This window comes from Balaenoptera physalus, assembly GCF_965194825.1.
Source record: "Balaenoptera physalus genome assembly, chromosome: 10".
Classification (NCBI taxonomy): domain Eukaryota; kingdom Metazoa; phylum Chordata; class Mammalia; order Artiodactyla; family Balaenopteridae; genus Balaenoptera; species Balaenoptera physalus.
In genome coordinates this window covers 64247857-64531843 of record NC_138889.1, presented here as the reverse complement: position 1 = coordinate 64531843, position 283987 = coordinate 64247857, and the positions used below count along the sequence as shown (strand labels likewise).

Sequence of the window (283987 nt, the reverse complement as noted above, 5' to 3'; positions counted from 1 at the left end):
TCAAAAATGGTGAAGTGGCCAAGAAAGGGTAAAGACCATACAGACAGGAACATGGATTAGAACTTGGGTCTGCCACCTTCCTGTAACCATGATGGTGAAAGCTATCATTTACTGAGCTCTATAGGATGCCCCAGGCACTGAAACAGGCACTTTATAATGACTAATCCTCAGTTCTAACAATAACCCTAAGAAGTAAGTATAATACTATTATTACCTCCATTTTACAGATGGGGAAACTGAAGCATAGGAAAGTTAAGTGGCAGAATAGCAATTAAAACCTAAACTGTGTAACTCAGTGCTTCTCCAGGATCCACAGATCTACCAAGTCCTGTCAGTTCTTGCCTTTGAGAACTTTTTTCAAGTGACTCCCCGCCCTTCCCGCCCCACATCGTATCAGATAGAGTAATTATGGTATAATAGAAAATATATTTGGTCTTATCTCCAGTTTCTGGCACTGAGCTCCTAAAACCTTTTGAATTTCCTGAGTGATAAGAGTGTCTTTTGTTACATATACAAGCCCCTTTCAATCACACCTGAATTTATGCTAATAAGGTGAGTTAAGGTGGGACCCCTAGATAGCCTCAGGATGGGGCTGGTCACCAGAAAGAACTGATCAGAGAGTGAGATGTTTCAGTCTCACCCCCAATCTTCTGGTTGGGGAAGGGGGTTGGAGACTGAGCTCTATAAAAACTCTCGCAGAGCTTCTGGGTTGGTGCACATATCAAGGTGTTGGGAGGGGGGTATACCTGCAGAGGGTGTGGAAGTTCTGTGACATTCCCCCACGCATGCCTTGCCCTATGCGTCTCTTTCATCTGGCTATTCCTGAATTGTACCCTTTGTATTAATCAGGACATGTAAGTAAGGTGTTTTCCTGAGTTCTGTGAGCTGTTCTAAGCAAATTATCAAACCTGAGTAGAGGGTCATAGAACCCTAGAATTTACAGCTGGTTGGTCAGAATTATAGGTGGCAACCTGGGACATTTTGTAAGCAGATAGGGTAGGGTGTCTCCAGAGGAAAAGAATCAGATATAGCTTTTTGACATAAGAGAAGCCATTTTAGGCCTAAGCCATTTTGTGATCTAAGCCTGGCAAAATGCCTGCCCTTCAAGAGGTCTCAGTAATAAAGATCTTAGGGGAAAAAAAGAACAAGACTGTTATCAGGCAAGAGACTAACCATAGCAAAGAGACAATAAATCAGTTGTAAAGACTCCCAGTTCTGTTTCAATGGTAAAGATCAGCCTGAAGCACTTTCTTGAGCTGTTTTTCAGAATTTAAACCCCTCTTCTGAGTGAACACCCAAGAGCCACCGGAACCTAAGGGATGATAATGTTGACCTTTTCTGACTTCAATCAACTAAAGCTGGGACTCTATCGACCTTTGCCTCAATTCTATGCAGAATTCCCCTGCTCAGGCCCCTTCTTGAATATGTATGAGCCCTTTGCTTAAAACTTCCCCAATCTTGCTGTTCAGGGAGATGCTGCTTTGGGAAAGATTCCTGGTGTTCACCTTACTTGCTACAAGTAATAAACCCTTCCTTCTCCTAATCTCTGGCTCATTTGTGTCTTTTGGCTTGACACCCACTGAGAGGTGAACCCAGTTTTCCGGTAACATTGTGACTGGCCTCTGGAGTGGGGACAATCTTGTGGGACTGAACCCTTTAATTTGTGGAATCTGATGCTAACTCCAGGTAGATAGTATCAGAATTTAATTGAATTGTTGTAAAATTTGTTGGTGTTGGAGAATTGGTTGGTGTCAAAGAAAGCACCCCCAGAACTGGTGTCAGAAGTAGGATTTGCTAGCTTGGCCCTAGCTCATGGAAACAAGTGGTTTGGGAAGAGATAGGATGAAAGGGCAGAGGACAAGGAACCTTTGATTCCTGGGTGACCTCATAGGCACCCATGGTATGAAGCAACAGATGTGCTGTAATCAATTACCAGAGGTAAATTTTACCAGTGGAATTTAGAGATAGATCCAATTCCTGGGGCATTGGTTCACTAGGTACTTCAGGAAATGGAAACTAATAAGAAAAAAGCAAACTGTATAATCTCTTGGTTATTGATATCTGTAGTAGCCAAAATGAAAGTAAGAGAGAGTGCTGGCTTGGACCTTGATTGGTCTGAGCTTCAGCTACTAGCCTCAGAGCCACCTGCACAGGGAAAAAATTATGTGGGGACGACAGCGGGTACCTCTAAGACTCTGGTCACCAAGAAGGTAGTACGTGTTGGGAGAAGACAAAACCAAGCAAACTACTAAAACCAGGGGATATAATGTGAAAGAGTTGTTTTATTTTGTAGATTAGTATCATCAACTTCCTAAATAATCTTCACTGAAATGGATTGTGAGAATGATTAATTTGGGGGCAGTATCTTTGCTTTTAAATGCTACAGAATGGAAGAGCATGTTTGGGTTGATACAAGACCCATAGCTTACTATGGAACAATTACAGATGGTTATGTGATCCAGACACACAGCAGGTTGTTCCTGAGGAAATGGCCAGGCTGTTGGATTGGATAAAAGCCACTGTAAAGTCTGTTTACCCCGATAAGGGTAATTATTCAGCAACCCTCATAAATGTCAAGTGGAACACCTCAGATAAAGCAGCTGATCTGCTTCATATGCAGGCCACGTGGAACTGGCTTTATGATGACCTGGATATTCACCCACTGACTATACCCATTACCCAGGACATGGTAAATGCTATGGTTAAGCAGGCTCCTTTTGCATGGGCATCACTTTTGCATTGACACCTCATGTAACTTTACTGCTACATAATGGAGCAGCAGTCCAAGAAGTCATATTGAATTTGTTATCTTCCCCTCATGGGTCTTACAGATGCTAATAAAAACATTATATTAATAAACAAGAGAATGGGGAGACATGGATGGGAGGATCAAGGGACTCATCCCAACAGGGTGGATATCTTTAGATGGTTATTAAGAAAGGGATTTCAAGTAGCCCCATTTCTCCTCAACTGCTACTGCTCTGCGTCTCTGTCCTTCCTCATGTAGGACACTGATGACCCTCAGGGCCCACATTCTATCTGTTCTCCAAGACCTTATCTTCCAAAGTCTCATAAACAAAAAATGTTGCGTATCACTCCAGTTCTACAAGGCTCAAGCACTGCAGTTGCCTAGATAGTTAAGATGCATGTTTAAAGAATAACTTCAGGGACTTCCGTGGTGGTCCATTTTGTTGACTCTGCACTCCCAGTGCAGGGGGCACGGCCCTGATCCCTGGTCAGGGAACTAAGATCCCATGTGCCGCATGGCATGGCCAAAAAAAAAAAAAAAAAAAAGAATAACTTCAATGAACCAAGATTCTTGCATCTTCCCATACATGGAAAAGAACTAAAATAATTAACTTGAGATGCCTGTTCTTCGTGATTAGCAGCAATCTTTTGATGTTCAACTATATGTTTGTTTGTTTTCCCAGCAAAAACCTCATATATATCCTGGCTCCTCCCTTACTTCTTTGGAGCAATTCCTCAGAGCTATCCTAGAGGCTGTCTCCTGGGCTATAGTCCCGCAGTAAGGTCTTAACTCACAAATTTACATTGCGCGTTTTTCTTTCAGTTGACAGTCTTATCCTTCACTCATATCCCATCTCCTTAATAACACCATTCTTTTGTTTTTTAATTAATTAGTTAATTATTTTTTGTCTGCGTTGGGTCTTCGTTGCTGTGCGCAGGCTTTCTCTAGTTGCAGCGAGTGGGGGCTACTCTTCGTTGCAGTGCATGGGTCTCTCATTGCGGTGGCTTCTCTTGTTGCAGAGCACAGGCTCTAGGCACGTGGGCTTCAGTAGTTGGGGTGCAGGGGCTTAGTTGCTCTGCGGCATGTGGGGTCTTCCCGGACCAGGGCTTGAACCTGTGTCCCCTGCATTGGCAGGTGGATTCTTAACCACTGCGCCATCAGGGAAGCTCCAATAACACCATTCTTGATCACTCCCTCCTTTTTCATTTGCCCAGTCCTCTTTTTCACAGTGTTTTCACATATATTGTTGCTTTTGATGGAACCATCACTTGCTGCATATCAAGCATCCTTATTCTTATGGATAAGTGATCAAACGCCCCTCTTCCTCTGACATGGATGACATTGTTCTCCAGAAATCAGATTCTGAGAAAGAGATTAACATTCAAGAGGTTTGGGAATTCCCTAGTGGTCCAGTGGTTAAGAGTCTGCGCTTTCACTGCTGTGGGCCCGGGTTTGATACCTGGTCGGGGAACTAAGAGGCACGGCCAAAAAAACAAAAAGAAAAAGCAAGAGATTTATTAGGAGGTACTCTTGGAATCTACAGCTGTGGGAGGAAAGGGAAGGCAGCAGGGTGGAGCAGAGGGACCAGTGGAGCTGCGATGCTGTCTCCGCAGAGGACCCAGTGGATTTTATGGGCGTGTTGAAGCTGAGATGACCCTTCAGAGTTGTCCTGAAATAGGGTGAGGGGCAGCTTCATTTGGGGAAGTCCCAGTAGCTGATCTCAGGACAGCAACTGATACCTATCGTTTTCCTCTTCTAGACCTTTTAGATTTCCTTCACTCTTAGCTAGCACTCCTGCTGATTTCAGTGGCTCACCTGATGATGCGACCCAGACTTTTCCCTTCAGGGGTCTGAGCCGTGGCATCCATGCTCTCCTCAAGTCATAGCAGCTGCACTTGTCATTACTGTCAAAAAGCAGAGCAGGGGAGTATCAAGAGGCTCCCAAGTGGACCAGCTGGTGCCAAACACGTTCCCTTACGTCTCCTTTGTGTAACAGCCATCCTGCCTCCCCTTATTTATTTATTTATTTATTTATTGGGTTGGCAAAAAAGTTCGTTCCGGTTTTTTGTAACATGAAAAACCCAAATGAACTTTTTGGCTAACCTAATATTTATTTATTTATGGCTGTGCTGCACGGCTTGAAGGATCTTAGCTTCCGGACCAGGGATTGAGCCCGCACCCTGGGCAGTGAAAGCGCGGAGTCCTAACCACTGGACCACCAGGGAATTCCCCCCATCCTGCCTTCCCTTGTTCTTGTGATCAGGATTTACTTTGTAGTCCACATGGCGATGCCTCTTCTTGCCTGCTGGTCCCTTCACACAAGGAGCCCAGAGTTCCTATACAGCAGCCATACTCTCTCTCCTGTTGGACGCATTTTCTGTTTGGGAGCCAGAAACTCTAAACATGAGATCCTAGAGTTGTAGGGGCAGGAAATACAAATTGCCCAAGTGGATCACAGGAGTGATGGTAAGCACGCCATTCCTGTTTCCCTCTCCCCTTGTTTCTAGACTCACATGTTCTATCTATTGGGCACACAGCTCCATATAAAGGTTGTTGTATTAAAGTAGACACTGCATGCTGGAAGATGGCACTTGTTTTTGCTGCTAGCAGCTTAGGCACTGTCAGTGGCAAAAGCTGTGTCAGCCTTGGTAAGTGGGAGCCCTTGCTATTGGGCCTATGCTAGTGGGGGCTTCTGTTGGTTATATGCTGCCACCTAGCCTCTTTTTTGGGGGGAAAGTACTATCATTTCCATCGCTATCAGTGAGCCCAGCTCAGTAGCGGCATTTCCTACCATTGGTCTTGGCCTATACAGGAGAGCCATGACGGAGATTCTTAGTGATGCTGGTGCCCTTCTCATCACACATTCCTTATTGCTTTCATAAATTGTGTATCCTCCAGGCTGCCCCAAGGAACATAATTATTTAGTGGGTTTTCCAGCCTGATATATCCATTCTCAATGCCCACTTTCTGAGCCTTTTATTTATTTTTATTCTTTGAAGACATTTATTTAATTTATTTATTTTTGGCTGCATTGGGTCTTTGTTGCTGCATGCGGGCTTTCTCTAGTTGTGGCGAGTGGGGCCTGCTCTTCGTTGTGGTGCGCGGGCTTCTCATTGCAGTGGCTTCTCTTGTTGCAGAGCATAGGCTCTAGGCGCACGGGCTTCAGTAGTTGCAGCACGTGGGCTCAGTAGTTGTGGCACATGGGCTTAGTTGCTCTGCAGCATGTGGGATCTTCCCGGACCAGGGATCGAAACTGTGTCCCCTGCATTGGCAGGTGGATTCTTAACCACTACGCCACCAGGGAAGTCTCTTTTCTGAGCCTTTTAAATCCTCCCTGTCAGTTATGGCATTTCTTCCTCACTTGGTATGGGCCATCACTTATTTTGATGTGATTTATTTATTTATTTTTAATTTTTATTGAAGTATAGTTGATTTACAATGTTGTGTTAATTTCAGGTGTACAACAAAGTGAATCAGTTATACATATACATATATCCACTCTCTCTCTCTTTTTTTTTTTGGATTCTTTTCCCAAATAGGCCATTACAGAGTATTAAGTAGAGTTAGTTCCCTGTGCTATACAGCAGGTTCTTATTAGTTATCTATTTTATATATAGTAGTGTGTATATGTCAATCCCAAACATTTTTGATGCTTTTAACTGCTGATTATTTTCAACTTTCCATTATCTTTTCCAGAGTTTTGATCAAGCTTAGCTATAGTCACTCAATTCCGTTATCCTTTTTAAAAATTTTTATTTTTATTTAGGTACAGTTGATTTACAATTTTGTGTTAGTTTCAGGTATACAAAAAAGTGATTCAGTTTTATATACATATATATAAAAGAATATATATAATATATATATAAAATAATCTTTTTCAGATTCTTTTCCCTTATAGGTTATTACAAAACATTGAAACATTGAGTATATTCCCTGTGCTATACAGTAAGACCTTGCTGTTTATCTATTTTATACATAGTAGTATGTATATGTTAATCCCAAACTCCTAATTTATCCCTCCTCCTCCTTCCTCTTTGGTAACCATAAGTTTGTTTTTTATGTCTGTGGGTCTATTTCTGTTTTGTAGATAAATTTATTTGTACTTTTTTTTTTTTTTTTAGATTCCACATATAAGTGGTATCATGATATTTGTCTTTGTCTGGTTTACTTCACTTAGTATGATAATCTCTAGGTCCATCCATGTTGCTGCAAATGGCATTATTTCATTCTTTTTTTAAAAAATTTATTTATTTTTGGCTGCGTTGGGTCTTTGTTGCTGTATGTGGGCTTTCTCTAGATGTGGCGAGCGGGGGCTGCTCTTCGTTGCGGTGCGCAGGCTTCTCATTGCAGTGGCTTCTCTTGTTGCGGAGCATGGGCTCTAGGTGCACGGGCTTCAGTAGTTGCAGCACGTGGGCTCAGTAGCTGTGGCACATGGGCTTAGTTGCTCTGCGGCATGTGGAATCTTCCCGGACCAGGGATCGAACCCGTGTCCCCAGCATTGGCAGGCGGATTCTTAACCACTGTGCCACCAGGGAAGCCCTCATTCTTTTTTAAGACTGAGCAATTCCCTTATCCTTATAGTTACTATTTCCCTCATGTTTCTCAAAAGCCTGATGCATTTCTTGCCACCAGTAGGGTCTCTCCAAGCTCCACCTGACCAGTGACAGGGTCCTCACTGTCAGCTGGGTGGTGAGTGATCCAGCTCCCAAATCCCATCCCAGCATGTGCTTTTTCAGAGACCCCTGGTACCAACTGTTACGGGTTGAGTTACCCAAGAATCAGACCCTAGGATGGAGATGAACTTGCAGCAGGTGTATTAGGGAGTGGTCTCAGGATCACCACCTGTGGCAGAAAGGAAGAAAGTAGGCCTGGCAGAGAGAGAGGACTAGCTTTGATGCATTCCCTACAGAGGCCGCAGCTGACCCTACAGTGAACTCTGAAGCTGAGATGACCCTTCAGGATTGTTCCAAGCTGAGGCAAGGGGATTGGACCTTTTTTCTCCGCCAAAACAGATCAGTCATAGGATGAGGGCTGCCCCAGAAAGCGGGTATAGCCTTGGGCGAGGTGGTCGTCCTAGGTGGAGGCTCCTATAGTGCCTCATTCTTGAGGGCCATGTTCCAGCAGCACCCCAGCAGCTGGAGGAGTGAGTCCTTCATACCTGAAGGGGAACCTGGGGGCATAACACCACGTCCACTGCACTCATTCCCAATGTCTGTCTTAGGATAGGGCACAGATACAACCTGGATATCCTGTGGCCTAAGAGTCATTATGACTGGGGCTCTGCAGGGCTGGTAGTGAGAGTGGTCAAGGACAACTTTATTCTTGATTTTCTCCAGCCTTTAGAACCACTGAAACCTATTTTTGAGGCTCCCAGCCTCCTGGACAATGGGGAGAACTTGGGGAAGGGAAGGGGAGCCCAGTGTTTAAAGATCTAAGGCTCACACATTCCCTGCTGCCATCGCAGATTGGGTTCCAGTCTAGGAGAGTGATTGGCAGTGGGATAATATGGGCTGCCTGGTTGGGACCGTGAACTTCCTAGTTAATTTGGGCTAATTTGATCCCATTTAGGGTACCTAATGTTCCATTTTGTCAGGAAACCTGTTCAAATTCTATACAGGTAACCAGTCAATTCTTGGGCTGCTTGCGAAACTACAAATTAAATCTGTAATTCATCAGCAGCCAAGAACTGATGGGGAAAGGTCTCCCTCTTGTGGAATTTTTAGGGAGTACCAGAGACCCTGAAGAATTGGTTTCTTCTGACAGGCAGTTCCAGCGCAGTGCTTACAGAGCCCGCTGTGGCAGGGCAGTGACTAAGGGTGTGGGCTTTAGAATCAGGCTCCTAGGTTGGAATCCTGGCTCTGCCACTCGCTGGTTGTGTGACCCTGCAAAGCATGTCACTTTCTGAACTTCAGTTTCTTCCTGTGTGACGTGGAGATAATAGTACAGGGCTGTGGTGAAGATTCAGTGAGCTAAAGAGTTCTTAGAGCAATACACAGCAATACAGCGTCTGCATCTGCCATCTGTATTGACGATCATTGATTTAATTTAATGAGGTCCAACTCCCAGCCCTCCCCGGCTTCCCACCCCCCATTCACGGGGTCCACTGTCAGGGGAGAGGAACTCTGGCTGCAGTGAGGTGAAGGCCAAAGGAAAGAATGTGGGAAACTTTGAAACCCACCCCCCCCACCCCCCGCCCCGCTCCACCTAAGATGTAGGGAACGTTTATTTAACAGACAGTAACCGCTCCTTTTATAGCCAGGAAGTCATGCATTCATTCACTCAAAACACATACACACACAGACACACACACATACACATATACACACTGATTTGTCAAAACAAAACCCTCATTGAATTCAGTCTCCCTAAAAAAGCCCTACTGTATAGTCACCTATTGTTATTCATGCAGCCTTCCGGGGCCTCAATCTCCCCACCCCTAAACTTCTCATCAAAGGATTCACTCAATACAAACAATTCTCCTCTGAAAGGAGAGGGAAGAATTCTGCATCTAAGAAAAATATAATTAGAAATTTCTCTATATTGTTATACAGTTGGCCGTCGGTATCCGTGGGGGATTGGTTCCGGGAGCTCGGGAGATACCAAAATCCACTGGATGCTCAAACCCCTTGTATAAAATGGCATCGTACAATGAGTACAGTCGGCCCTCCATATCCGCGTGTTTGGCACCCGTGGAGTTAAGCAACCACTCAGATGGTTGAATCCGTGAATGCCAAACTCGTGGATACCGAGGACCAATCGTGCTAGTAACTGAGCAATTCTAATCAGTCGGATGAGTGCTTCACCGGTTTAAGTGAGAGGAGTCCTGGGAGCAGAGAGGAGGAGCATCTCCTGCAACTGAGGGCCCTCGCGGAGGTTTCCAGAGGAAGAGATTTGTGTGCATAGATGTGGGAGGACTGATGCTCCGGCACAGGGAACCTCTCGCACCGTCCTCTGGCGGGGGAGGGCTGGGCAGGTTTGGGAACTGGGAGAGAAGACGGGAGCCCTGAGAGGGAGTCGGACTGGGAAAGGGCCAAGAGCTGAGGCTGGAGAGGCTGGCACCGGCTGAACTAGGAGGATTGCGTTAAAGAGTTTAGTCTTAATCCTCAAAGGAATGGGTGTATTTATTATTAATTTTCTTCCTTCCTTCATCTGGCCAGCTGGCCATTCAGGTGACAAACACTTTGGGGAGTCTACTCTGTGCCCCGTATTGTGCCAGGGAGCACGAGACACAGAGATGACTAAGACGAATGGATAAAGAAGATGGGGCACATATGTACAATGGAGTATTACTCAACCATAAAAAGAAATGAAATTGAGTTATTTGTAGCGAGGTGGATGGACCTATAGTCTGTCATACAGAGTGAAGTCAGTCAGAAAGAGAAAAACAAATACGGTATGCTAACACATATATATGGAATCTAAAAAACAAACAAAAAATGGTCATGAAGAACCTAGAGGCAGGACAGGAATAAAGACGCAGACCTACTAGAGAATGGACGTGAAGATACGGGGAGGGGGAAGGGTAAGCTGGGATGAAGTGAGAGAGTGGCATGGACATATATACACTACCAAATGTAAAATAGATAGCTAGTGGGAAGCAGCTGCATAGCACAGGGAGATCAGCTCGGTGCTTTGTGACCACCTAGAGGGGTGGGATAGGGAGGGTGGGAGGGAGGGAGACGCAACAGGGAAGAGATATCGGAACATGTGTATATGTATAACTGATTCACTTTGTTATAAAGCAGAAACTAACACACCACTGTAAAGCAATTATATTCCAATAAAGATGTTAAAAAAAAAAAAAAAAGACAGCAGCAGCTCCCTCAGACAGCTCTGTGGACCTGTGGGAAGATACAGATAAGAAAGCACAGACCTACAATAAAGGTCTCTCAGTGGGGACTTCCCTGGTGGCGCAGTGGTTAAGAATCCGCCTGCCAATGTAGAGGACAGGGGATTGAGCCCTGGGCCAGGAAGATCCCACATGCCGGTCAACTAAGCCCATGTGCCACAACTACTGAGCCCGTGCTCCGCAGCAAGAAAAGCCACCGCAATGAGAAGCTCACACAACGAAGAGTAGCCCCCGCTCACCGCAACTAGAGAAAGCCCGCGTGCAGCAACGAAGACCCAATGCAGCCAAAAATAAATAAATAAATAAATTTATTAGAAAAAAAGAATGGTTGCTTAAATAAATTAGACGTGAGAGTATACGTAAAGGAACAAAGGCATGAAATATTATGCAACAAAGGGAAATTTTTGAAAGTTTAGATGAAGGGTACTTTTTTTTTTTTTAAAGATGATTTTTTTTTTAAATTAATTAATTAATTTATGGCTGTGTTGGGTCTTCGTTTCTGTGCCAGGGCTTTCTGTAGTTGTGGCAGGCGGGGGCCACTCTTCATCGCGGCGCGTGGACCTCTCACTATCGCGGCCTCTCTTGTTGAGAAGCACAGACTCCAGACGCGCAGGCTCAGTAATTGTAGCTCACGGGCCCAGTTGCTCCGCGGCATGTGGGATCTTCCCAGACCAGGGCTCGAACCCGTGTCCCCTGCATTGGCAGGCAGATTCTCAACCACTGCGCCACCAGGGAAGCCTGAAGGGTACTTTTGAGAGGAGATGCAAGAGAGGTGGGTGGCCAGGGACCAGATCTTGAAGAGTTTAGCTACAATCTGGACAAGTGAGTCACTAAAGGATCCTTTAATCAGGGGTCTGTCCCCATAAGCTATTGCGTTGCAATGAGGAAGGGCCAGAAGATCAGCTGGTAAAGAATGGTGATAGGTCAAGTTAGAGATGATGAATTTTGAAAAGTGGCATTGAAGAGGGGCTTTCTGCAGGGCGTACAGATAGAAGAGATATTTGACAGCGGCCTCAAAAGAACCAACTGGACACTGTGGGGAGGGAACTCTTGATACCTTCCAAGCAGCCACATCAGATCCATAGGTAAATAAGTGAAAAAAGTGAATACTCGAGTTAAAGACAGCAGGATTTCTGGCTTGGGAGATAGGCAGATGGAGCACACGTGTAAGTGTTGGCCCGGGGCAAGAAAAGAGATACAGCTTCCCCGAGGCTGAAGGTGCTGCACTTCGGCCTTGTGTAGGGGGAGGAAGAAGACAGAAAGTGAAGGGATTTCAAAGTCCCTGTGGCCCCCAGCGGGTAGGAGTTTGAGGCCGCACGGGCCCTGGTCTGTACTGCCTTCTCCCTCATCTAACATCTTATCCTTCAGGTCTCAGCTCAGCCACTCGGACACGCACAGGGTGCGTCTCCACACAGCACGCACGTCAGGCGCCCAGCCTGAGACAGTTACCCAGTTACCGGATGTCTGCGAGGGCACAGCTTCAGTGTCACTGCTCTGTCCCCACTTCCTGGAACGGTGCTCACTGTTTATTTGTTTCTGAGAAAGGAGTGAGGCTGAGGCGGGGGTCTGGAGGAGAATGTTGACAGTACAGAGACAGCAGAAGGACAAAGAATTTAAGGAGAAACAACCAACCTTATTGACAAGTATGCCTGGAAATCCAGGTCAAAAGGTACAAACTTCCAATCATAAGATAAACAAGTACTGGGGATGTCATGTACAACATGATGAGTGTAGTTAACCCTGCCATATGGTATATTTGGAAGTAGTTAAGAGAGTAGATGCTGAGAGTTCTCATTGCGAGGGGGAAAAATGCATTTTTTTCTTTTGCTTTTTTGGTATCTACATGAGATGGTGGATGTTAACTAAACTTCTTGTGGTCATCATTTCACAATATATGTAAGTCAAGTCATTATGCTGTACACCTTAAACTTACACAGAGATATATGTCAAATATATCTCAATAAAACTGAAAAAAAAAAAAAGACTGGGAATCCAGATATTAGAAACAGGAAAAAAAAATGATCCAAAACCTGAGAAAAGATGAACTCTTATGCTATTGCCCAGATGGTCAAGTTGAACCACTTGGATAGACTAAATGGAAAAGAACCTTGTTGTTTGATCTGATTGATCTGATTAACAGTCCCTTTTAGAAAGTTAGAATTTAACCCTCTCAGTTGCGCATTAGTCTTGTGATGGGCCTAATGATCTTTAACCAAACATGTTTTTCTTGCATCTTAGCTAATAATTTTATCTACATACTCCTTTTTCCTCCAAAGAAAAAATTGTTTTCAACTGGGTTTCTTGGAAGCCTAGATCCCTTGAGGGATAGCTTAAAATAAAACTTTAACCCTTGATTAAATCAACTTGTTTGAGAAGTTGCTTTAACAAGGCCATTGCTTGGCTTTGTGTAATACCACCCACACTTTTCTGTTACACCAGTGTAGGCACCATACCCCAGTAAGGTGTTTCAGAGACCATCTTGGAGATGGGAGAATGAACAGGGAGGATTTCAATGTTTTTAACAGCCAGTTTTCTTAAAATTGAAAAAGTAATATATACACATGTTAAAAATTGTTTTTAAGTACTTTAATGGGTATACTTTAAATAGAGGATGCCTTCTTCCTACCCCAAACTCCTGAGCCTTTCTCTGGAGAGAACCATGACTACTTCTCTGTGTGTTTGTAGAATGTTCCTGCCATAATGTGTGTGTGTGTGTGTGTGTGTGTGTGTGTACGTGTGTGTAACAGAATGTTGAATGGGACTCTTTTTTTTAATAAATTAATTTTATTATTTACTTTTATTTATTTATTTATATTATTTATTTATTTATTTGGCTGCGTTCGGTCTTCGTTGCTGCCCCCAGGCTTTTCTCTGGTTGTGGCGAGTGGGGGCTACTCTTTGTTGCGGTGCGCAGGTTTCTCATTGCGGTGGCTTCTCTTATTGCGGAGCATGGGCTCTAGGCATGCGGGCTCAGTAGTTGTGGCGCACAGGCTTAGTTGCTCTGCGGCATGTGGGGTCTTCCCGGACCAGGGCTTGAACCTGTGTCCCCTGCATTGGCAGGCGGATTCTTAACCACTGCGCCACCAGGGAAGCCCGAATGAGGCTTCTGATATCTAAATATTTTGACAAATGCTCTAGCCTTAGGCAATACACATACCTAAAGGATTACTTAAAAGTTGGCTGAATAGATCCTTTGACCTTCACCCTAGCATCCACCTTCAGTCTATATAAGTCTGAAATTCTATGAAAGTTAAAGCATAAGGGGCAAGTGCTATGGTTTTCTAAGTATGTTTGTGTATGTGTGTGTGTCAGATGGGGAGAGGGGCGCGGTGTTCCAAGGAAACCACTCAGAGTGATTGGGAACCTGGTAACTTTCTTGGGGAGAAAGTCTTGGGAGAGTTGCAGAAACATATACCCAGTGCAATCTCAATGACGCTACCAGGGCAAAGTGTGGTGAGAGAGTTCTTGGAAGAGCTGAAATGTGACACAGAGTTTGCTGTCTTCTTTCCAGCTATGTCTTTCAAGTAAACTCTTGTGCAAATATGCTCTGGGGACTCTGGAGGAGCCAACTGTGGGAGGTGAAGGAGGTGGATGGAGAATGAAAGGGCTATTCACATCTTCTTTCATCACTACAAGTCCCCAGGCCACAGAACTGGACTGAGCTGGAAGTGCAAGGTTAACGGGGGAAATTCTGAATTGGAAATGTCTTGAATTTTGATTTAGGCAGAACAGAATCATTTCAATACCTCGAAGTGAGTTTAGTTTTATTTTATTTATTTTATTTTATTTATTATTTTGGCCGCACTGCGCGACCTGTGGGATCTTAGTTCCCTGACCAGGGATGGAACCTGTGTCCCCTGCAGAGGAAGCATGGAGTCTTAACCACTGGACCACCAGGGAAATCCTGAGTTTAGTTTTAATTACCAATGTGAGACTCTTTCCATCTGAAAGTGACCAGAAATCTATGAGATCTATTTGAGACATCATGGGAAGGGGGTGTGAAAGGGCATTCAATGCAGCCTGGGTGAAGGCTGTGGTAGGAAAGAAAGCTGAGACATGATTGTACTTCACTGAGTTCAGTTCATTTAATATTCCATTGCATGTGTATTTATAGGCAACAATACAAAATACACAAAGGAAAAAAGGTACATTGTTTCTTTCACTTAGCAAAGTATCTTTTCATGTCAACATACAGAGAGCTAACTTTGGGGCGGTTCCAGGGAGCCAGTTAATCACACTGGGTCCTCACTGGATTCTGAATGGAGGGTAAATGCCCAGAGGCAGATGGGGATGGAGGGGCACCATCTGCTTTAACCTGGTACTGTGCTGGAGGAGGATGCTGAGGCCGGAGGCCAGCGTGAGACTTCCTATGAATCGTCTCCTGAAGCCACCCTTCAGCAAGATTCAGACTTTGGGACAATCTGTGGGGAAAATTCGGGCTATAGAACAGTTCTTTACTCAGCTAGAAGCATAGAGGATCACAGCCTGGCCCCTAGCCCATCTACTGGGAGAGAGCAACACACTTTTATACTTGCAAATTCCTATGAATAAATGATTTTTGAGTACTCATTCTCATATATTCATTCATTTACAAATCACTACATATAAATTTACTGTTGCATTATTTTTCTTTAAAAAATTATTAAAATATAAATTTAAGAGAATGAAATAAAAATAAAAATAAATACTTCTTCTCATAGCCTAATATTTTATTCTCGCATCTCAGTGGATTGACTGGTGCACTGCCTGGGATGTGTATACTCTGCTGCTCTAGAAGGAGGGGAGCGAGAGTGGAGGAAGCGTGTGCTCCGTGTGGGCCTGCAAGCCCTATGTGAGAGCAAGAGCCAGAAGACTGGGCCGTGGTTTAGCAGCCACTTGCCTCATTTCACCAACTGAGTCACGAGTTTGGCGAGAGGAGAAAGAGACCTGAAGTACTCTTTCAATAGAGTTCTCTTCTGGAGAATGTGTTACCCAAAAACTGGATTCACCTCTGGGCGTGTGTCGAGCTAAAAGACACAACCAAGGCAAAGATTGAGAGAAGGAAGGATTTATTACCTGCAGGAAGTAAGGAGAACCAGGGATCTTTGGGAAAGACTAGGGATCTTTCCCAAAGCAGTGTCTCCATGAACAACAAAATCAGGGAAGTTTCAAGTTAAGGGTACATGCATATCCATGATGGGGCTTGGGTGACTGCAGAGTCCAAGCTTTAGTTGAGAGAAGTCACGAGGGTCAGAAAAGGTCAACATTTCATCCCTTAGGTTCCAGTTGGTCTCGTGGTTGAGCACCTGAGGAGGGTTTAAATTCTGCAAAACAGCTCAAGACAATGCTTTAGGGTAGTCTTTGAAACAGAACTGGGGGCCTTTACAGCTGATTTGTTATCTTTGCTATTACTACTTCTTTTGACTGATAACAGTTTATTTCTGCATTCTTTTGTTCCCTTAAGATCATTCATTACTGAGACCTGTTCAAGGGCTAGCTTTGTGGCCAGGCTTAGATCACAAAGTGGTTTAGGTCAAAAATGGCTTCTCTTATGTCAAGAAAGCCACTCCTGGTTTTCTTTCCCTGGAGACCCCCTACCTTATCTGCTCACAAATGTAGCAGAAGTACTTCCCCTCCATGAAAACTTGAAGAATGCTGTAATAAGCACCTTCTACTCTAAAATTTAAAAGCAGTTTAGTATCCCACTATAAATAATCATGAGATATCTTGGAATATTTTTCTTTATGTGTGTGTGTGTGTTTCCTTTCTGCATTTTCTTCCTCTAGACAGAGGGTGGGTAAACTACTGTCCATGGGCCAAATCTGGCCCATTGTTGTTTTTCTGGGACAGTCTATAACTAAGAATGGTTTTTACACTTTTCAATAGTTAAAGAGGGGACTTCCCTGGTAGTGCAGTGGTTAAGAATCTGCCTGCCAATGCAGGGGGCATGGGTTCGCTCCCTGGTCTGGGAAGATCCCACATGCTGTGGAGCAATTAAGCCCATGTGCCACAACTACTAAGCCTGCTCTCTACAGCTTGCGAGCCACAACTACTGAGCCCACGTACTGCAACTACTGAAGCCCATGCGCCTGGAGCCCATGCTCCGCAACAAGAGAAGCCACCGCAATAAGCCTGCGCACTGCAACGAAGAGTAGCTCCCGCTCACTGCAATAGAGAAAGCCCATGCGCAGCAACGAAGACCCAACGCAACCAAAAAAAAAATAAAAGTTAAAGAAAATCAAAAGAAGAATAATACGTTGTGGCATACAAAAGTTACAGGAAATTCAAATTTCAATGCCTATAAATAAAGTTTTATTGGAACACAGACACCCTCCCTAGTTTATGATTGTCTATGGCTGCTTTTACACCAGTATGGCAGAGCTGAGTAGTTGCAACAGAGGTTCTATGACCCTGGAACCTAAAGTGTTTCCTATCTGGCCCTTTACAGGAAATATTTGCTGCCCAGGGCTCTAGACAGTGGGAAATACATACTACCTCAAGGAAATTTAGGATTATGCTAGTAGGAGGAATGCAAATAGAAGCAAAGGGCTAATGTTTAGAGTAGAGTAGAGTAGTGTGTGTGTGTGTGTGTGTGTGTGTGTGTGTGTGTGTGTGTGTATCTGGGCGTAGTGTTTATTTTCAAACAAGCTTTGGGGAATAAAAAGGGAAGGGGATCAAGGCATGGAGTTTATGTCATTACAATAGATAGGGAACAGAACAGGGATAGGCAGGTAATTCAAATCCCACATCCTTGCCCTGGAGAAACTAGATAAGGGTCATGGGGACTTCTGATAGCAAGGAGATGGTAGTGATAGGTAGGCTGGGAGTCTGGACTGGGAGTGACTCTTATTCCAGGGTCAGCACCAAGATGCCTGAGCCCGTACCACCTCCATCAGCCAGAATCAGGAAGCTGGGCAGAAGCTATGCCCTGGGGCTTCCTTGGTGGCGCAGTGGTTGAGAATCTGCCTGCCGATGCAGGGGACACGGGTTCGAGTCCTGGTCTGGGAAGATCCCACATGCCGCGGAGCAACTAGGTCCGTGAGCCACAACTACTGAGCCTGCGCATCTGGAGCCTGTGCTCCGCAACAAGAGAGGCCGCAACAGTGAGAGGCCCGCGCACCGCGATGAAGAGTGGCCCCCACTTGCCGCAACTAGAGAAAGCCCTCACACAGAAACGAAGACCCAACACAGCCAAAAATAAATAAATAAATAAATAAAATAAAAATTAAAACAAAACAAAACAAAACAAAACAACTCACATTATTTAAAAAAAAAAAAAAAAAAGAAGCTATGCCCTGTGGACTGCCTGTCAACAGTCACATGACCACCCCATGTCACCAGTGTTGGCTGATGATCTCCCAGTCATCGTTGGGAGGAGGTTCCCCATCCACTATGCGTACACGTTACTAATGATGAAGGTTACCTGTGTGTGTGTCCTGAGACAGTGCTGCACCCCAACCATACTGCCCCATGTGGACACCCCACTTTCAATGACTCAGGATATTTTGAGCTCCACTGAAGCAGGTGATCAGGTCTTTGACATCATGGGTGGAGTGAAATGCCGGAGGGACCATCCTGTACTGGGGTGGGGCTGAACGGGGGTGGAATCCAGTCCACAACCTATGGATCATTTACATTTATTAGCATCTCGACTATCCATAGAAGTTAAGCCATGGTGGCACTTTTCAGCCAGAAAACAGGAATTTAATTAGAAAACCAATATGTATAGTTGTGCGGACATGTGCACCTGAGTGGTGAGCCCGGATGCGCTCACCACTCCCCACCACTGCAATAGCTCTCTGACTTCATCAATACCTTCAATCTGTCATTATTTTTTCCCCTCTTTTATCCACCCCTCCTGGCTTCATGTTCTTTCTAGATCATATTCTATAATCTAACATTATAATGATTCTCCACAGACACCTGCAGCTCCCTTGCTCCTCTTACCTCTGTCCTTTTCATCTGGCTTTTCTACTACTGAATCCTAGGGGCTGAAATTGTTATAGAAAATTCTATAGGGGAGAAGATTGTTATGATGATAAATTCATAATCCACAGCTTCACATGGCCCATCAGTGCTGCTTGGCAGTTTTTCTGCTTTTCTCTAGTCAGCTTGCCCTAATTTTTTCTACAGCTTGTTCCATAACTTTGTAAATCTTTTTTAAAAAATTGAAGTATAGTTGATTTACAATGTTGTGCTAGATTCTGGTGTACAGCAAAGTGATTCAGTTATATATACATATATATATATATTCTTTTTCATTACAGGTTATTACAAGATATTGAATATAGTTCCCTGTGCTATATAGTAGGACCTTATTGTTTTTTTTTTTTTAAAGCAGATTTTTTTAAAATTTATTTATTTATTTTTGGCTGTGTTGGGTCTTTGTTTCTGTGCGAGGGCTTTCTCTAGTTGCAGCAAGCGGGGGCCACTCTTCATTGCGGTGCGCGGGCCTCTCACTATCGCGGCCTCTCTTGTTGTGGAGCACAGGCTCCAGACGCGCAGGCTCAGTAGTTGTGGCTTACGGGCCTAGTTGCTCCGCGGCATGTGGGATCTTCCCAGACCAGGGCTCGAACCCGTGTCCCCTGCATTGGCAGGCAGATTCTCAACCACTGCACCACCAGGGAAGCCCCCAGGACCTTATTGTTTATCTATTTTGTATATAGTAGTTTGTATCTGCTAATCCCAAAGTCTTAATTCATCCCCCCCTTCCACCCATCCCTGCAGCCTTTCCCCTTTGGTAACAATAAGTTTGGTTTCTATGTCTATGAGTCTGTTTCTTTCTTGTAAATAAGTCCATTTGAATCATATTTTAGATTCTACATATAAGTGATATCATATGATATTTGTCCTTTTCTGTCTGGCTTACTTCACTTAGTATGATAATCTCTAGGTTCATCCATGTTGTTGCAAATGGTATTATTTCATTCTTTTTTATGGCTGAGTAGTATTCCATTGTATATATGTACCACATCTTCTTTATCCATTCATCTGTTGATGGACATTTAGGTTGTTTCCATGTCTTGGCTATCATAAACAATGCTGCTATGAACATTGGGGTGCCTGTATCTTTTCAAATTAGAGTTTTCTCCAGACATATGCCCAGGAGTGGGATTTCTGGATCATACGGTAACTCTATTTTTAGTTTTTTAAGGAACTTCCATACTTTTTTCCATAGTGGCTGCACCAACTTACATTCTCACCAACCGTGTAGGAGGGCTCCCTTTTCTCCACACCCTCTCCATTTATTGTTTGTAGACTTTGTAAATCTTTTTATATTTCTGATTCATCTGCTCCCACACCATGAAGTTGCATTTAAGGATTTTGTCTTCTATTTCACAGATAATTTAGGAGGCACCACAAAGAAACATGCTTGTTTTTGCTATAACAAATTAAAAGTCTACTCACATCTATAGCTATCCTCTCCCTTTCCCTTCCGTTGTGTCCTAACAGCCACAGCAAACATTTATATAGCACTGTGCTGTGTGTGTATCTACTCTTACGCTATTTTACAGATGATGAAACTCGGGTGCAGAAAGTTTAAGGAACTTGCCTAAGATCACACAAGGTGTAGAGCTCAGTTCTGAAGAGAGGAAGTGTTCCTCTTCCTACCAAAGGCCAATACTTCTTTTATTGTTCTCTGTTTCATCCCATTCATAGATTGAACCACCACAGAACATGGGAGAGTGGCTACTGGAGAACAATAACTGTCTCAGCCACACTCTCCCGCTCTTCCGGTTGCCGACCCCAAGTTCATGTTCCCAACGAAGAGTGAGGCCAAACGAACTGAAACGTTGGAGTTTGGAGCAGAGAAAGGTTCATTGCAAGGGCCGTGCAGGGAGAACGGGACGTTCGTGCTCAGAAGGCCCAAACTCCCTGATGGGTTTCAGGGAAGTTTTTATAGGCAAATTTAGGGAAAGGGTTGCAGGGTGTGTAACCCTCCTTTGATTGGTTGGTGGTAACTTAACTGGGTGGTGTTCCAGAAAACTCAATCATCACCCTTCTGGCTCCATCTGGCCGGGGATCCATGTGTTTGAACTCAGCCTCAAGTTACCATCCTCCCCCTGGGTGGGGGCCTTACTTCCTGTAGAAGAACTCAGAGATACGTATCAGATTGCTCTGCACCTCCCCCGCAGAGGAACCAGGCCCAGGCCTCATTTCACTACTGTTTTTTTTCTTCATTCCTTTATTCTCCTAATTAGTAACTGTTTGAACCTGTCCTTTGGAAGGTCTAGGAGGCTGAAAGTCTATTTCCTACAAACAAGAAACGGGGAATATGGAAAGGCTTTTATGCCCAGGAGGTCCCCAAAGTGTCCACCTCGGTATCAATCCCCCTTTTCCTTTGATTCTCCTCAGTCTTGAGGGGAACAGGTGTTGGACAAGAAAGGGAATAATATTTTGGGTAGAGAGGTTAATCAAAAACTGAGCAGAGGAGCTCGGTTTTAGAGGGACTCAGTTTCCTTCCCTCTCTGACATCTTCAACCTCTTCTACTCAACCCCAAAACCCAATTGACACTCCATCTTTAAAAATTAAAATAATGCAGGGCTTCCCTGGTGGTGCAGTGGTTAAGAATCTGCCTGCCAATGCAGGGGACACGGGTTCGAGCCCTGGTCTGGGAAGATCCCACATGCCGCGGAGCAACTAAGCCTGTGTGCCACAACTACTGAGTCTGCACTCTAGAGCCCGTGAGCCACAACTGCTGAAGCCCACGAGCCTAGAGCCCATGCTCCGCAACAAGAGAAGCCACCACAATGAGAAGCCCGTGCACCGCAATGAAGAGTTGCCCCTGCTCGCTGCAACTAGAGGAAGCCCATGCACAGCAACAGAGACCCAACGCAGCCAAAAATAAATAAATTTATAAAAAAAAAATTAAAATGATGCAAACCAAGACAAAACAAACTCGATCTTCTCTCTGGACCTAACCTGATCTCCAACCATCCTTATTCTTCTCTCTTAAATAGGGAGCATCTCAAGAGAGCTCTCCATACATGCTGTCTCCACTTCCTCACTTGTTCTTCAAAACACTCCAGTCTTGTTTTGACCCCACCAATCTACCAAAAAAGCTAAGGCACCTATGACCTCTACATTAACAGATCTAATAGACACTTTTCAGTCTTCTGGATCTGCCAGCAGAATTGGACACTTTTTTTTTTTTTTTGCTGCACTGTGCCGCATGTGGGATCTTAGTTCCCCAGCCAGGGATCGAACCCGCGCCCCTTGCACTGGAAGTGCAGAGTCTTGACCACTGGACCACCAGGGAAGTCCCAGAGTTGGACACATTTGATTCCTCTGTCTTCAAGCACTATCTTCTCTCAGCTTCTCCGTCATCTCAGCTTTCACTTTCCTCCTCTTTTTCCCCCTTATCTGATCCTTCTCAGCCCTTTGCTGTTCCTTCTCCTCTCACTCCTCTCCAGAGCCCTTATGACTTTGACTTCTGGTTCCTGCACAGGAAGCCGGACTGAACAGGAAGTGCTACAAACACAAGGTGACAAGTGCTCTTCACCCGTATTCTGATTTTACCTAAGGGGTAAAAGGATCTTGGTTTTACAAGCTACTTGCTAACCCATCCTAGCATCAGTGGAGGCTTCAAGGTGCAAAGAAAGTAACCTGGGCTGATAGCCAAAATCATGGTTCTGCTCCCAGCTTCAGAGCCCAAAACTCTAGATCCTATTTGACACTCAGTCCTCTGTCTTATTCTCCTTTACGATGACCTTCCTGGCTTTATGCTATTTCCCCTTAGACCGTGCAACTCTGACAAAACCAACCTGCAATACAGTTGCATTTTGCCTTGCTCTTCCTCTTAAGCAAGTCAGCTAATTTCAGCCTCTATCACCTAAAAATATAAGAAAGTCCACTGTCTAATGTAAGGATACATCCCATAACAGGGTCTTCTGCCTGCCTGGCTCAGAACTTTACCTCTTGGTATTTCCCTTATCTTTCTTGTCTTTCTTGAATCTAAGCCAAGAAGGTAGTATATTATTTTCTGCAAGTTTTTTTCCTTTTTATTTCTCTCTTTAAAAAAAAAAAATCTCTTATCTATTCCTCCTTTTGACACTGAGAAGCTACCAGTAGACAATAATGGGCTTTCTTTTTCTTTTTACCTGCTGCAGAACTCCAGCCAAAAGCAGGCTTCCTGCTTTAACTTTCCTGTGTTAAAGCAGACACTTTAACACATGAATCACACAAAGATACTTGGGAGTCTCTGTGGCCAAAAGCCTGTAGTCCCCACCTCACTGAAGAGCTGGCTGCTTTCCCAGAGCTGGGCAGCTGTGCAGTGTGGACAGGGCAGGTGACCTTCCAGAACTTGCCGGGCCTGTGTTATTCTTTCTGTTGAAATCTAATTTGTCCCTCTCACCGTTTCTTTGGATGCAAATGGTGGAGTTCTAATTTTTATTTGCTGCAGTCAGAGATTTAATCTACAAAGTCTGGAGGGGCTTACAAAATCAGATTCTAGAGCTGGGCTCTAGTATCTTAGCAGCTAAGAATGGGGGGAGGAAGCCTGGAAGGATGAGAAAATTTAATCAAATTATCACATGACCCTGAGACAGGTACTATAATTATCCTCAGTTCATGGGAAACTGAGACTTAGAGAGATTAAGTGACTTGAATAAAGTCATGCAGCCAGTGAGTGGTGGAATTAGGCTTGGGACTTGCTTCCAGGTTGTCCAGAGCCTGGCCATGCTCTCAGTGATTCCATTGCACTGCCTCTCTCTGTCAGCATTCCATTGTGAAAATCTTGCCAGTCACACAAGCTATGAGATGTTCAGATTCCTTCCAATTTAGGAAACAGTAGTTTTCAGGGTGCCATGTAAACCTGTCAGATAGTTTGCCTTAGGGACGGGACATTATTGCAAAAGTGGGAAACGTGTGTGACACTGCAATGCCTACCAATAACATAATGAGTAACTTTACAACAAATAATTGAAAGGTCTTTTCTCTACTCCTTGCCTGGATAAGAAGACAGACGGAAGTGTAAGAAATGACTAAGGAAGTGGTCCAATTCCTTAGCTTAAGGATGGGGCTTTGGCTCTCTCTCCCTGGACAGGCAGATTTGTATCACCATAGTATGAAGATGTAAATGAAGAGCATGTGGATGTGAAGTTGATGATTTGAGGAAAGTTAAAAATAGTGCTGTGGATAGCTCAGAAGCCATTTGATTCGGGAAGCATGGTAATGTTGCAGGACAATTTTGTGTTTATAGGACTATTATGACTCTATTTCCATACTTGTATATTAGTCAGGGTAAGTAACACTAGCTGCTATAAGAAACATCCTAAAATATCAGTAACTTAACCTGATATAAGTTGTCACTGTCCAGCGTGGGTCTGTGGTGAAAGAGAAATGAGGGACACCCAGGTAGATAGAGGTTCTATCATATTCAACTCGTGACTCCTGAAGTTCCTGTAGATGTGGAAATCCAGACATCACATGGGGCAGGGGGAGGCGGCAGGTGGGGGCGGGGGAGAGGATGATGCAGAGGATCCAGGCTTGGAAGCAGGTTTTATGCACCAAGTTTGGAAATAGTACCCATCGTTACTGCCCATATTCCTTTGGCAGGAAGTAGGAAAAGGAAGCCTGGGGAATCTAGTTTGGCTGTGGGCCAAGGAAGGAGAGAACAGGGCTCTTGGAGAGCACAATGTGGAACTCTTCAGTGCCAGGTCTAATTAAACTTATCTTGCTATTCCCTCTCTGCACTCACCCCCCTGCACAGTGTCTGGCCCACACAAGCTCAGAGAAGGGTCTGAATTTTCGAATGACTTAAGGGCTTGAGCTTAGATAAGAATTCAAGCTTTCTATTTTTACCTTGGTGTTCTTTAACTACTTGTACTTACCTGACCCAGACTGTAAAAAATGGTCACTGTGTTCAGGGGAGGGAGAGGTCAGTATGGGCTAAGTGATCAAGAAAGGCTTTGTGGGGGGACTTCCCTGGTGGTCCAGTGGTTAAGGCTCCGTACTTCCAGTGCAGGGGGCGTGGGTTTGATCCCTGCTTGGGGAACTAAGATCCCACATGCCGTGTGGCCAAAAAAAAAAGGCTTCAGGGAAAGCAGTACCTGAACTGGGTCCTGTGGGGTGTTTAGGATTTGGATAGACCAAGCAAGAGGGGCGGCATCCTCCAAACAAATTTGCAAACATAGATTTGGACTCAGACAACCATATTTATTTATATTTTCTATTAATTAAAATTTTATTAATTTTTAAAAAAGGTAACACATTCACATGGTTCAAAATTCAAAAGGAGCAAAAGGATACAGAATTTTAAAAAAAATCTTCCCCCTACCCTGTTCCCCTTCCCAGAGGCAAATATTATTACTAATTTCTTTGGTATCTTTCCAGAGGTGATCTTTGAATATAAAAACAAATATTTGGGAGTGCCCATCTCTTAACAATTTCACCATACCAAAGCATTATCTTTGCTAATCTGATTGGATAAAAAATATTTCTGAGTTGTTTTAATTTGCACCTTTTATTTTTATGAGTAAAGTTGAGCATCTTTTTATATTTAGGGCCATGTGTATATTCTTTTTTTAAAAAAATTTATTATGTATTTTTGGCTGTGCTGGGTCTTTGTTGCTGCGCGTGGGCTTTCTTTAGTCGCGGCGAGCAGGGGCTACTCTTCGTTGTGGTGCGGGGGCTTCTCATCGTGGTGGCTTTTCTTGTTGCGGAGCATGGGCTCTAGGCAAGTGGGCTCAGTAGTTGTGGCTCATGGGCTCAGTAGTTGTGGCTCACGGGCTCTAGAGCACAGGTTCAGCAGTTGTGGCGCACGGGCTTAATTGCTCTGTGGCATGTGGGATTTTCCTGGACTAGGGCTTGAACCCGTGTCCCCTGCATTGGCAGGTGGATTCTTAACCACTGCGCCACCAGGGAAGTCCCTATTTTCTTTTATCTGAACACTTTCCTTTGCTCATTTTTCTGTTGGATTATTATTACTATTCTGTTAGTATTATTATTATTAATTTCTAAGAGCTTCTTCTATATTGGAGAAATGAAACCTTTGTCACTAGTAAGAGTTTTGATTTTTTTCAGTTTGATTTTTTTGTCTTTTTTCTTTTGCTTACGGTGGTTTTTAAAAAATTATTAATTAATTAATTAATTAATTTTTGTCTGCGTTGGGTCTTCACTGCTGTGCGAGGGCTTTTCTTTAGTTGTGGCGAGCGGGGGCTACTCCTTGTTGCGGTGCATGGGCTTCTCATTGCGGTGGCTTCTCTTGTTGCAGAGTACGGGCTCTAGGCATGCGGGCCTCAGTAGTTGTGGCACACGGGCTCAGCAGTTGCGGCTCACGGGCTTAGTTGCTCCGCGGCATGTAGGATCCTCCCAGACCAGGGCTCGAACCCGTGTTCCCTGCATTGGCAGGCAGACTCATAACCACTGTGCCACCAGGGAAGCCTGCTTATGGTGGTTTTTGCTACACAGAATTTCTATTTTACATTGTTAAAATTTTGATCTTTTCTTTTATGGGTTATGAGTTTTGTGACATATCTAGAAAGATCTTCCATACTCCAGGATTCATTTTAGAAAAATCCTGTGCTTTCTTCTGAAGGGAAAAAATAGGGACAGTGGCACACAGAGATCCTGATACAGATTTAGGGTGACACAAAGGGGCAGCACTCCTGGCCCAGCCAGTCCCAGGCACCAGAGGAGACAGCAAACTTTGAGGAAGGCACTCCAAAGCAGGGATCCCCTGAGTCGTGGGATTAGGGCAGGGGCCTTGCTTGTAGGAGTCTAAAGGCCATACTAGAAAGCAGAGATTCACTCCTGACCAAGAAAAAAAAATTAGATAAGGGGAATCTAGCTGTCCACAAAGTGATAAGGAAGATCTGCTGCCTACATTGGGATCTTTTTTTGGTCAGCTTGAACCAGGCATCCCTGCATCGCCTGAGGACCAGGTGATCTCAGCCACGCCTGCGGTCTCACATACTCTTTCTGTGCTGATGATTCCAGATTTATATATCCAGTTTCTACTGCTGAGCTCAGACATCTCTAACTTAACTATGTCTAAAATGGAACTTTTGATCTTGTTTCCTGGATTTGGCGGTGCTCCAGTCTTCATTATTTGTACCAGAAACTTGAGTCGTTTTTGGCTTCTCATTTCCCTTTATCTCTAACTTTTATTTATCACCAAGTTATGTCTATTTCTCCTCCAAAGTCTATCTTAAAACCTGCTGCTGCTAAGTACTTCTGCAGCTCCCCTCTTAGCCAACGCCACTATCATCTCTTGCTTAGATTGCTTCAAGGTATCCTAACTGGTGTCCCTGCTTCCATTCCTGCTCCCAACCCCATGGTCTGTTTCCCACAGTCTGCTCCCTCCACGTCTCTCTTCTCCCTCTTGCCTGCTTTTCACTTTATGTGCAGCTGTGTCGGTGTGGAGTTCTCAGAACACCCCCCGGCCCTCTCTGTGCATTTGTACCTACAGTTCCTTCCTCAAATACCTTCCTATCCTTTAACCCTTTGGCAAACTCCTACGTGTCCTTCAAATCTCAGCCCAAATGCCTCTTCTGTGCTGCTGTACGCTGCACTCCAGACCCCAACCCTCCTTTACCTGATTCCTTGTAGAAGCTCATTTAATGTTTGCTTGAATAAATAGATGGACTCGAGTGGCATGAGGACTGAGGAGGGAAGGGCCTGAATTTTGCTGGGGTCTGGAAGAAAGAGAGACAGGGAGAGTCTGCACTAGTGAGATAGGAAGACAGGAGTATAGCCATTTTGGAAAAGGACTGGGGAACAGCTTTGGACAAAAGAGGCCTTGCAAGCTAAAAAACAAAGTCCCTGGGGACCTGAGCCCTCGAGTCAAAAACCAGGCTCGCAGGAGTAAAAGATGAACTTTATCTCTGTCACACTAACAAGTATACCTAGTTGCCACAAGACAAGAAGCTCAACTATAAATTTTAACCTTATCTGTTCCTGTGCTTTCTTGCAGAAAATGCTCATGCATTCCATTCCCCTCACAGAAGCACTCCCAATTCCTGATAGCCATCATGGAGCTGCCTGCTGCTGGTCAAAGAAGTTTGACGATTTCTGGAAATTATCAGTGATCACAAGATCCCTTTTGTTATGAAAGCAACTTGCTCCTTCTGTGGGAGCTGGCATTTTGTTTTTTTCTGCCTTCTTCCTTGTGCACAAGTTATCTCTTTTATTTATTTATTTACTTGGCTGCATTGGGTCTTGGTTGCTGTGCGTGGGCTTTCTCTAGTTGCGGCGAGCAGGGGCTACTCTTCGTTGCGGGGCTTGGGCTTCTCATTGTGGTGGCTTCTCTTGTTGTGGAGCACGGGCTCTAGGCGCGTGGGCTTCAGTAGTTGTGGCACGTGGGCTCAGTAGTTGTGGCACATGGGCTTAGTTGCTCCGCGGCATGTGGGATCTTCCCGGACCAGGGCTCGAACCCATGTCCCCTGCATTGGCAGGCTTATTCTTAACCACTGCGCCACCAGGAGAGTCCCACAGGTTATCTCTTTAAAATAAAAAGCTTTGCTTGCCTAAGAGTCTTGTGGAAGAGATATTCATTTCTATGGTATTGCTGTCCAAGAATCTGAGAAGGGCCCCGGTAACACTAGGGTCTGGGGTGGGTGTCAGGCCTAGCAGGATGCTGGGTCTGAGGAGCTCTCAGCTCTCTAGGACTGTGATGGGACAGAGGCCCTGTTTGTGAGGGAGAAGGGGTGAGGTGACCCAGATGTGTGACCCGGTATTGGGAGCCAGAAGATGTGAGCCCCAGGTGGGGACGAGTGGGCTTCTCTGCTCTGGACAGAATCTGGTCCTCTCAGGCCAGGGTTCCTGGGATGAGATCAATTGCCTCAGCAGGGCCCACTCTCCTCATGAGACCCGGGCACAGCTGTGGCCACGTCTGAAATAGGGACCCAGGAGCAAAGGCAAAACAAGATGGAAAGCCCTGGTGACCAGAGGCCTCTGTCTTGGCCTCTCTGGAGACTGGGGGGGAGGGGGAAGGTAGCTGGGAAACCAGGTGGGACCTGCTCAGCTCTTGGGGGCCAAGAGTCTCCCAAATGCCACTCTATATGCCCACTTGGCTCTGAGTAAGGGTCTCTAATTACTGAGGGGCAGAGGGTCCTGAATGAGGGGACTCAAGGTCACTGAGGGGCCCTGGTCACTGAGGCTTGATCGAGGAGCTCTTGTCTCTGGGACTCATGAGCTGCAAGTCCTGGTCATTGAGTGGCCTGAGAGGGAGGCCCTAGCCACTACGGGGCTTGAGTGAGGGATTCTGGCCATTGAAGCTCAAGTGAAGGTTTCTGGTCATTATGGGGCCTGGGAAAGAGGCCCTGGTCTCTGCGGGAGGGGGTTGGGGGCTGAGTGAGGGGCCTGATCCCTGAGGACCTGTCCTGGGGGCCATGGCCACTAAAGGGCTTGAGCGGGGGGCCTCTGAAGTCTGAGTGAGGGGCCCTGGTCACTGGGGGCTTAAGGGGGAGGACACTCTATTAATCCTGAGCTGAGGTGCATGGGGGGGTGCTTCCCAGTGCCCCCAATCTGTTCAGCATGTTCCCGGCCTGACCAGCATGGCCCATGAGAGCCAGCAGATGGCACTGTGGCCTCACACATGGCCTGAACTCAGCATGGGGGGCCGTCCTCGGGCAGCCGGTCCTTGGGGTGGAGAAGCTCAGCTGAGATGGGCTCAGGCACAGCCTCCTCCACCAGATTCAGCAGCTGCAGGGGCGGGTCGGAGGGGAGGTGAGGAGTTAGATGAACTCTGGCCAAACTCCCTGGGGTGATGGCCCAAGGTAGATCCCCTGGAAGCAGAGAATTCTGTGCTGTGGGTTAGGAGTCCTGAGTATGTTTTGTACACCAGGAGCCAAGACAGGCTTGATCAATAGCTCCGGAGCCCAGAACAAACTCTACTCCAAATCTGGCCACACATACCCAGATGTATTATCCCCTCTGGATTGGTTCAGATGTCCCTGTCCATAAATCCCAGACAAACCAGGATCCATCCTGAACATTAGAGAGCTTGTTTCCCAGAGCATTTGGTGTCCTGTAAAACCCAGACAGAATTAGAGTCTGTACCTTGTCATGGTCAGAACTTGTCAGAGCCCAGAACTTGTTGATACCACACATCCCAGGGCCTGGTCATGTTCCAGAACTGTGTCACATTCCAGGGCCTTGTCAAACCCCAGATACAGTTACAGAGCAGTGCTCTGTCATCCCATGGATAAAGGCACCCTGCAGGACCCTGTCATCCTTCATACACAGAACAACCCGGGGCCTGAACTGTCAGTCTTTATATACAGGCATTTCCCAGGGGGCTGTCACAGCCCATGCTTGGCCCTGAGCTGTGATAATATCTGTGATGTGACAGCCGAGCTGTGACATATTGAGTACATGACCAAACACTGAAATGTGCCTAGATTTGAGTGATGACAGAGGCCTGGGCTGTGATTTTATTCAGAGAGTGCAATAACTGGTCTCAAAATCTGTACTTGTGAGTCTGGCTGTCATCACCAATAATTCATGATTAGCATCTATAATGATCATGGTGACAAGTGCTGAGGAGGGTACAGTGTATAAAGCAGTGCTTTGCCAACTATTTGTGGTGGAAGGCCAGTTTCATTTTTTAAATTTCCATTTTGGATCCACTACAGACTGACACTTTTGTAAAGTGCAATTAAATTGCTAGAAAAATGAAATTGAAAAGAGCCATACAAAGTGCGTTACATCATGCCTTCCCACTGTATTTCCAACATCACAATGTTTGTATGATACTGGAACCTGTACTCATATGTTATGTAAATAATCTGAAACTGTATATTTTTCAAAGGTTTTTTTTAAACTTTGGGGAATCTTGTTAAGATGTTAAAGGAATAAAAGAGCTGAAAAAAAGGAAAAAAGAGAAAAGCCATATAAAGTATAAGCCCATATTTTAAAAAATAGAGGTTTTATTTTGGAATAATTGTAAATTTATAGAAAAGTTGCAAAGAGAGTAGAGCGAGTTGCTGTATAGTCCTCACTCAACTTCCCCAACGCTAACATCTTAGATAACTGAAGGATATTTGTGAAAACTAACAAATTAACATCGTACCATTAACTAAACTATGGACTCTCTTTGGAGTTCAGCAGTTTTCCTGCTAATGTCCTCTTTCTGTTTCAGGATCCAATCTGGGATACCACACTGCATTTAGTGCACTTTTTATTATTAGGTTCCAATGACATATAATTATTCTGTCAAATTGATATAAAAGTTTCTAAGCACTTAATCTCTGAACTGTCTCTTCGTGGACTGGTAACAATCTGTGGCCTGGCCCTGGGGTGCCGGCCGCACCTCGAGTAGCACTGGAATAAAGAACAGTTGCCATATTTATTGTGACACATCAGGGGCGTGAGAAGGGTGGACGTGGCCGGCATGAACAACCAAGGCACAGGGTACAGAGGAAGGAAAGATGGTACCAGATGGGTGGGCCTTGGCCATGGTCTGTGTGGAACAAATAGGAATGGGAAACTTTAGGGAAAGAAGTCCCAAAAGATACCCAGCGAGGCTGTGATCCTGCATTTGTGTGCACTGTATTGAACTTCGGTGTGATGTCAGCAACAGCCCTCAGGTCCTGATGAGTATTTATGAGCTCACTGAGCTATGCAGGTGTCTGGGTGGTGAATTTAGGACTTGAAAAGACCACGTTGTGTATGGGCTCGGAGATTCCAAACTCTGACCTGGGCCCCTGCCAGTCCGAGGACTCTGGTGAGTCAGCATAATCTTAGGACGACTTAGGTCTAGGATTGCACGACAGGACACCAGGAAGCACAGAGGTTCAGGGACGGCAAAGTTCCCCTGGGGAAGGAGAAGGAGACCAGGAGAAGGACACGTGCGCTCCACGGCCTCCCTTCATCCTGACCATGTTGTGACCCGAGCCCCCAGCAAGTGGGTAACGTAAACATTCCAGGCCTTAGTCTCCCATGTATGCAGTGGGGTAAATAATTCGTAACCTCAAGGAGGAGTCTGAGAATGAAAGAAGAATCATATGGAAGTATCACCATGACACCCGGCATGGAGCAGGAGCTCTCCTTTCCTGCTCACGACAGCCCAGCTAGAATCTCCGGTTTCTTCACCTTCACCTCTTTCTTTTCCTCTAGGAAGCTGGAATCAAGGTTCTAGTAGGGGTTGTCTGGTCCATGTCCCATCACATCCCGGATTCTCCAGCCTCCTCCTCTTTGCACTCATCCCTCAGGTGTCAAAAGGAAGCCTCCGGGCCCTTCCCTCCATCACCTCCAAGACGCACAGCTTGCTGCTCAACACTTCCCATTCTTGATCATCATTGCTTATTTGATCACAAGTAAGTAATGGTGGAAACTGAGCCTGTCTTATTTCCAACACCAACAAGTGCCTGGCCCATAGTCGATATTTCATAAATATTTGTTGAATGAATTATTGGGAGGAAAATATGTGATTTTTTTCCTTTAAACAATTTTGAGTATAGTTAACACAGAGTAATACAGAATGTACAGTCAAGTGTCAAAATAATCGTTGCTTGGAACTGAAGAGGTTGCCTGGGAAAAAGATGGCCCTGATGGACATGAATTCAATATACCATAAAGTTGGAATCAGAAATTTATTGGTAAAGGAAGAAATTTATTCCATACATGGGCTGGGAAAACTGGCTAGCATAAAAGAAAAATAATCTGTCTTTTCCTCACATTGTATACCAAGAACTTTCCAGATGGGCTAAAGAGCTTTAAAAACCTCGGAAACACTAACCTATTTATCAAATATCTGGAAGGAAGGAATTTTCCATCTTAGAAGCAACAGAAGCAGTCACAAGGGAAAAGGTTAACTGATGACTATATAAGTATTTTAAACTTTTGCGTGTTAAAAAAAAAAGAAAGGTAACCCAAATAAAAAGGCAAACAAACTGGGGAAATATTTGCAGTCAGCTGCAGCAAGAACTTTCATAAACTGATTTTAAAAGAATACACGGAGGCCCCAGTGAATAAATAGAGTATGTGACCAGATGTTTTCCCAAAAAGGAAAGACATGGAATGGTGCTTAATCATGATAATGAAAGATAACTCCAGGAGGAAGACGTCCATCGTGGCCTAAAGAGTCAGGGGAGATTTCACAGGTGACGGGGAGTGTGAGCTTACCTGAAGACAGGCACTTTATGGAGATGGAGGGAGGAGATGTCACACACTTGGGTGGCATTTCCTGCTCACTCGCCTCTCCTGGCTCCCGTCTGACTTTGCAGGCCTTTTGAGGCCGAGAGCTGGACACTCTCCTTAGTGTCTCTTTGGCCACCATTATCCATCAGTAAGGGAAAGGACTTTATTCACGGAAACAAACCACCACGGAACCTCAGGCAGGCCTAGCAGAGGGATGTTCTGGAGCGAGAATTCTGTGGCTGTAGGCTTTGGGAGCTGGCTGAAGACCCTGACTTTCCCTGTCTCACCTATCCCAGAAATCTTGGAGTTTTCTGACTTAAAAACCAGCTGCCAGCCCACCTTTGCCCCCAACGCCTAATCTGAGTTAAACTGTTCCTTTTTTACAACGCTCTTGGGAATGCGAACAAAACTGTCATTAATTTCTCTGAAACACAGCTCAAACTAGCATTTTCACTTTAAAGTCTTTTCTTTTTATGACTTCTAATAGCAACATTCCATAAAAAAATTAAGCAAGCAGTACATATTCATCGGAGGAAATATACATATAGCTGGCATTTCTGAAAGTTTTTCTGAAGAACTGAGAGGAAGAAGAAAATAGAAAATATAAATAGTTCACCAACAGTCACATTTCCAAGCAGAGCATGAAGATACCACGATAAGGAGACCCTGCCCCACCGCTGGACTTTCTGAGCCTGTGGGCTGGCTTCCTCTCCAAGTTCCCGACCTGACTAGGTCTGGGCACCTCGACTCCTTCCCCGTTGGAGAGGTCTCCTGACATCCTTGTTGCCTCCAGGCTTCAAAAGCCAGATTCGTGCTTGCAGCTCCCTCCCGCTCAGCCTCCCACTCAGCTCTCTTTCTGGTCTAAGAATGTGACTCACACCCAGCCGCATGCAACAGCCGTCCTCAGTCGTTTCTCCGCCCACCATGTGGGATGGATGACATCCATATTCAGACACACTCTCAAAGGTTAAACACAATTTTATCTAAACCCAGGAAGGATTTGGGCAGGAAATGAAAGCCAATGGTAAAAATAACCATTACGTCTCAATGCAGTGTGATGACTTGAAATTGGCACGGCCGTTGGTGTGTTAGCAGTCTGCCCACTCTAGTCTGCTGCACACGTAGCACAGGCTTTGGAGATGCAATTCCTGGGTACTGGCTGTGATGTTACCTCTTCCTCTCCCAAATTAGTGAGGGTGACATTACTATAGGGATGACCTCAATAGTGGGTCACCACTAAGTCTCACGCATATATTTTTAGAGCAATTATTGCGTTTAGTTGTATGTCTATTTTCCCAACTAAACTTACGTGTTAGTGGCTGTATCCCTAGTGCCCAGCACAGTGCCTGACGTTGACCAGTGGACAAGGGTTGAATGAATGACTGAATGAACCCATTTGGCTGTAAAGCCTGTCCGCATCTTGCTCTGATTCTAAGAAATCCCACTCTCCTTCTAGTCCTGTCTCCCAGGTCGGTGCCACCAGCAGCCTTTTGCTGCTACATTTTCTAAACTGTTTGCTTTCTTGGTGGCCTGTTTGTGTTTGTCTAGCCTCCCAGTCCTGACATCTTGGCCCTGTTACCTGGGCTCCTTTTTTTTTTAATCGATTTATTTTTATTTATTTATTTATTTTTGTCTGCATTGGGTCTTTGTTTCTGCTTGCAGGCTTTCTCAGTTGCGGCAAGTGGGGGTTACTCTTCGTTGCAGTGCACGGGCTTCTCATTGCGGTGGCTTCTCTTGTTGCAGAGCATGGGCTCTAGGTGCGCGGGCTTCAGCAGTTGTGGCTCACGGGCTCTAGAGCGCAGGCTCAGTAATTGTGGCTCACGGGCTTAGTTGCTCCGCGGCATGTGGGATCTTCCCAGACCAGGGCTCGAACATGTGTGCCCTGCATTGGCAGGCAGATTCTTAACCACTGCGCCACCAGGGAAGTCCCTTGAGAGCTTTATTTAGAGTGATAGATTTCTCCATCTTTCTCCTCCCCTCAGCAGGAGTTCTAATTTGGCTCTTCATCTAGATTTTGACTCTTTGACAGTATATTTATGTCTTATCCACTTTTATGTCATTCAGAACATGAAGTACAGGCCTAGGTACATGTTAGGTCCACCTCCTTTGCAGCATGTACTACGATTTTTATTAAATAAGTAACCATGTAGTTTGTCTAACATCTGTTATCTCCCATTTGGAGGTAAATTCCACAAGGTCAGGGACTCTATTTAATTCACTTCCGAATCCCCAGCACGTAGCATAGGACCCAATACATAGTACATCTCCATAAAGATAAAAATGATAAGATGAATGAATGAATGAATGAATGAATACAGGAATTAGTAGACTGAATGAATGACCAATTATGACTTTGATAAATAGAGAATGGTTTTGTTTCTCTGGAAGGAAGCCTTAGACGCTGAAGGCTCTATTTGTGAAAGGGAAAAACAAGCCTTGGGGCAATTGGATGCCAAAAGCAGTGGTTAATGCTTAAAGCAACCCATGGGCAGCCTGTTTAAGTGCAGGGTAGCCCAGCTTGGGCCAAAATAGAGGGAACAAATGGCTCGGGGAGGGCTGAAAATGGGAGTGGGAATTTGGGTCACAATTTCCTACACCCTACCCACCAATTTCTCCCATAATTGTATTTACTTTGGACCCTGAACCACATTCTCAGAGGATTTGGGGTAAAAGTGGAAGTTGGTTTGTTTGTCTGTTATACCATTCATGTGGATTAGTGTGTGGCAGCAACATTTCAAAGAGGATTATTGCTAATCACTCCCAATGCAGGTGGGCTGGAGCGGAGGTGGCCAAAGCTGACCTTTTGGGGGACAATCCCTGGGACTGCACCAATTAGCCCAGCAGGCTCACACTTCCTCCTGAGATCTGGGCTCAGCTGTGGCCCCTGTCTGGACAAGGGGCCCAGGGACAAGGCAGGAGGCAGACGTCCTGGAGGCAACAGGCTTTGGCAGCTTCTCCAGGGACCAGAGGGAGGCAGAAGGTGGACGGGTGACCTGAAGGGACCCACTGAGCTCTTGTTATGTCACTAGACCTTAATTAAAGCCCTTTGGTCACGAAGCCCTGAGCGGTGGGCACTGGGCCCCCAAGGGAGTGGGGCTGGATCCAGAATGTTAAAGGTCTAAACATATTAAAGATTATGATTGGTCTCCATATGTCATTCAAAGTAAAAACAGTTAAACCACAAAATAAGTGCAAAGAAGGTCAATACAGTTCAGGTTTATCTCATGAAGGTCACATTGATGCTTTTCTGCAAATGTTGAATTCTTTAAAAGAAACTTTTTTTCCATTTTGTTTTGGTGTTTCCACTTTAGTAATGCCGGAAGGTCTTTCTTGGCGGCCTCTTGAGGAATCTGTCCCTGACAATGTGTCTGAGGGAGGGGCCCTGGCTCACTGAGGGGCTGAGGGAGGGGCCCTGGCTGCTAAGGGAATGGAGGCAAGATCTCTGATAACCGAGGTATCTCTGTGAGGATCCTGGTCACTGAGGACCTGAGGAAAGGTCCCCATCACTGAAGCATCTGAGTCAGTGGCCCTGTTTACTGAGGGGTTTGGCGGAGGCATCCGGTCACCAAAGCCTGAAGAAGAGGCTCTGGTCGCAAATTCTTGAGTGTGGTCAATGGTTCCCAAGTGAAAAGCTCTACTCCTTGAGAAGACCAAGGAGGGTGTTTGGATTCCAGAGTTAAGGTCACTGAGTGTGGAGTTCCCAGCTTTGAGGTTTGAAGAAAGGTCTGACCACCAAGACATGTCTGAGGGTTTTTGGTCAATGGAAAATATAAATAAGAGGCCCCCTCTATCAAGTCTGGGCTCACGGACTTCCCTGGTGGTGCAGTGGCTAAGAATCCGCCTGCCAATGCAGGGGACACGGGTTCGAGCCCTGGTCCGGGATGATCCCACATGCCGCGGAGCAACTAAGCCCGTGCACCACAACTAGTGAGCCTGAGAGCCACAACTACTGGAGCCCGCGCGCCTAGAGCCCGTGCTCCGCAACAAGAGAAGCCACCACAATGAGAAGCCCATGCACCTCAACGAAGAGTAGCCCCCGCTCGCAGCAACTAGAGAAAGCCTGCGTGCAGCAACGAAGACCCAACGCAGCCAAAGATAAATAAATAAAATTTTTAAAAAAGAAAAAAAAAAGTCTGGGCTCACATAGGTGGGAAAAACTGCCCAGTGTGGGGTGCAATAGCTGAGATTCCACAGCCAGATTAAAGCGCAGTGGCCTTTAATTCCTTCTCCTTCCTCCTTCAGCCTGACCTGCAGATCTTCCAGTCACCAGTAGATGGCACTGCAGCTTCACACGAAGAGGGGGGCTGCTGGCTTGGAACCCAAGGTGAGGTCCAGGTGCAAGCAGGTGACACATGGGAGATAGAAGAAATTAGTTGCCCCTCCCCCCTCCCCAGACTCCCTGGAGGAAGGGAGGAACTAGGCTTTGATGTAGAAGGGAGAGCCCCTAAACACCGGCCACCTAGAGGCTGAGTCCTGTTAGCACCAGACCAACTAGTTCCAAATGCAGAGTGACTTTCTAGTGTTCATTTGCTCAGCAAATGTAGGTCCAATACATAAAGAATTTGTGCTAGGCACTGAGGGTACAAGGGTGATTAAACAAGGTCACTGTTGTTGAGAAGTCCATAGTCTTGGAGGCGAAAAATTAATATAAACATATTAAATTAATTTAAATGTGATAAAGACTGTAACATAGGGATGTAGACAATGCTGTGGGAGTCCAGGGAAGGAATGAATATAGAACATGGGGAAGAAAGAGGTGGCATTGAGCAGAGTCTCAAAATAGGGACTGGGATTTTGTTTGTGTGGCACAAATGAGGGAAGGTGTCTGGGGTGGAAGCAAAGGTATGAGTAAAGATATGGGGTGAGTGAAAGAGGCCGGTTGTTGAGGGACCTTTGTGCAGCCCCAGATGTCTAGGGTATAGGGAACAGGGTGGGAGTGGGCTGGCAGGATGGTGAGGAGTAGGAATGACAGGTACATATGGGTAAGATCATTAGGAACCTTGTAACCCATATTTAGGGATTTGTTCATGGTCCTTTAATGGATGAAGAATCAGGAGGGTTTTCAAGTAGGCAGGTGACATATTCAGGTTTCTGTTTAATTACTCTGGTAGCCAAGGTATGGGGTGGATTAGAGGAGGAACAGACTGTATGCAGGAACCCAGTTTGGCAACCGAATTAGAATTGATGAGAGTTAAGTTAAGAAGGGATATAGGGAGAAGAAAACAGACTTGAGGGGTATTTTAGGAGGGAAGATGAATAGGATTTTGTGCCAAAGTAGATGTGAAAGATAAAGAGAATAAAGAATTTAGGGAAACAATAAATGTTGACATTTACTAAGAATTTAACATTTATCATTTTTAACATTTTATATTTAACATTTATGATTATCACTAATCATAACAGAATTCTATAAGGTCAGAATTATTACCCACATTTCCAGCTGAAGAAACTGGAGCTCAGGGAGGCTACGTGACATGTCAAAGGCCACACAGCTAGTTCTGTTCCCCACCTGGTTTTCCTATCTTCAGCCTTATCCCCCCCAGGTCACCCTCCACACGGCCACCAGATTGAGCTTCAGAAAATCCTTCCTTAAAACCTTCCAATGGCTCTCTAATATGTATAAGATAAAACAAAGCCCAAGCATTTCACAGCTGTGCCCAAAGTTCTCGGCCATCCAGTCTCTGTCGCCCTCGGCTTTTCTCCAGCCCTTTCTAAAGATGAGGGAGACAGGGCTGCTGGCAGCTCCCTAAAGGGCATCCCTTTCTTGCCCGTATGCACTTGTATATGTGGCGCGCTGCTGCTGTACACCCCACCCGGAGACCTTCACACGCACTGCACCTACCACATGTACTATCTGACCAACTCCTACTCATCCTTCAAGTCTCAGCCTAAATGTCACTTCCTTAGGGTGGCACTTTGTGACTCACCCTCAACCCCAGGAGCTAAGGCCTTCATATAATGTATCGTCACAGCATCTAGTACTCTTGTTTCATAGAATTTATCACAATTGTAATTAATTATTTTCATAATTAGTGACTTAATATCAGTCTCTTCCACTGGACTACGAGCTCCTTGACAGGAGGGCCCTACCTAAGGATATTCATCACAGCTTTTTTGTAATAACAAAAATACCAGGAATGGAGGATTGGTTCAAGAAAATGTGATGGAATAGTCCTTATAATGGAATATTATGCAGTCATTAAAATGAACAAAACTCATGCCACTCTCCCTCAAGTCCCACCCAGGACCTGTTGACAGAGGATGAGAAGACTCAAGGCTGATTTGCAGAAAGCTCTGCACAAGACGCAGCCATCAGGCAGAAGTGGGCAGGAGGAAGGAAAAGCCATCCTTCCCACTGCCTGGAAGATGGGAATGTCATTACTCATAATTATACTTTAATAATCATTCCCCAAATGTTGGCTTCCTGACACCAGGATTCTTTTACTACCCAAGTCAAGGCCATTTTCACTAGATTGGAAAACGGTCGTTTCACATTTCTCATAACACACAACAGAAAGAAGACAAAAAGGTGTCCTGGTGTCATCTAGGATGATTAATCGTGACTGCTATTGAAGAAAAGTGCTTTCCCCCCACTCTCTACAGTTTATTTATATGGCAGGAGCTTCTCCAGAGTAATACTCTTGGCCTCTCTCCCCAGAAGAGGAGTTAATAACTTAGTGGAATGACAAATTTGAGAAGAACACTGAGCATATTAGTTCAGCACCTCCATTTCTCTTTTTGGGAGGCAGGCCGACCACAGAAGCATGCATACTGTAGGATGTTTTAAACGGACTTGCCCCAACAGGGAGACCTCCGTTTTCTAGCATGATCTATGACTGGGTAAGACTCTATTTCTGGGGTTGACTATTGGAAAGCTCATTTATCCAATGATACGAGCCACCTTCTCCAATATTAACTTTATCAAAGTAATAAAAGTAATATATTGACTTCTACTTTTTAATTGGTTTTGAACTCAGGAGAGGGAAAGAGGGACCTATTTATTGAGGAGCCACAGAACATCAACATCTGATTCACTGGACCAGGAGCCTTAAGACATAAACAGGGAGTAGAATTTGGGGACCCAACTAACATGTGAAGAGGCTTTTGGTGAGGCCGGGGTCTGTAGCTTTAGGTCTGGACTTTAGTAAGCATGTGCTTGTCGCTGCAGTGGTTTGTGGAAGCTTACACTGAGCCATGTGGAGGGTTTTGTTTTTGCATAGAGTTGGTTTTTTTTTTTTTTTTAGTTTTATTATTTGGCTGCGTTGGGTCTTAGTTGCGGCATGTGGGATCTTCACTGTGGCATGCGGGGTCTTTCACTGCGGTGCACAGGCTTCTCTAGTTGCGGCGCGCAGGCTTTTCTCTAGTTGCGGTGCACAGGCTCCAGAGCATGCGGACTCAGTAGTTGTGGCACGAGGGCTTAGTTGCCCTGCGACATGTGGGAATCTTAGTTCCCTGACCAGGGATCGAACCCACGTTCCCTGCACTGGAAGGTGGATTCCTAACCACTGGACCACCAGGGAAGTCCCTGGATGGAGTTGATTTTTATCCATTGTAACTGGGCAGGCAAATTCAGGTTTTCAGTGCCAGACATGTGGGATCTTATCCTTATCACAACTCTCGGGACTTTATCCACAGGTGAGGATCTTTTTTTATAGAGGCAGGACCGTGGATTGGCCTTAGGGGTACAGGGGGTGGGTCTTTCCTGCCTTCAGCCAAAATGCCTCTGTCAAAGGACATGTAGGTGACCTCAACATTCACAAGGACAGGGCTTAGCCAGACACGACTCTGGGGGGTAGGGAGGTTGGGGGGAGTGGCTCAGTTGACACTGACCTCAGCATATGCCTGTGACACAGGATCTAGCAAGCACGTGCTGGTCGCACTGCTCTCAGAAGAGACACAACCACAGCAAAAGTGGGAGCCTTGGGTGTACTGTGCTACAGTTCATCCTGGAACTACTCAGGTATTGGACTTAACATATGTGCATGGGCGATGTGGGGTCCACAGTGATGCTGGTGGGCTGCGGTGACTTTGGCCTCGAGAGGGAGGGAAGAACGAGAGGAAAAGTGTAGGAGGCACAGTCTGTGACACTGATGTGACACTTCCAAGGACTGACCCTCCAAAACTTCAGAGCTCCTATCTCTTGAAATAAGAAATTTTCAGTTTTCTTAGTGAAAGCTGATGAAGGGGCTCTGCTTGACACCCAGTTTCAAGTGAAAGAATCGAGCCAGCCAGAGGGAGTGTGGGACCCTGGGAGAGTGAGTGTGGTAGGAGTGTATCAGAGTGTGTAGAACTTTGGACTTGAAACAGGAGTTTAGAACTCGTTGTAACTAGACGATATCCGGTCACTTTGAATGCCCAGCCTCCCTCACTTCCTCTTTTAGAGGGCAGCGTCCTCTGAGCTACACAAAGACCCCAAAGCTTCAGTCTTATGGCCCCTCGAATTTGTCACCTCTGCAGTGCTATCCTGTCATCAAGGGTATTTGCTCTCTGCTCTCAGTTTGGCCTGTTGCTGCTGGGAGCTCCGCGTTATGCCCCATTTGATGTCTCCCTCCCATAAATCAAAGAAGAAGATGGCTGGGCAGATCCTTCTCCCCCTCTAGTCTCTCCAAAGTTACCAGCAGCCTAAGTGTATATGCAGGTTTCTTCACTGAAGAGTTGAAGCAATTTCAGAAGGGAGAGTCAATGTCAAAGAGGGAAGGATAAAACACTCCTAACGTAGACCTTCTATTTATTTCTCAAAGGGAGGGATGGTACATACAAATCCAGGTCCTTCACAAACTCCCTGGCTTTTAGTTTTTATTTTTAAATTTTTTTGGTGGCACCGCATGGCATGCAGGGTCCCCAACCAGGGTTTGAACCCATGTCCCCTACAGTGGAAGTGTGGAATCTTAACAACTGGACTGCCAGGGAAGTCCTGTTCCCTGGCTTTTATATGCACAAAATTCTCTTCTCCATGGGCCTCTTTTTCACATTTTCTCCATTTGAAACCACCAACTTCCACACCTATCACAGGAAGGGATCTCACTTCTTGTGTTACCAACTCGGGTCCTTGGATTCTTTAGTCAATAGAAATTGATAAGAGGCCAGACAAGGAACACAAGCAAGGCATTATTGGGCTCGTGCTGCAGCACGAAGGAGTGAAAACAAATAACAGGTGCCCTTGCTCACTCCCTGAGTGGGGGCTGGTTCCTTACATGGGGTGAGGGTAGGGGTGGATCGGTAGGTTGGGCCTCAGGGTTGGCTTAGGTGATCTGCCCACCCTTGGTGGTGCTGTGTGCACAGATCATGGGCAGTGCCCTGCTTCTGCTCCCAGCACTTCAGATGTGGCAGTTGGGTTTTGGCCTTTTTGTATTTCCTTATTCATAATTTGCCCCAACTGCACATGCATGCAGTTATTTTTAGTCCCTTATGATTCTTTGTATTTTGTTGTTGGAGGAGACGTTTGTCCAGGTGCAAGCACTGCAGCAAAGGGTCCCAGGTCCCAGGTCCCAGCCTGTCTCACTTGGATCTCTCTGTCTCCAAATTCACCACTCTTATCCTACCCCAACGTCCCAAATCTGAGTATGCCAGTTGGAGGCAGGTCCCCAGAACTTTAAGCAGTTCAAAATGATGCCTTTTGTCACCCAAGTCTTGCAGAATTGTGTGTATAGGGTGGAGGTGGGAGTGGGAGAGGAAGATGAAGAGCCTCCGGGTCTGTGTTAGTTGTGGGTTTAGCTCTTCCTGGCCAGATTTCCTTTTCAATATTCTTACACATGTGAGTGGGAATCACATCAGTTCATTTGATTAATAGAATTGTTATACAAGCTCATCCACTGCTCCCAGGAACAGACATTAATTTTTAGAGAGTACAATCTAAACCCATATTGAAAAAGGATATATTTCCTCAATTAGAAGGGCATCTCGCCTTTTTCCCAGAGTTAGTGGGCCCCATTATTGTGCACAAAAGAGGTCTGGTTTCTTTCCTGCTTCGCCTGAGAAGCTATTGAAATAATAAATAAGCTATATTATCCTTTAATGGCTCCTCCCTTTTGTTAATTCAGGAAGGGCTCCAGACAATAAATTATTTCAACAGTCTGCTTTGGGGGCTGGGGTAGCTGCCAATTCTTTTACAACAAACCCACCTTCACTTAAGTTAACCGAGATATTTTCTGTTCCGTGTCACCAACTGATCCTTGTCTAGAAGAGAAATGGATGCTGGCAGGTAGGTTTGCAAGCAATAGAGCCTTAGATGAATGTGGATGCTGTTTCCAGTACTGCTGCATGATGCTGAGTGGTGAAGATTTTCTCATCCTGGGAAAGCAGTTTGGTGAGGCCTAGCCAGCTTGAGGGGGCTTCTGTTTGTTGCAAAAAAGTGATGCCTGTGTAGGATCCACTATAACCGAGGCCTGGAGAAATATGGGTAGAATGTGAGGAATCCCTGGCAAGACTCCTTATTCTGCCATGTCTGGTGGTAAAGTTAATGAACACATTGGCACAATTCTAGGCTGCTTCACCATGGGTTCAGACTATTCTGGTATGAAAGTTTGGGTCAGCTCACTAGGTAAATCCTGACCAGGGTAGGTATTGGTTAAAAGCATGGGCAACATGACATGCATTACAGAGGACAGAAAAAATAAAGACCAGCTTTACCTCTTAAACTCAACTGTCAGTTTCTTATCTATTTGGCATCGGATTTTTATTTGAATTTAAATTTAGCTTAACTTTATTTTATTTTGCATATGTTTAACACAATCTGTTTTCTGCGATTTTACCTCTAGTCTTAACTTACTTCTCTCTCCCTCTCTCCCTCCCTGCCTCTCTCTCTCTCTCTCCTTTTCCTCTTTCTCATAATATTTGCCATTTAAAATCTTCTCTGTTTATTTTCCCCTCTCATTCTAATGGTCCCAGATTGACAAAAAAGATGGGAGGAGTCCCTGACTTGGAGAACACAAGGACTAGGTAGCAGGGGTTACTTTCTGAGAGACAGACCACGTGAGAGAGTCAAGAGGTCTTTCTGCACGTCCCTTCCCCAAGATCCAGGTCCAGCAAGGTTTGTGCACTATGTAGGTAAGCCGCCGCAGACTTTCCCTATAGCAATTGCTTTCAGTTTCAACCAAGACACTATGGCTTCAGCCTCTTGGGGCATCTTATAGAGGCTTAAGTCCTAGATCTAGCCTAAGATCACAGGCAGGCTTAAATAGTTCAGCCATAGGAAAAGCTTATTTTTGCCTCCCCTTACTCACTTGTATAGATAAAACAAATCAAGGCCTGTGAGGAAACTTAACATTGGGTTATCTACAGAAGATGAAATAGACACAAAGCAAAGCTGCGCATTCGTTCCTGTCATTTCTCAACCTTTGTTGCCAGGATATCCCCAAGGTCTGAAGACTCCTTAAGGGTGGGTACGTCTGGCAGTGAATGTGATGGTGACTTCTGTTGGACCTGTTGTGCTGGCTTCACGGAAAGCCAAGGAGCATCAATTAAACAAGCCCAGCAGGGTTCAGCCCTCCAAGCACTGTAGCCCCGGCCTGTGACCAGGCCCAGTACACTTACCATGTTTCCCCCACTGCCGCCCTTGATTCTCACTGGTCTCTCTCTCCCCAGGTTGCTACCTCAGAAGCAGAGTCTTAACTCTTACTAACGTGTTTACTCCTAAGGTTATCATTGCAAACGTGATCTACTTCTTACTGGTGTTCTACTTTGCTTAGCAAAGTAAACTATCTTTTTTTTCAATCAGCAAATTTGTATTGGGCCCTTTCATGTTTCTAGGCTCTTCTGTATGGGACACTTGTTATTAAAACTAAGAACTAAGGTATTTGTTGAAGGTAAGTGCAAGGTTATGTTTACTTTTTTATTCAAAATTGCATGTTACAAAGTAAACATCTTCATCTTTCTCACAGCCTATACATCCTCTTTCCAGGGTGAGGCAGGTTTACAGTGAACATCCTGGTCATTTTCACCACACAGACAGAAGGGAATCTTGTCACTTTGGCAGACACAATTGTTGCAATACTTCCCTCCAAAGGATAAAATCAATAACTATAATTCCCATAATCAAGGTAAACCATGTTGGAAGGTATATATTTTTGAGAGTGCTGGTCCAGGTTCTGAAGCATGGGACCATTTCAGAAACTACTCTCCTGTAGCCTTATCTACCAATTTTAAATGGTACCAGTGCTATTGGAAGAAATCAGTTCTCCATGAATTGCTCTGTAATTTCATTCATACTGGTAATTTCTTGTTCAAGATGTGCCTTTCAGGAGAAATGGGAGATTTCTTTGTCTCATCTCTCAGATAAACCTGTGGGATTGTTATTGGTAACATTTGGGGAGGCACGCTCACCCCATAGGCTAATATTAACTTAGAGGCATGGAGTCCAATGTGGTAGCCACTTGCTAATAGTGGCTGTTAAGCTCTTGAAATGTGGGTTGTGTGACCAAGGGCTGAATTTTTAATTTTATTTAATTTTAATTAATTAAACTTAAAATTTAAACAGTCACATGTGGCTAGTGGCTATCATGCTGTACAGTGCAGGGCTAGAGACATCCTTAGACAAATTTAGGAAATCGGGTTTTCGGTCACACTGTTTGTACCAGGCTTTCTCAGGTGATGCTCTAATCTGATTTCCTGAGGATGCTTCACTTCCTAACTTAAGTGTGAAGAACAGTTTCCATTCTTCCTTTGAGGATTCACATTGTAATTTTACAACCTTCATAAGTACAGCAGGCATCTGCAAATTACATTTTCTGTTCTCATAAATGTTCCCATTCTACTTGGAACCATGTAAGATATGGTCTCTTTAATATCTTGTATACATTTTCCAGTGTTGGAAGTATAAATATGTAGATATTTACCTTTATTCTCCTTCTTTCTTATTCTCTTTCTTCTTCTTTTTTTTTTTTTGACATAAATCTTTGGCCTGCATCAATAGAACGGCTCTGGCCCCCTCCTATATTCCCCTCTCCTACATTAGCTTCCTAAGCAAACTGACTTTGACCGAATCTACTTTGTAGGGGACATGATTCCAAGATCAACTCCTCTTCCTCCTTCCTGGTCTCTTTCCCCTGGTGCAGGTCCTGAAGCAATCCTCTCGTTCTTATGGGGCAGCAGTGCCTTGCTCATTGCTCTCTGGCCCAGTGTGTGGCTTAGACACAACTTGGTGATAGAAAAAAATACCTAAACCGTATACTCTGCCTATGTGAATTAATATTTCCTCCATCCAGCTCCCTACAAGAAGGAGGAGTCGTGGTTAAGCTGCAGCTCTGTCAAACCAGCAAGTTGAATAGCTGGTAGTAGATTGATTTTGCATCGTATATTACCTCCAGAGGACTCAGTGGGTTACCATGATACCATCACACTTAACTTGATGGGATTTGATACCAAAAAGCTGGGGTACCAGCCTCAAGGACCATTCTACCAGTCTCAGGGATTGTACTACCTCTCGGATTAAATGGGTAAGCTTGCAGACCTATTAAAACATTTTTTTTTTTTTCCTTTTCAAAGCCTCTCAATTGTCATACCAGCCTGGCTTAGTGAATGGATTATTATACATATGGGCTGGCTCTGAGAGCCTTCTCTTCTAAGATCCACTGAATCCAAATAAGATAAAAAATATTCAATAGGGTACTTTGTGTTGTGCAACATTCCTAAACCATGCCATTTGCCTTCAAGTGGAACAAGATGGATGAACCAATGCTATTCTTTGCCCAGGGTAGGCTCGCTTCTTCCACTTCTGTAGTTGAATTGATTAGCAGCTATCTCTTTTTTTTTTTTTTTTGGTTTGCGGGATCTTACTTCCCCGACCAGGGATCGAACCCCGGGCCCCTGGACTGCCAGGGAATTCCTATCTCTCCTTTCGACACCATACAAATGATAGTTATTCTTCAAACAAAATCTCATAAGTAAACACCATTCAACTAATGCAATGCTAAATTTTATGAGTCAAATTATTTCCTAGTTGTGGTAGATACTGGGTGGCTCCTAATGACTTCTCCTACCTTGGACCCAGCCCCAGAGACACAGGGGAATGCTTGTACGAAGATGAAAATAGCTGCAGGACTCCAGCTGTATACAATTTTCTGTAAGTCACCACCAGTCCGGATTTGCTGCCCACGGCATCTCGGTCAAACCCGTCTTCAATGCCTCATTCTACCTCTCACTCCTCGAGCCTGCCTCTGAGAGGTAGGGCACACCAGTCCCTAATGATCTGCCCTGTCCTTTATTATGTGGGTGGTAAAATAACTTCCGTGGTCAGAGGAATGCCATATTAGCTCAAGATAGAGGCCTGCGGGGGCTTTGATGGTGGTTTCTGAGTGATTTGCCAAGGAATGCAAGCTCAAATCCAGGCCAGGCCTCCCCGTGTCAGGGCCCACTGAATTCCTCAGATTACAGAAAGAGGTTCAATAGAGTCTATTCAGTCACTTCCAGGCTTTTTGCCTTTTGAATGTCCCAGGACATTTTTGCAGGAGGAGCTCAAATCCCACACCCTGACAACTGGCTCCAGCAGCAATGACAGATTCCAGAGTTCTGGGTTCCTCAGCTGCATCTCAGGTGCAGGATGCTCTGATTCCATTCATGGCATATTGACTGATTTACTTGGTTGTTAAAACTGCTTTTTGTGTCCCTAATCCTTCTGGTGGCTGTTCATATGTGTAATAATTTCCCAGGGCTGCTGTAACAAATTGCCACAAATTTAGTGGCTTAAAACAACAGAAATATACTCCCTCACAGTTCTGGAGGGCAAAGGTACAAAATCAATGTTGGTAGGGTCACGCACCCTCAGGAGGTTCTGAGGGAGAATCCATCCCATGCCTCTCTCCTACCTTCTGGTGGCTGCTGGCGATCTTTGGTGTTCCTAGGTTTGGGGTTGCCCTCCAATTTCTGTCTCGATCTTCACATGGCCTTCTTTTCTGTGTCTCTGTTTTCTCCTCTTCTTATAAGGGCTCTAGCCACTGGATTTAGGGCCCACCCCAAACCTAGGATGATCTCATTTCAATATCCTTAATTACATCTGCAAAGACCCTATTTCTAAATAAGGTCACAATCATAGGTACTGGGGTTAGGACTTGGACATACCTTTTTTGGGACACTACTCAACCTTCTAAAATATGAGATACAAAAAATAGTGGTTTGAGGGAATAATATGCCTGATTCTTGTCTTAAAAGCATCCCCAAACCTCTTGGCCATAATGTATAATTCCAGGATCTTCCATCCATTTGGTTATTTTGATTTCTGGAGTTCGAACTGATTCTCACTTCCTGTTGCTCCAAACTTATAGCTCTTTTCACTGCCAGAGGCACAGAGCTCCCTCATTGTGTGGAATGGCCTTACCCCTTCCGTAGGCAGGATGTCTGTGACAAAGGGTGGAAGGTAATGCCTGTCCACTGAGGCTCGTAACCTGTTGAATGGGTGGCTCTGCTTGTGCTGCACGTTGTTACTTTATTTTTTAATTGAAGTATAGTTGATTTACAACATTGTGTTAGTTTCAGGTGTACAGCAAAGCAATTCAGTTATATATATTTTTTTCAGATTATTTTCCATTATAGGTTATTGTAAGATATTGAGTCTAATTCCCTGTGCTATACAGTAATTACTTGTTGCTTACCAGATACAAACTACTATGCATGTTGCTACTTTTAATTCAAAGCTTAAGTCCTTGGAAGATGTCCCTGTTTGGCAGCTGAAAGTGAGGCTCAGGGTCAAGGGTGTTTCTTGTACAATTAACTCACACAGCCATTTCTCATTTTTTTTTTAGATTTTTTTCCATTGCATAATCAAAGACTGTTAGGCTGCATTGCTATGCGAGACAATGAACAAAACAATCCAGCAACCTCTGGTGAATCTCTCCACTAGCATCTACTAGTAAGCCAGCAATTATCTTTCAAAAGCAGTATAATTCTCAGATGCCGGAAGCATTGCCTAAATGTTTCTGTTACATTTTTCCTTTTAGGTCCTGCCATCTCTCTCCCTCTCCCCAAATCGTCTTGGTGGGAGAGGCAGAAATCACACACAGACCTCAAGTCTCATCTTTCTTATAGGGCCCAAGGGGTAGGAGCTGACTTGTAACTTGGCCAGGATCAGTCACTGAGGCGCCTCTGAACTCTATTCAAAGTATGTGGCCTTTTGGATAACCCAAGATGTGGAATGTATAAGAATTCCAAGGTGGAGCAAATTTGGACACTAAAGCCCAAACACTCCCATTAGTTGATGTTCTTTGTTGCAGTGGGAGATATCACACACATTTCACTACCTGTCATGGGCTTAAGTACTACTACTCCAGGAGGCCCCCATCTGCTGCATCCCTCATGGCTGGTCCCCAGACCTGACTGAACATCCTCTTCCCCTCAAGTATGATGTTAAGAGCTGCAGTGCCTCTGTCACTTTCGTTTCAGGGCACCTTTGCAACATCATACAGTGGGGCACCTGACCACTGAGGAAAGAAAGAAAAATAAGGATGCTGAATGATATCATCTAAGGCACCGTAACCTGATCCATCTCTTTCAGAGGTTTCCTTGAGTTTCTTTTCACTTAAAGTAACCAGAGCAGATACAGGCAGAGGCAGGGGGCCACCGTCAAGTCAATCTTTGTTAGGCAGATATATTCCAGGCAGGTCCAGCCCTCATGAAAGCTGTAGTGATTTCTTTTAAAATAAAGACAACTCTGCCTCATAGTATGTATGTTCTGGGAAGGGGACAGGCCAATGTATGAAAAGAAGCCTTGAGAAGCAGGGCGGGCAATACCTTTGTTTGAATTTTTTTAAAGAATTTGGTAGGGCCACGCTCCCTTCAAAGCTTCTAGGGGAGGATCCTTCCTTACCTCTTTCAGCTCCTGGACACTTCAGGCTTTCCTGGGCTTGTGGCAGCATGATTCCACTCTCTGTCTCCATTGTCACATGGTGTTCTCCTTGTGTGATTCTCTTCTTCTTGTAAGGTCACCAGTCATATAGGATTAAGGGCCCACCCTACTCTAGCATGATCTCATCTAACTTGATTACATCTGCAAAGATCCTATTTCCAAATAAGAACGTATTCACAGGTATCAAAGGTTAGGATTTGAGCATATATTTTTGGGGTGACACGATAAACCCACACCAATTGGTTTCCATTTTTCAAACACATACCAAGGAGTTTGAGGGGGTGGGTCCCAGTCACATCCCTGATGGAGAAAATAAAATCTTTAAACAAGATCAGGTTGCACTGCCTTAGAGGGTATCATTCTGCATCTTTGCTCTCTTTTCTTCTTTCCATCCTTATTGGAAACTGTAATATGGCCTTTTCTTGGATACTTTGTGATCAAGGTCATACTACTATAATTTCCATCAATCTGGGCTTTTTTGACTCAGGGCATTCTTCTGGGTTGCCCCCAGTTATTTTTATGCAGCTCATGGGCTTCTATTTTCCAATATCTGCTAGTTTCTATGGCTTTTATAGTTGAAGTTTTGGGAAGATCAGTGGAATCATCAGTGGCTTTGTTGCTAAATTTTAAGGTCATCCTTGTTCTGCATATCCAGAGAGGAATTCAGCAGGTCTTTGAAAAATATCTATCCACATAGTTCTTGTTTCCAAGTGCATTGGGCTTCTTTAGTACCAATCCTCAAGGCTAGTGATTCTTTCACAGGCTTCCTGTAGCAGATATTTTCGATTGACTATCTATCCCTAGCAGTACTCAGATTTTATACATAGATAACCACTTTTGCACCCAAACCACCCATGTGCACCTAGGCAAGCTGACCCTACCCTGCTCTAGAAGTGGGCCTACTTTGTCAAAAGGTAATTATCAGCTCTCTTGTCAGTGATGGGTTAAGGAACTCATGCTTAAGCCCACCAACGCAGAGCCATAGAATTTGGTTCTGGCATGGCCATTTAATTCAGTGGAAGGCAACTGGAAAAATTCTTGGGGGCCTCTGGGAAATAAATGTTCTAAATTTTAAGATGGTCCCCTCTTTTCTCTTGATCTTGTGCAGAGATGTGAGGCCTGGAACTGCTGTAACCACCCTGTTCCCCGTCTGGAAATGAAGCTGACACCTGTAGAGGGCATAGCTGAGAGAGCTGTGACTGACCCACACTTAAGCATCACTCTACCATGGTCTTTTTCGATTATGTTTGGATTGGATTTCCTGTGTTTAAGAACTGTTTAAATTGGGTTCTCTGTTCCCTTAGTTTGAAAGTATTTTAACTGGCACATCCTGATGGGTCTCTCTGAGCAAATATAGATCCACTGGAGGAGATGGTGATTCCCATTAGGTTCCCAAGGGGCAGAGGGGGTCAGGCTGCATGAACTTGTATTTGTAGAATTTGGTCATTAACTTAGCATCACCAGATTTCTGGCAATAACTGCTCATCCTCTGCTGTACTTCTGTGTAAATCGGACCTCAGGTCTTTTCAGGCCCACGTAACTATCCCCCGAATGACGGTTTCTTCCATAGTCATCAAGCGGCCCTCAGAGATTGGGTGAGGAGAAGCAGAAGGAGAGACGTCGTCATGATCAATGGATTGCTTGGATTTCTGTGCCTACCGTCAGTTTACCAGGTACTGCTAGAGACAAGGCGTGGGGTTGTCTCTGATGACATAACGAATCCGTGACCCCCATCACTAACTGGATCCTCTATGTTCACTCCCTCCCCCTCCAGGCAGCAATTTTAAATCTTCTTCACTCTCAGTAGATATTCTCACCTATTTCCAAAGAAAATTTCAAAAACATCAGGTGGGAGCCACAACTAGCCTCCAGGAGAACAAAGACATACCAGAACCTACTCTAACACTTTTAAAGGTTTCACAGGAAGAGGTGTCCGGCCTGCTCTCCAAGCTTGGGGTGCAGGACCTAGGCTCTGACTGGCTTAAAGAAAGAGAGGGGAAAGGACTAGAAGAAAGAAAACAGGGTAATGCTACACAACAGTAGGAACTAGAGAAGCAGGAAATGAGGCCTGTGGCCAAACCCTGGTGATGACTATTAGGAAAATACCAGAGGATGCCTCCTCACTCCCTCCGCCCCTCCTCTGTCCACATTGCGGGGCCTGCTGGGTCCCAAAGCGAGGCCTCAGGCTTAAACAGTCTTAGGTTTGTAGCGGAACATCCAAGAACCTCCCAGTCTACAGCACCCAGCCTGGGGCGCAAACGCAACCCTTTGAAGCTTGGGAGGCCAGGGCAGGAGGCTGCGGAGGCCCTTTGGTTACCCCTTTGCTTTGCTAACATAGTTTCTCTGCCCACTGGATGCAAACAGCAAAATTTTCCATGGCTCGCCCTCTGCAGTGGGGAGAGTACTTTCCAGAAAGAGGCACACCAGGGAATTGGAGTGGGGGAGGGAACTCACACTCAGAGCGAGAGAGTTTGCCGGGCTGGGTGGGGCGGATCCCGGGCCAACCTGCTTCCCCGCGGGTCTCCGGGGCGGGGCGGCAGAAAGGGGGAGCGCTTCCGAAGGACCCCACCACCAACATCCCGTCCCCCCGCCTTCCCTCCCGCCGCCCGGGAAGGCCAACCCCGCCTGCCTGAGTCACGGCCGGAGCTGGGGAGGAGCCGGGGAAGGCGGCCCCAGCCCAGAGCGCAGCCGGCGGCTTCAGGGAGAGCCAGGGCAGGGCAGTCGGGGAGCATGGGGGAGAGCGCGCTGGAGCCGGGGCCTGTTCCCGGAGCGCCGGCTGGGGGCCCGGTGCACGCCGTCACGGTGGTGACCCTCTTGGAGAAGCTGGCCACCATGCTGGAGGCGCTGCGCGAGCGGCAGGGGGGCCTGGCTCAGAGGCAGGGCGGCCTGGCGGGCTCCGTGCGTCGCATCCAGAGCCGCCTGGGCGCGCTGAGTCGCAGCCACGACACCACAAGCAACGCGCTGGCGCAACTGCTCGCCAAGGCGGAGCGCGTGGGCTCGCACGCCGATGCCGCCCAGGAGCGCGCCGTGCGCCGAGCCGCCCAGGTGCAGCGGCTGGAGGCCAACCACGGGCTGCTGGTGGCGCGCGGGAAGCTCCACGTTCTGCTCTTCAAGGTCAGTGACCTCAGGCGTCCCCTGATCGGGGCCTTTCCTGTGGGCCACCACCTGGGGCCTCCCCCTCCCATCCGCCTACCACACCCACATTCCTGACCCTACCCTCCTCCCGTCTCGTGGAACCCACTTCCAGGGCCTCGCGCCCTTCCCACCGCCGAGCCCCAGCCTTCCCTCACACCCCTGAACCCAGCCAATCAAAGCCCGCCCAGGCCACGTCCACAGCAGTTGCTCCAAGTCCCAGCCCATCCCCAGATGAAAAGAACGGTGGTGGAAGTGCATCCCGAGACAGTTCGCCCCCTCCTCCTGTTCTTGCCCCTGCGGCTACCATCCTGTCTCATGTCCCTAACCGGGTTCCACAGACTTCTGCAGTTCCCCTGCCCTAGCTCTCCCCACCTCCCTCCAACCCACGCCTGCCTTTTCTTTCCCGTCCAGGCTGCGGAGACTAAGGGTGGGGTGGGTTCCCCTGGTGTCATTGAGGAGGGAGGCTCAGGCTGGTGCGGGATAGGGGGCTGCCAGGGCCAGTGCTGTGTCCATCACTTGCAGGAGGAGGCTGAAATCCCGGCCAAGGCCTTCCAGAAGGCGCCGGAGCCCTTAGGCCCGGCGGACCAGGCCGAACCTGGCCCACAGCAGCCAGAGGGCGAAGGTGGGGAGAGCTCAGACGAGGAGGAGCCCGTGGAGTCCAGGGCGCTGCGGCTGCGGCGCGCCGGGTTGGTACATAGCTTGCGAAGGGCCTTTTCGGGCCGGAAAGGGCCTGCAGCGCCAACCCCCACGCCTGTTAAGCCTCCTCGCCTTGGGCCTGGCCGCAGCCCTGAGGGCCAGCCGGAAGCCCAGCCTGAGTCGGAGTCTAAGCAGGAGCCAGAACCTCCGCAGGATACCGAGGAAGATCCCGGGAGACCTGGGGCTGCCGAAGCAGCAGCGGCTGTGCTCCAAATAGAGAGTGCGGCCTGATGGCCGGTGCTGCCTGCCTCCCCCGTGCCGATGCCTAGCCCCGAAATAAATCTTCCTCTCAGAATGCAGCGTTCCGGCCCAAATAAGGAGTGAATCCTGCATCCACAGCCCAGCGCTGGCCCTCCCTTCCTGGCTTCTTAAGCCCAGCACCGTGTGTCCTTTAAAAGAGCAGCCACTCACACCTGCTTACACTCACCGTCAATAAAAGTCATGGCACCTAATCCGGACTCCATGTGAAGGGGTGGGGGAAAGGCGACGCAAGGAATAAGACAGACGTTGGAACCTGGAGTGTGGCTTCCATTTCAAACAGATCGTTGTGTGATCTCTCCAGTTTCCACTGAATCCTGGGCTCTCCCCCAGTGGCACATAGACATATCCTTCTGGCTACTTGCTCCTTCAGCACTTTCCTCCTCAGGACACACAATCATAATTCTTTCCCAGCATCTAGTACAGTCCCTTGCTGTAGGTGCTCAATCAATGTCAACTTGTGGTTTTCCCCTTAGTCTCTTCTTCCTCTACCACCTCTTAAAAGCTGGGTTTTCCGAGATTCTGTTCTTAGCCCTCTTCTCATTCTGGGTATTCTTCCGTTAACTCCCACTGCTGGGCCTCTCCTATGGGCCACATACCCCCTAGACCACTGTCTTGAGTTGTATTTGAAAAGGAATCCAAACTCCAAATGCGTCCAAAAGAAGCAGCGTGTCTTGTACCTTTTAATTAAGTTCAATTCAACAGCTATTTATTGAGCACTTACTATGTATCATTCAAAACTGCTCCTCCTCCTGTGTTTTCTTTACCAGTGAATGGCACCATCATCCATCCAGAAACCTGGTGGTCTTCACTGGCTCCTCCTCTCTCTCCTTCCCCTACCACATGGAGACAGTTATCCTGCTGGTAACTCATCTCTTCTCTTTTCTTAATACCCATTGCTGCTGCTCTGTTTCAGGCTTCGTCTTTCATCTGACCGTTATTTGAACTGCCAATCTGATCACATCACCCTCCTGATCCAGACCCTTCAACAGTTCCCCATCACCTTCAGAATAAAGTCCAAGTTCTTGAACGTTACCTTCAAGGCCCTTCATGAGCTGGTACCTGCCCATTTTTGTAGCCTCACCTCTTGCCACTTCCCCTCATTCTACTACTGAATCACGATGAGCCCTGTGCTCCCACTCTCATCTCTACTGCCCTACAAAAGTCAGCAAGGTACCCCTGTTTTAGGGCCAGATGCTTCTCTTCCTTGCTCCCAAAGCACCACTTGCACGCTTCAGCGCTAACTGCACTAATGGTGATTGTTTGCCATTACTCTCCCGCCACCACCCCAGCTCCACTAGACTGTGGCTCCTTTGCAGTAGAGACTGTTTTATTCATTTCTGTATTTCCCATACCTAATACTATGCCTGGTGCACAGTAGGCCCTCACGAGCATCACAGAAAAAAGGAGAAGTGGGAGGGGGTTGGCTCGGGGTAGGAGTGTGGTCATCCACCCATTCATTCAGTCATTGTTGTATGAAAATACTTTGAGTACCTATTGTGTTCCAGGCCCTATAGTAGCTCTCGTGAACACCAAGATGACAATCCCTTCGGAGGCACTCAAGGACCTCAGAGTGCAGGGAGATACAAACATATAATGACTGATGTAAGTGCAGTGATAGTTATACATAGGTCATTTTGAGAGGAAAGGGGAAAGGGACACAACCTAACCTGAAGGAGGAAAGGGAGGGAATGTTCTTGGAAAAGGTAAATAGAGGGATGGGAAACAGGAATGGTGAGGGGCAGTAGAGCTCAGTGGTTAATGATTTGGGTTCTTAGTTCCCTCAGCTGTTCAAAGGGATAGTGATAGCCCCTACTGAGCTGATACGAGGTTACGTGATGTTAAGTGCCTAGCACAGTACGTGGAGCATAGTTTGTTTCAGGTAAAGAATCCATTTGTCCACTCATCTGACAAATATTTCCTGAATTCTGAGGGTCTGCCAGGCACTATTTTAAGACCTGGGGATACAGTGACACACAAGAATGACAAGATCCCTGCCTCCGTGGACTTAAATTCTAGTAAGGGGAAGACAGGCAATAAAGAAGTAAACTTATAAGCCAGATAAAAACAGGTAAATGTATGAACTAGAAGGGCCTTCTGGTTATGGGCCCTGAGGAAAACACTAAGGATACAGATAATTACTGGGGAGGATGAGTGCTTTAAATGAGGATGTTGGAGACTTAAAGTGGGACCAGAGTTCAACGGTGACGTTTTAAATAAATTTCTATGGATTCAATTAGAAGACTCCAAGCCCCTACCTGCTACAATTGGTAGGAAGTCTGTTTCCAGTCACTTTAGGGCTCTTCCACTTCCTTAGATTGTGCAATTATACCAGGGGTTCACACCATCTCAGTTGTCTCTCAGACTGTGTATCTCTGCTGCTATTGCTTCTTATGACCACACGATGCCACTGTTGGGGTACCAGTGTCCTGGTTGGTGCCTCATCCTACAACCCAGAGGTCCGCCTGTCAAGCTCTGTGCCCTGAACCAGAAGTCTTTCCATGGAGGGTGGCTCTGCAGTAGCTCCATTTCCTCTGGAGAAATTCAGGGCTCCGCCTCCAGGCTTCCAAACCTTAGTGCACAGACCATGTCAGCTTCCCGGCAGCCACTCATTTCAAGGTTTTGCCATCACTGAGGGGCTGGTCTGAACAGGCTCGGTTCTCTATTCCCAAAGAAGAATAAATCCTTGTTCCATTTCAAATCCTTGGAAATCCAATTTCCCCCTTTCAACCCCCGCACAAAATTGAGAGCTCAAATGCACGTTTCTCACATAAAATAGCTTGATAGCTCATTGGGAAGCACACAAAGGCTCAGAGACCCTGAACCCTGACCCCTAGGAATCCAAAGGCTTGGCTAACTTTGGTGGGGGATGTTACTTTTTATTCCTTCCTGATGCTTCTACCGCACCAAGTAATAAAAATCAAGTTAAAACAAAAGCGACTTAATTTTTTAATCGTTCTCTTCGTGACATTGCATTCTTCATCGTCACTGCTATCATTATTATTACTATTACTATAAACTAAAGGGAATGGAGACACTGACACAGAGATCCAACTTGGCATCCAGCATATGTGACATTTAGGTGGCTGCTTTAACCAGGGGGGAGGCACACTGGTGGATTACCAAAATTCAGAGACTCGTTCTCAGTTTTTAAGATCAGAAATGCAAATTTATTATGTGTTCCACCATGATTAGGCTGAAAGGGATTAATCAGCAATAACCGAATTCAGAAAACACTGATTAACTTGAATCATTAATTTCCCTGAGAAGTCTAACTGGTAAGTGAACTAGAACAATCTAGCTAGCTAGTCAGAACAGTTTCCATTCTGCAAGAAAGTCTACATGGGAAACTGAAGTAAGATCTTAAAGTGTAAAGAAACAGAATAGGGCTTCCCTGGTGGCTCAGTGGTTAAGAGTCTGCCTGCCAATGCAGGGGACACGGGTTTGAGCCCTGGTCCGGGAAGATCCCACATGCTGTGGAGCAACTAAGCCCGTGAGCCACAACTACTGAGTCTGCGCTCTACAGCCCACAAGCCACAACTACTGAGCCCGCGTGCCACAACTACTGAAGCCCGTGGGCCTAGAGCCCGTGCTCTGCAACAAGAGAAGCCACCGCAGTGAGAAGCCCGTGCACTGTAACGAAGAGTAACCCCCGCTCACCGCAACTAGAGAAAGCCGCGCACAGCAACGAAGAACCAAAGCAGAAAAAAAAAAAAAAAAAAAGGAATAGTGAAAACAGGATGAAGATAATGGGCAGGATTATCCAACCTGCCTGCATTTTTTCTGCTGTGATATTCCTCCTGCATGGGTAAGACTACATTCCTGGTAGGAAGTGTCTTCCTCTGCTAAGTACTGGAGATCCTTTTGACTTCCCTTTACTGAGAGTTGAATCATATAACTTCAGCATTGAAGAGAACTAGAAAGCCATTGAATCCACCTGCATTTCCAACACTTAAACATCCTTTACCATTTTACAGCCTATCCTTAGCTAGCTTATATTTGAAAAAGTCCAGTGACAAGGAACTCACTGCCTCTTAGGCAACGCTATTTTTGAACAACTTTAACTGATAGGAAACTTTATAAGATCACAGTATGTCTTTATGGTTTCCCATATGTGGCAGTTGGCCTCACTTCTGCAACATCTGTACACCAAAATTCCTTTATTTTTATGATGTGCGTGTCCTTGGAGTCCAGCTCCAGCAGGGCACACAGGACTGACTTAGGTAGGATTTCTCCCACCATCTCTTCCTTAGGCTAAACATTGCTGCTTTTATTCAGTCATTCCTTGTGATATGTTCCTTCCAATCTTGGCCTTTCTTTGGTGAATTGTTTTAGTTCATTTGTATCCATGTTAAATAGAGAGGTGGCAAAGTACATGGAAAAAACATCATCTTCACAGCTGAACTTTACTGCTGGTGAATGGGAATTCTCTTTTTTCAGGTCTGTTAGGAAGATTAAATAAGGTTTTTCATGTATTCATTCATTCACTTGATATTTGCTGTGCTAGGTGATGGGGATGGATGGTGTATTACACAGAGAAGAGTGCTGCCCTCATGGAACTTATATTAAACTGGAACTTATATTAAGCTGGAAATTGTAATAAAATTTTAAATAGGTGCTATAATGAGAGAAATATAAGGTCCTATAAGAGCCCCAGAAATGGGACCTTTTATCCAGTAGGGTGGCAGTAATTACAGAGGAGTCATTCCCTCCAACCTGATTTCCTCTTTTATTTTTTTTCTATCCTGTTGTATTATTTCTTATTATGTAAGTTTCGTAAGTGACTTTTTGGAATGACCTGATATATAATAAAAAATCGTCATCTGAGTATCTGATTGACACACTAAATTGAACACATCTAAAACTGTGCTCCTCTTTTCTCAAAAGTCATGATTCTCCTCCGTTAATCACCTTAGAAAGTGTTACAATCAAAGACATGAATTTCACCACCCGCCGAAATCCCTGCATCCAATGAGTCACCAAGTCCTACATATTCTTTCTTAGTAATTCCTGTGAATTTTTCTCTCATAAATAACTAATAAATTTGGGTCCACTAGGAGGATTTGAGAAGAAACCCTACAGTCTGGAAGGCAGAATAGAGAACCGGAGAGAAGTTGAATATTGCACTTTTCTCCTGGGCAAAATGGAGCTAATCATACTACCTACCTTGTAGGTTTGTTGTGAGTTAAATGGGTGGATACATGTAAAAGGCTCAGAATTGTGCCAGGCATATGAGAGCTTAACTTTCACTGTTGTTTGGTTATGGTCACTTGATCCCTAAACTCAGTCAATCCCGAAACCAGGTATACCATGGACGTTTTCATTTATGTGAACTAATAAATATGCTATTTGTTTAACCCTAGTTTTAGTTTTTTGGATGTATTTGATTTACCCCCGCAGCTGAAAGATTCCTAATAGATACAGTCTCATTGGCGCTGAAACCAACATGAAGGGCGAGGGCAGCATCTCATCCTTGTATCCTCAGCACTTAGTGCAGGACCTGTCACAGAGTAGGTACTGAATATTTGGAGAATAAGCAAATTTATGCCATTGAGGTGCTAGGGACACGAGAACGAACAAGAACCTGCCCTCGAGGAGCTGGCTCACAGCTGAGCCTTGTTTGTTGTCCTTCGTTGGAGCTCTGTTGCATCCTCCCAGGCAGACTAAGGCTTAGTAGAGACAGTACGTAGGGCCCACAATCCTTTCTGGGCCCATGACAATGCTTTAATTTTTTTAAAATCAGAAGAAAAAAAAGAACTTTTAGGTAAAAGAAACATTTTAATATATGATGTTAATATATTGATTACACAACACAGTTGTAAAATGTAATTAAAAATGTGGTTACCAGAGGCAAGGGGGTGGGGGACATGGGAATTGGATGGAGGTGGTCAAAAGGTACAAACTTCCGGTTATAAGTTAAATAAGTACTAGGGATGTAGTGTACAACATGATCAATATAATTGACACTGCTGTGTGTTATAGATGAAAGTTGTTAAGAGAGTAAATCTTAAGAGGTCTCATCACAAAGAAAAATATTTTTTTTCTACTTCTTTAATGTTGCCTCTCTATGAGACGATGGATGTTCACTAAACTTACTGTGATCATCATCTCATGACACATGCAAGTCAAATCATTATGCTAAACGTATACAGTGCTATATGTTAATCATGTCTCCATAAAACTGGAAGAAAAAAAATTTTTTAATGGAGGAAGGAGCTTGTCATCTGCCATTTCATTTTCTAGTTTCTTTCCTCCTTTTTTTAGGGTAACTTTAAGTTCTGTTCAATTTTTTTTTTTTTTTACATCTTTATTGGAGTATAATTGCTTTACAATGGTGTGTTAGTTTCTGCTGTACAACAAAGTGAATCAGCTATACATATACATATATCCCCTCCCTCTTGAGCCTCCCTGCCACCCTCCCCATCACAGGAGCACAGAGCCGATCTCCTTGTGCTATACAGCAGCTCCCCACTAGCTATCTATTTTACACATGGTAGTGTATATCTGTCAATGCTACTCTCTCAATTTGTCCCGGCCTCCCCTTCCCCCCGCCGTGTCCACAAGTCCGTTCTCTACGTCTGCGTCTCTATTCCTGCCCTGCCACTAGGTTCATCAGTACCATTTTTCTAGATTCCATATATATGTGTGGTATTTGTTTTTCTCTTTCTGACTTCACTCTGTATGATAGTCTCTAGGTCCATCCATGTCTCTACAAATGACTCAATTTCATTCCTTTTTATGGCTGAGTAATATTCCATTGTATATATGTACCACATCTTCTTCATCCATTCACTAAGTTCAGTACAATTTTTAAAACTATTGCTTATCATTGAAAGAGGTGATTTCTTCTGGACTATATTTGGAGGAGATTCACTGTATGGTGAATGAGCCAGGGCAGTGATCCAGGCTAGCAGGAATTCTCCATATGACACAGAGTTTTCAGTGTGGCTTTTTCTCTTTTCTTTAGCAATTAACAACGCAGAGTTTTCCTTCTGTTCCTTGAAATTACTTGCTGCAGGGTGGTGGTCTGTTTGATTTCTTGGTCAGCTCTGCAAGTTCTACTTGTGTAAGCATCAAACTCATTTCAAGGAAGCTCAGGCCTGCAGCCCATGGACTCTGTTCTCATTGCTGCAAACTAAATTATGTTTCTTCTGCACTTCTGGATGTGCCCATTCACTGTGTGTTCTGCCAGCTCTGTGCGTGTGTCTTTGTGGTTTGCAGCTGTGATCATCCTTGCTTTGATCCTCACTGCTATTGGCAGCGCTTCCTATTTGTGGTTGGGGCTTTCAGATGTTTCCTAGTTTCATCAAAGATGCACAGAGTTTGCATTTATGTTTCTCTTTCCTACTTTAGGATTTTTTCCAAAATGATAAGATGAGGAGAAAAATACGCAGTGCAGATATGGGGCATCATGTAACAAATATGCACCATTTCCCTCCCCCATGAAGGTTTAAGAAATTTCAAATTGATTTTATAGAGTATAGATCCAAACAGGGTGTTCAAATCATCTGAATGTAATACAAATATCTCTGAAAATTAAAGAAAAATATAACCTCATCCAGGGAAACACTAAGGATCATGAACCCAGAGCATTTAGCTCCTCAGATGGCATTCTCATGCAACTAACAGAGAATAGTAACTCATAGATAAAACAGACAAACTCTTATTAATGGAATTTTACCTTAAATTCTCCAGCTTTTACAATTTTGGGGGATTAAAGTATAGACAGCTTTTCCTTAGAGTCATAACTTGATCCTGCTTACTTTTTTCACACACACACACACACACACACACACACACAGATTTTAAAACATTTTAATATTTACCTTAGTTGAATTCCAGTTTCTAGGGAGACCTTTGGAGAACTCTCTATTGATGTCTATACACACATATATATACATCTACATATGGATGAACACACACACATACACACACGTATATATATATACACACGTATATATATATATACACATATATATATGTACACATACACAAACTTACACATGTATTTCTACCTCAATATTATATTTCATAAATTTCCAAAAACCAGTTAGGAATGTCAAGTTAGAACTAAATTAATATAACATTAAAACACAATCAAATCATACTAAAATTATTAGAGAAAGAAATAAAATTACATTTCTGAAAACTTAAATGAGCAAGTTTGTGTAGAACAATATCTACAAATCCAGCTAATCTTCACAAAATCGCTCCTCAAAAGATATTTCCGTTATTATCTTGTGTTATCATTTACATTTAGTTCTCCAAATGTCAAGCCAGACATAATAGCTTTTTTGTTTAAAAGCAAATAGAGAAGATTTAGAAAACTTTATCCATAAGAAATTTAAGTCATTTCAGCTTTAGTTTAATAGCTGACTCTTTAGGGATTCCCTGGCGGTCCAGTGGTTAAGACTCAGCGCTTCCATTGCAGGGGGCACAGATTCGATCTCTGGTTGGGGAATTAAGATCCCACAGGCCGCGTGGCGTGGCCAAGAGGAAAAAAAAAAAAGAAATAACTGACTCTTTGCATGGATTAAAACATGCCTTTTCCATATCCCCCAAATGCATCTTCTGTAATAATTTTCTTGATTTTGACAGATATAAAACATATGGCCATCTTTAAGAATTAAGGCTCATAAATGACTTATTTCACCAATAAACATTTTTCTATTTTAATTAGCAACAGCAAATAAGGAAATGCCCAAATTGAGAGATAATACATCTTGCAGTTCTATTATATTATATACTTTTACCACTATACTTTTAGATTTAAAACAAAACATTTAGAATAAAAGTTGCCAAACTTGGAATTGTACAAATTAATTCAAGAAACCTCATATAGGAATTTGACTGAAATGGGAGCTGTGATAGATTCCCTCTCCTTCCTGATTCTGAAGCATCAGTTTCTAGGTAGAATTTTTGACTGGCTGAAAAGACCCCATCCATCCTTGTCTCTCCCTCTAGAATTTATATGTAGGAGAAATTTCTTTTTCTTTTTTTAGGTCATGTTGTGCAGCATGTGGTATCTTAGTTCCCTGACCAGGGATTGAACCTGTGCCCCCTGCACTGGGAGCATGGAGTCTTAACCACTGGACCACCAGGGAAGTCCCATGTGGGAGAAACTTCTTGATAATTATTTGGGTATATTTTGTTTTAAGTATCTTTATTTTTCTCCCTGATATGTTGCTTGATTCAGTTTATCAAGATCATACTTATACCTGAAAGAGAAAATTCATGAAAAAACTATTCTGAAAAAAAGTCACGACTTTAGACATGATTTAACTCAGGATGGCATTTTACTTTCCTTGAATGGTGTCCATATTACTTCAGTATACTTGAGAACTATAGTTCATTTTGGGATACACAAAGCTGATAGTAAAAAATGTTTTCACAGGCAAATCACACATTTAACCAGAACTGATAATATTTACAATTTCTCAGCTTTTCACACATATATCTCACACATTTGTTCTGGTCAAAATGCACTCTTCAAGAAATAAGTTTCAAAAAGGAGTGTCTCATCTTTATGAATGGAAATTTCATGTTCGCAACTATTTTCTTTAAAAAAATTATTTTTAAAGTCTTTAATTTGTTATGATATTGCTTCTGTTTTTTTATGTTTTGGTTTTTTGGCTGCAAGGCATGTGGTATCTTAGCTCCCCGACCGGGGATCAAACCCTCACTCCCTGCATTGGAAGGCGAAGTCTTAACCACTGGACCGCCAGGGAAGTCCCTATTTTCAAACGTTTGTTTAGAAGGCATCTTTTAGAGCAAACACATTTTGGAAATGTTGTCACATTATGTCAAGATCAGAATACCCTTTTCTGCCCCCAACTCCTGGAAGACATTTCTTTCCTCCATGGACAGAAAGATTAAAAATATGCATTTCAAACAGAATAATTCAAAGCTAAAAGCATCGGTTTATAATTGGGCAGGTATAAGTGCTTACAACTTCAATATTTTAGTTTCCAGTTTCCACTGTCACCACTCTCACATCTATTGACTTCTATTTCCTTTTGCTAAGTTAAGATTCTTCATTATTTTAGATCCTCTCTATTTTAAGTTGACACGTGGAGGGACATTTTACATAAAGTAGGAATTATTATTTCTTTGACTTGATAGACTTTGCCTTTAAAATTTACAGAACATTGTGTGGATCTCAGGTTGTTGATGTACCCAGGGATATATGCTAAGGGATCAGAGAATAGAGACAACATTAGCAAAAGGAAAAAAAATCACAAGTGGTATCCATTAGGGAAGTCCTTAACAGATCATGTCACCACCTGCAATATCATGGGAGAACAGGTTTTGGCACTGAGAACTTGCTGATCCCTAGATGATGGTGTAGACTCAGCAGAGGCTATGGTGGAAACCGTGGCAGGCATGAGATACATTTGTGGGAGAGTGAAAAACTGTTCTCCACTACCAAAGTATCCTCCTTTCTGCACAGTAAACAGGTGATAATATATTGAGCATACTAATGCAAAAGGCCCTTTATGTGTCTAGACAAAGAAGTCCACTATAATTGTTATTATTCAGTATTATTCTGGGAGTTCTACTTAATATAATAAAATGAGAAAAAATATCTGAAATATTGAATATGTAAATATATGGGAAGGTGTCATTAATATTAACTTAGCTAATGTAGAACACTACGAATCGTGCAATTCCCTTAAAAGATATAAGTACATGAAGTGTATAACATATATGCCATAGAAAACTATTTACTTTTTGGTAGCGGGATGGAAAAAGATACACTTATATTTTTTATATTCTATATTTCTCCAATTATTTGCACTTATAACTATGTATTAATTTTGTTAATAAAAAGGGAAACTCTACCTAACTCAGAAGCCCTTAAGTGATAAGTAAAATAGCCCTCTACTTCTTTCCTTTAAACATACATAAATACTTCACATAATCATTGTCAAAATAAAACTTTATATTTCTTAATCAAACATATATATGTTTCACAGCAGAAGTATAAGCAGAAATCTTGAATTAAGAATTATGTAATTTTTTTCCTTTGTGTAAATTTTAGCCTTTTTTCTTTCCTTTTTTTCTTGTGACTATAGGCATATATATACATAGCCCAGGAAATTTTTGTTATGAAGAGTTAAGCAATCAATGTAGGAGTTATACACAAAGAAAAACATAACATCTACAATTATGAAATTTCATGCAGCTATCAAAAGTAAGATAATTTTAATTATATAAGAAAATTCTCAAACTATAATAGTTAAAAATATCAGAAAACTATACCATTTACACAGTAGGATCCAAGCTATGTTTTAAAATTAAAATGTAGGGCTTCCCTGGTGGTGTAGCGGTTGAGAATCCGCCTGCCAATGCAGGGGACACGGGTTTGAGCCCTGGTCCGGGAAGACCCCACATGCCGCGGAGCAACTGGGCCCGTGAGCCACAACGACTGAGCCTGCGCATCTGGGGCCTGTGCTCCGCAACAAGAGAGGCCGCGACAGTGAGAGGCCCGCGCACCGCGATGAAGAGTGGCCCCCGCTCGCCGCAACTAGAGAAAGCCCTCGCACAAAAACGAAGACCCAACACAGCCAAAAATAAATAAATTTAAAAAAAAATGTGCATAAGAGGAAAAAGACTAGGCTAAAATGGTAACATTGATGAGAGGACAGGTCACACATTTTCTTCTTTAACCTTTTTTCTTAGTTTCCAAATCAAGTAATTTTTGCAATGAGTACATATTACTTTTGTGAATAGAAAAAAGTAAATTAAAAAAATGTTAAACACCAATACAATATAGTTTCAAGTAAATAAAACCTGTCAGAAATGAGACTGAAGTTTATGAGTGCAAACTCGAGGTAGGAAGATTGAGGCAATTCTATGCTGACATGTGGAGAATTCAGAGAAGAGCTGAAGAGACTCAATTTAGTAAGAGTGCCTCATTTGATTTATAGGGAATGGTGTCTTGAACCTGTAAATTTATTTTTCCAGCATCTAAATCAGGTACTTTCAGATTGTGCTGAGAAGACAAAAAAAAAAAAAAAGATAGACAATCTTTGATAGGAGCTCAAGTGTCTGCAGGCAGCCCTTCCTCCCTCGACAGAGCTTTAATAATGGAGTACTCCTACATTCCAGCTGGGCAAGCTCATCTCCAGCTCGTCAGCACGTAGAGGAAAATGAAACTGCAGGTGTCCGAGTTACTCATAGGGAGCTAAAGCTAAATAAAGAGGTGACATGGTGGAGGTGGGCGGTGATGGCTTGAATCCTAAGAACTGGCTTTCAAAGCATAAGTACTTATGTTGCACAGAGTGTCTACAAACCAGACATATGATTGAACAGACAGAATGAAAAGACAGGAGTCTTCACTGGGAAAAAATAAGACAAGATGGCCTCATCCTATGTAATCACCAACCTCTTGTATACTGTTTTTTTTTTTTTTTGGCCGTGCCACGCAGCTTGCGGGATTTTAGTTCCCCTGACCAGGGATCGAACCTGTGCTCCCTGCAGTGGAAGCTCGGAGTCCTAACCATTGGACAGCCAGGGAATTCCCTTGTATGCTGTATTTAAAGCAGCATCTCAGAAAGTAAGCTTGCCATCTTCCACCTCATTTTGTTTCCCCCCCCTTACTTCTGTGAACTATATTTCCATTCTTAATGCTCAAACATTTTGTTTCCTCCCTTTCAATCATCTCCCATATGTGCATTAGTTAACAAATCTTGAAGAAGCTAGCTATGCAACGTTTCATAAATCTAGTCCCTCATTTCTGTTTTATTGCTATTACCCTCATTCAGAGTCTCATTGCCTCTGATTTGAGCTCCTGAAATCATCTCTGAAATATCCCTATTCCAATCTACCTGATATACTCAGTTGGTTAAAACACTATTCTTGATTTTCTCAAAACCCCGTGACCTCCTCTTCCTCTTAGCCAAGGTTGCATTCTTGTATATTTGCTATAGTCTATTTGTGTAATTGTTCCATTCCCCACTACACTGTAAGCTCCTTGAGAGCAAGGATATATTGAATTTATCTTTCAGTCCTTCACAATGCTACATGTTTATTTAGAAGTCATAAAAATGCTTGGGGCCTTGGTATATAATTATTAACTTAGCTTCCCTCTCTTCCTACCCTGGTGCCAAGAAGCTCTTTCCAAAAACGTGCTTTAGGTAAGAGAAATGGAACTGACATGTCCTCTCTGAACCGTAAAACCTGCCTCCTGAGCACCTGTTTCCCCCCCATATCACCAATCAGTGACGGAAATACATTAATGCAAGTCCATTCAAAACAGACGGGGGTTATCATCCCCTTTTCATAACTGCCTGTTTGCTGGTAGGTGTCTGTGCCTCCACCTTTGTTGGGGATTGATGCCCATGATGTGTTTTCTACTAGGCACAAGTAGATGCAGCTTCTGCATTTTGAGAGACACCAGCTCTCAACTGCACACAACTCTGCGATGACTGCCGTTATACTGTCACCACCACACAGTTTCCTCTGCTTACTTTCCTGGGAGCTCTTTGTTCTGTCACTGGGAATCTCTTCTCCTCAAGCCTTCTTCTACCCTACCATTGCCAGTACTCCGATATTCTGTTATACCTCCCTGCCCTTGCTCCGACCAGGGTAAGTTTTCCCAAAGAGGGAATCTTATTGCTCTCACCATGCCCCTGGAAGTGCAGATCTTTCAACTATTATTGTTTCAGAAGGAAGATACTGTTTATACGATTTCTCTTCTGTCTTACCAATAACTCAGTGCAATCTATCTCTCAAAGGAAGGGGTGGGATCTTGATCTTTTCTCCAGGTTAGTGGGTTGGGGGACTTAACAGAATGCTTCAAACAGACTCATGGTCCTTTGACTTTCAAGTATATTACCTAGACAGACTGTTAAATATACTAAACCTTATGATAGTGAAGGGGGAGGGTTGCTCCTCTAAGTCTTTGTTATTTAGCCACTAATATGGCCCTAGACTTCCAGGATATATAAGCAAGTGAGCATAAGGTATTTGGTTATGATCATGGCCTCCCACACTTTTTTCCCTAAAGGACAGACACAATAAGACCCACACGTTTGCCTAGGAGTTTTCAGGTTATACTAATAAGAGGGAATTGAATAGGAAAAATGGAGCTCTGATCTCGATTAAACAAAAATGAACTTAAGGCTTATTTGAAGATGGCAGAAAACTGTAAGGCTAACAGAAACACCTGAAAACAGAAGACATGCTTCCAAAATAAGACAAGAAATCTCAATACCAACAGACAAAAGTAAAAAAGAAAAGAAAATAAACAGTTTAACATCATCAACAAAGAGCAAAGCTATAGAAGCCAACCTGTAGAGAGAATCTCTGCAATGCGTTAGACTCTTAGTGGATGGATTTCCCAGAACCCCTTAAAGGAACAGCAACATAGATTTAGCTAGAGTTATGTCCTAATTTCCTGATTCCTGTCCCCTGGCCACAGTTGACTGGACAGGACAAAGCATTCCATCCAAATTAGTCAATCACAATCTTTTCTCTACACCAGTGGTTCTCAACTGGAGATACTTTTGCCCCCAGGGGACATTTGGCAATGTCTGGAGACATTTTTGAGTATCAGGAGTGGCATCTAGTATGTACAGCTCAGTGATACTGCTAAACATCTTACAAAGCACAGGACAGTGCCCCCAACAAGAATTAACTTGTCCAAAATGTTGATAGTGCTGAGGTTGCTGAACCTCATAGTTGATTGATCCCTGCTGTGAACCTTACGCAGGCTGTTCCTTACTCGGATATCTGCAATTAAGAAGTGAATGAAAAATATTCTCCTGGCATGCAATGAAGGAAAAAGATGCAACATTAATTTAGGGTAACCCCTTTGCCTCACCAAAGACATTACATTAAAACAAAACAAAACAAAAGCAAGAACAAAAAACCCAAAAAACCAAAAAATGCAGGTGTGTGCGGAAGTATTCTCATAGGGACTTGGGGGGAAATTTTGTTCTTTTTCTTTTCAGAAATACAAGCACCCATTACCAGGACACCTATTTGTGCCTTTGTTATAATGCAACAGGGTTCTTGGATGTGTCAACAGAAAGGCACCACAATCAAACAATACCAGAGCCACCAGCAGAGTAAAATAAAAGCAAGCAAAACTATGTAAGATTATTTGCCAGAAGTGATTTTTAGGGCAAGATACAAAAGGGCATCTTTATTCCTGTCCTGCCCCTAGGTTCTTCAGAACCTTTTTTTTTTTTTTTTTTTAGATTCCATATATGTGTGTTAGCATACGGTATTTGTTTTTCTCTTTCTGACGCACAGGGAGATCAGCTAGGAGCTTTGTGACCACGTAGAGGGGTGGGATAGGGAGGGTGGGAGGGAGACGCAAGAGGGAGGAGATATGGGGATATATGTGTATGTATAGCTGATTCACTTTGTTATACAGCAGACACTAACACACCATTGTAAAGCAATTATACTCCAATAAAGATGTTAAGAAAAAAGATACAAAAGGGCAAGTATATGTCTATGTGTGTGCATTTTTCAGAGGCATTTAACAGTTATTTTTAAATACTATTTTCTGATTGTGATTTAGGTGTGATTACACAGAAAGTAAAAAGAGATACTGTGTGAATCCAGTGAAGATAAATGTCATCATCACAGCAGGAAGTTAAAATGGGACTTGATGATGCAGAAAAGGGCGTTCAAGTCAGTGGATACTGACCAGGCCTGTCAGCAGTCTGCCTGAAAATAACAAGGAGGATTTTTTTTAAATAAATTTATTTATTTAATTTATTTATTTGGCTGCGTTGGGTCTTCGTTGAGGTGCGCGGGCTTCTCATTGCGGTGGCTTCTCTTGTTGTGGAGCACAGGCCCTAGGCGTGTGGGCTTCAGTAGTTGTGGCTCATGGGCTCAGTAGTTGTGGCTCGTGGGCTCTAGAGCGCAGGCTCAGTAGTTGTGGCGCACGGGCTTGGTTGCTCCACGGCATATGGGATCTTCCCAGACCAGGGCTCAAACCCATGTCCCCTGCATTGGCAGGCGGATTCTTAACCACTGTGCCACCAGGGAAGCCCAACAAGGAAGATTTTAAGACAGAGCTGCGAGCTCCCTTGAGAGCTATGCCTCCCACAACCATAGTTGCTGTGCCAAGGCCACCTGTACAGCCTGTGATGGCAGCCAAGTCACTGTCGATTGTGCTGGCTTGTCCAGTTCAGCCAGGACCCAGCGGAGGGAGCGCAGAGGGCTTCCGAGATAGGAAAATAGGGAAATGCTTAGGGGAAGCTCAGAGGTAACTGGGACCCCAAAGAATGATGTCTGGGGGTAGATACATTTCTGGAAAGCGCTATGCACTGGAAAAGGCTTGTGGATCATATTGGGACTGCTGAATATCTCCATGGATTTTGTTTTTGTGTAACATCCCAGAAAATGGCCAAAGGGGTACCCAGAGATTCTAAATAAAACCTGAAGTAAATGTATCCTGAATATTACATTCAGCTCTGGCAGCTTGGAGAGGGGTCAAACAAGTCATTGTTCTGTGGTGGAGATGGCAACTGAACTTACCCAGAATATCAAACATGTTAGAGTAATTCAAAGCTTGCTGCAGATGTGTTGTCGACGTTAATAAGGACTGTTAGAAAAAATGGAGTGAACAGAGGATAAATAAAACATTCTTCTGGTAGGGTAATGAACCCAAACACATCCTGTGGACTTCGGTTGTCCGGGGTTGGGGGTGAGAGGTGGCTAACATGTGACCTAGGGTGGAAAGCTGTTGAACATATAGGACAAAACCTTAATCAGCCACTTTCTGGATTCTTTAACCTTCCCAGAAGCTGCCAGAAGCCAGGGCCTTTCTGGTGAATGAATAGTGGGGTCCTGCTCACAGTTTTTAACATGGTTCTGAGTCAGTATATGTGAGTCCTGGGCCAGCTGTCAACAAGACAGCCCCAAGCAGATGAGGAGAATAAAATAAGACACCGACTCCTTTCAGTGGTTATGCTGATGTCCATAAGTTTTGGCTCTGTATAAGCTTTACTTCTCACCAGAAAAAGAGCTGTCTCTATCACCCCCTTCATTGCTGCTCCTTTTCATCCAAAGATTGTGCTATTTGGCTCACAGATGAGGGGTTATCTAATATGCCATGTCTTCCTGGGGGGCAAGGGTCTTGTCAGGCACCACTTCCTGGATGGTTTCGCCCTGATCAAGAAACTAGGGTGGTCTTTGTGCTCAGTGGTTGTTCTCCCCCACCCTGCTATGGCTGTGAGGGACCACACCCTGTGAAACATCACCTTTGGGCAACATCACAACGGAACTTTGGTCAGATCTCACCATGTGGACAGCTTCAGGTTTCCAGTATGTGGTTCATTTGGGTGGCCCAGTTACAAAAGAGAAGGACAAGAAATAACCAAGAAGGGACATCTCCAGCTTTGGGTCTTTTTTGGGTATGCTCTTATGTTGGAGGGTGGTTATAAATATGCAGCTAACCTACACTTTGTTTCACAGTCTGGGGAGAGGGTGCAATACCCTCATATCTTCACAAGTCTGTATCGTTTTGTGAACAAGACCAAGCACTACTGTGTTGGGTACTGAAAATTGATCAGCAATGGTGGTGATTTTAAGCAATGTTATTCAGGACTGAGAAAAGTATATGTGTACCCCCACTCTGGGGCTGTTTCATCTTGTCCTGCTTTCTAGGGTCCATAGAAAGCTGATGTTCATGTGCTACTGCCCGTTTACAATATCGTAGAGAAAAGGAACAGTTCTTTACAGGTGCCCAGTGGAACTGAGGTGACCAACCCATCTTGGTCTGCTCAGGACTGTCCCTGTTTTAATACCAAAAGTCTTCTGTACCAAGAAAACCTTCAGTCTCAGGCAAACTGGGTTGGTTGGTCACCCTAAGTAGAACTGAATATGGCTCTGGTCAAAGTGTATGGGACTAACAAGATTTATGAGGTCTGGCATTTTAAAGAAACTTCCACATGACTCTTGGTGAATATGTTCATCCACATCCGTGTTATAAAAATAAGGTTTCCAATTTCTAAGCCATGAAGGCCAATATAGTGGAGGAATGATTGTTAAACATAGGATATTGAGTTAAACCACTGTAAAATTCATTAAACAAATATTGAGTATTTACTATGTTCCAATCGCCTTTCTAAGTATTAGAGATAGAGAAATGAGCAAAATAAAGTCCTTAATTTCAGAGGACAAATTCTCAGGAATATAATCAGCAAGGTTTGCATGCTTTTTCTGAATGAATTGTGGGATAAATGTGCACAATGGTCAAACCTTCCCAATACCGATTTGGTGAGTCTACATGGGAAACGCAGTAGCAAGATGTTTTCATGATATATCCAATTTTCTAATCTTGATTGCACATCCTATGAGAAAAAAGTTGGACATGCAACCTCAATATATGTGTATTTACAAATTATATGCATGTACTACTAATATATTAAACACATACACAAACATGAAAATTAAGAAAGGCTGTCCTGAGTAACCGTTCCTGAGACGTGTGCATCCAACTTTAGAGATGGCTAATACATCCCAGGTCAGTTCATAGATGATAACATGATAATTGCTTGCTAGAAGAATGCAAAGGATGTCTGTGCAGCAGCTCAGACCACCTGCATCTTCACACACCGATTTTACCACAGGCTGTGCCCTCCTGGGTCGTGACTTGCTTGATCATGTGGTGTCCTCCTGGAGGAAAATATGAGCCCCCCCGACCCCAGTCTACCTGCCATCTAGATACAAGCATGAAGCTTCACATGGCTTTAAACAAGCTTATGAAACCCCATGTGGCAGTGCTTCAACACTATCTCACTCTTGTCTGTGAGAGTTAGATTATGAGGGTCTTAAATGTGTATTTTTCTCCTGAAGTGTACTTTTGGGGTGTACACAGCCTTTAAGAGGAGCCAGGACAATGTCAGACAAGAAGTCTCAGGCCACCTCAAACTGTAGGGCTGCCACCATAAAGCTTCTAGGAAGTTCCTGTGCTAGGTTGTTTGGAAGGTCACCAAACTGGGCTGCCTCAAAAGTCTCTTTGATGGTGTTGTCTGAAAGTCTCTAAGGCCCTCTGGGGCTGAGGCAAAGACTCAGGGCACACGTGATCAGCCATTAAAGGGTGGTTTAGTTCCAAGCAGGCATTAAAAGATGATTTTAGAAAGCAGGTAAAATCATGACTCTCATACAGATATAAGAATAAACACAAGTTGAAGATTTTATTTAACTCATTCATAGAAAACAAGTGAAGTGATACAACCAGGTCAAAGGATATTATCAATAACAGACACAGTTATAGGTCAGGAATATGGAAAAGAATGTACAAATAGAGCCAAAATTGGTTTTTTGACTATTTCTCCCCATATAGAATTTGTTTGCATGTCTATAGACAAGAATTATTTGGCATTCCTGTCATTTATCTACAGTTTACAGAATCAGAATCAGACAACCCAGGTTTGCTTTAAAATAAACAATTATTTTTCCATTTAAGCACAAATTTTCCCCTACAGTTTCCCTACTTTTGATCAAAAAGAATCTCAAAGATTCCTGATCACAAAATGAATGTGGCCTCATTAGATTTGGCCTGATTATTTACATAGGTGCAGCAAGAATGTTAGTTTACCATAAAGGCCTTCTTTAAGTTTACTCTGCTGGAGGTTTCCATAAGGAATCTCAGGTTGGACTTCTAAAATCCTCTATTACTTGTTGTCCTGAGGCTAGGAAGCCACGCCTAAGAAACTTGATCCACCAGATTTCATCTGCAGTACTTATACGCTTTGGGTGACTTCCTCTCTTCTCAAAGTCCTCAAAACATCTCTAGCTTCCTGGCCGGTAATGGAAGTGAGCTTCCTTACCAGCTGGACCCTGTAAGCCAGGTACCAGGAGGGCTTTGTCAGCACTGTTTCAATAAAGTCAACCTTAGTTCCCTAAAAGTGACTGGTCAGGCACCAGCCACAGCTTCCCCAGGTGGGCAGGGAGCCTCTTCCCTTGTTCCTGTGGTCACGTCCACCTGGAGGGGCCTGGTGATGAGGTCACTGCTGGTATGGGCAGCCTGTCCTCCGCAAAGCAGCTGCCTGGCGGCTGCAGATACCAAAGACCATGAACTTGAAGCAGCTGGGAGTCAGAGGGCGTTATTCTCTCCCTCCTCTTCCAGAGAGCCCTTCTACCTGCCCCTGGTTGTCTGAAACCTTTTCCAAAAAGGACAAAAGGAGCTCAGATCAGTTGTCCACGGTGTTCCTTGTTGGAAATTATTTGATAAAGTCCCTCCCAGAGAGAATCTTCAGAAAATCCAAAAACCATTCAGCAGAAAAAAAGCATGAACAGGGAGGATCTATAAATCACCGTTTCAGTCTTTAAGACATAAGAATTTTGAATTTGAGCCACCTTCTACCACCTTTCTGATTCTTGAGTATGGGCCATCATATGATTGACGATTGCTTTTGTGTCCTGTTGAAATCTTTGCCTACTCCAAGAAAATCTTCCTGCCAAATCTGTGGAAGAAGCTTTTAACCTCAGTGACGAGAACACGAGACCTTTGAGCTGAGTCTTAAAATTGAGAAATTAAAGCAGTACATTAAAAAAAAATTAAGAAGAAAATATTGCAAATGCAATGGTAATTTGGACCAGTGAAATACTGCCCAGCTGGGAAGAAATTCATAGTAGGAAAAAGGTTGGAGAATTGAGGTGCAGGGATTGCCCCCTAGTGTTCATGGTAAAGCTTGGAGTCTAGCTGTACTAAGTGAACTAAATAAATATCACTCCTGAACTTTATGCAGTATTCCTCCCCAGAGGAAAGAAATGGTGGGAAAGCTTCAGTAAAACAACTTCTATCTAAACATATCATTCTCTATAATGCTGGTCCAGAATGATGATTCTCCAGATGCTGGTCTGGAATTAAGCTGGACATATCCTATGCCTTTCCATCTCTCTACATCTTTCAGAAGGATGGTCCATATCAGGATGTTTTATACAGTATCTCAGGAGCATATTCATGTTACAGACCTGATGTTGGTTATGTCCAAGGGATGTCTTTCATTGTGGCATTGTTCATTCTCAGTTTGGAAGAGGCAGTTGCCTTCATTGCATTTGGAAATCTCATGAATAAGCCATCCCAGTTGGCCTTTTACTGTGTGGATTGCAGCAAGATGTTGAAATATTTTGGAACATCTGAAGTATCCTTTGAGGGCAGTCTCTTTACACATTTTCTTCATATCAAGTAGTCTTACGGTTTCACACTAGTATATACTTGATAGACTGGATATTCACATAGCATCACAAGCCACTATTCTACTTGATCCAGACAGTACAGGCTGGGATGTATTTTGCAGAGATGGGGAGGAATTTTTATTTAGAACTGGGACAGGAATCCTCCAGTTATATGAAGACATTTTCCTTCAGGTAGACTTTATTCACATAGCACAGTTTCTAAATAAATTGGCAGAGGATCTCACACCAGAAAAGCTGTTCAGCTGTGTTGCAGCCATTCAGATACAGAAAAGCACCAGCTAAGGGACTTAGGTCTTTGTGTCAGTAATGAAGGATACAAGAAGGAGACAAGAATAACAGTACTGCCTTGGACAGCTAATCTTCATAACTAACAGACTAATTGAAACATAAAAAAAGCATTTTTTTATAACAGTATTTTGTTTCCTATGTAAGCACATGGAAGAAAGTTGGAGCAATCCAAAAGAATCAAGAGGTGGAAAACAGCTGATTTTGAATTTTGTGTCTGAAGTAACGGAAATGAGCAACCTATTGACAATATTATTTTAAAAAAGCATTGCCATTTTACAAAAGAAAAAGTGTAAATGGCTAGTTCATACTCCATAATCTGGGGTGAACGTTTGAATGCAAAAACATTTAAAAATAGTTTTAGGGAAAAAAAGTCAGTGGCTGGTTGAAACCAATTAAATAAGCATCATTTTCAAATATGACATTCCAGACAAGGCCTTGGTTACATAACCATTTTTCCAATTATATTTAGTAAAAAGGAAGGTAGATTCTTATTGAACCTATGCAAATAACTAAGTTACCATTTAAAAGTAAGAATATTTAATAAAAATTTCTGAATTTGGAAGGGGAATCAAGTAGGGAAAATAAAACATCATCTAAAGATGTTTCATTTCAGTTTACAAAATCAGAATCTACTAAATTGTTATGGCTTATAAATAAGTTAACAAGAAAGAAAAAGGGTTTCCTTATGTATCCAGAAAATAGAACATTAAAACAATATCAACAATATTCCAAACAAGTAAAACAATATCAACAATATTGCAAACAAGTAGTTACAATCCTCTCATTAGTTCATCCATTCTATGTAATCAATTCTTGTTCTGCTGGATCTTGGGTTAGCAGCATCATGAACCCATCTGCTTCTTACTAAAAAGAGTTCTGGAAATCCTGATCTAGCCCAACAGTACGGTTTTGTTTTGTTTTTTTTCCCCTTCAGTAGGTCTTAAAATTGTTTAAGTGATGACATCAGAAACCTGTACCCAAGATCTATTCGTTGAAGTGTCAGTAGTTTGAAGTACCTGGTACAGTCCTTTTCCTTGGGCTCTGGGGACCATGTATCTTTGTCAAGGACGTGATCTGGCCTCTGCAGCTGATTGCAGAGCCTTCAGGGAAGCTTCCAAGCAATACAAAAAACTATCTGTAGGGACTTCCCTGGTGGCACAGTGGTTAAGAATCCGCCCACCAATGCAGGGGACACGGGTTCGATCCCTGGTCTGGGAAGATCCCACATGCCGTGGAGCAACTAAGCCCGTGCGCCACAACTACTGAAACTGCGCTCTAGAGCCTGTGAGCCACAACTACTGAGCCCGTGTGCCACAACTACTGAAGCCCATGCGCCTAGAGCCCTTGCTCTGCAATAAGAGAAGCCACCGCAATGAGAAGCCTGCGCACCACAACAAAGAGTAGCCCCCGCTCGTCGCAACTAGAGAAAGCCCGTGTGCAGCAACGAAGACCAAAAGCAGCCAAAAATAAATAAAATAAAATAAATAAATTTATAAAAAAAAAAAAAAAAAGCTATCTGTAGATGCCAGAGACTTAAAATAGCTATGGTAATTACTGGAGAGAGTTCATAACAAGCATGATGCAACTGACAAGGAAATTTAGTTGTTTCTGTCATGCAAAACGGTGCTAATCCAAATAAATAAATAAACACATAAAGCTATGACGAAATGTCTATGCACATAATGATTAAGGCTATTTTCAAAGAAGATACTGAGTTTTACATCTGGCTTATAAAAATGGATGAACATACTTGTTACAGAGGAAAAATTCTTGAGATATGCAAAATTCCTGAGTCTTAATATATATATGTAATACACTAAAAATATACCAAGAATGTATCAAGAATATCAAGTAACGAGATTTGGAGTAGGTCCTAAACATCTGTATTTTAATTAAAACTCTACAGATATGTCAGATATTTATCCCCAAATGAAAATCACTGGCCTAGAAGATGCTAGATTCAAATTAAAGAAGAAAGATTCCAACCAAATAAACGTTTTAAATAATAACTAAAAGTATGACTAACAACACTATTTTGCTGTTGCCTAACATCAGGCAAAGCATCATCGGGATACAGATAAACAGAAACACTGATAAATCTCCAGGGACTTCCCATGAATCATTCAAGTTCTAAAATAGTTACAGCAATAATATTTTACCTATACAAATTTAACCTAGGGAAGGCTAAGCATCTTTTCTGATTTGACAAATCTTTCCATGAAACTCATCAATAACAACATAAATAAAACCTAATTATTTAGAAATAACACCTCTCTTTCATAAGGTAAAAGAACAGATCTTTTGGGGTTTGAGAGACCCACTGGGAAATCTCAAAGATAGGTTTAGGGATGCAAAAATCAAGAGTTGTTAGGAGATTTGAACTCTTGAGATACGATCATGGGTGCCTCAGAAACAACAGTTGTTGTTTTTCAAATGTTGTCATTTGAAAGTGACAATAAAACATCTAAAGATAAGCACAGAATGTAACATGATTGTAAAGAATCTTAGTTCTTTTCTAAGTGAGGAACCTTTGTTTGCTTTTTAAAGATAATCAAAAAAAAAAAAAAAGATAATCAAGAACATAATACAATCAACATATTATAAGACACAGAATCTTTTGCTATATAGGCAAAGTACACACACAAAAAGAACTTTCCATATTGGAGGTGAAGACAATAAGCAGTAAACCAGGGAAACATGGACATCAAAATCAAGCAAACTTTGGTGAAATTTTAACACATTTCATAGCTTTTCAGACTCAGGTATTATAAACCAAGGCAAATAAAATTTATTTCCAGAAAGAAAGCAGAATGGTGGTTGCCAGGGGTTGGAGGGAGGGTAGGATGGGGAGTTAATTGTTTAACAGGTGCGAAGTTTCAGTTTGGGAAGTTGAAAAACTTCTGGGGATGGATGGTGGTGACAGTGGCACAACAATGTAGACATACTAAAGTACACTTAAAAATGGTTAAAATGGTAGACTATTTCCAAATTTTGCCCTTCATCGTGTTCTTTTATATTCTGGAACAAACTGACACTTTATTTTAGGATCCATCTCAGGGCATCTACAATGTCAGAATGAATTTCATAATATGAAGATGTTATTAATATGCAATGCAGTCATTGTTGCTATCTTCAAATAACTCAATAAATAAGAATTATAAACGTTTCTCAATTCAGTTTCCAATATGTTGTGTTGATAATTAAACGCACCATTCCTAGCCCCCTTCTCCCTTTAAGGTCCTCAATATGCTTGAAGAGTGCAAAGGGGGCTTTGGAGACAAAACAAAACATATAGACAAAACCTTGAGAACCATTGCTTTAGGACAAAACTACTCTTTTTTTTCTCGAAAAACAGGAGCACACACACAGTTGTATTTCTCTGTGCTCCTCAATACAGTCTCAACCCCTAACATAAATTCTAAGTTTCAACCAAAGTAACTTCTGTTTCAGAGAAAATTAGGGTGGGGTGGAGGGAGGAGGTGGATAGTTGTGAACTATGTCACATACCCGCTCTTTATTTTATTTTATTTTATTTTGGCCGTGCCTCATGCGGAAACTATGTCACATACCAGCCTTTTATTTTATTTTTTATTTTTTGGCAGTGCAGAATGTAGGATCTTAGTTTCCTTATCAGGGATCGAACACGTGTCCCCTGCAGTGGAAGCGTGGAGTCTTAACCACTGGACCACCAGAGAAGTCCCAGATACCAGCTTTTTAGCTTTTTAACAGACCAGCAGGGTTCATAGCTACACATAACAAAACTTTCCATAGACACTTATATCCCTTACAGTACAACTTATCAAAGTGGCAAAAATGAACATATTCATTAACAGACCCAAAGACACAGTCTCTTACAGCATATAAGACACAAAAGTATATAAACTTAAAATTATGCTTAGTAATCAATGTCCAGTATTCTGTCTTACTTAGGAATGATCTTGGTATCCAATGATTATCCATTAATTAACTTAATTCTAATATCAGTCCAAGGTTTTAAGTTACCAAAAACTCTTGAAAATTATCTTCAAGCTGACATATTGCAAAACAAAATTACTGTTGAAATAAAAGTTTTTCTGAATAATGATTCGATTAGTGAAAAACAAATTTTCATTTTTCATAATCTTTAACATTATGAATAATGTTAACTTATTTGATCAATAAACTTGTATAAATTTAGAAAAAACATATCTAAGTAGAATACTGTTGGGAATTACACTTAACATTAATAAATTAGAGAAAATATAGCTGTTTTTCTTAAACCCCAAATACTAAACTACTCATTTTCCAAAGATTTACTTAAATTTATAAGCTGGAATTTTTAACATGTTAATGAATGGTTTCTGTAAGAACATTTTATTAGTGTAACACATTTAAAGATTTAGGAGTTCATTTTCACTACTTTCTGGGAATTTTAGGAATATTTGCTTTATTTAAGCACTTATTTATCTCTATCAGTCAATCAGAAAAGAACTCAATTAACATGAGACTTTATAATCAAATTTATTAATACCCTCTGGAAATAAGAAAATATTACACATTTACACAATGAGGGATAAAGGCCTTTCTAAACTACAGACACACAGACATACAGAGACAGATAAAGAGGGCTTATAGCTTGGATTCTAAAATTTCAGTCACAGGTCAAGAGTAAATGCAGAAACCCCAAATCTCACCAGTCCTGGTATGAAAGAGTTGTTTTCCCTCCCAATGGGCACAGGACTCAATTGATTTGGGCTCAAAATTGACAAACTAACAAAAATGACTAACAATCCAAATTCTCCACCATCTCTCACCCAACAGAGAATAGATCTATATAATCCATTAGTCCATTTACAGAGATCACTAAATGGTCAGACCATAAAACAAAATTCTCAGTCATTGCTGCCACTAATGAGTATTGGCTATACATGAATCAAAAACCAAAACTAAAACCAAAAATAAAAAATTAGTAGAGAGGAAAATTAAATTAGGAAAACAGCAAAGATGCCTTGTCACTTTGGATTCACCTCTGGGAGCCAAGAAGAGATGGGCCTGGTCTTAAGCACATCTCTGGTGATGACGTTTACCTGGCTCATCAGATGAATGCACCTTGGTGGCAGACCTCCAAAACTGTTTTTTAAAAAAATTAATTAATTAATTTATTTTTGGCTGCACTGGGTCTTCGTTGCTCTGCCCAGGCATTCTCTAGTTGTGGCAAGCGGGGGCTACTCTTTGTTGTGGCGTGCGGGCTTCTCATTGCGGTGGCTTCTCTTGTTGTGGAGCACGGGCTCTAGTTGCGTGGACTTCAGTATTTGTGGCATGCAGGCTCAGTAGTTGTGGCTCACGGGCTCTAGAGCGCAGGCTCAGTAGTTGTGGCGAACAGGCTTAGCTGCTCCGCGGCATGTGGGATCTTCCCCAACCAGGGCTCGAACCCGTGTCCCCTGCATTGGCAGGCAGATTCTTAACAACTGCGCCACCAGGGAAACCCCCTCCAAAACTGTTAAAAGGCCATTTTCAAAATTTAAGAAGTATGATTCTAATACACGTATAAACATGTATTAAAAGATTTTACTTAACTCATTAGTGAGAATCCAAAGAACAGACACATTTACAGATTAGAAATATTAAAATGCATGTGCAAATGGAACACAAACTGAGTGTTTTTGGGGGTGGGGTTTGGGGTGAGGGAGGTGTTTTGCATTGCTGTTTTCTGCAACTTGAGTAGTAAGACAGCTCCAAGAAGATCAGAATCAGATAATGGGAAGGGTGTACATAGACAATACATAGTTCTATTGAAGCTCAACTTTTCCTACATAGGTTATCATTAAGATTCAGATGCAGATGTCACTCCCTACAATGCCAGAAAGATAGGGTCCTACTGGACCTGCCTGTAATCTAGTCACTCCCAGGCTCCACCTTATTGCTCTGGGATTATATTTACAACCCTTCCCCAAGCCCAGACATCCCACGGCTTTCATCCAATCCGGCCAGACACTCCCACATAGCACTCATAATATCACCACCCAGGCCACACACACAGTGGGGAAAAAAAAAATTCCACCTTCCTCTCATGTTTCTGAAACCCTGATGTGAAAAGCTAAAGGTTAAAAAAATTTTTTTGTTTAACTTTAATTTGTTTAAAACCTCCCTAACTTCAGTTTCCAATGTAAAAAGAAAACATCCAGAAATCTAAAAGCAATTGCCTTAAACTGCTTTCAACAAGAAAAACAGCGGGGTTCCCCTACTTCTCTGTAAAAATTCTTTTTGACTCGGTCACGGTGAATTGCCCAATCTCATTTCTAAATGGTTAAAAAAAAAGAGAAAAAAAATATACACAAAAATATACTGTAATAAACTGTTAATAAGGACAGAAAGGAAAAAAAAAGAAGGCAGTCTGTCACTCATACGTCTAAAATAGTGCTCAAAAAAAAGGCAGAGATGCCTCCTTCTCCAAGGGCTCCAAATGAAACTTCACAGGTGCATATGGAGCTAGAAAGCAGGACGTGATGTTAAAATGGGCTCTCCTCTGTTTCTGATGCAGCTGAGGCCCCAAAGCAAAGAAAAAAGCAGTAGGTGGCAAATCCCTTAACTTCAAAGTGGGTTTTGAGACCACCTTCGTAGGACAGGCAAAGAAGGAGCAGTTGGAGATAGTTTAGTGACCCTTAGATGAACACCCACCCCTCAACCCCTCAAGGTTTGACGTCAAAGAAACTGAAAAGAGACTTTGGAAGAAACAGCTGAAGGCCTGTAACATTTTCCCTCCTACCTCTTCCTGTTACCCGAGGCCGAGCACCTCCTTATCTCAAATCTCGTGAGAAGGGGCTTTGAAAGATCAGTTCCCTTAGAACTGAGAGGACCAAAGCAACTGGTGTCTGACCCATGCCGGAGAGGATTAAAGGCCAATGGCTGTGGCTGGAGTCAGGCACTAGGACGAGGAGGAATGCATACACCATTAAACGCAGAACAGAAAAGTATGTTTCTTGTGGGCCAAATGGGGAAAGGGAGAGAAGGGTCGTTTCCAAGGAGCCCCCGCCTAAGTGGGCTTGCTGCTAGCGGCTGCTAGCAACAGGGGGTTGGAATCAAATGCAGAAGCCAGTGGAACACGTGGCCAGCACAGGAGGTGTTGTAGTCCAGTGTTTTCAGTGGAGCGATTTCCAAGGGCCCCGTGAAAGCACGCCGTAAGAGGAGTCCATAGTGAATGTCCGTTAAAATCCTGGACCACAACCTCTAAGTGTTACAGTTCCCCTAAAGTAAGGTCTTTCCTCCTCTCACTCCTCCCTCCTCCCACCTCCACCCCCTGTTGGACCCAAGCCCTAGAGGGAGTGGATTTGGAGGAGTAGAAGCATTAAGTGGGAAAACAAAGAAGACAGTTATGCCTCCCCTGCCCCCTTGGGCCCCTGCTTCCCTCTCCTCACTTCAGCCTTCCAGCCTGAATCAGCCTGGGCTAGGGAAGCAGAGAAAGGAGAAATATTTGCCTTAAACAAAGTTCAGAGTTTTAACTATTACATGGGACTGGACATTTCAACAACTGAAATGAGGCTATTTTGTGACTAAAATTGACTGGAGGACTTTAAAATTTTTCTATGAGTGTCTGGAAAAGCTACAGACCCACTTGAGATTTCATCCATGGGCAAGGAAGAAACTAGCCCCCAAGCAGAGGGAGCAGGAAAAAAAATAAAGTTGCTTTTGGAGCACATCCTATCAGATGCTACCCTCTTCACATAATGGCTGCACAAGTTTGCTCCAAAGAAGACAGCCTATTTCCCGACCTCTAGTAAGCCAACCGCTATACCCCTAAAATGGTTCTACAGGACTTTGGAAATTTCCATCCCCAGGATATCCTAGCCAGAAAAAGACCCTGCAGGCTCTGAGAAACTTGTCAACCACAAAGGACACAGCAGCCAAACAGGAAAATAATAGCAAGATAACATGTTTTTTTTTGAAGGTCTTCTAGCATTGGCTTCTTATATTGAATACTCTGTGGGATTCATCAGACAGAAAGTTCTAGAGCTAAAGGTTATTTTTATCAGAGGAGGAAAAAAGAATCAGTGGTGGCTCATTCAGCTGGTCAAAACCATGGAGAAATCAAACCATAAGGAAGATGTAGTGAATTCTAAAAACTCACTCATAAGGCAGTTCTTTGTATTTTGTGTGACTTCCATCCCAGGAAGTGTGCCAAGGAAGCTTTGGGTGAATTCTAGAGACCCTCTACCTTGGAGTGGACACCACACTAGCTAGAGTCCTTTTCAACCTCTCTGCTGAGAGCATTAATGTCCTCAAACCGATCTCTGATACAAGTTATGGGCTGAGGAGAGAATTTTCTTCAAGGATCATCTGCATGTACGATTTCAACGTAATCTGTGCTGTTTATTTCTAAGTACAGTGAATGTGTGCATTTGCTAACAAAGTAGGTGCATCATAATCATTTCCCCCTCCATAATGTATTGAAATATCTTAAAACAGAGGGTATTATGGAGTTACAGGTGCGGATGACTTCAACATTCCTTCAAAATCTACCATTTATCTCTATATGATAACCTATCATACTGGGTTGGGTTATTTATTTATTTTTAATTATTAGGGAGTCTACAGTGAACAGATGTGAGGCTGCTTAAGTGCAATCCCTACAGAACTACTGTGGTAGATACTATGGGCCGACCAGCTCAGCAGCTACAGAATGCCTGTACAGTCAACTGGGTATGCAAAAAGGAAGAAATAGACCTATGGGGGCTAAAAATGAACATGGATATAAATAAATCGAGCAGGAGAATTCAAAAATTCTGCCCATATATCAGAATTTCTCAAACTTTAATGTGTATAGTCATTACCTGGGGATCTTTTTAAAATGCAGGTTCTGATTTAGAAGGTCTGGGGATGGGCCTGAGATTCTTCATTTCTAACAATCTCCTGGGGGACGTTGACCCCGCTGAATCATACCTTAAGAAGGGAATAAATTGAAGAATATAGAGTAAAGAGGGCAAAATGGAATGAAGGTAGAATGCAGGATTGTAAACCCAATAATCTCCCCAGGTCATGCTCTGGGACCATTTCCTCAGAGGAGTCCATTGCAGAATCCATTTATGAGAATGGTACCATCTTACTCATCTTGAATCTGTGTGACACAGAGTCGGGAGTTGGGTGTCCTCCCCACAACTGGAGGAAAACATCATGGCTCCTGGGAGGTGAAACCCTGGCAGCAGCTGACAACAGGGTGCTAGGACAGTGGACGTGCTCCAGTGAAGAAAACAATGGCAGGAGCCACATGGGAGTTCATGGAGAGCATGCATGAGATGTCACTGGCGATCCCCAGAAATATATTTCTGGTGAGGGGGGTTTTAAGGGGCATGATAAGAGGTAGAGAAATCTGTGTCCTCCAAAGAACCAGATGTGTGCTCCACAAGAGACAGTGCTCACGGGGGCATCATGCCAGGCTGTGTCAGCCAGAGAAACAGAAACCTCCCACAGAGAAGGTGACGTGGCATAACCCCGTCAAGGAAAAAGACACTTGCCTTTTGGCTTTTCCTTCTTTCCCGACGCTAGGGGGAAAAACTGTAAGAAGGAAGATGTGAGAGGTATCTGAGAGCCAGACTGTGCCCCTTTCTCTCCTTCTCTCCACTCTCATAATATATATTAAAAATTTTGGAACTTTTTTTTGAATTGGCATGTTTATAACCTTCACCCATTTTTCTATTTCCTTGTTGATTTATAAGATCCTTTATGTATATTAATGAGAATGTATTTATTTTATAAGCTCTCTTTATAGATATTAATAAAAGGAGAACTTTCTTATGGAACAAAACCCAATAGCTTGAATCTTGGAGGTGATTAGTTACTAGCAACAACAATAATGGCAGCTAATCTTTATCAATCACTATTTTCCAGGTAACTCTGTTGGATGTTTTACATGGATTCTTTCATAATCCTCCTCACAACCCTATATGGTAGGAATTGTGATCATCTCAGTTTTATGGGAAAAGGAAACTGAGATTTAAACAGTATAGACAGTTTAAACAGTGAACCACAGCTAGTGAATATTGACATCAGGATTTGAACCCAGGCACAAGCTCTGGAGAAGACAGGAAAGGCATTAGGGTCTTGAGAATGCAGAGGATCTTGGAGAATCGGGTGTGCCAAGGCCTCAGGCTAATAGTTATTAAGGTCACAATCCCCTTCTCTCCCTCTTTTTTTAAGCAAATATTAATGGTGAAATATTGCCCAGGGCTAGGTACCAAGCCAAGAGTGGTGAGGGAAACAGATGGGGTTCATGGAGTTTATTGTGTGAAGGAAGAGAGCCACAAACACAAATACGTATGTAATTTGAAATATTTGTAGGTGCTATGAAGAAAAATTCAAAGGGTGTGTAAGAGATAATGGGTGAACAATTTAGACTAAGTAGGAAAAGGCTTGTCTGAGTGACAACTATTTAAACAGAGACCTGACAAATGAATACAAGTTAATCAAATGAAGAGGAGGAGGAAAACATTTTGGGGCAGAGGAAATTGCTGATAAAAAGAAAAAAGTGGTCCTGATGCAAGAACAAGCAGAACTTTTGAACAAATGAAAGATGCTAGATAGGTAGGCAGGGATCAGAGCAGGCAGGGAAGTATTTAAAGTCTCAGGAGGGAATCTCAGGGTCTCGACCCATTATGGGGGTAGATTAGTGAGAGTTTTGGCATTTGGGGGCTAAAGTTTCAGGATCTGCCAGTCAGTTATGGAGTCAGAAAGTGATCCCTGAAGGTGTGGGATTTAGGAGTCCTGAGGCAGGACCTGATCTTGGGCTTTCTCTGTCTCAGTGGCTCCTGGCCTCACTGTAGATCTTTAAGGTTTCTGCTTCCTCTTCTAACCCATTCTGTCCCCTAATCTGGTCAGATCTTCTGCATCTTCAAACTGTCCACTCCCTTCCACCTGGTCCTTTCTACATCCCACCGTTGAGCACAGGCATTCCCTTGAACGTATGGAAGGAATACCTCGGTTTTCTTTTTCTTTTTTTTTTTAATTTTTAAATTTTATTTTATTTTTTTATACAGCAGGTTCTTATTAGTTATCCATTTTATACATATTAGTGTATATATGTCAATCCCAATCTCCCAATTCATCACACCCCCCCACCCCCCGGCCACTTTCTCCCCTTGGTGACCATACGTTTGTTCTGTACATCTGTGTCTCTATTTCTGCCCTGCAAAGCGGTTCATCTGTACCATTTTTCTAGGTTCCACATATATGCGTTAATATATGATATTCGTTTTTCTCTTTCTGACTTACTTCACTCTGTATGACAGTCTCTAGATTCATCCACATCTCTACAAATGACTCAATTTCATTCCTTTTTATGGCTGAGTAATATTCCGTTGTATATATGTACCACATCTTCTTTATCCATTTGTCTGTCGATGGGCATTTAGGTTGCTTCCATGACCTGGCTATTGTAAATAGTGCTGCAAGGAACATTGGGGTGCATGTGTCTTTTTGAATTATGGTTTTCTCTGGGTATATGCCCAGTAGTGGGATTGGTAGATCAAATGGTAATTCTATTTTTAGTTTTTAAAGGAACCTCCGTACTCTTCTCCATAGTGGCTGTATCAATTTACATTCCCACCAACAGTGCAAGAGGGTTCCCTTTTCTCCACACCCTCTCCAGCACTTGTTGAGCATTCTTTCATGTGTTTGTTGGCAATCTGTATATCTTCTTTGGAGAAATGTCTATTTAGGTCTTCTGCCCATTTTTTGACTGGGTTGTTTGTTTTTTTAATATTGAGCTGCATGAGTTGTTTATATATTTTGGAGATTAATCCTTTGTCCGTTGCTTCATTTGCCAATATTTTCTCCCATTCTGAGGGTTGTCTTTTCGTCTTGTTTGTAGTTTCCTTTGCTTTGCAAAAGGTTTTAAGTTTCATTAGGTCCCATTTGTTTATTTTTGTTTCTATTTCCATTTCTCTAGGAGGTGGATCAAAAAATATCTTGCTGTGATTTATGTCAAAGAGTGTTCTTCCTATGTTTTCTTCTAAGAGTTTTATAGTGTCCAGTCTTACATTTAGGTCTCTAATCCATTTTGAGTTTATTTTTGTGTATGGTGTTAGGAAGTGTTCTAATTTCATTCTTTTACTTGTAGCTGTCCAGTTTTCCCAGCACCACTTATTGAAGAGACTGTCTTTTCTCCATTGTATATCCTTGCCTCCTTTGTCATAGATTAGTTGACCATAGGTGCGTGGGTTTATCTCCGGGCTTTCTATCCTGTTCCATTGATCTATATTTCTGTTTTTGTGCCAGTACCCTATTGTCTTGATTACTGTAGCTTTGTAGTATAGTCTGAAGTCAGGGAGTCTGATTCCTCCAGCTCCGTTTTTTCCCCTCAAGACTGCTTTGGCTATTCAGTGTCTTTTGGGTCTCCATACAAATTTTAAGATTTTTTGTTCTAGTTCTGTAAAAAATGCCACTGGTAATTTGATAGGAATTGCATTGAATTTGTAGATTTCTTTTGGTAGTATAGTCATTTTCACAATGTTGATTCTTCCAGTCCAAGAACATCATATATCTCTCCATCTGTTTGTATCATCTTTGATTTCTTTCATCAGTGTCTTATAGTTTTCTGAGTACATGTCTTTTACCTCCTTAGGTAGGTTTATTCCTAGGTATTTTATTCTTTTTGTTGCAATGGTGAATGGGAGTGTTTCCTTAATTTCTCTTTCTGATCTTTTGTCATTAGTGTATAGGAATGCAAGAGACTTCTGTGCATTAATTTTGTATCCTGCAACTTTACCAAGTTCATTGATTAGCTCTAGTAGTTTTCTGATATCATCTTTAGGGTTCTCTATGTCACATCATCTGCAAACAGTGACAGTTTTACTTCTTCTTTTCATTTTTTTCCCTCCCTGATTGCCGTGGCTAGGACTTCCAAAACTATGTTGAATAATATTGGTGAGAGTGGACATCCTTGTCTTGTTCTTGATCTTAGAGGAAATGCTTTCAGTTTTTCACCATTGAGAATGATGTTTGCTGTGTGTTTGTCGTATATGGCCTTTATTAGGTTGAGGGAGGTTCCCTCTATGCCCACTTTCTGGAGAGTTTTTACCCTAAATGGGTGTTGAATTTTGTCAAAAGCTTTTTCTGCATCTATTGATGATCATATGATTTTTCTTCTTCAGTTTGTTAACATGGTGTATCACATTGATTGATTTGCGTATGAAGAATCCTTGCATCCCTGGGATAAATCCCACTTGATCGTGGTGTATGATCCTTTTAATGTGTTGTTGGATTCTGTTTGCTAGTATTTTGTTGAGGATTTTTGCATCATATTCATCCATGATATTGGTCTGTAATTTTCTTTTTTTATAGTATCTTTGTCTGGTTGTTGTATCAGGATGATGGTGGCCTCATTGAATGAGTTTGGGAGTGTTCTTTCCTCTGCAATTTTTTGGAAGAGTTTGAGAAGGATGGGTGTTAGCTCTTCTCTAAATGTTTGATAGAAGTCACCTGTGAAGCCATCTGGTCCTGGACTTTTGTTTTTTGGAAGATTTTAAATCACAGTTTCAATTTCATTACTTGTGATTGGTCTGTTCATATTTTCTATTTCTTCCTGGTTCAGTCTTGGAAGGTTATACCTTTCTAAGAATTTGTCTATTTCTTCCAGGTTGTCCATTTTATTGGCATAGAGTCGCTTGTAGTAGTCTCTTAGAATGCTTTGTATTTCTGCAGTGTCTGCTGTGACTTCTCCTTTTTCATTTCTAATTTTATTGATTTTAGTCCTCTCCCTCTTTTTTTTGATGAGTCTGGCTAAAGGTTTATCAATTTTGTTTATCTTCTCAAAGAACCAGCTTTTAGTTTTATTGATCTTTGCTATTGTTTTCTTTGTTTCTATTTCATTTATTTCTGCTCTGATATTTATGATTTCTTTCCTTCTACTAACTTTGGGTTTTGTTTTTTCTTCTTTCTGTAGTTCCTTTAGGTTAAGGTTAGATTGTTTATTTGAGATTTTTGTTGTTTCTTGAGGAAGGCTTGTATTGCTATAAACTTCCCTCTTAGAACTGCTTTTGCTGCATCCCATAGGTTTTGGATCGTCGTGTTTTCGTTGCAATTTGCCTCTAGGTATTTTTTGATTGCCTCTTTGATTTCTTCAGTGATCTCTTTGTTATTGTTTAGCTTCCATGTGTTTGTGTTTTATACTGCTTTATCAATTCCCTGTAATTGATTTCTAATCTCATAGCATTGTGGTCAGAAAAGAAGCTTGATATGATTTCAGTTTTCTTAAATTTCCTGAGGTTTGATTTGTGACCCAAGATGTTATCTATCCTGGAGAATGTTCCATGCGCACTTGAGAAGAAAGTGTAATCTGCTGTTTTTGGATGGAATGTCCTATAAATATCAATTAAATCTATCTGGTCTATTGTGTCATTTAAAGCTTGTGTTTCCTTATTAATTTTCTGTCTGGATGATCTGTCCATTGGTGTAAGTGAGGTGTTAAAGTCCCCCTCTATTATTGTGTTACTGTCGATTTCCTCTTTTATAGCTGTTAGCAGTTGCCTTATGTATTGAGGTGCTCCTATGTTGCATGCATATATATTTATAATTGTTATATCCTGCAGAGGAGACTCTGCAGCTTTGAATTGGGCTTGTGGTCTAAATATCCTCTCAAATTCTCCTGATTTTCTGGGTTTGCGTGGTTGGTGTGGCTCTTGGTGAGGGTCTTTAGGTCACTGGCATTCTGTGTTGCGAACTATTGGTCTTTGTGTTTCCTCCCGTTCATGCCATGCCATCTTCATGTAGGAGGCTCAGCCAGGTTGGCCTGGGTTGCCTTGTTGCACCACCTCTGCTGTTCTGCAGTATTAAATTGGGGCCTCTAAGGGAACATTTCTATCTCTTCGGGCAGCCCAGCCCTGCCCAGATTTTATCCCTAGCCTGCAAGTCCCTCCAACCACTCCTATGATTGTGATTGGACCCCTGCCTTTCTCTTTAACTTCATTTCATGCCACTTTCCCCAGCCTCGTGGGACCTCTGTTTCCTGAACTCAGCAAGGTTATTCCTGCCCTAGAGTCTTTCCTTCCCTATTCCATCTGCCTGGAAAGCTCTTCCTCTAGACCTTCTGGTAGCTGGCTCCTACTCACCATTCCAAAGTCCCTGAATCTTTCCTTGGGTTCAGCATCAATAAATTAAATGAACACCTAAGTTATATGGGTCCTGCACACCAATCAGAAGAAAGGCTAAACTCCTTCTAAAACAATAAGGGAGGGCAGGCAAGCCAGCCTAAAAGACAAGAGAGAAGTCTGCAGCGCCGTCTCACTCCTGAAGAACAAAGGAGCAATAGTTTCACCTGAGCATATTTGATACCTCCTAAGCTGTGAGTCCTTTATGGCTCTGTTATGGTCTGAATGTTTGTGTTCCCCCAAAATTCATATGCTGAAACCTAACCCCCAAGGTGATGGTATTAGGTGATGCGGCCTTTGGGGGTGATTAGATCATCTGAGCAGAGCCCTCATAAATGGGATTAGTGCCCTTATAAAAGAAGCCCAAGGAAGCTCCCTTGTCCCTTATACCATGTGAGGTTACAGCAAAAAAATGGCCATCTAGGAAGCAGGCTCTCACCAGACACCAAACCTGACAGCACCTTGGTCTTGGACTTCCCAGTCTCCAGAAAAATAAATTTCTGGTTCATAAGCCACCCAGTCTATGACATTCTCTTAGAGCAGCCCAAACAGACTAAGAAAGGCTCCCAATTTCTAAACTATTACTCTGAGTAAAGGCATGCCTGATAGAGAGAGGGCTCCACACTGAGGACTCTCAGAGATGCCGTAGTGGGACCAGGAGACCTGAGGTCTCGGGTGAGGAGCATCTGCCTTTCTGGAGAGGATGATTTTTGAGTCTGGAGACATTTTTTTGTGGTCTCAGCAAGTCATCAGTTCTGTGTTACCTCTTGTCACTGAGTCACATCCTACTAGAGTTATCTTTATTCCAGACTGGCCAATATTGGCGTCAATAATATCGCAACCAATCTGTTGTTTCTACTGAGTCATTTACCTGATCTGTGACTCTGAGCAAGTCATTTCTGTTTTAACTTCTTTGCCTGTAAAGATGGGGATAATGTAACCATCTCAAGACATTACTGGTGTTGCTGCAGTGACCAGGTTCGAACAAGAGGAAGTACTTTGAAAGGGTTAATTAAGCATTACATGACTAGGAGGTAGGATTATTAATTACTTGCATTTTGTCAGATCACAACAATTACAACCCAACCCAATAGTTAACAGCAGTGTCTTCCAAGTCCCGCTGAGTGGGAGGCCTGCCAGTCATCAAAACATATTAGAATCAAGGCTTACCCAGGCAGCTACTTCTGGGCTCCATAACAGCACGTGTTTTTCCTGTACTTGGTGAGGGGCTGTCCTTGCTGGAGTAAGTGAGTACACTGGCTCTCCTCCTAAGTTCTGCCTTTCCCCAAATAACTTTCCATCCTCTATTTCACTTTCCTTTCTTCTTCTTGCCCATCTATTTCCCTTCCCTATTGATCACTCACTCAAGCAGCCCCGCCCATCATCCTGATCCCTTCCATTCATTACCTCCTCCTCTCATTAGTCTCCCCAGCCGCTCACCCTCCTCCCGACCCAGCCACTTTTCTTTGCATGTCTTTTCTGTCGCGTCCCTGTCCAGAAAGCCCATTTCACCCAGCGGCACCCTCTGTGCACCAGCCTCTCTCCCTCCTCTCATCCCAGCCGTTCCTGACAGCCGTTTCCGGTGCGTTGCTCAGGTTCCCAACAGCAGACGTTGCAAGTTCAAAGCTGGCAGGAGCGCACGGGCTTCATGCGCGCCCACGGGTGGGGGCCCAAGGGGCGGGGCTTCGGGAGGGCGGCGCCGCAGCCCCTGAGAAACAGACAGATCCTATTTCCCTGGGGCTCAGCCAAGCAAGGTGACCTATCGGTCGGTACCAGCTGGAGCCCGAAGTTTTGCGTGTTGCGTGTGGCAGGGCCTGGCGCTGCTCCCCTGGGCACACCTCACATGTCTACATCTCCTCCAGAACTGGCCTGGGTCAGTCTCTCCTTCAGAACCTGCCCTTGAGAGGATTTACTGGAAGGCAGTGTGACGAGGCAAAGACCACGCAAGCCGGACCCAGTGCCCATTCATGGGAACGTCCTCCTTGTTCATGCTCGCTCTATAAAATAACTAATTTTATAATTGTTTTTATAATTGTTAAATTATACTTGTTACAATTAAAGTGATTATTTAAGGAATGCACTGAATATGCTGATAGTGGAATTGTATTTCCACAAGCACCAGCAGAATTTGCTCTCTTAAAGGCCAAAATTTATCTCCTAAAGCAGCCCATCAGGTGCTGGATAATTCAAGAGAAGACTCAGCAGAGGCCTAGGGCACTTCCCAGGAAAGATTACACTTTGAACACAGTCATAAAATTTTGCTCTCTTTTAAAACCCCACTAAAAGTACAGGAAAGGGATTTCCCCCCCTAAGGTACTATTTGCAATATGGGTGAAAGTGAGAGAAAGTTAGGGAATAGGATTTCCTCATCTATCCTGGGCCAAAATGTATAATGTGCCCCCATCTCTTATGCTCTGTTGCCCCTCTGGCACCATGCTGAGGATTTCCTGATCCCTTAACTGAGTTTCAAGGGATTTTTTTTTTTAAGGTATAAATCCTCAGAGATGGTGAGGAAAAAGAGGTGATGACAAAATTTTGGAAACTAAAAAATAGATGGACAGGTGTTTTATGACTTAGGAGACCTAAGTAAGCAGAAACCTAACCCTTCAGGGTAAACAAAGAACTGCCATGACTAAATGGCAGAACCCTCAAAAGGCCTAGGAATTGGTGGTTCAAGATATCTCTGGAAGTGGGAGGGGGAGGGAAAATAAAAGAAGATTGGTTGACAGCTGTTGAGAAAAAGATTTCTAGATCCCTTCCCTAACTCTCTACTGCTCTTCTCACTGGGCAGAAGACAAGAGATTTGTCTGGTGAAGGAAAATTGAGGGTTCTTCAGGCACACTTGAAAGCAGGCATACCATAAAACAACCGGAAGCTTAAGTGCTCATATGCACAGTAAATGCCTGGTCAGCCTACCCCCACCCCAAGGTCTTCTCCCACTGGCTCCCCAAATGCTGCAACCCTGGCCTTTATTCTCTCCAGGGAATTGGAGAAGTTCTCTAGGACATCTCACCAGCCAATAAGGAAAGAACTGAAGGTCTTGACATCTGGAGTTCCCAACAAACAGCCTAACGAGGTCAACCCACAATGAAGCTCCCAGCTGCCAAGCTCTATCCACTGCTCAGAACTTCTGATCAGCTGTCAGTCCTCCACTGTTAAACTAAGTCCTGTCCTACTGTGAATAGGACTGACCTGTATAACCAACCAAATTCCAAAATCAACAGCCACTACATAAAGTAAAGGATCAGAAGTCAAATGACTTTGGTCTTCAAAAGAACATCTTAAAAATACTGAGTAAAAAATTCCCAACCTGGAATTCTATATCTGGCCAAACTAGGAATCCAGTGTGAGGGCAGAATTACACATATATAGACATAGATATCAAAAGTTTACTTTCCATTCATCCTTTCTCAAGAAGCTATTGGGATATGTTAGGGCCAAGACTAAGGTAAAGTGAGGTGCTTTCTTGCTTTGGTTGCAAAATTTAAAAGAACATCAAAAAATTTAGTCATCAAGATAAAAAATATTTTAGTGCAATATTAAAAAAAAAATAAAATTAATGCAAAAAAAATCCATGATGAACAAAAACATCAAAATGTTGAATAAAGACAAAATCCAGCAGGGCTGGGATTAAGGTGAGGTGAGTGAGGCCAAGTCATGCAAGTGCAGGATGGGAGCCCATCTTCATTAAACATTTTGATATTTCGTTGGTTATATACATCAGCCCTACTTAAAGTGAGACAGGACTACATAGGGTCATGAATACAAGGAGGTGAATATCATTGGGGATCACCTTGGAGCCTGGATATCACAATAACAAGAATTATGCTATTATTTTATTAGGTGAAAAGGGGGTATAGGATTGTGTGTGTCTGGTTGGTGGAAATGAGAGTTAAACCCTCATCTTCCTTGGAGGGTAGTCAACAGGTAATACTGCCAAACAGAAGAACCCAGAAGTAATATTAGCATGTTATTAAAAGACATGGTGTTAAATACTGGAGAAAATGGTTAAAAGATTTGAAAATCATTCCCTCTGGGGAAGGGGAAATGAGCAAGGCAGGGAGGGGCCCGGGGACTGCTATTTGTCTTAATGTTGTAGAATAGTTGACTCTTTATGTGCATATATGACTAATAAAAATATTAAAATAAGTAAATCAGTGTTTGAGATTTCAAAAAAAATAGACTCTACAGTACTCATCATGGGGGGCTTCCCTGGTGGCACAGTGGTTAAGAATCTGCCTGCTAATGCAGGGGACATGGGTTCGAGCCCTGGTCCGGGATGATCCCACATGCCGTGGAGCAACTAAGCCCAGGCGCCACAACTACTGAGCCTGCGCTCTAGATCCCGTGAGCCACAACTGCTGAGCCCATGCACTGCAACTACTGAAGCCCACGTGCCTAGAGCCCGTGCTCCACAACAACAGAAGCCACCGCAATGAGAAGCCCATGCACTGCAACGAAGAGTAGCCCCCGCTCACTGCAACTAGAGAAAGCCCATGCGCAGCAATGAAGACCCAATGCAGCCAGAAATAAATAAATTTAAAAAAATAAAGTGCTCATCATGGGAAAGGCAGAAGTCTATTGGACTTCATTACATGATGTCATGATTCAGTATTAGTTTTACTTTGGATTACATATAGAGGTGGTGGCCAGCGTTGTCTCAATGCTAGGGCGTCTAATAATTTTCCTTAGCTTGTATTTCACAGGGGAGATAGCTGCTCTATCTCATGTAACCCTCACAACTACATAGCAAGACATACAATATCCCCAGGTGAGGGATACTGACGGATGAGGGGAACTGAGGCTCAGAAAGAGAAAGTAACCAGTCAGAGCTAATCACTCCATAGTTAATGGCATTTGGGTAGACTGGGTACCAGATCTTTTCAGTGAGACAAGTTTTTTTTTTTTCTTTGGCCATTGGGAGCACAGGGTCTTAACCACTGGACCGCCAGGGGAGGTCCCTGACCAGGAAACTGGTGTTAGCTCTTTACCCTGTAGCTGCATATTGGTCTCCTCTGGCCAGATCCCCACTTTTGCTGCCTAGTTCTGGTTTGATTTGCGTCACTGTTCCGAGTTCGTGGAGGCAGCTGCTCCCTGACAATGTGAGGGTCCTCCATCTCTCTGGCTGCACTTAAAGCCAGACTTCCTGCCTCAACTACGCTACGCTCTTGCTCTTGCCTTTTCTGGGCTGAACTACAGATCCCCACATCTAGGCAGCCTGGGGGCTGCCCTTTAAGTTCCCTGAAGTGCTGCCCATTACTTCGTGGAGGGCTAATACAGCTAAATTTAGAAGGATCAAGGGATTGTCTGATTTGAGGCAAAAAAGGGATTTTTTTCCCCTGCCCACAAACTGAGTTCTACCTGGAAGGCTCTGCCCCTGTCCAGGTGGGGCCTTTGCACCTGCCTTTCCTTGTCCACGTGCAGTGTGGTAGCTCTGTTTCTTGACACATAGATGGGATCTTGTATCTTGGCTGGGAATGTCTTGTGTTCTGCCTTTCCCTTGTTGCTCAAAGCCCGTTTGTTTCACCCTGGGAAATTCACTCAAACCAGCCTTATCGTTCAAATAAATATACATTCCTCAAGAGCCCTTTCATGTCTTATCTCTCACTACTTACATGCCAGGTTAGTATTCTGGAGCCCCAGACTGTTTGATTAAGACAAAGTGCCTAATTTGATTAAGACAATGTGCCTGTTTGATTAAGAAAAAGTGCCTAAGACAATGAGCCTAATTGCTTAACTATTTCCTTTCTCAAGATGTGGATACATGGCTGGGTTAGAATTCTGTTTTGAAAAGGCTGGGCCCTACCAAAAGGGAGGGGCTAATCTTTGTGATGGACTAAGCATCTGGCTGACCAAGTGGCCCCTAAAGTTGGGGGACAGTTAATGAGGCTCAGAGAATAGGAAGCAACCAGTGAACCATGGTTAGAATCTGTGACAAGGACTGTCACTTCCAGGATGGCCCCACCTCCAGGCATTATATCCCAGCAACAAAGCTTTTACCTCAGATGGGGCCTGCTTTCTTCCCCACCCTTTCCATTTGCTTTTCTTCCCAGAGATAACCTGAAGGAACAAAGTCTGTCCATAAAACACCCCTTGCTCCCCACTAGTCATACCTGAGTAATCAGAGTGTATAGTCCTCCAAAGGTCTGGATTGAGTTGTCTAGGAGAGGGGCCAGCTTCTGGCAGAAGGGCCCCCATACCCCCATGCATGTTCACTGTGATACCGCCCCTTCTCTGGTTTGTCCCCATATCTGAGACTTAGCTAGAAACCTGCTTTCTTGGAAAGGTTTGAGGGGGGTTAGATTTCCAGGACAACTGCCATCCTCATTTTTTGCGGACCTGGCTTCCCTTTCTCCAGGGGCTTCCCTCCAGGCATGGAGATACTAGAACTGGGGCTTGCTGAAGGATCCAGGTCTGTAGAGATAGACTTACCTGTGCTTCTACTTTGAGCCCTGAGAAGTGTCCTGAGTGGTTCCAGTTGCTCCCAACTCCCCAGCCCTGAATGTCCCCTCTTGGAGGTCAAAGTCAGGATGTATAGTGAAAAGAGCATGGGCTTTGGAGTCAGGTAGACCTGGGTTCAAATTCTGACTGCACCACTTTCTAACATCATCTCCTAGCCGACTCTGAGCCTCCCCTTGGACTCAGGGCTCTGTCCCCCTCAGTTAGGGGTGGCCTTCTCTCTGCAGAGGGCTTTGTTTCCTGGTGCTGTTCCTTCATCCTGGTCTTAAAGCAATCTCAAATCTAACCCTTCTTATGATATGTGCTTGTACAATGGTACAATGATAAGCACTTTTTTTTTTTTTGGCCGTGCTGCGCGGCTTGTAGGATCTTAGTTCCCCGACCAGGGGGATTGAAACTGGGCCCTCGGCAGTGAAAGCACGGAGTCCTAAACACTGGACCAGCAGGGAATTCCCAAGTAAGCACTTTTGAGCATTGTTTTACCTAATTCTCAAAATGGCAGTGTGAATTATGATTCTGATACCAATTACAATGTTTTTTCCTACACCACCAAGCAGTGCGCTGACACCAGCTGGGTGTCTTATAATTCAACCCAGTTCAGACCTTATCTACCTGGAGATAGTGTCGGATCCCACAGATTAAGAGCTCAGTCCTACAAGACTGAACCCCCCTCCCCACGCCCACTGCCCCAGATGCTGTTGGGAGTCCAGGTTGTCACTTGTGCTTCTCACCAGCCAGTTATAAATTGAAGGTTCCCACAACCCCTGCCTTTGGTTTGATTCATTTGCTAGAGCAGTTCCCAGAACTCAGAGAAACATCTTACTTACTAGTTGCTGGTTTATTATAAAAAGATATAACTCAGGAACAGCCAGATGGAAGAGATGCAGAGGGCAAGATATGTGCGTAGGGGCGCAGAGCTTCCATGTCCTCTCCAAGCGAGACACTCTCCCCAAATCTTCATGCGTTAACCAACCTGTCAGCCCCTGTCCGTCTGAGGTTTTATGGAGGCTTCTTTACATAGGCACAATTGATTAAATCATTGGCCATTAGTGATTGATCTCAATCTCCAGGCCCTCTCCCCTCCTCCCCTCCTTGGAGGTCAGGGAGTGGGGCTGAAATTGACAACCCTCTAATCACTTGGTTGGTTCCTCTAACAACCCAGCTCCCCCATCCTTAGGCGACCTAGGGGCGGTCCAAAAGTCACCTCATTAATATAACAAAAGATACCTTTATGGCTCTCATCACTTAGGAAATTCCAAAGAGCTCTGTGCCAGGAACAGGACAAAGACTGAATGTATATTTCTTTCTTTTTTGTTTTTAAATCTTTATTGGAGTAGAGTTGCTTTACAATGTTGTGTTACTTTCTACTGTACGGCAAAGTGAATTAGCTATACATATACATATGTCTCCTCTTTTTTGGATTTCCTTCTCATTTAGTCACCAGCATTGAGGAGAGTTCCCTGTGCTATACAGTAGGTTCTCATAAATTATCCATTTTATACATGGTATCAATAGTGTATATATGTCAATCCTAATCTCCCAATTCATCCCACTACCCACACCCCCTTCCCCTTTGGTATCCATACATTTGTTCTCTAAGTCTGTGTCTCTATTTCTGCTTTGTAAATAAGATTGTCTATACCAGTTTTTTTCAGGTTCCACATATATGCGTTGATATATGATACTTGTTTTTCTCTTTTTGACTTACTTCACTCTGTATGACAGTCTCTTGGTCCATCCACATCTCTACAAATGGCACTATTCCATTCCTTTTTATGGCTGAGTAATATTCCATTGTATATATGTGCCACATCTTCTTTATCCATTCCTCTGTTGATAGACATTTAGGTTGCTTCCATATCCTGGCTATTGTAAATAGTGCTGCAATGAACAATGGGGTGCATGTGTCTTTTTGAATTATGGTTTTCTCTGGGTACATACCCAGTAGTGGGATTGCTGGGTCACATGGTAGTTCTATTTTCAGTTTTTTAAGGAACCTCCTTCCTGTTCTCCATAGTGGCTGTATCAATTTACATTCCCACCAACAGTGCAAGAGGGTTCCCTTTTCTCCACACCCTCTCCAGCATTTATTGTTTGTAGATTTTTGTGGTGATGGCCATTCTGACTGGTGTGAGGTGATATCTCATTGTAGTTTTGATTTGCATTTCTCTGATAATTAGTGATGCTGAGCATCTTTTCATGTGTTTGTTGGCCATCTGTATGTCCTCTTTGGAGAAATGTCTGTTTAGGTCTTGCGCCTATTTTTTGATTGGGTTGTTTGTTTTTTTGATATTAAGCTGCATGAGCTGTTTGTATATTTTGGAGATTAATCCTTTGTCAGTTGCTCTTTTTGCAAATATTTTCTCCCCTTTTGAGGGTTGATTTTCGTCTTATTTATGGTTTCCTTTGCTGTGCAAACACTTTTAAGTTTAACTAGGTCCCATTTGGTTATTTTTGTTTTATTCTCATTACTCTAGGAGGTGGGTCAAAACAGATCTTCCTGCAATTTATGTCAAAGAATGTTCTGCCTATGTTTTCCTCTAAAAGTTTTATAGTGTCTGGCCTTTTTAGGCCTTTAATCCTTTGTGAGTTTATTTTTGTGTATGGTGTTAGGGAGTGTTCTAATTTCATTCTTTTACATGTAGCTGTCCAGTTTTCCCAGTACCACTTATAGAAGAGGCTGTCTTTGCTCCATTGTATATTCTGGCCTCCTTTGTCATAGATTAGGTGACCATAGGTGCATGGGTTTATCTCTGGACTTTCAATCCTGTTCCATTGATCTATATCTCTGTTTTTGTGCCAGTACCATATTGTCTTGATTACTGTAGCCCTGTAGTATAGTCTGAAGTCAAGGAGTCTGATTCCTCCAGCTCCACTTTTTCCCTCAAGACTGATTTTGCTTATTATGAATCACAACATCACAGAAGTTAATGTAATTATTCCCATTTTACAGGTGAGACTGAGAACTCACTAAGATAACTTGTGCAGAATCACACAACTTTTAAAAGGCAAGACCACTGGTACCCAGATCTTCAAGGCTTGAAAGAAGGCAAAACAGCATAATGGAAAGAAATAAAGCTTTGGAGGCAGATACCTGAGCTCAGTTCCTGCCTCCGTTCTAGCTGTAGTGCTTGTGTAACTTCCCTAAGCTTTCTCAGCTTCACTTTCCTCTTCTGTCAAATGAAATTGTTCTGGAGAAGAGTTTTGAGAATGAAATGAACTGGTATATACAAACTCCTGTCACACAGCACCAAGAAGCATTAGATTTCACCCCCACCCCCTCCATCACCCCACCTTCTAGGCCCAGGCTCAGTCATCTTCCCATGACATCATGCTGTTCCCTGCCCAGGATGGGAAATCAGGCAGGAATACAAATAAGTATGACAGAAGAGAGAAAGCAGTAAGTACTCTACAAGCAGACAAGCTTTGCGAGGATGACCAAGCAGGACTTCATGGAGACAGTGGTATTACATCTGGACCTGAAATGTTTTGTCAGATTTCAAGAGATGGTAAAAAGATGGGAGGATCCCAAGATTCCACATCTGGTAACTAGATAGGGAGTGGAGTGATGGATGTGTAAGTATTCTGTAGATGAAAGGGCTGCACAGTGTGTGAAATGGCGTTATTTAGGCCATGGCTATGCACTAGGTTCTAGGCTAGCCCTGGGCCACTGTACTTGAGCTCATACTCCAGGCTGAGAGGCTGGACTGATCGCTCCCCCACTGAGCTCCCCACCTCCAGCTGATGGTCAGCAGGAGCCCAGGCCCCAGCTGGAGGGGCTGACAGTGGGGCAGCCTCAACAAGGCGGTCTCTCCTTCAGAAGGGATAGTGGGGCTGGGGGCTGGGGAATGCTGCAAGGGCAATGGGCAACCTTATTTCCACCCCCTGGAAAGCTGGCATGAGAGAAGAAAGTCCAATATCTTACTTTCCACAACTCCGACCAGCTGGGATTCTATTTTTAACCAGTGCTGTCTTAGTTGACAGCTTGGAACGCCTTCTCCACCCTTTTCTTCCTTCCTCCTGCCTCTTGCAGCCCAGAGCCCTGTAGAAAGGATGGATGGGGGCAGCTTAGCATTGGTAAAGAGAAGACCACTCTCCTTTCTCACTGCCCTTCACTCCATCCAGCCTTTGTCCAGCATAGTGGGGGGATTTTAGAGATACTATTGGCTGAGAAGCTAATGAGGCTTAAATTTCAGGGCTCCTCATTGCACAGGTCTCTTCCAAAGGCCCTGGGCAGTGTCCTAGCAATTTTCTATCTGTAATTTCATTTTTTAATTTTTTCTTAAAAAAGGGCACCCAGTTTTATAAGCTCCAGGCCCCACAGAACTTGGGTCTGCCCCTTGATGGGTATGGCATCTCTCCAACCTCCAGCTCAGTGCCTACTTCAATAGGATTATTTCTGTCTTGGTCCAATTTATTGTATTACCTTGAGCAGCTTTCTTTCTTGCTCTGGGTCTCAGTTTCCCCATCTATTACAAGACGAAGTGTCAAGGAGCCCTCTCCCAGCATACCATGCCTCTGTTTATTTATGTATGTCCCCTTGGTCAGGTCATCTGTTCTTCCTGTTTGTCATTATGTGTGTGGAGGGCTGGCGTTGCTGTCTCTGCCCCTCTCCGGGGCTGGATCAGTCTTATAGTCAAGAAGGAGGCTGGGCTCTGGGACTCCTATTCAGGTCCAGGCCCCTGTCTCCCCACGCTACCTCTCCTCCTTGCTGCTGGCCAGTAAGGGTGTTTCCATGGGGAAGAGTGCATTAAAAAGGCCCTACTCTTTAATTAATTCTGTATGCCTGTCGTGTTCTGACCCATGGTGTTTCAAATACACATGGAATAAACTGAGTCTTGTCATACACTGCTTCCTCTTTTCATTAAAATTTTAATAAGCATCTATTAATACCTTAACAATGGTACCACTTTAGGACAATGTGCTCAGGAATCATGGGTCATGGATGTCCCACCTCCCAGCCCCACCCCCATTCCCAGCTACTGCATATGACTGTGGTGTGAGGTGGGTCCAGGGTGACCGCTCGGAGAGAATTCACACAGCCTCATCTGGACTCAGACCATGGGCTTTTTGGCAGGGGGTCACGCACAAGAGTGAGCAGCAGGGGCGGGGGGACCTGACCGAGAGGACTGTACAAAATCCTGCGCCTCCACGCGTGCCCCAAAAAAGTCCAAAAAGGAAATTAAGGGGGAAGCCAAGTCATTTATTATTTCTTGAAAAAGTTGGGTAAGGGAGGAGGGGCAGGCCTATAGTATTTAACTGGAAAGGAATGAAAGGACTTTTCAGTGCGAAACAGCTTGTTGGTCTGGGAAGTGTGAGATTAGGCAGGTTGGTGTTTGCAGCGCTGACTGGGGAAGGGCACGGTGAGGTCAGACTGGGGGCAGCCTGGAGCATCTCAGGAGTCATTCCTGTGCCAGGCTCCAGAGCCCTAAAAGATTCAATGCCATTACTATACGTGTGAGAGGCAAGTCAGCCCCTGTCAGAGTTTCCACAGTGTAGAGATAGCCCACAGCTAGGGACGCTGTGTCTGTATGTCCAAGGTCAGTGCCATGTCTCTGTGTACCAGGCTCAGTCCCACATCAAGTGCCTTCTTTCCTGTGTGGGGTAAGCCACCTTTTCCTGTGCGTTGGGGTTAGTCAGTCTCTTGTGTCAGTTGGTCTGTGTCTCTTGTGCGTCTGGATGGGGCCAGTCCGTCTGTCCTGCCTCGGCTCCCACTCCCGCTCCACCCCTCAGCCAGGTCCCAGCGTGCTGATGGTGGTGTAGCTCAGCCTGGAGAGTGAGGCGATGGAGGGGGTGGGAGGATCCTCGTCCGGTAGAGGTCTGGGGCGAGCTCGCGGAGGCCGAGGACAGCAGCGGGCGCAGGTGTCGAGGCAGGCCTGGCGAAAGCGACGGTGCATGAAGCAGTAGACCAGGGGGTTGACACAGGCAGAGGCGTAGCTTAGCAAGTGGATGAAGGAGATGGGCGCACCCGAAAGGGCGCGATGTGCACCGGGGCCGTCGAAGGCGCGCCACGTGTTGGCGCTGTACACTGGCAACCAACACAGGAAAAAAAGCACAACGATCACCAGTAACATCCGCACCACGCGCTTCTTAGCTAACAGCTTGGCTTGGGCCGGCCGGGTGCCGGATCCTGGCCCAGGCGTGGGTCCGGTCAGCGCGGACAGCTCCAGTACAGGCCGGGAGCGCGGAAGCTGCACGTAACAGCCATCGCCGTCCTCACCAGCCAGCCGGGTATCCGACCTGCAACGCCCGTTCGGGTGGGCAGGACCTGAGCACAGGCAGTGGGCGGTCAGAACAGAAGGCTGAGCTCTCCAAATCTCCAGCGGTCTCCCCCCAATCCCCCCCCATTTCCAGTCTCTCTTCCTACTCACACACCTTTCCGCCCCACCCACTTTATGTCACGCCTCTTCCCAAAGTCCCGCCCCTCCTGGATTTCACCCACCTCGTCCGGTCCCACCGGGCAGTCCTCCTTGACTTCCGACCCGGCTCTGGCTCTCGCTGTCACTGTCACCGTCAAAGCGAAGCCCTAAGTAGAGCTCGCGGGAGATAAGCCCGTAGGCCACCGCCATAACCACCCCGGGCACGAAAAACAACAGCAGGAGCAGCAGTACCGACCTAGAGACAGAGCACAGACCAATCACGCGGGTCTCCGTCCAGCTATAATCACAGATGCAGGAAGACCCAAGGGTTGATGTTTCTAGGGCTGGTGACCAGGCCCCAGAGGTGGAAGTAGGATTTGGGTATGCGGCCGGGAAGGGTTAGAGACCTGGGGAGAAGCCCCGAATGGGAATCCCAGGGTGGTGGGAAAGGGAATTGTAGTGGTAATTGTTAGAGCAGCTGGAGGGAGATTCTGGGTAATACTCGTGAGTATCTGATGGAGATGGAGAAGGGAATTCCCAGGAATGGGTACTAGGGACCCTCACCAGGTTTGGCGAATTCGCGCACTGGGCCACCGATGCATGCATTGCAGCACACGAGGTCCCGCTGGCTGCACGGCAGTGTACACCGGGTAGGGCACCATGAGCAGTCCGGACAGCATCCACGTGGCTACGATCACTCGAGCCGCGTGTGAGCGCGTCTGCCACACACGCGCCTGCAGTGGTCGGCAGATGGCGCTGTACCGCTCCAGGGCGATGGCCACGAGGCTTAGCGTGGACACGCTCACAGACACGCCTAGCAAGGGAAGAGAAAGGGATCACCTAGGAAACTTGTACAACACACTCACCAGTGTGACTTCCATACCCGCTGACGGAGAAAGACCCCCTACATCCGGCAAGGACTTTAGAAGAGGAGAGGGGCAAGGGAGGCAGGTCAGTTGTTCACCTACCCATGAAGTAGGAAACCGCCTTGCAGACGACTGTGCCAAAGATAAATGTGCCCATGAGATTGGGCAGGAGGGTGAAGGGCATGCAAGCCACGGCCAGCAGGAGGTCGCTGACTGCCAGTGAGAGCAGGAAGGCGTTGGTGACGGTCCTCAGACGGCGGCTGAGTCCCAGGACCACGATGATGAGCACATTTCCTCCGACACTCATCAGAAAGATCACAGCGTAGAGGGTGACCCTAATGGCCAGCTCCAATTCTGGGTAGGAAAAAGGGGAGGTGGCAGTAGGGGTCCTGGCCCCCACTCAGCCCAGCTCTCCAATTTCACTTATCCCCAGTCCTCCAACCGCCACTACCCAGCCAGATCCCCTGCTTTCCAAATCCCCGCCCCCGCCCCCAACCCCTAGGACCCACTCAGTAAATGGTGAACTTGAATCCTTTACCTTTCTAACCCCTGGAGGCCTAGTTAAAGTGGTCTAACTCTACCTTTCCTTAAGAAAGCCTGTCACTTCTCAAGCTTTGTTCCAAATCCTTCCTTCTCTTTGCAGCCAAACTTCTTGAAAAGATTATTTCCATCTTTTCATTCACCCCTCAAACTGTTAGAATCCAGTGACCTGTTCCCCCACTACTGTTTGGACACTTCTCAAGGTTACTGAGCTTTAACTGCTAAATCCACAGGTCTCTTCTCAGCTTATTCTACTTGACCTCCCGGCAGCATTTGACCCAGTTGACCACCCACTATGTTTTGAAACGCAGGTCCGAACATGTCTTTATTGTCTTAAAAAACAACAATGACAATAAAACAAACAAACAAAAAGACCCTTCACCTACTCTCACCTGTCTGCAACCCTTTAGCTTGTCATCCAGATTCTCCCAGAACTGCCCTCTTCCTCCCCCCACTTCCTCCCTGCAATGCACCCAACTTAAGTCACCGGATGACTCAGTTTCTGGAAGGCATCATGTGCATTCATGATTCTCTCCTTTGCTCATGTCAGTTTCTCAGCCTAAAATGCTTTCGCTGCCCCCGCCCCCTGACTATTATTACCTCCCCCCCATTAATGACTTTCAATAACAAACTTGTTTTCTGTTATCTGGTAAATTTCTATTCACCATTGTCTTTCAAGGCTCAGACAGACTGCCCCCTCCTCTGTTAGGCCTTTCTGGACACCTTATTTGGAGCTAATCTCCCCTTCCTCTGACCATGCATGTTCCCTACACATCTGTTAGAACCGTTTACTTTCTGCCTTATATTTTAATTATCTATAAACATTCATTCTCACTCCACAAGCATTTACAGAGGACTCCCTTTATACCAGGTCCTGGGGACAAAGAGGACATGGCAAATGCCCTGTGAGCTCTCATCTGAGAGCTCACAGTCTAGAGGGAAACTCAGATGTATAAACAGATAATTGTCACATGGTGTGATAAGGAGTGAGGTTGAGGAATACACAGAGTGCTCTGGGAGCTCACAGGAGGGACATGTAGTGTTGCTGGGCTAGACAAAGGGCTGACCCCATTCATTTTTGTCATTGCCTATTGGGAGAAGGATTCATCATTGGGCTTCCATATCACAGCCAAGCAAACCCAGACAAAATTGAATTGAATTAAATTAAACAGGACCCAGTCACCCATACCCATGGCCTCAGCATGAGGGAGACTGGAGCTTGGAGGGAGAGAGGGCAGGGACAGAGCCTGCCAAGTTGGGGGGAGGGAAGGGCCCAGAGCTGCAGGGCCCTTTTTCATAGCCCCATACATTGGCTGACTTCGGCCTGAGCTCCCAAATTAAACTGTTTTCTCATAACAATAGTTTGTACTTATTCAGAAGTTGTTGTAGACTTCGAGTAAGTGCTACTTACAAGAGATCCCCTAACTGAACTCAGCAGTGATATTACTTGTTCAGAGCACCCAGTAAGTTAGGAGTCGATTCAGAATAGAAGCCAGTCTCTAGATCTCTAAAATGCTTTGCCTTCTACTGCTTCCTCCTTTCTCTGTCATTCATGATGCTGTCCCCCTCTATACTCTACCATGGCGTTTCTCACTGTATTATTCTGTTCATTTTCTATCTCCACCACTAGACTATGAGCTCTTGAGCACAAGGGCAATGCCCATCACGTTCTCCAGCATGTCCCTAGCCTTTGGCATAATGTCTCCTGCACAGGAGCTGTTAACACCTGCTTGCTGATGAATCTTAAATGGATCTCGGTCACTCTCCACATAAACGCACCTGCTCTGTCCCTCCTCATCCATCTTTCACCTCTGTGCTTCTAAAGCTCCAGCATGCACTCTCCTTGCTGCCTCTGTCTCTTTAGAGACCCATGTTGGAGGATTTTGTTGGTGGAAGGGAGGGGGCAAATGACAGGCTGTGATTTTGGATGTGTTACTTTTACTATTATATATAAACCACCTGTGTCTCATGTAGAAGCTGGGCCCCTCTCTGCAGGGAAGGCTTATGGCAGGTTTATGTGTGACAATTTGAGGTGTATGTGTGTGTGTGTGTGTGCGTGTGTGTGTGTGTAGGGGGAAATAAAGAACTTTGGGAGGGGGATCTCTTTCAGAGAGGTCCTTGGACCCAGAAAAATAGAGCAGGTGGTCTATCTTGCACTCTATGTCTCCTCCCAGTCCATTGCCCCTCTCCGCCTCTCTCCCCCTACCCCTTAATGTCTCTAGTTCTATCTTCTCTGTCACTTCCTCCTCTGTCCTCTGAATGTTTCTCTTCAACTAGTTTGTGTGTTTTTGTTTTTTTTTTTTTGGCCGCACCACGGGGCTTGAAGGATCTTAGTTCCCGACCAGGGATCGAACCTGGGCCCTGGCAGTGATGGCGCTGAGTCCTAACCATTGGACCACCAGGAAGTCCCTCTCTTCAACTAGTTCTTGATTCAATAAACACACCTCAAGTTTGTACGGCATTCTAAACAGTGAAAAGCACATTTCTCATTCATTCATCTGGCCAATGGATCCCGTGTGTATCCCTGAACTTGGCTAATTGTGGTGCAGGTGAAAGATGGGGCTAGGCCCTCTATTATGAAGTTCCCAATCTGTGTGGGGACCTCTGAAAACTAGAGGACAAAGTCCCAGTAAAAATGACCAACAACTGTACAATGCTTTGCTGTTTAACTGGGCACTTCCAGCTGTTACTTTATTTCCAGCCATCACCATCTCTCTTAGTCTTTGCTGTTGAACAGTTAGGAGATGTGAAAAGGCTAAGTAAAAGCAATCTTAGAGCTAGGGATCTTGGGAAAGGCAGGGAAGGATAAATAGGTGGAGCACATGGGACTCTTAGGGCAGTGAGACTATTCTATATGGTACTGTAATGGTGCATAACTGTCATTATACATTTCTGAAAACCCATAGAACATACAACACAAAGAGTGAACCCTAATGTAAACTATGGAACTTAGTTAATAATGTATCAATGTTGGCTCATCAATTATAACAAATGTACTACACTAATGCAGGATGTTAAGAACAGGGGAAACTCTGTGTGTGTGTGTGTGTGTGTGTGTGTGTGTGTATGCATCCATGTATGTTTGTGTGGTGGCATATGAATGACCACAGTGGCTTCAGGGGTGGCAGAATGGGAGATGCACCTCCCTGGGGTACAGCCACTAGTGCCTTGACAGTCTATCTGTGGGCTTCATTCTGCTGGGGATGAGAGGAGAGCAGAAATCAGACCAGGGGACTCAGAAGACTGGGACAGTTCAGTTCTGCTTCTGGGGTCTAGAGGATCTGCATTTCTTCTGTCCAGATGATGGCAGAGAGGTGTGGGTAGAAAAATCCAGATGACGTGACATGAAACAAAAACAGGCTTTTCTAAGAAAGGATGCCACAGAACACTGAAGCTGCTGATGCTTTAAATCCTGCCATTCACGGTGTGTTGGATCTGGTCACCCATCACTCAGGCATCAAAGTAGTACCCATGCCTCTGTGGTGAGCATGGATAGCATCGAGCTGGTTGTAGGTAACAGCTGGGTGATGGGGACATCCACATGTTAATGGATTCTAACTGAGGGGGCAGAAATAATATGCAGGCTGTGTATGTAGGTAAGATCAGAGTGAACACTGGGTAACACTTTAGTCTTGGAGCTGATATCTGGGTGGGTGAGAGTAACACACATTCCCGTAGGCAATATCTGGAGAAGGGTAACAGCTACGTGTCTATAGGTAATATCTGATTGAGTGTGGGTTGCCTGTAAGTTTAGGTAATATCTGAGTAAGTGTTGTAACATTTGAATGAGCCAGGGTCTGCAGATAACATCTCATTTTGTAAGTAACATCTCCAGGAAGCATGGGTTACATTCAGAGGTCTGTATGTGAATGGGGGAATATCCAGCTGATGGTGATCATAGCTGACTGAGCAGAAGTAATATGCAAGTATATGTGGGCAATATTTAAGTGAGTGTGAATATGAGATATTAACAGATTAAGATGTTAATCTTATTGAGTAAAATAACTGAGCGCCTGAGCGAACATAGGTAGTATTTGAGTCTTTGCGGGTAATATCTGAATATGTAAGAGTAATATCTATGACTTTATGGGTAATATCTGGAGGAGGGTTACTTAAGTGAGCATGGGTAATATTTGATTGTACGTGGATAATAATAAAACAAAAGCGAGTGTGTTTAATGGATGAGTAATATCTGAATGACAGCGGGCAATATTAAAGTGAGTGTGGGTGACATCTGCTTTTCTGTGGGTAGCGTCTGAGTGAACATGGGTAACATTCAAGTCTATGTGGATTATATCAGAATAATGTGAGTAACATCCATATGTCTATCGGTAGCACTGGAGTGAGCCTGGGTAAGATGCGTCTTTCGGGGTAACAGCTGAGTGAGTGTGGCTAACAGAGTCTCTGTGGGTAGCTTCTGACTGCCAGCTGTCACATCCAAATGTGTGTGGGCAGCAACGTTTAGATGACTTGTGCTCTGAATCACTTCACATTCTGCTTTCTCAAGGTCCCTTACTCTATTAGCTAGCCCTGCTATCTTCTGCACTTCAACCTTCCTCTCTCGGCCCATTCCCCATCAGCATTTTTAAAATGGCCTTATCTCTACAACACATACACACTCAAAAGACAAACTAGGCATGAGCATGCGCATGCGCTCACACACACACACACACACCCTTCCTCAATCCCATGTTATCCTCCTCAGCCCCATGTTATTTCTAGCACTATCCTGTTTTCTCTTTGTCTCTCTCTCTCTCTCTACCAAACTTCTGACAAGTTTTATCTGCACACCTTGGTTCACTTCTTATAACCCCTCCCCCGTGGCCCAAACTTCTACCAACTGTGGCCACCCCCTAACACCCACAGCTTCTCCTAAGACTTCCTTGTTATTGAATCGGAAGGATGCTGCTATGACCTTATCTGACTTATATGGGCAGCATTTGACATCACTTCTCCCACGCTGCTTGAAACTTTCTTTTTTCCTTGCCTTCTTGTCTCTCTGATGGTCTCATCTAGATCTACTTCATGGACTCTCCTTCCTCTGCTTGGCTTTTAAAAATTGGTCTTCCCATACAGATGGCCAAGAGACACAAGAAAAGATGCTCAACATCACTAATTATCAGAGAAATGCAAATCAAAACTACAATGAGGTATCACCTCACACCGATTAGAATGGGCATCATCAGAGAATCTACAAACAACAAATGCTGGAGAGGGTGTGGAGAAAAGGGAACCCTCTTGCACTGTTGGTGGGAATGTAAATTGATACAGCCACTATGGAGAACAGTATAGAGGTTCCTTAAAAAACTAAAAATAGAACTAACCATATGACCCAGCAATCCCACTCCTGGGCATATACCCAGAGAAAACCATAATTCAAAAAGACACATGCACCCCAATGTTCATTGCAGCACTATTTACAATAGTCAGGACATGGAAGCAACCTAAATGCCCATCGACAGACGAATGGATAAAGAACATGTGGTATATATATACAATGGAATATTACTCAGCCATAAAAAGGAACAAAATTGGGTCATTTGTAGAGACGTGGATGGACATAGAGACTGTCATACAGAGTGAAGTAAGTCAGAAAGAGAAAAACAAGTATCATATATCAACGTGGAATCTAGAAAAATGGTACAGATGAACCAGTTTGCAAGGCAGAAATAGAGACACAGATGTAGAGAACAAATGTATGGACACGAAAGGGGGAAAGCGGGGCGGGTGGTGGTGGGATGAACTGGGAGATTGGGATTGACATATATATGCTAATATGTATAAAATAGATAACTAATAAGAACCTGCTGTATAAAAATAAATAGATAAATAAAATTTTTTAAAAAACTGGTCTTCCTCAGGGTCCTGTCTCAGGACCTCTTTCTTTTTTTTTTTTTCCATCTGACACAGTCTCTGTATGATTTAATCTATTCTCATGGCTTCCGTTACCACCTTTAGAGAAACACCTTTCAAATTTGTATTTCTAACTCATACCTCTCCCCTATGTTCCAGACCCTTGGATTCAACAGCTTACTGGGTAACTCCACCTGGATATTTTACCAGCATTTAAACTCAGTGGGTTCCAAATTGAATGTATAATCTCCTTCAAACCTGTTTCTGTTCCTTCGTTATCCTTCTCATTATACAGCACCAACATCCGTCCAATTGTCTAAGCCAGAAACCTAGATTTCATCCCTTGACCTCTTCCTCCCTCTCTGTTTCCAATAAATCATCAAGTTCTGTTGATTTCACTTCCAGAAGTGCCTGTCAAATCCACCCAATTCTCTCCATCCCCATTGCCAGTAGCTTAGTCTACGCCAGCATCATCTTTCATCAGGACCAATGTAATATAATAGCCTTCTAAAGGATGCTCCTCTCTCCATTGGATTGTCCTCCAATCCATCCTCTTTAATACAGAGCTAATCCTGGCAGTACTACTGAAACTTTCAGTAGTTCCCATTACCCGCAGGATAAAATCCATACTCCTTAGACAAGGTCCATAAGGCTCTCTGGAAACCCTTTAGGCTGGTCTTCATCTTGAGTGTTCATTATTCCTCTCTTATGGTACACGTCTCAGGCACACAGAAACTATGACACACTGAACGAAAGGGCCATGGACTTAAACTCTGGCTGTTTACACATACTGTTCCTCTGCTTGAGATGCTTTTTGCTTTTTCTGCCCCTTCACTTGGCTGGCTTTCCCTCAGCTTTTTAATTTTTATTTCAATTTAGCCTTCACCTCCTCAGGAGGCCAACTCTGATTCCCAAGCCTAGGCTAGGCTAGATAGAGGTGCTCCGCTTCTGTGTTCCCACATCCCTCTCAAGGCACTTCCCACTCTGTACGGCAATTCTCTGCTTACCTGTCCTTCTCCCCCACTGAACTGTGAGCTCCATGAAGTAGGAGCTGTGTCAGTTTTGTGCTACTCCTGTCCTTAGTGCTTAGCACAATCTCTGGCTCCATAAATATTTGTTGAGTGAAAGAATCTGGGTGTAACAACGAGAGAGTGAGTGACAACTGGTCTGAGAATGCATGCAATATTTTATGGGGGTAAATAAATACTTGAATTGCAATTTATTCCCATTTTCCCTTCTAGAGCTTGGAATAATTTCCTTCTGCTTAACACTGTTCCCTCTCCTGGAATCCCTCTTCTTCCTTTTCTGCCTAATGAACTCCAACTTCAAGGTTCCCTCTGTGAAGTTTTCAGACCCTATCTCCTTTGGGTGCCCAGAGTTTGGTCCCTCTTGTGGGAATTCCAATGCTGACTGTGATTTTCCCATTGGTTTTTGTCTCCCGCTTGCACTGGAGATGACAGTGCAGACTGGGTCTAGTTCAGCCCTGTGTACCCGGCACCTAGCCCAGAGACTATAATAGCAGGTGTCCAGTAACCATCTAAGGAAAGAAAAGGTATAGGAAGGGGAAAAATAAGACTTGAGCTGGGTCATTGAGAAAATGTGGATGTTGGCTGATGGGAGGAATGAAAGTCACTTTGGGGACTGGGTGAGTGGCAGCAGCCTGGTGGTGAGGGGGGGAAGGTGGCACAAAGGGATGGGATGATGAGTTGGGCAGCCAGGCTCTAGGAGGCTGAAACCTAAGGAGAGGCAGGTTGGAGAAGGGGCTTGGAAGGGACCTGGAGACATCACTTGGAGACAGCGAAAGAGAGAGGGTATAGACCCTTGAGAAAAACTCCAACTTGGGAGGCAAGGGGATCTGAGGAAATGGACACAGGCAGCTCTAGAGAGCAGCCCCTCAGTTCAATGTCCAGCCTAATTCAGGTTAGAGGATCTCTTTTGGGAAGGCAGGGGGTTGGATGGGGGACACAGGAGATTATAACGCTAACTTCCCATTCAGGTCTTCCAGAGTGCCCTTTCCCCAACCAGCCCCCTTCTTTCCCCCAATCTTGCCTTCCTTCCTTTCTTTCCTTCCCCATTGTGGCTCCGTGAACTGGCTGCAAAAGGAAAGGAGAGACCTGGGAGGGTTGGCCAGAGGAGGGCCTTGTCTTCCCACCGTCTCTGTCTAGGAGGGGGCTGTGTGTTGGGGGTGACCAGGAGCTCTGGGGGTGGTCAGGGGACCAGGGTGTGAAGGGGCTCTGACCAGGTAGTGTGAAGCTGCAATGGAGTTTTATGGGCTGTGGGGGACAAACGTGTCAGGGGAGCTGTTTGGGGACAGACGGAGTACTATGAAGGGACAGTGTGGGCGTTTGGGGAAGCAGTGGGGGGCCTCTGAGTGTTGCGGGGTGCAGTGAGAAGGAGCTCGTGGACGGGGCTCAGGGAGGCACCCACCTCGTGTCCCGGCTCCGCGGATGCGCGGGGGCTCACAGCTGAGGTTGCCGGTGCCGCTGCCGTTGAGGAGGGGGCCTCCCGGGCGGCACAGGGAAGCCGCCGGCCCGGGTCCGTATCCCGGCACGCTCCGGTTCGGCTTCAGCAGCTCCATGGCCCCGGCCCATCCGCCGCCTCCCTGCGCTCAGCCGGGCCGGCTCCCGCAGCGGCTCCACCTGCTCCAGCGGAGATTCCGGCTGAGGCTCCCGCCCCGCCTGCTTCCCGCCCCCACCCCCGGCCCCCGGCCCCCGCCCCTCCGCCCCTCCGCCCCTCCGCCCCTCCGCCCCTCCTCTCCTCGCCCCGCCTCGGCTCGCCTCCCTCCCAGGCTCGGGTCCGCCTCTGTCCTGCCAGGTGACTCTCCGCCCCCCTCTCCTGCTCCGGACTTACTCGTCCTCCCACCCCCGACCCCCGTGACTGTCCTCGCCCCCTCCCTAGATCTCTCCGGTCTTCTCTTAGAGCTTTCCTTCCCGCCCACTCCCCTTCGCCAGCGTCCCGGTTCCGGAGAATTCTCGGGAGCCTGTGTGTGTGTGTGTGTGTGTGTGTGTGTGTGTGTGTGTGTGTGTGTGTGTGTGTGTTGGCGAGGGTTGGGGAGAGGTTAGGAGTGGATGGAGAGGTTGTGAGGAGGGAGGTTGGGCAAGGAGGGAGCGTAAGAGGGACGGGGTAGAGCCCGGCTGCCGCGGGGTCTAGCATCTTTCCCTGGTGGGTCGGGGAACGTGGAGGTGGCAGCCGAGACGGGGCCGCATGCTGGGATCCCTGGCTGCGGCGCAGATGCCTTAGCCCGCGCGGAGCGCCACGGGTTCCCTACTTGGCCGCAGTGGCCTCAGTGACCGCGGCACCATCGCTGGTAGTTCCCTGCAGCTCCTCGCCTCGGGGCTGGGGTAATTCCCGCATCCTCGCCTCTTACCTCAGGCCCAGCACCCACGCTTCCACCCGAAGCGCTCAAGGAACCCTCCTCAGCGGGCAAGGATGGGGAAGGGGCAGCGTTTTCCCCCGGGGAACCCTGGCAGGGGAAAAGGGCTGCCTGGACGAAGGGTGACTTGGGGGTTGAGGGGCGGCCGGGGTAGCGGCGAGAACTGCCTGGGATAAACGGGAGTGGGTATGGTTCTGTTCCCAGACCAGCACAGGCATAACCCGGGAGGAGGCGGCTGGCTTTCTCTGCGGTCTCCAGGCAGCGCCCACCCTCACCCGGCACACTGACGCTCCCTGTTTGTTCTCAGCGCAGGTGGAGCAGCCTGTGTAGGGCGTCAGGTTCCCACGGGAGGGGGCTGGGAGGGGGCTGGAGCACCCGCGTGCAGCGGGAACAAAACCGAAGGGGGCATGCGCAGGCCTGCGCTGGGTTCCTTGGGCAGGACTTGCCTCCTCTAATGGTTCAGCCCAGCTTGATGTCATTCTTCTCCATTCCAAAGAAACTCTGATATGACCTGGAATTCCATTCTCTGGCCTCCAGCAGTAGCTGTCAGAGGTGGGAGTTATCGGTCAAAGAGAACATTAGACTGGGGATGAGGTCTGAGTTTATGGGGAATTCAGAGACTCTTAGCCAATCGGTCTTTTGGAGAGAACCTGGTCCAGCTAGCACTGAGTTTATAAGGGATGAGACATTGAAGGAGGATTTAAGCCTGAGGTCAGTGGGAATGTTGTCAACCGCCCCCCTCGCCCCTTCTCCTGGCACTACCTGCCTTCCCCACCATAGCAGCCTGATTTGCTGTTTGTTCAGCTCCAGCACAGGTGAGGCCTCAGATAACCTGCTGGACTTTTCCCACACTGGATGAGGGTAAGGTGTGGGAGCAGGGAAGCAAAGGAAATGTAGGGGAAAGGGGAGTGGAAATAGGAGAAGTAGACGGGCATTCACTTATTCAGCAAAGTATGTGCCAGGTATAGGGCTGTACACTAGCTGTCCGATACAGTCTGTGCCTGAGTAGCTCCCAAGCGAGTGGGGGAAAATGACAGGTAAGCCAATGATGACACCATACGGTCATAAGTGCATCCATCAAGATGCACAAATCGGAAATTTACAAATCATCCTGAATGCCTTACTCCCTTATGCTCCTGCACCCCTGTGGTGGAGGCTGTGACGAAAAGCCCAGACTCCTGCCGAAAAATGAAGGATTTACTCTCCTTCTTCACTGAGAATGCTGCTGGAAGATAGCCCACAACTGTCAGCCCCTTTGGGAGTTGCCTAAGCTGAAGAAAGCTGGCTCATTTAAGGTCATGTTCCCTTTCTGGGGCATCCTGCATACAATGACTGATCAGCAGAGAGGTATAAAGGTTCAGCTCCCTCACCCCGACAGAGGACAGCTCTGAAACATGTTCACAGCTCCTTGTGGGGTTGACTGAGGTCGTTGTTGGGCTGCTCAGCTTCTCCCTTTGCCCCATCCCACTTTCATCCTCTCTCTTACACAGGTGTTGACTCTGAGAGCACTCCTTAGTAAACATCCTCCACAGTAATCTCTGTCTTAGAGTCTGCTTCCTGGGGAACATAACAGCCTCCCTCCCATGTTCAATCCATCATGAAGTGCTGTTGATTTTAGCTACTGAGTGTTCCTTGAATCAGCCTGCTTGTATCTCCACTGACGTTGCCCCACTGTTTCTTGTACTCCTCTCCCAGCCTCCTAAGTGGTCCACGTTTTACTGATGTCTCCTTACATCCACCCTCCACCTTATAGCCAGAGTGATATGTTTAGAATACAAATCTGATTATGCCACTCTTTTGACCTTTGCTTTGGGGATAGAGAAAGCTTTGTAACAGAGTCTATGAAGCCTGCATGTCCTGACTCCTACTGATCTCTCTAACCACCTTGTTTTGAGTCACTGTTGTTCTTGTTCTCTCCACTGAAGACACTGGCCTTCCTTTAGTCCAGTTTTTGGATGTATGTCCTCTAGTTACATGGTTTCTGTGCATTCTCTCTGGAAGTTTTCCTTCCTTATTTGATTAACTCCTACTCATCCTTCTGATCTCAGCTCAAGGTCTCAGCATTTCTCAGGGGTGTTTCTCCTGGCTTTCCCTCCTGGGTAGGCAGAATCACAAGATAATCCCTAATGATTCTCACTCTTGTATGATCTCCTTCCCTCAGGTGTGGGTGGAACCTGTGAATGTGATGAGACTCTACTCCTAAGATTATGGTACATGGCAAAAGGGATTTTGTGGATGTAATTAATGATGCTAATCAGTTGACCTCAAGATAGAGAGATTATCCATCTAGTCCTAACTAAATGATATGAATCCTTTAAAAGCCACGAATTTTCTCTGGTTGGCAGCAGAAGGGGAAGTCAAAGAGATTTGAGGAACAAGATTTGATACACTGTAGCTGGCTTGAAGATGGAGGGGGCCATGAGGCAAGGAATGGGGGTGGCTGTGGTTGGCTTGAGGATGGAGGAGGGCATAGAACAAGTACCTGAGAGTGGCCTCTAGCTGAGAGCCATCTCTGGCTGACAGCCAGCAAGAAACTAGGGACCACAGTCCTACAACCACAGGAATTGGATCCTCCTAATGACAAGAATGAGCCTGAAAGCAGATTTTCCCCCAGAGCTTCCAGAAGAGAACTTAGTCTGGCTGGCATCCTGACTTCTGCTTGGTGATATCCTCCCTGAGCAAAGAACCCAGCCATACTGCCTGTGAGCTAATAAATGGATGTTTTTAAGCTACCAAATTCATGATAATTTGTTACCATAGCAATAGAAAATAACACACCTCTCATCTTAGGAGGTAGCAAATGCAGACCCTTGCAAGCCATGCAAGGAAGAAGTGAGGGCATTGGAAATTTGTTAAATTTTAGAAAGACTTGGAAATATTGTAGTGGCAGCTGGTGTGGAGAGCAACTTAAGGAACGGGACCAACTGGGAACTGCATAGGAACTGTTTGATAATCACCTACTAGGTTCCTAGCATATTATCTTTAATCCTCACAAAGAACTACAAATTTGGGCACAATATTATTGATCACTATTTTAAATAAACAAACTGGCTCAGAGACAGTATTAGTAACTTGCCCAAAGCCACAAAGCTACTAGTTGAAAAAAGCCACAATTCAAAGCCAGGGATTTGGGAAGTCAGAATTCAGGTGCTCCTAGTACGCTGCTTCCCAGTATAAGTTTTATTGTTTCTCTGGTCACCTTCTTTTTCTCATTTTACAAAATATTTTTTTCAAATTTTCTTGACTTACAAAATCTCTTATTTCATCTCTTACCCTGATGACAGCCCATATGTACAAGCACACACACACACACACACACACACACACACACACACATACCATCCTTCAGTCACAACAAGTAACACGGCCTCCCACTTCATAGAGAAAATAGTAGCTATCAGACAGCAGCTCCCACCAGGGAATCTGGTCCATTTTGGATAAGTAAAGTTTCAGATGCCTATTAGACATCTAAGCAGGAATTCCAGTAGGAAGCTGAATAAGCAGGTTGTATAGGAAGTAAAATAAACCATAGAATTAATGAGAGTATGTTGAATAAGGAGAAATGAGGAACCAGGTCAGAAGTCTGGAAAAGACCATTATTTAAAGGCTGGATAGAGAAAGACCAGTCTGCAAAAGAGACCAAGAAGGAGCATATAGAGGGGTGAAAGGAGAACAAGGGGAGCAAGGCATCATGAAAGCAAAAAGAGACATACTGAATGGAATCGAATACTGCTCCTGGACCAAGAAAACAAGGATGAGAAATGTTCTCTGAATTCAGGGACCTGGAGGTCCTTGGCCACAGAAAGAGCCATTTTGGTGAGGTCCTAGAGACAGAAGACAGATCAGATGTACTGAACACTGAATGTCACGGGAGAAAGTGGAGCAAGTGACTTTAGACAAGGGTTTTTTTTTGAATTTTGTTTTATTTATTTTTTTATACAGCAGGTTCTTATTAGTTATCCATTTTATACATATTAGTGTATACATGTCAATCACAATCTCCCAATTCATCACAGCAAACCACCCCCCCCACTTTCCCCCCTTGGTTAGACAAGTCTTTTTAAAGAATAGTTATTAAGGAAAGGAAAGAGGGTAGTAACTAGAGGGGGATGTGGAATGAAAGATTTTAAGATGGAAGAACTAGAACATTTTTAGGGGCAGATGGAATTACTGCAAAGTGTAGAAAAGACTGAAGATACAAGAGAGAGACAGAGACAGAGACGGAGACACTAATGCAAGGTTCCTGAGAAAAGGTAGGGAAGTATGGAACCCAGTGCATGTGTGGAGGGTTCTAGCTTTTGATGGGAGTACAGATTCAATTGTAAGAAGTTAGTAGAAGAGAATAATTATAGATGAAAATGTCATGGCAACCAGATAACAAGTATATAGATGAAAATGTCATGGCAACCAGATAACAAGTATATTTCCTAGACTTTTTTTTTTTTTGCAGCTAAGTGTGGCTTAATGACTACATTCTAGACAGTGGCTGTGGATGGAAGTCATAAGTGCAGCTTCCAGATCAAGTCCTTAAAGGAAAAGAGTGAACTCTCTCTTCCTCGTTGACTTTTCTTGCAGGTTGACTGTGGATGTGGATAAGCCACTTTCAGTCATGCAGTGAAGTGTGCATCCCTCACACATTAGGGATGGCAGAGTGACAAGATGGAAGGAGCCTGGGTCTCCTACATGCTCAAGTCATTTTGCCACCTCTGGTTCTCTTGTATGAAAAAGAAAGAAACTACAATCTTAAGGCTCTACAATTTTTTCTCTCTTTTATCATAGCACCTTGATCTGTAGCTTAAGACAGTAGGTGTTAGATTTGGTGGAGAGCTGTTTTCTGATAGTTTCTGGTTTCTCTATGAAATTGGAGGTCTGTTTACAGTGAGTGGTGTGCATATGTATGTGTGTGTGTGTATAGGACTGAAATTTTAGGAGTCAAGATGGTTTAAGAAAACTGTATATAATGGGAAAGGGAAAGTGGACATCTGAGGAATGTAGTAAGATAATCAGGAAAGTTTTGAGGACCCACTTAAGAGTTGGTGACTGTGAATTTCTAGTGGTATCAGTTTCTCCAGCAGAGCCCAGACAGTTGGATGCAAGCATGGAGAATGTTGATGGTTCAGTTCCTCCTAAGTTGAGATTTTACCAGATGGGTGGGATGGACAACAAAGGGACAAGCATGAAATGATGGGCCACAAAATCTCAGCTGGACATGGAGAAGACAGAACTATGAGGTAGGTGACAAAGTTTAAATGAGTAATAAGTAGGCTTTAGAAGGTTGGGGGTCATCAGCAATAAGGAAGGGAAGAGGGTAGCACAATGAACATACAAGTGTCAAAGAGCAGAGGTCTATTGAGAGTAAAGAAGCAGCATTGGTGAGGGCAGAGGATTCCCAAATCTGTGTACATGTATTATGAGAGGATGAGAAGCCACCCCTTTCTGTGAAGGATATGCTATCTTTAGGGGATGGCTGGTTTTAGTTAACATGGGAGTTGAGAGGGTGTTCAAAGTTGAGGATATAGCAGTTTGCTGATGTTGGGAAAGGAGTTACAGAGGACGAAACTCCTCTGAGAAGCTTTCCTTAGCCCCACACATCTGGGTTAGGTGCCTCTTAACCCATGTACTTCTGTAACACCTGTATCTCTCATTACAGTAATTCTTACAATTACGTGTCTTGTAATTGCCATTTTGCCTGTCTATATTTCAAGGGTCTGGTGTCTGTCCTTTTCTCCAACATTTTCTCAAACCACTCCCCACACTACTCTCATTTCTATCTTTTCTTTATGCTCAAGGAACCTTGAGTTGTTTATTGTTTCATGGTGCTTTCCATATTGTTCATCATCCGCGTACCTTGCTCATATTCTCCCCTCTAACTAAGTGCAGTTGGGTGATGGGAGGTGAGGACCAGGAGACGGTGGGTATAAACTGTTTCAAGAAGATGGTTTGTAAAGAGGAAAAAAAACCAAGTCATAGATACAGTGGGGAAAGGGGACATACCATGATCAGAGGACGGAGGAGGAGGGATGAAAACGCACTGCTAAGAGGGTCAAAGCTCGTTTCTCAAAATCAGGAAATTCCATCCATGCCAGAGTTAAGCCAACATTTGGAGAGAATGGGATTGCTTAGGGCCAGGAAACAGGGGAATTTTAGATGAGAGCAAGGAGGGAAATGCAAAGTCAATGCCAGAGGACAGAGACTTGGACCCTTGTTCCAGAACAAGTCAGAAACCTAAGAGGTCAAGGAAGCGAGTGCATGAGGTCCTGCAGTAGGGCCAGGTTCAGTCCTCAGGGAAGCTGCCTTTCTGACTCAGGCCTTGACCTGTCAATGTTGTCAGTTTTTTGGTGTTTGGTGCCTCTGTGTGTGTGTGGTGTGTGTCTTGCAGGGGGTGCTGGCCCACCTCGCTTGACTCTTGTGGCTTAGAACAATCTCCCTTTGCCTCGGGGAAGTCTCAGTCACCCACGCTACTGCCCGAGGTGGGCACATGATCCTTCTTTCAATATTCCATATCACAATTGAGATAAGAGGGGAATGTTTAAACAACATGTCAGTAAACGTGCAAGGGAAAGAACGAAAGAGAGGCGCACACAGTGCCGAATGCACAGCCACATAACCCGCTTTATAAGGTAGGACCGATTTCCAGCTAGCTTGCAGGTCCACAGAACATCAGCACTTTCCTTGGGAAGCCCAGTGCTCACACACGGCGGTGTGAGGGTCATGAACACGCTCTGCCTCCACACCCCTGGCCCTGACACACATGCAGCTGGGATCCAGGGCTAGGAGGGGAACCAGTCATTTAGTCCTTGGGGTGCCAGCTTGCCCACTGGCTCAGCCCCTCCCCCTGTGGCTGATCAGGTTGCCTCTTCCCCTCCCCGTTCAAGGCCTTCTTTTCTCGGCATTTCTGTGATGTGCAGAAATTCTTTTTTTTTTTTTAACATCTTTATTGGAGTATAATTGCTTTACAATGGTGTGTTAGTTTCTGCTTTATAACAAAGTGAATCAGTTATACATATACATATGTTCCCATATCTCTTCCCTCTTGCATCTCCCTCCCTCCTGCCCTCCCTATCCCCCTCCTCTAGGTGGTCACAAAGCACCGAGTTGATCTCCCTGTGCTATGCGGTTGCTTCCCACTAGCGATCTATTTTACGTTTGGTAGTGTATATATGTCCATGCCACTCACTCACTTTGTCACATCTTACTCTTCCCCCTCCCCATATCCTCAAGTCCATTCTCTAGTGGGTCTGTGTCTTTATTCCCGTCTTGCCACTATTCTTCTGTGCTGAGCTCCTGCCCATGCACTCCCTGCCCACACAGAAGCCCCTTCTCTTGGCATAATTCAACACAGAGGGAATAGGCTGAGAAGACACACGCCTGGAGCCAGAGCAGGCAGGGATGTTGGCCAGAGGAAAGAAACCAGGGCCAGGGGCAGCCCTCCAGAGGCTGGCCTTATGCTGGGGAGAGCATTGGGGGCTGGCTCCCGCTGGAGGGTTACATTTGGCTTCAGATGTGGCTCTCTCACAGGTAGGCCAAGACAGGCCTGGATCCCCCAGGTCAGGGCCTCACTTGAGGGCTAAAATGGCCATAGGAAGGCTCACCCAGGAAGTCAAATGGATAGAGGGCTTCCAGGAATACATTTGAGCCTCTGGGGCCCTGTGAAACCTACTGGTGAAGGGCAAGGCAGAGGGCAACAGGCCAAGGTACCGAAACCAGAAAGGCAATGCCATACACAGAGAGGGCCCATGCATTCTGCGTAAAAAGCACAGGAGTTTTCAAGCTCTCGGGTAGGGGAGTCTTGAATGATCCCAGCCATTCCATAGTGTAGACCCCACCAGGTGCCTTGGGCTCTGACTTGGCACAGCTAATGTCTCTCAGCATCACCACTGCTGCATTTTAGTGTTTGTTAAAACATCTGAATAAGTTTTTTCATAAACCAGTCGAGACCCCGATTCTGTCTCTAAGATTCCATTTCTCCCTGGGGAATTCTCCCAGCTTTGCAAGGCAATGCAATCCGAAGGCCTGGGAGGGAGCTGGAAGGAAGGGAGGAAAGGAGAGCCCTGCGCCCTCTGCTGGCCAGACCTGGCATTGCCAGCACAGCCCCAGGGCCCAGGGCCAAGCAGGGCTGCACAACCCGTGCTCCTCAGGGTCCTCAAAGGCATAAGCTGCTAGAGGGATAGGAGTAATGGCCATAGCTATTATTCATCATTAAGCATTTGCTATCTGTCAGGCACTGGTAGACAGTTTACATTTCTTATCTCATTTACATTTTAATTCCCCAAGCACTGCTTTCAACAATCTTGAATGATTTTGTAGGAGGTGAAGAGTCCCCCAGCCAGTAAGCAATGTTTCAGAACTAAACTCTGACTCTGACTGGCCTACAAGCACATGATTGGCTCCAAACTCTTTCTTATCTGTTGTGCTTTTAGGCCAGCCTAATACCTGCCCTGACTTGGGCCATGCCCTGACCCCATCTCCAGTCCAGCTAGCCCATCCATTTCTGATCCAAGCGTCAAGCCAAACCCTAGCTTCAGCCCCAAGCTAGAATCCACCGACCTTGCCTCCTGCTCCTGGCTCCTAGTGTCTGCACCAGATCTTCCCTGGGCTGGATGGCCTGTCTCGCTATGAATGGGATTTCCTCCCAAGCTTGACACTTTATTTCTATCTCTCTTTGGGGCTAGCAACCAAACTGTCAGAAAGGAAAAGGTGAAGTACGATGGGCCAAAGAAGCTTCTGTGGGGGGAATAGCTAACTGGGAACACTGAGGAGGAGTGTACATCTCAAATCTTAGCCAGGCCAAGGTGTCCTGAGGTTAGTGACCCAAGGAGGGAAGTGGGTGAGGCCCTAGATACTGCGGGAGGGAGAAGAGGTAAGCCAGAAGCAGCTGGGCTCTCAGCAGGAGGGGCCTTGAACAGTTTTGACACCCCTGTAGAAATCTGGCGGTGACTCCCCCACACCTGCCCTCCTCCCACAGCTGCATGTGTGCGGGCAGAGAGCTGGAATTGGCAGCTCTTCTCCAGAGCAGTGGGTGGTCCGTTGTCTTTGGCAGTAGCCCTGAGATCACACTTCAGCACACTGGGCAGGCTTGCTGGTGATTCACAGGTTTTGCTCTGCACCACTGGCTCCTTCTCCTCTGGGTACTACTTGTTACCACCATTACAGCTTGCAACAGTCATTCTCAAGAAAAGAAGGAGCTTGCCTGGCCTTGACCTCAAGCTGAGGTAGTCCCTTTTCTTATCTCCCTAAAAGAAACAGTAAGACAGACCTCGGTTTCTTTCCATGTGACTTAGGGGCCCTGTGATACTGGGCAAGTTATCTAATCTCCCAGAGCCTTGGTTTCCTCATTTCAAAATGGGGAAATAAGAGCATCTTTCTCATAGTTGTAAAGATTAACTGAGACAATGCACTTAGCCCAGGACCTGGCATAAAATAGCTTTACAATAAATCATATGTAATATTTTTAGTTGCTCCATGGGCTTGTTTCCTGATTTGGAAAAATGAGCATAAAATCAGTTAAATTTCCTAATATTGCTAATTTAAATTTCCAAATGAGATAATTTATATAGAGCAGTTATAAGTGATTCCGTAACAGTGTGTTAAAAAATTGGACATTTCCTTGATTCTCTAAATCAGACAATTCTCATCTAAGTGTTTAACCACCTACCTTACAGAAGATTTAATCTCACTTGTGTTTTGTGACTTTCTTTCCATTCTCTCTTCCTCCAAATTTAGGGTCTTATAAAAGTCCCTGGGAGTTTTATGTTGGACAGAATAGCTGGAGAGGGGGAGGGTCTCTGGCAGTCAGACCATGTTGGTTATGAAGGTATGCACCTCGCTCAAGCCTGTCTCCCCCTAAGGGTGCTGATCTGAGGCTCCAGTGTGAGCTGGGGCAAGGTGATCTTTCTCCAGTTTCCAAAGACTCAATTCTTAGTGTTCCCTATTCTGGGCCTGGGGTGAAAGTGGGGTCCAGGCTGCTTTCCTTCCCAGAAACCCTGTGATAGGTAGAATTTTGACTTCCATTGTCTTTGCCCTCTGGTGTTACTTCTCCAGAACTGTGAGATAATAAATGGGTGCTGTTTAAAGCTGCTAAATTTGGGGCAATATGTTACAGCAGCATAAGAAAACTAATAAAGTGCTGAAGAATCCCATTCTTTTTCTTAGTCTTGGGGAATCTCCTTCCTCAGAAGTCCATAAGCTTCTGCTTCCTCAATTCTCAGTCCTCGCAGACAATCGGGCACAATTCACCCCTAGGTGAATTTTTGTGAAAACCTCGGAGCTCTGATTTTCACAAACAAAAGCTAGGGCAGAGAGTTTCTGAAAATTTATATATGCTTTTAACTTTTTATTTTATATTGGGGTATAGTAGATTAACAATGCTGTATTAGTTTCAGGTGTACAGGAAAGTGATTCAGTTATACATATTCATGTATCTATTCTTTTTCAAATTCTTTTCCCATTTTGGAAATTTCTAGTTTTGATGCTGCAATTCAAAAAGCTTTAAGTCAAGGGGATACAAAGATTTAGGTGCTTTCTTATGATGAGAGGAGGGATAAAATGAACAAAACCCAAATGAATATCTCAGTGAAGTTTCTTGCCACATATATAAATACTTAGCCTAGCAATTGACACACAGTAAATAATATTCTTTGGGCTAAAAGATTATTTTTGTTGTTGTTTTGTTGTTGTGATTCCAGGAACTTAAAATTGTGTTCCCTTCTGCCCATCCTGACTCAACTCTATGCAGCTTGATCCCAAGTTGTCAAAACATTGTCTTCCACACAGAAGTCACTCCACAACTAGAGGACCCCAGCATGGTATTGCTGATATTCAAGATGTCTTGTGGTGTGGTGGCTCTACCAGGAGGAATTTGATCTCCTCATCCTGGAAAAGCAGAGGCAGAGCAAGATGCACAGCTGACTCCAGAAGAATTTTGTTTCTGCATCCAAGAGAGGCAAGATGGCCAGTTATTACCCTCCTGGTGCTGTAGACCAGGATTCTATGGGGTGGCAGGGCCACCTGTTCTAAGAGAGTCTTCTCTTGGGACAGGTGTACACCTTATCAATGAAAAGCTTATTCTCAGCACCCCAAATCCATCAGGAACCACTAAAAAGGCCTTCATTACATACCCACCCATTCTAGCTCAACATGATTTGAAGGTAGAGATGGTAGGAAAACCTCTTGAGAAATTGACACACGTCTTCCTCCAATGTTGGGCCTTTACCTGCTTCGACTCCCATCTCTTTGGTTGCCAAATATATATTTAGGTACCTACCATATGCCAGGCACAGTTTTGGCTCTGAGGATACAGTGATAATCAAGACAGACAGTGACAATCCAATGGATCTCATAATTTGTGAGGAGGCTATCAAAAAATAACCACACATTTTAAAATGACTTAATGTGCAGTGGCCCTCATAATCTCTCTTGACACCCTGGCTCCAGCCACAGCCTCAGTTTCTATGGCTATTTGAAAAAGTTTTGTTTCAAGTCCTTCATGTCTGAGTCCTGCATCATATCTAAAAGGTTGATCAGCTTAGAGGACCCCAACAGCTCGGGGGAATGTCTCCATGACAACACATTAGCAGATGCTCCCTACACATCCTGCCCTCACAGCACTGGGGGCCCTACCCTACATTCTTTTGTACTACCTGTAATAATCATTCTTGATATTCTGTAACTGATGATTCAACATCTTGAAATCACGAGAAAATTAATGACCAAAGTTGTTTACATCTCCCCTGTGATCTGACTTTCATGGATGCTTGAAAATCATATTACAAACACTTCAACCACAAGACCCCAAACTGTGTTTCGCTTCCTACCTAATAGGGGATGTCCCCACCTAAAAACTTGCTACCACTATAGAAATAAAGGTTCTTTTACCCATGTTTTCTTCTTGTTCCTTCTGCCTCCTGACCAACGCTGGTGCTTCCCCATGTGGCCCTGCATGACACAGTGTGCCACCTCCTGTTGAGGACTGTAAGTGATAAATTCTTCTTTCAATGGCATTGATCTCTGAGTGTGTCATCACTCAGTCAGTGTAATATAAATTTATCAGTTTGATGTTGATAAATTAAATTCTAGGCACATTTTAAAATACCACCTGGCACAGCCTACACCCAAAGACTTGCCAGGCCTTGGAGGAGCTAGAGTTGTGGCAAGGGGGAATCTGATTCAGAGATGACACCTGACTCTGCTCCACAGACCCTATAACACCTCTTCTGCCCCAAACGTGCAGACCTTCTTCTAAGTATGTAAAAGTTTCTCCAAAACTCCCCAAACACTCATCTCCAGTTGTCCCCAGTCATGATATTCCACCCCACCTAGTCTCTATTCTCCACCCTATATCTTGGAATGTATAGAGAAGGAGGGCTGGGTTTCTGACAGGACAAAGGCCAGCTCTGAGAACCAGCATGGTAGGACAGGGCCAGCTGAGTAGTCCTGGGAACTATTCTCCCCTTGGAATCAGTCCCAAGAGCAAGGTAGCCCTGGCCTCAGGTTCCAGGGCTGAACCAAAGGAAGGAAAAAGGAGCAGAGGTATTTCCTCTGGCTTACTAAGCTAGATCAAACCCTTCAGAGCTCATGAGGTTGAGGGCACAAACTCTGCTGTGAGATGCAATGGTCAGTGTGTATATGTGAATGTGTCTATGAAAACGTGTGCACACTTACAGCAGTGTGACGCATAAGCCTGCTTTGCCTTGGCTCAGTGCTTCTTGATTCATCAGGTACTTCCGCCTCTTTGAATCCAACCCACCAACTCTACACAGCCTGTGCCCCTTGCCCCTGTAACCGAGAATTCAGACAGAATTCATCCTGGACCATATTGGCTTTGCTTTTTCCCATCAGCCCCATAAATGCTTAGTGAGGAAGCAAATATTTATTGAAGTGCTACTTGCAGGGTACACTTGTGAACCTCCCATATGGAGGGGCATTTAAAAGATATCTTGGAACAAGAGGGTTATGGGAGTCCTTTTGTGTGTTCACAAGTGTGTGCAAACCTGTGGAAAGCATCTGTGTGTACTGATGTGTGATTCTTGGTATATGTGTGTTTATGAGGTGCATGACTGAATGTGCATATATGATGTGGGTATAAGACATATGTATGTGAGAAAGCACGTGTGCTCTGAGAAGGGGAACTCCAGAGCATTTTATATGGATTTCACAGTCTCACGGCCAGTGTAGATATATGCAAATAGGTGTGTGTGTGTGCGTGTGTGTGTGTGTGCTGGGTGAGCAGGGGATAAATGTGTGCTATACTCCTGCATCTCTAGGTGGTGCATCTACATACCCAATTCACTCCCATCTCTGTAACCTAGCAGACAGGATGGCAGAGTTTCTGCAGGCAGGCTTTCCTGTAACTCTGGATGCACTTGGTGGTGGGGGTCTGGGGAATAGCCATGGGGTCACTCTGGGCTTGGGGGTCCCTCCTGGCCAGCTCTGCCCTCTGCATCCTTGGACGTTCCCTCCCCAGTTTCGCCCTCATCGTCGGCCTCGGCCAGTTCCTCAGGCATTGGCCACTCCCGAGTCTGCCACTCCAGCCGCTCGACACGATAGGCGATCTTGAGTGCACTGGACTCCAGCTCAGCCAGGAGTCGCGCGAACTTGGTCTGCAGATCATCGAGTTGCTGGTCGAGGCCTCGCAGCCGGGCCTCCGTGGCCTCCTGTAGGGCGATCTCAGCTGCCTCGGCATTTACGTCCAACTTGTTCATTTTGAGCAGGATCTCACGGCCCTTTTCCTCCATGACGGCCTGGGCCTGTGGATACTCGCTCAGCACTTCCTGCAGGTCCTCCTTGCTCAAGCAGAACAGATCCGAATAACCTAGACTCTTGATGTTGGCTGTACGGCGGTTCCCAGACATGTTCCCTGTGGCCACGGGCAGACATGTGGGAGGATAGTCAGGGTGGGCGTGAGAGGGCATTTCCCTCCTGAACCAGGACCCCCACCTCCACATTTGTGCTTCTGAGCCTCTCTTCCTGCCTCATTAATTCTTTCATCCAGTAAAGTACTGGGTAGGGACTGGGCCCTGTGCTGGGTGGGTATCAGTGACCTGCCTCCAAGAGTTCACAGTCTAGAGGACTTAGACGTTTAAGGGGATAGTTATGTAACAGTACAGCCAATGCAGCGTAGATGTGCATCTGGTACTATGGGAAGACAGGCAAAGAGCCCCTGACAAGCTGTAAGGCAGAGAATTTAGGGAGGCCCGGAGGAACTGATGCCTGGACTGAGTAGGAGGTAACTAGGGGAGCGGGTGGGGAGGGCAGCTAGGCAGAGGGAGGAATGTGAGCGGAGGGATGGACTTAGGAAAGGGTTAGGTGGTTACAGAATACAGTAAGCTGTCCAGGGAGGCTGAAGGTCAGGGTGTGAGGAGAGTAGGAGAGATGGAGAGAGCCAGGTCATGCTGGTCTCGTAGCCCTGGCAAGGAGTCCAGACCTTATGTTGAGGACAGTGAGAAACTATTGAAATATTTTAAGCAGGAGAACTGTATGGTGTCGTCTGCATTTTAGAAAGATATTGGTGGGTGGTGGGTGGGAAGGTAGGTTCGTCTGAATGCTGCAACGTCTCAGAGGTAGAAGGACCTTAGAAGGGGCAAGGGAACTACCGTTTGTTGAACTCTTGCTATGCGCCAGGCATTGCACTGGTTGCCTCACTCATAGCCCATTTAATCCTCCCAAATAACTCTCTGGGTTTTTAATATCATCCCTCTTTTGGGTAGGTGAGGAAACTGAGGCCTAAAAGAGGGAAGTGACTTGTCCAAAGTCAGGTAAACAGTGGCCAACGACATACAAGATGTGGGTCTTGAGGGGGTCCTTGGAGGAAGATGTGAGGCATTTAGGACAACTGGAGAGTGGGATCCCCAGACTGAGAGCACACCCAGTGCTCTCACCCCCTTTTCAGTCTTTCCCATCTCCTGTGGCCTCAGTGTCTTTACCTGTGATTAGGTATAACAACTCCTACTGCACGGGCTGATAAGAGGAACAAATGAGCCAGTGTGCAGTACCTGGCCTGGACTGGAGTTGATGCAGTAAATAGGAATTCCTTCCTTCTACCTTCCTTTCCAGTTGGCTATAAGAAATTTGTTTCTTGTACTGATCCCAGGAGTGTATACTTATTACCTGTGTGACCTTAGACAAGTTCCCCAAACTCTCTGTGCTCTAATTTCCTTACCTTTAAAATGGGGATAATAGTAGCTACTTTATAGAGCTGCTGTGAGAATTTGATGAGTTGGTACATGTGGAGAACTTTGAACAAGGCATGTAGTAAGCATGCAATAAATATTAGCCATTATTATTATTATTATTGATTGTTATTATCTCTGCACTTTCCACTGATCTGTTGGTGCCTTGGGTGGTTATCCACAGAGCAGGTCTACTCTCTCTTCCAAGGACCCACCCTGCTCATTGACCTTGGCTCAGCCTCTTCTCAGGGAACAGACCCTCCTTGTCCTGCTTCTCTCTTGAGCCCTCTAGTGACTCAGGCAAGGGCCAGGTGTCCTTAATCTGTAGGCTCTGAAGTACCACCTGGTCTCAGCACGGGGTTCTGCTGTCCCCATTCCCCTCCCCTAGCCCTGTCTCCGGAACGAATGATGGCGTGCCCACCTTTGATGTTGATGATGCTGATCTCCCCAAAGTAGAGCCCTGCACCAAGCACAGCATACTGAGTGACACCATCATCGGCTACCACAGCCAGCTGACCCTCTCGGATGATGTACATCTCTCGGCCGATGTCCCCCTTGCGGCAGACATATTCGCCTGGTGAGTAGGTCTGGGGCTGCAGCTTCAGCACCAGCTCCTCCAGCAGGCTGGCCTCACAGTTCTGGAAGATCTGCACCCGGCTCAGAGTAGGCAGGTGTACAGACACGGCCACTTCTGCCCTCAACTGCTCGGGCAAGTGCTGTAAGATGGCTACCTCATTGGTCATCTTCTTGTTGATCTGCAGGTGCTGGTACCTGGGGGCAAGGTACATCATCAGTCCTCACCAGCCCGCTACATGCCTCCCTCTACGTCTTCCATCAGGGCTCTCAGCTCAGCCTCAGCCAAGAACCCAACCACACTGAGTTCTCACAGGGGTCATGGGAATACTTGACAGTTGGTTGATAAACATCTTTAATGCACTATCTGCTGGTCAGAGATATGTTTTGACAGCTTCTCCCTCACCCAGGGCCTGGAAGCCTCCACCAGTGAAGAGTGACTAGGATACCCTTTAGCTCTTGTCAGGCTCTACTCACCCACCATTCAGTGATGTCTTGTACCGTATCACCGATATCTACTTCAGTCACCAAGCCCCATCTTCTTTAGCGATCCTCTGCTCAACTTGGTGACACTTCCCTTTGTTCAGCCTACAGTATGGACTCCACGACATAGTCAACCATCTTGTTGGTGGCCATCCCCTGAGGAGTATTGCTTTTCCCTCTTACCTCTTCCAGGACCTTCTGAGTCCTACCAGGTGGTGGCAGTTCCCATTCCCTGGGTTCTGGGTTATCCTTCCTTGTGTATGAATTCCTCTCCCTGTCAGTCTTTTACCCAACCCCTCGCTCTAAGTCCATGTCCAATTAGTGGAGGAAACCCTTTTCCAAGTCCCACGCAGTGAACCCTCCAATGAGCCACACCCTGAATGCCCCGCCTGACCCACCAGGCGATAAGAACCCAGCCACCCTCCTCAGATTCTATCCAGTACACCCCTCGCTGTCCTGGTCTGGAACCCCAGCATCCTCACCAGTCAATGACTCGCCGCTCCAGCCTGCGGTTGACGTGATGCAGCTTCATGTATTTCTTCACCAGGGCGTGGTCTGGGTAGAAGGCTGCATCTGCAGCGTTCATGTTGTAGATGACAGAGCTCATGCTACCCATGATGGTGGCGAAACCCATGACGGCCAGTAGGAAGTCTCCCACCATGAAGAGGTACTCCTCCTCCCGGTCTGGCAGCGGCGTATCGCCCACGGTGGTCAGGATCAGCGTGGAGAAGTAAAAGCTATAGAGGTACTGGCGCCGCAGCTGCTCAAAGCCAGGCTGAGCGGGGTCGGGGTACACCCAGGCGTCACGCCCGAAGCCCAGGTACCGGGACAGGGCAAAGTATAGGCAGCTGTTCCAGTGGATGACAACAAAAACGTAAAGCATCAGCTTGGTGATGCGGAAGGCATTCGGGTAAACTGTGCGGGTCTCCATGCGGTCAAAGGCCTCAAAGAGGCGGGCCACCCGCAGAAAGCGGTTCAGCCTCAGCGTGGGTGTGTGCGGACCCAGACTCACGTAGGCCACTTCCGTGGGTAACAGGGAAACCAGGTCCAAGAAGAAGCTCCAGGTGCGAACGTAGCGACTCGAGATCCTACCCTTGTCCACCACCAGTATGCCCTGTTCCAAGAATCCTGGTGGGGGGAGTGGGGGCCGCCGTGGGTGGTGTCAGATATGGGGTGGAGTCAGGGCACCCGCCTGCTCCAGAAATGAGGTTGAGGGTGGGCAGGCCAGGGCAGGCCAGGGAGACAGTTACCGGGGACAGGGTGGGGGCCGGCTTAACCCTGCTCCAGGGTTTCTGGGGTGAGCACAGGGATACCGTAAACATAGAGGCATGTGAAAGTGCTGTCAGGGAGGGGCTCACTTTCTTGTTACTAAGAGGCTCTCTTTAGGAAGGGAACATGGAAAGAAACGTCAGTCCTGAGACTCACTGACCCGTGTGAAAGCGCACCACGATGTCCAGTAGGTAGAGCAGGTCACTCGTGCAGTCCAGTACCAACCAGGCCACCAGATAATAGCGCTGCAAGTCGGGGAAGCAGGCTCTGCGTGGCAGGGACAGAAAGGAGTGGCTTCAGGGCGCCCTCTGTGTGCTAGGTGTTCTCCTGCAGCCGCTGAGCATTAAGCGCTGGGCTCTCATATGGACGCCGCCCCTACACCAGCCCCGTGCAAGGGACCCGCCCCTCTCCTGGGCCTCACTCTTTAGCCCTGGTCTCTGCTTAAGGCCCTTCCCATAGCGCCAAACCTGCACACGATGATGATGAGGTTATACATTACTGGGAAGGCCATAGTGTTCAACCACCAGTAGTAGTAATCCCCAGATGGGTCCAGGACCGGCAGCCACTTCCTGTGGGCAAGAGGGGAAGTTGTGCTTCATCTATTCACCGTTCAGTGCTGCGGTTGTGACTGGGAGCAGCAAAGAAGGACCAGGCTCCATCTAGTGAGGCAGACAGATCTTACACAGGGGACCAGGATCTCTCACCTGGCCTCGGGTGGGGCAGAACCGCTGGACTCTGTCGTCTTCACTTTGCTGTCCTGGCTCATGGTTCTGTGGCCTGGTGCCTGGGTGTAAGATATCCAGGGCCTCTGCCTGCAGGTGGCTTCAGGAGGTGGGGGTAGTGCCAAGCTGCCCTTGGTCTCCAGCTGCGATTCCTCTGTCTTTGGCTTCTGAAGCTCTTAGCAACACAACCAGGGCCAGCTGCTACTGAAGGGGTGGAGGCAGTGTGGCTCCAGCGCTCCGCCCCGTCTCCTAGGGCCTGGGCTTACACCTGCTCAACTAAACATCTCTAATGGGGTCCCTGGAGATGGTGGAGGTGCATGCCTCAGACGTTTAGGCTACGCCTCATCTCCCTCCGCCTTCCTCAAAGTTGAACTACACAGGGGCCCTCTAGTCAGGAGACCTGCGTGCCAGTGTAGGCTCAGAAATTCATTCTGTTTTACCCTGTGCAAGTTCCCTGCTCGCACCTCATTTTTTATTCATTGAACAACTATTCACTGAATGGCTCATTTGTGTCAGGTGCTGAACTAGTCTCCAGGGACAAAGAATGCCTGTCACATCACATATGAGCTCTGTTTCCATTACCTGCACCCTATCTACTTCCTTCCTGCTGGATGAGTGTGATGGGGGCCATCCTGTGGCATTTTTGCCCTCATTCCCTTCTTGTTACCTCTCATGCCTGATCTCACACGTTATTTCATGTGTTTTCTAGATCCTCAACCTCTTTCAGTTTTCCCTTTCTGTGAACATGCTTAAACCTCCCATACCAGAACAAACAAAAAAATCCTAAAAATTCTCCCTCAACTTGATGTCCCTTTCACTATTATCATCTTTCTCAGTCAACAAGTCATAATCAGAACACCTGCTATGTGCCAGGCCAATATTGTGCTAAGTATTGGGGATAAAAGATGAATGAAACACATTCCTTGCCCTCCAGAAACTCACAGTCTGGTAGGGGGGAAGAATCAGGTAGATAGGCAATTACACATCAGTCTGATGGGTACTCTGTTAGGTGGGTACACAGAGGGTTATTACAGTACACAGAAAGGGTCCTAATTGAGACTGGGTTCTGTAGGATGAATAGGAGTTAGTCAAGTATAAGACGGAAGAGTGAAGAGCACTCAGGCAAAGTGTATAGAGTATGCAAAGGCATAGAGATTTCAAAAAGCATGGGTGACTGGGGGAACATCACTTGGTTTTTGTAGTGAACCTGAGAGACTAGTGGTAAAAGATGAGGCTGAATGGTGGACAGAGGACAGCTCAGGGAGAGCTTTGTCAGTCATGTTATACAGCTAGGATTTTATCTAAATGCAATGAAGAACTCATTAAATGTTTTGCACAGTTAAGTGATATGGCTAGATTTGTGTTTTCAGAGAGTTTCTTGGAAGGAACATCTATAGTTTCCAACATTTTATTTTATTTTTTTGAAATCCTCTTTTCCCATGGCTTCTATTGATACCATAATGTCTTGGTTTTCTGCTTATTTCTTCTTAGTCTCTTTCATAAGCCCCTGTGTCCACCCCTCCTGTTCTGGTGTTTTTTCGGACTCTGTCCTAGGCCTTCCTCTCTTTCCATCCTCCCAACTCTCTCTGGTCAATCTTGGTCACCCACAGGATCTCCTTTTGCATCTAATGTCTCTCAAGAACTCTCTTTGAGCTCCAGACCTATCTATACCACTAATTGCTGTCTGGATGTCCCCAATCAGATATTCCACAGTCACCTTCAGCCCATTGGCTCCATAATTGAGCTCATTTTCTTCCCCCATCTGCTCTTTCTCTTATAATCCCTATCTCTGGCCTATCAGCCAAAATACCTAGCCCCAGTATTTATTATTATTACTATTGTATAACATTGTGGCAGTTTTAAAAAATAGTCACAAATTCTTTGATGCTCCTTCCTTGTGGCTGTTCAGTCAATAGAGTATAGCAGGAATGATGTTGTGTGACTTCTGAGACCAGATCATAAAAGTCCATGCAGCTTCCTTCTGGTTTTCTTTGAACACTCACTGTCTGGAAGCTCCCTCTCAGGATGCTCCCTCTTGGAACCTAGCTGCCACGTTGTGAGAAGCCCAAGCCACAGAAGCAGTCAGGTGTCTGTACTTTGTTTGACAGTCCCAGCTCAAGCATCAGACATGTGAGTGAAGAAGCCTCCAGATGATTCCAGCCACCAGCCTCAAGTCACCCCCCACACGTTTGAACTTTCTAGATGAGGTCCCAGACATCAGGGAACAGAGACAAGCCATTCCTGCCACGTCTTGTTCAAATTCCCAGAATCTGTGAGCATAAAAAAATGGCTGCTTTTTTACACTATTAAGTTTGGGATGATTTGTTACACAGCATAGTAACCAGAACATACATATAGAAAAGTACATATTTCCTAAGTACACAGCTTGATGAATTTCACAAAGTGAACACAGTCATGAACCAGCACTCACTTCAAGAGCCCCACTCTGTCCTCTTCCAGTCAATGCTTTTCCAAGGGTAATCACTATCCTGGCTCTCAATCCTGTAGTTTAGTTTTGCCTGTGTTTGACTTCTATAAACTAAGCATCAGTTTTTAATCCTTCCTCTTATTTTCCTTTCATATTCATCCAGTCATCAAGCCCTGGTGACCTAATAACCACATATCCATTTCTCTACATCCTTCCTATTCTAATTTGGGCCTTATCAATCTGATCATAAAATTCTTTATAGTTCTCTATTATCCCAAGGATAAAAATCTAAACTCCTTAACACGGCCTGCAAAGCTCTCTGGTACCTGACCTCTGTTTGTGTCTTCAGCCTCATCTCACAGTGTTTCCTCTGCATGTTCCCTAGGCTCCAGACAAGCTGTACTGATTATAGTTTCCAGAGTACCTCCCACATGTTGTCCATTCTTTCTCACCTTGTTATGTGCTGATCCTTTGGGCTGAAACTTCCATTTCTTTTTCTTTTTAAATACTTTTCCTTTTGAACTAATTTTAGGCTTACAGAAAAGTTGCAGAAATAGTATAAAAGTCCTTGTAAACTCCTTACCCATGTTCCCTTGTTATCATCTATATAACTAGAGCACAGTGATAAAAACCGGGGAATTAACATCGATACAATACTTGCAACTAAACTGCAGACCTTATCTGAAACTTCCATTTCTCAATCTTACTCTTGCTTGTTTCTCAAGACTGCTCAGACATCATCTCCTCCTGGACGGCTTCCCTAGGCCCCTTCGCTCTTCTTTCCCCTCATCTTCTAGACACACATAACACGCTAAGTGCTGCTCCTCGATGGCAATTACACTACGTTGCAATTGTCTACCAATAAGGGCTGAGGTCCTGGAGGGCTGAGACTGGTTTTAATTGATCTGGAATCCTGCCTGACAAAGAGGACCTTACTCCATGTTCCTTGGGTTGACTGAAAACGATAGTGCCCAAGGGATCACGAGGCAGCAGGTGTTGGCGAGCCAACGAGGGGCGGTCATCGCCCGGGTACTATCCAAGCCGTTCGTGCAGATGGTGCAAGAAAGGAACTAGACCTCTCGCCGTCAGCCCTCTCTAGGGCTCTGCTTTTCCACAGGCCCCGCCCACCTACCGACTCCTCCCCTCAGGCCTACCCTCTTGTTATCTCCGCCCTTTCCACGCCCCCTCTTCCACTGTCAGCACCGCCAAGATCCGTGACCCCGCCCCTATCACGTTAGTCTCTCTTTCAGCCGGATCTCTGTCCTAAGCCCCGCCCTCCGGTCTTTCCCTGCCTCTTTAAGTCGCATCGCTCTTTAGGTCCCTCCTTCTGCCCTCCGGTTCGACCTTTCTTCCTCAGGCTCCGCCCCCGCCCCGCGGGCCTCCGCCTCCCCAGAGGTCTTCCCCTATGACACGCCAGAGTCCTTCAGAAGGGCGGGGTTTGCAATGCGAGGGGGCGGAACCTGGGGGAAGAGGCGGTACTCCTTGCTTGGAATGCCGTCGGCGACCCCGCCCCTGCGCTCTGCCGTTGCCAGGAAACAAGCATCGACGCTCTGGCTCTGGCCGGGCCCAGCCAATGAGCTGGCACGCCGCTGCCCAGCGGTGCGTCGCTGGGCGGTTACGTGTGGTGCGCGGGGGCGCGGGTTGCGTGTGGCGCGGGGCGGGGCGCGGCTGGTGCGCCTGAGGAGCGATGGCGGCCTGAACTCACCTAGCACCGCGGTGGCGATCGGGCCTGGTCAGGGTCGGAGTTCTGTGACTGAACAGTAAGTGAGGGCCGGAGGGCGTGTGAGAGGGGATGAGGGGCTGGGGAATGACGGCACTGGGTTTGGTGACTGTCCTGGTTGTGAGGGGACAGGGTGAGGGGCTGGCATGTGGTGAGGGGCCAGGTGTGAGTGTCTAAGGTAGGGGAGCAGGGCGAGAGCCTCGGGGTGAGTGGGCAAGTAAGGAGCTGGGTTGTATGAGGGGCCGGGATGCCTCCTGAGGGGCCAAGTGGAAGGGACTTGTGAACACGATTTACTGAGCAGCTGGGGCTCCTGTGGGCAGGCGTGAGGGACAACCCTGGGACCAGAGTGAGGGGCTGAGGCCTGTGCGGGGAGCGGGAATGGACAGGGCGAAGGCGGGAGCATGCGGGCTGGTGGTGAATCGGGAGGGAGTTGAGCGCAGGGCATGGCGGAAGGAATGAGGGTTGTGAGACTTGGATAAAGGTGAGAGGTCGGTTCTGAATGGAGTGTCCTGCTCAGTGAGAGCAGTAGTTTTAGACTGAGTAGGACAGCTTGGGCGGAAGTGTTGTGCTCTTGGCTCTTCTGCTTCATGGGCTCTACATATTTTGGAGGATCAAAAGATGAAAGCGTCGTGGGCAGTAGTAACAATGATAATGGAAATCATTTTTTAGGCTTACTCTTCAACAGAGTCATCATTGGAATCCCTCGTTCCCTCAAGTTCCTCCTTGGGACTGCAGACTTGAAGATGGTCCCTCTCATGGAGATTTTTTGGCTATGACCGCCTATGTTTGTTGTCTCTCCACCTGCTTCTGGGCAACCGTACTCCACCGCTGCTCCTTACCTGTGCTGAGCTGTGGGGCTTTGACCGTTGCCATCTGTATTGGATTAACCACTTACAGCTGCTAATTCTACTTTCATGGAAATCATATGGTTTGTTACATACAACGCTGTATTTAGACTCCCAAACAGGATGGCTTTGCTTTCATTTACTTACAGTTAAATTAAAAAAAAAAAAAAAAAAGCGAATTTATGTGCAATAAACTACTCATATTTAAAATGTACATGTTTGATGAGTTCTGACATATGTTTACATCTGTGAAACCATCACCACTTTCAAGATACTGAACATTTCTCCCACCCCCCCAAAAGTTTTCTCCTGTCCCTTTGCAGTTCATTCCTCGCCCCACGACATGTTATTGGGTTCACTTTATTAGCATTTTGCAGGTCCCCTTTTCCCTGCCAACCCATATGCACGTGGAAATTTTGAGTGTTCTAGAAAGCTGGGTTGGCACTCAGATAATGGCTCCTTTCACACCACTAAAATTTCCTCTCTAGTGACAGTCTGCCACAGCGCAGATACCTCCCCCAACCTCAGGAAGAGGTAGACCTTCCCTATCCAGACCATTCTTTGGGAATTAGGGGCAGCCCAAGTCCCCATTCTGTTCTAGAGTCTGAGCCTCAGAACCAACTGTTCTGTCCTGTGGTATGTTTTCATTGCTTCTCTCTGGAGGCTGAACAGGTTTTCATGCTGGTGGAACCCTCGGCAATCTGCCCAGATGATCAGAACCCTACAGAACTTACATGTATAATGAAAGAGTTCAGAACAATGATTCCTGAACACTGGGCCAAGGACAGTGCCAGTCCGTGATAAAGTTTTTATCTCTTCAAGGTGGAAGGAGAGAAAGACAACATATGGAACATGAGTTTTCCATAAAGATAAATTTATTCTTAAATTATCTTTCCTATTCTTTTGGTATTAAAGTGCTCTCTCACTGGTAAAGTAATGGTGGCAGCGGATGATGGGTTTTAAAAAACTGATCTATTTGCCAAAATAAAAAGTAACAATCCTATTTTAAAAGTTTTAAAATCTATTTCTACTGGTTCATGAAATCCAGGAATTCAGGGTGATGATAGTGTGGCTGCTGAATTATGTTGAGGAAGCATGCATTTATACAGTAGAATTACTGTCTGACATCTAAATTGCATTCATGCGTTACATAGCGAAGTCAGATTTTACTGGAATTACATAGATTCCTTGTGAAGTAATGCAAGGGCAGGAATTCTGATTTTATAGATGGAGAATCAAATCGAAGAGCCAGAGACCACATAGTGATAAAGTGGCAAAGCTGGACCCAAAATTTGGTCTCAAGAGAGTGACAGTGACTTGGGAAAAAAAAATTTGTAACAGAGAGTGAAGGTGATGTGGAGTAAAAAGCATGTGATGTACAGGAAGGGTTGTGATGACATGGAGGACGTTATCCTGGCAAAAAAGTCTTTTCTATGATTTGTAATTGTTCTGTTTCCAAAAGAGGTTAAAGAGACTTTGAGGGTGACATGGGTTTGAAGGTTTTGTTTAATAATGGGGCAAAAACATAGGAACAGGTGTACATAATACCTGGATCACATTGTGATAGTGATAGGTGAGTCAAGTCACATGTCCGAGGGTTCTTAGGGACTGTCCAAGTTCTTGGTTGTTCTGGAGAAAGCACTGGGTTTCGTAAGCTTCCTATTTGCTATACTGAACTCTTTGTTGAATAATAGTGCATTAAGTATAATGGATTTTGCTTTATGATATATATAGCTGAGTGGTAGATCTGAGGAGATGAAACATAGATGAGGATGATGATGTAGAGATAGAAACATGCTTGGGGCGCTGTGTGTAACCATTTATTCCACATCTGCTATGTGCCAGGCACTCTGCTAAGTGATGGGAGAACAAATTCATTCATTCATATAGTAATTCATTTATTCATTCAGCAAATACTTCAGCATATAGTCTGCCCTTGTGATGCTCACATTTTATGAGATAACAAGATAGATAAGATGTGGTCCTGTGAAGTCTCAAGGAATTTTCACTCTGGTTGGGAGAGATGGACACATGGAAAGATAATTTCAGTTGAGAGAGAGAATGTGAAATATGAAAGTATATCATAACGAGGTGATTACTTGTCTGTATCTAGTCTCAGTCTCTCTCTATGTTCCAGTCATATTTACTCAGTGATCTATGGTATATCTCCACAGGTATCGCAGTTAACGTGTCCAAAACAGAACTCATTGTCTTTGCTTTGAAAGTCTGCTTTTGCACCACGTGTCATATCGCAATCCAGGCGAGGACTTCAGTGTCATCTTCCATCTTTCTGCTCCTTCACCCCCTGTATGTAGTCAGTCACTAAAATCTTAATACATTTCTCTTTATATTATCTGTTTTCTTCATCTCCACAGCTACATCTTCACAGTTAAGGCTTTAGTTTACTACCTCCTCATCTCTCATCTGGATTTTTTTCCCCAGACAGTCTCCTGCCTTCAGACTTGCTCTTTTCTAATCCGTCCCTGGAATGGTCTTTCTAAAAATGCAAATTTGATCATGGAGCTCCTCTGCTAAAAACTTTTGACTCTTTGTGTTCTGTAGGATAACATCCAAATTCCTTAATATGGCATCATTTGGCCTCAACTCACCTCTCCAGCCTCATCTCGGGCCACTCTCTCTCTACTCTGTGTTCTAGCTTGAGTAAATTGTTCACAGTTCCCTGACAAACATGTTACTTTTTTGAGCCTTGAAATCTTTGTAATAGCTGCTTCCTCTACTAGGAATGCCTTTTCTTCTCTGCGCAGTGAACTTTCCTCATCCATTATGATCTAGTTCAGTTTCACCTTCTCTTTGACTTCTTTGTCGCCCTTCCGCAGAAGGGGTGGAGAAAGCCATGTGTGACATGGGGATTTACTGTTGTAAAGGGGAGTCACTGTGCAATAGAGTTCACGCTGTGAGTTATGAGGACTCTGCTGGAGTGAGGTGGGGAGATCCCTGCAAGAAGCAGAGGTGGTACTGGGGAGAGGGGAGGGAGTGAGTTAGGACCATACGCTGATATCCCATTTGTCTCATACATATAGGCTGAGGGATAGACAGGCAGAGAGGATATGTGTGAGCTGAGCTCTAGATCGTAGGCTCCTATGAGATGGGGTTTGTTTATTTGTTTTTCCCTTTTGTGTTACTATGAGGTTTTAATCAGATCTTTCTACTTTCAGAATCTAGGGTAAGAGCCCATCGCTGCCTCTTATGTCAGTAAGAGGAAGAGCCTAGGAAGAGCCATTGTAGTGGGAGAGCAGCCGCAGAACTTCACTGACCTGTTCTTAGAAGGTTGTTTTGGTCTCTCTCTGTCTGCTGTAGGTGTTGCAGGTGTATCCCTGCCCCCACCTTCCTCCCTCTTTGCCTCTCCCAGGGCAAAGGTTCATAAGTGAGACTGAGCCACTTCCTGCCTTGTGCCTGCTATTCCGAGGTTGGTGGACACCCTTGCTGAGTGTTCCTATAAGGCTGTATTTTGGGCCCTACGGTGAGCGCTTGACCTTGGCCATTTTGGGGGGTCTGAAAGATCATCTTCTTTTTTCCCTGTGGCTGAGCCTGTAGGTAAATTTGGGAAGAGGGATCTACTTTTCTCTAGACTTTGCTGTGGGAGGAAAGGGCACAGTAATAGGGTGGTGATCCCATTCTCTTCTGTTTTGTTCTGAACTTTTCAAGATTAACAGGGAGTGAGGGAGTCTTAGGTAGGTGACAGGAACACCAAGCTGTGGCTTTCTTTTAGGTTTCTGAAGTATGTGAAGAGGGTCCAGGTTAAGTGTTAGCTTTTGGGTTCTGAGACAGTGATTTCAGTGTGGCTTTTCTCTTTGAGGTCTTTGAAAAGAAATGGGGGTGGGGTGGGGAGGGAAAGCCCTGGAGGCCAGTTCCCCTTGGGTCTGTGAGCAGTGCTCTATGTTAGTCAAGGAGTAGAGCAGAAGTGGGCGCCCCAGGTACATCACAAGGTAGAAGCTGTTTGTTAGTCTTTGGAATTGAGTTCTAGAAGCTGGAAGCAGTTTAGTTTTGGACATGTTAAGGCCTTACTTTGCTGAGACTGGATGCTTGGCCCTTCTTCAGCTCCCCTGGGGTGTGAGTGTGACGCTAGGTCTCTCTGCTCCACCTTATGCTGCTATCTGACATTTTTTTTTTTTTTTAAAGCAAGCATCTGCCTTTTTTTAAAAAAATTAATTAATTAATTTATTTATTTATTTTTGGCCGTGTTGGGTCTTCGTTTCTGTGCGAGGGCTTTCTCTAGTTGTGGCAAGCGGGGGCCACTCTTCATCGCGGTGTGCGGGCTTCTCACTGTCGCGGCCTCTCTTGTTGCGGAGCACAGGCTCCAGACGCGCAGGCTCAGTAGTTGTGGCTCACGGGCCCAGTTGCTCCGCGGCATGTGGGATCCTCCCAGACCAGGGCTCGAACCCGTGTCCCCTGCACTGGCAGGCAGATTCTCAACCACTGCGCCACCAGGGAAGCCCCCCTGACATATTTTTAAAGGCAAATTTGATCTTGTCATTTCCTTGTTTAAAAACCTCCTTTATTCCAGGGTGTTGATAGATAAAACCCAAACTCCTTAGCATGATATTCAGTGATATTTATAACCTTCACCCATGTTTACCCTGCAACTTAATATTGTATCTCTCTTCTCTAAATAGTCTGAGATTAAGCCACACCAAACTTGCAACTGTTCTTCAAATTTGCTGTGTTCTTTCACAGTGCCATATTTTTGAATATACTGTTTTTAATATGAAGAAGGCCTTCCCGTCTGCTTTCTTTGTGGCCAGTATCTCGTTGTTAAAGATTTAAATCAGATATCACCTCTTTTCTGGAATCCTCTTATAGTTTCCCAGGAAGATTTAGTTGCTTTCCTTAGCACCCCCATGACATTTTTGTAAGTACCTCTGTTTATAATATCTATTGGAGTTTTGGTTTATGCTCCCCCAACAGTTTTTATCCATTTTTGTATTTCCAGTGCTTACCTATTATTAGCACAGTGTCCCAGTATTTATCAGTATGATGTACACCGACTTAGTCAATGAGTGAGCCCTGCCTGCTGTTTAGGACTGCTCCCACCCTTTATAAGACTGTCTTTTGAAAAAAAAAGAAAGACTGTCTTTTGTTCTCCAGAAGGTTTTCTTAAGCATAGTTGCTATCTTCCTTTAGTGTGAGCTGATAATGGTGAGAGGGAGTGTATCTGGGTAGAAGGGGTGGTGGTTAATATAACTGGAGGCCAAGTGTGGGCCTGTTGCCAGGTCTCTGGGTTCCTTTAGCCTTATTGAGTATAAAGAGGAAGGACAACTGAACCACACCTTTCCTCTGAAGTTTTTTTTTTTTTTCCTCTGAAGTTTTTATGCTTGTGAGATATTGTTGAGAGACAGTATTGCTGAGGGGGTGGTAGATGTGATGAAGAAGGAACTGTGAGCCATGGCCGAGGCCAACAGCTGTTTTGGTACTTTTCGCCATTCTCTAGTGAGGGTGTCACGTCATGTCCCCAGGAGTGAGTGTTGGATGCATCTGACAGGAGTGGGTATATGTGTGTTTATGGGAGTGTATCCTTGTGTTCTTTGCTAGAAAGAAAATTCTTTTGCTCTTTTGGTTGGCTCTGAATTTTTACCTCTTAAGATTATTCAGCCAGTTAAAGGTCTATTAGTGTATTTCCTCCTGGGTGGGCTTCTAGGGAGGGACCTGTAATAGTTAGAAAAAAATTTCTTCCTCAGCAGTCCCAGAGGGCCGGAGTCAGATCAAGACTGGATTTCCTGATTGTTCTTTGTTCATTCACTCATTCACTTAAGCATATACATTCATCAAATATTTATTGAGTCCCTAGGCACTGCTCTAGGTACTGGGGATACAACAGAGACCCCTTGCCCTCAATGAGCTTACATCGTAGTGGGGAAGATAGACAAATAAATAAGCAAATAAATATTTTTAGAAAGTAAAAAAACTGCTAAGAAGAAAGTATGATTAGGAAGCTAGAGAGTGAAGGTGGGAAGATGTGCTATTTAGATAGAATTGTTAAGTAAGTCCTCTCCGAGGAGATGGCATTTGGAAAGAACTGAGTGATGTGAGCAATGTGAAGATCAGGAAAAGTACACTCCAGACAGAGGGAAGAGCAAGTATTCAAGAAGCCTTGTATGAGTAAAGTATGAGTGAGGAAGGGTATGGTAGGAGGTTATACAGGTTGGATTATGTAGTGCCCTAGAGACCAAGGTAGAGGATTTGGATTATTACCAGTGTGATAGGGAGTCATTGGAGGGTATTCAGTAGAGGAGAGATGTAGTATAATTTATGTTTTAAAACTGGTTGCCGTGTGGGGAATAGATTCTCAGAGGGGCAAGACTGGAAGTATGAAGACCAGGTTGGAAGCTATTGCAATAGTGAGACATGTCTGGAGGGTATAGATGATAGGCTGATGAACTGGATATTAGAAGTAAGGACAAGAAGAAAGAAGGATGATGCCTAGGTTTTTGGCCTGAACAAGTAGGTGAATATTGGTATCATTTACTAAGGTGGAGAAGGCTGGGGGAGTAACACAGGTTTAGTGTTGGAATGAGTTCTGTTTTAGACATGTTGAATTTAAGGTGCTGACTGTGTGTGTGGAGTTTTCAGTGGAGTGGTGGTTCTGAGTTCTTCCTGCTGGGTGGTAGAGAGAGGCAAACTTCTGTTAACCTCTTCCATCCTTTCTCTTTGAATTAGATTTGTAGGTCTGGATCGGGCAGTGACCTCTGAGCTCACTACTCCAGCCTGGTATATCTTCTGGCTCCATGGACAGTTACTGGCTCCTACAGACCGGATGAAGCAGACTAGAGACACAAGTAGAGAAAGCCTCCGGCTGGCAAATTCTCAGAGTGTGGTCCTCTGGCCACCGGCCCTGCCCGGCCTACCTCATGGAGAGGATGAACTGGCTGAGCAGACTGGCCTCCCGGGGCCCTGGGCATCGTGTACCACAAGGGGCCAGTCTGCAGACCCCTGTCATGGCTGACCCTGAGACCTGCCTCATGGTCTTCAAGAATCACTGGTCCCAGGTAGGAGACTATATGCTGAAGGTCCCAGTCTACTGGCTGCCAGAGTCCTAACATTCTTTGTTCTCTCACCTTGCCATCTAGTCACCTCATCATCTTAAAATTTTTCTCTTATCTGTCCTCATTCCCCAGGTGGTGCGAATTCTGGAGCGGCAAGGTCCTAGGGCAGCTCCTGGGGGAGCCGACGATCTCAGTGCTGTGTGCAACCACACTTACCAGATGCTGACACTGCTGGCGGAGGATCGTGCGGTGCCCTCGGCTCCCACAGCTCCTGGGCCCCTGCTGGAGTTTGCTCTGCGCGAGGATCTGCTAACCCGTGTGTTGACATGGCAGCTTCAGTGGGATGAGCTTGGGGATGGGGTTGAGGAACGGCGGGCTGAGCAACTGAAACTATTTGAGATGCTAGTGAGCGAAGCTCGCCAGCCCCTGTTGCGGCACAGTCCAGTTCGTGAGGCTCTGCTGATCTTGCTGGATGCCTGTGGCCGCCCTGTGCCCAGTAGCCCAGCACTGGATGAAGGCCTGGTGCTACTTCTCAGCCAGCTGTGCGTGTGTCTGGCCCGGGAGCCTTCATTGCTCGAGTTCTTCCTGCAGCCACCTCCTGAGCCCGGAGCTGCTCCCCGTCTTCTCCTCTTTTCTCGCCTTGTACCTTTTGTGCATCGAGAGGGCACCCTGGGCCAGCAGGCCCGTGATGCCCTACTCCTGCTCATGGCTCTGTCAGCTGGAAGTCCCACTGTGGGCCGCTACATCGCAGATCACTCTTACTTCTGCCCGGTCAGCACCTCCTGGGATGGGGGGGTAGGGTATGGTGTAGGCACTGGAGAGCACCTTTCTGTCCAGGAGATGTGGAGGGACTGTGTACCAGGGCCCTCTCCTTCAGGAAGTAGCCCCCCTGGGCTTGAGAGCAGCACCTGGAGTTGGGGTGGGGATGAAACATGGGCTTAGGTGGATAAGGCAAGTCTGAATGCTCTTCATGGGCCAGTGTTCCCAGGTGATGTCTTGGCACCTTGGGTGACTAAATATCTGCTCTGAGAATAGCTCTTACCCCCTACTCGCATAAAAACTCTGGGTTAATAGTTCCCTGTTCCCCTTTTTTATATCGTCTGAGTCTTTGGTAACCTGTCCTTGGGGATGGCCCCCAGGTGCTGGCCACAGGGCTGAGTGCCCTGTACTCTTCACTGCCCCGAAAGATTGAAGTTCCAGGAGATGATTGGCACTGCCTGCGACGGGAGGACTGGCTGGGGGTGCCAGCCCTTGCCCTCTTCATGAGTTCCCTAGAGTTCTGCAATGCAGTCATTCAGGTGGGACTGGGGTTCCCAGGAGGTCTGGCCTTTGGTCATTCTGGGGAGATGGGGTGGGAGGGGGTGCATTCCCTGGAGTTCTGGTTTTCTTTCAGCTTGGGGGTAGGGTGCCTATTTGTATTCTCCTATTCTGCTCCCTTCCTGACAATGGTCCCGTTCAAAATCCTCCGTCCTCTCTCTTGCACCCCTACAGGTGGCTCACCCTCTAGTGCAAAAGCAGCTGGTAGATTATATCCATAATGGGTTCCTGGTGCCTGTCATGGGCCCTGCCCTGCACAAGGTGAGAGTCATGGGTAGCAAGGCAGATTAAGGGATTAGGTTGCGGGGTGGTTACCTCAATGCCAGGACCAATGCGGGTGGCAGTGGGCTGGGTACTCCTCCCTTTTTCCCTGTCTGCTCCTTGTACCTCCTTAGAACTTAGGGAAAATGGCTTAGCATATGTGCGGGGAAGCCCTAAATTTCCAAACTTTCCCTTCCTTTGTCCAGACCTCTGTGGAGGAGATGATTGCCAGTACCGCTTATCTGGAACTTTTCCTACGGAGTATTTCAGAGCCTGCCTTGCTCCGTACCTTCCTGCGATTCCTGCTATTACACCGGCATGACACCCACACCATCCTTGACACCCTTGTTGCCCGTATTGGCAGCAACTCCCGGGTATGGCCCCTACCTCTGTCCTGGCTTACCTGGGTGAGCCATCTTCTCTCTCCGACCTTTGTTCTGGGAGGGTGTTCCTGCCCTTCTTTGGCCTTTGTCTCCAGCAATCACTTCAAAGTTAGGTGGCATTTTCTTTCTAGTATTAAACTTTTAACTGTTTTGGGTACAATTTTAATGTGGCCGCCTGCTTTTGTAATATACAAACCTAGGACACAGTTACCTCTTCTGGATGACTTCGGCTGCTCGTCATGGCTGTAGGTTTTGCCATTGTGCGACACTTGTTATGTAGTATTGGCCTGAGGTTCTCTTCAACTGTGTAGCGCTTTGTGACTTGCTGTGGGTGACTTGAGATCACTTCTTCAGGCTTTGTGTCTGCTTTGATAGGTGATCCAGCTGCTACTAGTATGTTTACCTTTTCTTCCCTCTGGATTTGCTGTATTTGAACAGCTATAACTTGGGGCACCCATTTGCCCGCCTACCTACTTAACGTTCCTTCTTCCTGAACATTTTGTTTGAATGTTCACTATGTGTCATACTGTTCTGTGGTACTGAGGATATAATGGTAAGCAGTGATTGCTGACTTCATGGAACTTCCTTCATAGAAGAGGTAGACAGGTAAACACATAACCAAAATAATTGAAAATTGAGGTCATTGTTATAAAAAACCCAACAGGGTGCTTAGAAAACAGTAGAGTGGTCAAAAAAACCTTTCTGAGGAGATGACATTGAGTTGAGACCTAAAGGTCATGAGGGAGTTAGCCTATTGAAGAGCTAGTGGAAGAACAGTCCAGGCAGAGGGAGCAATGCATGCAAAGTACGTAAGTGGGGAAGAGGAAATGTACTTGAGGAAATGGAAGACCAGTGTGACTGGAGGTATAGTGAGCAAAGGGGAGAAGGGAAGGCGAGGTGGGTGAATTCAGATCATGTGTGGCCTTGTAGACCATGGTAAGAAGTTTAGATTTTAACCAATAGAAATGTATATAAAATAGGAGTAAATTGTTTCTAAGTCATAAAGACCTGAAGTCTTTCCGGGGGAGTAAAGCATTAGTTTAGCCATGGACTTTATGGCATTTATTTTGGCTCCATCAGCCATTTTTGTTTCCTTCTTTTATTATAAATAATTGAAGTTCTCTGGGTCCTTGTGTTAAAAATAGAAGTTCTTGGATCACCAAAGGTTCTAGAAAACTGTTCTAGATAACTGAGGTACCTGGTAGTAGGGTTCCAGGTAAGTAAGGTTCCTGGATAGCTATGTTTTGTATAGTTGAGGTTTCTGAAGCTACGTTAGGGTGTATATGAGATATTCTAGACTGACTCTGATTTGACCAGTGTTTCTGAACCAAGTGTACACTTTAAAATTTGAAAATGACAATAACCATAACAACAGATTCTAGGCTCTGCCTTAGATTTCTTGAATTATAATCTTTGGGAGTAGGCCCAAGGCATGTGTACTTTTATAATATTCCAAAATGTAATTATGATACATGCCTTGGGTTAAGAATTATTGTCATAAACCGATAGGGAAGAGATGTCAAAGCTTTAATTTTACAAAGGTATTGAGAAAGTTTTATTTCTCATTATGCTGAAGCTCGACCAAGGTCTTAAATCTGTTTGGCCTCATGGAATGTCCTGTTGATGTTTTGGGAATGTTGATTTCCTTCCTAGGGTTGATTTTTCTTCCTGTATTGGGCTCTATCCATCTTGATTTTGTCTTAATCTTATCCTAACTTCTTTGATTCTCCCTCAGTGTCTTTAGTCTTTAGCATATATTTCTGTTAGTCTTGCATTCGGTCCCCTGGTCTCAGGAGCCTTTCATGGTTTTGGGGTATTTATTCTTGGCTCTCAGTTCTTGGAGGAACCAAATCTCTTCTGATTTCAGGATGCCCATGGTAAACATGGAGGTGCTTTCCTTTCCCCTGTTTGGCCCTTTTAAGCTTGATTCTGTTGGCCTGACTTTGTAACTGCTATAGTCTGACTTTTGTGGCTTAAGGTGAATCATGCTGGCTAGCTAGCCTGAGTATCTGTATTAGTTTCCTATTGCTGTCATAAAAAATTACCACAAACATAGTGGCTTAAAGCAACACAAATTTATTATCTTACAGTTCTGTAGGTCATGTATCTGACACACACCTCACACCACTAAATTCAAAGTGTCAGCGGGGCTGCATCCTTTCTGGAGGCCCTAGGAGAAAATCCGTTTCCTTGCTCACTAGGATCATTGGTCGAATTTACTTAATTGTAGTTATAGGACTGAGACTCCTGTTTTCTTGCTGGCTGTCAGCTGAGGACCATTCCCATCTTCTAGAGACCAACTAAATCCTTGGCTTATGATCCCTTCTTCCATCTTCAAAGCCATCAGTGGTGGATCGAGTCCCTCTCATGCTTCAAATCTCTCTTCTTTTTGACCCAGCTAGAAAAGGTTCTTGGCTTTTAAAGACTCATGTGATTTGATTGGGTCTACTTGGATAATCCAGGCTACTCTCCCCATCTTAAATTTTTTAATAACCTTAATCATACCTGCAAAGTCCCTTCTGCCATATAAGGTAACTTACAGGTTCTGGAGATTAGGACCTGGACATCTTTGAGGGGCCATTTTTTCTACCTACCACACAATCTTTCAGTGAGTCTGAATGTTTTCATTGCTAGTTAAAATGGTCATTTAGGATAAACATCCATGCTGTCTAAAATGTGAACTGCTATCTTATCTCTTTCCCACCGTGATTGGCTTTTGTTTGGTTTTGTTTTGTTTTTTTCTTAAATGTATTTATGTATTTATTTATGGCTGTGTTGGGTCTTCATTGCTGTGCGCGGGCTTTCTCTAGGGGTGAGCGAGGGCTCCCCTTCGTTGCGGTGCACGGGCTTCTCATCGCGGTGGCTTCTTTTGTTGTGGAGCACAGGCTCTAGGCACGCAGGTTTCGGTAGTTGTGGCACGTGGGCTCAGTAGTTGTGGCTCGCGGGCTCTAGAGTGCAGGCTCAGTAGTTGTGGTGCATGGGCTTAGTTGTTCCGCGGTATGTGGGATCTTCCCGGACCAGGGATTGAACCCGTGTCCCCTGCACAGGCTGGCAGATTCTTAACCACTGCACCACCAGGGAAGTTCCATGATTGGCTTTTAACTCCCCCACAGTCATTTAGTTAATGATGAGCACCTAGACTGTGCAGGCAGTGCCCTGGACTAAGACCCAGTAGTTGTCTTCAGGGTGCTTAAGGTATACTTGCCGTAAGGGAAGTATACAGAAGGTGCTTCGGGGATTCATAGGAGTGAGGGAGTGCTTACATGTGTCTGTTCTCTTCATCTAGCCAGAGGTGAGCCACCCTTTTTACTTTTCTAAAACAAAAGGTTTCCCTTGTTCTGGACCCACCTATTTTTTCCTTTTCCTGTCAGCTGCCCTTGAACTTTTCTTTATCCTACCTTCTGAGAGAGACACTGGTGTTGGAGAGGTGACTCAGACTCCATGTTCACAGCCCCACCCACTTCCCAGCTGGGACTCTTCCAGGTTCCCTCTGGTTTTTTGTTGGTAGGCATTCAGTTACTATGCTGCTATAGTCCGTTGACAGGCATTCCTTTAGTTATCACGTTGCTGTTGTCTCCTGTTAGTCATTCACTCAGTCCTAGTATTTCCTGGGGTCTCTTCATGGGTATTCATTCCATTTAAGTATTGCTGGTATCTCTGCTGCCAGGTATATATAGCCAGAGAGTTTGCTGACATGTGTATGGTCTATAGAAATACATTAAATCTGACATGTGGTTCGTTCCTATCTGTGAATAATGAGGTCTTGACCACACAGATCATGTGATCATTTATTTAATATTTGAATGATTGTTTTGTGCCAGGCCCTGTGCCATCGTTGCTCCAGGAGAGGTTGGTTGGGCCTGGGGTTGGGGAGGTTTCTATTTGGTAAACATATTGGAGGGTAGAGAGCTCTTATGGTGACTCCCACCCCCCTTCCCCCAGCTCTGCATGGTCTCTCTGAGTCTCTTCAGGACCCTACTGAACCTCAGCTGTGAGGATGTCCTGCTGCAGCTGGTTCTCAGGTACCTGCGGGGGCAGGGCTGAGGGATGGCTGACCCTGAACCCTCCGGGCCCTCAGGGCCTTGTGCATGGCTGGGGTGATGGGTTGCATCGGGGTTGCCTGTGTGTGTCCTCTCGAAGCCTGGCTTAGCCATATAGTTCCACTGATGTTCCCTCAAGCCCTGTCCTTCCTTCCTGATCTATCCTGTGTCCCTTTTCTGCTGCTTTCCCAGGTATCTCGTCCCGTGTAACCATGTGATGCTGAGCCAGAAGCCAGCTGTGCGCGACGTGGACCTATATGGACGGGCAGCAGACAAGTTCCTCTCCTTAATCCCACGCTGTTGTCGGCACCGTGCCTCCAGCCCACCTCGTCCAGAGCATGCCTCGTGGGCACGAGGTGGGCCTAGCAGAGAGGCAGGGAGAAGGGAGGACACGACGGGTATGGCCTGGCTTCTGGGGGAGCCTAGCAAGAAGGTGGGAGGAGGGAGGTGGCCGTGAGTGGCATTCCGTCTTTGGGGGGGTTGATGAGGGGTGTTGTAGGGTGGATCCTTAACTCCACCAAAGAAATTTAGCTTCTGAGCAAAGCTGTTCCTTTTCTTCACTCCAGTTGTACTCTTCTATTTCCATTGTTTTTGTGGTGTTGGTGGTAATGAGGAGGGGGTGGTGGATGAGGAAAAGCTTAATTTGAGGGGTGGAGAGTCAGCTGTCTGAATCGGTCCCGTGTTTCTTCTGCTTCATGGCCTTCTCTCTTAGTTACCCAAGGTGTCTCATCCCTCCTCCTGCACCTCTGGCTCTTTGATCTCTCTTATGTTTTTTCCCCTCTGCAGGCCCTGGAAGCCCAAGTGTTGACTCCTCTTCTGTGGTGACGGTACCCCGGGCCTCCACGCCATCTCGTCTGGCCCTCTTCCTGCGACAGCAGAGCCTGGGTGGCTCCGAGTCCCCAGCCCCAGCCCCTCGCTCACCAGGGCTTGCTGCCTCCCCAGCCTCCAGCCCTGGCCGACGGCCCAGCCCTGTGGAGGAGCCCGGTGAGCTGGAAGACAATTACCTGGAGTATCTGCGTGAGGCGCGCCTTGGTGTGGACCGCTGTGTCCAAGCCTGCCGCACCTGGTCTGCCCCCTATGATGGCGAGCGTCCCCCTCCTGAGCCCAGTCCTGTTGGCTCCCGGACTAAGAAACGCAGCCTGCTGCCTGAGGAGGACAGGGACAATGCAGGGGAGGGGGAGGTGGAAGAGCTGGGGAGGGGGGCGCAGGCTCTGGGTGCAAGGGAGGGCCCTGGCCACCTGCCCCCTCCCCAGCTCAATGGGGTGCCAGGACCATGGCCTGAGGGAGCCAAGAAGGTTCGTCGGGTGCCACAGGAGGGAGCTGGGGAACTACTAGAGGGCACCTCCGAGGGTGTGGCAGGACTAGAGAGCTTTGGGCAGGAGCTCCGGGAGCTGGAGGTGGCATTGAGCAATGGGGGCGCCGGCTCCGAGCCCCCTCTAGAGCCTTCACTACCTCTTGAGGAGGAGGAGGCCTACGAAAGCTTCACCTGTCCCCCTGAGCCCCCTGGCCCCTTCCTCAGCAGCCCTTTGCGGACTCTCAACCAGCTGCCAAGCCAGCCCTTCACTGGTAAGCTACTTAGCCTAGGTCTTCTCCTTTGTGTACTCTTTGCATGTTCTCGACATATTTGTGCTGGTTTCTGAGACTTCTTGCCCATGCCATTCTTGTACTTGCTTAGCTCTTCATCCATTTTGCTTGGGTCCCCTCCAGATACATATCATGTCATACTGTGTCTCAGTGTCTGTCTGTAGTCTTCCATGCTTGTGCTGGTTTGAGTATTGACTTCTGTCTAAGCCTTGTATGTCTGTCCTTTATGCATGTTCCTCCTCTTCCTCAGTCTGGCCATTTTCTGGGATGTGTGATCAGGATATTCTGTGTTTGGTGTTTCCTGGTGAATCAAAGTAATACATCTGAACCATGTGGAAGACATACGTGCCGTCCTGTATATGAGGCACCTATAAATCATGCTGTTCCATGTTGTTCCCACCAGTATATCTGTCTGGGTGTTGGGTCTCTTGTCAGCTCTTCTGTGGCCCAGGGTCAGCTCTCTGGTATACTTCTCTTCTTCAGCCCTGGCCTCCTTTCTCCCAGCCTCTTTAGAGAAGGGCTCAGTTTCAGGTTTCTCCTGTTCCCTATCCTTGCACCCTGTTGGTTGCCCTGACTACTCAGTAAGACTTTCTAAGGGTTTCTGGTTAGTGGTAAGAACTGAAGCAGATAGAGTGAAGTACCTCTGTCTGGGTAAATTAGATCAGTGAAATACCTCTGTCAGGGCAAATGACAAAGTGTGGCCCTGAGCCCCCCAGCTAAGTTCTTTTGGTCTCTCCAAAAGACCTTGGAGCTAAATCTGGCCTGAGTGGCTGGGCTAACTCCTCTTTGTTTTTGTTTGGGAGCCAGCTTTACCCAGCCCAACCCTCATCTGGCTCTTGTCCCTACTCTACACCCCATGCTGGGGATTAGTGGGGAGGCACTTCTGGGAAGCTGTATAGTGCTTTGGACTAGACATACCTTGAGTTAGCATTCCATCTATGTCTTTGATGCATGTAAATCACTTACTGTGATGCTGGTACATTGTGAGAACTCAGCATGTGATAGTTTAGGATTATCATCTCTTGGGTACATGGCAGATACAAGTTGACCAAGGTACCCACATATCTTCCTGTTGTTTGTAGTCAAGTTATCATGCATTGATCAGTACATGTCCTAACTGGGCCTTGCACAGCATCAGGCCTTTTGCTCTGGAGTAATGACAACTCTCTCTTGCAGACTACAGAAAATATATCTTTTCATTTATTTAGCCTTTGCTCTGCTCTTTTCTGCTCTACACCACTAGAAGGTGGTGTGCAGGTTTTACCACTTTCTTGAAGCGTTAATTGAAGCTCTGTCCTTTTTCTTCTTTTAAACTCATCTGAGCTTTTTCTCTTGCAAAAAAAGTCCCCAGAGATGAGAAGGACAAAGTTATGGGATATCTTAGGACCCTGCTAAGCTAGAGTTGTTTTAGAGCTAAGGCTAGTCATGTGCATGTGGAGTAAGAATGTTCTAGGATCTTTTTCAGGATTCAGTGTCTCTTGCCCTTCATTGCTCTCCTGCCTCAAGTCTTAGTGCAGTTCCTAGGCACACTCCCTCTCCCTGACAAATCCCTGACCAGACAGACTGTGATGGTTCTACAGTCCTAGTGTTGGTGATCTGGCTCAGTTGAGGCCAGTTCTCCCAGAAGATCATTCTAATCCCTTCTGCCATCCTCTTTTTCACCAAAGAGTCTGTCCTGAATCAGTTTTCTCTGGCCCTGAACTAAGCTCTTTTTTCCCTGCAGATTCTATTTCACCACCTTGGTTCCCAGCTCCTGAACAGACCTGATTTCTTTTTTGGTTCTCCAAAGATTTCTCCCCTAACTTTAAGTTGACCAATCTAGTCGCCGTCTTTGCCTTCACTATACTTGCTTCTTGCTTTATTTCTGGCTCAGGTCTAGTGTTAGCCTCTGTCTTTTATGTAACCTGATTTCTTCTTTTGGTCTAATCACTTTCTCACTTGTTCTTTCTTCAGTTGTCCTCTTGGGTGAAGCTTTTTAAAAAGCTGAGAAATATATAGCTTATGGTTGTTATTGAATACTTATAATTTGCTAGATTTTGGCCTAAATGTTGTGTATCAGTATCTCTTTGATCCTCTTAATAACCTTATGAGGTGGGTGTATTTTCTTATTTTACCAAGTAGGAAACTATGCCTGGAGAGTTTTGATTCATCCAGTAACTTAACTAGTAAACGGTAAAGCTAAAATTTGAACCAAGTCTGTCTGATTCCAGAGCCTGTGGTCTGGCCCTTCAGCTAGAATGTGTATAAAGCTGGCATCTGGACCTCTTGTGGGTCCATGTGGTGTCTGCCATTTTATCTCCTCCAGAATAGGTGGTCACAGGATATTTAAACATGCAAATCATTTTCTGACACAAATAATTTTCATCTAGTGGTGGTGGGGGGGGTCTCATTTTGGGGAGGAATGCGTGTGATGTGCATTGTGTTCAGGCCTTGTATCCTTGTGCCCACCCTCCCAGGCCCCTTCATGGCTGTGCTCTTTGCCAAACTCGAGAACATGCTGCAGAACTCCGTCTATGTCAACTTCCTGCTGACGGGGCTGGTGGCCCAGCTGGCCTGTCACCCCCAGCCCCTGCTCCGCTCTTTCCTGCTCAACACCAACATGGTCTTCCAGCCCAGTGTCAAGTCCCTGCTGCAGGTGTGCGATGCATGCATGCATGGGTGCGTCCAGGCTCCATGGTGGGCCAGACCCACAGCTGGAGTGGCCCTGGGGGGGCTGGGAATAGGTCCAGTGGGGCTAGAAAGGACTATGTCAGTCTAGAGCCACCCAGAAATGTCATGAAGTTGTGCTTCATAGGTGCTGGGCTCTGTGAAGAATAAGATTGAGAGCTTTGCAGCCTCCCAGGAGGACTTCCCAGCACTGCTATCCAAAGCCAAGAAGTACCTCATTGCCCGTGGCAAGTTGGACTGGACTGAGGGTCCTGCAGCAGGATCTGCCCCCCGCCGATCTGATTCCCTAGGTGAGGCCTACCCTGCCACCACCTCCCTGTCCTCCCTAGGCAACTAATTAGCTCAGGTTAACTGAGTTTCTTATTAAGGTTGAAGCCTTGTGCCGGGAACTATGGAGTTGCAGAGAGTAGAGTCTTGATTTTGTCCTCAGGTTTCTGGGCAGAGGAAAAACATAGTTTTGTCCACTGAGAGCCAAACCAACGGTACCAGCAAAAACTACTCTAGAAGTTGGGGACGGGCAAGGGGACAGAACAGTCTCTAGGTTGAGATATTGTTAAAGCTTGGTAAAGGACATGGCATTTGACATGGGCCTTGAGAGATGGGTAGGACTTGGGTAGGCAAAGCAGTGGGATGGCTTTATTCTTTTGTTCAGGGGACAGCATGAACTGTTTAGTTGGAGCAGGGGATTTGGAAGGTGGTGGAACAGTTGGTAGTGAGGTTGGAAAGATTTTGTCAGAGCAGAAGGTTCTCAGCGTAGAGGCTGGGCTAGGCAGAGGTTGTAAACTTTTAGGCAGTGAGAAACCATTGGAGGTTCTTAGATCTGGGAATGGAGAGATAGGTGTGTTAGTTCATGTGCTAGTTGCACTGGAGCTCGGAGAAAATGAAGTCAGAAGAGCAATTGGGAGGCTTCTGCCATAATGCAGATGTGACCTGTGAGGCTTGAATTAGAATAGTGGAAATAGAAAGGAAGAATTTGAAAAGGTGGAAATGGGAAGGAAGTACTGGCAGAGTCTGGTGAGTGGTTGTGGGGTATAAGGAAGAAGGAAGAGTTAAATATGACCATGATATTCTAAATTTACATCTTTCATCAACAAGTATCTGAGTGCTTGCCGTATGTGCTAGGTGTTGTCTTTGGTACAGGGGACTCAGGGAGGTACAAGATGTGATCTTTGCTTTCAAAAAGCTGATAGTCTAGATAGTGACTAGAGGATTGTCATAACTGAGGGAGCAAGGTCCCAAAGGTGGTGGAAGTAAGTGGGATCCAGAGCACAGGAAAGTCTTTTTCCCCCTTTGAGGCAAATGAGGAGAGATCAAAGGAGGAAGTGTTATGTACAAGTGGAGTTTTGAGGTGTGGAGGGAAATTTTAGGGAGTTGAAGTCATCCTTTATTTGCTAATTGAAGTAGGAGGCAAAATAATATGCTGAGCAAGAGAGCAGAGGTGAGATGGGGGCTTAAGGAGGAAAGTGTATAGGTTGGGAAGAGGGTACCAGAAGGGTTACTATATAGCTGTGAAGGCCCAGCTGAAATTCCTTAGCATGATTTCCTCATGGTCCAGTACCAGGAATTATTTCTTGCTTCCACAGTCCTGGTACTGTGTTCACTGTGGAGGGCCCAGGGATATAGAGGTAAATAAGACAGAGTCCAAGCCCTTGAACTCACAGATTAATGTATGAGGTAGAAGATATGAGAACAAGTTATTAAAATGCAATGTGATAGGGCAGTAAAATGGGAAGTTAGTGGAGGGCAAATTAGAGGAGAGGTAGGGATGGGGAAATTAGGCTAAGGATGAAAACATTGAGGAAAGCAAAATTAAGGCAGAAGGGGCTACAGAGGCATGAAAGGAGCCTGAAGGGTTCCAGGAGGAGCACATAGGTGTGGATGCCAAAGCAGGGAGAGTTTCTAGAAGAGGTGAGGAAGTGTGTAGAGAGTTTCTAGAAGAGGTGGGAGGAAGTGTGTGAACCTGGTTGCAAAGGGATCTGAACGCCAAATCTAATATATCTGTTTAGCATATCTCTGTAGCCATTATTAGAGGTCGAGAATGGGAATGGTATCATGATCTAGAGACTAGATCCCTAGAGTCTAGGCCTTAGGTCTTGGACAGGGCCAAGAACAGATCCAGAGCCAGCAATCTAGGAGGAAGGAAATTAGAGAAGAGAAGGCAGTATTTTAAATGGTTCATTTGAGTCTAAGCTGACATGAAGTTGTCTGGCCACAACCAGTGGGAGGGTGGCTTTGGTGGATGTAGGAGAGGGATTGGTGGAAGGCCAAGTGGTGGCACAGGAGAGCAGATCTTGGAGGGACAGTGGTGTGTGACAGATCTGATAAAGCCACTGAACTATGAGTGCATATATAGCACCTGTGGGTATTGAAGGAGCAGGGGATGTGGGTGCTGTGTTATAGATAGGCAGGAGGAAGGAGGAAATGTTTGACTCTAGTACAGGAGGGTGCTGGGCAGCAAGAATAAGGGCATGTTACAGACTGAGGAGAAAGAGCTTGGTGATGGTAGAAGAGTGATTGGGAAGGGAGGCGCAGTAAGAGAACCCCTCACGGTGAAGGGGCCTGGAGAAGGGAGGGGTCTTGTCTGGGAACGAAGTGTCTGAAGGGTTGACTGCCTAAAGACTGAGCATGGTGGTTGGCTGGTGGGGAGGCTGGGTAGAGGGAAGGAGGCTGGGCAGGCAGCACTCTGGTGTTAAGAGTTCTAGTGGAGAGGTCCGTGCCCCTGGGGGAGTGGAGGTGCGTGGGGAGGGGAGTCTCCTCTCCCAGGCCAGGGGACTTTGCCTGACGCCAGCAGCTTCACGACACTCCTGTTTGTTCCCAGTGAAGAGCCGGAGGCCGTCCTTGGGGGAGTTGCTCCTGCGGCATGCACACAGTCCAACCAGGGCTCGGCAGCCGGCACAGATGGTTCTTCAGCCTGGGAGAGACGGCACAGGACTTGGCCTAGGTGGGGGCTCCCCTGGGGCATCAACGCCGGTCCTACCCCCCCGGGGTGGGGCCCCTGACCGCCAAGGTGAGGCTCTGCGAGTCAAGAATGCTGTCTACTGTGCAGTCATTTTCCCTGAGTTTCTCAAGGAGTTGGCTGCCATCTCCCAGGCCCACGCTGTCACCTCGCCTTTCTTGTTGGATACTTCAGAGGAGGGATCTGGCCCTCCCATCTCAGGCTTCGGGCCCCTCAATCCTTAACTTTCTTCCATGGACAATCAGGGCCTTGAGTGGCCTGTGCTGGGGCCAGGGTGTAGGCTCCTTTTTATGTTTGGAGGCAGTGGCAAGAGGACTTTTTAATTTATTTCCGATGAATGTTTTCTGGAGAACTTGTTGCAATATGTATAAAAGGGAAATCTCTATTCTGTGCTCATTCTTCTTTCCCACCCTTTTTCTGTAGGGCTGGGGCCCCAAGAAAGTTGTACATGGATGGGGAAGTGGTCAGGGTGTTTTCTGTCTGGCGAGGACACGATGCCAAGGTTTCGAGGTACTTCTTATGCCTTTAGAGGGTGAGGGGACATGAAGCCTGGGGAAAAAGGTTGGGACTTTCCTCCTCCAGACTCCTACAGGAAGAAGCACCACGGGCCCAGGATGGTGTGGGGGAGCAGCAGCTGATGTTTATTGGGGACCAGTGTCCCTATGTCAGGTCTTGGGGGCCTGGCCCCCTGCATCTCTCGCCTCAGCTTTATTCGTCGCTGTCGAACTCCGAGGACAGACCCTGCAGCAGGGGCAGGGACATGGAGTGCCGCTCGGGGTCCCCGGGTCCCCCACCCTGGGCTCCTGGTGCGGGGCTTCGGGGGCTGAAGAGCCAGTTCTCTGCCAGGGTTGGGGATAGCCACAGCTTGACTCATGCCCTCGTCTTTCTGCCGCCCTGGTCCCTCCCTCTGGTCTTCTGTGCTGTGCCCACCCCCTCACCAGGACCACGCTTCCATCTCGCCCTCCCCTGGCTCCCTCACTCCACCCCCCTCGCCAGGACCACGCTTCCATCTCGCCCTCCCCTGGCTCCCTCACTCCACCCCCCTCGCCAGGACCACGCTTCCATCTCGCCCTCCCCTGGCTCCCTCACTCCACCCCCCTCACCAGGACCACGCTTCCATCTCGCCCTCCCCTGGCTCCCTCACTCCATCCCCCTCGCCAGGACCACGCTTCCATCTCGCCCTCCCCTGGCTCCCTCACTCCACCCCCCTCGCCAGGGTCCAGTGTGGAGTTATGGGTGCCCCACACACTCCTGGGCTCTACACCCCCACGCCCTTCCCCTCCACCTTATCCCATCCCTCTCATCTTCATATCCCCTAGCAGTACCTGACAGCATCTGGGGCCCCCTTCGGAAGGGGTTTCGGCCCTTGTAGGAGAATCTGGGTGGTCTGCCCTCTGGCCCTTCCTGGGGAGGTGGTGAAGGTGGGGCTGGGCCAGGTGAGGGCACATCAGCAGCTTCGGGGACATCAGCAGGGGCTGACGTGGGGGCCGGAGGTGGCATGATGCTGAGGTCGGGTCTGACCCAACTGGCCCCATGGGGCAGTGGGTCTTTGATCAGGGGCTTCTGTGGTCCCAGCACTCCCTTGGGCTGCAGTGAAAACTTGAGGCAGGAGAAGGCAATAGGCAGTGACCGCTGTAACCAGAGCAGTTGGGGCTCACGGGCTGTAGGCAGCAGCCCCAGCTGTAGCCAGGAACAGGAGAAGACCTGGTAGATGATATAGATGCTGTGGGTGTTTCGGAGCCAGGGAAGAGTCTGCTGTAGGCTCACCTGCCCTGGTGGCAGCAGCAGGAAGGCCACCTTCTTGCGCAGGCCACCCATATGTAAGCGGATCCGGCAGGGCTGCCCATCCAACAGTCGCATTTCTTCATAGGCTGTCTCTGCCCGGCCATTTGGTGAGTATTCTCTAGTGCAGTGGGCAAAGGCACCTTCAGAGCCTGCCTGCTCCAGGAGGTTCGGTAGTGGCCCCACTGGTTGTAGTGCCCGCCGGCCCTGCCGTCCTGGCAGAGCCAGGCGGGTGTGGGCTGGGCGGGGCTGTTTCACTAGCACACCCAGTAGGTCAAAGCAGGCTGCATCCGACAGGAAAGGTACTGCCACTACATTGGGCCCAAAGCGCTCCTCTATAACCTGCAGGTGGCCAGTTTATAGGTCAGGGACTGAGTTAGGGTCAGAGTTAGGAGTTACCTGGTAGCCTACTCTAGCTTGACCCTCCCACTGTCACTCCACAATGTGCTCAAACTGTTGTGCTTCCTGCTTGTCTCCCAGTTCTCCCCTCTAGCAAAACCTGAATGTCTACTATGTGCCAGACTCTGCTAGATACTGGGAATGCATTAAAAAATGAGACTTTGTTCTTGTCCTGATACAGCTCAGAGAGCAAGCTGTGGAGCAGATGAGATGTGATTTAACAGCCTTTGTCTTTGATAGAAGAGGATCAAGGATACTTTCTAGGTGGTAATGCTTTAACTCTGAAGGAATTAGCCAGATAGGAGAATGGTCAATCCAGGCAGAGGGAACAGCCAGTGAAAAAACTTGAACTTACAAACTAAGAGGGGCATAGTCAGGAAAGTATAATTTCATATTACTTAAGTGTAGGGTGTGGAGAGGGACAGGCACACAGGAGCTTGATTATTCAAGGCCTTGTGTGTGTGCTAAGTGATGGGACTTTTATCCTGAGGACAGTGGGAAGCCACTTGAAGGGCTCTGGTTAGGAGGGGCACAATTCAGATAGGCATTTTAGAAAGTTAATTTTGAATAGGAAGGCATAAAATAAAGGGGTAGAAAAAGTCAGTTAAGAGTATTGTAAAATTCCAGGCAAGACATGGTGAGGCCCTGAACTAAAATAATGGGGGAAGGTATTTAGGTTATAGAATTAGTAGAACTTGGTCACTTAAGGGGTGTGGGAAAAGGCATCCTCAAGGATTAGGGTTAGATGGGTGATGTCATTAACCAAGAGTGGTTACACAGAAATAGGTTTGGAAGTCCACACCGTGTCTATAACATCTTAGTATACACCTTCTGCCCGAGCTGCAGAGGATAGTTCTTTTAGGGATTTGAGGCCTCATCTTTGTAATGCTAGTTCCAGTAGGCTTTCACAGATTAACAGTTCCTCTTGGTTTTGTCCTTCTGGCCTTTTTGTGCTTGGTAACCCAGTTCTGGAAAATTTAATTTCATGACCAACTGGGAAGCCCTGTAAGATCCTCTCTCGTAATTGTACTTAGGTATGATCTTGACTCATTCAAGATATTGTTGGCTGAGACTTCTGGCTCTGTGTTCTGCTGAGGAGCATACACAGTTCCCTCTTTGGGCCCCTTTCATGTTGGAGTCCTATTCTTAAAATGCTGTGTGCTCTACTTCCCTCCGCCAGACCCCCAATCCTATATGTCTGTGCCCCTGCTGATGGCATTGCCCACTTTACTGGCTTTCTTGTAGAATTCACCAATGGTCCCTTAAGGTTGATCTGCTTTTTGCTACGTAAAGCTGTTTTGGAAGTGCTGCCCCCCAGCGTAAGAGGGACGTAGCTAGTTGTGTCTGGACTTTACACAAGCTGAGATAGCTTGTCACTACTGTCTTGTCACCTAGCCAAGGAAATAACTGGTGCTCTTCGTTGATCTGCATGGAAGAATTTCCTATCATTCCTTCTCCTTTGTTTCACTAAGATATGGGACATTTAACTTTTGGGTGGGGGCATAGGTCTGAAGAACAGGACCCTGAGAAGAACAGTTGGATTTCCAGGGGTGAGAGCAGAGCAATGGTGGGTTAGCATTTTTGTATAGAATGCTCTGCCTCATGACAGCGAAAGCATAATCATCAAATATAACCTCAGAATCCCAGCCTAGCTGCTCCTTTGGTGCCTAGGATTCTGTACAAATGAGACGAATTGGAGTGTCTCCAGGAGAGGTCCCTCTAACAGGAGTGTGATGTTTCTTATGGTCTAAATTTCTGCTAAAAGGTGATTAAGCTGGAAACTCTGTTTCAGAATATAGACATGAATTTGCCATGGAAGTTTATTAGGCCCTTATTCTTACCCTGAGGGCCCCAGTGGTTATCCTAAAGCAGGAAAAATAAAGCACTCAACTCTATGCTAGGGTGAACGTGTTCTTGGCAGTTGCCATTTGAGACCACTGCCTGCTTCCACTGCACTTCTGGGTAGAAGTTCTGAGGACTTAGAGGCCTGCAAATTCAGCTCTCCCCGGGGCAGCCCAGGAAAGTGATGGTGGAAGATTATCTTCCTGGAGGTACCTTGGCTGGTTTGAATTCTGAATAGGGAGCCCTTGAGCCACATTCTGTTTTTCTACAAAGTGCCCAGTAAATCAGCAGTTCTGGAGGAGGAAACCAGGTTACTCAAAGGTGTCCTACTTCTTGAACTTGTCACATACTACCAGTGATTTATCCTGAATGTCCCTACCCTGACTTTTCCTGGCAATTTTCCATTTAAATAGGACAGGGAGTTTTTCTGATACTCAGAGACGGTGTAGCTTTTTAATAGTTAAAGACCTCATTTACTTCACCCTAATTCTGATTGAGCTAGTCCAGGACCAACCTCTAACGCTGCTGAAACTAGTTGCCCTCATTCTTGGGAGGACCTTGGCTCTTCTCTTTCTGCTTCCTTGGGAAGCTGACCTTTGTGGCGAGCTGCTACTCCATTGCAAATGGGAGCTACGTGCCATTAAGGCTGCTTTGAGTTTGGTACAGGCACTGCTTTAAGATGATTATTTTAAACTTGGTGGGCTGCTTTCTGCAAATGCTTTAAATTCACTCTCCTTCAGATAGCCTGACCAGAACCTGATCCCTAAATTCTCTAATATCAAAAATTAGTGGCCATCTAGATTTTGTGGGATTTTCTGGACACCAGCAACTCAGAGCTGAGATCTGCCTGCTCCTGGAAATCTGTATATTTGGCTCAAAACCCAAATTTCTCATTCTGTGGAAGTTAAGCTGGAGGGAGTGTCTGTGACGAGGTCAAAGGTAAAGTTCAGGTTCTTTAGAAAATGTAAAAGGCCTTTCACCGTCAGCCCCTATACCTCTTCTTCCTCATTTTCACCACTAATTCTTTGAACCCTGTTCTAGAGGACTATTTGTAGTTCACTAATTTACATTTTTCTTTTTTTCTCTCTTGGCTTTTGCATATATTCTGCCTTTAACTAGTACACTGTTCACTCTCACACACCCCCTGCCCCTTGCTCATTAGGTGTTTATTAAGCACCCTTTATATGCCAGGTATTCCTCTTCCCTCCATGTGAATAACTCCTATATGCCAAGCTAGAATGTACTCACTCCTGGAAGCCTTCCTGACCTCCTAAGTCTACCCCTGACTTAGCACTTCTCTTTTCGGCTCTCATAGCTCCCTATCCATTGTCTTTCAAGGAAACTTTCTTACTGTTTTTGCAATTGTAATTAAATTGGACACTCTGTGCAAAGAACTTCGTGCAGTGCCTCACATATAAGCTAGCACTGAGTAAATGTTAGTTATTATTGTCTTTAGGCTTCCAACTCCTTCCAACTTATAAACTGCTCAGACCCATCTAGGTCACACTTTGTTACTTCCTCTTTAGCCCTCTTTACCTACCTTATCTTTGATGAGGGTCCAGGTAGCATCAGCTTCATCCAGTGTCAGCAGGTGAGGGGTACCAACCAACATGATGGGGTGTGGGAGGGGTTAGGCAGGGCAGTAGCTGCTGCAGAAACCCCAAGCTGCCCATGGAGGTGAGGCCCCAGGCCCTGGACTCTGACCTACTACAGCATGAGGTCATAGAGGTCCTGCCGGGTGTTGGGGCCTTGGGTGGGGGGAGGGCAGTCGCTTTCATAGCCTCACTGTACCCACAGCCTGAGTCCATACTCTTTAGTCACCTATTCATTCTCGTGCTTTAGGGGAGGTAGATGCAGGTATCCATTAGGGTGTGTTTGTATATGTCTGTGTGTGTGTGTGTGTGTGTGTGTGTGTGTGTGTGTGTGTGTGTGTGTGTAGTTCTTGGTCTGAGTTCTTTAAGGAAACAGTATCAGGCCTTTCCTCCTTAAAGCAGTTTGCTATGCTATCTTGTCAGTTGCAGATGACTTCTTTGTGAGGTTGGATTGGGGTCCTGAAGGACATGGGAGAAGCACAGATCAGGACTTAAACTGAGAACAAAGCAGTGGCGCTCAACCTCGGCCATACTTTGGAATTACCTGGAAGCTTTAAAAATTACTGGTACTTGGATCCTACTCCCAGAAATTCTGGCTTAATTGGTCTGGAGTATGCCTGGGCATCAGGATTTCTAAAAGCTCCCCAGGCAATTCTCATGTGCAGCCTAGGTTGAAACTCATTATTAATGAGTGGGTTACAATTGCAATGAGAACCAGGTGTGTGTAGGAGGGTGCCATGCTGAGTGGTGACAATGTGGAGGATAAGAATCGAATTGGGATAATGTTGCCTTAGTAACTGGAGAGGACTTTCAGGAAGCCAAAATTACCCAGCTAAATTTAAGGAACTTTTTCTTCATCCTCTACTTCCTTTCCAAGGCTGCTTTGTATCTAGTGGGTACTCTTCCTTTATGGCCCTAATCTATGTGTGGTTTTCACTTGTGTCTCCATCCAGAGATCTCAACCTGGTGTTTTGCTGGAGAAGAAGAGTGGTTTTTCCTTGGAGAAGAACCACTCTAGAGAGTCCTTCTAGTAGCTGCTGTCCCACTCCACTCCTGTGTGCCCACGAAGACTCCTTGTGTGTGGGGAGCACGCTCCCCGTCCTTGCCCAGCCTGTAGGGTCATCCCACAACGTGGGCCATTGTCTGAGGTGCCATGAGTATGGAGCACTGGGAAGGGTCCTACCGTGCTGGGAGCGAGTGTTACCAGGGAGAGTTTCTTAAGGGAGAGGTGACTGGCCCCAGGAGAGGGCCGGTCTTCCTAGAGAGCTGAGAGTGTGGGTATCAGGTCTTTGAGCAAAGGTTTGGCAAGTGAGCATGGGCCTGTGCTCCAGGAGAGGAATTAATATTCAAATATTTGTTGAAATTGAATGTGTTAGGGGCTATTCCAAACACTTTGAAATGCATTATCTTAGTTAATCCTTTTAGTAACGTCTTGAAGTAGGAACTATCATTTCGCCATTTTACAAGTGAATTAACAGGCTCAGAGAGGTTAAATGAATTAGTGCAAGGCATACAGTGAGTTAATGGAGGATCTGGGATTCAAATCTGCGTCTGCCTGATTCCAGCTTTAACCATTAACCAGTAGTTCCTTTTGGTGAAGGGAGAGATCAACACGTCCCTTCTGCTCGCCTGAGTGTGGTGGGAGGGGTGTGTGCCAGGTGGAAGTACAGTGTGATGTGGTGACAAGGAAACGGGCAGGATGAGAGGAGAGCCGCAATAGACCAAACCGGAAACCCCAAGCTTCTTGTTACGTGAAACCAAGTCTCTTCCTCCTACTGCCCCTTTAGCACGTTTTTTATTATTGTTGACAAGGAGAGGTCACCTGGTAAAGTAGAACTGGCACCTCTGTTCCCTCAGAAAGGAATTCTGAATGAGGTAGACAGAGACAAGGACAAGAGACACAGACGTGGGGCAAAACTGACCAACAGTGCAAGGAGACAGATGCAGAGGGACGGAGACGTTGAGAGCTGTTGAGAGACAGAGGCAGAGGGTGATGCACATCTGTATCCTGAAGGGGGTCCAGAATGAGAAGGGGGTGGTTGAAGTAGGGGTGCAAGGATGGTGAGCTGTCAGTGAAATCATATGAGGCTCTCTTTCAGATTTTTGTTCACAGAGGGAGCTCGGAGGGGAAATTGGGTACTGTTGAACTCCTCGACCAGAAGCCCATACCTCTGTTTTCTGTCTTTTGCGGTCTGAGTACCATGATTCTCTAGGCTCCCTAAATTCCATCCTGCCCTACTCTGAGTAAGTCTGTCTTTCCTTTCAGCTCACAGAGTCTGAGACTGAAAGTTGGTGAAGGAAAACCCATGAGAGCTGAGTTCTGGGTGGAGCTGATGAGCCAAGGCCCGGGCTCTTTGGGCCGTATCCTGTTCATGGGTTTTGCCACCACGGTAGCACGTTCTGGGGTCTCCCTGGGAAAAAAGGCACAGCTTAATCAGCATACCTGAGGAGTGACCAGAGTGGAGAGCACGAGGGAAACAAACAGGTAGGGGCTGTTATCCAGAGAACATGCCGCGCTCTGCAAGAGCCTCCAGGGCAGTATAGAATAGTTCGGATAGCAAAGACCTCAGAAGGATCAAGAGCCCTAACAAGTCTCTGCACTTCTCTCAGGCTACAGGGATAATCCTACAGGTCCCTAGTCGCTTATTTGAAACGTTTTGGGACGGATGTATTTTGGAATTCAGAATTTTTCAGGTTTTAGAAAGGGAATATTGTGCCTTTATGATATATAAAGGAATACCCCAGTGAGATTGAGGGCAGTGCCCTGTCATCAAACCCATCAATATTTCTGTAGCTAAATGTATGAATATTCACACTAAGTGAGATAAATAGTATAAATATGATCATGACGGGTCAGGCCAGATTTGGGGTCAAAGTTATGAAAAAACTATTGTTTCTTCAGAGATGTTTTATTTTGTAATTATAGGTAAGGGATTATGGGCTTATAATTGTTCTCAGGTTGTTGAGAGGAGTAAGAGTGCCGGAAAAGCCTTCTAAACACACCGCATGCTAGGTATGTATGCAATCTCAATCCAAAACAAAATATAAATGTCTGAGGGGGTGGACTTTTGGCTTAACAGTGAACAATGTACTGCTTTGGACTCAGCTGCCTTGGGAGTTGTGCACAACCATGGAGTGAAGGTGCCTTAGCAGAGAGGCTTCCTGTGGTGGGAGGGAGACAGAACTCACTGCTTTTGAACATCAGCTGCACATGATTTCCCTTTTCACGTACCAGAGGTGAAAGACAAAAAATGGTGTGTGTGTGTGTGTATGTGTGACACATGACTGTCACGCATTTCTTTATATTTCTTTATAATAATGTTGTAATAAATATCTTACTGCATACATCTTTGTTCACATCTCTAATTATTTTGTCAGGATAGATTTACTGAGGAGGAATCACTAAGAGAAGGATGTGTACATCTTAAAGACTCATGACCCATTAGGATTAGAATTTTGTCACAATTATCTGTAAAATCATTGCCTGGAGGGCTTTTTAACTTAGAACTTCATGAAAAATATTAGCCTTGAGAATGACTGAGCCCACACTTGGGTTGAGGAGAACTGTAGATTTCCTCCTCATCTACTTGGCTTCAGCATTAACACCTCTGAAAATCACACTGAGCTCCTGGGCTATCTCTTTAGTTCCTTGTTAATGATGACCTGGTGAGACCCCATGTGGCTCTGGAGATGGCATCACTTGCTTTTTTGGATCTGCAGCCCTCCTGTGTGATATCCCATGGTGCTTGGTCCAGCTGTCTGAGTGGTCCAGATTGTACTGGGCTTCAGGTCTTAATGGCTAACTCTAATACCCACGGTTATGATCGTTTTCCCAGAGAGCTTGGGTCTGCCTGTGCAGCCCATAGCTTTCTCTGACCTCATAACAGTGGCTCCCTGCCTTTTGTCTGAGAATATTCTCATTCTGGATTTTATGCTGGCATGAAAGATTGTTTTGTGCACTGTCCTTGCAGTGTGGAGTCTTTTAGCAGAAAGTGAATCCCATGTTGGGCAATACCACGACACTTCCTGTTTAATATCTCTGTTCTCTGGAAGCCACAGCAGTGTGAAATATTCCTATTTCATCATATTGCACCAGCATCGTGTGCTACTCGTGATGTTGGCCAGAACAAATGGGGGTTCTATTTGATGAGGATTTTATTTGAGAATTCTACATTCTGGCTCAGGATGCACAAAAGGGCAGACTGGTAAGAGACCATAATGACTCGACCTCAGGCAAACAGGTGAAATATTAAATACAACGATTTTCTGGGATATCAAAATTTCTTTCAGTTGGAACCCTGGCCCCTGAAGCTGCAGGCCCAGGGAGAGACGTTGTAGCCATTAACTCCCGAGACTTTGGCAGTGCAGTGAGGGTAGGGGGAATAGTGATTGCACATGAGACCAAGAAGATTCTCTGAACTGAATATGTCTTAAGGATCAGGGTCTTAGACAAATTTGGGACTCTGGGGCACATTATCCAGATTCTCAGAAGGTGGGGAATAAGCCTGTTTAGCTCCTTCCCTAAGGACAGACTGAAAACAGCATCTGGCTCCAGGCATAGAGGGCTGTGATCCCAGACAGGTACCCAAGCACTTGCCTCCAGAGGCAGTGTCAGTCTTCCCAGGCTCCCGGGTCCAGGATCTGTAGAGGAGCTTTTGTGTGGGAACAGGGGCAGACTTAGGTTAAAATGATGGGGCAGAGTAGGCGGAGGAGGAGGAGGGTAGTCTTCTTTAAGTTAAATCGTGTGTACTGTGATCCTATGATAATTCCCTGGTCCCTCTTCTTATTTTCTCTGCATGGTAACATGTGGTAGCCTGTCTCCTGCCTCCTCCCAAGCAGAATGCATGGCTAGGCCAATCTACATATGCCAGTGGTACACACAGTAGAGCCTTCACAGCAAGTATCTGTTGAGTGATTATCACAGTCATAGGCAGACCATGGGACAAAGATGACATAATCCACACCTCCAGACCCCAGACTCCTCTGAATGTCCCCCCGCTTCCACCCCCAGCCTCCGTTGGTTTCACTGCCTATTAGAACTGGCTTTTTCTGAATGCGAAGGTTTCTAGGAGCTGGTCGCTGATCTGCTTGGTGCGGGCCCCGTAGATGAGCGGGTTGAGGGCAGATGGTAGCAGCAAATAGTTGTTAGAAAGAAGGATGTGCATGGGCTTTGGGATGGTGTGACGACCAAAGAGGCGTGTGAGGTATGAGAAGAGACCAGGCACGTGGAAGGCCAGAATGACACAGATGTGGGAACTCCATGTACCAAAGGCCTTGGCATGGGCTTCCCGGGTAGGCAGCCGCAACACAGTGTGGGCAATGAGCCCATAAGAGCCCGTGATGCCTAGAATATCTACACCTGACACGGCCAATGAGAGCGCCAGCCCATACAAGTTGCTGGCCCGAGTGTTATCCCTGACCAGCTCCACCACTGCCATGTGTGCACAGTAGGCGTGGTCTATGGTCTTGGCTCGGAAGTGCCCAAATCGTGCAACCAGCAGAGGGAAAGGCACAACTGCCACAGCTTTCAGTGCCAGTGCCAGGGCTGCATAGCCCACATGGGCTTTGGTGACTAGGACAGGGTAGTGCAGTGGACGCCCTACTGCCACAGCATGATCACAGGCCATGGCCAACAGTACACCAGATTCCACGGCCATCAGTGCATGAACAAAGAACATCTGGACCAGGCAGGCAACGTATGGCACAGGCTGGGGCCCAAGCCACAGCACAGCCAACAGCCCTGGAGCAATAGATGTGGCTAAACCCAGGTCTGTGGCTGCCAGGGTGGCCAGGAGCAGAAACATGGGTTTGTGTAGTGTGGAGTCTATCTCCACCACTGCCAGCAGTGCTCCATTGCCCAGCAGGGAAAGCAGATACATGGGCCCAAAGACCAGTGTCAGCCAGGCCTGGGCAACCCCTAACTCTGGAATGCCAGTCAGTATGAAGAAGGTTGGGCGTGAGAAGGTGGAGTTGGACTGTGGAGCTTCTGCCATCCTGTGGGGTCAAAGCTTTAGGGCTCATGGGGGCATCACTCCTGATAGGGGAAGGACAAAGGGAGAGATTTGGGGGGGTGTCGCAGTGGCACAGATCCATCCAGGTATGTGTAGGAGTGGTGCAGGGCTGGGAGGATTGCAGTGTTATAACCTTTGATTGGAGTTTTGGATGGATAATCCAGGTCACAACCCTAGCTAGGATGGGAGAATCCTTGTGCCTGAAAGTCCATGAGTATTGCAGGGGGAGTAATGGGAGACAGTGGTAGTGACAGTGGTGTCACTGCTGCAGTGGCTAGTATAGCTGGAGCCCTCCATTTGGAGCTCAGCTGAGCATGGAGTGGAGATGAATGTTTGTCTTCCTAAGGGTCCAAGTAGATGGGGAGAAAGCCAGTGCTGGGTGGGGATCAGGCCTCAGGCTGGTTTTGTCCCTGACTGTGTATCCTTAAGCAGAACTCCTGGGCCTCAGCTTCCTCAGCTCTCCAGTGGGAGTGAGCACAATGATCTTAAGTGTTGCCCAGCTTTAACATTCTGGGCACCAACCCCACAAGAAGAAAGAAGGAGAGTAGAGAGAAAGGCAGAAACAGGAGGAGGAGGCAGATGGGACCTGGAGTGAAGGCTGATGTGACAGGAGACAACCTGGTGGGTTTTTGGGGTGTGGGATGCTTATTTTATTCTTAACTTGATGCTGAAGTAGTGAACTTGAACATGGGCTGGAGAATTGATGCTGGGCCTGGGAAGCAATGGAGAAAGAGATGGCAGCAGAAAAAGGAACTTCTCTGTCTTCTTTCCTTCTTCACAAACCAGAAGGGGGTTACCCTCGAGTTTCATTCCTGGGGCGCCAGAGGCAGAACAGGTGACAGAAGGGGAGGAAATGGCACTCAACCCAGAGTAGCAGCCAGAAGAGGAAGAAGCATCTCTGGCGTTGGAGGAGGCAAGATGAGTAGAACCGATTCCTCCCAGAATCTAGCCCATGGCAGAAACTTAATAAAGGTTGGATGGATAAATGAAGCAGGAAGAAAGCACCAGCAGAAGACTTGACTGGGGAAAGAGCCTAAGCACCGTGTGTTTGCAGCTTCTCTTCACCTTGACCAATGCCTGTGGGGCCCTTTCTACCCACTTCCCTCAGGACCCTTACCCCTCCCACCTGGGCCACATTAACTCTTCCCTGTTCTGCCTCTGCTAGCCTGGGTAACTCAGGAAGTAGAGTAAGGAGGCAGAGATGGGGGCAACAAGGAAAGAGACTGACTTTTGGCAGTGGAAAGATCTGGGTTAGAGGAACACTTCCTCTGGGAGGTCTTTGCTGACTTCCTGAAGTCTGGAGAGAAGACCTTGCTTTCTTTATTCTTTAATAGCATCAGTTCCCCTCTGTTGTAATTACTTGTGTCTCTCTCCCCCACTAGACTGAAAGAGTTACAGGCAGTGCTTATTAGCCTCAATATTACCACTGCTTATCACAATGCCTGGTAGTTTGTTGTCTGTAAATAAATATTTATTGCTCTTAATTGTGGGACAAAATTGCTGGCCCAAACAGCCACGCAAACAGCATTTGCTAACAGGGGCTCCTATGGTTTCAGAAGCCTTCAGTATCCATGGAAATGAAAAAGAGTTATTCACCATCTTCCACATGTCCACTGAGTAAAATTCTTTCTGCTATAATGAGACATATTCTAAAAATCACTGCACTATGTAAGATAATATAATGAAACCACAGGGCCTATGGGAAAAATGGGAGTAGGGGCACAACATTAACAACTTCATCAGTGACACATTTTTTTTTTTATAGATTTATTTATTGATTGATTGATTTTTGGGTGTGTTGGGTCTTCGTTTCTGTGCGAGGGCATTCTCTAGTTGCGGCGAGCGGGGGCCACTCTTCATTGCGGTGCACGGGCCTCTCACTGTCGTGGCCTCTCTTGTTGCGGAGCACAGGCTCCAGACGCGCAGGCTCAGTAGTTGTGGCTCACGGGCCCAGTTGCTCCGCGGCATGTGGGATCTTCCCAGACCAGGGCTCGAACCCGTGTCCCCTGCATTGGCAGGCAGATTCTCAACCACTGTGCCACCAGGGAAGCCCCATCAGTGACACATTTAAAAAAGGATGGGAACCTAATAAAAATGGTAGTACCATTTTACACATGTTAAGTGGTTACAATATAACCTGTGGGATGAGTAAAAGCAGTTCTAAGGGGGAATGTTATAGCAATAAATGCCTACATTAAGAAGCAAGAAAGATTCCCAAATAAACAACCTCACTCTACGCCTTAGGGAATGTAGAAAAAGAAGAAGAAACTGAGCCCAAAATTAGCAGAAGAAAGGAAATAATAAAGATTAGAGCAGAAATAAATGAAATAGAGAACAGGAAAATGATAGAAAATATTAACCAAACTAAGAGTTGATTCTTTAAAAAGATAAACAAAATTAATAAATCCTTAGCTAGACTAACCAAGGAAAAAAGAGAAAGAGACCAAATCAACAAAATTATAAATAAAAAGGAGACATTAGAATGGATATCACAGAAATTCGAAGGATCATAAGGTGCTACTGTGAATAACTATACACCAACTAACTGTACAACCTAGAAGAAATGGAAAAATTCTTAGAAACATACAATTTACAGTTCAAGACTGAATCAGAAAAAAGTAGAAAATCTGAATAGACCAATGACTAGTAAGGAGATTGAATCAGTAATCAAATTCTCCCAATGAAGAAAAGTCCAGTACCAGATGGCTTCACTGGTAAAATTTTACCAAACATTTAAAGAGTTAACCCCCAGCCTTCTCAAGCTCTTTGAAAAAAGAGCTTGAATTTGAGTTTCTTTGAAACTCAAAGAGTTTGAGTTTCTTTGAAAAAAATTGAAGAGGAGGGAACAATCCCAAACTCATTTTACAAGGCCAGTATTCTCCTGATAACAAAACCAGAAAAGGACACTGCTAAAAAAGAAAACTACAGGCCAATATCTCTGATAAATATAGATGCAAAAATTCTCAATGAAATACGGCAAATCAAATTCAAACTATTCTCAAACTATTCCAAAATATTGCAAGGTAATGAATGCTTCTGAACTTATTCTATGAAGCCAGCATCACCCTGATATCAAAACCAGACAAAGATATTAAAAAAAAAAAAAAAGAATTACAGGTCAATATCCCTGATGAACATAAGTGCAAAAATCCTCATTAAAAAAAAAAAATGCACATTTTTTAAATGATAATGTATCTGATAAATAAGTTCCAAAGTTAGCTACCTTTATTCTGTAAAGACTGAATTTCTTTCCTTCATTGCACTTACATTAGTTTGCAGTTCTACGTTTATTTTTAAAACTTAAAAAATTTTTCCCTTATATTTTTTCTTTTTAAAATTTTATTTATTTATCTTTTATACAGCAGGTTCTTATTAGTTATTCATTTTATACACATCAGTGTATACATGTCAATCCCAATCTCCCAATTCATCCCACCACCACCTCCCCCCCCAGCCACCCCCCCCTCACACCCGAGGGACACATTTAAAGGTCATCAGTTAGGAACTCATGGGAAACAGTAAAAATAAGGATGGGAGGAGAGGGAACTACAAAGCAGTCGTTTCACTTTTTATGGGCTTGATTGTAGCATCCCTTTTGAAATTTTAGTTTGGCCATTAGTCTGTTCTGGTGCTATCTCTGCACAGCCCTATTGTGTTCCAGGTACACACCTCCCAGCACAAGACAATAGAGCTGTGCTAAGTTCCCAGCAGAAACAGCTCCTGCCCTGCTTGCCCAGAGTTGTTATCTATTTGTTCTCCTCATTTCTATCTATTACCGATGAACTCAATCCTCCGATGCAATATAAACCATCAGGAAGTGCCATACAAGCAGCAGACTGCTACAATTACACCAATCCCAGACAAATTTATAAAGGGCACCAGAATAAGTTTCTGTCCACTTTCTAATGCAAGGTACCTCCCAGGCAGTTGTGTCTATAGGTGCATCAGATGAGACAAGAAGGAAATGAATTACTTATTGCCTAATTAAATTATTTGTCTAAAGTCAGTGGGAGGCTACAGACTAAAAATTCATATCTCAAATCATTTCTCTGTTGAACATATTCTTTGTCTGAAGTCTAAACTTCTCCCAAACTTTTCTCAGATTTATCCTTGATTTAAGAAATTATACTATATGTATCCCTCCTATAATTATTAATTACTTCACTTATAGGCATTTATTTTTCATGAGAATGTCATTTGCATGCAGTGGGCATCCCATGGCTGGGAAAACTGGAAATGCTTGAATACTCAGTTCAGCTTTTACTCAAAACTTAACCTTTCTTGTTTAAACTCCCAGTTTTTGACTTACCTCATTTTCGTGGTTGACCCACCTCTAAAACTTAGATTCAAAACATCCTACTATCTGACTGTCACCTTCTAATTGCAGGCTCAAATTTTTAACTATCCTTAGTACAGTCACAATTGTTGGACCTAAAGATTACCAAGCCACTGAAAGAATCCCCTTCATTCTATTATATATCACTCTCTTTTCTTGACTTTATTCCTGTCAAGCTTAGATTCTATGGCCCATCATTCAATTACGCTCTTGGAAATAATCTAACCTCCTTTGTTCTCTCCCTCCATTGTAGTTGCTTGAAATAACAGGAACTGATTAAATCTAAATATATGTCTCCTCTGTGGAAGGTTGAAGCTTTCTAGAAAAAAATCCCATAAATAAACTTGTTGACTTCACATTAAATTTATCATCACAAACTTCAAATGTAAACTCAACAATACCCAGAAATCTTACTATGTGATGCCATTACAGTAAATGGGTCCATATCCATCAGGTTATCAGAGAATCCTAAGAATTATATTTGATTTCTACATTGAATACCTCATTTCTAATTCATCTGTATATTTACTTGACTATTCTTCCAAAATTTTTCCGCTCAAATTTATTTCCTCTGCCACCAATCTGGTCCAGGCCACCATCTCTTGCCTGGACCAAGTAATAGTCTTTTGACTGGCTTCTCTGCTTCTACTCTTGTTTTTCTTCCCATTCATATCTCTATTCCTTAAGGCCTTTTTGATCCCACTTATCTAAAGTAATGCTCCCGCAATAATGCTCTGTGATGGCATATGACAGGATTTTGTATATTTTCTTTTGTAAAATTACCAAAGCTTTCTGCATTTTAACTGTATGATCAAAAGAATAAAATTAAAACATATTTAATTAAGAAATAGAAAATATATTCATGTAGTTCAAAGTTTTAAAAATTAAAAAAGGTATTCAGTAAAAGTAATTCTTTCTCTATATCAGTATTATTTCTGACTGCATATAATAGTTTAAGATGGCTGCTAGAAATTCAGGCATCAGTCCTGTGCCTCTTCCATGTGGAAGGAGGGAGGGTAAATGACCTTCATGTCTCGGCTGAGTTAGTTCATATTAAAGAGTTTTCTTGGAAACTTTGTCAAATGACATCTACTAACATTTGGAATCTGAGAGGTATAGTACTTTGTCGGTATACATGAGTACCCAAATAAAATAATGTTTTTTGTTACTAAGGAAGAATTGGGGCATTGGGGAAACAACCAGCAATCTCTAACATACCATTTTTACTACTGTCTGCCAAGTTTGACACATTTGTCTTTCTCAGAAGGAATTACTCTTACAGGTTTCTTGTGTATCCTTCCAGACGTAATTTGATTATATCTAAGAACATATAAGAAAGTGTATATATACATACACTTTTTCATATTGCATTCTTGGTATAGCATTACAAAGTTATTTTGTGTAGCATTCTATGTACTGTTTTTGTCACTTGCTTCTTTGCTAAACAACATATCTCAGAAATTATTCAAAGAAGTACATTTAGAGATGCCTATTTTCTTTTAACAACCACATAATTGGAATGAACTCTTGGTGAAGGCAGGGACCATGTTTGCCTTATTTACCATTGTATACAGTGTCTAATACAGTTTGTGGAGTGTAGAAGGTAGTTAGTATTTGTTTGATGGATGGGTCACACAAATAGCAAATGTCAGAGCTAGGATTCAAATCTGCTTGTGATTTGAATGATTTTATTCCCATATCTTATCTACAACCTTGATGTGTTAAGTTAGATTGTCAGATTTCCTTATGTTGAACTCTCTCTGCATTTTTTAGGGGATAAATATATTTATCAATTAAACAAATCTTAACAGTTTTCTGAACTCTGTGCGCTAGGATTTTGTTTAGGATTTCAATAACTATAGTCACAGTCATCAGAATAGTGGCGACAGTGGGGATGAGTCATTTAGAACACAGACACTGGAGTCAGATCGATGTGGCTATGAATAGAGACTAACTGTGTGACTTTGGGCAAGGCTCCATCTCTCTATCTATCCCCTACACACAGTAGGGTTAATAGTTTCTACTCCAAAGAGTTGCTCTTTCATATCTAAGAGAGATGATTCAATGAGAAAAATTAGATAAAGAACTTAAGCAGTTTAGGTTGCTCAGAAAGCACTCAGAACATTGGAGTTCTTATTGTAATAAAGACCCTATTGTCTCTTTCCTACATCTTCAACCATGTCTGTGAGTCAGGCTTATGCACCAGATCCCAGGCTTCTGGCTCCTTGGCAAGTTCTTACCTCAGTTTCAAACCACTCCATCTTTCATATCCTCACTCCCTACCTGCAGGAACATGATACAACACAGTTCCCAAAGGACTCAGCTTTTTATCCATAGAGTCTCTGTTTCCCAAGCTACCTTTTCCCATCTGGGTCTAAGAAGGAGGGTCGGAGAGGAATAGGGGCTCATAAAACGCTCAAGATTTATTTAGCAAATTTCCTGCATGGTGACTACTACAGATGATACATCATGAAGGACTCATCCCTTTACATCTTCTGTAAGTCCCAGAGCCAAGGGCGGATAGCACAGGCTGTATTGGATCTAGATAGGAAGAATGACAAGGCAGGCAAGGATCATTTTCTAATAGGCAGCCTCCAATAAGCAGGAAGAAAAAGGCAATAAGGAGGTGGGAGGTATGGCAACTCTGGCTGCATTAGCATCTAGAAACCCTAAGCACATCTGTAAGGAGTCTCCTAGTTTTCTTTCTTCCCTCTGCCTTCCTAGAAGAGGGTCACTTTTCCTTTCTTGGTTAGGAGACTTAGTGCAGAATTGGGCTTCATCTTGCCTGACTAGAAGAGAAAGGAGATCTATAAATCATACAAAGTGATAAAAAGGCTGCAGGGATGCTGAGTTAGTACATCACTGGACACCTGGCATAGGGATTCAGGAAAAATACTGATGAAGAAGCTTCCCCCCAACTCTGTCCCAGTAGAGTAGTTTAAACTGGCTATAGATCACTTTCTTTCGACTGACAGAAATCTTTCATATTTAACCAAACTCAGTTTCTCTGTGATTTTTATCTGATGGTCCTTGTTTTGCCTTTTCCCCCAAGATAGCCATTCATATACTTTGAAGTTATCACTGATGTCCTTGTTTTTTTTCAAACCACACATCTATATTTTGTAACAATGTTACAAATGTAACATTGTTATTTTGTAACAATGACTTCCCCTCCCCACAAAAGATGCCTTTTACCATCTTTTAACTCTCTGTGACTTTGTCTCAGTTTGACAAGGAATTTCTTAATACATAGTGCCCTGAACTGGATAGGGTACTCCAGGTGGGGTAATCAGAACAGAGTTGAGAAAGATTCTCAACCACTTTGTTCTTGACACTGTGCTTCTATGAAATAAATTCATATAATACTCTTAGAAGAATGCCTGGTACATACTGGATGCTTGATGTATACCAGCTAACATTGTCAGTCCAGCTTTAGAGCCCTTAAATTAAGTTTTACACTGTGTACCACATTATTGACTATGTTCACATATGCACTTCCACCTGTTAGAACATCTAGGAATCTGTTGCCTTTTCCTTCTTTCCCATTCCAGATTTTCTCCCCCCTTCACTCACCTGTTATCCAATGTTAAATAGTGAAGAAATTAGACTTTAATAGACTTAGAGTTTAAGTGATAACACGGGGTGGCTAAAGGAAAGTACCTTGGGCTTGATGAGTTTTGGGCAATAGAGTCTTTCCACAAGTAAGTGGCGAACATGTGATGAACGGAAGCAGATAAATAGGAGAACTGATCAGTGAGTGGTCTTTGAGGAGAAGCATGAACAGGTGTGAATATTATGTCAAACAATGCTAGAAAAGGACACAGCGCTAAGAAGGGCACTCATCAGGGATGAGAAAATAGAATATGGGGAGAATAAAGTCAAGAAGGAGAGGAAAGATCTGTGCAGGGAGATGAGATTTTGTATGGATAAAGTTGGTAATAATTTAAACAGAAGGAAATTCAAGAAAATTCTTACTAACATATTAGGAGCAATAGAGTGGTTCTGTGTTTGTATTAGGGCAAGGGCAAAAGATTTATTAAGTCAGAGACCTAGCCCAAGGTTTTACCACTCACCAAGGGGCAGGCTCTCGAGGAGCATCTGCAGACAGTGGCATGAATAAGCCTCCAAGTTCCAACATGCATTTTGTGTCATGCTCAGTCCATCCTCTGAAGTCCACCACACAGACCCTCAGTGACCACTATTTGTAGTATTTTTAAAAAATATTTGTTTAAAAAATTTTAAATTAAAAACAGTTTTTATTTTATATTGGAGTATAGTTGATTAACAATGTTGTGATAGTTTCAGGTGTACAGCAAAGTGATTCAGTAATGCATATACATGTATCTATTCTTTTTCAAATTCTTTTCCCATTCAGGTTGTTACATACTATTGAGCAGAGTTCCCTGTGCTATACAGTAGGTCCTTGTTGGTTATCCATTTTAAATATAGCCACCATTCGTAGTATTGATCAGAGCTTCTCCTTTCCCTTCCTCAAGGTTCCCTTCAGCACTGCAACTCTGGTTAATTCTCTACTTTCACTTTCCTCCCTTGAAATTTTCCATCAGTGTAAACACCAAGGTCCAGGAACTAAAAAACCTTTTTCAACAGGCTTTTGCTAAGAATCTATGAGGTGTTAGAGAATGTTGGTGTGTATAAATGAAAAGTACATGTTATTTGTCCTCAGATATTTGAGTGGGGTGGAGGGAGACAGAGGGGGACAAAATCTATGTGTAGGGGCTTCCCTGGTGGCGCAGTGGTTGGGAGTCCGCCTGCCAGTGCAGGGAACACGGGTTCGAGCCCTGGTCCCGGAAGATCCCACGTGCCGTGGAGCAGCTGGGCCCGTGAGCCACAATTACTGAGCCTGCGCATCTGGAGCCTGTGCTCCGCAACAAGAGAGGCCGCGATAGTGAGAGGCCCGCGCACTGCGATGAAGAGTGGCCCCCACTTGCCGCAACTGGAGAAAGCCCTCGCGCAGAAACGAAGACCCAACACAGCCATAAATAAATAAATAAATAAAATTAAAAAAAAAAAAAAATCTATGTGTAAAGGGCTACAAAGAAACTATAATAATAATAGAAGTTGCATTCTCAATGAACTAACTACTTCATTTATCTTACTTTCCTTCTGAATTCATAATCTTTCCCCAGACAAATAGGTATGCTACAGTATGTTTCATTTCTGTCTTGCTCTTTTCTTTACTGACAAGCTTGAAAGGAACCTTTTAGCTACATAGTCAGCCCTCCCTATTTACACTTCCTCACTTACGAAATCTTCAACTCCTTTCATTCTGGTTTCTAGTCCAATGAATTAGTCATGTTCAGATCACTAATGATACCCTTTAAAAAAATTTAATGGTCATTCATATTCTCATGTTATTAAACTTCTGCTTAGCTGACAAGTTGGTCCTGTGCTCCTTAAAATTTTCATTGAGAAAGCAACTTCTATGTTATACCATTGTTTTGATTTTCTTACACTGGTACCATACTGAATTAATTTGTTGCACATTTTTAATATTGTAAGGTTACTACCTATTGTTATTCTTGAAGTCAATTAAACAAAATTACCTCTTGTATCTGCCCAAGAAAATAGTCAAGAAAAGACTTCTCAGCTCAAGATTCATTGGATGGCATCACCCAGCAACTACTCCACTGCTCCAGTCTCTGAATTCCTCCTCATCTGCTTCCTTAACTATCAGAGTTGGCAGCACTGGCTGTCCCTACCCCTCAGCCTCCTCTTCTTTCTGGCCATGGGGGCCAGCGCCACCCTCCTGATCACCATCCAGCTGGAGGCCTCTCTGCAGGAGCCCATGTACTACCTGCTCAGCCTCCTCTCCCTCCTGGATATGGTGTTCTGTCTCATTGTCATCCCCAAGGTCCTGGCCATCTTCTGGTTTGACCTCAGGTCCATCAGCTTCTCTGCCTGTTTCCTCCAGATGTTCATCATGAATAGTTTCCTCGCCATGGAGTCCTGCACATTCATGGTCATAGCCTATGACTGCTACATGGCCATCTGCCATCCACTGAGGTGCCCATCCATCATCACTAACCACTTTGTGGCCAAGGCTAGTGTCTTCGTTGTCATACGAAATGCCCTTCTCACTGTACCCATTCCCATTCTCTCTGCCCAGCTCCTCTACTGTGGGAAAAATGTCATTGAGAACTGCATCTGTGCCAACCTGTGTCCAGCTCTCCTGTGACAATTTCACCCTGAACAGAATCTACCAATCTGTAGCTGGTTGGACCTTACTAGGCTCAGATTTCATCCTCATCTTCATCTCCTACATCTTCATCCTAAGAGCTGCGCTCAAGTTCAAGGCTGAGGGGGCTGCAGTCAAGGCTCTGAGCACGTGTGGCTCCCACTTCATCCTCATCCTCTTCTTCAGCACCATCCTGCTGGTTGTGGTGTTGACAAATGTGGCCAGAAAGAGCGTCCCCATGGACATCCTGATCCTGCTCAATGTTCTTCACCACCTCATATCCCTTGCCTTGAACCTTATTGTATATGGGGTTCAAACCAATGAGATAAAACAAGGAATTCAGAAATTGCTGCAGAGAGGGATGTGAATATGTAAAATAGATTTCTAATTCTCTCTCCCCTTCCTTCTCAGTGATTTTGCCCAGACATGAGCTAGAGAAAAGCCTGACCCAGGTTTCTTCCTTTATTCTTACCTGTTTCAGGATGGGGTAGGCAAGAGGAAGAAACTCATTTTTCTTGAGTAATTGCTTTGAGCCTGGACAATTAGAGTGAAGTAATTTAATCTTCACAACATTCTTGTAGGTACTATTACTTCCATTTTACATAGCAGAGAAAATATAATTTTAAGAGAACAAACTGCTGGAGATCATATATCTGGGAAGTGATAGAGCAGAGATTAAAATCTAGGCTCTACAGCCTGGTGTCTTTCTAGAGAAATGCCCCTTCTTGTGCAATTGAAGCTGGAGACCAGGCCTCTACCCTACTCTCCTTCGCCTGTGTTTTGTCCTTCTGGATGTCCATAGGTATTTCCTGCCTGTACCTACTACTTTGCGAGCCAGGGGGTTCTCAGAGAAGGCAGAGTCCTGTCTGACAAAGCATCTGCAGGACCACAGGGAAAGAGCACTCATAATAAAATAAAGCAATGCCAGCCTCCTACTATGTCCTACACAGCCTCACAACCGTCAGGGAGTCTAGAGAATGAGGATACAGGTTGAGAGAGGGCTATGGAGCGGGGATACCAACGGGGTAAAAAATGGGAAATCAGGTCAGTGGGTTGACCACATCTCCACGTGTTTAAGCTGCACATGCAGTGAACTGAAAGTCAAGTCTTATTTGTTGACTCTTCCCAAGAGCTCTAGTTGAAGATGGGAAGACACAGCACAGTGTCGGGTTTCTGGGTAACAGTGGGTCCAGTCAGGAGAAAATAAATCCCACTGACCATTTTTAGAGAATTTAAGGTAAGCACTTGATTAAATAAGTATTGGAGACTTGGAAACCAAAAAAAAAAAAAAAAAAAAGGGGGGGGTGGGATGCTGAGGTAACACAGAGATAGTATCTGCAGGAAGAACCTTATACTTGGAATTCCTTGGTGGTCCAGTGGTTAGGACTCCGCACTTCCACTGCAGGGGTCACAGGTTTGATCCCTGGTCGGGGAACTAAGATCCCGCATGCTGCGTGGTGTGGCCACAAACAAAAAACAAAAAACACTGGTCATTTAAAAAAAAAATAGAACCTTATACTTGGGAAGCATTGGGTCATTAGGAGACAGCAGGTTGGCGATGGGCTCGTTGAACTACTCTCACAACTCTGAGGAGGGGGGCTGCCTCTGAATGCTACTAGTGTCACAGGACCTCCGAGAATGTGCCCTTACAGCCTGGACTGAGACCCCTGAGGAAGGACTCTATCCTGCTGCTGGTATCTTTTAGGGAGTTCAGTGAGGCTGATTTGATCCTGGGAGTTCTAAAACCCAAACAAAACGCAAAGCCAAACAAAATCCAAAACCCAACCAACCAACCAACCAACCAATCCTGGAGGCTAAAACTAATTCCACTGCCAGGAGGAAGAGTCATTGCTGAGGGAATCCGACGAGAGGAAGAGACAGGAGGGACCAAATATCCCCTCCCTTGCTTCAACCTTCCAGTGTTTCTCTGTTGCTCTCTGTAGGTGGAAACTAAGAGGGAGCCGGCTGACCAAGGGTCCTATAGTCTAAGCCCCAGCATCACAAGATGTTTGGATGGGAGGGTCTAGGGCTGAGAGAGAAGAGTTAATTATTGGCACAGCTCCAATTGCTTGAGTCTGAAAACTTAGTACCACATGAAGGACAGCTATAGCAGAACCCTGCAGTACAGCATGCCTCCCAGTGAGACAGAGACAGAATCAAGTCCTCCGGTGCAGACAAAAAAAGAGATGTGACATAATGCTATAGGGGCAGCTTTCATAGTTAGGAAAGAATTTGGCATTAAGCCGGCAACAGGAATGAAGATCAACTGCCCCACCCTGTGGGGATTAAAGTAACTGCAACTCAATGCTGATGTGGGTTCCAGGGGCAGATTCTCCTAAAGCCACACTCAGTAACAGCGGGAAAGAAAAATGACATCCATTTCCCTACAAGAAGGGGCTCTTAATGCCCTCAGACACGCTTCTCATTTACTCAAGGCAGAGCCACAGGTATGATTCAGTATTTATCATTTTTTTGAAAAGGAAATCTTTAATAGGAATTCTCTCCATCTCACGGTTGCTGGAAGAATTTTATGCACCACCATCTCCTACTGTCCCTCAGAGGACAGAAGGGCCAACTTCAACACCACTTGCCTAATGATACTAATAATCTCAATGTCCTTATATATTGATAATAATTATAGTAATAATCATGAAATGAAAAGCTCAAATATTTTGAACACTTGCAATATACCAGTGTTTGTGCATGATAACATTTAATTTTCATAAGAGCCTTCTGTGGATGATTATAAAAATGAGTTTTAAAAAAAGATCTAACAGAAAGAATATAATTCATAGGAATATGGTATGTATTGTCAAGGAATATTTTCAAACATCTGGTCTACTCTGTTGGTCTGTAGGCGTGCTTTCTCTACCTTTGTTATGCATTCCCAGCTGCAAACCCAGAAGGAACTCAAATAAGAGTCTGTTAGTTGGACAAAATTCAGGTCTTAGTTCCTCAGCTAGGCTTCTCTAGATCAATGCAAACAGCTGACATAATTATGAGAAGCTTGACTCAAACTGGGAGCACACGGGGATAGATACTACCAACTTGTTGTAGGGATTTGTAAGGATGTAGGGACCAACACACCAGTTGTCATTCCTCACAGTAACTAGCACAATTCTTGCACATCCAGGGGCTCAGTGAACATCCCCTTACTTACGAGACTGAAGTGACTAAGTCAAGAGTTGACAGTGTCTACAGTGCATCTCTAGTTTCATAGAAGCAGGGCACAAACAGATATGCCATCTACATAAGGGTGGCTCTCTTCTCTGGTTCTAAGGAGAGAAGTTAAGAGGACCACAGGTTCTCACAGAATTGTCAAGCCCAGGGCAGGTGGTTCAAGGAACGGGACACAGTGGTCCTAAGATAGGCTTTGGGGTGAATCTACATGTAGATAAAGAGGATGGAGGAACAGGATAACTCAAAGAGCCCAGCCTTGAAGGGCAGACACAACTCTGCTGTGAAGTTCCCATAGCATTAAAAAATGTACTTAGTAGAGATCTTTGAACACTGTCTTGAGTGGATAGAATGAAGTAGCATAAACTGAAGGCATTTTAAGTTGGTGGGGTATAAATATACAAACTTCCAGTTATAAATAAGTATCAAAGATGCAATGTCCAGCATGATGACTATAGTTAACGCTGCTGTAAGATATATTTGAAAGTTGCTAAGAGAGTAGATCCTAAAAGTTCTCATCACAGGAAAAAAGCATTTTTCTTTTTCTTCTGTTTGGTACCTATATAAGACGTTGGATATTAACGAAACTCTTGTGGCAGTCATTTCACAACATATGTATAACTTAAACTTTTAAGTGCTGTAGGTCAATCATATCTCAATAAAACTGAAAAATAAAATAAAATAAATAAAATGGTGGGATACAGATGTTTTTTCAGTTTAACTGAGATCTGTGAAGAATCACGGTGCTACAATAGGCTGACTGTGGTCCAACTGTCCTGGAAGGGGTGCACTAAGAACATGAGAAGGGGGAAGAAGTGACCTACCAAGGCCACTTACTTTACTCCCCGGTTTGCAGGTTAGTCACACTTGCATGAGGAACACAGAGCCTTTTGAGAAAGAAGATCTGATACCACTGAACACTGCTATTCAGGATCAGAGCAGATTTAAATCAAGACGCAGTGGCAAGAGAGAGCAACAAGTTCCCTGGAATTAAATTATCTGGAGGAAAAAGGGAGTCTATGCTGGTGACCAATGCCCATAACAAAGACCGAAATATTGCTGAGGGAACAAAACTACGTTTTCCACAGTGGAGTTTGGGGGCCTCTTAGTACATAGTCATCTGATACTCTACTGTGCTTCGGGATATATTCTAAGCATACGGGTGTTAAGGATGAGAGCTGTGACCTCAGAGGCGGACTGTGGAACGTCAAGGCTGTGTAGCCAGGGAGCCTAAACAGGATGGCATTACTGCAAGGAGTAGAGAAACACTTCGTTGCTGACATGTCAATAGTGCCGCCCTGTGGCTATAAGTAGGAATAGCAATACTTTAGTTCTCAACCTCTGCTTGTTTCTGAAAGGGGACTGACAACTCTGAAAAACTGGCGTTCCAACACTCAGGGGGAGTGGTAGTGAGTAGCTTCAAGAAGAAAATACTGTACTTCCTGCTCATAAGCATGTGGGGAGCTGAATGATTAATTTAAAAAATAAAAGGGATATAATTTATTCTCTGGTTTCCTTTTTTCTTTTTTTTTTTCTGGTTTCCTTTTTTTCAGTGACATTTAAAAACAATGTCAAATCAATAGTGTGAATCAGGTATTCATAAGGGTATATTGTATTATTATATTTAATAAGATGTTATATTAGCAGTATTTTGCTAAGGACTGTATGTAATAACAACATTTATTTATTTCTTCATCTGCGCAACCAAAATTTAGTTATTGAGTGCTTTACGTGTGATTAACACAGTAGTGATTAGCATAGATGTTACCAAGAGGTAAACTACTTTCAGAGAGATTATGGTCAAAATAGCCCATGAATTATCATTATTCCCAATTTTGCAGGCTAGGCAAATGAGTAAAAAGATAAAATTCTAACGGTCATTCAACTAACAGGGACAAGGATGAAGAGAGATAAATTAGGCATATTTGCTACTAAATCTACTTTTCCTATTATATTGTCTAGGGATTGAGCTACACTTTTTGACTTCAATTAGATAGATTTGTAGTTTTCTGAACTTTTTCATGTTCCAGATTATAGATAGCAAAGACAGTGCACATCAAAACCCGTCATATATTGAATTAGTACATACACGTAAAGTTAGTTACTACAATAAAGATACCACAGGAACTTAGCACAGTATAAGTTTACTCCTCATCCACATCCTGATTTCAATGCATGGGGGCTTTGCTTCATGTCAACATTTAGGGACCCATGCTTCTATCACATGTAGGTATTCCACATTACCCTTCGAGACCTCCACAGGTCCTTTTGAATCTGGCTGTCACACAGCGAAGGGAGAGAAAGTGCAGGATCTTGCGGGATGTTTCTGGGGCCAATCTGGGAGAGATTTACATCATTTTCTCTATCATTCCATTGACCAGAATCCTCACATAAATCTAGCTGCCTAGAGGAGAGGCCAGGTGACTAAATATTTATTTCTTAAGAGAAATGACATAAGTGAGACTCTCACATGTAAAACGTTTGTAACCTCTTCCCAAGTGAGACTAGTCACTGTATACAGCACAGAGTCCGAGATCTCCAGGAGTGTGTGGTCATCTCCATCCTGATGTGGTTCCTCTTGGACCAGTCATCCTCCTTCTCCCACTACCTATTTAATGGTGGAGCAGAAACTGGGTACCAGCCATTAAGATTCCCAGTTGAAAGTGAAGCACAGAATACATTTAGCAGGAACTTTTCAATAGTAATGCTGGAATACTTTTGGGGGCAGGCATCACAACATTTTAATCTCCTGACAGTTGGGGAAGATCCCTGACTAGACACTGGTTATGTTCTCTGGGACAATGTCTCCTGGCCATTGTTTTCTATATCCCCTTGTTCTGCTTTTAGGCGGTTGTGCCTTCTTCAATGTCCCCAGTGACATTAAATGAAGCAGGCATTGGAGCATGTGACTTCTTTTGCAGGTACCATATTTGCAGCCTGTTTCCTGCTTATAAAATATTAGAATCAATAACTATTTTAATTCTTTATCAAAAGCTTTCTTTAAAAGCCAAGCTCATGTTTCTTTGGCAATGAACCCCCTCAAATACCTAACAGGCTTCTGATATATTAGTATTAGGTCAATTCCATGTGCTAGAATCACAGTGTAGTGTAAGCACCCAACAATTAGCTTTTTTGATTGTAATGTAAGTGCCTAACATTAAGCTTTGGATTGCTGAGGCATCCATTATAAAGACATTCATCTCCTGCAAATCAAACCTACAATGAAGTATCACCTCACAGTCGTCAGAATGGCCATCATCAAAAAATTTACAAACAATAAATGCTGGAGAGGGTGTGGAGAAAAGGGAACCCTCCTACATTGTTGGTGGGAATGTAAATTGATACAGCCACTGTGGAGAACAGTATGGAGGTTCCTTAAAAAACTAAATATAGAACTACCATATGACCCAGCAATCCCACTCCTGGGCATATATCTGGAGAAAACCATAATTTGAAAAGGTACATGCACCCCAGTGTTCATTGCAGCACTATTTACAATAGCCAGGACATGGAAGCCACCAAAATGTCCATCGATGGGTGAATGGATAAAGAAATGTGGTACATATATACAATGGAATATTACTCAGCCATAAAAAAGAACAAAATAATGCCATTTGCAGCCACACGTATGGACCTAGAGATTGTCATATTGAGTGAAGTAAGTCAGACAGAGAAAGACAAATATCATATGATATTGCTTATATGTGGAATCAAAAAATGGTACAAATGAGCTTATTTTCAAAACAGAAATAGAGTCACAGATTTAGAAAACAAACTTATGGTTACCAAGGGGGAAAGGGGGGGAGGAGTAAATTGGGAGATTGCGATTGACATGTGCACACTACTATATATAAAATAGATAACAAATAAGGACCTACTGTATACCACAGGGAACTTTTCTCGATACTCTGTAATGACCTACATGGGAAACGAATCTGAAAAAAAAGTGGATATAGGTATGTGGATAACTGATTCACTTTGCTGTACAGCAGAAACTAACACAACATTGTAAATCAACTATATTCCAATAAAAATTAATTAAAAAATAAAGACATTCATCTCAAATAAACACATTACCAATGACACAACTAGGTAAAGAATCAGGATACCTGGTCCGTGAACTTCCCCTTTTTAGAAAGCTCTGGTTCACTAGATGAATGACCTTTTGAATGCCCCTGGTTTTCCCTTCTTGAACTTTAATTCCTGCTCTTATGTTTTAAATTCACCTATAAAGAGTGAAACTGTGAAAATCTGGGGACCTCACCCTTGACCCCAGTAAAGGCAGAACCTCAGGTCCATTCTCCCTCCCTCTTCTGTACCCCTGACCTTGTTGTGTGGCTCAGGTATGCTGTTTACCCCACAGGACTTGTGAATAACAAACCTTGTTTCTCCAAAGTTTCCTAATGGTTGTGGCTGAGGTGTGTCTTGTAATCATAATAAGAACTCTAAGGGCTGGTCCAGCATTGGCTCTGGGTGGGAAAATGTCTGTGGGAGCTCCCTGCAAGGAGGAGGAGCCCAGGTGAGTGCCCCCAGGCGTTTCTAGCCAATAGCATCACTATCCATAGACTGACACCCACACAAAACACACACCGGAGGAATGTTCTTAGGCATACTTTAACATTTTACTTTCTTTTCTTTATTGTCTTTCCCCTTTACCCTTGCCACTCCTTTTCTACATAATGGTGTCTATTTAAGGCTATCAGTCTTGAGTAGGATAGCTATCTGTATAATCTAGTCTCTTCTCAGGGCTGGTTACCATGAGTCTTTGCTACTTAAAGACATTCTAAATCTTTCTCTTAACCTTTGACATCCCAAGCAAGACTGTATATTTATGGACTTTCTCTATTATGATTAATTTCTGCTTGAAAACCAGCTTAACTTTCTGCAAAGCTCATCTATTTCTCATAATAACTTGTCAAATGAAATCAACAACTGCAAACACACACTGTTATTCTGAATTCTTCCAACCATTTCCCCTAGAATTACCATTTCGTAGACATGTCAGCTTTCCTTGTTATGTGATCTTTCTAGCATTGGATGCCAATTCTCTCATTGTCTTCAGCCTTATTCAGGATAACTTGGCAGCTGTCAAAGCAAACAATTCCAAATTGTCAGTGGTTTAACACAATACAATTTTATTTTTTGATGACATCCAGCCCAATGCACATAGAAAGGGAAAGCTCTCTTCCATGCAGTCATTCAGGGTCCTAGCCTCCTCCAGTGTGTGGTTCCACCATTTTCCATGGGTTCATGTCTTCCAGTGGATCATCTGCAACTAGCCAGAGGAGGAGGATAGAGTGCAGAGGGCATCAAGGAGGTTGTAAAAGCCATTCCTGGAAGAGGTGCATGCCATTCCCTTGGACAGGCTTAGTCTTATAGCCTCACACAACTGCAGGTTTGCCTGGAAAATGTAAATTTCTCTGTGTTGAGGAGGAGGAAAATTTACTTGTGTAAATTTATTGTGTTAGAGTTTTTCCAAACTCTGTTTGGAAAAACTAGACTTGTCTCTGTCATTTATATACATTGATTATCAAGCTAAAATCCAATTTGTGGAGTGAGAATGGTAAGAAGTGGTAGGAGAACTTCTGGAGGTTTCTGTGGTTCTCCTGGTCTCTCTAAGACACTATCTACCCTACAGCCTGATCTACATCTTGTTTGCCTCTTACAGATATTTTATTAAATAATTCACTGTCTTTTATTTGAGACTCATAAGAGAGCGAGGCAAAGGGACACTTTTAGGTCCCTTCCATGTTTTCCAGTCATCCCCCATCACCTGTGGTAGGAAGGAAGAGAAGGCAGTGGGTGGAACGTCAGTAAGCTGCATCTCAGGGATAGAAGTTCAATGGATGGGGTGCAGGGATTTGAATCCTTCCCCAGACCCAGTCCCCAGCCCAGGACCATCTAAATGTATTCCTGAGACCTGCCTTGCCATTCTGCCATGGTGACATCAGGAGTCCCGTGTATGATTCAAACAAGCAATGATTTTCTACTCAGCCTTTGAGTTTATGCAGTTTGTTGTCTGTCAGGAGACACTGCTGTTGGGACATAATTGGGAAGAGAGACTAGACGAGTCAATATTCTAGGGACGAACAGACCTTGATGGATTTCCTCAACAAAGGCACTGAATCTATTACATTTTCTTGGATGTTTATAATAGAATTAAGAACTGTGTCCTGCTTGAGAAATAGGCTGAGAGTTTCCTAAGACCTATGCTTACTCCTGTAAAAGTAAATATTGATCTGTCTGTAGATTGAGCCGAAAGGGGGATATTTATGGGTCCATGTGTCTTGCTTCCTCACGGCTGAGGCGAGAGCAGTCTCCTTGACTCCCCAGGTACACTACTGACTTAAAAGGAGTCTGAGGAGTTCTGTACCATGTTTATCCAGCCAACTAGTATCAGCAAGAAGATATTTCTGAGATGTTTTTTTCCTGTTGTGGGAAAATACTACCTTGCTTAGTATCATCACTTCACTTTCCTTTTGCACCAAAGTCTTTTCTTCCTAGCCAGACGGATTGCTTAATTCACCAAATAGTAAACATGTGATAATGATCACCATGCCTCATTCTTCCTACTCTCCACTGAGTGACAGATTGATCAATATGCCATATACTCTCGAGAAAGAGCCTCCTGACACTCACTTTTTGCTAAAGAGACTTGGATTTTAATATTTGGAAGTCACATTTAGTATCCTGGCTAGGCTGTTGCTAGCTATGTGAATTAGGCAGATTATTTAAACCCTCCATATTTTAGTTTCAATTTCTCGCAAACATGGACAAGAGCAATTTTTTTTTTAATTTAGTTATTTTTGGCTGTGTTGGGTCTTTGTTGCTGCACACGGGCTTTCTTTTTTCTAGTTGCGGCGAGCAGGGGCCACTCTTCCCTGCAGTGCGCAGGCCTCTCATTGCGGTGGCTTCTCCTGTTGCGGAGCACAGGCTCTAGGCGTGCGGGCTTCATTAGTTGTGGCACGTGGGCTCAGTAGTTGTGGCTCGCGGGCCCCAGAAGGCACGCTCAGTAGTTGGGGCACATGGGCTTAGTTGCTCTGCGGCATGTGGGATCTTCCCGGACCAGGGCTCGAACCCGTGTCCCCTGCATTGGCAGGCGGATTCTTAACCACTGCGCCACCAGGGAAGCCCAAGAGCAATTTTTTAACGGTGTGATTTTTAAATTCATTTGTATACAACATTAACTACAATCATTCAATAGCTTTGTTCTTTTTCCTTATTTATCTCCAGTCTTCTTTCCCTCTCTCCCTTCCCTTTTTTCTTCCTTCCTTCCTTCTTTTTCTCTGCTCCTTTTTTCTGCCCCGATATCTCCTTCTCCAGCAGTTGTGGGTAGGAAAGTGTGAGCTGTAGAACCCGACTCCACCTGCCCTCCCCTCTCCGTGATTCCTGTGCACAAAGCTCCAAAGAGCCTACATTTAGCCTGAGTGTCCCTATCCTCAGAAGCATTTAAAGACCTTCACAGGAGAGGCTAATTTTTTAGGTCCTATTTTCTTCAATTCAGAGTGGTGGCTATACTAGTGACAATCCCATTTGTCTTCCCAAGAAAGCAATGCTAAGTGTTGCTCTGTATAAGACATGTATTGTTAACAGTAGAATTTCCTACAACCATGCTTAGGTGACAGTTTAGACAAAGAACAGCCATGAAGGTAAAACCCTGGACAGGAGACCACTGTGTAAACAGGGTCACTACCAGGTATTTGCTTGGGTCCAGACCACTGATCCTCCCATTGCATGAGATGGGACCACATGGAAAGTGCTTCCTGGCCCCCACAGTTGTCTGTGGTCCATGCTCCTTTGAGGTCCCTGATCCTTTGATTGCTGGGGATGTTCCTCTGGTCACTTCCTTCCTCAGACTTATAGTTCTTAGGATAATTTATTCATTTCCTTCTCCACAGGTACATCCATAGAAGTTTTTCCTGAGAAGATTCTCATCACTCAGTTTTCTTACCCTTCTTTTCTCGGGGTTTCTTTCTCGTTATTTAGACTCCCCAAGAGCCTCTGATCTCTCTGTCTTCACTCTGTTCATGATGCTGAATTAAGCCTTTTATAATATTCTCTCCTGGGAAATAGACCATAGGGCCTCAGGGTTCAGGTGTCTAACAAGGGCACCAATTTCTGTGAGCAATGGAGATGGAGGGGCATAGTGGAGCCAGAGTCTATAAAATCAGCCTTTAGAGACTTTGGAGGGGCCAGTTAAGGTGCTTTTTTTCAACAGCCAAAAACAGCAGCAGTGCGAACTTCTGAAGCTGGTAAGTCTCAAGTTGGGGCCAGGAAAATTGGGAGGAAGGAGACAATGAGGAGAGGAGGTGAGTCCAGGAGCCTGGAATGGAAAGGAGATGGCACTCTTTCCATAGGGCCTGGTGTAGATGTCGACCTACCAAGATGCTTAGATCCTGGGCCATACAAGTTCTGTGGGCCCTGAGCAACTGTAGGTTCAAAGCCCCCCACCCATATCATGGCTAGGAGGCCAAGGCTGTGTGCCTGGCTGGCTCAGAATCTTCCTTTCTGCTCTTGTCTAAATCCATCTATGATGCAAGATGATCACTCCTGTTTCTAGGCAATCATATCTAGGCTTGGATCTTCTGTTATAATTTTGGTAATTTAAGACTTGTCTGACCTTTCCAGATTCTCAGTATCTCATGGTCAGAGATCATGTTTTGTTCATTAGTGCTTGGAACAAAGAACCACTGCAACCACGCCTTTGTAAATATCAGTCTGTGAGTATAAACTAATGGAATTGCAGTATTGAAGATCAAAGCAATGCCCCAGATGGCCAATGACTTCATTGAGGAGAGTATGTATGTAGAGAAAAAATGGTCCCAGCTATAAGGAACTTAAAAGGGACTATAAGGCAGAGTTGAAAGTATATTGCTACAATATATCAGTGTTATAGGAGGTCTGAAAGGGACATTTCTTTCCTGTGTCATTTAAAAAACTCTTGGTGACTTTCTTGACTCCAGTCTCTCTGTGTCCTCTGCCTTTCTTATACTAAATCCAGGTGTCCTCCCCACCCCTCATATACATCCTTCTCCACCTGCATGCCTGTGTTCAGATCTTGATCACTTTTCCTTTGTCCTATTCAGAGCTCTCTAAAAGGCTGCTGTGTGATTCTCCTTTGTCCCATCCATAACACAACATTTCCCTGTGTCAGATTTTTGTGATTCCTCACAGCAGTGCACATGGCAATGCCTACTGCCAGGTGGACCTTGTATGGCCGCATATGCTCCTGTATGCCTTTAAACCTTGTCTCCTGACACTCTGCTCTCCTACCTCCTTCCCCCAAAGAGCTTAGGGTCTACCCGTCCCTAAAACCACATCATTAATCATTACTGAACATCCACCTAGGCAGATCTTTCTTCTCTTAGCATCGCCTACAAGGGTAACCTTCCCCTCTTCTTTTCTTTAGATTCCATATATATGTGGTAGCATACAGTATTTGTTTTTCTCTTTCTGACTTACTTCACTCTGTGAGACAGACTCTAGGTCCATCCACCTCACTACAAATAACTCAGTTTTGTTTCTTTTGATGGCTGAGTAAAATATTCCATTGTATATATGTGCCACATCTCCTTTATCCATTAATCTGTCAATGGACACTCAGGTTGCTTCCATGTCCTGGCTATTGTAAATAGAGCTGCAAAAAATGGTACATGACTCTTCTTGAATTATGGCTTTCTAAGGGTACAGGCCCAGTAGTGGGATTGCTGGGTTGTATGGTAGTTCTATTTTTAGTTTTTTAAGGAACCTCCATACTGTTCTCCACAGTGACTGTATCAATTTACATTCCCACCAACAGTGCAAGAGGGTTCCCTTTTCTCCACACCCTCTCCAGCATTTATTGTTTGTAGATTTTTTGATGATGGCCATTCTGACTGGTGTGAGGTGATACCTCACTGTAGTTTTGATTTGCATTTCTCTAATGATTAATGATGTTGAGCATTCTTTCATATGTTTGTTGGCAACCTGTATATCTTCCTTGGAGAAATGTTTATTTAGGTCTTCTGCCCATTTTTGGATTGGGTTGTTTTTTTGATATTGAGCTTCATGAGCTGCTTGTAAATTTTGGAGATTAATCCTTTGTCAGTTGCTTCATTTGCAAATATTTTCGCCCATTCTGAGGGTTGTCTTTTCGTCTTCTTTATGTTTTCCTTTGCTGTGCAAAAGCTTTTAAGTTTCATTAGATCCCATTTGTTTACTTTTGTTTTTCTTTCCATTTCTCTAGGAGGTAGGTCAATAAGGTGGGTCAATAACAGCTGGCAATAGCTCAGCCAGGACACTAAACCTGGCTTCCACACTTAAAATCCAAGTCTCTTTACACTGAAAGTGAGTGGCAGGAGGCTCTTTCTCGAGAGTATATGGCATATTGATCAATCTGTCACTCAGTGGAGAGTAGGAAGAATGAGGCATAGTGATCATTATCACATGTTTATTATTTGGTGAACTAAGCAATCCATTTGGCTAGGAAAAAAAGACTTTGGTGCAAAAGGAAAGTGAAGTGATGATACTAAACAAGGTAGTATTTTCCCACAACAGGAAAAAAAGTCTCAGAAATATCTTCATGCTGATACTAGTTGGCTGGATAAACGTAGTACAGAACTCCTCAGACTCCTTTTAAGTCAGTAGTGTACCTGGGGAGTCAAGGAGACTGCTCTCACCTCAGCCGTGAGGAAGCAAGACACATGGACCCATAAATATCCCCCTTTCGGCTCAATCTACAGACAGATCAATATTTACTTTTACAGGAGTAAGCATAGGTCTTAGGAAACTCTCAGCCTATTTCTCAAGCAGGACACAGTTCTTAATTCTATTATAAACATCCAAGTAAATGTAATAGATTCAGTGACTTTGTTGAGGAAATCTATCACGGTCTGTTCATCCCTAGAATATTGACTCCTCTAGTCTCTCTTCCCGATTATGTCCCAACAGCAGTGTCTCCTGACAGACAACAAACTGCATAAACTCAAAGGCTGAGTAGAAAATCATTGCTTGTTTGAATCATACACGGGACTCCTGATGTCACCATGGCAGAATGGCAAGGCAGGTCTCAGGAATACATTTAGATGGTCCTGGGCTGGGGACTGGGTCTGGGGAAGGATTCAAATCCCTGCACCCCATCCATTGAACTTCTATCCCTGAGATGCAGCTTACCGACGTTCCACCCACTGCCTTCTCTTCCTTCCTACCACAGGTGATGGGGGATGACTGGAAAACATCGAAGGGATCTAAAAGCGTCCCTTTGCCTCTCTCTCTTATGAGTCTAAAATAAAAGATGGTGAATTATTTCATAAAACATCTGTAAGAGGCAAACAAGATGTAGATCAGACTCTAGAGCAGACAGTGTCTCAGGGAGACCAGGAGAATCACAGAAAGCTCCAGAGGTTCTCCTACCACTTCTCACCATTCTCACTCCACAAATTGGATTGTAGCTTGACAATCAATGTATATATATGATAGGGTCGAGACTAATTTTTCCAAACAGAATTCTTTTTCCTCATAAACACAAATAAATTTACATTTTCAGACATACCTGGAGTTGTGTGGGGCTATAAGACTGAGCCTGTCCAAGGGAATGGCATGCATCTCTTCCAGGAATGGCTTTTACAACCTCCCTGATGCCCTCTGCGCTCTATCCTCTTCTTCTGGCTAGTTGCAGATAATCCACTGGAAGACATGAAACCATGGCAAATGGTGGAACCACACACTGGAGGAGGCTAGGACCCTGAATGACTGCAAAGAAGAGAGCTTTCCCCTTCCACATTGCACTGGACTGGATGTTATGAAAAAGTATAAAATTGCTTTGTGTTAAACCACTGACAAATTGGAATTGATTTTTTGACAGCTGGAAGGTTATTCTAACTAAGGCTGCAGACAATGAGAAAATTGACATCCAGTGCTAGAAAGGTCACCTAACAAGTTGACATGTCTACTAAATGGCAATTCTAGGGAAAAGGTTGAAAGAATTCAAAATAATAGTGTGTGTTTGCGATTGTTGATTTCACTTGACAAGTTATTATGAGAAATAAATGAGGTTAGCAGAAAGTTAGTTGGTTTTCAAGCAGAAATGAATCATAATACATAAAGGCCATAGATGTAAAGCCTTGAAGAATTTTCCTAGTACTTGGGAAGTCAAAGGTTAAGAGAAAGATTTAGAATGCCTTTAAGTAACAAAGACTCATAGAAAGCAGCCCTGAGAAGAGACTACATTATGTGGATAGCTGTCCTACTAAAGTCTGATAGCCTTAGGTAGACACAATTATGTAGAAAAGCAGCGGCATGGGGAAAGCAAAAAGACATTCAAAAAAGGAAAAAAAATTAAATTTTACCTAAGAAAATCCTTGTTAAGTTTCGAGAGGGTTCGTTGACAAAGAAACATGAGCTAGGCTTTTAAAAAAGCTTTTGATTAAAAATTAAAACAATTTTTAATATTTTACAGACATGAAGCAGTCTCCATATGTAGTATCTGCAAAAGAAGTCACATTCTCCAATGTCTGCTTCATATAAGGCAACGGGGGACATTGAAGAAGGCACAATCCCACATATGCAGAAAAAGGGACATAGAAAACAATGGCCAGGAGAGATTCTCCCAGAGTCATATCCAGGACCTAGTCAGGAAACGTATTCTACTGTCAGGAGATAAAAGTATTGCAAAGCCTGCCCCCAAAGTATTCCAGAATTACCACTGACAAGTTCTTGCTAAATGTATTCCATGTTTCACTTCAACTGGGAATCTTTTTCACTGGTATTCAGTTTCTGCTCCACCATTAAACGTGTGGTAGTAGGAGGAAGATGACTGGTCCAAGAGAAAGCACATCAGGACCTGATGGAGATGACCACACACTCCTGGAGATCTTGGACTCTATGCTGCATATAGTGACTAGATGAGAGTTCGCTTAGCCTCATTTGGGAAGAGGTTATGTATGTTTTACATGTGAGGGTCTCTCATATAATTTCTCTTAAGAAATAAATATTTAGTAACCTGGTCTCTCCACCTAGATTTATGTGAAGTTTCTGGCCAATGGAATGATAGAGAAAATGATGTAAATCTCTCCCAGACTGAGTCCCTACAACCTCCTACAAAATCTTGCACATTTTCTCCCTTCACTTGCCTGACAGATTCAGAAGAACCAGTGGCAGTCTGTAAGGGACAGGAACATGAAAGAGCCAACTAATGAAAGAAACATGGGTCTCTAAATGCTGATGTGAAACAAAGCCCACATTCATTGGTATGGTATGTGGGTGAGAAGTAAACTTTTATTACGTTGTTACTGTGATATCTTTGTGGTAGAAACTAACTTTACTTGCATTGACTAATTCAACATATGCTGGGTTGTGTAGGGCTCTGCCATTGTTATTTACAATCTGGAGCCTGAAAAACTTCAGAAAACGACAAAACTATCCAGTTGAAGTCTAACTATGCAGCTCACTCCTCGAAAATGTAATAGGAAAAATAGATTTATGTAGCAAATGTGCCTAATGTCTCACTCTTGATTCTGGTCACTATTAATTAAATGATCATTAGTAATTTATCTTTTTGCTCAATTGCCTAATCTGCAAGATTGGGAATAATGATAATTCATGGGCTATTTTGAACATAATCTCTCTGAAAGTAGTTTACTTCTTGGTAACTACCTATGCTAACCACTACCGTGCTAATCACACGTAAAGCACTCGATAACTAATTTTTGGTTGAAAAATGAAGAAATGAAGAAATGCTACTATTATATATAGTCCTTAGTCAAACATTGCTAATGTAACATCTTATAAAATACTGAGATATACTCTATCCTTATGAATACTTGACTCATGTTATTGATTTGATATTGACTCTTCAATGTCAATGGAGAAAAGAAAATCAGAGTATAAACTGTTATATACCTTTTATTTTTTAAATTAATCATTAAAATCCCCATGTGCCTTATGATCATGAAGTACACTATTTTCTTCTTTAAGCTATCCCCTGACCCTCCGCTAGCGCTGGAGATCCCAGGAGTTTTCTGATTTCAAAGTTGTCAGTTTCCTTTCAAACACCAAGCAGAAGTTAACTGGAATCACTTCAGTATTGCTATTCTGGTTAATAGCCACGAGGAGGCACTGTTGAGTTGCCAACAATGAAGCATTTATTTACTCCTGGCAGTAATGCCCTACTGTTTAGACTCCCTGACTGCCAGTCTTGATGTCCCACACTAGGCCTCTGAGGTCACAGCTCCCATCGTTAACACCCATATGCTTAGAATATATCTGAAGCATATCAGATGACTATGTACCAAGAGGCTCCCAAACTCTACTTTATGATATGTGGAATACACAGTTTTATTTCCTCAACAATATTTAGGTCTTTGTTTTGAGCATTGGTCACCAGGATAGATTTCTTTTTCCTCTAGATATTTAATTCCCAGGTAACCTGTTGCTCTGTCTTGCTACTGGGTCTTGATTTAAATTTGCTCTGTTCCTGAATACTGTTCAATGGTTTCAGATCTTTTTCTCAAAAGAATCTGTGTTAAAAAAAAAAAAGAATCTGTGTTGCTCATGCAAATTTCTCATGCAAATACAACAAACCTGCAAACCAGGGAGTGAGGTGGTAGGTCCCACCTTCCCCTTCTCTTGTTCTTAATACACCTGCTTCCAGTACAGTTGGACCATAGTCGGACTATAATAGCAAAGTGACTCTTAACAGATTTTCTCAGTTAAATTGACAAAACATCTACAGTCTACTAATTTAAAATGCATTAATTAATACTAAATCTAGCCAACTAAGACTGTGCTAATACGACATTTTTTAATACTGTTGGAACTTCATGGTAGAGTTGAATATGCCCTTTAAGATCTGGCTCTTTGAGTAATCCTGCCCCCCCACCCCGTCTCCTTTATCTGTATGTAGGCTCACCCCAAGCCTGTCTTAGGCCTATTGTGTCCAGTTCCTTGAACCACCTTCACTGGGTTTGACAATTCTGTGAGAACTTGTGGTCCTCTTTAACCTCTCTCCTTAGAGCCAGAGCAGGGAGCCACCCTTAAGTATGTAGCTTGTCTGCTCCTTATAGTTAGGGCTTGACTTCTATGGAACTAGAGATCCATTGTAGACACTATTTGTCAACTCTACACTTAGGCACTCCAATATCATAAGTAAAGGAATGTTTACTGAGCCCCTTCACGTGCCAAAATTGTGCTAGTTATTGTGAGGAATGACAACTGCTGTATCGGTCCCTACATCCTTTACAAATCTCTGCAACAATTTGGTAGTATCTATCCCTGTGTATACCCACTTTGAGTCAAACTTCTCATAATTGTGTTGCCATTTGCATTGATTTAGAGAATCTGTATTTTCTCTATTTTCTGATTTTGTCATCAGAATAATGTTAATTTTCTAAATAATTTTCAAAGCTTTGCAAATTTTTTAATATTGCAAAACAGTTAATATAGTATAAGAAACATATGAAAAGTTATCATGGTCTACCACCTTACTTGGAAGAAAATCTGCAATGACATTTTTTGTCATCTTCCTTCGTATTTTGATCTGTTTAGTTTTTTTCTAAATCTTGTTTGTGTCAATATTGTAATTTCTATTTAGAAACTGATCATTCCGTCATTTTTCTTTATAAATTTATACAAAGTATCATTTTTTTCAGTTCACTTCCTGTCTTAGTTTACATTACTATTACTTTAGCCCTATTCTCTGTATATTCCTTGCTCATTCTACCTTAAATTTCAACCAGGGTCCCATTTCCAATTAGAAGCCAACTTCATGTTTTTGCAGCTCCTAGAATACCCAAAGAAATCAATTATCCTATCTAGCTTCCATACTCAAATGAGAATGCCTTTATATTGTGTCAGCAGTCATTCTATTTCATTCTGCCCTGAAGCTCACCCTAACCAGAACCGCAGGGCATGAGGTTTCACTGAGTCCTGAAGCCCAGAGAAAGCCCTCTTAACTCTTCAGGCTTTATAGTTTTCTAAATGAAATGCTCTGACCAAGGTAAGGGCTGAGTCCCTAAAGACCCCCAAGCAATGGGTTCATCTGGAGCTGGAGACCTCACTTCATACCAGTGACTGTATAGTAGGATTGGATTTAGTAAGTTAAATCTACATGCACCAGAAGTAACAACCACACTAGAAATACATGTGTTTATTTGTTGTCAAACCTTTTTACGTTTCAGAAGGTGCAAAGATTTTCACAACAGTTTTGTTTTTTTTTTAAGTTATTTTATTGGTAAGGATACCGAAGCTCAAAGAGCTCTAAGTGACATTCTCATGTACATCTTTCAGTCAAGGCCAGAGCCTGAATTTAAACCTGTATCTCATGACTCATCGTGCATTTCTCTTCCCACTATATCCTGCTTGGTTTTCATGAAATTCATCATTTTTATAGTCATGAACTTCAGCTTCTGACATGTGAATGAAGAGAATCCCCATGAGAAAGAAAAGTATTTAAGGTAGTTAGTTACTGGGGGCACTTTTTCAAACCTTTTTCTCACCTTAGGAATTTTGTAGTATCAGTGGGGTTTAAATGTGAGAATTTTTTGTTGTACTTTTCCTGTGGCAAAAAATAGAGTGATTATTTTGGAATCTTTGAGCTCTGCCTTCTAATGTGGTGTACATTATGACTAATGAGGAAAATGTAGTAGAGGATTACACGTAGAGGATTTTAGCAAAAATATTCCAGTGTTTACTTCTGTTTTGATCTTATCGTTCCACTGAATGATCATGGAAGATCCTCTTGGGGTTAAATATCAATAGCTTTTAGGGTTAAGCATCCTAAGTGCCCGCTCTCTTATCTGCTTTGTCCTGACCCCATAGATTACAGGGTTAAGGGCAGGGGGAAAAACCACATATAGATTGGCCAGAAGTATGTGGATATAATGAGGGATGTTGTGGCCAAAGCAGTGTGACATGAAGGAGGAGAGTGCTGGCAGGTTGAAGGCCAACATTAAGCAGACATGGGAGCCAAATGTCCTGAGTGCCTTGAGGCGGGCATCCGAGGACGGGAGGTAGAAGACTGCTCTGAGGATTTGGACATAGGAAAATCCAATCACAAAGGTCAATATATCCCATGGAAAAAGCAATCAAGCCATAGATAACACTGACCTTAATACTGGCACAAGCCAACTTTGCCAAACCCAGGGGTTCACCATAGGTGTGGGGGATGATCTGGACATCACAGAAAGGAAGGCTCAGGATAAGGGCTCTAAAAGGAGTCACAAACACCAAAGTCCGGACTATGATGACTATGCCCGGGACGGCTGTCACCTTATTGGTGAGGATCGTGCTGTATCTCAGGATGTCGCAGATGGCAAAATTCCCTTTAAGTTAGAGTCAAATGTAAAATGCCAGCTCTAGCAAGCACAGACTTGTTGGGAAATGTTAGGATAACTATACCACTTGCCTGGTGACAGTACTACTCTTTATGAATTTAGGCTACAGGATAGAATAAACATAGCCCCAGAAAAAAAAAAGTGGGTCTTCTGTGATAAGAAAAAAGGAGTTCTTTAAGGTTCTAGGTACTCCTGGAATCTATGTAATAGACACTAGATCTCCACCAAAATTTGCGTTTTCCTTCCTTTGAAATTTGATTGTAGATGACTGTGTATGGCAGACATTTTTACAGTCTTCCTTGCAGTTAGATGTGACCTCATGGCTATTCTCAGCAACAGAAAGTGAGCAGAAATTATGAATCCCATATATGAACTAAGGATGTAAGAAGTAAATTGCCTCCAGTTTTCTTTACCCTTCTGCTAGCTTGATGCTGAGAACAGTACTAGGGGATGGCAGAGCCACAGATGGAAGAAAGTTTGGTCCCTGAATCTCACATGGAACAGTGCCACTCACCCACTAGTTACACTCATCATAGATTTTTATATGAAAAAATAAATTTCTTTAATATTTGATGCATTATGTTTTTGAATTTATTTTTTCATAGCAGTTTAGCCTACTGCATCACACCAAAAGTGTCAACGCCAATAGGCCTCTGCCCAGATCCCCTAATCCCTCAGGAGACAGTCAGGGCTGCAAACTCATTCCAAGGATCCTAATAATTCTCGTTAAATCTACGATTGAACAACCTTCCCCAGATACCACCTACAGAATACTAGCAGGTACTTTGGCTTTCCTATTATCTAAGGTCATTCACTGGACACTTCCACAGATAGGGGACAGCTGGGCTAACTGCTTTTGCCTGGGATTTATTATATGAAAAAATAAGTGGGAAGGGAGCAATTACTCAGACAGATTCTCTTTTACCATCATCTCTCATCCCCCCAAATCCACCAGCTGCATGAACCCGGGTTTGCCTGTTCTATCTCCTTTCATATTTCTCCCAATTGAAATGCAAATCAAGGTGAAGAGTATGCATCTGGCCTCTAATCTCCCAAATGAAACCCTATCCTAGACCAAACCAGTACTGGGCTTTTACTATATCCTTTACTTAATCTCACCACAGACACCAGAGCTGAGCCCCAAGGATGAACTCAAACCATGAAGGAATGTCAAGTGTCCAACAGACCGAGGGCCAAAAACAGGGACCAGACTAGGCAGTATGGCATATTCTCTGGCTATGAACCCTTCCTACAATCTTCCAAATTGTAAATTTCTAGGTAGGTTGAGATCCAATTCTCTCCGCCACTACCTTCTGCTATAAATATGCCTCGGAGGGGTCACGAGTCCCTGAAGAAATAAACATATCTGCCTTACACTAGGGCCCCCTTGGGGATAAAAACTGCATTACAGGAAGAACTGTCCAATAGAAATGTAATGGGAGCCACACATGTAATTTAAAATTTTAAATTTAAATTTTAAATTTCTAGTATCTACATCAAAAAAGTCAAATGCAACAGGTAAATATATATTTTAGTTAATCCAATATCAGGGTATCATCACTACAATCTATAATATGAAAATTATTAATAAGATATTTTACATTATATTTTGAACTAAGTCTTCAAAATTTGGTGTGTATTTTATATGTACGGCACATCTCAATTCAGACTAGGCATGTCTGAAGTGTTCAACAGCCACCGGAGCCCCTTGGCTATCATAGTGGACAGCCAGATCTTGATATTCAACTCCTTGATATTCATTCCATCCTTACAGCCCCCTCATCATAATTTCTTTTACAGTTAGCTCAAAAAGCATATAGCATCCTTCTCCCAAAGGCAAAGCGCTCATGCACAAGCTGTTCATGTTTGATCATAAAGAAAAGGAGGTACGGAGAAGCTAGAAGAAATCATTCTCTTCCTAAAAGTGCTTCATATTGATTATTTTCTTTTTACATTTTCCTCCCATTCTGACAGAAAAATCTGTATTGGATTGATCATTTTCCTCTTCTCCCCTGTTTTTACTTCAGTGTGTTGAGAATTTTTTTTTTCAATTACTACCTTAGATTTTTAAGATCCATGAAGTTTGTAGTGAAAACTGAAGTTAGAATCTTTTTTTAAAACTGAATTTAAAGCCACCCAAATTAACATTATAATGGATTTTAGCACTCAATCCTATATATACTTACACAAAAAAACAGCAATTTCCTTGCCCATGTATTGCATTTTATAAAACCTGACAAGGATGTTACAAGAATGTTAAAATTACAGGTCAATTTCTTTCATAAACAGAGATAAAAACAAAACCTAAACAACGTATGAGCAAAAACAAATCCAGTATTGCATATGAAGAATAATAGTGGTTTATTCCAGAAATCTGTGTTAGATTTAAAAATGGAAATAAATCAATGTATTCCAAGAACAGAATAAAAATGACGTGTGATTATCTTAATAATTACAGCGACAATATATGTTGAAATTCAATCACTCAGTACAAAAACTGACATCAAATTAATAGAAGAGAATTTCCTAAATTTGATTCCATACATCAACAAAGGAAAATCTCCACCAAATACCATGCTTAATGGTAAAATGTTGAGGGAACAGTTCTGAGCTTTCTGAGATGCTCTTCCCAGGTTATAATCCTCAAATTTGCCTCGAATAAAATTTTCCAATTCTTTCTTTAAAAAAAAAAAAAAGGAAAAATGTTGACAGCTACCCCTCACCCATCTCCAGATCTGTAATTAATCTGTCAAGGATGTTCAGTCACCACTGGGTCACTCAACTCTAGCACTGAGTAAATGTTCAACAGGAAAGGAGTGAGAACACAGGAAAATCGGAGGTAAGAAAGGAGAAACTGAGATGCAGTAGAGCCTTGGAGTAGAGGGTACGGCTCAGATGGTGGGAACAGCAGAAAGTTCAAGAGCTTGGGCGACGCAGGGTCATCGGGACTGCACAGTTGCAAGGATTAAAATACGGACAAAGGGTGGTAGGAAAGTAATACTTAGAGAAGGTGTAGATGGGGAAGCCGTGGTTGGTGACATTGTAAAAGGAGACCGTGCCGGCCTCATAGTCTAAGAACACCCCAATTCGGCGAGGGGGCACCATCATGGAGAGGAGCAAGGAGGTGGACGATTCCTCGTAGGCTCTGTATTCGTGCTTATGATGTAACCCAATCACCCAGTATCCACTTTGAGGCTGGTATCGGGAGTAAACGTTCCGATTGTTCGCAAACTGGTTGAAAGATAACGTAGGTCCCATTGAATCACTGCACACACCCAGGATCCAGTCAGTCTTCTTGGCCACGTCCACCTCCCAGTAATGCTTTCCTGAGGAGAAGTGCCGAGAGCCCAGGACACCACAGCCATAATGCTCTTCCAGATGAGACCCAGACAGCTGAGCGCCCACAAATCTCACCTGCCTCCGGTTCTTGGACAGGACGAGATTTAAATTAGCCGTGTGTGGATTCAGAGTCACGTCCACTGTGGGAGAAAGGTACAGCATCAGCAGATGAGAATGGGTATGTGGGTCTTATGACTCTGAGAAGAGGAAGCGCAGGATATGGGTGGGAGGAATTGGAGCAGGTGGTGGGGGGCTGGGGGGAAACAGCAATACCTCATACCTGAGAGTGTGTGTGGGTATGTCTGGCAAGGATAAGAACATGTCAGCTCAAAGAGGCCACAGTTTCTACTCACCCCAGTAGCTCTGGACATCTGTCAGCTCTGCAATGATAAAGAGTCAATCACATTATATAGAACCATCAGTCTCAGGTCTGCTGTCTCTCCCTTACTTGGCTGAGAGGTGTGGCAGGGTATTCTATAAGGATGTGAACTGGCCATTTCATTCCCCCTTCAGTATGACCTGCATCTTCTTCAGCACATTGTGTCCCTCCCTCTCTGATCTCTCTCTCTGACACTATTCCCAGATACCAACCATACCCTTCATTGTTTTTATTTCCTATACTACCATGATCCCTCATCCAAACGCTGTTCCCTGAAACTCCTCACCTCTAAACACTCGCAGCATCTTTTTCAGATCTGGGGCTCGAAACATACTCTGCAGCTTGGTGGGGAGAGCTTCTGGCTTCTTCAGGGTCCAGAACTCACTCCTAGAGAGAACAGACACTATGAATCTTCAACACTGCTAACCTTGGGTGTCTCTAGCACCTGTCTCCTTCATCTCCCAGGCCCATTGGTGAACTTCAACACTCTTTCTTGAAGAAAATTAGCATCATTCTGCAAAGACCTCTGGCATAGGAGCCAGAAGAACTGGACTAAAAACTAGCTTCTCACCATCTGTGTACACACTGATAAGATTTTCATTCTCTTTTTATTGGCCGTGTAGTATCTCTCTCTCTCTCTCTCTCTGTATATATATATACCACATCTTCTTTATCTATTCATCTGTTGAGGGACACTTAGGTCACTTCCACATCTTGGCTATCATAAATAGTGCTGCGATGAATACTGGGGTGAATATATCTTTTGTACAGAACAGGGAATATAGCCAATATTTTATAATAACTTTAAATGGAGTATAATCTATAAAAGTATTGAATCACTATGTTGTACACCTGAAACTAATATACTCTTGCAAATCAACTATATATACATCAATTTAAAAAAAAGTTAATAGGATTTATCCCTCAAAGCCTCATTTTTGTTTCTTTGTTTGGTTTGTTGTTGTTTTGTAAAATACAATAATTTTCCCTTCTTTCTCTGCATCCTAGAGACTGTATAATATTAAATAAAATAATGGCTGGGAAATCCTTTGCTACCTCTAAAAAAGATACAAAATACTTAAAATGTCAGCGCCCTCTTAGAGGGTCTACAGGTATCTGTGTTGACAGGCAGGACATCAGGACCTGCTGCTAGGGCTTTCAGAGTATCAGGTGAAGGGCTCCCTTAGAAGAGTCTGTGATTTAGGTCTCAAGGTCTTGCAGAGGCCTAGGGAGAAAGACCTTCAGAACAGCCTCTTAGGATTCTCGGTCTCTGGGAACGTTACGCCAGTCGGAGAAAGGAAACGTCCTCACCTCCAAACTGAGAATAAAGACTTCTGAAGGGACAACAGGCTCCATAGGTCATGTGTTCGTGAGGCGCTTCAAGGTACCAGGTATGTGGGCTACTTTAGGGGTCACCTTGATGAATGAAATTCTAGAGTAGGTGATAGAGAAGAGAACATGTTTTTGTTCCAGGGCCAAAGCCACTCTTTTCAAGACCTCAGGTCTATGTTTTTACTGGAATTGAGAAAAATGGAAGTCTGAGGAGAACTAGGTAGCAAGGCATGGCCTGTTCCAAAGCCAAGGGGGAAAGGGAAATTTAAGCAGCTGTCCCAAGAGCTGATTTCTGGACCTTGGAAAAAAAAGCAAACGGGAAATTTCCCTCTGATAAAGTATGTGGGCAAAGAAAATCCCTGTGTATTTTGAGGTAGCTATGAACTACTAGAATCAAGACTGGAAAGCAGGTACAGAGGTTTGCGGAAAAGGAGTTCCCTCACGAGGTACGTGGGGAGTCAGTGATACGGTAATCCTTGATTCTTAAGAACACTACTGTCCCAATTTGTGACCTTCTGGCGCTCAAATTCTCCTACCATAGAAACCAAGTCATTCCCTTTACTTTGGGGGACCCCAAATTCTCATGAAAAGCAACTCAAGACACCACAGTCCTAAATCTTCCCTGCTTTGTGATTTTTGTTTTCCTTTCCCACTGACCACAAGATAACTCTATGGGTACAGGAGTCTTTTGTCAACCCAAGGGAACCACGTCATGTTCTACACATACCTTTTTGCGACACCACTCACATCCTAGGAAAGAAAGAGACAGGTTAAGTCAAGGGTAATAGGCCTTGTCCTCTACTACAGCCTCATCCATGTCCCTCATCCCACTCCCACCACCCCATGATGATAGAGCTAGAGATGATCCAATATGGAGGCCACAAAGTAGAGATAAGAACTCAAAGCAGACTCTCCCTGAGACCCTATGTAGGGATGTCAGGAAATGATTCACTTCATTCATTAGTACCTTTATTTTTACAACAGTATGTGCGTGTGTGTGTGTGTGTGTGTGTGTGTGTGTGTGTGTGGTGTTATATATGTACCTCATCTTTTATTTGCCAGGCACTGTGCCTGCTTCTAGATGCTCTCATATGACTAAGTCCTAATTTCTGTCCTCGAGATGCTCACATTCTGGTTGCTGAGGACACAAGGGCCATAAATGTGGTTGTTTCTCAGATTCCACCTCCCCTAACCCTCTGTGCTACCTTTGCTGACTCTGTGTATTTTTCTTGATTTCAACACACACATGTGTTGATGATTCCTAAATCTGTACTTCTGCTTACATCTCTTTTATATACCCCAGCACATAAGCCACGGGCACCACAAATTCAAGATATCTGAAAGAAAACTTCCCTTTCCTGCAACCATGAGGTCTCTTCTGTTATCTTCCATCTTCCTCAATGATCCCACCATCCAGTCACCAAATGTAGACAAAGTACTGTCCTAAGAACTACCTGCCATCCCATCTTAGACCAAGCCAGTGCATTTCACACCCTTACTGTTCTTTACCATCATCACTGCCACTGCCCGCCTCAATTGAGTAGAATTATCTCATGGCCTCCGAATTGGTCTTCCTAACTTCTGCTCTATACACCTCAATGCAGCAGAAGAAAAGGCCAATGGTTTGATCTATGTAACACAGGAATAACTATTTTCATGGTATTGGAGCTATTTTTGGTTGTATTTGACAAAAACACAACTCAAACTGGCTTGCATATGTAAAGTGGTAGAAGTGGATGCAGGATTGTATCAATCTTAAGGCGTACTTGTAATAAGGAACTCAAATGATCAAATCAGGGTGACACTTCATGCCTCTTCCTCTTAGCTTTATTCTCAGGGTTCACATTTTGAAACTTGAAAGCTGCAGGCTTGCATCCAGCTGTCAAATCTTAATGGTAACAATGTCAAACAGATATGAAAAAGAGAAGGAGGAAGGGTCTGTGATGAGCAAGTTCTGGAAAAACTGACTGTGAGATAACACTCTAGTTAAAATGACCATTGGGCAGTCATACTAACTAGTGGGTAGAAGAGTCTAGACAGGTGCCTGGACTAGCTATTATATAAATTGATGATCCACTTGCACTTATGAAGCAATTTTTCCAGTTTGAAGAGACTTGTAAAGCGGCTAGAACAAGTGGGGGAAGGAGCAAGCATTAGGGCAACCCAACATCAAAGATGAAGAAAAAAGCAAGAAGAATAAACTGAAGATGTGAAACCAGAAGCGGTGAATGAGGAAAAGCTCCAACAGGTGGAAAATAACTACCCCATGACCCCAATACTAGGGCCCAAGTATAAGTAAAGAAATTATTATTCCACCAGGAAAGGGAGCAAGAGGAAAGCAAGAAAGCAAACAGAAAATAAGGAAGAGCCTGAAGGTTCCAGAATGTCACAAGGTACATCCTGTTTCAACTTAATAGTCACACTATTCACTCTATGAAGCCAACAGCTGCTCAGATTTCAACCTCAGTTCAAATCTCTCCATCAAATCTCTTGGGATTTGACAGCTTGCACCCTCCCAATCCACATACACGCACAGACCAGAGCTCATTGTTTGTGCCTCAAAAGTCCTGTTCAAACTTCTATTACAACATGTTCAATGATTCTGCCCTAGAGAAGAAAGTGAAGCAAAGAAGGGCTGGGAATTACATAAAAAATCTCTAAGTACTTGAGTTTGGTATGTGTTTGCCTGTGACTAAGCTGAGTGAAAAGAACCTGACCAATCCCAACACGGCATCAGAGACAACAGGTACCTAATGGCCAGTGATTCTCAACAGGGGGCGGGAGGATAAGTTCTCCCCAGGGTCACTTGGCAATGTCTGGAGGGTTTTTCTGTTGTCACAGCTAGTGGGAGGCTACTGGCATCTAGAGGGTAGAGGCCAGGGGTGCTGCTAAACATCCTACAATGCACGGGGCAGCCCCTCACAGCAAAGAATTTTCTAGCCCAAAAGGTCAATAGTACCAAGATTGAGAAATGCTGCAGTAAAACATCACTCAATCTTTTACATTGTATCAAATGAACTTTTGGACTATCCTTTATACATAAGAAATAAAAATGAGACATTCCTTTAGCATTTGTACTTTTAATTATCCTATGCTTTATCCATGAACTTTGAACTGTTTAATAGGGAAGAGGCACTACAGGGTCAAAGGAAATTTTTTTCTTTCCCCCACCAAGATAAGGAGTCCCACCTCAGAAGGGAAGGAAAGTTAGTCTCTCTTTGCCTTGACTGTCAGACCTCGGGCTCCTTTGCGATTCCTACCTGCAGCAGCTCCGTTGTTGACCCCTGACACCGGCGCTCCAGGTCTGAGATGAGCTCTTTCAGGGACTGGCTCTGCTGCATCAGCTCACCCTCGGCTTCTGCTATGATGCTCAGCCCCTTCCTCTCCTCCTCCTCCAGCTTCTTCAGCTGCCGCTTCTCCTCTCTGTCCAGGATGCTCCTCAACTGATCAAACTGCTTCTGGATCCTGTGTCTCTCAGGTTCCATCTGACTCTTCAGGAACATGGAAGAGAAAGAGGCTGCTAGTCTGCAGAGCTGAGGGTCTCCTGTATAAGGGGTTGGGGAGGCAGGCTCTGCACTGTTTTCCTGGCGGGTCTCACTGGGAGGGGAATGAGCAAATGAGGGAGTAAGTCCTGCAGAACCTGCCCTTTTCTCCTATTCTCCCTTCAGCTCTTCCCAGACCATTGGCCCCAGGCTGTCTTATCTAGGCTTCTGAGATAGAGACTTTGATTCCTAGGTGAGATTTAGATTCCAAGCAGCCTCTCTGGCCTCTCAGGACTCACCATCAGCCTCCCCTTCCAGTTTTCAATATTGAGATTGGCCTGTGCCTGACCTATTTTTCCAACTTTCAGAGCTCGAAACTATAGAACAAGGTCCAGAATCAGGAATTAAGGGCTGCCAATGGCCATGGTTCCTCTCCCATGATTGTCTTCAAAAACCTAGATTCCCTTTGATATGTTCATTTTCTAACTCCCCCTTCTCTCTCCCTGGCTCTGCACCAAGAACAATGCCCTTGTTTGGAAGGGTTGCAGTGAAGGACGAGGCAAAGGGAAGCTCTTCTAGCTAAATCAGGGAACAGACAGAACTAGGTCCCCTTTGCCCTTGGCTCCCTGATCCCCGTCCCAGGACACCTTCGGAAGAACCTCTCTTACCTTCCAGGATGCCCTCTTCTCTCTGATAACAGCTGTTAGTTTCTCAGCTTCCTGCTGCTCTTGCCTCAGCTTCTTCAGAGACTCCTGGAACTTCTCCTGGAAGAAACACATCAAGTCAAGCAGGATCAAGTGTCAAATCGTTTCAGTGCGGAGACATGGAATGAACGGGGGAGAGATTATTACACTGACCTCAGGAGATGCCTGTCCTGGAATGAAACACTGAGAAGGTCAAAGTTATCTTTTATAAACAGGGGATAGAAACCACTGGGAATAGGCTGATTCTCTTTTCTCCAGGGGAGAGAAGCTGACCATGAACCACTTTAAGTCCTTCACTCTCACTGCCAACATATCCCCTGAACTCAATCTGCCCCGCCCCCTACTGGCCCCGAGCAGCGTCCTCTACTCATGCAGAGCCAATCATGAGCAGTGAGAAAGAGCTAAAGTCTCTGCTATTGGCCAGAGGGGCTTTTTCTAGGTTCATCCTCTACATAAATAGGCAGACTACAAAGAAATTAGATTAGAGCATAAAGAAAAGTTAATAATCTACCAAGGAGTCTGTTCCCACCTGCCTTCCCTCCATCTGGGCTCCCACCTGGTACTCCTGGGCAACCTCCTCCATGAGGAACGTGTGGTGGCCACGGTGCTCCTGGGACCTCTCGCACAGCCAGCAAATGAGCTTCCCATCCTCCTTACAGAAGAGCTGGAGTTTCTCTCCATGGTGCGCACAAAGAATCACCTTCAGCTGCTTCCCCAAGCCCAACACCACCTCCCTGAGCCTCTCCGCTATGTTGGCCAGGTGCCGATTGGGCCGCAGGTTCCCAGGCTGGTAGCTGGTCTGGCACACAGGACAGCTGCTCTCTTCTTCTTGGCCAATACCCAACTCCTTGCTATTCCCCGTGATGCAGGCTTGGCAGAAGCTGTGTCCACAGTCTATGCTCAGGGGTTCTGTCAGGAGCTCCAGGCAGATGGGGCAGGTCACTTCATCCTGGATGTCCACCAGGACTGCTGAAGTCATTGTAGCCACTCTCCTGGCTCCTGCCTGCCCAGTCCTGGCTTCTAAGGTGTTTCTTGTGTATAGAATCCTGGGTAGATGGCCAAAAAGAAAGGGTTCAGGGTAAGAAATGAGGCAGACAAAGGCAGGCTGACTGTTCTGGATAAACAGGTCAAGCACCTGGGGTAACAAGAGCTTCTCATTCTAACTTCAAACATGTTCTTTGCCCCTGCTCACATTAGACAGCAATTTGCACTCTCATTAGAGCAATGCTCACGGTTTCCTTTTACTCCTACTGGATGAAGGGATAATGATGTGCTGGAGAGAAGTGGCCTTGGGTAGGCCACTGTCTGTTTAACCTTTTCTCAGCCCACCAAAACACAACCTCAATGTTCAAAGCACCAGAACATGCTGCTGCCTCAGGATTCTTGCACTTGCTGTTCCTGCTGCAAGGAAGCCCCTTCACCCTGGTATCTGCATGACTCTCTGACTTCATTCAACTCTCTCCTTACATGTTTTATCAGAAGAGTTTGCTCTGTCAAGCCTAGCTAAGGCATGGCCACCCACACCATCACTCTCAATATACTTACCTGCGTGATTTTCCTTCTTATCACCACCTAATATGGATCTTTAATTGCCTGAATCCTCCCACTGGAATATAAGCTCCATGAGATCAGAGACTGCTTTTGTTCATTATTGAACTAGCTCAGCGTCCAACACACAGGTCCTCAACTTTTGATGAAGAAAACTCTAGAACCTCCTCATCCCTCCATAGATGATTAGACCTTTCTCATGAGCTCCTTCGCCTCTCTTTCACACGGTGCTGGCATTGTTCTCCAGGATCTAATCTCCAAGATCAAAAGTATCATTTATTGTGATGACACGTCTACCTTCTAACAGCTCTTCACAGAGCCCTTTCATCTCTCATGGTCACCTTCCCAAAAAGACCCAAAGAAACAAAAATGACCACAATAAGGTGATGTTATATCTTTACAATTAACACTTGTGTAACCAGTTGTGATTTAGAAATCATATTCCCCTGTTTTCTTTATCTCTCATAGGAAAACTCTGAATAAATAAGAGTATTTTTAGCCTCTTGATAAAGAGAGACAGTAAGTGACTTTATAAAATCACACATCTTATAAAATCGTAGATGTGTTCTAATAAGAACCTGCTGTATAAAAAAATAAATAAAATAAAATTCAAAAATTCAAAAAAAAATTATGCTTCGAGGTAGGGTCAGTATACCCATTTTACAGGTAAAGAAACCTGGACATGGAGGTTGAATCAGCTCTACTGTGAACTGAGAGTGAAAGGGGTAGCCCAAAGAAAACCAAGAGACTTGTGAGAAGAGAAGGGACAGTGGGGCAGGTGAAACAATGGATGTTTACTATATCTACTAGTTGTCCCTCAGCTACTGCCCCTGATTCATTCTGTCTGGTGTTATGGTTAGATGTTTTCATGTGTATCTACCTTCAGATTGAGAGCCCCTGAGAACTATGTATCTGGACTATGTATCTGTTATCACTGTATCTCCTGGAGGACCCAGGACAATCCTCTGAATATAGTATATGCTCAATAAATGTTTCTTGACATTATTGTTTCATTAAACTAGTTTAAACCAGAAAAAAAAATAAATAAACGTAGAGTTGGCAAAACCTATCATGTCCAGAGTCCTAGTTCAAAGCTCTGTCCTCAAACCTCATAACTTTAACCAAAGACAGTGGTGATGGTGGTCAAAGTCAGGCACAGACCTGGTGCTTTGGGAGAAGAGATTTCACCAGGCCTGTCCAAAACTCTGACAGGAGTCTTAAGGTGCCCGTGTCAGGGGGAGAGAGGGGACAGTGGGAGAGTAGAGGCCACATATGTTCCAGCGAGAGTTCACAGAAAAAAGACCTGAGGCAGAGGTATGCAGGTGGAATGGTTGGGACAAAGAGGTCTTATAGCATTTGGGGAAAGTATTGCAGAATCGCTAATAGGAGAAAAGTATAAAAATGGAGGAAAAAGAGGAATGAAGTATCAACACATGTTATAACAAGATTGAGCCTTGAAAACATTATGCTAAGTGAGTGAAGTCAGATACAAAAGATTACACACTGTATAACTCCATTTACAGGAAATATCTAGAGAAGGCAAACCTATAGACATGGAAAGTAGGTTGTCAAGAGTTGGTGGGAGAGGGAATGGGAAATAACTGCTAATGAGTCTGGGGTCTCTTTTGGGGGTGATGAAAATATTCTGGAATTAGATAGTGGTGCTAGTTGAAAAACTTTGTGATTTTTCCAAAAAAACAAATTGTATACCTTTAAAGGATGAATTTTATGGTGTGTGAACTATATCTCAATTAAAAAAAAAATTTATGAGAGGAAAATAAGAGGCAGAGGCTATCTTGTGACTTCTGGTTCAGAGCTGTCCCAACCCCACAGCTTTTACACAAGGCATGCTGTGGGAGAGGATCTAAGCGTCAAGCACAGTGCTATAGTTGGTATGGGGAGATAACGGTGAATGAAATATATACTCTACGAGGAGGTGTACCATTCAGACTTCGAGCAAGAAACACATCCATTTTTGAACACATAGCAAAGACAATCATCATTAATGCAAGCAAGTATATAGGCATGCAGGTATTTGTTTCAAGGAACAGTGGAAGGTAGAAAATAATCAGAGACCATCTTCTGATCGCTTTTTATGTGAGGTAATGGCTGAACTCTTTACAGGTAGTATATTGATATAATCCAATCCCACAATAACTCTACCAGATACGTTTAATAACACCTATTTTACAAATGTGAAAAGTGAACTTCTTTAAAAGGTATTCAATTACCACCGGTCTCAGAATGAATAAGTGACAAAGTAAAGGTTATAATCTAGTTTTATGCAAATTCAAACCTCAGGTTGTTGTCTGGTCCTTAAAGGAAGAGAATGTTTCCTTTATGCCCCCCACACCACCTGCAACGGTGCTCAGGTCACAAAGTGGCTCAGCTTCTTTCTACCCACCTCCTGACTGGTGCTCGTCTCATTTTTTGGGCTGCACTGATTCAGCATGATCGTCCCCTTCTTCCTGGCATTTGAAGGCATCCTACAGCTCTTCCTAAGCTATGTGTAGGCTCCTTCTCCAGCCCTGTTCTGCTTCTTTCCTGGTGGCACATCCCCAGGACCCAGGCTGCTTCCCTTGCCCTGGCAGGGTGAGGTGAGAAGAGAAGGCCCTGACACGGGAGTAACACAGACACAGGTCTGAATCCTGAATTTATCTGTCTCTAGTTCTGGAACACTGGGGTAATTCCTGATCTGAGATGTGGTTTAATGTTTTGTGTATTGCCGATAACAAGTCCTCCCTTATAGCACGCTTGTGATAAATTATCTGAGCCAATGTGTAGAAAAGTCTCAATAAAAACTAGTTGTCACTACATTTATACTGTCATTGTGCTTCAGTCCTTCAGTGCTCTGCCCTCTTACCATGAGGAGAAGAGCCTCTTCGGTATTTTTACCAGAAATAGGGATACAGCAGAGTCTGGGGGATGAATAGCTCTATATAAATATCTGTATAAGAATGAAGGCATCACTTTCTCACCCCCTTTCATATCTTCTTCCTTGTTTTGGACCTAGGAGAAAAATCCACTACCTCAATTCGTAACAAGATTTAATAAGATGGCATTTAAGGACAATGTGAGAACGCTGGACCTCACCCAGTAGTTTCTGTGTGCCTGGCATAAATAAGGGTCAGTTAAGAAAGCTAGTAGCTTCTCTGACAAGACAACTAAAGATGCTGGAACTAACCCTAACTTTATTTTTTGTCTGGGCTGAATTAATATGTATGTGCCCACTGAAAAACATCTTATTCTCATTCTTGAAAGTTTTCAGTCATTAAATTATATTACTGTTGTCTTAAATCACATAATTTTTTTTCTGAATTTTATTTTATTTATTTACTTTTTATACAGCAGGTTCTTATTAGTTATCTATTTTATACATATTAGTGTATATATGTCAATCTTAAATCACATAATTTTGTAAAGACATTTAAGATTACTTATTTATTTATTTTTACTACTCCAGAATTGAATTACTCATTGGAAGCCATATGCTCCGTTTGCCTAGCTGGAGTCTAGTTTGGGCCACCAAAGAAGAGCCAGCTCTGGCCCAATGAGTGGAGTTTGATAGTAATACTTGCTACAAATGTACAATTTTAATATATGAAAGCTTTAAGGAGAGATGAAAAGACATTTTAAAAATGGAAAAAAAAAAAAAAAAAAAAAAGAAGAGCCAGCTGACAAATGCACTGCCTAGTTGGAGGCTCACTACCCCTGATCCCAGCTGTGACCCTTGTGTACAGGATGGGCCACAGGGTGACTGAGAGCAGATATAATTCCATAGTGTTTCTTTGGCCCCCTTGCAAAGGCAGATGTACACTGATGTACAGCTTGGTCAGTGTGGGCATAATTAAAGAACACAAGGTCTGTCAGCTAGGCAGCAGTAGGGAAGGGATGGGGTTAAACGAAGGTGTGCTTTGTTTTGCAGAAACTAACCATTAAGTTGCATAAAGTTCCAAACACCAGATGTTTCAAAAAGGTTACAGTGCATTCCAATCAACAAGCTATCACAGTATAAGCAAACAACCAAGCACCTGCTTGCTTGCAGTTTTTGGCAACCTAGAGAAACCCGTACTACATGGAAGATCACGCCTGCCCCTGAATGAACACGCATGTACCCCAGACATAAAACTTCCCTGATCCAGCTGTTCGGAAAGACAGTACTTTGAGAGCTATCTCTCTGTCTCCTTACTGGTCACAAGTAAGAAATGCTTCTACTTTAATCAAAAGTACTTGGTGTGTCCACTGGCTATGCACCCCAAGTGATGGACCATTGAGTCTAGTAATAGGTCCTGTAACTGTCACCAATTTTCCCCTCCTGAGTGCGTGGTAGGATAAAAAATATCAAATTGCCTCCCAGTAACAAGAAGCCCTTACAGGAGAAAGGGCCTGAGAAAGTGTCCCAGACTAAGAAAACAGTCTGTGAGATACAGCATAGATGAGCAGGGTGAGTACAGGGCATTGCTGGGGATCGCGTGAGCTGAAAACATGATCTCAATGAATATTACCAACCAAGAAAATGGATGTACTGATATATACAACAAAATAAATCTCAAAAGCACTATGCAAAGTGAAAGAAGCTAGACAGCAAGGATAAGTTGCTGTATGATTCCATTTATACGAAATACTAAAAAAGACAAAACACTACTATTTGAGATCAGATTAGTGGATACCAGGGCCCAGGGAGAGAAGGGGATGAATTGCAAAGGGACACAAAAAAATTTGGGAGGTGACAGAAATCCCCTATATATATCATGATAGTGCTGTTTGGACAACTATATACAAGTCAAAACTCACGGAATTGTATGCTTAAAATTGCTAACTTATTAAATGTAAATGATAACTCATTAGAGCTAACAAAAACAAAATAGAAGAAATGCAATGAGAATAAATGAGGCTTGGTTTTTTGATCTTCTAAGCACAAGTAATAACTGTGTTGTCAAATATGGTAGCCACAGGTGGCTACTGAGCACTTGAAATGTGGCTAGTTGGAAATGAGATGTTTTAAGTATAAAACACACACCGGATTTCAAAGATTTGGTAAGAAAAAATAATCTAAAACATTTCATTAATGGATTTTTTACATTGATTACATGTTCTAAATATATTTTGGAAGCATGGAGATAAACATATTAAAATCAATTTCATCTGTTTCTTCTAACATTTTAATAAGGCCAATAGAAAAATTTAAATTATATATGTGGCTCTATTATATTTCTCTATTACTTTTCCATCTAATGCTCTGCTTGAGATATTCAAGGCAGAGAAAGAATCTTGAACAGAAAAGATTATGTAAGAGTTGATGTCTCTTGTTAAAGAGTATAAAGTTAAGGCTGGGAAAAGGAAGGCGGGGAACAGAGTCAGCTAACATTCAGTTAGAGAGGGTTTGCGTAGCCCTGCCCACATGCCAGCAGGGGCTTGACCACTAGCTACTCCTGATCGCAGCCTAGAGGACACAAGAAAAGCCAACAGAGTCCCTGACTAAGGCCACATCTCAAGAGCAGTGTGGGTGGCAGAAAGATAAGTCTGGCTGTGTGAGGAGTGCAGATACCAGACCTTAAGGGGAAGAACCTTGAAGATCAAATTAGCAAATGAAAGAGGCCAAATTCACCACTAGTGCCAGTTAAATCAGAAGCAGATGCCATAAAAAGGCCGTGTGGTCTGCTAACTAGCCTCAATGGCATCCAGTGGAGCTCTTTATGCAGAATCTCTAGGCCTCACCAAGACCAATTCAGTATCTGCGCTTTAATAAGATCTCAGGTAATTCGTATGCACATTAAGGCCTCAGAAGCATTGCCTTAAATACAGGAGCCTTCTTCCCAGGTAAATGCAATTTAGGGTGCAAAATAGAAAAGGGGGAGGGTGGGTGGGGAAGGCCAAAGAATGGACTGATATGTAGATCTGAAGCATCTTTTAGAATGAAAGCTCACAATTAGATATTGAAAGGGCTTTCAGAATAACACTAGTCCAGGCTGGGGCTCAGACTGAAAGTTAGAAATAAAATGGGTGGGACTGCCCCCGAGCTGGGAGTTCTAGTGAAAACAGGGTAAAAATCTAAGCAGGTGGCAACTACACTCATAAATGAGTTGAGATTGTGCTGAGGAAATAATTTTTTTTTACCCTTTTGCAGGAAGCACTCGATAAATATTTGATTTGGAACATAATTTACATTTTTTTTAAACTTCAAAAAATCACTACCTCATGCATTCAAAACTTATAATGATTTAATAACTTTCCAAATTCTTAAAATATTGTCCTGCACAGGTTTTCTTCTCCCTGAGTGTTAGATAATCCATTAACCGAGTGTCTTTTTTTAGCTTAGATAATAAAATTCTAACCATTTTTTTCTGCATTTGTGATATTCCACTTGTAATTCCTAATCGTTTAAACCCTGCTGTATTTTAACTTGTTGAGATGTCAGAAGGAGTCATAGTCTCCTTTATCATAGTGCATTTTTATGTATTTTATTCCCTACTCTATTGTTTCAAAAATTGTTTTGATTTTGCATTTTTTAAGGTAGGCATTGAGTTTGTCCATAATAATGACTTAATAATTTGAGTATTTACTATTTTTTCAGGCACTCTCCTGTGTGTTTAAACTTCTGCCTTACTTAAGCCTCACCAAAACTCTATAATATAAATATCACTCTGTCCATTTTATAGATGGAAGAAACTGAAGCTCAAAGAGCTCAAACAACAGGTGCGGGGTACGCAGCCAGCGTCTAAGTGTCAGAGGCAGAGTTGGAACCCAGGCACTCTGTTCGCAGCACCCACGCTCCTAACCACACTCTCTGTCTTCATTGATTGACAGATTAAATGTTGTTCCTGATCTCGCTGAGCTCATTCGCAGTGAGGATGAAAAGATAAATTATCTGTATCATGAGCTCCTAAAGGGAAGGGACCCCATTTCTTTCACCGCCCTGTCACTTCAAGTGACAGTAAGTGGCCCAGCCACAGATGGCATACATCTCCAGGTGACCGGCACACGGAGACTCCAGATGTGAGGCTCCATGTGGTCAAAGCTCCTCTGAGCAAACCAAGGAGTTTTACATAGATTCTGAGCAACTGAGAGCGCTCACTCCTTTGGTCTTTTTTCTTGAACTCAACCGCGCACGGCCCTGCTTCCTAAGGTGAAACGCAGGGCTCTCGGGCCAGCCCGGCCTTTGCACAGACTGAATGCGGAAGGCTCATCTCCCAGCTCCCTCTGGGAGGAGTCAGGGCCTCCTGGGGCGGGGTGGGGTGGGGGTGGGGGTGGGGGGGACGGTAGGATAAACGGTGCTCACTTCCTGGAGCAGAAAGGCTGGAGATGGGGGGAAGGGCTGCTGACCTCTGGATCCACACCAGCCGCCGGGTCTGCCATCATTCCCTATCAAAACTTTCAGAGCTGCCTCCCCTACATCCTTCAGCTTCCAGAATCTGGGTTTCATTATCACTAGCTTTACACAGGCTACTCCCAGCTCCAAAGGTGCCTCTTCCGTACTCTCGTCCTGAACTTGAGTCAACTCAAAACTGCAGAGGTCTCCCTCACCCTGCCTCCACCCGCGAACCTCCCAACCAACCTGTAGGGCGCGTCAACCTCTGAGTACTAGTGGCGACAGCGGTGGCTGGCCAGAAAACGGATTTGCTCACCAACCTGGAATCTGTATCTTGGATCAGAGCCGAGGATTTACAGCTGCCGCAGCCTCCACCAAAGCAGAAAGGCGCAGGGGGAAAGGGGCGGGGCGAGGGGGGAGGAGATGCTGCTGATTTGTCCAGCGCGGCGTTAGGTCCTGCACTCCAGGGCCCCGTCCAGGGGCAAGAGGGCTGCGCGGCTTACCTGATGAGCTGAAAATTCTGAGGCCTTGGAGAACACCTGAAGGCCAGGGGTGGCACTTGTAAATTGTCTTCACTTTAGCTTTCCGACCTCATGTCAGCGTTAATAACACTGAGAATACACCTGTACCCATATTAAAATATCAATGAAAATGTCTGAATAAAAAACATCTAAAGTTATATGAGTAAGGAAAAATAACCACTTGGCATTATAATGGCATGTTTTGCAAAAAGATCATTAAAAGTTATCAATTTAAAATTACGAATATAATTTAAAATTACATTACAGATATAAGTTTATATCTGTGATTTTAATCTATATAACTGAGAGACTGTACATGTTTGTCCTTAGGTCCTTATGCATACATGCAAAGCTTATAAAGCCCTGGGAACTATAACTATAGGGTTTCAATAGCACAGCAACTCTGAGAAGAAAAGGAAGGCTAAACTTCCTGCCCCAAGGAAATTGACCTGGTCTGGGAAGGTGAGCTGTGGGAGGAGGGCCTGGACCTCCAAGGGTGTCCAGATAAAAGTCAGGACAGAGGGCTGGGGGACCTAACGTAATATTTTCAGGGTTCATCTATGTTGTATCTTGTATGAGTACTTTGTTCCTTTGATGGCTGATAATACTCCATTGCATGGATTTTCCACATTTTGTTTATCCATTCATCAGTATTTTAGACATTTGGATTGTTTTTACTTTTTGGCTATTGTGAATAATGTGGCTATGAATTTTCTTGTACAAGTTTTTTTCTAAACATAGGCTTTTTCTTTCTCTTGGGTGTATACCTAAGCATAGAATTCCTGGATCATGTATTTACTTTTTTGAGGATCTTCCAGACTATTTTCCAAAGTGATTGTACTGTTTTGCATTCCCACCAGCAGTATAAGAAGGGTTCCAATGTCTCCATATCTTTGCCAATACTTGTTATTATATGTGTTTTTCTATTATAGTCATCTTACTGGGTGTGAAGTGATAGCTCATCGTTATTTTAATTTGCATTTGCCTAAGGACTAATGGTGTTTATCATCTTTTCATACACTTTACTATCCATTTGCATATCTTTTTTGAGAAAGGTCTATTTGGATCCTTTATCCATTTTTTAATTGCGTTATTTGTCTTTTTCTGAGATCTTTCTATATTCTAGATGCAAGTCCTTTATGAATTCTGTGATTTGAAAATATCTTCTCCCATTCTAAGGGTTGTCTTTTCATTTTCTTGATTGCATCCTTTGAGGAACAAGTTTTTAATTGTGATGAAATCCAATCTTTTTGTCACTTGTACTTTTGATGTCATATCTATGAAGGCCTTGCCTGATCCAAAGTCATAAGGATTTACTCCTATATTTTTTTCTAAAAGTTTTATAATTTAGCTCTTACACTTAGATCTAGGATCTATTTTAAGTTCATTTTTACTGTGTGAGATAGAGGTTCAATTTTATTCTTTCAATTTTATTCTTTTGCATGTGGTTATTCTTTTGTCTCAGGACCATATTCTTTCCTCATTGAATTGTCTTGACATTGTCAGGAAACCATCATTAAGGAATTGTGTGTGTGTGTGTGAAACAGAGAGAGAGATGGTAGGGAGCAGATGAGGAATGACATGTTTTGAATGTCTAAATGTTAAGTGAGAAAAGGTCACCTGGCAGCCCTGAGCAAGTTGAAGAGGTCTGGAGCTGACAGAAAATGCCTAAATCCAGGACGAGTAAAAGGCTAGTTACTGCTTTTAGTATGGAGGAAAAGTTGCTTAACTAGATGCTACTGAATATAGATAGAAGAGAATTAATTTGTTAATAATTGGTTTTCTCTTCATGAGATTGGTGACAATGTGTAGGTGGGGATTAAGGATAAGTAACTCTAGATGTACAACCAGGTCTCTTACTCTCACATCTCAATGAAGGACATTAAGAAGAAAACGTATGTAAGTTAAGAGACGAAGAATACAAGTAAGAAGAGAAATGAGCTGAGCAAAGCAACTATACTCCAATAAAAATTAATAAAATAAACTTAAAAAAATAAAAATAAAAAATAAATAGAAAAAAAATAAAAAGAAATGTGAGCTGATATTCAAGGGAGCACACTGAAGAAACTTATCTCTAGGGAAAGTTCCTTGAAGGAACAGAGCAAAAAGCCAAGGCAAAAGCTCAAGGGAGCCTTGATATTAAAGAAGACCAGTATCTAGGTCTGGGAAGGAAAAGATTCAAAAGAAGGTTGGTATCTAGCACAAGAATTAGCTCAAAATTCATTTCATCAAAAGGTTTTTTAAACATGAGGATGAATAATCAAAGAGTTGGTAATCAATTCCATTCAATACAACTTGCATTTCTTTTCTGATTTGTATTTCTCTTAAAAGACCAGCTACTCCAAAATTCCAAGTCAAAAGTTACACTGCTGTTTTTAGAATATCCTTTTATCTTTCAAGTTCTCCTAACAAGTTTTCCTTGATCTTTCTTATTTCCTTCACCCCACCGCACACTTTTGAACCCCTACTTTATTCAAGCCCAATCCACCCTCCCTCACCCCTTAAAGGTATCTTCATTTGCTTTTACAGATTCAATTTTTGCACTTAAAATTCAGCTTATCACAGAGAAGTTTGTGAAAGATGGAACATGGTCTTTACAAAGAAACTCTGAGAAACTCAATTTACATTTGTTTGCCTAAAATTAACTGGCAGATCAGGTACTGAATAGCTGTTGTTCTGTAATGTATCTGCTCATCTACTTTCCATGACGTTCGATTTTATTCTTTTACAGGCAATGGAAATGCAGTAATTTGTATTTTGGGTAGATCTGTTGGGTGACTGGGTAGTTGGAGGCTTGGAAGTGCACAATGCTGAAATCAGGGAGATCCATTCAATGACTATTGAAACAGTCCAGATGAAACTAAATAAACTAAGGCAGTAGAGTGAGAATATGAAGGAACTGATGAAACAAGTTGCTAAGACGGAATGATTAGGCTGTGACAGCAGCATATTGGAGGAAGGAAGAGGGAGGAATCTAAGATTGATTCTTTTTCTTTTTTAAAATTTTTTATTGAAATATAGTTGATTTACAATGTGTTAGTTTCAGGTGTACAGTAAACCGATTCAACCATATATATATGTGTATTATATATAATATATATATTATATATAATACATATATATATTCTTTTTTTATATTCTATTCCATTATACATTATTACAAGATATTGAGTGTAGTTCCCTGTGCTATACAGTAAATTCTTGTTGGTTATCTACTTTATATAGAGTAGTGTGTATATTTTAATCCCAAACTTCTAAGATTGATTTTTGCGTTAAGCTATTGGAAAGATGGTGAGGCTCTTCACCAAGGTGGGGAATTATGGAGATAAAGCAATTTGCTGGGGGGAAAAAAAATGCACATTTGTTGTTGTTGTTTTTTAAACCAAGTTAGAATTTTCTGGATATCATTCATATGAGATTAATAAATTCTGGATTCCAAGTAAGCTGTAGCCACTATATTTTACTCTAGATTTGTGAGTCAACACACTATGTGAGGGTTAAAGCCACGGGATACAATTATAACCCTAAGGAGTATATATGGAATGATAGGAAACAAGAGGCTGGAGAATAACACTCTGAACTCTTTAAGGCCAGGGATCATTCCTGTATTCATATGTGTATATCTAGAGTGTAGAACAATACACAGAATGTACTAATTATTCGGAATTGGCTTGTGGAAGGAAGAAAGGAAGAAAGTACATGACTTCCTTTTCAGGGATCAGATCACCAAAAGAAAGTAATATAGACTCCTCTTTATATCCAGCAAGTCTCTCTGGCTGTAGACCCTGGAGTTCTTATTTTTGTATCTTCTCATGACCCCCAGTTGGTTCACTAGAATAATCTGCCTGGACCCTGATCTTGTTTTTATGACGGCAGTACTAAGCCTTTCTGAAAGGGGGCAGTGTTTTATGACTTCTGGACTGAACCTGTTTTTCTTTTCTCCCACAGGAGGGGAAAAGTGTCCCAGAAAAGAATATATGGATGGGGGTGGGGTGGGGAGTGTCAGTCACTTTGTCTTGTGAACTGTGGTATGAGCCCTTGTGGGAATCATAGGGTAGGGAAGATGGGATATTGAGCAGTTAGCAGATATGGGTCACTGATCTGGGTATTAAGGATTTGTGATCAGCAGGAATGGGCAAGTGTCTACGGTAAGAGAGTTTGGCAAGTTCTCAAAGTCAGTGGGGGATGTGGAGTAAAAAGAGTCTCAGGATTGGTGATTCTCTTCCTGTGTCCTCACATTACTTTTATTACTGAAAACTTGTTTATTTTGCTATAGAAATTTCAGTCTGAGCCATATTCTGCCTGTCGATCTCATCACTGGGAGTGTTTTGACTCACTTGCCTCTTCAAATTCTGAATCAATTCTGGGAGTTGTAGCATTATGACCCATGCTTTCCATCACTGTAGAATGAAGAACTCAAGTCTTGTCCTCAGGCCATATAATACCCATACCCTAGATCATGGAATTTCTAGAGTTTTTCCATACTTAGTCACTCAAAAGCCTCTCCTGTGAGGTTGATGTCAGGTTAGATTGTCCTTCTCTGACTTCTTTTAGTTCTTTCTATACTCACCTTCATGTCCTCTATGAAGCCTTGGCTTTAGTTGAGGAGGCAAAGAGTCTGTTCCTTTGAACTGTAGGAAAGACTCAAGACAAATTGAACTCTAGGTACTGAGAGTTGTACTACACTTCAGCAAGATGTTCTGCACTTATTATATCCGAAGACTTCAAGAAGTAAAGCTAGGACAGACTGACATCTGATATAATAGTGTGTTTTTATAATATATCAGTTATCTCCTGAGTCAGACCTACAAGATAGTGGAGAAAGGGATATCTCTTTTTAGGTAGGAAAGAGGCTGGGATCAGGAGCTACCTTCTCTCTTAGGCAGTCAACCACATTCTCTCTTGTAGTCCCCCAATATCTCCAGTAAAAGCCAGGAAACGTACTTGGAACAAGCACAGGGAAATGGCAATTTCAGGTCTGCACTTCATTGAACAAGCCCAGAGACACTGCTTTTTGCTGTGCAAATGCCCAGTTTGGTAGGTAGCTGGAAAGCCCATTTCTGTGAACAAACTCTCTACCATTTTTCTTTCTTCATGCTTGTATAGTATATTTAATTTCACCAAAGACTTTCAAGCCATTATTCAATTTTCATGACAACCCAGGAAAATAAAATGGGCAGAGATTATCATCTTCTTTAAGAGATGATAGCTGAAGCATGAGCTCCAAGAAAAATATAACAGAAGTCTAAATATGAGGCATCCACCATTCTAAATGAATTGGATTTACTTTAACATATTTTTATTCATTAATTAATCTTTCTAACATTAGATTTCTAGTCCCATTCCCAGGGGTATAAATGAGGGCTAATTGGGACATGGCAGGAAACTGTACTTACCATCATTAGCCATAGGGAAATACAAATCAAAACCACAATAAGATACCATTTCACACCCACTAAGAGGGTTAGAATTTAAAAAAAATATTAATAACAACAAATGTTATAGAGTATATGAAGAAATTGGGAGTTTCATGCATGCAAGTAGAAATGTAATTTGGTATAGTCACTTTGGAAAACAGCCTGGCATGTTCCTCAGACAGGTAAACGTAGTTACCATATGACTCAGCATTTCTACTCCTAGGTATAAACCCAAGAGAAATTAAAACATAATTCTACAAATACTTGCACATGAACGTTCATAGCAGCATTATTTATAACAGCCGCAAAGTAGAAATAATTCAAATGGCCTTCTCCTTATTAATGGATAAACAAGATGTGGTATATCCTTACAGTGGCATATTATTCAGCTATCAAAATGAATGAAGTACTGATACATGCAGCAACATGCATGAACCTTGAAAACATGCAAAATGAAAGAAATCAGTCACAGAAGATCACACACTGTATGATTCCATTTATTTCAAATGTCCAGAACTGGTAAATCTATAAAGAGAGAAAGTAGATTAGTGGTTGCCTAGGGCTGGGGGTGGGATGGGAGAAAAATGTGAATGATTGCTAAGGGGATACACTTTGTTGGGGGCAGGGGAGTAATGGTAATGTTCTAAAATGAATTGGGGTGATAGTGGCACAGATCTATGAATATAATAACAAAAATATTGAACCATACACTTGAAATAGGTGAATTATATGGTATATAAATTGTATTTCAATAGAGTACAATTAAATTTAAAAAATTTTCTAATTAATTAATTAAATTTTTCTAATTAAAATTTTAAAAAGGAAGAAAAGAAACTGGACTTACCTCCTGTAGCAGAAAGAAATGTGGGCTGCTGGCCTCTCAATCTCCTCTTATCTCATGGCTGAATTCCTTTATCCAAGGGATTAATCCCTTTATCCAAGGCTTCAGGGCTACCCCTCCCATCTCATTCAGCTTTCTGGGTCAGGGTCTGCTGGACAATGGCCTTTACACAGCCACTTCATGGCCCGAAATCAGCTTTTCTATGTTTCTCCCCAAGCTCGGATTACACTTTAAACCTGCAAAATTCCCTACATTTCTCTACCCAACCCCAGCCAACTGCTGAAGTCTGGTGGGTGAGGTGAAACCCTCTGAAGGGAAGATGAAGGCTGCCTGATTTCACTCACCTATACTTGCACGTGCAGAAGAGGACAGAAAGTAAGGAAAGCTTCTGGGGGTGGGGAAGTGTCTTGAAGCAACAGGAGCAGCCAGAAAAGCCTCCTATAGAGCCAATTCAAATACATTCAGTCATTCCAAGTCTAGAACTCTGCAGCACCAATCAGAAAGTGGGAAGAGGAAGAAATGTGTGCCCTAAGCAAGAAAGAACTGTGTCAGGATTTTAAGGAACAGCAGGTACAACAGGCTTTAATAATACCAGAGGCCAATAGATAGCGGTATAGAGGTCTCAGCCTCAGTGATCTTTGCTTTTCCATCACAATTTAAAACAAAGAAAACATGCCTACATCCCACCTATTAAAAGTAATTAGGAGAGTTGAATTGAAGCATTATTGAAGTGTGGTTAATAGTGAGTTAAGCATTGATAATTTTGGTTTTGTAGCTTACTCTCCCCCCTATATTAAGGAGTTATTAGGTCCATATTGTTTTTAGGATCCAAATATGTTTATAAGCACTTTAAAAGTTATGGAGTCTAACATTGTGTACTGAAGGCATAAAAGAGCCTGGGAAAACTTGACTGCCTTGTGGAGAATAGGTAAAGTCCATCTTGTCCAAAAGGGGAATGGAATGTTGGGGTGATGCCCCAGGAATCAAGAGAGTGCTCCCCTGCTCCAGAGAAGACCAGCCCCTCCCCCAGCCTCCACATCTCCATTCTCACACGTCCCTCCTCATAATACTCCCCACCACTCACTGCTTTGAGACCACTGGGAACTATGCTATTATGTATCTTATCCCTGTTTTGTCAGATGCAAGAAGCTCATGATTCAAGGTCATCACTCAGATCCTCATCTCCATAAGGCTCCGGATATCCCTAGTTTTGATTCCATATATCATCCGTCTCCAACTTTTGAAATCCTTTACTGAGTAACCTGTGACTCATAGTCAGCTATCAGCAAAATTCCCTGTATTATCAACTTCTCCTTGGAACGTTCTCTTTACTTTCTTGGCTAACCTAAACCTGTCTCTCCATAGTACACTTGTTCATTCTCTCCCACACTTCTCAGATCTCCTGGCCTGGAGGTTACCCCTGCACCTTATCACTAATTCCCTCCCTTCTATTAAAATATAAAACCCTAGCATCTTTATGTCACTTTATCATACTATACTTCTCACTAATTGTCCATATTCCTGTTACCTACTAATTCCTGTTTTTTCCTTCTTTCCCAGGTGGCATCTGCTTCTGCTTCTGAATCTTTGTCTTTATCTCTCTTCTCTCTCCCCTCCCCTCCCCTCCTCTTCTCTCCTCTCCTTTCCTCTCCTCTCCATAATTATTCTCTTATCACAATCCTTGATGACTTCAGTACTGATGTAGATGATCCTTGCTTATTCTGAACTTCAGTTCTATTCACGACTTCTCCAAAAATGAGCGTGTCTTTCATTGTCATCCTTCCCCAGTCTCTCACTCCCATGGACTTGCTTCACTTTAAGTCTCTCAACTTATTCAAGGCTATTCAGACTGAAGGGTTAAGGACCAAAGGGAAGAATATGAGGTGAGGTAGAAGCAGTTACCAAAATTTGCTAAAATGGAACAGACACCTTAGGTTTGTTTAATTCAAATCCTAATTGATATGGACATAGATAGGCAAATACGTCTTTTAATAAACTTTCTCATTAATAAAACTAGCATAAATAAAGGATGTTGACCATCAGTAGGCTGTGACACCTGGAAACTCACACACAGAAAAGTATTATCTGAAGTCTTTTGATGTTTGTTCTAGGGCTAAAGTTTCAATTAATGAGATGGAGGGCTGTGAGGCTTTGAAAAGTGCAAGTGGGATGGGGAAGGAACTGTTCTAGCGTTTTCTTCTTACTGTTCTTTCAATTTCAATTCTTTGGAAATCTGTCAGATTGAAAGGTAAAGCCATCATTCATTTGGGCATTCTCAGAGATACTTGAGAATAACTCTTTAGATAATGATAGCGGAGGGTTGAGATGGAGACTTGAAAGAGTGATAGGGACTCCATGAGAAGAACTATCTCAAACCCCTGGATACTTTTTTTATATAAACTATGTCATACCTGCTGGATTACACCTCCTTTATTCAATCTCCCTCTCAGATTCTTAACCCTCAATCCACAAGGAAAGGCTCCCTTGCGGTGTTTCTTACATGAAAAAGGGAAGATTCTCCCTTTGATTCTGGACAAGAACATGTTACTTTTGTGGAAATAACATTAGGGAAGCTTTGTGTTCCGCTTTTCAAATTTAATTCTTTACTAATAGCACATGTTAATTTTGTAATTAAAAATATAGGGAATTCTCTGGTGGTCCAGTGGTTAGGACTCTGTGCTTTCACTGCTGAGGGCCCGGGTTCAATCCCTGGTCCGGGAACTAAGATCCCACAAGCTGTGCCACCAAGAATAAATAAATAAATATAAATAAAAATAATAAAAATATAAAGAAGATATAGAAGAAAATTGTCTCGAAAAAAAGAAAAAAATAATAATTTATCAAAATTTCAAGAATGCATTATCTATGACCTAAATGTTCCACTTTTAGACATTTAACCTATAGAAATACAGTCCTCCCAGAGGTGCACGCGAATATATTCCACCTCTTTTACAATAGTGAAACAGTGAGAGCAACAAAATGTCCATTAAAACTCCAGTTATTTATTTTGTTATATGTAGGTAATCTCACTAATAATCAAAACTACTCTGAAGTAGGTGTTATTATCTTTTTTATTAAAGAGAAGGAAGCCAAGGCTTTAAGAGGTTAAATATATTTCCCAGTGACAAATAGCTAGTATGTACTGAATATGGTGAGTGCAATTCTGACCCAAGTCTGAGTGACTCTAAAGCCTTTGTGTAGCTTGGGGACAGTTACACTACCAGTAAACATAAGGGTGTGGATTTGGAATCCAGGAATTCAGACTCCAGTGAAGTTGTTTCGAATATTTTAGTACTACAAAAACTTTGCCATAATGACTAACCTTGTGTGTATGTTGTTTTATACCTATGAAGGTACATTTGAAAGGTAATTTCCTATAATTGTGATTCAAAAGAAAAATGCATAAGAATTTTGTTAAGATATTTCCTAATTCCGCAGAAACTCTATCACATTGTTTATTCAGGAGCAATGTATGAAAGGGCCTGTTTTCTCACATTGCTACCAATCCTTTTAATTTTTGCCAATCTGACAAGAAACGGTGTTTTGGTGTAGTCTTCATTATACTTTCTCTTGTTAACAGCTAAGCTTACTCTAATTATGTTTTGTCCTCTTTTTCATCAAACTTTTGATAATTTTTTCCCTACATTTTAAGAAAAAATTAACCTTTCATCTATAATATAATTTGAAAATATTTCTCCCCAGTTTGCCATTGACTTTTGACTTTGTTTATGGTGGGGTTTTTTTCCTGTGGAAAAAAAGGGAGGCATGGTTTTTGTTTGTTTGTTTGTTTTACTGGAAGATTATAATTATAGAGATGCCTCAGTGAAAGAGACATATAAACAGAACACTGAGTAAAAGGAGAGAGTGTGTCATTTAAAGATATAGGAAGTGAGCATTTCAGAGAATAAGATTAACAAGTACCAAGCCCTGAAGAGGAAATGAACTTGCTGTATCTGCAAAACAACCAGAAGGCCTGTGTGTCTTGAGTGGCATAATTGTATTTAAAGCAATGTCTACAAAGATTTGTAAATGCATTTAATTTTGATATTTCAAAATTATATTTGGTTCAATTCAGTTACTGTAAACATTAGATTAAAATACTTTTCTTTTGATTCTTGTTTTCTTCCTATTTCTTGATAGAGAAACAAAATTGGAGTATAAAGCATGCAATAGGCTTAGGTCTCAAGACAACTTTTTATTAATTATGAGGTGATGAGCTATTGAGTTGGATGAGCTATTAATAATTAAAACAACAATACAAGTAAAGCTATTATTTGTAAAGCATTTATTATATGCCAAGCACTATTATATGATATATATGTGAATATATACATATATATGCATATCTTATATATGTATATTTCTCATCAAATCATTAAGAGAAAGGTACTATTAGTATTTCCCTTTTAACTGTGAGAAAGTTGAAACCTAGAGAGGTGAAGTAACTTGCCCAAAGTCACATAGTATACAGAAGAGTCAGAATTCCAACAAAAATCCAGAACCCCAAAACTTAACCGCTACTCCTGTTTTCTCCTCCACATAATAAATGTTAATAACTTCTCTCTCTAATTCTCATTATACTATCTCTAGGATAAAGAAAGCTATGCAGAAAGCTATGTGGAAAGAAGAAAGAGCAAAATGAACTGAACAATCATTGAATGCTTAATATGTAATAGATAAATGATGTTACATCATTCTCATCTTATTTACGGATGAGTAGAAAAGGAAGTTCATTGGGATTATGCAACCTCTAAACTCATCGAATAAGTAAGTAGTAGATCCAGGCTTTAAGTCAAAGCCTGGCCTCACACCTAACACAGTTCTTTCCTCTACTTGACACTGAATCCCAGGGCTGAGAAGAGCTCACTCAAAAAGAATAAATGTGAGCATAAAAGTGATACTAAAAAATCTTTAAAATAAGAATTTTATGCACATACACACATATTGCATATTTGCTATGAGCAGGTTCTTACGCTTTGGAGCAATAGAAATAAAAAGCCTTTCAAAATAACCTTTTTCCTCAAGGAATACATTCTGGACAGGGCATAAAGGTACCCACATGAAAAAGATCTTTAATAAAACAAGAAGAAATAGTCTCAGGACCCAACAAAATAGTGATTTAGATGAAAAGAGGTGGAGAATCTTGAAAGATGGATCTTTCACTGTGGGCTGAGTATGGAAGTGGACAGCGTTGAGATGTGAGCTAGGTTTTTGAGGATGAATTGGACTTGGGATAAATTTCAGGCTGAATTGCTCTTCTCGATCTTCGAGGACATAAGGCTAGATTAATCTCTGGTGTCAATAAGTAATGATTAGTGGGCAAGCAACTAAGTTACATGTAAATGTTTATATTTCTTTAATAAGTTATTAAAGAATATGTAAGTCTATGTCTATTAGATAAGAGTAGGTATTTGAATTTTCATTTTAATGATGACTACAATTTTTAAATACAAAACATATTTGGATAGAAAAGAGTACTCTATCTCTATACTATTATCTTTATTTTGAGGAAAGCTCTGTCTGGAACAGGTAACAGTGGCCCAGGCTTATTTGATAAAAGTATTTGAAATGGTATGTTCGCATTTAGCTGGTGATAAATGGATGTGTCCACCTACTGTGTATGCTACTGTGTGTTAGTGTCTCTGAACTTGGGTATTTAAACATGTGTAATTATGGACACGTGTAGCTGGTAATAAAAATAAGTGTCATCCCAGGGAACTATGAGTTTCTAGACATGACAGTTCTCAGGGGTTTCCATTGTGAGGAAGATATTGAACTGGCAAATCTAAATGTCAAAATTATATGAGTGATCAGGTATCACATTTAGGAGAAAATGAAAGTGGATGCTGAGAAAAGTACTATTTAGGTAGTAGATGCCAGATAAGTTATCACATTTCCCCTAGTTAGTTTTTCTTGAGATAATGGGGGAATCAGAAGTTATTTGAATAATAGATGGAAGAAAGTGGGGTGGGTATTACTATACATTTTAAAGAAACTTAATCAAAGATAGATTTGAGTAGAACATGTATTTAATTAATTGGAACATGGGTGAGAATAACACAGGGATAAATGGAAGATGTAGAGATGAGGAGGGGTGAATATAGAACAATTAATAGGTATAGAAAGGGATTAATTTGAGGTCAAGTTGGGAGCATTTATTTATATTTCTTGGCAAGATTTGAAAACATCTATTTAGCCCCTTCCAAAATCTGCTTGGTCCTCACTCCATAAATAATGGGATTGTGCATAGGTGGGATGACTACATAGAGGTTGGCCAGGAGAATATGGACATAGTGTGGGATGCGGCTTCCACCAAACCTATAGGCAAAGACAGAAAGAGGGCAGGGATGTAGAAGAGTAGGATGACACAGACGTGGGAGCTGCAAGTAATCAGGGCTTTGGACTCGGCATCTCAAGAAAGGAGGTGGAAGACAGCTCGGAGGATGTAAATGCAGGAAACAGTGATAAGGATGATGTCCAGGTCTGTGGAGAGTAGAGCAGCTGCCAACCCAAACCAGACGTTGATGGAGATCTCAGAATAGGACATACGGGCGATGCCCATGTGCTCACAAAATGTATGTGTAATGATGTTGATCCGGCAGTAGTGCAGGCGCTTGAGGAGAAAGATGGGTGGAAACATGATGATGAAGCTGTGGGCCAGCGTGGCAGCGACGATCTTCCCAATGACTGTGCTGGTGAAGATTGTGGCGTATCTCAAAGGGGCAGAGATGGCCATGTAGCGGTCAAAGGCCATGGCCAGGAGGACTGCAGAGTCAGCCACGAAAAGGAAGTGGATGAAGAACATCTGGGTGAGGCAGCCATCAAAGGAAATGTGGCTCCCTAGCCGGAAGTTAGCCAGTGCTTTAGGCATGGTGGAAGTGGAGAGCAAGATATCAGCACTGACCAACATGGACAGGAATATGTACATGGGCTCCTGCAGGCTTGGCTGGGTGAGGATGACACAAATTAAAATGCCACTGCCTGCCAGAGCATCTACATACATGGTGCGGAAGAGGATGGAGAGCCAGATGTGTAGGTGCTCCAGCCCAGGGATGCCAATAAGGAAGCAGCCCGCCAGGCAAGTATCAGAATTGTTCACAGCAGCTGTGTTGTTAGCAGATAGAACGGCCATGATTTCCTGCAGAAACCTCACCTGTGCAGCTTCACAGGTGAAGAAAAACAGCTTCAGACTTCGTATATATTAGCAGAGTGCACATAAAGGCTTGCCATCAGCCACAAGGTCTGCACACACTCACAGATCCTACAACCATGATGGGCTCTGCACACATGCCTGTTCTCTATAGGGAATCACACCCAACATCTGCACAAAGTACAGAGCTCTAGACCCCCACAGACAGGCTCTGTGTCCTTATTCAGAGGCCCCCCATATAGTTATAAGACTTTCAGGCACCTGCAGGTCTCAAAAACATTGCCAGACTCAGTAGAGTGCCACCAGTTTGGAAAAGAGCAGGAATAGCTAGAAAATCAAACAGTCTCTATGGGTATGTGAACTGTACTGAGCTCTGCAAAAGCCTCAGGTTCTCCTACAAAGGGCCACAGTCTCACACCAAAGAGCAATTGCCTCTGCCTGGTGGACTATGTGGAAAAGTAGGGTTGAGGGCAGTGGGCACTGCAGACCCTATGTCTCTTTTCCCCCAGTCACAGACGCTCTGACAACTACAAAGGCAGTGAAGGCTGCTCTGGCATTTACAAAGAACACTGGACAGGGTGTGAATAACTCTAGTTCAGAGATCTCTGTCAATTAGACTGTGTGATTTTGGACAAGTCGCTGTCTTTTCTGAGAAACAATTTTCTTTTTTTTAATTTTTAAAAAGACTTTTAAAATTTATTTTTTAATTGAAGTATAGTTGATTTACAATATTGTGTTAATTTCTGCTGTACAGCAAAGTGATTCAGTTATACATATATGTAAGTTATTTTTCATATTCTTTTCCATTATGGTTTATCCCAGGATATTGAATATAGCTCCCTGTGCTATACAGTAGGACCTTGTTGTTTATCCATTCTATATGTAATAATTTGCATCTACTAACACCAAACTCCTGGTCAACCCCCCTCCCCCTTGGCAACCACAAGTCTGTTCTCTATGTTTGTGAATCTGTTTCTGTTTTGTAGAGAAGTTCATTTGTGTCATATTTTAGATTTCACATGTAAGTGATATCATATGGTATTTGTCTTTCTCTTCTGAGAAACAATTTTCTGACCTTGAAAATAACATAATTGTTTTTCTATTGGTGTGTTAAATTAAATTTTGTCTGTGGAAGCCTTATTAAATTGTGTGGTGCTTCCTGAGTCACCTATGTGGCGCTGAAGTGTGGTGCTATCACCCAGAACACGAAGGAAGGTGTGGAACAATGCTTTTCAAAGTGCGGTCCCCAGACCACCGTCAACAGCATCACCAGGGAACTTGCAAGTTCTGGGACGCTACCACACGCCTAATGAAACAGAAACTCTGAGGTCAGAGCAACAATCTCTAGTTAAGCGAGATCACCAGGTGATTCTGATTCATGTGAAAGTTTGTGAACCACTGATGTAAGAACGTCTTTACTTTCTTCCCTATCTGGTCTAGGTGTCTATCTCACAGGACCGATAACTTCTCAGTCCCAATTAGTTTCTGCTGCATTCTCTGTGAAAATGCTCAGGTTTCAGCTAAATCTAACCAGTGCTTTCCTCAGCTCGCATAGTCAGGATGTGAAGAAAATGACATAATCATATCAATAGCCTTTATTACATGTTAGGCTACTTTACCCCTCCTCGGTCCTATTAAATTATTCTCACAACGACCATACAACTTTTACCACTGCCCAGGTTCTTGTTCCTCCCTACGTTCCCTCCTACTTACCTGAGATTTCCAGACTGTCAGGAGGCAACTCCTCGTCTTTTTATCCCACTCCTGTAAATTGATCTTATCTCTGAAAGCAACCTCTTCTCTTGTCCTTCACTTTCAGAGGAAGTAGTGTTGATGTCTCTCCTGCATTTCGATGTTTCCTACCTTAGGGCTGTAATATATTTTACTTTACCTAGGCACGAGAAAGCCCCCTTAAGTAGTTTATGTATTTATTTGTTTATTTATTTAGAGAGTACAAAGACAATATAAATCTATTATATTTTTTATACTAGCAGCAAACAACTATAAAATTAAATTGAACATTTTCTTTCTATATTTAACTCAAACTGTCAAAGCCTCTACACAAAGAATTACAAAATATTGCCAGAAGAGTTTTTTTTTAATGTAAATAAATGGAGAAGTACACCATGTACACAGATCAGAAGTCCTGATGGATTGTTAAAATATCAATTTTCTCAAAATAAATATGTAGTTTTAAAGTTTAATTTTTCCAGCTTTATTGAGGTATAATTGACAAATAAAAACTGTATATATTTAAGTGCACAACATGATAATATATGTATACATTGTGAAATGATTACCACAATCAGGTTAATTAACACGTCCTTTACCTCACACAGTTGTCATTTTATTTTTGTGGACTTAAATTATTTTTAAAACAACCTGGATATACAGACACACACACACCAAAAAAAACACAAAAATCCCACAAATGTACATATATAGATACTTGCATGCATGCATATGTTTATAAACATGCACATGTGTATACATACGTATGTATGTATATTTTCAAGAACAATTTTACCACTTATTCTCTGAATTTACTTTCTTTCCTACCTCATCAGGGACTTTGTTCCATCAATTATCCCCCCTCTTATTTACCAGCAGTTACTCCTAATTTCCTGAATCTTTACTTATGAAAATTCAAATATTTTTAATCTTAAAAGCAATCAAGGGGCTTCCCTGGTGGCACAGTGGTTAAGAATCTGCCTGCCAGTACAGGGGACACGGGTTCAAACCCTGGTCCAGGAAGATCCCACTTGTCGTGGAGGAACTAAGCCCATGCGCCACAACTACCAAACCCGTGTGCCACAACTACTGAGCCCGTGCTCTGCAACAGGAGAAGCCACTGCAATGAGAAGCCTGCACACCGCAACGAAGAGTAGCCCCCGCTCGCCACAACTAGAGAAAAGCCCACGCACAGCAGCGAAGATTGAACGCAGACAAAAATTAAATAAAATAAACAAAATAAAAAACAAAAAAATTAACAACCACAATACAAATATCCTATTCACTTAGCCTGTCTCACTTCTTCCTTCAAAATCATACCTTTCATTAGATACTTCTTTTGGCTTTGATTTCTTTACCATCCACTGGTTCTTCTCTTGTCCCTGACCTTCCTTTTTAGGCCTCATAAAGGGTTCATCTGTCCCTGAAGGAAAGTTTACTGTTGGTATTTTCTATTGGGGTCTCTATGCTCCCCTCACTCTTCACTCTACCAGGCCCATCTTGTCACCTGCTTTGGTTTCATTTAGCGTGCTTGTGCTGAGACATTCCAAATCTATAGTTGCCATTTATAATGCTTTTCAGGCTCCAGATCTACTTATCCAAAGACCTCCCAACTGGTCTTCTAGCCTGTAGTCCTTCCAGTCTCTAAACCAACCTCCATGTATAAATTGTGTTTCCAAAAGGTAATTTTGAGCACACTACTTACTTGATCACAGATAATAACTTCCCATTGCCTAATAGATTCATACACACATACTATGCTTTCTCCACTGATACTGGTTCAGATGCATGTCTCTGAACTGGCTCTTTTATAAATTCCACTTCCTCTATCCCCAACCTCCCCTTTAATCTAGCCAGTTTATATTTCTCATTCAGGAAGACTTTCCTCATTTCCCAAGGCTGGGTTATGTACTTCCTCTGTACTCCTGTATTCCCCTGCAGTTATCTACTTCTCTCTCTAGGATTTATCACACTGAAATATTTTCAGCCCCAATATATTATGAGCTCCCTAAAGGTCAGGCTGCATCTTATTCACTGGTGTCTGGGATAGAGTTGACATGTAGTGAATGTTAAAAAAAATGACAGAATAGGTAAGTTCCCACCCATTCAGCCATGTGAGTTCACACTGTGAAGGACACACACAAATATCATAAAAATCATGGATTTATAATCATAGATATTCTGTCCTCACATTCTTCTCTTGTCTGTAGTCTGTCATTCATCGTGCTCCTTCTTTCTGAAGCATCGTTCAACATATTCATCCTCTACTACATGCTCCCACCTTTGTCAGTCACATCAGCACCTGCAAAACTTTTCTTCTCTGATTTCAGTTCTTTTTCTAAATTATCAGCTTCCCAAGCAGACTCTGTTTACATTATCTCTCCATCATTCATTTATGTGACTTCTGTTTTCCTCCAATTCATGTACCCATTGATGTTGCCACACCCTCAAACCAGGGAGCAACCTCAGGCACTCTGCTTAAAGTTTGTCCCTCTGGCAACCTCTTTTTTCAGAACTTCCACTTTTTATTTTTTTTAATTTTAAAATAAATTTTATTTATTTATTTATTTGGCTGCGTTGGGTCTTTGTTGCTGCACATGGGCTTTCTCTAGTTGCGGCGAGAGGGGGCTACTCTTCGTTGCATTGCATGTGCTTCTCATTGCGGTGGCTTCTCTTGTTGCAGACCATGGGCTCTAGGCATGTGGGCTTCAGTAGGTATGGCACAAAGGCTCAGTAGTTGTGGCACACAGGCTCTAGAGCGCAGGCTCAGTAGTTGTGCTGCATGGGCTTAGTTGCTCCACGGCATGTGGGATGTTCCCAAACCGGGGATCGAACCCACGTCCCCTGCATTGGCAGGTGGCTTCTTAACCACTGAGCCACCAGGGAAGTCCAGAACTTCCATTTTTTAAATGGCCAGTTTCCTTGCCCACTGATTCCTGCTTCTGTCCTCTTTGGAAAAATTACAGAAAAAGTATCCCTTATATTTCAATGAATTCCTTTTTCCACCTGTTTTTGAATCCTTTACCTGACTGCTCTGTCTAGGAACATTGTTCTTTTTAAGTGGTCCCCCAAATGCAGTAGAATAACTATTAATTGTTTGTCAATGTTTGAGGACAGAACCTCTGTATCATTTATGATCCCTGCATCCTCCTTAGGAGCCAAGGATCACTTACTCATCAATCTCCTCATCCTCACTTGGAAAGTGACCCTCCAAACTGCCCTTCTCCCATCTGACTTCCCAGGAAAACACAATTCATTCCAGCTACCCTAGACAATTTTTTCCAACAGCCTTCCATTCGTCCTTGAACATTGCCACAGAACTTTCCTATTACGTGGTTCCTATTCTCCATCCATCTGGCCATATTAATAACCTTCTCTCCTTCCAGAAATATCTGACCCAGACTTACCTCTCCATTGCAACCTTCTCAGACTTACAGTTTCTCAATTCAGTATTTCATACACAGCTTAGGCTTCCTTAATATATAGAATTGAATCTCACACCTTGCCTCATATGGTGTTTATTCCCTCCTCTCCTTCAGGAGCAGAGATTCTCCTCCCTTTGTGTCCTTCCCTTCCTCAGCTCCAACTTCATCCTCTACCATTCAGGCCTATATGCCTCTGTTCAACACAAGGATCTAAGGCACATAGGGATATTGTTTGGCACAGAGCCAGATAGAAGAGAGCTATTGATAGACACTCTGAGCATCTAAGTGGGGGTGGTCAGCACCAACTCTGAGTTTCTTAGCCTGAATGTTTCACTGAACTTGTTTTTGCATTTCCCATTCCAATACGAGATCCCTTTCACGCTTTCAATGCTACTCCTTCTCTCTTTCTCTCTTCTCATTGTCCTTCCTAAAGCATTTCCTCTTAGGCTTCTTTCATTCATAACCTTCCTAGTGTCTGTTTCCAAATCCTTGTTTATTTTTCACCTTGGGCTTCCCTGGTGGTGCAGTGATTGAGAATCTGCCTGCCAATGCAGGGGACATGGGTTCGAGCCCTGGTCCGGGAAGATCCCACATGCCACAGAGCAAATAAACCTGTGCACCACAACTACTGAGCCTGTGCTCTAGAGCTTGGGAGCCACAACTACTGAAGCCCGCGCACCACAACTACTGAAGCCCACTCTCCTAGAGCCCGTGCTCCACAACAAAAGAAGCCACCACAATGAGAAGCCTGCACACCACAATGAAGAGTAGCCCCCACTCGCCGCAACTAAAGAAAGACCGCGTGCAGTAACGAAGACCCAACGCAGCCAAAAATTAATTAATTAATTAATTATTTTAAAAAGCATGTTGTAATCATCTCATCTTAAGAAAAAACAACAACAACAACAAAGCCTTTATTCCCCCATTTCTATGCAGCCATCTGTCTTTTCTCATTTACAGTACTCTTATTGGATTCACTTTCTTTCCTATGCATTTACTTTTAAACCCACACCAATCAGGTTTTCTGTCCTCACCACTCTTCCAAATTGGCCTCATCATGGCCCCCAATCTAACCTGTCTCTCTTGTTCAAATCCAGTGATCAATTCTCCATCCTCATCTTTTTGACCTACCAGGATCATTTGACACAGTTGGTTACTCTCTCCTTTTTTTGAAACTCTTCTCCTTCTTCATTTGGCTTCTTTCTCTCTCTAACTTCTTTCTCTTACTTAATGTTTTATTTCTTCTCAATTTCCTTTGCTGAATTCATCTAATCTTCCAGACTTCTAAATATTGTACTATCCATGACTCAGTTTTCTCTTACCTCTATCCTTTTACTATGCTCACTAATAGCACAATTCTAAATACTCTGTTGATGCTGATGAACTCTAGACTCACAATGTTGAACTACCTTCCTACACTTTCATTTGGATGTGAAATAGACATCTTAAATATATGTAAAACTGAACTCAATTTTCTATTTAACCACCTTATTTCCTGGTGTTTTTTACCTCAACAAATAGCCAATCCATTCTTTGAATTTTTCTGGGGGATAATAATAATGGGAAAAAAAATAAAAAGTTTATTTCATCCTGAACCTCTCTTTCATACTCTAGATCCTACCCATTAGAAAGTCAATATGTTGAAATATACAAAAAGAATTCATGGCTAATGTTGAATCAGAGAGGAAACAGGAACATATGATGCCAGGAAGAGGTTCAACAGGCAAGTAGCTGAATTTGGGTTTTCATGGGCACACAAGGGATTAAGGACCTTTCCTTAATTGTCCAATCCCAGTCTGAGTCTCCACATACCACATACCAGCTGTGTGAAAGCAGAACTCTTGGCTTGAGAAGGAAGTGTCAGCCCAGGCCCCTCACTATGAAGAAGGCAATTGAGACAAAGGAAATAGAAGAGTTGAAGGCTGGGGGGAGATGAAGCCCACAGGGATTCAGAGCACCTTGGAGAAGTCTCAAAAATCCATTGTATGAGGCGGTGATGTCGGTGCTGAGGTCACAGAGGAGACCTGATGGAGTGAGTTCTGGCTTAGAAGGCTTCAGTGGTGGCTGTTCAGCAAGATGAGGGCAGATTCGAGCCTTGTATAAGAGGAAGGACGGGGCCACAGCTGACTGGTATGTTTCCCCAAACTGGACTTCATGCTGCCCTTGGCCCTTCACTCATCAACTGTAGACCTCTTTCCCAGGGCCTCAGGTTTCCCTCCCATGACCCCCGACATCTCTCAAACCCAACATCTTCCCAAAGCATCCTATCCCAGGGACCTCATAACCCCTTCCATGTGGACCCTCCCGTTTCCCCACCCTGAGATCCCAGATCCTCTTCCTGCTCACCTTTCCTACTTTCACCCCTGCCCAAAAGGCTGATCTCTGTCTCCCATCCCCATCCCCCTAGCCGTGTTCCCACAGACCTGGGCCTCCTGCTGCCCACCATGGCCAAAAGTGGAGAGGCCCTGCCACAGGGCAGCCCAGTGCCAGTCCAGGATCCTCCCCTCATCAAGGTGACCGTGAAGACGCCCAAGGACAAGGAGGATTTCTCAGTTACAGACACTTGCACCATCCAGCAGCTGAAGGAAGAGATATCCCAGCGCTTTAAGGCCCACCCTGATCAGCTGATCCTCATCTTTGCTGGCAAAATCCTCAAGGACCCTGACTCACTGGCACAGTGTGGGCTCCGAGACGGCCTCTCTGTCCACCTGGTCATCAAGATGCAGCGCCGTCCTGTGGGCACTGCGTGCCCAGCTGCTTCAGTCCCTACTGCAGCCCGAAGCCCTGGATCGCTCCCTCAGCCAAGCTCCATTTGCCCAGCAGACAGGCTACCCACCTCTAGCTTAGGTGTCCTCACAGGCCTCAACGGGCTAGGCCTGACGTCTGGTAGTTTCCCCGACCAGCCAAGCTCACTGATGTGGCAGCATGTGTCTGTGCCTGAGTTTGTGTCTCAGATCATTGATGACCCCTTCATCCAGGGTCTGCTGTCCAACACAGGCCTGGTGCGCCAGCTGGTTCTTGACAACCCCCATATGCAGCAGCTGATCCAGCACAACCCTGAGATTGGGCACATTCTCAACAACCCTGAAATCATGCGGCAGACGATGGAGTTTCTATGCAACCCTGCCATGATGCAAGAGATGGTGCGTAGCCAGGACCGGGCACTCAGCAACCTGGAGAGCATCCCTGGTGGCTACAATGTGCTCCGTACCATGTATACAGATATCATGCACCCAATGCTTAATGCAGTGCAGGAGCAGTTTGCTGGCAATCCCTTTGCTACCACCACTACTGCTAATGCTACCACCAGCAGCAGCAAACCTTCAAGGATGGAGAATTGTGACCCTCTCCCCAACCCCTGGGCTTCCACATTTGCAGGCTCAGCTGGTAGGAGAGGCAGGAGGCCTGGGGACCAGGATGTATCTGAACTTAGAAATAGGGTTTCCAATATTCTAGGTAATATAAGGCTCTATGACTATCTCCAGCAATTACATGAGAGCCCCCTGTCCCTGGGAACCTATCTGCAGGGGATTGCATCTACCCTCAGCCCAAGCCAAGAACGACCACCACCACCAGGAAGCCAAGTTCCCCCAACTTCACCCTCATCCCAGGAACTTGAGTCAGGCCAGCCTCTCCCCAGGGAATCAGTAGCAATCAAGGGGAAGCCCTCCTGCCCCTCATTCCTGAGATATCCCACAGAGAGCAGTGCTAGAAGAGATGGAAGCCAAGATGGTGCAGGGAATGGCTCCACTGCCCACAGCACCAACAAGCCTGATCTTGTCTCCAGGCTGGAGCATGCTGCCAACAAGGTCCCATTTGTTCCTTCCCCACCTTCACCCACGGCAGCTACCGCTGGAACCCCTGAGCATGTCTGGCTGCCGCCACCAGCTTATCCAAGATCTCTGAGGCCAGCCGGAATGAATCAGGCCCCACAGTTGCAGGACGAGATGCGCTGGCAGCTGCCACTGCTGCTGCACCTTCAGGCAGCCATGGCAAACCCTCGTGCCATGCATGCCTTGCTGCAGATTGAGCAGGGTCTGCAGATCCTGGCTACTGAAGCCCCTTGCCTCCTTCTCTTGTTCATGCCTTGCCTAGCAGGGCTGGGAAGTATGGCAGGAAGTACAGAGCCTCGAGAGGGTGCCCTTATGCCTGCGGATCCTCCTCTAGCCCCAGCTCCTGAGGTTCCCTCAGCACGAGGCTCTGTGGAGCTGGGCCTCCGCTCCATGCCCTCCCTCCAGATGTTGCAAGCCCTAGCTGGTGCCAATCCCCAGCAGCTGCAGCCCGAGACTCACTTCCTGGTGCAGCTAGAGCAATTGCGGGCCATGGGCTTTCTGAATCCTGAAGCCAATCTGCAGGCCCTCATTGCCACCGGAGGTGACGTAGATGCTGCTGTGAAGAAGCTGAGGCAGTTGAAGGAGCCCTAGTGGTTCAGACCGTATCTTTTCCTCTGTGCTTTTCCCCCATATCCCCTACCCTAACTCCCCCATTCTTGAATGCAGCTGCACTGTGAACCAAATTTACTATGATGCTTTTTACTGTGGAGACAATGTTGTTCCAGAGTCATTGGGAAGAATGAAAGCCAGAACGGGGTAGGGGTGCTGTGAGTGACCCAGCCATCCCTGCCACCGTACCATCGTGGGACCCCAGTCTGAGCTCTGCTAATGCCTATCTTGAGATGCAATTACATCCAATCTCCAGTGTCATCTGCTTCCTGAGTCTGATTTTTTGTGGGCTATGAGAAAAGGGGGGGTGTATAGGAGAAGAGGTGGTGGTAAGAGCTGTCTTTGCATGGATGGGAGGGCTTGGATGGGAAACCAAAATGTTTCAAGTTAGAAGATTCAGAGGCACGGGGAACAGAGGAGGGTGAGCTGAAGACTGCAGCTTTCCTGGTGTCCTTCCAAAGGTCCCCCCAGATTTGGTGTCCTGTAGGAGCTGTCACCATGCACTCTGTGTTCTTTGGGGCTCTCTGCCATCAGCCAGACTGAAAAGTGGGCACAGCTTCTTATTTTTATTGCCTCTGAACACTATCCTACAGGCGACTCTCACTTTTGGGATTTGATTCTGATCTCTGAGTGGATAGCAATAGAGCAGGAATCAGGCTGAGTTCTAAGATTCCCTGATCTCACCAAGTTTACAAAGTCACTGTCCCTGGTAGCCAGATTTATAGTTGATTCCACTGCCATGGACCCAGCTTGTTCTGGATTTTGTCTTTCTTGCAATATCTAGCTCAGAAATTGAGGACTTACCCTGTGCTCAGCATTCTGCTAGGGATTAGGAATTCAATGTGAGTAAAAGAGGCATGGTCCTGCCCTCATGAGTGTATGACGGTAGCTGGAACTGTTCAAACAGTACTAATTTTATATAACCACAAACTATGATAAGTGCTATAAAAGACGGGGAACTGTGAAATAGCGTAACAGAGACTTGGTCTAGTCTGGGGAGAGAGGGAAGGGTTCTGTGAGCAGGTACTCCAATCTAAAATCTGAAAAGTGGTAAGAATGAAGTAGGTAAAGATTCGAGAGGGGAGGGAAAAGTATTCCCGCAGAAGAACCATTATGTACAAAGGCGCCGAGGCAGGGTGTGCATAGCACACAGGAAGTGCTCTCAGCATCTCAGACTCAATTCTCATTTGCACTCAGGGATGCTTCCCAATACCCATGTGCTTCTGGGGCAAAAGTGTTACAATCGATGAATCAAGTGAGTAAACCATGCCTTCCAGCAAATAAATGTGCCAGTTGGCTCACACAGGTAAACACGCTATGGAGTAATACACTGACACAAAATGCATATTCACCCTTTAATACACCTTCACATGGGCACACTTTTGTGCACGCGTATGAGCATACACACAAAACACAGTCTGTTAGAGTTTTATCACCGATGGGGGTATAACAAACAAGCAAAAATCTAGTGCTATATTCTTGTCAAGGAACGAAAAGGGTCTTTGAAAGAGGATACCACTATAGTAAAAGTGGCCATGATGTGTGTTTAAAAGTCAGAGACTCAGTGTTGGGGGTCCTTTTAGGGAGAAACAGGTTCTGCCTGGAACCTAGGATGCTTGGACCAACCTGTCTTTACCTTTTAGCTACCAGCACATGGCTTAGAGATGAAATGAGCTTTGGGGGCAACTTTCTCCCATTGTTTTCTGTTTTAATCTCTAGGTAAAGCACAAGGCTTCAAACCTCCTTTCTATCCCTTCTTCACTCCCCATTAGTGAGGGAGTGCTTGTCCAGATCAAATGAACTGTTGTTTCTGGTGGGGCTAGGGGAAAGGCAGACGAAAGTCTTGCCTCTTCATTTCCTGCAACTAAGAAGTCTCTGGGACTGCTTCTGACCGCTGAAGTTGTACACTGTAATCTCTAATTTCAACCCTTGGAAGGCCAGGTAGGTCTGAGAAAAAATTCAGGGAAAGAAATGTTGCTTTTATTTCCCTTTCATATGGGCCACGAAAAGCCTGAGGATTCATGCGACGTAAATTCCAGCTCACCAGGGCAGACAGTAGGTGGGAATCTGGGTCTAAAAGTCCTGGGGAGAGAGGAGATCACTCATTTATTGGATTGTTTTCTGGTCCTCTCCTATGGAGAGGCCTCAACTGTTGATTGTGTGTTTGGAATCTTTGCTCTGGCCTCATTGGAGACTGAACTCAACAGCTCCACGTTCAGCTCTGTGGTGGTGTCCAAAGGAAGGAGGTTGCTGGGGTGGGGAAGGTCACTGTCCCCCACCTAGCAGCTGATGTAGGACCTGGCACATGGGAAACATTCAATAAATGATTGAATAAATGAATGTTGAATGACGAATGACGAAGTGAGTGACCAAATGAGAAAGTGGTTGAGGAGGCTGGGTAGATATGAATCAAATAAACAATCTCAGAGGACCAGGGCTTCTGCTTGGGAAAATAAAGACTGTTGGCGTTTGGGGAGGAGATGCCTGCAGGCCGATGTTACTGAAGTGGCAGGACTCCAGAGACGTCCCATTTACAGACCCTGCTCTGACTCTCACAAGACATCAGCAGTGGTCTCAGTCACATATCTGGGCCTTGAAAGGACCCCACACTAGGGGATTGTGTGGATGGAAGAGAAGCAGAGTCATAGTTTTGGTCATATTGGGCCTAGTATGACCTTGCTCTTCCCAAAGAAAATGTACCCTTTCCTCAGACCAAGAGATTTTTTAGAAAGCCAAAGAGCAGTGAAGCTTGCAAAGCTGATTTGCATCACAAATAGCCAGCCAGGTAGTTGGATAGTAATTTAAGAGAAAGGTATTATCCAAAAACCAGAAAGTGCTTTTATGCAACTGTGTTCTTTATTTTCTAAAGATGTTCCCCTAATATCTCTGTCATAAATACATGGGTACATTTTTTTTCTAGATATTTTAGGGTTTCACTACTTACACTTAATTTTAAATAACAGTTAACATTATTGAGGCTTTCCTCTAACCAGGCCCTATTCCAAGCTCTTTACATCTGAATCCACGCAATTGTCCTTTAATGCAAGTAAGTATTATTATTCCTAACTTCAGATGAGGAAAACTGAGGCATAAAGAGAGAGGAAGTACTTTGCTTAAAGTTTTACAGCTCCTGCATAATAGAGCCAGGATTTGAAATTAGTGTACTTCCAGAGTGTACACTCTTAACTGCTGCACTAAATCAAGTTAATTAATGCTTTAATCTTTACCTCTAGAAAGTGAAGAGGGGTACGATTTGTGGTATTTCATTAGAATTTTTGCACCCCTGACTCCTGCAAGTATCTACACTGGATTGAAATATTTTCTTTATCATATCCTGCATATGTGTACATGTGCATGTATTTTTGGTGTTTTTTAATTTAATCTACTACTTCAATTTTAACTTTGAAATATTTAATGACAAAACACTCAATGCTTGACTCATTATTCCTTTGCCAAATGCCGTTGTCCAATTCTGGTTATTTTTCTAAATATACTTTATAGTAGATGTCAAATTTCATAAAAGACCAAAGAAGATCTTGAATGGCTTTCTATTACATTCATAAATTAGAGGAGAATTGAGGGATTTGCAAGAGACAGTCTTTCCTTTTAAAACAGAGAATGTTTCCATTCAAGTTCCACTTGTGTCTGTAGAAAGAACTGTAGTTTCTTCACATAAGTCTTACTCGGGTTTAAGCACTACATTTTTTTTTTGGTTATTTTGAGTGAAAATTTTTGCATTGTATTTTCAGAATGGATATTGCTGTGGTGAAACTATGCTGTCACCAGTTACACTATGAATTATTATTTTAGACAGTTTTTTTGATTCTCATGAAAGCAAACATGTGCATCCTTGAAAAATAAAACTTCCACTCTTCTAATAGTTAATTAGACCTCTTTTCTAGAAATGTAAGTTGACTTATTTTCACAGTTTGAGCTATATATATATGATAATATATATTAGACAATGTAAATGATTAAAATAAGAATATAAAAAACATCAATAATTCCACTACCCAGATAGCACTGCTAATAACACGATGGTTGTCTTGCCACATATTTTACAAAACTGTGATTATATTGTATATAGACTTTTACAACCTGCCTTTTCAACATGACAATATACCATGAAACTTTCCAAGTTATTAAGTAGCCTTTTGGAACTCATTAGTTTAATAAATAATTCCTAAACCCTTCTTATATGCCAGAAAATGTGCTTGGTAGTAGGAATACAATGGTGAACAAGATAGATATGGTTCCTGCTTGAAGAAGCTTACAATATTGTAGAGATAACAGACCTCCAAAAAAAAAAGAAATAAAAGAGTAGCTAACACAGAGCACTCACTGAGAACTAGGCCTGTTCTATAGACTCTATGCCTATTAACTCATTAAATTCTTACAACCCTATAAGGTAGGTATTATTATTAACCTATTTAACAGATGAGTAAAGCAAGGGATAGCTATGTGGGTCTAGTCCAAGGTTGCACAGCTAAAAAATGAAGGAGCTGGGATTTGGGCCAGTGCTTCTAGAGACAACACCTTTTATCTCTATTCTATATAACTTTCTATTATATAAATAATTATTGAACTACAATTCAAATTAACTTCATGCAGGGAATAAACAAGGCATTTTGCTAGTGTATATAAGGGAAGGAGGGATATAATTTTAGAAGGGTCAGAGCATATCTCTCTGAAGGGAGTATTTATGCAGAGACTCGAAGGATAAGAGGAAGCCAGACATTCAGAGACCTGGGGGAAGAAAGTTTCAGGCAGAGGGGAAAGTATAAAAGAGTTCCCTGAGTTTGGTTAGAGCTCGATACATTTGAAGGGAAAGGAAAGAATGCCAGTGTGTCCAGAGTAGAGAGAATGAGAAGGAGAGTGCTTCAAGGTGAGGTGGGAAAGAGACGTGAGTGCAAAATCGCACAGGGTTTCGCTGTGAGTGTGGATTTTATTCTCATCTATGTGGAGCGTGAATGAGAGGGTAGCTGTGGTGACAGCTGAGTCAGGCAAAGACCCCTGCAGTCATTCAGGTGAGAGACGGTGTTGGCTTAGACTAGGCTTCTCCACTGGGGCAGATGACAAGAAGTGGACAACTGAAAACATGTTTTGGAGACTGAATTGATAAAACTTTCTGATAAGATGGGGTGTGCAAGGTTAAGCAAAGGGAGGAATTAAAAATCCATTTATTTATTCAGCTAATATTAATTGAACACCCTCTCTATGCCAGGTCCTGTCCTATGTCCCAGAGATAGGAGGTGTTCTAGATCACAAAGCCTTGCCTTCACGAAGCCAACAGAGAGGGGACAGTCACCAAGTAATCAATATAATTTCAAGCAATAGGAGAAGCTAAGAAAAAACACAGGCTAAAGAGGAAAATCGACAGTGAACTGTTTTGGAGTCTTATGAGGGAGACCATCACTCAAGAGAGCATTTAAGCAGAGACGTGAGTTAGCCAAAGCAAGAGTTCCCAGGCAATAGCGACATCAATTAAAAAGCAGGCAGAAGCAGGAATGCAAGAAGGCTGCCGTGACTGAAGCAAGGTGCTCAAGGGGTGGGGTCATGGAGCCAGGCACGGGCCAAATTATTAGGGCATTTTAGTCTTGGGAAGGCATTTAGATTTAATTCAAATGTAATAGGAAAATCTTTGGTGGTTTTGGGTAAAGAGTTGAGGTTAATTGATCTATAATAGATTTTTAAAAGATCACATTGGCTACTTGTAGTGTCAGCCCGGACAGTTTTTTTCTTTTTCTTCTTTTGTACTGCAAGAGCCTAACTGGGGCTTTGGTTGCCCAGGCATCCAAATCAAAGAGACATCCGCTTGAAAGATGGCTATCTCCCCAAAAACACATTGCTAGCCACAGGACTACATAAAGAGTCAGGGTGCACCCCCCCCTCTGATATTTCCTTTGCTTTAGAGGTTACGGTTGATTTCCATAACTATTTGAGCCACTTATTTTTTTCTCTTCCCACAATTTAAATTCTTGTTCTTAAGTTTTAAATCCACCAATAAAGAGTGAACCCATAAAATCCTAGGTGCCCACCCTTGACCCTAATAAAAGAAGAACCCCAGACCCTTTTGTTCTCCCTCTACCCACGACATTGCCATGTGGCCCCAAGTGTGCTATGTAAGTTTCAGGACCTGTAAGAAAGAAACCTTGTCTCTTTCAAAGTTCCCTGATGGTTATCACTGAGGGCGTGCTATGTAACTTCCAGGACCTGTAAGTAAGAAACCTTGTCTCTTTCAAAGTTCCCTGATGGTTATCACTGAGGGCGTCTTGCAATCATAATAAGAACCACAAGGCCAGGTCCAGCCACAACGTTGGTGATGGATAGACTGAGACCAGCACAAAACACACTGTGGAAATTAGTCAAAAGTGGACCAAGAAAGGAAGTAGGGAAACCAGCGAGGAGGCAATTGCAGTATTGAAAGTATGGAGGTGATCAGATTCAGGATATACTTTGACGAGAAAGCGCCTAGTACTTGCTGATAACTTAGATGTGAAAAGAGAGGAATTGAGGGTGATTCCTGTGTTTGGATGAATGATCATTTTATTAGAAGAGCAGAGAACTCGAGGAAATGGCAAGTCTGAGATTCTGTTCTGACATTAACTGTCTTGGGTGTAAAGTTAGTTGATGTGGGGGAGACTGAGAGAATCAGGTTTGTGGAGAGAAAGTCGAGTCCGTTCATGGCTATGTATTATTCCCCTTATTATGGCAGCAAAGGGTTCTAATATATGCCAGCTCCAGGTTTGTCCTATAAAAGAACAAAATTTGCCACCCTAAAATGCGTCTCTTTAACATGAGGATTAATTTAGGCTGATTCTTTTTAAGAGACATAAGACTCAGGAAGTTTTTCTTGTTATCTCCTCCTCCATTGCCCAAAATAATTTAGATAAAGGGCCAGTTCCAGGAAGAAGAACTATCCGCATAAATAACTAAATTATAATATGAACTAGGTGTGGTAAACTGGGGGAAGCTTAGCAAGTCCTATTTGATCAAAACCCTGTGTCCCATTGTCTCAGCACTGCCAAGAAAACATTTATTTACCAAACATTTGCCTTTCCATCTCCATGTGAATTGCCTTCCTCCCCTTTGAAATCCCAAACCAAAAGACATAATACTCAGTATTTAACAAGTATCTGCTCTGTGCCAGGTACTGTGGGTTGCACTTTATAAACATTATCTCCTTGAATCTTGAAAACAAGTCTGTGGAAAACGACCATATTATATATGATAAAAAGTAGGCTTAAAAAAGGTAAAAGACTTGTCAAAGGTCATGAAATTGTGACTGTGGGATTTAAACCAGGGCTATTTGGCCCTAGAGACTCCAAGCTCCCTTTTTTTCTTAATAGTAAATTTTAAATTGATTAAGTAAATAGTAAATTGAGTGTATTGTTTTATTTTATAAATTTAAAAGAAATATATGTACACCATCAACAGAGGAATGGATAAAGAAGATGTGCTACATATATGCTATGGAATATTACTCAGCCATAAAAGGAACGAAATAGTGCCATTTGCAGAGATGTGGATGGACCTAGAGAGTGTCACACAGAGTGAAGTAAGTCAGAAAGAGAAAAACAAATATTGTATAATATCACTTATATATGGAATCTAGAAAAATGGTACAGATGAACTTATTTTGCAAAGCAGAAATAGAGTCACAGATGTAGAGAACAAACTTATGGTTACCAAGGGGGGAAGGAGGGGGTGGGACAAATTGGGAGATTGGGATTGACATATATACAGTACTATGTATAAAATAGATAACTAATGAGAACCTGCTGTATAGCACAGGGAACTCTTCTCAGTGATCTCTGGTGACCTAAATGGGAAGGAAATCCAAAAAAGAGGGGATATATGTATACGTATATCTGATTCACTTTGCTGTACAGCAGAAACTAACACAACATTGTAAAGCAACTATACTCCAATTAAAAAAATAAAGTACAAAATATGAGAAAAAAAAGAAATGTATGTACCATATAAAAATAGTCAAATGATGCCAGCTCCTCAGGAAGAATCAAGTGTGGTCCTTATGACGAAGAACTCAATGCGCTGTGTGGCCAGGACCCCTACTTGAGACGCAAGCCTGTAAATGGACTGGGAAAGGTCATCAACTTGGGCAGGAGACATTTAGACACTGACAATAGAGCCTGTAGGAGAGAAGATGAAGGATGGTTCACCTCAAAGACTGTGAGGGAAGAAAACTTCCTGGAACTATGAGATGTGCAAAGGTGATTCCAGACAATTGTTACCTGGAATGTTCTTCAACCTCTGCTACACATTAATGTAATAGCTATACTAGCTAAGGAAAAGCCAGAAACATTAATTTGAATATCTGATTCTGCTGAGGGCAATCCAAATGGAATCCCCAATGGGAATTGGGTTTGGTACTGATATTTGTATAACAGAGGTTGTCCTGAGGCCTGGACGTTACCAGGAGAGGCCCACTAGGCTGCCGGCTGCCAGCCAGCCATGAGGATCACTCTGTGAAATTTACTGGGACTGAAAAAGTCTTTTGAACTCAGAAATGACAACTTATCAGGGTCTTGATATGGGTTGGACATGGAGAACACTCATTCGAACTAACTGAAGTTTAAGACTACATATTAATATATCATAGACAATGTAGTTGTAGAAGGATCTAGGTGTTCACGTTGCCCACATCTAACAGAATCTCCTGGCATTCTAAGCAACCAAATCCTACCTTTGTAGTCCTTTGAAATTCTAGAATCAGAAAAAATGGTCAAGTATATAATGGAAAAAGCCTAAGACAGCCTGATGTATCCATCTTCACAGTAAAAAATATAATTGTTTCAGGGAATAGACATTACTCTTGGGGCTCACTTGCTTGGTGGAGTCAAAACAGTGCCTTAGAGAGTCACTATTATCTGCTTTTACAGCTGAAATATGTCCCCTCCCAAGTGACAATTCTCCTCCTCAAATATACCTCAAATCAAATAATTAAGTCAGAAAGACTTAAAGTCAAACCTTACTTTCTCATTAATTTCTCTTGTTTTAGGTCTGACCCTCTGGGAGTTGAGATCATAGTTTATCTCTTTAGGAGCAACTTTGTTTCCAAATTCTCAGAGACCATGATGCTGTCTTTCTTAGAACCATGTAGCTGGGTTACCCAGCCTGGTGAGCCTGAGATGCAAGCTGCCTCAAGACCCCAGTGAGGCTGGTGGACTAATTATACATATCTTGATTCCATTCATATAGAAATAGCAACTTGAGGCCTGACTGGGCCATGGATGGTATACAGTAATTTAGTAGAAGATAGGTGACTGGAATTAGCACTTCCTAAGCTAGTTCTTAGACTAGTACATTTTCTGCTGAGCTATATTCACCTATCAAACTCAAGTGGTATGATTTTCAACAGTGAAATAGGTTGGTGCGAAACGTGTTTTTAGACAGGAACATTTAAATTTTTTTTCTACTGTTACTTAAATCAAATGGTAAAGAAAGCCAACTTCAGGCAGGTGGTAGAGACCACTGCCCTTCCCCCATTCATGTCTACCTCTCAACTGTGACCTCATCACTGACATCCCCCGAAGGCTGGCTCTGGAGAAGGGCAGCTGCCACCCCACGGGAGACGGGTGGCTTCAGGGCTACACTGGGAGGTGGGGTCCACAGGACTTGGGTGAGAGGACATCACGGGACACCTACTGGTCCCTGCACTCAGGTGTGCTCAGTGCTACATCTAGGCTTCTTCAGATCCTCAGGGGGCCCTGAATTCTGCTCTTGAGGAAACATGGCACGGGCTAGGGAAGAAGCAGGGGACAGCTGGCTGGTGTCTGGTCGGGAGCCATCATCACACATCATCAGAGTGTCTGTCAAGACACCACAAGACTGCCAGGAATTTATGCTGGCAGAAAATAGCAGCATCCGCCACTTTAAGAAACAGATCTCCAAACGCCTTCACTGTGACACTGACGGACTGGTGCTCATCTTCTCCGGAAAGATCCTTCGGGATCAAGACATACTGAGCCGGCGAGGCATCCTTGATGGCACTACGGTCCACCTGGTGGTGAAGACTTGTGTGAAGGGAACGCTGCCTGGTCCCAGCACTCTGCCAGGCTCTGCCGGCCACTGCACCCATCGTTCTGAACCATCCACCTCGGAGAGTGCTAGGATGCTAGCCAGGCTGGGCCGGCTGGCCTAGAGCTCTTCTGAACTAGCTGACTTCCTTGGCCAGCTGACTCAACTCCTGTTGGCTGCCCCCGAGTCCGTGGGGGGTGGGGGGAGGGGGCCAGTTCTTGGAAGACACTGTGGTTCAAGGCAAGTGAGAAATCAGCCAATGCCAGCCTTGTTCCTGAATCCTCAAGACCAGTACAGAAACCCGAGCCAGCTCTTCAGGCTCTGGAAAACTTGCAGAACCCGGCCCAGTAACAGGAGCCACTGCACGCGGACAAGCGGGAGCTGGAAGGCTTGAGGCAGTGCCAGGTGGTGCCGATGCTACACGTCCGGTCTGCTCTGATATCCAGCACCTCAGGCTCTCCACTCTGGCCCCTTGGGTTGCCTCCAAAGGCCACAGCCCAGGTTCAGAGCCTTGCAGAGCAGGGGCCAATCCCCACCGCAGTACTAACACCACCACCACAGTCCCCGCAGCCTTTGCACCTGCCAGGCCGTTGGCACAGGAAGTCAGTGCAGCCGTAGTTGTTCAGTCCCGGCGCATGGTTTCAAACCAGGCTAATTCAGGGTGCAGGACTGGACTGTCAGACTTACACTCAGGCCAGGGTCTTTCCTCCCAGGAGAGCCAGCAGCCCATAGGGAAAGCCGCTCCAGCTGGTCGGTCGGCTGAGACCGTCACCCTCTGCCTTGCATAAAGCCTTACACGTCCTGCAGCAGAATCCAGCTCTGCTCCACCAGCTGGCAACAGGCAGCCCCCTGCGACGTCATATGCCCCTGCTTCCCATACTCACCAACCCACGGGCACTGCAGGCATTAATACAGATAGAAAAGGGCCTGCAGATATTGTCCAGGGAGGTGCCTGGGTTGGGACCTTGTTTATGGGATCCAGGCAGACCACATGAGGCTAAAGGAGCTTCTGAAACTAGGGCTGGAGGACAGGGTCACAGAGCAGACCCGGTGCAACCCACCTGGGCCGTTCTTCAGCTCCTCCACGCTCTGGCCAATGCCTGCGCCCGGTCTACCCAGTCCTCAATGTCCTCATCCCCCCTCACTGAAGGCCGCTACCAGCAGGAACTGGAGCATCTGAAGGCCATGGGTTTTGCTAATCATGATGTCAATCTTCAGGCCCTCGTGGTCACAGGTGGAGATATCCATGTTGCCATTAAGAGGCTGCTGGGAATACCGGAGGCCCAGGTCCCTCCAGCAGATGCCCACAATGCACCACCCTATGGAGAGGAGGGAGGCAAAGGAAAGAGAAGGGGAGGGAGGGGAGGAGCTTGTTTTGGGAATTCCTCCTGTTCAGATCACGCGCACACTTGTAGAGCCTCCCCTCACTGCCCAAACCTGTTTTACATTTAAAAAGATTGCTTGGATCTTATGTGTGCTGTCAATTTGGGGGCAGGTGGGCCCACATTGTTGTCTGGGGGGAGGGATTGATCATATTATATGGTCTTGGGTCTGGGCTTCACCTGTTCTCATAATGCTAGTCTCAGACTATTTTCCAAATTTGAACATGAGGTGGGGAAATCCTGAATTCTTTTCACTATCTCTACGCCTGCTCAATGGACAACCCAGTTCCCCACCAACATTGCTAACATCACCACAAGCCACCCCATTACAACTCCAGGGTGACTGAAGGGATCCTGCTTTTGCTCCCCCGGGAACGCATGAATTTCTTCATGGGCTCTGAAAGCCACCCACTTTTTGACCCTGTTTCTGTGGCTTGAGGTCCAATCTCTTGATGTTGCAGGAAAGGTGTTTAACTTCCCTTTCAGTTAGGGTTTCTCCTTTGCTACCTGCCTATGCCAGGATCCTGCTCTTAGGAGGTTAACCTCCACTGCTTCTGAAACTCCATCCTCTCCGCCTGTGCGGGCTCTTTCCTTTATATTGCAAAACGTTTGATTCTGCTGCCTTATCAGCTACAGAACCTCATCTTTCCTTCTGTCTCTGAATGTCTTCAGTGTCTCCCTTTCCAGTGGTCATGTTTAACAATCCCGTGCAGTCAGAGACTTGTCCCCAGTACAGAGCAGAGGCTTTCTCAGAACTGCTGCTCCTTCCTAATCTTCCCAAATTTTTCTACAGAATTTGATATACTCACCTTCTTTAAGTTGCCTCTTTTAATATATTTTCTTATCTATTCTCTTATAAAGTGGTGCTTCCTAAGACTATGTTATGCCGATTCTTTCTCTATTCATCCTTCAAACAGTTTGGCCATTTTCTTGGCTCTGGCTCTTACTTCTATGCTTGTGGTTCCTAAATCTCTGAGTCTATTTGTACTTTCCACAATCTGCTAGACTTTTGGTCGGGTGTCCCAGAGGAAACTCTGCCTCAGCATGTCCAAATATAGGCCAGCATCTTTCCCCTCACCCCCATTCCTACTGTAAATTCTGTGGTTCCTGTGTCCTGGTGAAAGTCATTAATACATTCTTTTTTTTTTTTTTTAACATCTTTATTGGAGTATAATTGTTTTACAATGGTGTGTTAGTTTCTGCTTTATAATACATTCTTAATCCACCCATTCTCTTCTGTAAACCTCTAATTCAGGGAGGTGACTCATAGTGTAGGTGGATGGAACATGCCCCAGGGGACCAGTGGCTCTAGATAACAATATAGCAAGATAAAAGCTGGTAAGAGATGGGGGGACTACTGGAAGAATTACTTTGGAGGAAAACAGGGATTAAAATTCAGAGCCAGCCTCAGGGGTCCATTGAGCCTGGCCTGAGAAATAGCTGAATCTCTTGCTTGCTGGGTGCTGGGGAGGATTGATGTCTCTGAGACAGGCACTCTGACTTAGTTGTGTTGTGATGCCCCATGAGCCAAGAGACCTGAAGGTTGTGGAGGTCAGGGACTGTGGATAAAACATCTCTGGGAACTCACTTCCCAGTCGTGAGCCTGGTACACAATTTACTCTTCATTTTCCTGTAGCCACCAGGGTATTGGTCTGTATTTCTGAGATTGGTGATACAAGTTTGGTCTCAGTGCTGAGTGAGATTCCTGGGGAAGGAGTTAGGGTGATGGACAGGGCAGTATTCTGGGATCCTAGAAGAATGCTTCACCTTTCTCCATCATGCAGGCTCCAGTGGCCAAACAACTCAGTGGAGTAACAGACCTTAACAATGTTAGTAGCCTTCCTGGGAGCTGGACCCTACTATCTTCAGTCTGATAGCAGCTACTGGTTTCTACAAATTATATTCCCCGTCTAGGAACTATTGCATTCTAGCTTTAGAATGATAAGAGAGCCAAGAAAATTCCTAAAAAAAACTTTAAAGAGTAGAGTTTGCAGCCAGGGGTGCAGAATCCTCCATCTGTCTGTTATCTGTGGTATGTGCAAACTGAAGTTTGGTCAGCAATAGGAAACTATGGAGAACAGTCCTGTGCTATATCCACAGGACATCAGCCCAGAGTATAGGTCACAGTTAGATCCCTGTGCCAAGCTATTAGCAACTGTGTGGTTCTTGCATCTCATTTTATCTCTTTAGGCAGGATAAAGTGAGATGAGATGCTCCTGGAAAAGCCAAAATTGAAGAAGAGGTTTGGGTGGGATGTTTCTGCTAAAATAATTCTTTTCTGTAATACCAGTGTTGGAATGGGATTAAAGGTTTAGGGAAGGAGGAAAGATGCTGGGCAGAATGGGTGGATTGAATCTCACAATGCTCACGTATACATACATCAATCCACAGAATAATACACAATGAAAATTGTGTATTACTGTATCACTGAGACATATAGTAGAATCATAAACTGAAGTCAGACTAGATCACATGGAGGTTATCACACAGTCCTACCATTATAATACTGTAGAAAATAAACTTGATAGCCCTATGCATAAATTTTCAGTCAGACATAACGAAAGTTAGAGGCACAGAGATAAATGATCTGCACTCGATAGCAACTATTGATTGGATGTCTGCCAGTTGTAGATGTGTATCACAAAATCATACACAATTTCAATTGCAGGCATACAGCTAGCACACAGACATCCATTCACACACAGAAATGTAAAGAGAAATGGCAATCACAAATTATGATAAAATGACTTTTCAGTTTTCCTTACAGGAAATGAAACTAAAATTCTTGACTATTTTGCTCGATATAATAGAAGTAAGGCCTTAAATGTCAGTGTTAGCTTTCACTGGAGTCAAAAAATGAGAAATTCAGAAGTTACTCCTTGGAATTTCTTCCATGGTAAAGTACTTGAGATAAACCCAGAGAGTTAGGGAATAATAACAAAACTAGCAACCACTCTGTAAGCACGAGGAGCCATTCACTTTTGAGAGAGTGTAGCTATTCCTTTGAAATTCCTGAAAGATATGGAATATTATTTTCATTTTACAGCTAGAGGAACAGGCTCCTAGGGGTTGACTTCCCACACATGTGTGGTTGAAATTCTAAGCTGGTGTTCCTGATTCTAGCATCCTCATTCTGTGCACTGCACAGAGGGTCAGATGATGAGAGTGTGGGATTCAGAGTGACCATTAAGGGAACAAGATCTGGTCAGATTGGAAAGACGTGAATTTATTTTATTTTATTAATTCATTTTAATTTAATTTCTATTCTATATTGGAATATAGTTGATTTACAATGCTGTGTTAGTTTCAGGTGTACAGCAAAGCGATTCAGTTATACATATACATATATGCACTCTTTTTCAGATTCTTTTCCCATATAGGTTATTATAGAATATTGAGTAGAGTTCCCTGTGCTGTACAGTAGATCCTTGTTGATTATCCGTTTATATCTAGTAGTGTGTATACACTAATCCCAAACTCCTAATTTATTGCTCTCCCCCACCTTTCCCCTTTGGTAACCATACGTTTCTTTTCAAAGTCTGTGAGTCTGTTTCTGTTTTGAAAATAAGTTCATTGGTATCATTATCATTTTTTAGATTCCACATATAAGTGATATCACATGATACTGGTCTTTCTCTGCCTGACTTTCTTCAATTAGTATGATAATCTCTAGGGCCATCAGGAAAGGCGTGAATTTACATCAGGGAGGTGGAAAGGCTTAAAGTTCTGCCCAGAGTGTGGAATCTTAAGGAAGGTGGAATCAGTGGATCACAGTTGGTGGTCTGTGGAGTAACTGCTTCAGAAGGGGCACTGGGAACAAGACCCAGGGTTGAGCAAAGACGGACGGAAATGTCAAAGGGATGCTGCAGTGGGCTGGAGTTGGTCAGTGGCACAAGGGAGCGGAGGAACAAGCAATAGATATATGCTGAACTCATTTAAAAGTATGCAGGTATAGAAGTGAAAGGGTATAATCCAAGAATAAAAGTGTAGTGACTAAAGCACTAAGATGTGTCCATCTCCCTGATATCTACTTCTCTCTGCTCTATGTGGAGAATAATGTCTAGTCAGATATCTGCCAACTTGACTCTTTATATTAAAAAAGTGTATAAGGGCTGTGCCATGTTGGACAAGAGAAGAGGACAGGGATGAATCCCCAGATCACTGTCACTGGAGAGGATATACCTTATACAATTCATTCAATTTCTTGGGTTGGAGTAAAGTCAAAAGCATCCAGTTCCCCTTCCACTGGGCTGCTGATTTTGGAGAAAATAGTTCTAACGAGCGCTATTCATATCCCAAGCACTGTCTAAATATTTTAAAGTTGTTACATAATATAATTATCACAATAAACCTGTGAAGTGATATAATATAAAACAGTCCTAAATATGTTTCAACTTGGCTAACAATGTTTGGAGAGATTGCATAACTTTCTCATATTTATTTAGTGATCATTTTACATGTTAGGTCCTGTCTTAAATTTTCTACATTCATTGATTTATTTATTCCTCACCACAACATTGAGTTAGATATTAAATTATCCTCCATTTAACAGTTGGCCAAACTGAGGCATAGAGAGATACAGTGACATGCTCAAAGGCCCCAAAATTAATAAGTGGAGGAGCCAGGATTCAAACCCAGGTACTCTGACTTGATTTTTTAATTTTATTTTCTTTTTCCTGTGCACACATGCATTTTTTAATTGAAGTATGATTGATTTACAATATTTCAGGTGTGCAGCAAAGTGTTTTGTTTTGCACATGCATTTCTTTCACCTTTGAAGAATTTATTATTTATTGTTTAAAAAAATTATTTTTAAAATTTTTTTTCAAATTCTTTTCCCATCTAGATTATTACAGAATATTGAGCAGAGTTCCCTGTACTATACAGTAGGTCCTTGTTGGTTATCTATTTTAAATATAACAGTGTGTACATGTCAATCGCAAACTCCCTGTCTATCGCTTCCCCCCACCCTTCCCCTCTGATAACCATAAGTCTGTTCTCTAGGTCTGTGAGTCTGTTTCTGTTTTGTAAATAAGTTCACTTGCATCTTTTTTTTTTTAGGTTCTGCATATAAGCGATATCATATGATATTTCTCCTTCTCTGTCTGACTTACTTCACTTTGTATGATAATCTCTAGGTCCATTGCTGCAAATGGCATTATTTCATTCTTTATTATGACTGAGTAATATTCCATTGTGTATATGTCAGATACTCTAACTTTAGACCTTGTGTTTTCAATCACTGTCCAAAGTCTTGGATGAAGATTAAACGTACTTCAAATGTTCTTGTCCTTTTCTACTTGGACTCACAGAAGAGAGTTCTCACCATGACATGCAGACGTCTTTCAAGAACAAGAACTGACTTGGTTTTAAGTAAGCCATACACTCTTTTGAGGCAAAAATAAAAATATTAGGAGTTTGGTGCAGTAGCAGTATCACAGCTAATGAGGTTTATCCAAGGCATGGTTATTGCTCATTGAAAACTTTTTCCAAAAGTAAAAATATTATCATCTTTCTGGGCTGTTAAGGAGCCTCAGAAATAAGGTATGTTCAATGTGATTATTGATATCTCCAGTTCATCTGACCTTTCATTAACCTTCCAGTGTTTCCTCCCATGTAAACACATTCCTCTCATATCAGAGGTCTCTGACCATGAAAATTCATCCAGATAGCTATCATACATACTTATTTTTCTCATTTCTGACCTCTGCTCATAATTCATATTGAAATTTTCCCCAAGTGAAGTAGTATTGGAAGTCGACTTCGAATCTCCTTGGTCCTAGCCCCATAGATGATTGGATTGAGCAAAGGAGGCACCAGCACATAGAGATTAGCCAGAAAGATGTGCACATGCTTGGGGACTCTGTGTTGGCCAAAACAGTGGGTGAGGAAAGAGAAGAAGGCAGGGATGTAGAAGACCAGGATGACCCCAAGATGGGAACCACAGGTACTCAGATCTTTGTGCTGAGCATCATGGGATGGAAGACGAAAGACGGCATGGAGGATAAAGCCACAGGAGACAGAAATGAGAATAGATTCCAGACCCATGGGCAGAAGGGCCACAGTCAGCCCACAGACAATATTGACAGTGACGTTGGCACAGGTCAGTCAAGCAATGCCCATGTGCTCACAGTATGTGCGTGCCATGACATGGTGATCACAATATGGGAGTCGCCTCAGCAAGAAGATGAAGGGGGAGACAACATCTGTACTCCAGAATATACCCACAAGGCCGATTCTGCCTATGACAGTGTTATTGAGGATGGTTGTGTATCTCAGTTGGTTGCAGATAGCTACATATTGATCGAAGGCCATGGCATGAAGAACTGAGGACTCTAGAGTATAGATAGAATGGACACAAAACATCTGGGCCAGGCAACCACCAAAGGAAATCTCACCAGCTTAGAACCACAAAATGGCCAGCGTCTTGGGCACAGTGGTGGAGCTGAGAGCCAGGTCAGTGAGTGAGAGGAGGCAAAGGAAGAGCTACATGGGTGCGTGAAGGGCACTGTCTGTCACTATGACTAGGATGAGGGCGACATTCCTAGCCAGTGCTGCCAGATACAAGGTATGAAAGGAGATGGCGATCCAGATGTGGGCACACTACAGCCCTGGGATCCCTGTCAGGAAGAGAGTGGCTGGGAGACTGTCATCATTGATGTTGGAAGCATTCTGCTTGGCAAATAAAGGGTTCTGTCCAAGGGATGATGGTACACCTGTCGTGTAACATGTGAGATCTGGTTCATTCACATAAAATGATGACCTTTCTGTCAAATCGTCTTTTTTAGGCTAAGAAAAATATTTATTGTTATTAACTTGTTTAAGAATCTTAAAACGTTCGATCACATATAATCCATTTTCCATCAGCTAATTCCTATACTCATCAATCATGTTTTGAGTTCCGTATCCCAAACACCAAGCTACGAATTTAAGCATTTGCCCTGTCTAACCCTTCTACACTTATTTCCCACCACATTCTGCACATCATTTACTTGTCTTTTGTCCATGTACATCTAGGGAAAGTTTGTGCCTCTTTTTAAAATTTTATAGTATTCCCTTTGCCGAAGGAACCTTTTCCCCTTTATTTTCTTTTTTTTTTTTTTTTTTTTTTGACTGACACCAAGCATTGTACATGGATGACCACAACAAAAGCAACAATGATTGCAATTACCAAACATGAAACACACTCATACTATGTCATAATATTGACATTCAGTCCAGTAATCCTCCACTGTAACAGCTCCTTTACTTTGCAGTGAAAATTGATTTGTATATTCTTTGCCTCTGAGTCCTTGTGGGATTTTTTTTTTTTTTAATTCAGACAGAAAGTCACAAAAATTATACTCATCCTCATCAGTTCACTCAGTCCCATGTAATTAATTGTTTTTTTTCATCTTGATCTTTTGTTAGCACTTTTATGAGTTCATCAGTTTTTCATCAGAGTTCTGAAAATGCTTATTCATTCAGTTCAGCAGTACAGTCAGTTACCAGAAACCTGTACTTGTCAGAGTCTTTTCCATGAATTTCTTGAAGATGAAGCCCTTTTATAGGAACATATTTGCAAAATCATCAGAGTACACCCAGAACTGTCTGTAAATGACAAAAGACTTAAAAATGACCACGGTAAAAGATTTGATGAAAGTTCATAATAATGCAGTTGACAAGAAAATTAGTTATTTCTGAGATATACATTTTAAAGTAATAACTAGGATTATTACTTATAACATTATACCAGAACATATAAGATTTTTAGAAATTTCATGTAATGTCTGAAACATTTATATTAACATATTTCCATACATATTTCCATACAAATACAAATATAAGATTTTTAGAAATTTCATGTAATGTCTGAAACCTTTATATTAACATATTTCCATACATATTTCCATACAAATACAAATATAAGATTTTTAGGAATTTCATGTAATGTCTGAAACATTTATATTAACATATTTCCATACAAATAACCCAATGAAAGTTTAGTATTAGTTGTTTTGTTTGTTTTTTTATACTGCAGGTTCTTATTAGGCATCAATTTTATACATATCAGTGTATACATGTCAATCCCAATCGCCCAATTCAGCACACCACCATCCCCACCTCACCGCAGTTTTCCCCCCTTGGTGTCCATATGTCCATTCTCTACATCTGTGTCTCAACTTCTGCCCTGCAAACTGGCTCATCTGTACCATTTTTCTAGGTTCCACATACATGCATTAATATACGATATTTGTTTTTCTCTTTCTGACTTACTTCACTCTGTATGACAGTCTCTAGATCCATCCACGTCTCAACAAATGACTCAATTTCGTTCCTTTTTATGGCTGAGTAATATTCCATTGTATATATGTACCACATCTTCTTTATCCATTCGTCTGTTGATGGGCATTTAGGTTGGTTCCATGACCTGGCTATTGTAAATAGTGCTGCAATGAACATTCGGGTGCATGTGTCTTTTTGAATTACGGTTTTCTCTGGGTATATGCCCAGTAGTGGGATTGCTGGGTCATATGGTAATTCTATTTTTAGTTTTTTAAGGAACCTCCATATTGTTCTCCAGAGTGGCTGTATCAATTTACATTCCCACCAACAGTGCAAGAGGGTTCCCTTTTCTCCACACCCTCTCCAGCATTTGTTGTTTGTAGATTTTCTGATGATCCCCATTCTAACAGGAGTGAGGTGATACCTCATTGTAGTTTTGATTTGCATTTCTCTAATAATTAGTGATGTTGAGCAGCTTTTCATGTGCTTCGTGGCCGTCTGTATGTCTTCTTTGGAGAAATGTCTATTTAGGTCTTCTGCCCATTTTTGGATTGGGGTGTTTGTTTCTTTGATATTGAGCTGAATGAGCTGTTTATATATTTTGGAGATTAATCCTTTGTCCGTTGATTCATTTGCAAATATTTTCTCCCATTCTGAGGGTTGTCTTTTCGTCTTGTTTATGGTTTCCTTTGCTGTGCAAAAGCTTTGAAGTTTCATTAGGTCCCACTTGTTTATTTTTGTTTTTATTTCCATTTCTCTAGGAGGTGGATCAAAAAAGATCTTGCTGTGATTTATGTCAAAGAGTGTTCTTCCTATGTTTTCCTCTAAGAGTTTTATAGTGTCCAGTCTTATATTTAGGTCTCTAATCCATTTTGAGTTTATTTTTGTGTATGGTGTTAGGGAGTATTCTAATTTCATTCTTTTACATGTAGCTGTCCAGTTTTCCCAGCACCACTTATTGAAGAGACTGTCTTTTCTCCATTGTATATCTTTGCCTCCTTTGTCATAGATTAGTTGACCATAGGTGCGTGGGTTAATCTCTGGGCTTTCTATCTTGTTCCATTGATCTATGTTTCTGTTTTTGTGCCAGTACCATATTGTCTTGATTACTGTAGCTTTGTAGTATAGTCTGAAGTCAGGGAGTCTGATTCCTCCAGCTCCATTTTTTTGCCTCAAGACTGCTTTGGCTATTCGGGGTCTTTTGTGTCTCCATACAAATTTTAAGATGATTTGTTCTAGCTCCGTAAAAAATGCCATTGGTAATTTGATAGGGATTGCATTGAATCTGTAGATTGCTTTGGGTAGTATACTCATTTTCACAATGTTGATTCTTCCAATCCAAGAACATGGTATATCTCTCCATCTGTTGGTATCATCTTTAATTTCCTTCATCAGTGTCTTATAGTTTTCTGCATACAGGTCTTTTGTCTCCCTAGGTAGGTTTATTCCTAGGTATTTTATTCTTTTTGTTGCAATGGTAAATGGGAGTGTTTCCATAATTTCTCTTTCAGATTTTTCATCATTAGTGTATAGGAATGCAAGAGTTTTCTGTGCATTAATTTTGTATCCTGCAACTTTACCATATTCATTAATTAGCTCTAGCAGTTTTCTGGTGGCAGTTTTAGGATTCTCTATGTATAGTATCATGTCATCCGCAAACAGTGACAGTTTTACTTCCTCTTTTCCAATTTGTATTCCTTTTATTTCTTTTTCTTCTCTGATTGCCGTGGCTAGGACTTCCAGAACTATGTTGAATAATAGTGGTGAGAGTGGACATCCTTGTCTCGTTCCTGATCTTAGAGGAAATGCTTTCAGTTTTTCACCATTGAGAATGATGTTTGCTGTGGGTTTGTCATATATGGCCTTTATTATGTTGAGGTAGGTTCCCTCTATGCCCACTTTCTGGAGAGTTTTTATCATAAATGGGTGTTGAATTTTGTCAAAAGCTTTTTCTGCATCTATTGAGATGATCATATGGTTTTTCTTCTTCAATTTGTTAATATGGTGTATCACATTGATTGATTTGCGTATATTGAAGAATCCTTGCATCCCTGGGATAAATCCCACTTGATCGTGGTGTATGATCCTTTTAATGTGTTGTTAGATTCTGTTTGCTAGTATTTTGTTGAGGATTTTTGCATCTATATTCATCAGTGATATTGGTCTGTAATTTTCTTTTTTTGTAGTGTCTTTGTCTGGTTTTGGTATCAGGGTGATGGTGGCCTCATAGAATGAGTTTGGGAGTGTTCCTTCCTCTGCAATTTTTTGGAAGAGTTTGAGAAGGATGGGTGTTAGCTCTTCTCTAAATGTTTGGTAGAATTCACCTGTGAAGCCATCTGGTCCTGGACTTTTGTTTGTTGGAAGATTTTTAATCACAGTTTCAATTTCATTACTTGTGATTGGTCTGTTCATATTTTCTGTTTCTTCCTGATTCAGTCTTGGAAGGTTATACCTTTCTAAGAATTTGTCCATTTCTTCCAGGTTGTCCATTTTATTGGCATAAAGTTGCTTATAGTAGTCTCTTAGGATGTTTTGTATTTCTGCAGTGTCTGTTGTAACTTCTCCTTTTTCATTTCTGATTTTATTGATTTGAGTCCTCTCCCTCTTTTTCTTGATGAGTCTGGCTAATGGCTTATCAATTTTGTTTATCTTCTCAAAGAACCAACTTTTAGTTTTATTGATCTTTGCTATTGTTTTCTTTGTTTCTATCTCATTTATTTCTGCTCTGATCTTTATGATTTCTTTCCTTCTGCTAACTTTGGGTTTTGTTTGTTCTTCTTTCTCTAGTTTCTTTAGGTGTAAGGTTAGATTGTTTACTTGAGATTTTTCTTGTTTCTTTAGGTAGGCTTGTATAGCTATAAACTTCCCTCTTAGAACCGCTTTTGCTGCATCCCATAGGTTTTGGGTCGTCGTGTTTTCATTGTCATTTGTCTCTAGGTATTTTTTGATTTCCTCTTTGATTTCTTCAGTGATCTTTTGGTTATTTAGTAACGTATTGTTTAGCCTCCATGTGTTTGTCTTTTTTACGTTTTTTTCCCTGTAATTCATTTCTAATCTCATAGCGTTGTGGTCAGAAAAGATGCTTGGTACGATTTCAATTTTCTTAAATTTACTGAGGCTTGATTTGTGACCCAAGATGTGATCTATCCTGGAGAATGTTCCGTGCGCACTTGAGAAGAATGTGTAATCTGCTGTTTTTGGATGGAATGTCCTATATATATCAATTAAATCTATCTGGTCTATTGTGTCATTTAAAGCTTCTGTTTCCTTATTTATTTTCATTTTGGATGATCTGTCCATTGGTGTAAGTGAAGTGTTAAAGTCCCCCACTATTATTGTGTTACTGTCGATTTCCTCTTTTATAGCTGTTAGCAGTTGCCTTATGTATTGTGGTGCTCCTATGTTGGGTGCATATATATTTATAATTGTTATATCTTCTTCTTGGATTGATCCCTGGATCATTATGTAGTGTCCTTCCTTGTCTCTTGTAACATTCTTTATTTTAAAGTCTATTTTATCTGATATGAGTATAGCTACTCCAGCTTTCTTTTGATTTCCATTTGCATGGAATATCTTTTTCCATCCCCTAACTTTCAGTCTGTATGTGTCCCTAGGTCTAAAGTGGGTCTCTTGTAGACAGCATATATATGGGTCCTGTTTTTGTATCCATTCAGCCAGTCTATGTCTTTTGGTTGGAGCGTTTAATCCATTCACGTTTAAGGTAATTATCGATATGTATGTTCCTATGACCATTTTCTTAATTGTTTTGGGTTTGTTTTTGTAGGTCCTTTTCTTCTCTTGTGTTTCCCACTTAGAGAAGTTCCTTTAGCATTTGTTGTAGAGCTGGTTTGGTGGTGCTGAATTCTCTTAGCTTTTGCTTGTCTGTAAAGCTTTTGATTTCTCCATCAAATCTAAATGAGATCCTTGCCGGGTAGAGTAATCTTGGTTGTAGGTTCTTCCCTTTCATCACTTTAAGTATATCATGCCACTCCCTTCTGGCTTGCAGAGTTTCTGCTGAGAAATCAGCTGTTAACCTTATGGGAGTTCCCTTGTATGTTATTTGTCGTTTTTCCCTTGCTGCTTTCAATAATTTTTCTTTGTCTTTAATTTTTGCCACTTTGATTACTATGTGTCTTGGCGTGTTTCTCCTTGGGTTTATTCTGTATGGGACTCTCTGCGCTTCCTGGACTTGGGTGGCTATCTCCTTTCCCATGTTAGGGAAGTTTTCGACTATAATCTCTTCAAATATTTTCTCTGGTCCTTTCTCTCTCTCTTCTCCTTCTGGGACCCCTATAATGCGAATGTTGTTGCGTTTAATGTTGTCCCAGAGGTCTCTTAGGCTGTCTTCATTTCTTTTCATTCTTTTTTCTTTAGTCTGTTCCGCAGCAGTGAATTCCACCATTCTGTCTTCCAGGTCACTTATCCGTTCTTCTGCCTCAGTTATTCTGCTATTGATTCCTTCTAGTGTAGTTTTCATTTCAGTTATTGTATTGGTCATCTCTGTTTGTTTGTTCTTTAATTCTTCTAGGTCTTTGTTAATCATTTCTTGCATCTTCTCAATCTTTGCCTCCATTCTTATTCCGAGGTCCTGGATCATCTTCACTATCATTATTCTGAATTCTTTCTCTGGAAGGTTGCCTATCTCCACTTCAGTTAGTTGTTTTTCTGGGGTTTTTTCTTGTTCCTTCATCTGGTATATAGCCCTCTGCCTTTTCATCTTCTCTATCTTTCTGTAACTGTGGTTTTTGGTCCGCAGGCTGCAGGATTGTAGTTTTTCTTGCTTCTGCTCTCTGCCCTCTGGTGGTTGAGGCTATCTAAGAGGCTTGATGGTAGGTTCTGGTGGTGGGTAGAGCTGACTGTTGCTGTGGCGGTCAGAGCTCAGTAAAACCTTAATCCACTTGACTGTTGATGGGTGGGGCTGGGTTCCCTCCCTGTTGCTGTGGCGGTCAGAGCTCAGTAAAACCTTAATCCACTTGACTGTTGATGGGTGGGGCTGGGTTCCCTCCCTGTTGGTTGTTTTGCCTGAGGCAACCCAACACTGGAGCCTACCCGTGCTCTTTGGTGGGGTTAATGGCAGACTCTGGGAGGGCTCACGGCAAGGAGAACTTCCCAGAACCTCGGCTGCCAGTGTCCTTATCCCCCCGGTGAAACAGAGCCACCACTCGCCTCTGCAGGAGACCCCCCCAACACCAGCAGGTAGGTCTGGTTCAGTCTCCCCCAGGGTCACTGCTCCTTCCCCTGGGTCCCGATGCACACATTACTTTGTGTGTGCCCTCCAAGAGTGGGGTCTCTGTTTCCCCCAGTCCTGTCACAGTCCTGCAATCAATTCCCACTAGGCTTCAAAGTCTGATTCTCTAGGAGTTCCTTCTCCCGTAGCTGGACCCCCAGGTTGGGAAGCCTGACGTGGGGCTCAGAACCTTCACTCCAGTGGGTGGACTTCTGTGGTATAAATGTTCGCCAGTCTGTGAGTCACCCACCCAGCAGTTATGGGATTTGATTTTACTCTGATTGCGCCCCTCCTACCGTCTCACTGTGGCTTCTCCTCTGTCCTTGGATGTGGGGTATCCTCCTTGGTGAAGTCCAGGTTCTTCCTGTCAGTGATTGTCCAGCAGCCAGTTTTGATTCTGGTGCTCTCGCAAGAGGGAGTGAGAGCACGTCCTTCTACTCCGCCATCTTGGTTAATCCCCTCCCCTTTATTTTCTTTCTCTCTAGTTTATAAACATCTGGGCAAATGTCTCTGCCTTCCAGAGGCCTTTCCTCTCTAACCTAGTTTGTTAGTAGTCTTTATTTTTCTCTCATCCACTATTTTCCAAAATCTTATTGAGCTGAGACTGTGTCTTTATCCAATTGCAACCTCCACACAACATATGTCTGTACGTAGACAGTTTGATCAATATTCACCATAAGACTCAATCCTGATAACTCTTAGTAACATAGCATTGACTTCTTGCTTTAATGCCATAATGTTTTGTTTACTTAATCTGTGTTTGTACGGTAACTGCCCAAATATACACCAAATGGCTTATTTTTATGTTTAACCTGAAGTGCCTATAAAGAGGCTAGGCAGTCTGAGTATACTCAAATACCCCGTAACTGAATATCTCCAGTATTTTGAGTACACATGTGGGTACAATGGAAGAAAGCAAGAGATGCAGTAGACATGCTAGTTGGGGAGACAGCACTCCTAACTATGGCAAAGCCAGCTCAAAATCCTACATTCCCACCAGTATAATGGTTGCACGTAATGGCCAGATCAGAATGTCAAGTGCTGATAGAGGCAGACTGAGGGAGGGAGTAGAGAGTCTTAGAGTTCACCAACAGTAGACATCCTGGAAGAGTGAATACATTTTTGTTGTAGAAAGCTAGTATTATATACATCTTCCCTCAGCAACATTTTATACCTAAAAGAATCCTTTGTAGGATGCCTAGAATTTTGAACTTTAGTTCTGAGTCTGTCACAAGAGTGTTACATGACCTTGAGAAAATCCTTTCCCTTCTCTGGCAAGTCTCAATTTATAAAAAGCAGCAATTCTGGAATCCTTGTTTCAGCTTTTCTACCTATTCACTATTTAGCATTGAGTAAGTCCCACAACCTTTTTGAGAGTCAATTTTCTTATTTATAAATTGGAAATGGAAACACCTGGCTTACTATTTTGTGGGTGAGAAAGAGTAAAGTATACAGTAGTAATAAGTTTGGACATCAAAAATAATGTTCTCCCCATTTTTACAAGCTCTTGGTCCCATAGCCACATATTGGAGTGATGTGGAGTACAGTAACTGTTGTACCTCTGCCTTAGCAAAATGAAATCCAAGTTCAGAGAAATGAACTGATGTAACCCAGATCACAAAGCATGTTACTGTCAGAACTGAAATTAGGTCTCAGATCTCCTGATTCAAAGTTTGGTGTTTTTCCCTCACTGAACTGTCCATTTATATAGCCAATTCTTTAATTCCCATCTTTTTCTTTCAAGGCACCCTAATATCTATTGCTGCAATAATTACTCATTATTTGGACTCCAAAGAGACAGATAAAAGTGGAAAGCCCCTCTCATTTGCTTGGAAACTTTCACAGATGCCCCAGCTACTAAAGGAAAGAAGCTTGTGTACCACACAAGAGAGCTAGAGTCACTACATCTTCTCTTCCTCTCTTTACCCTGCCTATTCTTGCCCACAAAGGAAGATTTCAAATGGTTATTGTAAGGAAGCTGCTACTCTGTGAGCATCTGTGGATGTGAGGACCACAAAGATATGTGTAAGCAAGATTGCTTTCCAGGGAAAATCATAGAAAAAAAGACATTGTGCTGGGGCACCACTCTGGGTGGGATGGGGGAATAACCCCAAATTTGTCTCACTCAGGTTTGTTTCTGGATCACTACAGTGGCTAAGTTTTTGAGGTCTCCCTCTAAGACCTAGACTTCAATCATTGAACTCTGAGTTCTTTCTCTGAACACAGTATTTTCAATTTCAATGACAAAGCTGTGTGATTGACATGCATTCACAAGTGGAGCACGCTGAGGCTGGAGCTCTGTGACGGGTGTCCTATATGAGTGTGAGGCTACGTGGGAGAGTGTGTGGAGGTTTGTGCAGGTGCCTTGTACCTGAATATAAGTTTTTTTTTTTAGAGATATGAAAGTTGTTATTTTGTGCAGATTGTGTGTGTGTGTGATTTAGAGGATGATGGGGTCTGAGTGTATCATCTGAAATGTCTGATCTGGTCTCAATTTTATGTGCTCAGTGAGCCTCTTCATCTTAGCTCTGGGTTCCAGCCTCCTTAGGTCAATGGGCTTGGTAAGTGCAGTTATTTGTTAACTCTCTGTGACTCTCAGGTATGAAAACCCAAGGGCCTTGCCCTAGGGATTTGATAGAAGCAGGGATGATTGGATACCCACGTGCAAAAGACTGAAATTGGACCCTTGTCTCAAACTATGTACAAAAATTAACTCAAAATTGATCAAACATCTAAATGTAAGACAAATCTACAACATCTTTAGAAAAAAAAACTTAGGTGTAAATCTTTGTGTGCCTGTATTAGACAATGGTTTTATGATATGACACACCAAAAGCACAAGTGACCAAGGAAGAAAATAGGTAAATTGGACTTTACAAAAAATAACTTTTTGCACTTCTAAGGACAGTGTCAAGAAAGTGAAAAGACAACCCACAGAATGGGAGAAAATTTTTGCAAATCATGTATCTGATAAGAATTTTATATGCAAAATATATGAAGCACTCTTACAACTCAACAACAAAAAGACAAATCAATTAAAAATGGATAAATGATTTGAACAGAAATTTCTGCAAAAAGAGATATACAAATAGCGAATAAGCACAAAAAAAGGTGTTCAACTTCATTAGTCATTTGAGAAATACAAATCAAAACCATTATGAGATATCACGCCACACATTAGGAGGGCTATAAACAAAAACACAGTAAAAAACAAAAACAGAAAATAACAAGTGTTAAAAAAGATGTGGAGAAATTGAATTCTTCATACATTGCTGGTGGAAATGTAAACTGGTAAAACCACTTTGGACAACAGTGTGGCTTTTCTTCAAACAGTTATACATAGAGTTACCAGCGACTCAGAAATTTTACTACTAGGTATATACTGTAAGAACTAAAAACCAATTTTCACACAAAAGCTTGTATAAAAATATTTAAAGAAGCATTATTTCTAATAGTCAAAAAATGAGAACAGTACAAATAGCCATCAACTGGTTAATAAACAAACAAAATAAGGTATATACATACAATATATATATACATACAATGGGCTATTGTATCAGGAAAGAAGTACTGATATATAATGAACTTTGAAAACATTATGCTAAGTGAAATAAGCCAGACACTACAAAGCCACATATTTTATTATTACATTTAAATGAAATTTTTAGCATAGGCAAGTCCACGAAAACAGAAAGTAAATTAGTTCTTGCCAGGGGCTGGGGTAAATGAGAATGGAGAGTGACTGCTAATGGTAATGGAAATTTTTTTGAGTGTGATAAAAATGTTCTGGAATTAGATATTGGTGACAGTTGCACAACTTTTCAAATATACTAAAAAGCACTGAATTGAACACTTAAAACTGAATTTTGTGGTATGTGGATTATATATTAATAACAAAATTTAAAAAATAAATCATAGACTTGTGTAATCATTGAAATTTAAAAGTTCAACTGCCTGGGACCTATTTATTTATATGACACTACAGGTAAAGCAAGCCCTGGATCTGGGACCTAATATAGGCCCTTCATTCAGATAGTGTCTAATGATGTGAGAGCAGTATGAAAGAATAAATGAAAAAATGAATGAATAAATAATAATGAATGAATAAGAGAAGGAAATCATGAGTGAACAAATTAATAGATGAATATATGAACTAATAATGAATTTCCTTAAATCAGAATCTCATATCAGGAAACATTTCCTCCCCCTCTGTGCTCCATAATTTCCTTTATAGAGAGAAATGCAAATTAAAGGTGACATATTTTTTCCCATATTCTTTTATTCTCCCAGGTTTATTGAGATATAATTGACTTATAACATTGTATAAGTTCAAAGTGTACAATGTGATGATTTGCTACACATATATATTGTGAAATCTTTACCACAGAAAGGTTACTTAACCCATCCAAAGAGGTGACTTCTTGAGTAAGCGGACTATAAACTCAGTCTTAATTTCCTCATCTGTAAAATGGCATCTCTCATTCATCTACCTCATATGTTTATTTTAAGGAGCACACAAAATGAACTGTTCTAAAAATTTTATAATAATACACACAGCTTATTTACTTACTATTTTTATTCAGCAAGAACCAATGTAAAATTTAATGTTTTGCTTCAAAATACCACGTAGCTGCAACTAGAGAGCCCATGCACCGCAACTAAAGAAACCCGCACACCACAATGAAGACCCAGTGCAGCCAAAATAATAATAAAAAAATCATGTGCATCAGCCATAGTCTATAGAAATATTTTGTCTAAGATTTTCTTGAGCCCTGAGTAGAACTGTTCCATGCCTGCTTTCTGTCTCCACTGTACTTGGAATGTACTTTAATCATATCAGTTAATTTGGGGAGTTTGTCTCCTTAACTAGATTGTAAGCAACTCATGAGCAGGGACCCTGTCTTATTTATCTTTGTATCCTTCAGTCTCTAACATAGGGCTTGAAATATACAAGACATGCAAAGTAGTTGAGGAATAAGTTAATAAATGATTATATTTGCATATATTTGCATCTCAACCATCTCTATACTTCAGTGAATTAACACATACTAAAATGTTTTACTCTAAAATAGATCATAATTTTATGAAAGAATAATTTTGCATGAAGATTGTATATTGTTTATTATCTAAATACAGTATGCATTGTAGATCTGACCAGAGTAAATAAAAAATAAATTGTACTTGAAATTTTCAAACATGCTATAAATGTACCTTACATTTTTATATTGCTCAGACTTTAAATACACATATCAATTTAAATAGAGTGCTCATACTGTGCCTGACCTTTAATAGGTGCTTAAATAAATATTTTTTGAAAGAATGTTGCTGTTTAATGATTTTGGCTCTGTTACAAATATGACTTACAATGAAGTTACTGCCATAATAAGTGGACAATACGCTTTCAGTGCCAGTATTTTTTCTTGCTTCTTTAAATCTGAAGGACTTGGAAGCAACAATTTGGCTCATTTATGTACCTGTGAAAAGCTGTCTGGAAACTTCTGGGCTAATATCTTCCACATCACATTCTATAAATTAAGATACTCAGTATCCTTCCCTTGACCTTAGAAATCTGCCCACTCTGAAAGAGGATCAGCAGATGATTGCTGGCAACGGTCTTCTTCTATTCAGCCCATTAAATAGGAAGTTCATGGCTCTGCCTGGATCTGTAACTTGCCAATATGGAGAAAAAGCTCAGACTCTGTCCCTAGTTCACTGACGAGAACCGTAATTACAGCAATACTCTCACGATCACAGGGCTCTGGTCATCCAGGTCATCAGATACATCTGATCTGAGCTCTTGGCTTCTTTAACATCTTCCTGTGATTCAACTTCCACTGTTCATGTAGCCTTATTGGTTTAATATTCCATTCTTTCAGAACTATAAGATGAATTACACCTAGTCTCGTTAAGCAAGATTAGGGTCACCCATCTTTTATGGGTTGGAATTGGGTCCAGGGTCCATCTAGTCTGTGTGTCTGTCTGAGCTGCTGGAAGCAAATGCCAGAATATTTACTTTATGCAACAGAAAGAGAAGACATTTTCCACATCGGTGCTAGTATGTGGAGAGCCTCCTGGACCCACAAGATTGGAGTATAGGGCGTAGGAGGTATTACTGGATTGGATCTGGGTCCTGTGTGGAGTTATTTGACATTTTGCCCTTTTGAATACATAGCTACACAATTCTACACATGTTCTGCACCCATTCTCCTCCTTCAGTGTTTCCTTTTAAGCGCTCATACCTGTGTTCATGTTTTCACATCTGCCAGAAATAACCCTTCTTTGTTCTCTCCCCTTCCACTCCCTTCTGCCTGAGGCTCACTGTATTCTTTTCTATTGCTCCTCTAACAAACTATCGCAAATTTAGCAGCTTAACAACAACAATTTCTTATCTCATATTTCTGTAGGTCAGAAATCCTGAAACCCTAAATGTTTAAGGTCTCTGAAAGCTAAAATCAAGTTCACTGCAAGGCTGGGTTTCTTACTGAAGGCTCTGGGAAAGAATCTGCTTCGAAGCTCATTTAAGTTGTTGGTTGAATTCAGTTCCTTGTGAATGTAAGACTGAAGTTTCATTTCCCTTGCCGACTAATAGCCGGGGACTAGTATTTGCTCCTAAAGGCTGTCCACATTATTTCCCATCGTTTTCACTTAGTTCCCTCCACTAATTGTGGGTTGAGTGTTTCTCATGCTCTGAGTCTCTCTCTGACTTCTCCTTCTGCCGCATATTTCTGATTCCAGCCTGAGAAAGTTCTGTGTTTTTAAGGGCGCATGTGAGTAAACTGAGTCCACCTGGATAATCCAAAAGGAAAAAAAAAATCTTTAAGGCTCATAATTCTAATAATAATCTTCAAAGTCCCTCTTGCCATGAAATGCACATGTACATAAGTTCCAAACATGGACATCTTTGGGAGGAGCATTCTTCCTACTGCGTTCATTTTAATAATATTTGCTCATTCTTTGAGAATCAGGAGAGATATTACATGCACCCGAACGTCTCCTCTGACTGCTCTAGAATGTTGCAAATTCCCTTCCTTTGTTCTGCCCTAAATCCTCCTTGTATCTGTTATCATTGCATTCACTGAGCTATTATAAGTGTCTCCTTAGGAGTCTCCCAAACTAGACGATGGATTGTTATTTTTATTTATCTATACATTCCCATGGATACATTTGTGTTTAATGCTGAATAAATGACTTGATTTATAGTTACTTTTGTAAACATACACCTTACACCATAGATGTTTAAGTTAGGGATTGTGACCTTGTCATAAATGAAAGATAGTATCTTTTTTCATTTGAGAAAATTTAAAAAATAGACTTATAAAAAAGGAACAATAGACAGAGAATTCAGATAAATCCATGCTTGTTGATCAGGGCTTGGGTGACTTCCTGACCTTTTCCCATGACAATTAGTGTGACTATGAGAAGATCTAGGAGTATATTAGGTGATGCACTAAGTCCTTTGGTCTGACTTATGTATGAGTGGGATTCTTGAAAAGCTACTGCATTTTCAGCCTGGTTAGTCTCAGACAAATATTAGGAATCTGAGAGATTCTTTCTAACCCCAACTTCTTTACTGCCCTCCCTGATCTGGTTCAAGTATGCATCTCCTGCTACTAATCACTATTCCTTCCAGCTATATCTGCTAGTATTTTCCTAGAACTGAGTTGTTTAAGCTATTCAAGAATTTATTCTTATTGTGTTGTACACTTAGGTTAATATCCACTCCCCATTGTTTTACTTTCAGGACCTGATGTTTGGGATTTAAACATATCCATCATTTAAGTGCTATATGGCAACAAACAGGTTAAATGCCTTTGCCTGACTTCTATTGCTTAGTCATCCCAATCATTCTATGATTTAAGTATAATTATAACCTATTTTAAAGGTAAAGAAACGAGGCTGTATGTGGGTTAGAAATTTTCTCAAGGCAAGTGGACTCAAGCTCAGGTCCATCAAGCTCAAAAGCTTATCAGCTAATCCTCATTACCTATGTTGTCTCCCTAGTAGGTGTCCAATAAACATTTGTGAAGAAGGCACCAGTGTACACTAACACTTTCTTAATCAGGGCAAATACTTTTATAATTTGACCTATAATTATGCTGTGTGTGTGGTCAGCCACAGTGTATCAGTGCTTATCGTGCTGGGATCAATTTCAAGGATAATCCAGGTGAGAATCTCACATGTTCTAGCAAATCCAAATGCTTAATTTATATGGGTCATAAGCACTCTTTATAGGACACAGCATTTCTTGTCGATATTGATCATAGTTATATAGTGGAAAGGGCATAAACTAAGCTAGAAGACCTAGGTTTAGATATTCTGCCACTAACAAGCTGTATAAAATTGAGATGTCTCTTTTCCTTTCCAGGCTCTAATGACCTCTTCTATAAAGCGAGGGGCTAGATACAATATCCTCGCATGTCCCTTCCAGTTCTGATCATTCCTGCTCCTACATATCTCCATGGGCAATGAACTACTAGGTCAGAGAGGGCAGAACACTGTAGATGCCCCATATTCCCAGCAGTCCGTGAGCTCCTGAGCTGATAAATACTCAAGGGACTTCCTGGATGCAGCCTTATATTGCTAAGGCTAGGGAGTTGGCAGAGGTAACTGGGGGCTATGGGCAGGGCATGCTGGGGCCCCCATACTGCTCTTGCTCTCTCTACACCTTCCTTGCACAGAGCTCTCTCAGGTGGGTAGAGTGGAGTATCAGACACTCCAAACTCCGGCCCCAAGGCACTCTGACCCAGCTTAGAAATCCTGAGTGTTATAATATGACAAACTGAAGAAGGAAAGGCTGTCCCTAATTGGAGTCAGTTTTTTTTTTTCCCTACATGTTTTCACATTTATCACCTGCCTGGTTCTATATTTTCTATTTGTTGCTCTTATTCTCTGAAATGCTACCATGCTTTCTGCTTCAGACATTACTTTCTCAGCAGGGATACTCATCAGGCTGCAGTTTGAATGTAGATATTTTGGTATAAATAAGCACCCCTCCCAACTTTTCTCAGAATAAACTGGTATGGAAGCGGTCTGTAAAAAGACACTGGCTGCTTTGGAAGCCACTTGGAAAGACCCAAGTTTTACTAAAAAACCCCTCCAAATCAACGGTGTTTGTATATTGCATACAGAGGCAAACAGAAACATTTAGAAACAGCTTGCAGATAGGGAAAACAAAGAGATTCTATGAATCTGGAATGGAGAAAAAAATGCATCCTGAGAAGAAAAGATAGAGGAGTCCTAATGCAGATGGAGGAACAAAGGCAGATGAAAGGCTGGAGGTGAGGGTTTAAAGCAGGTTTAGAACTCAGAGTTGCAAAGTATTTGGTCCTAAGAGTTTTCATAAGAACTTACATTTGTATCTTTACAACCTCATTAGCAAAGTTCCTTAGCCTCTCCAATTTACAACAGAGAGAATCAAAACCCAGAAGGGGATCAGTGACTTATTGAGTGCATCTCCTGTGCTAGGCCTTGCACTGAGCACAGAAGGGACTAAAACAATGAATAAGAGTCAGAGCTGAGTTCTTGGAGCTGGTGAGTCAGCAGGGAAGATAAGATTCATGATTTAGTAGGAATTATTATAGCTGCATAATAGGAAGCTATAATGCAGAACAGGAAGAGAAACGGGCACGAAAGGAGATGCGAACCTATAGCTATGAGAGTGGTGGGGGAGAAGAGAAGTTACCTCCACTGGCAATGACCAAATTTTCATGGAGGAGAGAGGGCATCATTGATCCTGGGCCCCGGAAGATGGACTGAATGGATATGTTCACATGTTCTGGGCAACTCTGGGAGCTGGGGAGCTGTAGTTCATGTTTGAATAACAGCAAATAAACCAATCTGGGTATGTGAGGTACAAGTAAGGAAATTTTGAGAATTGAGACCAGAAATATCGATTTAGTACTGACCACAGAGGGCCTTTAACTCTAGGCTCATGAGTTTGGATTTGACGCTTTGGTAATGAGGGGGCATTCAAGGTTTCTAATCAGAACAGTGCCATTTTCAGATTTGCCCTTCGAAAATATCAGTCCTATTCCAGGTTAGAAAATGAAATAGAGGTATAGGATTCATGAGGAGGGCATTATTATGGTATAAAGCTGAGATTTCTTGGATCTGAATGTGAGACCGTAAGTGGAAGGAAATGGAAAAAGCTGCAGGCAGAGGCACTTAGGAGTCAGTATTTACACTGGTTGTTGCCCCGTTAATGTAGTAGGAAAAGGAAAGAAAGAGTCAATGCGATGTTTGGATTTTGAGTCTCAATCTCAGGCATAGTGATAGTATTATTCAAAGAGATGGAGAACACAGATAAGAGCCAATTACACGGTATAGAGAACTGATTATTAATCCTGTGGCTTTCAGGAGCTAGGTGCTATTCAGTTCTGAAGGAAATTATATAGAAAAGACTTTCAGTAAATTAAGTTATTCATGGAGAAAAGTAATGCCACAAGATAAAAGGATAGAAGAATGAAAAGATGGGTGGAAATATGGGGGTCTAGTGCATCTTGGTGAATGACTGGAAGGTTATCTCTGTGGATGGATATCTTTCTGTCTGGATGAATGGGAGGAAGAACCGGGAGACTATATAGGAGTAAGAAAGCCAGGGAGTCATGATAAGGTAGTCAATGTTCAGTAGAGCAAGAGAGTGGAAAGAGGAAAATTTTATGGCTTGACAAACAAGTGGAATGCTCAGGAAGAGGGCAGAATAGTCAAGGAAGTGGTCCTCAATAGAATTTTGTCTTAGGTCTTGAACAAAGTGATGCCTGTAGATTGATAACAAGTTCATAGCTGTGAATGTGACAAAGAGCACCATGGTGACAGGCACAGGTACAGAGGAAGGCAATGTGACCTGTTTAGCCAGCTGGATAAACTGAAAAGTCTCAGACAATTCCAGAAATCATGGGGACAGTAAGAGGCAAGGATGGGTGATTTGGTGAGCCAAATTGATTAATGCTATAAAGTGAAGGGCTGGATGGCATAGGAGAGTCTTAAAATATTAGGCCTAGGTCATGAATTAACTCTCTGTCTGTCTTCTCTACAGGATAGTGGTCCTACAATCTAAGCATTTGTCCCAGCATGAGACATAATCCCCACAACAGCTCAGAGTTGCCAACTTTCACCCTGACAGGGCTCCCAGGGCTGGAGACCTTCCAACACTGGATGTTTTTGCTCTTTGGTACCCTCTACATTGTTTCCATTATGGGCAATGCCCTTATCCTTTTCATTGTCAAGGAAGAGCATAGCTTGCATCAGCCTATGTACTACTTCCTGTCCCTGTCTCAGTTAATGATCTAGGTGTGTCTTTCTCCACACTGCCCACTGTGTTAGCCACATTTTGCTTTCACTTAGGAAGATCAGCTTTGTTCTTGCATGGCTCAAATGTTTTTTATCCACCTCTTCTCTTTCATGGAGTCTGGGGTCCTGCTGATTATGAGCTTTGACTGCTATGTGGCCATCTGTAACCCACCACGCTACGCCATCATGCTCACAGATACCCGTGTTGTACGCATGGGCTTGCCTGTCATCATCCGCAGCTTCTGCATGGTTTTCCCACTGCCTTTCCTTCTAAAGAGGTTGCCCTTCTGCAAGGCCAATGTACTGTCCCATGCCTACTGTCTGCATCCAGATCTGCTCCTCCTTCCCTGTGGTGACATTACCCTCAGTAATATTTTTGGTCTCTTCATTGTCATTTCTACCTTTGGCCTGGACTCTGCACTTATTCTCCTCTCCTATGTGCTCATACTGTGCTCTGGACTCACCATTGTATCCCGGCAGGAATGGTTAAAGACACTCAGCATGTGTGTGTCACACATGTGTGCTGTGCTCATCTTCTAAGAGACCAGCAACTTAAAAGCACCTTGTATATATAGAGACTGCTTTATCAAAACCTCATGGGAAATGCAAACCAAAAACTTACAACAGATACACACACAAAAAGGAAAAAGCAACCCAAACACAAAAGATGGTCATCAAACCGCAAGAGAAGAGAACAAAAGAGGAAGAGAAGAAAAAAGACTTACAAAAACAAACCCAAAACAATTAAGAAAATGGCAATAGGAACATACATATCAATAATTACCTTAAATGTAAATGGATTAAATGCTCCAACCAAAAGACATAGACTGGCTGAATGGATACAAAAAAAGACCCGTATATATGCTGTCTACAAGAGACCCACTTCAGACCTAGAGACACATACAGACTGAAAGTGAGGGGATGGAGAAAGATATTCCATGCAAATGGAAATCAAAAGAAAGCTGGAGTAGCAATTCTCATATCAGACCAAATGGACTTTAAAATAAAAATTGTTGCAAGAGATAAGGAAGGGCACTATATAATGATCAAAGGATCAATCCAAGAAGAAGATATAACAATTATAAATATATACGCACCCAACATAGGAGCATCTCATAAGGCAAATGCTAGCAGCCATAAAAGGGGAAATCGACTTTAATCGATAGCGGGGGACTTTAACACTCCACTTATGCCAATGGATAGATCATCCAGACAGAAAATTAATAAGGAAACACAAGCCTTAAATGACACATTAGATCAGATAGACTTAATTGATATTTATAGGACATTCCATTTGAAAGCATCAGAATATACTTTCTTCTCAAGTATATATGGAACATTCTCCAGGATAGATCACCTCTTGGGTCAGAAATCAAGCCTTGGTATATTTAAGAAAATTGAAATCGTATCAAGCATCTTTTCCAACCACATTGTTATGAGATCAGAAATCAATTACAGGAAAAAAATACTGTAAAAAACACAAGCACATGGAGACTAAACAATATGCTACTAAATAACTAATGGATCACTGAAGAAATCAGAGAGGAAATCAAAAAATATCTAGAGACAAATGACAATGAAAACACAATGACCCAAAATCTAAGGGATACAGAAAAAGGAGTTCTAAGAGGGAAGTTTATAGCAATACAATCTTACCTCAAGAAACAAGAAAAATCTCAAATAAACAACCTAACCTTACACCTAAAGCAACTAGAGGAAGAAGAACAAACAAACCCCAAAGTTAGTAGAAGGAAAGAAATCATAAATATCAGAGCAGAAATAAATGAGACAAAGAAAACAATAGCAAAGATCAATGAAGCTAAAGGCTGGTTCTTTGGGAAGATAAACAAAATTGATAAACCTTTAGCCACACTCATCAAGAAAAAAAGGGAGAGGACTGAAATCAATAAAATTAGAAATGAAAAAGGAGATGTTACAACGAACACCACAGAAATACAAAGGATCATAAAAGAGTACTACAAGCAACTATAAGCCAATAAAATGGACAACTTAGAAGACATGGACAAATTCTTGGAAAGGTACAACCTTCTAAGACTGAACCAGGAAGAAATAGAAAATATGAGCAGACCAATCACAAGCAATGAAATTGAAACTGTGATTAAAATCAAATCAAAACCACAATGAGGTATCACCTCACACTGGTCAGAATGGTCATCATCAAAAAATCTAGAAAAAATAAACGCTGGAGAGGGTGTGGAAAAAAGGGAACCATCCTACACTGTAGGTGGGCATGTAAACTGGTAGAGCCACTATGGAGAACAATATGGAGGTTCCTTAAAAAACTGAAAATAGAGCTACCATATGACCCAGCAATCCCACTCCTGGGCATATATCCAGAGAAAACCATAATTCGAAAAGATAAATGTACCCCAATGTTCATTGCAGCACTATTTACCATAGCCAGGACATGGAAGCATCTTAAATGTACATCAACAGAGGAATGGGTAAAGAAGATGTGGTACATATATACAATGGAATATTACTCAGCCATCAAAAAGAATGAAATAATGCCATTTGTAGCAATGTGAATGAACCTAGAGATTGTCATACTAAGTGAAATAAGTCAGAGAAAGACAAATATCATATATCACTTATATGTAGAATCTAAAAATGGTACAAATGAACTTACTTACACAATGGAAATAGAGTCACAGATGTAGAAAAGAAACTTACAGTTACCTGGGCGTCAGGGGTGGTGGAGGGATAAATTGGGAAATTGGGATTGACTTATACACATTACTCTATATATTCAATAAGACAGATAACTAATAAGGACTTACTGCATAGCACAGGGAACTCTACTCAATACTCTGTAATGACCTATACGGGAAAAGAATCTAAAAAAGAGTGGATATATGTATATGTATAACTGATTCACTTTGCTGTACACCTGAAACTAACACAACATTGTAAATCAATTGTACTCCAATAAAAATTAAAAACAAAAAGACCCACACCAGCAAAAACATTGATTCATTGACAGCTCAAAAAGTCCTTAGCATTTTCTGGCATAAAGTATTTTTTAATTAAAGTATGTACATTTTTAAAGGCATAATGGTATTACACACTTCATAGACTGTAGTATAGTCTATTAACATAACTTAGATACTCTGGGAAACCAAAATATTTGTGTGGGTAGCTTTACTGTGATATTTGCTTTTATGCAGTGGTCTGGAACAAAACCCCCAATATTTCTCTGACATATGCCTATATTTCAAAAAATACTATAAATTTGAAATGTCATTAGAAATATAAATATCATCTAACTCTGTTCCCTCTGCCTATGTATATTGATGACACATTTCTTTTTGTTCCCCCTTATGCCTTATGTTATTTGCCTGACCTTTTTAGATTGAAGGTAAGGATGTGTCATTTTGGCTTATGTATTCTTTTTTTTTTTTTTTTTTTTTTTTTTTAATGGCTGTGTTGGGTCTTCGCTTCTGTGCGAGGGCTTTCTCTAGTGTGGCAAGCGTTGGACACTCTTCATGTATTCTTAAGATATAACATTACCCCTGGAATTAAATGACTAAGTGATATATGCTTGCTGAAATTTCTGAGAACAAACATGAGAGCCTCCAAACTATTTCTAAGTCTCTAAATTTTTTTAAGTTTTTATTTTATATTGGAGTATAGTTGATTAACAGTGTTGTGTTAGTTTCAGGTGTACAGCAAAGTGATTCAGTTATACCTATATGTGTATCTATTCTTTTTCAAATTTTTTTCCCATTCAGGTTATTACAGAATATTGAGCAGAGTTATTAAGGATCCTGACACATTACCTAAAGATTTGGAAAAAAGAATAAACTGAATGTTTATAAATAAAGTAACTGAATGTTTGAAAATTTGGATAATTATAATAATATAACAACAATTAGTATAAGAGCAGCTAATGAATACTTAAGCCATGATATGTCTCAGGAAGTGTCCTAAGCACTTTCTAAGCATAATAATTGTCGTTGACATACTGAAAATAAAATTAAGGCAAAGAAAGTTTAAGTGACCTGTCCCAAATCACACAGTTAGTAAATTTTCAAATTATATTTTGAATCCAAATTTGCCTAACTCACAACCCCTGAGGGAGAAAAATGCAATATTTGTGCTTTCTTAAAAAAAAGGATTGCTGATTATACTGGGGAGAAGGATATCAAAATTTTTTTAAACTGTTCTGTAAAGAAAAACACTAGTATTGTTTTATTATAGAATAAGTAAACTGAGTTACCTTTTGTCATTATACTTCCCTAACTCTAAGTTTATTTAAAGTTACAATTAGTGGTTAAAAAAAAAAAAAAGACTCAGTATATGATAGAGAATATTGCTGGAAAGTTCCTGGTTCAGTGTTTTATATGATGAATACTTCATAAAGAGAATTTGCTCCCAATAATTTTTCCCTTTCAAAAGAATTCCAGAAATTCTCTGTCAAAAGCATCTCTAGAGAAACTATTTGCACAAAGCTTTTTGTTAAGTTCGTTGGTTTGGTTTTGTTTTTGGTTTGATTTTGCTCAGGTTTTCTTTGGAAAGTCAGCTTGGAATCTCTGTGCACTTCTTTTTGTCCCGTATCTACATGTGGTCCAGAGCAGTACATGCCACACAAATCTTCCTTGCTTCTGTCCCTTGGGATCCTGTAAACAAAGAAGATACATCCTTCCCTGAGGACCTGTAGGAGCCTATACGAATCCTTCTACTCAGCAGGGTGAGAAGTTCTACAGAAAGCTGAAGGCACTGGCAAGCAGAGACAGGTGAGGTACGTGGTCATAGAATACAGAAAAGATGAGATAGGAAGTGAGGCTAAACAGGAAGAGTTATTTCTGTGAACTGAACAAAGAAATATGCACCATCTAGCTTTGGCTTCATCATCTTCTGCTCTCTCTGGGCAGAAAGACTCATTACAATTATCAAGGAGGAAGAAATTTTCCTCTACCCTTCTGGGTTCTTCTGGTTGGTCTAAAAATTAAATTGATATTAGACAGATTAACAGGAAAAAAAAAATCCCCTGAAAGTTTAATAACATGTATGGGAGAGACCAGGAAAACTAAGCTACCCTTTGAAGTGGCCAAAACCCTCACCTTAAATACCATCCTCCGCTAAAGACAAAAGAGGACTTTGAGGGTTGGGAGAGTCAAATATGGGAGGTTACCAGGAAAGACACAGTTAGCAAGGGTGTGGTTGTAGTTGCTATGGGGATTTAAGTCATTGCCTCTGCATTGATAATAGTTTCTAGAGATTTGGTCATCCCCCTCTTCCTGGTTCAGCTAGGGAGACACTGTTACAAATGGAGATTTCCCTTATAAATGTAAATGTTTCTTACAAAAGGGTAACTCCTACTTGGTTTTCAGAATTTCTCCCATGTCTGCTATGCCTTAGAAAATAGTATGCCAAAGAGAAGTATTATGGGGTGGCAAATTCTGCTCCTGTACAATATATGCAGTTGACCCTTGAACAACTCAGGTTTGAATTGCATGGATCTACTTATACATGAATTTTTTTCAATAAATACATACAATAGTACTACACAATCCAGGGTGGTTGAATCCATGGATGGGGAACCAAGGATATGTAGAGCTGACTAGAAAGTTATACATGGATTTTCAACTGCATGGTGGTTGATGCCCTTAAATCCCACATTGTTCAAGGCTTAACCGTATATTGTACAGATCTAACATGTTAGAAACACAGATCTAACATGAAAAAGAACTAGCTAAGAAGGGACCAAACAGTGTAAAAAAATCGTTCAGTTCTGTAGTTGGCCTAAATGATTTTGCATTATACTGAATGAATTATTTAATAACAAATCCCTCATTACCAAGCAACAAGTTTTATTTTTATGCAAAGTTGTTGCTAGCCTGGTAATATACCTCCTTGTGTTTGCCTTCCCTTTTTCCATGTTTTTTCTTTCCTCTCCTTCATTTTCGTTACCTTCAGATAATATCCTCCAATAAAGCATTATTGTAGGCTTTTTCTCAAGTTTTGTTCTAAAGCATTCAGAATTATTTTGGGTTCTGGGACCCAATTCCACTTTGTGGGGAGAAATTCTTGGACACCAGCTGAGTGTCCTAGAATGCAACTCGATTCTGACACAATCCTCCTGGAGATAGCGTCAGATCCCACAATTTTAAGTCTCAGTCCCATGAGACCACCCTCCACTTCCAACTGCAAGCCCAGGTTACCACCCATGCTTCTAACCAACTGGCTACAGGTTGGAGGTTCCAACAACCCCTTCATCTCAGGATGCCAATTAAAAGTCCAGGTGGTTACTTGTACTTCTGACTGACTGGCTACAAATCAGAGGTTCCCACAACCCCGTCTTTGGGTTCAATCAATTTGCCAGATGAGAACTCAGAGAAACATTTTACTTACTATATCACCCATTTATTATACAATAATGTAATTCAGGAACAGCCAGATGAAAGAAATATAGAGCGTGGTGTGAGGACAGGAAGTGGAGCTTCCATGCTCTCCCTGAGCGAGCTCGCCAC

General features: G+C 43.5%; 11 protein-coding genes, 2 long non-coding RNA genes and 2 pseudogenes across 15 annotated transcripts; 7 read left to right on the top strand and 8 right to left on the bottom strand.

Annotated features, from left to right (window-relative positions):
• Positions 1–10413: 10413 nt before the first annotated feature.
• On the top strand, positions 10414–16902 carry LOC309668456. The gene is made up of 2 exons (XR_014268245.1): positions 10414–11008; positions 11331–16902. It is a non-coding gene; the product is annotated as an uncharacterized lncRNA (long non-coding RNA).
• A 32778-nt stretch (positions 16903–49680) lies between these two features.
• LOC309668351 lies at positions 49681–52050 on the bottom strand. Its single transcript, XR_014268197.1, has 2 exons — positions 51950–52050; positions 49681–51312 (listed from the first exon to the last, which is right to left on the bottom strand). It is a non-coding gene; the product is annotated as an uncharacterized lncRNA (long non-coding RNA).
• Positions 52051–52070: 20 nt separating this feature from the next.
• On the top strand, positions 52071–53778 carry CAVIN3 (caveolae associated protein 3). The gene is made up of 2 exons (XM_082478021.1): positions 52071–52609; positions 53153–53778. Exons 1-2 carry the CDS (start codon positions 52226–52228, stop codon positions 53555–53557), a joined length of 789 nt encoding a protein of 262 aa, XP_082334147.1. The 5' UTR covers positions 52071–52225; the 3' UTR covers positions 53558–53778.
• An 18021-nt stretch (positions 53779–71799) lies between these two features.
• Positions 71800–76948, top strand: LOC309667834 (TBC1 domain family member 12 pseudogene; annotated as a pseudogene). Its single transcript has 2 exons — positions 71800–71827; positions 74002–76948. The product of its transcript is annotated as a TBC1 domain family member 12 pseudogene (transcript).
• Positions 76949–97918: 20970 nt separating this feature from the next.
• On the bottom strand, positions 97919–112883 carry CCKBR (cholecystokinin B receptor). The gene is made up of 5 exons (XM_082477711.1): positions 112664–112883; positions 103946–104197; positions 103542–103791; positions 103061–103233; positions 97919–102886 (listed from the first exon to the last, which is right to left on the bottom strand). Exons 1-5 carry the CDS (start codon positions 112812–112814, stop codon positions 102348–102350), a joined length of 1365 nt encoding a protein of 454 aa, XP_082333837.1. The 5' UTR covers positions 112815–112883; the 3' UTR covers positions 97919–102347.
• A 5634-nt stretch (positions 112884–118517) lies between these two features.
• CNGA4 (cyclic nucleotide gated channel subunit alpha 4) lies at positions 118518–135692 on the bottom strand. The gene is made up of 6 exons (XM_082411399.1): positions 131806–135692; positions 131569–131670; positions 131262–131368; positions 130315–130960; positions 129198–129547; positions 118518–127464 (listed from the first exon to the last, which is right to left on the bottom strand). Exons 1-6 carry the CDS (start codon positions 131865–131867, stop codon positions 127004–127006), a joined length of 1728 nt encoding a protein of 575 aa, XP_082267525.1. The 5' UTR covers positions 131868–135692; the 3' UTR covers positions 118518–127003.
• A 183-nt stretch (positions 135693–135875) lies between these two features.
• On the top strand, positions 135876–184861 carry LOC309637186 (FHF complex subunit HOOK-interacting protein 1B-like). Its single transcript, XM_082411379.1, is given in 15 exon segments — positions 135876–136011; positions 143492–143820; positions 143950–144588; positions 144957–145115; positions 145309–145395; positions 145602–145802; positions 149721–149800; positions 150011–150174; positions 150605–151384; positions 153859–154037; positions 154197–154359; positions 156888–157076; positions 157449–157535; positions 178570–179164; positions 179166–184861. Coding segments are annotated over 14 exon segments (3846 nt in total). The 5' UTR covers positions 135876–136011; positions 143492–143682; the 3' UTR covers positions 179551–184861.
• On the bottom strand, positions 157612–163587 carry LOC309637234 (uncharacterized protein C11orf42). The gene is made up of 3 exons (XM_082411484.1): positions 162589–163587; positions 158351–159149; positions 157612–157864 (listed from the first exon to the last, which is right to left on the bottom strand). The coding sequence occupies exons 1-3, from the start codon at positions 162658–162660 to the stop codon at positions 157734–157736; spliced, it is 1002 nt and encodes a 333-aa protein (XP_082267610.1). The 5' UTR covers positions 162661–163587; the 3' UTR covers positions 157612–157733.
• On the bottom strand, positions 163661–169003 carry OR52W1 (olfactory receptor family 52 subfamily W member 1). Its single transcript, XM_082411429.1, has one exon. It carries the CDS (start codon positions 168631–168633, stop codon positions 167674–167676), a length of 960 nt encoding a protein of 319 aa, XP_082267555.1. The 5' UTR covers positions 168634–169003; the 3' UTR covers positions 163661–167673.
• A 16424-nt stretch (positions 184862–201285) lies between the features above and the next one.
• Positions 201286–218260, bottom strand: LOC309637233 (tripartite motif-containing protein 6-like). Its single transcript, XM_082411483.1, has 8 exons — positions 218083–218260; positions 209462–209951; positions 208870–208965; positions 207980–208210; positions 205463–205469; positions 203674–203790; positions 203362–203388; positions 201286–203148 (listed from the first exon to the last, which is right to left on the bottom strand). Exons 2-8 carry the CDS (start codon positions 209882–209884, stop codon positions 202586–202588), a joined length of 1464 nt encoding a protein of 487 aa, XP_082267609.1. The 5' UTR covers positions 209885–209951; positions 218083–218260; the 3' UTR covers positions 201286–202585.
• A 6248-nt stretch (positions 218261–224508) lies between these two features.
• LOC309637207 (olfactory receptor 52B6-like) lies at positions 224509–231722 on the bottom strand. Its single transcript, XM_082411435.1, is given in 3 exon segments — positions 224509–230875; positions 230878–230953; positions 230957–231722. Coding segments are annotated over 3 exon segments (939 nt in total). The 5' UTR covers positions 231674–231722; the 3' UTR covers positions 224509–230729.
• Positions 231723–239225: 7503 nt separating this feature from the next.
• UBQLN3 (ubiquilin 3) lies at positions 239226–242714 on the top strand. The gene has a single exon (XM_082411398.1). It carries the CDS (start codon positions 239292–239294, stop codon positions 241269–241271), a length of 1980 nt encoding a protein of 659 aa, XP_082267524.1. The 5' UTR covers positions 239226–239291; the 3' UTR covers positions 241272–242714.
• On the top strand, positions 242711–252142 carry LOC309637196 (ubiquilin-1-like; annotated as a pseudogene). The gene has a single exon. The product of its transcript is annotated as a ubiquilin-1-like (transcript).
• A 637-nt stretch (positions 252143–252779) lies between these two features.
• Positions 252780–259809, bottom strand: OR52D1 (olfactory receptor family 52 subfamily D member 1). Its single transcript, XM_082411460.1, is given in 2 exon segments — positions 252780–258820; positions 258824–259809. Coding segments are annotated over 2 exon segments (645 nt in total). The 5' UTR covers positions 259079–259809; the 3' UTR covers positions 252780–258430.
• Positions 259810–275218: 15409 nt separating this feature from the next.
• On the top strand, positions 275219–279396 carry LOC309637218 (olfactory receptor 51I1-like). Its single transcript, XM_082411452.1, is given in 3 exon segments — positions 275219–277473; positions 277476–277560; positions 277562–279396. Coding segments are annotated over 3 exon segments (756 nt in total). The 5' UTR covers positions 275219–277274; the 3' UTR covers positions 278034–279396.
• The last annotated feature ends 4591 nt before the right edge of the window (positions 279397–283987 follow it).

Excerpts from the sequence above, each read along its gene's own strand:
- CAVIN3 (XM_082478021.1), top strand. The coding sequence starts at position 52,226 with ATGGGGGAGAGCGCGCTGGAGCCGGGGCCTGTTCCCGGAGCGCCGGCT. Across the intron at positions 52,610-53,152 it reads TCCACGTTCTGCTCTTCAAG|GAGGAGGCTGAAATCCCGGC; the intron begins GTCAGTGACCTC and ends CATCACTTGCAG.
- CCKBR (XM_082477711.1), bottom strand. The coding sequence starts at position 112,814 with ATGGAGCTGCTGAAGCCGAACCGGAGCGTGCCGGGATACGGACCCGGG. Across the intron at positions 103,792-103,945 it reads GGCGGTTTCCTACTTCATGG|GCGTGTCTGTGAGCGTGTCC; the intron begins GTAGGTGAACAA and ends TTCCCTTGCTAG. Across the intron at positions 103,234-103,541 it reads GCGCGAATTCGCCAAACCTG|GTCGGTACTGCTGCTCCTGC; the intron begins GTGAGGGTCCCT and ends CTCTGTCTCTAG.
- CNGA4 (XM_082411399.1), bottom strand. The coding sequence starts at position 131,867 with ATGAGCCAGGACAGCAAAGTGAAGACGACAGAGTCCAGCGGTTCTGCC. Across the intron at positions 131,671-131,805 it reads TCTGCCCCACCCGAGGCCAG|GAAGTGGCTGCCGGTCCTGG; the intron begins GTGAGAGATCCT and ends TCTTGCCCACAG. Across the intron at positions 131,369-131,568 it reads CTCATCATCATCGTGTGCAG|AGCCTGCTTCCCCGACTTGC; the intron begins GTTTGGCGCTAT and ends CCTGCCACGCAG.
- LOC309637234 (XM_082411484.1), bottom strand. The coding sequence starts at position 162,660 with ATGTTGGTTGGTACCCCTCACCTGCTGACACTGGATGAAGCTGATGCT. Across the intron at positions 159,150-162,588 it reads GGACCCTCATCAAAGATAAG|GTTATAGAGGAGCGCTTTGG; the intron begins GTAGGTAAAGAG and ends GGCCACCTGCAG. Across the intron at positions 157,865-158,350 it reads GGGGCCCCAGATGCTGTCAG|AGAACTGGCTCTTCAGCCCC; the intron begins GTACTGCTAGGG and ends CAACCCTGGCAG.
- OR52W1 (XM_082411429.1), bottom strand. The coding sequence starts at position 168,633 with ATGGCAGAAGCTCCACAGTCCAACTCCACCTTCTCACGCCCAACCTTC.
- LOC309637233 (XM_082411483.1), bottom strand. The coding sequence starts at position 209,884 with ATGACTTCAGCAGTCCTGGTGGACATCCAGGATGAAGTGACCTGCCCC. Across the intron at positions 208,966-209,461 it reads AGGTTGCCCAGGAGTACCAG|GAGAAGTTCCAGGAGTCTCT; the intron begins GTGGGAGCCCAG and ends TGTTTCTTCCAG. Across the intron at positions 208,211-208,869 it reads AGAAGAGGGCATCCTGGAAG|AGTCAGATGGAACCTGAGAG; the intron begins GTAAGAGAGGTT and ends ATGTTCCTGAAG.
- UBQLN3 (XM_082411398.1), top strand. The coding sequence starts at position 239,292 with ATGGCCAAAAGTGGAGAGGCCCTGCCACAGGGCAGCCCAGTGCCAGTC.